Raw genomic sequence first — 288,358 nt, forward strand, 5'->3', positions numbered from 1 at the left:
CACTCAACCACTATTCTGGTAAATGAGGGATGTGGGTCGAGAAAAGTAACCGCTGTCAGAGAGCTATTGATTCAAGTAATGAACATCCAAGAGATCAACATTATAGTTTCAAATACATTTTCAAGCGATACAAGCGATGTTTAGATGTATATTGTTTCAAACAATGTCATAAAAAAGTACATTTTGGGGTTCTGTTGAGGTAAGACAGGTGAATTGAGCTCATGAGGCCTTTACAAGTTATATATTCTTCAAGAGTCAATAGGTAGCCTGTGTATCATTCATTTAAAAGTCCAAAATTTGATGTAGAAATCGCAGAAATTGCCCCTTTAACTAAGCATATCCAAGACGGTGAAATGTAGTATTTCTAGGAATTAGGATTTAGGTATTGTTCTACTAAACCCACGACAATGTAATCACAACACATTAGCACATGGGTTTATTTAGTCTCTACTAAGTAACAAATAGTCAAATGTTAATGTTAGCCTGATTATACAGATACAGACGTTATCAAATGTTGGTTGATTTCAATTAAATCATCAGTTATTATCAATAGTTTAATTCAAATGTATAAACATGATTGGGATTAAAGACAGAAGATGCAAACAGAACGAGATCAATATTAAATTATCATCTCTCACTCCCTCTGTCACATACACACGCACGCACAGAGAGAAACAAACAAACAAACAAGCAAAAAGCAGTTTTGTGAATTACAAACATTGTAGTAGGTCATACCTTAGTCCAAAAAAATGCTGTTAGTTAAATATTGGTGTGTACAAAGACATAGAGGTGTATTGCATTCATTGTAAAGTTAAGGGGACGATACTCTCTCTCTCCCCTTCTCTGTCTTTCTTAGCAACGGTTGAGCCTATGACTTAATTTTTTTAACCTACTTTGGACAATGTTCCTCCTATGAAGGAAAACTCGAAACATGATGAGAGGGAAGTGGAGCACACGAAAAGAGAATTCCGGTCTTGCGGTTCACGAGGCAAAACTTTCCCACATTAATTTCATTTCAACTCTTAATTTAGCGAGACACCCTTTCACTTTGTGTACATCCTTTAAATCCTCACTATTTAAGATAATCCGCAGATATGGGATCAGAACACAAACCACATTCTGACTGGAGGAAATTTGCAATATACTGGCAACAGGTAAGTCAATAACATGCCATCATTTGATCACTGCTTCAGGCTTCATATAATTAATTATTTTCAGGATTAAATTCAACTAACAATGACCATATGCTGCAGGTCATCTAACTACCATAAGAATGGCAATTCAGACTATCACTTGGATGAGCGCCTTCCTCTGCCTCGCGCAAGTTTTCTCGATGCCCATGCCTTGCCAGCTACAAGGACAGCTGGTGCGAACAACCCACAACCTACTGAGAGACATGGTACATTTTTTACATTTATTTGACTTGAGATGTATTATCCAACTATGTTCAACTGAATAGCTCAACGTGAAAAATGTGTTTTCTCCTTCTCTCAGGGGGGTCATTTTCCTCTGGAGTGCCTGCAGGAGAATGTCTTCATGGCATTCCCAGCTACGGCATTTGCAACCTCCGGGGCGCCACAGGTATTAAAATCGTTAGGATTAGAAAGTAGGATTAGAAAGTAGAACACTTTACATGGCCATTTATGTTATTTGATATTATTGCTGTTGTCCGTTTCAGTTGAGCAGCAGTGGTGCTAAGGCTGTTTATGAGACATTAAAGAATATCGACACATTGTTTGGAACTGACGAACTGCCGACAATGTGGGACCAACAGAAGTTGGAGTATTTTCAGAACATTATCTACCGTCAGATTGAAGAGAGCGAGTGTGTGAGTACCTACCTAGGCCAATACAGATAGCTTAACTGTTTAAGTGTGTTATGATGACATTTGAATTATTTTATTCTTGTGTCAGATGATGGGGAGTGTGGATACACGTGATTATCTAGTCAGGGCAAAGATGCTGAAAACCTACTTTAGGAACATCGCGGCTGTCATAAAATAAAAAGTAGGGTACAAGCAAATACACTATAATGGATGAATTTTAATTATTATTCATCGCCTGCCTCTTTCTTCCTTTCTGGCAGATGAGCAGTGTGGATACAAGTGATTATCCCATCAGGGCAGAGGGCCTGAAGACATACTTTGGGAACATTGCAGCAGTTTTAAAAGAAAAGGTAGGATATAGGTTGAAAACAAATAGACACATTGTTTTGATAATATCTCTACATAGGATAATATTACCCTACATTGCCCTAACAATTTATTTTTATTTTCACAGAATTTCAGTTACTGCGCCTGGGAAGTGGTTCGAAAAGAACTCCTGTACACCCTAGAATTCATTCTGAAACACACCTCTGACAGCCTTCTGTGGTCCAACAGAACATGAATTTGAACTTGCAGATCTTTTTTACTAATGTGTTTTACAATTGTGCTAGATTTTTAAAGCCTTCTATTCTACAATCATGCAATGTGCAATGTCAAACAGCAATATTATACATGTATTTATTTATTTATTTATCAAGGTTATTTATTGATGTAGGCCTACTTATATTTTATTTATTTATCTATTTTAAAATCTTGCCTATTGTTGCTCTTCATCAAATGTTAAGTTAATAAAATAAAAAATACTTTTAAATATTGGTAATCTGAGTGCTCATTCTGTATCCAAGTCCAAGGTGTGATTTTATGTAGTTATTTTCTATTTCACTTTTATTTAACCAGGTAGGCCAGTTTAGATCAAGTTATCATTTACAACTGCGACACTGCCAAGATAAAGCAAAGAGGTGCGACAAAAACAACAACACAGAGTTACACATAAACAAACGTACAGTCAATAACACAATAGAAAAATCTATGTACATTGTGTACAAATGTAGAAGAGTAAGGAGGTAAGGCAATAACAGGCCATAGAGGCGAAATTACAATTACAATTTAGCATTAACACTGGAGTGATAGATGTGCAGATGATGATGTGCAAGTAGAGATACTGGGGTGCAAAAGAGCAATAGGGTAAGTAATAATATGGGGATGAGGAAATTGGGTGTGTTATTTACAGATTGGCGGTGTACAGGTAAAGTGGTCGGTAAGCCGCTCTGACAGCTGATGCTTAAAGTTAGAGAGGTATAAATAAGACTCCAGCTTCAGTGATTTTAGCGCAAATAATTCCACTCATTGTCAGCATAGAACTGGAAGGAAAGACGACCAAAAGAAGTGTTGGCTTTGGGGATGACCAGTGAAATATACATGCTGGAGGGCATGCTTCGGGTGGGTGTTGCAAAGGTGACCAGTGAGCTGAGATAAGGCGAGTGTCACGTTCTGACATTAGTTCCTTTGTTATGTCTTTGTTTTAGTATGGTCAGGGTGTGTCTTGGGGTGGGTAGTCTATGTTATTTTTTCTATGTTGTGTTTATGTGTTTATTTGTTGTTTATATGCTGTATGACATTTTAATATTTGATAATTAACCAATGATATTTGGCCACTCTTGGCCATGATTACAGACACCTGTGTCTTTTGACACTGCACAAACGAGTCATCCCGCAGTGTTTGGGATTATACCCTGATGAAGACAGCTTGGCCGTCGAAACGTTGATAATTCTATTTTTGCATCTGAGTTCCGAGAGTGTGCGGGTCTCTTTTATTTTAAAGTGTTTATGTGTTTGGCCTGATTTTGGTTCTCAATCAGATGCAGCTGTCGTTCGTTGTCTCTGATTGAGAATCATACTTAGGTAGGCTTTTCCCACCTGTGTTTTGTGGGTGATTGTTTTCTGTTTTGTGTCTGCACCAGACAGAACTGTTTCGGTTTCATTCATTCTCTCTTTTTTTCTAGGGTCTCGCAAAATTAAGGCAGGTCTTGTTGCTCCTCATTTCAAATCACGAACCAACAGTTAGTATTTAAATCAACAACATAGGAAACGCTACAAACCTTCTTGTATGACCTGTTATGCACTATATTAGGCCTAGCCTTTGGATCTTTTGGGGGCCGGGACCAGCACTACGCCAACAATCAACGATAGGCTGGGTGAGTCTAAACCACGCCCAGTCTCTACTCTGACAGGCCGGCTCGGAAGCAGGAACTATTTCTGTCAGAGTATATTTATAATATCTTTGTCAAGAACAAGTCAGTTCTCTGTTTTGCCCTGCGAGGTGGGACAGAGAGCCCGTGTATACAAAAATTGCATGTACCACTTATTGCTTAGCTAATAAAAAATACATAGTATACAATCGGTGACTCAATGTCATATTTATCCTGATACCGGTTTCATTCATTCTCTTTTTTTTCTAGGGTGTAGCAAAATTAAGGCAGGTCTGGTTGCTCCTCATTTCACATCACGAACCAACAGTTAGTATTTAAATCAACAACATAGGAAACGCTACAAAACTTCTTGTATGACCTGTTATGCACTATATTAGGCCCAGCCTTTGGATCTTTTGGTTGTCCTAAATATGGCTACTACATTGTGATCACATCGTCCGATGGATTTGGATACTACTTTAAAACAAATGTATGCAGTATTAGTAAAGATGTGATCAATACATGTTGTTGATTTCATTCTTGTTCTGTTTGTAACTACCCGTGTCGGTTGGTTGATAACCAGATTGCAGGCACTAGTTAACAGTTCAAACTGGTATCTTGAGTGGGAAGCCTGATGAAAGCCAGTCAATATTTAAATGACCTAGAAAATATACCTCTCCATTGATATCACATACGTTGTCAAGCATTTCATACATGTTATCCAGACTGTTACGACTTCGTGGTCTTTCGCAGCATCCCAACAGAATGGGCTTTATGGGAGGCAGATGAACCTGTAGCCATATTACTTCAACAGTATTTAACATGAGATCCTCTCTAAGCTTTACAGGAATGTGGTTCTGAATATAAACAGCCACACATCCACCTTTGGCATTTCAGTCTTCTCTGTAGATCTTATAACCATGTGTTGCTACCACTGTGTCATCAAATGTATTATCTAAGTGAGTTTCAGAGATTGTCAGAACATGAGTGTTGTCTGTTACTAGCAAATTATTGCTTTTGTTATCTTTCTTAACGTTAACGTGGGCTATTTGGAACACTTTGTCTGGGACGCTTAATTGTTTTTCTTGCTTGGCAGAGGTAGACATGCTTGGGTAATTTGTTAGTGGAGGGTGAGCTGCACACGGCGGACTTCCTGCTAGGGTACACCACCTCAGTGCTAACAGTAGAACTCTGGTACATAGGAATATGATTGCTGCATACAATAGCTGTAGAATCATTCAGGGCAGTAAGAGGGACATACTTACATGTTGACCCTGAGAACATGCACATTTTCTGAAACATGACAACTCAGCAATAGAATGGTAGGGATTAAATGAGCTGGGCCTGGTTTAGTGAATTCACTGTGCACCTTTTCAGTCTATTCAGCAAAAATGGTTCCAATTACGTTATTGACTGTGGAACACAGTTTCATAGACGGGTTTGAACCATAGATTTGGGAATTCAAATATTTTAATAGTATCTCCATGGTAGGAACGGAATTCGTACATGTGCTCAAAGTATAACGTTCAAAACAGGCCGCACTGTCCAGTGATAAAACATTCTTGATTGAAAAAAGGCATATGAATATAACTATTTGAAAAGATACATTTTGCTTGTTTTAATGCCTTTCCTTTGTGGATTAGTAGGCTGTAAGACTAAACGTACTGCCATCAGTGCATATGTCCTGAACATGTTAAATACATATCTTAACACCGACAGACTTGGCTGCAGAATGAGCACTCAGATTAACAATATTTAATGTATAGATTTTGTTTATTAACTTAACATTTGATGAAGAGCAACAATAGATAAATAATTTCATAAATAGGCCTAAATAAATAAATAACCTTGATAAATAAATGTATAATATTGCTGTTTGACATTGCACATTGCATGATTGTAGAATAGTAGGCTTTAAAAATCAAGCACAATTGTACAACACATTAGTAAAAAAGACCTGCAAGTTCAAATTCATGTTCTGTTGGACCACAGAAGGCTGTCAGAGGTGTGTTTCAGAATGAATTCTAGGGTGTACAGGAGTTCTTTTCGAACCACTTCCCAGGCGCAGTAACTGAAATTCTGTGAAAATAAAAATGAACTTTTAGGGCAATGTAGGGTAATATTGTGTAGAGATATTATGAAAACAATGTGTCTATTTGTTTTCAACCTATATCCTACCCTTTCTTTTAAAACTGCTGCAATGTTCCCAAAGTATGTCTTCAGGCCCTCTGCCCTGATGGGATAATCACTTGTATCCACACTGCTCATCTGCCAGAAAGGAAGAAAGAGACAGGCGATGAATAATAATTAAAATTCATCCATTATAGTGTATTTGCTTGTACCCTACTTTTAATGTTATGACAGCCGCGATGTTACTAAAGTAGGTATTCAGCGCATTATCCCTGACTAGATAATCACGTGTATCCACACTCCTCATCTGTCACAAGAAAATAATTCAAATGTCATCATAACACACTTAAACAGTTAAGCTATCTGTATTGGCATAGGTAGGTACTCACACACTCGCTCTCTTCAATCTGACGGTAGATAATGTTCTGAAAATACTCCAACTTCTGTTGGTCCCACATTGTCGGCAGTTCGTCAGTTCCAAACAATGTGTCGATGTTCTTTAATGTCTCATAAATAGCCTTAGCACCACTGCTGCTCAACTGAAACGGACAACAGCAATAATATCAAATAACATAAATGGCCGTGTAAAGTGTTATACTTTCTAATCCTAAAGGTTGCAAATACTCTTTCATGCTGTGAAGAACACATGAATATGCTCGCTTGCCCTTACCTGTGGCGCCCCGGAGGTTGCAAATGAGGTGGTTGGGAATGCCATGAAGACATTCTCCTGCAGGCACTCCAGAGGAAAATGGCCCCCCTGAAAGAAGGAGAAAACACATTTTTTACGTTGAGCTATTCAGTTAAACATAGTTGGATAATACATCTCAAGTCAAATACATTTTTAAAATGTACCATGTTTCTCAGTAGGTTGTGGGTTGTTCGCACCAGCTGTCCTTGAAGCTGGCAAGGCATGGTCATCAAGAGAACTTGAACGAGGCAGAGGAAGGCGCTCATCCAAGTGATAGTCTGAATTGCCATTCTTATGGTAGTTAGATGATCTGCAGCAGATGGTCATTGTTAGTTGAATATAATCCTGATAATAATTAATGAATTGAAGCCTGAAGCAGTGATCAAATGATAGCAAGTTGTTGACTTACCTGTTGCCAGTATATTGCAAATTTCCTCCAGTCAGAATGTGGTTTGTGTTCTGATGTCTGATCCCATTTTTGCGGGTTAACTTAAATAGTGAGGATTTAAAGGATGTACACAAAGTGAAAGGGTGTCTCGCTAAATTAAGAGTTGAAATGAATGAATTTGGGAAAGTTTTGCCTCGTGAACCGCAAGACCGGAATTCTCTTTTCGTGTGCTCCACTTCCCTCTCATGTTTCGAGTTTTTCCTTCATAGGAGGAACATTGTTAAAAAAATTAAGTCATAGCCTCAACCGTTGCTAAGAAAGACATAGAGAGAGAATCGTCCACTTAACTTTACAATGAATGCAATAGACCTCTATGTCTTTGTAAACACCAATATTTAACTTATAAAGGGAAGTCCTACTGCAATTTTTGTACTTCACAAAACTGCTATTTGCTGTTTGTTTCTCTGTGCGTGTGTATGTGACAGAGGGAGTGAGAGATGATGATTTAATATTGATCTCGTACTGTTAGCATCTTCTGTCTTTAATCCCAATCATGTTTATACATTTGAATTAAACTATTGATAATAACTGATGATTAAATTGAAATCAACCAACATTTTATAACGTCTGTATCTGAATAATCAGGCTAACATTAACATTTGACTGGTTTATTTAGTCTCTCTTAAGTAATAAATAATGTGCTAATGTGTTGTGATTACATTGTCGTAGGCTTAGTAGAACAATTCCTAATTCCTAAAAATACTACATTTCACCGTCTTGGATATGCTTAGTTAAACAAACACTGTATAGCTTGAAAATGTAGTTGAAACTATGTTGATCTTTTGAATGGTCATTGCTTGAATCAATAGCTTTCTGACAGCAGTTACTTTTCTCGAACCCCATCCCTCATCTATTTACCAGAATTGTGGTTGAGTGACCACTATGGTGTTTAATTTAACTGTAGATTGCCTAAAAACAAAGGAATGCATGAAAGACTGAATTGATAAACAAATGGATGACTGAATATATAAATTAATGAAAAAAAACAATATGATAATAGATGCATGTATTATGTCATTTAATAGAGTTATAATACATTATTACAAAGCCTTCACATAGTCAGTCAGTAAAAGTATCATCCATCTATCTATTAGCCAGCCTCAAATTCAAATCAAATCAAATTTTATTTGTCACATACACATGGTTAGCAGATGTTAATGCGAGTGTAGCGAAATGCTTGTGCTTCTAGTTCCGACAATGCAGTAATAACCAACAAGTAATCTAACTAACAATTCCTAAACTACTGTCTTATACACAGTGTAAGGGGATAAAGAATATGTACATAAGGATATATGAATGAGTGATAGTACAGAGCAGCATAGGCAAGATACAGTAGATGGTATCGAGTACAGTATATACATATGAGATGAGTATGTAAACAAAGTGGCATAGTTAAAGTGGCTAGTGATACATGTATTACATAAGGATGCAGTCGATGATATAGAATACAGTATATACGTATGCATATGAGATGAATAATGTAGGGTAAGTAACATTATATAAGGTAGCATAGTTTAAAGTGGCTAGTGATATATTTACATCATTTCCCATCAATTCCCATTATTAAAGTGGCTGGAGTTGAGTCAGTGTGTTGGCAGCAGCCACTCAGTGTTAGTGGTGGCTGTTTAACAGTCTGATGGCCTTGAGATAGAAGCTGTTTTTCAGTCTCTCGGTCCCAGCTTTGATGCACCTGTACTGACCTCGCCTTCTGGATGATAGCGGGGTGAACAGGCAGTGGCTCGGGTGGTTGATGTCCTTGATGATCTTTATGGCCTTCCTGTAACATCGTGTGGTGTAGGTGTCCTGGAGGGCAGGTAGTTTGCCCCCGGTGATGCGTTGTGCAGACCTCACTACCCTCTGGAGAGCCTTACGGTTGAGGGCGGAGCAGTTGCCGTACCAGGCGGTGATACAGCCCGCCAGGATGCTCTCGATTGTGCATCTGTAGAAGTTTGTGAGTGCTTTTGGTGACATGCCGAATTTCTTCAGCCTCCTGAGGTTGAAGAGGCGCTGCTGCGCCTTCTTCACGATGCTGTCTGTGTGAGTGGACCAATTCAGTTTGTCTGTGATGTGTATGCCGAGGAACTTAAAACTTGCTACTCTCTCCACTACTGTTCCATCGATGTGGATAGGGGGTGTTCCCTCTGCTGTTTCCTGAAGTCCACAATCATCTCCTTAGTTTTGTTGACGTTGAGTGTGAGGTTATTTTCCTGACACCACACTCCGAGGGCCCTCACCTCCTCCCTGTAGGCCGTCTCGTCGTTGTTGGTAATCAAGCCTACCACTGTTGTGTCGTCCGCAAACTTGATGATTGAGTTGGAGGCGTGCGTGGCCACGCAGTCGTGGGTGAACAGGGAGTACAGGAGAGGGCTCAGAACACACCCTTGTGGGGCCCCAGTGTTGAGGATCAGCGGGGAGGAGATGTTGTTGCCTACCCTCACCACCTGGGGGCGGCCCGTCAGGAAGTCCAGTACCCAGTTGCACAGGGTGGGGTCGAGACCCAGGGTCTCGAGCTTGATGACGAGCTTGGAGGGTACTATGGTGTTAAATGCCGAGCTGTAGTCGATGAAGAAACAGCATTCTCACATAGGTATTCCTCTTGTCCAGGTGGGTTAGGGCAGTGTGCAGTGTGGTTGAGATTGCATCGTCTGTGGACCTATTTGGGCGGTAAGCAAATAGGTGTCAGGTAGGGTGGAGGTGATATGGTCCTTGACTAGTCTCTCAAAGTACTTCATGATGACGGAAGTGAGTGCTACGGGGCGGTAGTCGTTTAGCTCAGTTACCTTAGCTTTCTTGGGAACAGGAACAATGGTGGCCCTCTTGAAGCATGTGGGAACAGCAGACTGGTATAGAGATTGATTGAATATGTCCGTAAACATACCAGCCAGCTGGTCTGCGCATGCTCTGAGGGCGCTTCTGGGGATGCCGTCTGGGCCTGCAGCCTTGCGAGGGTTAACACGTTTAAATGTTTTACTCACCTCGGCTGCAGTGAAGGAGAGACCGCATGTTTCCGTTGCAGGCCTTGTCAGTGGCACTGTATTGTCCTCAAAGCGGGCAAAAAAGTTATTTAGTCTGCCTGGGAGCAAGACATCCTGGTCCGTGACTGGGCTGGATTTCTTCCTGTAGTCCGTGATTGACTGTAGACCCTGCCACATGCCTCTTGTGTCTGAGCCGTTGAATTGAGATTCTACTTTGTCTCTGTACTGACGCTTAGCTTGTTTGATAGCCTTACGGAGGGAATAGCTGCACTGTTTGTATTCAGACATGTTACCAGACACCTTGCCCTGATTGAAAGCAGTGGTTCGCGCTTTCAGTTTCACGCGAATGCTGCCATCAATCCACGGTTTCTGGTTAGGGAATGTTTTAATCGTTGCTATGGGAACGACATCTTCAACGCACGTTCTAATGAACTCGCACACCGAATCAGCGTATTCGTCAATGTTGTTATCTGACGCAATACGAAACATGTCCCAGTCCACGTGATGGAAGCAGTCTTGGAGTGTGGAGTCAGCTTGGTCGGACCAGCGTTGGACAGACCTCAGCGTGGGAGCTTCTTTTTTTAGTTTTTGTCTGTAGGCAGGTATCAGCAAAATGGAGTCGTGGTCAGCTTTTCCGAAAGGGGGGCGGGGCAGTGCCTTATATGCGTCGCGGAAGTTAGAGTAACAGTGATCCAAGGTTTTTCCACCCCTGGTTGCGCAATCGATATGCTGATAAAATTTAGGGAGTCTTGTTTTCAGATTAGCCTTGTTAAAATCCCCAGCAACAATGAATGCAGCCTCCGGATAAATGGTTTCCAGTTTGCAAAGAGTCAAATAAAGTTTGTTCAGAGCCATCAATGTGTCTGCTTGGGGGGGATGTATACGGCTGTGATTATAATCGAAGAGAATTCTCTTGGTAGATAATGCGGTCTACATTTGATTGTGAGGAATTCTAAATCAGGTGAACAGAAGGATTTGAGTTCCTGTATGTTTTTCATCGCACCATGCCTCGTTAGCCATAAGGCATACACCCCCACCCCTCTTCTTACCAGAAAGGTGTTTGTTTCTGTCGGCGCGATGCGTGGAGAAACCTGTTGGCTGCACCGCTTCGGATAGCGTCTCTCCAGTGAGCCATGTTTCCGTGAAGCACAGAACGTTACAGTCTCTGATGTCCCTCTGGAATGCTACCCTTGCTTGGATTTCATCAACCTTGTTGTCAAGAGACTGGACATTGGCAAGAAGAATGCTAGGAAGTGGGGCACTATGTGCCCGTCTCCGTAGTCTGACCAGAAGACCGCCTCGTTTCCCTCTTTTTCGGAGTCGTTTTTTTGGGTCGCTGCATGCAATCCATTCCGTTGTCCTGTTTGTAAGGCAGAACACAGGATCCGCGTCGTGAAAAACATATTCTTGGTCGTACTGATGGTGAGTTGACGCTGATCTTATATACAGTAGTTCTTCTCGACTGTATGTAATGAAACCTAAGATGACCTGGGGTACTAATGTAAGAAATAACACGTAAAAAAACAAAAAACTGCATAGTTTCCTAGGAACACGAAGCGAGGCGGCCATCTCTGTCGGCGCAGGAAGTTGTGGAGACATGTCCTCAAGGACATGTCACATGTTTCCAATGATGGTTATGAGGTTGTCTATCAGATCGCTTCTTCCTCACCTCTTGACTCTGCAGTCGACTTCGTCACAGATTGACCACCGTGTCTCACATGTTCCTGGAGCGCATACAAGACATGCATTTTTTTTCAGTCAACTCAACCACAACAGGTGCTGCGCCAAAACATCCGACGACACACAGAAACGGCGCTTGGAAGTTCCAAGTTTCAGCGAAATTCATCCAATTTGTGGTGATCTAGAACTTTTCCTCTGATTAATTTAGCCTATTTTCGAGTGCATTTGATATCCACCTTCTGTTTCAAGGTAGTGTTCAGCTTGTTGAAATACGTTTTTAGAGACCCTTTGCCTGAAGTCACTGACCCTCCATCTCCAGAGGATGCCCCAACACCACACCCGACCTGAAGACAATATAAAATGGTTGTGAGTGAATTAGTTCCTTCTTAAGAAAAGTACAGAAAAAAATATAGCTTAGATTAAATCACAAAATAATGACCTATGCTAATTATTGTCTGCCCCCAAATATAATTTAGGCTACAACATGAGGGATCATACTTAGGCATCCCTCCAATTTCTTAACTTAACAAATTCGTCTGTTTTTGAACAGGTTCAGTGTTTCTTTGTTCCATGTGAACGGAGTCAGGCTATTAAATAATTGGGCCATATATTCCAAAGACTCTAATGCAACCACCAACCTCTAGTTTATTCTATCCAAATCTTGCTACATGATACACTTCAGTATCTTACCTGTGTGTTCTTGTAAACATGCTCTGGAAACATGCTCTCGACTTTTCTTTACGGAAACAGAACTGGAAATTGTCCACCCTGAAATGAAGTCATATCAATATCAAAAAAGTGAACTGTATTGGAATAGTATCCACAAATGAAACATTGTGGTACAGAGAGTGAAGGCATTGGTTATATAAAACGTCCTATAATAAAATCAAATATATTGAGGTCTAATAATGAGATATATTGAGCATCAAATTGTACACATCAAATAGTGGACAGGATCAAAAATAGCGCACTAGTGCATGAATTGCGTACACATGCACAGTTCAGATGCTACCGTGTAGAAGCAGAACAGAATAGAGTCAGGTAGATACTCAACCATTTAAAGGCTAGCATGAATATTTTAATTTTCCGTCGTTCGGAGAGACTAGCAGGCCTGCAAGAATAAACCAATTTACCAATGTGTTGTGATAACATTATCGTAGGTAAAACACGTAGGTAAAACCACTGCTTTTAATCAGGGCAAGGTGTCTGGTAACATGACTGAATACAAACAGTGCAGCTATTCCCTCCGTAAGGCTATCAAACAAGCTAAGCGTCAATACAGAGACAAAGTAGAATCTCAATTCAACGGCTCAGACACAAGAGGCATGTGGCAGGGTCTACAGTCAATCACGGACTACAGGAAGAAATCCAGCCCAGTCACGGACCAGGATGTCTTGCTCCCAGGCAGACTAAATAACTTTTTTGCCCGCTTTGAGGACAATACAGTGCCACTGACACGGCCTGCAACGGAAACATGCGGTCTCTCCTTCACTTCAGCCGAGGTGAGTAAAACATTTAAACGTGTTAACCCTCGCAAGGCTGCAGGCCCAGATGGCATCCCCAGCCGCGCCCTCAGAGCATGCGCAGAACAGCTGGCTGGTGTGTTTACGGACATATTCAATCAATCCCTATACCAGTCTGCTGTTCCCACATGCTTCAAGAGGGCCACCATTGTTCCTGTTCCCAAGAAAGCTAAGGTAACTTAGCTAAACGACTACCGCCCCGTAGCACTCACTTCCGTCATCATGAAGTGCTTTGAGAGACTAGTCAAGGACCATATCACCTCCACCCTACCTGACACCCTAGACCCACTCGAATTTGCTTACCGCCCAAATAGGTCCACAGACGATGCAATCTCAACCACACTGCACAAACCCATCTGGACAAGGGGAATACCTATGTGAGAATGCTGTTCATCGACTACAGCTCGGCATTCAACACCATAGTACCATCCAAGCTCGTCATCAAGCTCGAGACCCTGGGTCTCGACCCCGCCCTGTGCAACTGGGTACTGGACTTCCTGACGGGCCGCCCCCAGGTGGTGAGGGTAGGTAACAACATCTCCTCCCCGCTGATCCTCAACACTGGGGCCCCACAAGGGTGCGTTCTGAGCCCTCTCCTGTACTCCCTGTTCACCCACGACTGCGTGGCCACGCACGCCTCCAACTCAATCATCAAGTTTGCGGACGACACAACAGTGGTAGGCTTGATTACCAACAACGACGAGACGGCCTACAGGGAGGAGGTGAGGGCCCTCGGAGTGTGGTGTCAGGAAAATAACCTCACACTCAACGTCAACAAAACTAAGGAGATGATTGTGGACTTCAGGAAACAGCAGAGGGAACACCCCCTATCCACATCGATGGAACAGTAGTGGAGAGAGTAGCAAGTTTTAAGTTCCTCGGCATACACATCACAGACAAACTGAATTGGTCCACTCACACAGACAGCATCGTGAAGAAGGCGCAGCAGCGCCTCTTCAACCTCAGGAGGCTGAAGAAATTCGGCATGTCACCAAAAGCACTCACAAACTTCTACAGATGCACAATCGAGAGCATCCTGGCGGGCTGTATCACCGCCTGGTACGGCAACTGCTTCGCCCTCAACCGTAAGGCTCTCCAGAGGGTAGTGAGGTCTGCACAACGCATCACCGGGGGCAAACTACCTGCCCTCCAGGACACCTACACCACCCGATGTTACAGGAAGGCCATAAAGATCATCAAGGACATCAACCACCCGAGCCACTGCCTGTTCACCCCGCTATCATCCAGAAGGCGAGGTCAGTACAGGTGCATCAAAGCTGGGACCGAGAGACTGAAAAACAGCTTCTATCTCAAGGCCATCAGACTGTTAAACAGCCACCACTAACATTGAGTGGCTGCTGCCAACACACTGACACTGACTCAACTCCAGCCACTTTAATAATGGGAATTGATGGGAAATTATGTAAATATATCACTAGCCACTTTAAACAATGCTACCTTATATAATGTTACTTACCCTACATTATTAATCTCATATGCATACGTATATACTGTACTCTATATCATCGACTGCATCCTTATGTATATACTGTACTCGATATCATCTACTGTATCTTGCCTATGCTGCTCTGTACCATCACTCATTCATATATCCTTATGTACATATTCTTTATCCCCTTACTCTGTGTATAAGACAGTAGTATAGGAATTGTTAGTTAGATTACTTTTTGGTTATTACTGCATTTTTAGGAACTAGAAGCACAAGCATTTCGCTACACTCGCATTAACATCTGCTAACCATGTGAATGTGACAAATAAAATTTGATTTGATTTAGGTTAAACAGGGTACAGCTTCCAAATGTAGTTCAAACTAGCCCATAACGTTAATCTCCTGGATGGACATTCCTTTCATCCTTAGTTATTTGACAATGATTACTTTTCTCCAACCCCAATCCTCAGCTATTGAGAAAAATAGTGGTTCATTAACCGTTTTGGTGTTGTTTGAATAGCAGACTGCTCCTTTTAAAAAGTCAGCCTATAAACAAATGAATGCATGAAAGAATGAAAGGATGAATGACTGAATATATAAACGAATTAATAAAAATTATGAGAGAATAATTATTTGATTTTATTACAAAGGAATAACTTCAAAGCCTTCCCATATAAACTTCAGTAAACCATGTTTATAAATAAATCATTCAGTCATTAAATATATCAGCTGTCAATCTATTAGCCGGGATCAGAAACATGTCACATGTCTCCAATGATGAATATTTGTTTTTCCAACAGACCTCTTCTTCCTCATGGCTTGACTCTGATGTCGAGGAATTTCTTGAACTGCACCAGGTTGTCGCGAACCTCCACTCACGTGATCTCCCACGCGCATGCGCTGTGTTCATGGAGAGCATATAATATATATATATATATATATATATATATATATATATATATATATGTATGTATTTTATGTCTTCACTCAACTCAACCACAGCAGGTGCGCTGCCAAGGTGTCCCATGACACCACAAAGGCGCGTGGAAGTTCCCAGTTTCATATGTGATTTGAGGCAGCGAAATGCATCCTATTTGTGGTGATTTAGAATTTGCTCAGATTAATGTAGCCTCTATTCGAAAGCATTTGATATTGGACCCACCCAGTGGCGACCGGTTTTCCAATCGTACCCCACCTGTTTTGAGCCCCATATATTTAACTACAACAACAAAAAGATTAGCCGTAACAGCAGAAAATGTACATTTGTTTTGTTGTTGCCTGTTTTACTTGTTATTTTGGCATCAATAAGTTTCACATATCAGTTTGTAAACAATGTAGAAAAACAACAATAATGATTGAGTTAATAAAGCTGCATACAAACATGGTCTCTTTTTTTGCTTTCTTGAGTAAGACAAGTTACCATTGAATATTTTTAGATCGCTCATTGTCTGCTTATATGCCCCGTTTTTTAATCCTTCGGTTCTGACTTGGTGTACAGGGAAAACACTGTGAAGAAGGTTGAATGATTCCCTTGATAAGCTCCAATTTTCAACGGGTGATTCTTAATTATGCTATTGTGAAATTAATCATGAAAAACGTAAAGATAGTGAACAGTTTTCATACATGTCTATGCAAAGAATTACATTGGAGCAATGCATTTCATGATAACAGAATATACTGTCCACCTTTGTATTCTATTCAGCGAATATTACTTCAAATACATTATTGATTGTGGAACACAATTTCATAGATGGGTTGGAACCTCAGAATTAGCAATTCTAATAATGTAATAGTATCTCCATGATTGGAACGGAAGGTGCTCAAAGTACACTGTTCAAAACAGGCCAGCCCTGTGGAAAACAGGCCAGCCCTGTCCAGTGATAAAACACACTTGAAAAAAGGCATTTGAATATATCTACATTTTGAGAAGATACATTTGACTTGTTTTAATGGCTTTCCTTTATGGGGCAGCAGGGTAGCCTAGTGGTTAGAGCGTTGGACTAGCAACTGGAAGGTTGCAAATTCAAACCCCCGAGCTGACAAGGTACACATCTGTCGTTCTGCCCCTGAACAGGCAGTTCACCCACTGTTCCTCGGCCGTCATTCTAAATAAGAATTTGTTCTTAACTGAGTTGCCTAGTAAAATTAAATTAAAAAAGTATGCTATAGGAATAATTGTACTGCCATCCGTGCATTTGTCCTGAGCATGTTTAATACAAATCTTAATGTCCGCTATGGGGGTGCCACAAGGTTCAACTCTCGGGCTGACTCTTTTCTATCAATATATTAACGATGTAGCTCTTGCTGCTGATGATTCTCTGATCCACCTCTACGCAGACGACACCATTCTGTAGACATCTAGCCCTTCTTTGGACACTGTGCTAACAAACTTCCAAACGAGCTTCAACGCCATACAACACTCCTTCCGTGGCCTCCAACTGCTTTTAATTGCTAGTAAAACTAAGTGCATGCTCTTCCATCGATTGCTGCCGCACCCTCTTGCATTAATAGCAACACGACTCTGGACGGTTTTGACTTAGAATATGTGAAACAACTACAAAAACCTAGGTGTCTGGTTAGCCTGTAAACTCTCCTTCCAGACTCACACTAAGCATCTCCAACCCAAAATTAAATCTAGAATCGGCGTCCTACTTCACAACAAAGCCTCCATCACCCATGCCATCAAACATACCCTTGTAAAACTGACTATCCTACCAATCCTTGACTTCGGCGATGTCATTTACTCAATATCCTCCTACACTCTACTTAGCAAACTGGATGTAGTCTATCACAGCGCCATCCGTTTTGTCACCAAAGCCCCATATACTACCCACCACTGCGACATGCATGCTCTCGTTGGCTGGCCCTCACTACATATTCGTTGCCAAACCCACTGGCTAAAGGTTTTTGCTCGGTAAAGTCCCGCCTTACGCCAGCTCACTGGTCACCACCCACCCTGAGCACGCCCTCCAGCAGGTATATGCAGGTATATTTCACTGTTCATCCCCAAAGCCAACATTTGCTTTGGCCGCCATTCCTTCCAGTTCTCTACTGCCAATGACTGGAATGAATTGCAAAAATCACTGAAGCTGGAGACACATGTCTCCCTCTCTAACTTTCAGCATCAGCTGGCAGAGCAGCTTACCGATCACTGTAGCTGTACACAGCCTATCTGTAAATAGCAAACCAAACTACCTCATCCCCATATTATTACTTAACCTCTTGCTCTTTTGCACCCCAGTATCTCTACTTGCACATCATCATCTGCACGTCTATCACTCCATTGTTAATGCTAAATTGTAATTTTTTTCGCCTCTATGGCCTGTTTATTGCCTTATCTTCCATACTCTTCTACATTTGCACACACTGCACATAGATTTTTCTATTGTGTTATTGACTGTACGTTTGTTTATGTGTAACTCTGTGTTGTTGTTTTTGTCGCACTGCTTTGCTTTATCTTGGCAGTGTCGCAGTTGTAAATGATAACTTGTTCTCAACTGGCCTTCCTGGTTAAATAAAGGTGAAATAGAAAATAACTACATAAAATCACACCTTGGACTTGGAAACAGAATGAGCACTCAGATTACCAATATTTAAAAGTATTTTTTATTATATTAACTTAGAATTTGATGAAGAGCAACAAAAGGCACGATTTTCAAATAGATAAATAGATTCATAAATAGGCCAACATCAATAAATAACGTTGATAAATAAATAAATATATATATGTAAGTAGGCCTACATCAATAAATAACGTTGATAAATAAATAAATATATAAGTAGGCCTACATCAATAAATAACCTTAATAAATAAATAAATAAATAAATACATGTATAATATTGCTGTTTGACATTGCACATTGCATGATTGTAGAATATAAGGCTTTAAAAATCAAGCACAATTGTAAAACACATTAGTAAAAAAGATCTGCAAGTTCAAATTCATGTTCTGTTGGACCACAGAAGGCTGTCAGAGGTGTGTTTCAGAATGAATTCTAGGGTGTACAGGAGTTCTTTTCGAACCACTTCCCAGGCGCAGTAACTGAAATTCTGTGAAAATAAAAATAAATTGTTAGGGCAATGTAGGGTAATATTATCCTATGTAGAGATATTATCAAAACAATGTGTCTATTTGTTTTCAACCTATATCCTACCTTTTCTTTTAAAACTGCTGCAATGTTCCCAAAGTATGTCTTCAGGCCCTCTGCCCTGATGGGATAATCACTTGTATCCACACTGCTCATCTGCCAGAAAGGAAGAAAGAGACAGGCGATGAATAATAATTAAAATTCATCCATTATAGTGTATTTGCTTGTACCCTACTTTTTATTTTATGACAGCCGCGATGTCCCTAAAGTAAGTTTTCAGCATCTTTGCCCTGACTAGATAATCACGTGTATCCACACTCCCCATCATCTGACACAAGAATAAAATAATTCAAATGTCATCATAACACACTTAAACAGTTAAGCTATCTGTATTGGCCTAGGTAGGTACTCACACACTCGCTCTCTTCAATCTGACGGTAGATAATGTTCTGAAAATACTCCAACTTCTGTTGGTCCCACATTGTCGGCAGTTCGTCAGTTCCGAACAATGTGTCGATGTTCTTCAATGTCTCATAAACAGCCTTAGCACCACTGCTGCTCAACTGAAACGGACAACAACAATCATTTCAAATAACATAAATGGCAGTTTAAAGTTTTCTACTTTCTAATCCTAACGGTTGCAAATACTCTTTCATGCTGTGAAGAACACTTGAATATGCTCGCTTGCCATTACCTGTGGCGCGCCGGCAGTTGCAAATGCGGTGGCTGGGAATGCCATGAAGACATTCTCCTGCAGGCACTCCAGAGGAAAATGGCCCCCCTGAAAGAAGGAGAAAACACGTTTTTCACGTTGAGCTATTCAGTTAAACATAGTTGGATAATACATCTCAAGTCAAAAGTAATTGATAAAATCTACCATGTCTCTCAGTAGAATGTAGGTTGTTCCCACAAGATGTCGTTGTAGCTGGCAAGGCATGGGCATCGAGAAAACTTGCGCGAGGCAGAGGAAGGCGCTCATCCAAGTGATAGTCTGAATTGCCATTCTTATGGTAGTTAGATGATCTGCAACAGATGGTCATTGTTAGTTGAATATAGTCCTGATAATAATTAATGAATTGAAGCCTGAAGCAATGATCAAATGATAGCATGTTGTTGAATTACCTGTTGCCAGTATATTGCAAATTTCCTCCAGTCAGAATTTGGTTTGTGTTCTGATCCCATATCTGCGGATTATCTTAAATAGTGAGTATTGAATGGATGTACAAAAAGTGAAAGGGTGTCTCGCTAAATTAAGAGTTGAAATGAATGAATTTGGGAAAGTTTTGCTTCGTGAACCGCAAGACCGGATTTCTCTTTTCTTGTGCTACACTTCCCTCTCATCGTGTTTCGAGTTTTCCTTCATAGGAGGAACATTTTTCTAAGTAGGTTAAAAAAAAGAACTCATAGGCGAGAGAGAGAGAGAGAGATAATAGACCCCTTAACTTTACAATGCGTGCAGTAGACCTCTTTATGTCTTTATAAACACCAGTATTTAACTAATAGCACTTTTATGAACTAAGGGAAGGCCTACTACAATGTTTGTTTGTTAATCACAAACCTATTATTAGCATGTTTGTGTGTTTCTCACTCTATGTGACACGCGTTCGTGCGTGTGTATGTGACAGAGGGAGTGAGAGATGATGATTTAATATTGATCTCGTTCTGTTTGCATCTTCTGTCTCTAATCCCATTCATGTCGATACATTCGAATGAAACTGTTGATAATAACTGATGATTAAATAGAAATCATCCAGCATTTGATGACGTCTGTATCTTAATAATCAGGCTAACATTACCATTTGACTATTTATTACTTACGAGAGACTAAATAAACCAATGTGCTAATGTGTTCTGATAACATTGTCGTGGGTTTAGTAGAAAAATACCTAATTCCTAATAACACTATTTTTCTTCGTCTTGGATATGCTTAGTTAAAGGGGCAATTTCTGCGAATGCTACATTTAATTTAGGACTTTTAAATGAATGATACACAGGCTACCTATTAACTCTTGGAGAATATATAACTTTTAAATGCTCAATGAGCTCAGTTCACTTGTCTTACCTCAACAGAATCCCAAATGTACTTTTTATTACATTGTTTGAAACAATACATCTAAACAAACACTGTATAGCTTGAAAATGTATTTGAAACTATAATGTTGATCTCTTGGATGTTCATTACTTGAATCAATAGCTCTCTGACAGCGGTTACTTTTCTCCACCCACATCCCTCATTTACCAGAATAGTGGTTTAGTGACCACTATGGTGTTTAATTTAACTGTAGATTGCCTATAAACAAATGAATGCATGAGACTGAATGGATGAATAAATTGATGCCTGAATATATAAATTAATGGAAAAAAACTATATGATAATAGATGCATATATTATGTAATTTAATAGTGTTATAATAAATAAATACAAAGCCTTCACATATAAACAAATCAGTCGGTCAGTAAAAACATCATCCATCTAATCTAAAACAAATCAAATATTTGTCACATAGTCTTATACACAGTGTAAGGGGATAAAGAATATGTACATAAGGATATATGAATGACTGATGGCAAGAGCAGCATAGGCAAGATACAGGACATGTCACATGTCAAAGTCCAATGATGGTATGAGGTTGACTTACAGTCGGATGCAGTCGTCACAGCTTATACGTATGCATATGAGATGAATAATGTAGGGTAAGTAACATTATATAAGGTAGCGTTGTTTAAAGTGGCTAGTGATGTATTTACATCATTTCCCATGAGGTTGACTCTGCAGTCGACTTCGTCACAGCTTGACCATGGTGTCAAGGAATATTTAAAACTGCACCAGTTTGTAGCGAAGCTCCTCTCCCACGATCTCACCTGCTCATACGCTGTGTTCCTGGAGCGCATACAAGACATGCATTTATTTCAGTCAACTCAACCACAGCAGGTGCTGCCCCAACGCAATCCGACGACACACAATAAAACGGCGCTTGGAAGTTCCAAGTTTCAGCGAAATTCCTCCGATTTGTGGTGATCTAGAACTTTTCCTCTGATTAATTTCACCTATTTTCGAGGGCATTTGATATTGGAAACCTTCTGTTTCAAGATTGTGTTCAGCTTGTTGAAATACGTTTTCAGAGACCCTTTGCCTGAAGTCACTGACCCTCCATCTCCAGATGCCCCAACACCACACACGACCTGAAGACAATATAAAATGGTTGTGAGTGAATTAGTTTCGTCTTAAGAAAAGTACAGAAAAAAATATATCGCTTAAATTAAATCACAAAATAAAGACCTATGCTAATTATTGTCTGCCCCCCAAATATAATTTAGGCTACAACATGAGGGATCATACTTAGGCATCCCTCCAATTTCTTAACTTAACAAATTCGTCTGTTTTTGAACAGGTTCAGTGTTTCTTTGTTCCATGTGAACGGAGTCAGGCTGTTAAATAATTGGGCCATATATTCCAAAGACTCTAATGCAACCACAGAGACGTCCTCGCTCTGTATAATAGAAAACACCGTTTTAGGCATTAGGATGTCTCATAAATTCCATGGTTAAACTTCCAATTGATCATTGTGAAATTGAAAAAAATCAAACTCTCTAGTTTATTCTATCCAAATCTTGCTACATGATACGCTTCAGTATCTTACCTGTGTATTCTTGTAAACATGCTCTGGAAACATTCGCTCGACTTTTCTTTACGGAAACAGAACTGGAAATTGTCCACCCTGAAATGAAGTCATATCAATATCAAAAAGTGAACTGTATTGGAATAGTATCCACAAATGAAACATTGTGGTACAGAGAGTGAAGGCATTGGTTATATGAAACGTCCTATTATAAAATCAAATAAATTGAGGTCTAATAATGAGATATATTGAGCATCAAATTGTACACATCAAATAGTGGACAGGTGCAAAAATAGCGCACTAGTGCATGAATTGCGTCCACATGCACAGTTCAGATGCTGCCGTGTATAAGCAGAACAGAACAGAGTCAGGTAGATACTCAACCATTTAAAGGCTAGCATGAATATTTTAATTTTTCGTCATTCGGAGAGACTAGCAGGCCTGCAAGAATAAACCAATTTACCAATGTGTTGTGGTAACATTATCGTAGGTAAAACACGTAGATTAAACACGGTACAGCTTCCAAATGTAGTTCAAACTAGCCCATAACTTTAATCTCCTAGATGGACATTCCTTTCATCCTTAGTTATTTGACAATGATTACTTTTCTCCAACCCCAGTCCTCAGCTATTGAGAAAAATAGTGGTTCATTGACCGTTTTGGTGTTGTTTGAATAGCAGACTGCGCCTTTTAAAAAGTCAGTCTATAAACAAATGAATGCATGAAAGAATGAAAGGATGAATGACTGAATATATAAACGAATTAATAAAAATGATGAGAGAATAATTATTTGATTTTATTATAAAGGAATAACTTCATAGCCTTCACATATAAACGTCAGTCAACCATGTTTATAAATAAATCATTCAGTCAGAAAATATATCAGCTGTCAATCTATTAGCCGGGATCAGAAACATGTTACATGTCTCGAATGATGATTATGTGGTTTTCCAACAGACCTCTTCTTCCTCATGACTTGACTCTGATATCGAGGAATTTCTTGAACTGCACCAGGTTGTCTCGAACCTCTACTCGCGTGATCTCCCATGCGCATGCGCTGTGTTCCTGGAGAGCATATAATATATATATGTATTTTATGTCTTCACTCAACTCAACCACAGCAGGTGCGCTGCCAAGGCGTCCTATGACACCACAGAGGCGCTTGGAAGTTCCCAGTTTCATATGTGATTTGAGGCAGCGAAATGCATCCTATTTGTGGTGATTTAGAATTTGCTCAGATTAATGTAGCCTCTATTCGAGAGCATTTGATATTGGACCCACCCAGTGGCGACCGGTTTTCCAATCGTACCCCACCTGTTTTGAGCCCCATATGTTTAACTACAACAACAAAAAGATTAGCCGTAACAGCAGAAAATGTACATTTGTTTTGTTGCTGCCTGTTTTACTTGTTATTTTGGCATCAATAAGTTTCACATATCAGTTTGTAAACAATGTAGAAAAACAACAATAATGATTGAGTTAATAAAGCTGCATACAAACATGGTCTCTTTTTTTGCTTTCTTGAGTAAGACAAGTTACCATTGAATATTTTTAGATCGCTCATTGTCTGCTTATATGCCCCGTTTTTTAATCCTTCGGTTCTGACTTGGTGTACAGGGAAAACACTGTGAAGAAGGTTGAATGATTCCCTTGATAAGCTCCAATTTTCAACGGGTGATTCTTAATTATGCTATTGTGAAATTAATCATGAAAAACGTAAAGATAGTGAACAGTTTTCATACATGTCTATGCAAAGAATTACATTGGAGCAATGCATTTCATGATAACAGAATATACTGTGCACCTTTGTATTCTATTCAGCGAATATTACATCAAATACGTTATTGATTGTGGAACACAATTTCATAGATGGGTTGGAACCTCAGAATTAGCAATTCTAATAATGTAATAGCATCTCCATGATTGGAACGGAAGGTGCTCAAAGTACACTGTTCAAAACAGGCCAGCCCTGTCGAAAACAGGCCAGCTCTGTCCAGTGATAAAACACACTTAATTGAAAAAAGGCATTTGAATATATCTACATTTTGAGAAGATACATTTGACTTGTTTTAATGGCTTTCCTTTATGGGGCGGCAGGGTAGCCTAGTGGTTAGAGCGTTGGACTAGCAACTGGAAGGTTGCAAATTCTAACCCCCGAGCTGACAAGGTACACATCTGTCGTTCTGCCCCTGAACAGGCAGTTCACCCACTGTTCCTCGGCCGTCATTCTAAATAAGAATTTGTTCTTAACTGAGTTGCCTAGTAAAATTAAATTAAATTAAAAAAGTAGGCTATAGGACTAATTGTACTGCCATCCGTGCATATGTCCTGAGCATGTTTAATACAAATCTTAATGTCCGCTATGGGGGTGCCACAAGGTTCAACTCTCGGGCTGACTCTTTTCTATAAATATATTAACGATGTAGCTCTTGCTGCTGATGATTCTCTGATCCACCTCTATGCAGACGACACCATTCTGTAGACATCTAGCCCTTCTTTGGACACTGTGCTAACAAACTTCCAAACGAGCTTCAACGCCATACAACACTCCTTCCGTGGCCTCCAACTGCTTTTAATTGCTAGTAAAACTAAGTGCATGCTCTTCCATCGATTGCTGCCGCACCCTCTTGCATTAATAGCAACACGACTCTGGACGGTTTTGACTTAGAATATGTGAAACAACTACAAAAACCTAGGTGTCTGGTTAGCCTGTAAACTCTCCTTCCAGACTCACACTAAGCATCTCCAACCCAAAATTAAATCTAGAATCGGCGTCCTACTTCACAACAAAGCCTCCATCACCCATGCCACCAAACATACCCTCGTAAAACTGACTATCCTACCAATCCTTGACTTCGGCGATGTCATTTACTGAATATCCTCCTACACTCTACTTAGCAAACTGGATGTAGTCTATCACAGCGCCATCCGTTTTGTCACCAAAGCCCCATATACTACCCACCACTGCGACATGCAGTTGGCTGGCTGGCCCTCACTACATATTCGTTGCCAAACCCACTGGCTAAAGGTTATCTATACGTTTTTGCTCGGTAAAGTCCCGCCTTACGCCAGCTCACTGGTCACCATAGCAACACCCACCCTGAGCACGCCCTCCAGCAGGTATATGCAGGTATATTTCACTGGTCATCCCCAAAGCCAACATTTGCTTTGGCCGCCATTCCTTCCAGTTCTCTACTGCCAATGACTGGAATGAATTGCAAAAATCACTGAAGCTGGAGACACATGTCTCCCTCTCTAACTTTCAGCATCAGCTGGCAGAGCAGCTTACCGATCACTGTAGCTGTACACAGCCAATCTGTAAATAGCAAACCAAACTACCTCATCCCCATATTATTACTTAACCTCTTGCTCTTTTGCACCCCAGTATCTCTACTTGCACATCATCATCTGCACGTCTATCACTCCATTGTTAATGCTAAATTGTAATTTTTTCGCCTCTATGGCCTGTTTATTGCCTTATCTTCCATACTCTTCTACATTTGCACACACTGCACATAGATTTTTCTATTGTGTTATTGACTGTACGTTTGTTTATGTGTAACTCTGTGTTGTTGTTTTTGTCGCACTGCTTTGCTTTATCTTGGCAGTGTCGCAGTTGTAAATGATAACTTGTTCTCAACTGGCCTTCCTGGTTAAATAAAGGTGAAATAGAAAATAACTACATAAAATCACACCTTGGACTTGGATACAGAATGAGCACTCAGATTACCAATATTTAAAAGTATTTTTTATTTTATTTGATGAAGAGCAACAAAAGGCACGATTTTCAAATAGATAAATAGATTTATAAATAGGCCAACATCAATAAATAACCTTGATAAATAAATAAATATATATATAAGTAGGCCTACATCAATAAATAACCTTGATAAATAAATAAATAAATAAATAAATACATGTATAATATTGCTGTTTGACATTGCACATTGCATGATTGTAGAATAGAAGACTTTAAAAATTAAGCACAATTGTAAAACACATTAGTAAAAAAGATCTGCAAGTTCAAATTCATGTTCTGTTGGACCACAGAAGGCTGTCAGAGGTGTGTTTCAGAATGAATTCTAGGGTGTACAGGAGTTCTTTTCGAACCACTTCCCAGGCGCAGTAACTGAAATTCTGTGAAAATAAAAATAAATTGTTAGGGCAATGTAGGGTAATATTATCCTATGTAGAGATATTATCAAAACAATGTGTCTATTTGTTTTCAACCTATATCCTACCTTTTCTTTTAAAACTGCTGCAATGTTCCCAAAGTATGTCTTCAGGCCCTCTGCCCTGATGGGATAATCACTTGTATCCACACTGCTCATCTGCCAGAAAGGAAGAAAGAGACAGGCGATGAATAATAATTAAAATTCATCCATTATAGTGTATTTGCTTGTACCCTACTTTTTATTTTATGACAGCCGCGATGTCCCTAAAGTAAGTTTTCAGCATCTTTGCCCTGACTAGATAATCACGTGTATCCACACTCCCCATCATCTGACACAAGAATAAAATAATTCAAATGTCATCATAACACACTTAAACAGTTAAGCTATCTGTATTGGCCTAGGTAGGTACTCACACACTCGCTCTCTTCAATCTGACGGTAGATAATGTTCTGAAAATACTCCAACTTCTGTTGGTCCCACATTGTCGGCAGTTCGTCAGTTCCGAACAATGTGTCGATGTTCTTCAATGTCTCATAAACAGCTTTAGCACCACTGCTGCTCAACTGAAACGGACAACAACAATCATTTCAAATAACATAAATGGCAGTTTAAAGTTTTCTACTTTCTAATCCTAACGGTTGCAAATACACTTTCATGCTGTGAAGAACACTTGAATATGCTCGCTTGCCATTACCTGTGGCGCGCCGGCAGTTGCAAATGCGGTGGCTGGGAATGCCATGAAGACATTCTCCTGCAGGCACTCCAGAGGAAAATGGCCCCCCTGAAAGAAGGAGAAAACACGTTTTTCACGTTGAGCTATTCAGTTAAACATAGTTGGATAATACATCTCAAGTCAAAAGTAATTGATAAAATCTACCATGTCTCTCAGTAGAATGTAGGTTGTTCCCACAAGATGTCGTTGTAGCTGGCAAGGCATGGGCATCGAGAAAACTTGCGCGAGGCAGAGGAAGGCGCTCATCCAAGTGATAGTCTGAATTGCCATTCTTATGGTAGTTAGATGATCTGCAACAGATGGTCATTGTTAGTTGAATATAGTCCTGATAATAATTAATGAATTGAAGCCTGAAGCAATGATCAAATGATAGCATGTTGTTGAATTACCTGTTGCCAGTATATTGCAAATTTCCTCCAGTCAGAATTTGGTTTGTGTTCTGATCCCATATCTGCGGATTATCTTAAATAGTGAGTATTGAATGGATGTACAAAAAGTGAAAGGGTGTCTCGCTAAATTAAGAGTTGAAATGAATGAATTTGGGAAAGTTTTGCTTCGTGAACCGCAAGAACGGATTTCTCTTTTCTTGTGCTACACTTCCCTCTCATCGTGTTTCGAGTTTTCCTTCATAGGAGGAACATTTTTCTAAGTAGGTTAAAAAAAAGAACTCATAGGCGAGAGAGAGAGAGAGAGAGAGAGAGAGAGAGAGATAATAGACCCCTTAACTTTACAATGCGTGCAGTAGACCTCTTTATGTCTTTATAAACACCAGTATTTAACTAATAGCACTTTTATGAACTAAGGGAAGGCCTACTACAATGTTTGTTTGTTAATCACAAACCTATTATTAGCATGTTTGTGTGTTTCTCACTCTATGTGACACGCGTTCGTGCGTGTGTATGTGACAGAGGGAGTGAGAGATGATGATTTAATATTGATCTCGTTCTGTTTGCATCTTCTGTCTCTAATCCCATTCATGTCGATACATTCGAATGAAACTGTTGATAATAACTGATGATTAAATAGAAATCATCCAGCATTTGATGACGTCTGTATCTTAATAATCAGACTAACATTACCATTTGACTATTTATTACTTACGAGAGACTAAATAAACCAATGTGCTAATGTGTTCTGATAACATTGTCGTGGGTTTAGTAGAAAAATACCTAATTCCTAATAACACTATTTTTCTTCGTCTTGGATATGCTTAGTTAAAGGGGCAATTTCTGCGAATGCTACATTTAATTTAGGACTTTTAAATGAATGATACACAGGCTACCTATTAACTCTTGGAGAATATATAACTTTTAAATGCTCAATGAGCTCAGTTCACTGGTCTTACCTCAACAGAATCCCAAATGTACTTTTTATTACATTGTTTGAAACAATACACATCTAAACAAACACTGTATAGCTTGAAAATGTATTTGAAACTATAATGTTGATCTCTTGGATGTTCATTACTTGAATCAATAGCTCTCTGACAGCGGTTACTTTTCTCGACCCACATCCCTCATTTACCAGAATAGTGGTTGAGTGACCACTATGGTGTTTAATTTAACTGTAGATTGCCTATAAACAACTAAATGCATGAAAGCCTGAATGGATGAATAAATGAATGACTGAATATATAAATGAATGAAAAAAAAGATAATAGATGCGTATATTTTGTCAATTGATAGTGTTATAAAAATTTATTACAAAGCCTTCACATATAAATAAATCAGTCAGTCAGTAAAAATATCATCCATCTATCTGTTAGCCAGCCTCAAGGACATGTCACATGTCTCCAATGACGATGAGGTTGTCCATCAAATCGCTTCTTCCTCACCGTTTCACACTGTTGTCGACTTCGTCACAGCTTGACCATGGTGTCAAGGAATTTTTAAAACTGCACCAGTTTGTAGCGAAGCTCCTCTCCCACGATCTCACCTGCTCATACGCTGTGTTCTTGGAGCGCATACAAGACATGCATTTTTTCAGTCAACTCAACCACAACAGGTGCTGCGCCAACGCATCCGACGACACACAAAAAACGGCGCTTGGAAGTTCCAAGTTTCAGCGAAATTCCTCCGATGTTTTGTGATCTAGAACTTTTCCTCTGATTAATTTAGCCTATTTTCGAGGGCATTTGATATTGGAAACCTTCTGTTTCAAGATTGTGTTCAGCTTGTTGAAATACGTTTTCAGAGACCCTTTGCCTGAAGTCACTGACCCTCCATCTCCAGAGGATGCCCCAACACCACACCCGACCTGAAGACAATATAAAATGGTTGTGAGTGAATTAGTTCCGTCTTAAGAAAAGTACAGAAAAAAATATAGCTTAGATTAAATCACAAAATAATGACCTATGCTAATTATTGTCTGCCCCCAAATATAATTTAGGCTACAACATGAGGGATCATACTTAGGCATCCCTCCAATTTCTTAACTTAACAAGGTCATCTGTTTTTGAACAGGTTCAGTGTTTCTTTGTTGCATGTGAACGGAGTCAGGCTATTAAATTATTGGGCCATATATTCCAAAGACTCTAATGCAACCACCAACCTCTAGTTTATTCTATCCAAATCTTGCTACATGATACACTTCAGTATCTTACCTGTGTGTTCTTGTAAACATGCTCTGGAAACATGCTCTCGACTTTTCTTTACGGAAACAGAACTGGAAATTGTCCACCCTGAAATGAAGTCATATCAATATCAAAAAAGTGAACTGTATTGGAATAGTATCCACAAATGAAACATTGTGGTACAGAGAGTGAAGGCATTGGTTATATAAAACGTCCTATAATAAAATCAAATATATTGAGGTCTAATAATGAGATATATTGAGCATCAAATTGTACACATCAAATAGTGGACAGGATCAAAAATAGTGCACTAGTGCATGAATTGCGTACACATGCACAGTTCAGATGCTACCGTGTAGAAGCAGAACAGAACAGAGTCAGGTAGATACTCAACCATTTAAAGGCTAGCATGAATATTTTAATTTTCCTTCGTTCGGAGAGACTAGCAGGCCTGCAAGAATAAACCAATTTACCAATGTGTTGTGATAACATTATCGTAGGTAAAACACGTAGGTAAAACCACTGCTTTTAATCAGGGCAAGGTGTCTGCTAACATGACTGAATACAAACAGTGCAGCTATTGCCTCTGTAAGGCTATCAAACAAGCTAAGCGTCAATACAGAGACAAAGTAGAATCTCAATTCAACGGCTCAGACACAAGAGGCATGTGGCAGGGTCTACAGTCAATCACGGACTACAGGAAGAAATCCAGCCCAGTCACGGACCAGCATGTCTTGCTCCCAGGCAGACTAAATAACTTTTTTGCCCGCTTTGAGGACAATACAGTGCCACTGACACGGCCTGCAACGGAAACATGCGGTCTCTCCTTCACTTCAGCCGAGGTGAGTAAAACATTTAAACGTGTTAACCCTCGCAAGGCTGCAGGCCCAGACGGCATCCCCAGCCGCGCCCTCAGAGCATGCGCAGACCAGCTGGCTGGTGTGTTTACGGACATATTCAATCAATCCCTATACCAGTCTGCTGTTCCCACATGCTTCAAGAGGGCCACCATTGTTCCTGTTCCCAAGAAAGCTAAGGTAACTGAGCTAAACGACTACCACCCCGTAGCATTCACTTCCGTCATCATGAAGTGCTTTGAGAGACTAGTCAAGGACCATATCACCTCCACCCTACCTGACACCCTAGACCCACTCCAATTTGCTTACCGCCCAAATAGGTCCACAGACGATGCAATCTCAACCACACTGCACAAACCCATCTGGACAAGAGGAATACCTATGTGAGAATGCTGTTCATCGACTACAGCTCGGCATTCAACACCATAGTACCATCCAAGCTCGTCATCAAGCTCGAGACCCTGGGTCTCGACCCCGCCCTGTGCAACTGGGTACTGGACTTCCTGACGGGCCGCCCCCAGGTGGTGAGGGTAGGTAACAACATCTCCTCCCCGCTGATCCTCAACACTGGGGCCCCACAAGGGTGCGTTCTGAGCCCTCTCCTGTACTCCCTGTTCACCCACGACTGCGTGGCCACGCACGCCTCCAACTCAATCATCAAGTTTGCGGACGACACAACAGTGGTAGGCTTGATTACCAACAACGACGAGACGGCCTACAGGGAGGAGGTGAGGGCCCTCGGAGTGTGGTGTCAGGAAAATAACCTCACACTCTACGTCAACAAAACTAAGGAGATGATTGTGGACTTCAGGAAACAGCAGAGGGAACACCCCCCTATCCACATCGATGGAACAGTAGTGGAGAGAGTAGCAAGTTTTAAGTTCCTCGGCATACACATCACAGACAAACTGAATTGGTCCATCGTGAAGAAGGTGCAGCAGCGCCTCTTCAACCTCAGGAGGCTGAAGAAATTCGGCATGTCACCAAAAGCACTCACAAACATCTACAGATGCACAATCGAGAGCATCCTGGCGGGCTGTATCACCGCCTGGTACGGCAACTGCTCCGCCCTCAACCGTAAGTCTCTCCAGAGGGTAGTGAGGTCTGCACAACGCATCACCGGGGGCAAACTACCTGCCCTCCAGGACACCTACACCACCCGATGTTACAGGAAGGCCATAAAGATCATCAAGGACATCAACCACCCGAGCCACTGCCTGTTCACCCCGCTATCATCCAGAATGCGAGGTCAGTACAGGTGCATCAAAGCTGGGACCGAGAGACTGAAAAACAGCTTCTATCTCAAGGCCATCAGACTGTTAAACAGCCACCACTAACATTGAGTGGCTGCTGCCAACACACTGACACAGACTCAACTCCAGCCACTTTAATAATGGGAATTGATGGGAAATTATGTAAATATATCACTAGCCACTAACAATGCTACCTTATATAATGTTACTTACCCTACATTATTCATCTCATATGCATACGTGTGACAATACAGAGGCGGATGCAAGATGCAAGCAACGATGGTTTAATGAATACAGTTTACAGCAGCAACAGGACAGACAGACTGTACTCAGACGGAATCCGACCCAGGGACTCGGGCGCATCTTCCGATGATAGCGTGCTGAGAAATCCAGGGGAGTGTGTCCGGATGGGTAGGAAGGAGCACAGCAGATAATCCACACAAGGGCGGCGAGAGAAGAGCACGGACACACGACACAACCTCAGGGAAGAAACAACGATCTGACAACAAGAAACACTGGTTACAGAACATATAAAGGGAAGATAAGTGGTTCCAGCTGGCGCAGACAATCAGGCCGAGATTGGGAACCACGCCCACACAAACACGGGAGAGAGAGAGAGAGAGAGAGAGAGAGAGAGAGAGAGAGAGAGAGAGAGAGAGAGAGAGAGAAGAGCAGAGGGGAGGCAGTGGATTCATGAACCGTGACAATACGTATATACTGTACTCTATATCATCGACTGCATCCTTATGTAATACATGTATCACTAGCCACTTTAACTATGCCACTTTGTTTACATACTCATCTCATATGTATATACTGTACTCGATACCATCTACTGTATCTTGCCTATGCTGCTCTGTACCATCACTCATTCATATATCCTTATGTACATATTCTTTATCCCCTTACACTGTGTATAAGACAGTAGTATAGGAATGATAAGTTAGATTACTTGTTGGTTATTACTGCATTGTCGGAACTAGAAGCACAAGCATTTCGCTACACTCGCATTAACATCTGCTAACCATGTGAATGTGACAAATAAAATTTGATTTGATTTGATTTAGGTTAAACACGGTACAGCTTCCAAATGTAGTTCAAACTAGCCCATAACGTTAATCTCCTGGATGGACATTCCTTTCATCCTTAGTTATTTGACAATGATTACTTTTCTCCAACCCCAATCCTCAGCTATTGAGAAAAATAGTGGTTCATTGACCGTTTTGGTGTTGTTTGAATAGCAGACTGCTCCTTTTAAAAAGTCAGCCTATAAACAAATGAATGCATGAAAGAATGAAAGGATGAATGACTGAATATATAAACGAATTAATAAAAATTATGAGAGAATAATTATTTGATTTTATTACAAAGGAATAACTTTAAAGCCTTCCCATATAAACATCAGTAAACCATGTTTATAAATAAATCATTCAGTAAGTAAATATATCAGCTGTCAATCTATTAGCCGGGATCAGAAACATGTCACGTCTCCAATGATGAATATTTGTTTTTCCAACAGACCTCTTCTTCCTCATGGCTTGACTCTGATGTTGAGGAATTTCTTGAACTGCACCAGGTTGTCGCGAACCTCCACTCGCATTATCTCCCACGCGCATGCGCTGTGTTCATGGAGAGCATATAATATATATATATATGTATTTTATGTCTTCACTCAACTCAACCACAGCAGGTGCGCTGCCAAGGTGTCCCATGACACCACAAAGGCACTTGGAAGTTCCCAGTTTCATATGTGATTTGAGGCAGCGAAATGCATCCTATTTGTGGTGATTTAGAATTTGCTCAGATTAATGTAGCCTCTATTCGAGAGCATTTGATATTGGACCCACCCAGTGGCGACCGGTTTTCCAATCGTACCCCACCTGTTTTGAGCCCCATATATTTAACTACAACAACAAAAAGATTAGCCGTAACAGCAGAAAATGTACATTTGTTTTGTTGCTGCCTGTTTTACTTGTTATTTTGGCATCAATAAGTTTCACATATCAGTTTGTAAACAATGTAGAAAAACAACAATAATGATTGAGTTAATAAAGCTGCATACAAACATGGTCTCTTTTTTTGCTTTCTTGAGTAAGACAAGTTACCATTGAATATTTTTAGATCGCTCATTGTCTGCTTATATGCCCCGTTTTTTAATCCTTCGGTTCTGACTTGGTGTACAGGGAAAACACTGTGAAGAAGGTTGAATAATTCCCTTGATAAGCTCAAATTTTCAACGGGTGATTCTTAATTATGCTATTGTGAAATTAATCATGAAAAACGTAAAGATAGTGAACAGTTTTCATACATGTCTATGCAAAGAATTACATTGGAGCAATGCATTTCATGATAACAGAATATACTGTGCACCTTTGTATTCTATTCAGCGAATATTACATCAAATACGTTATTGATTGTGGAACACAATTTCATAGATGGGTTGGAACCTCAGAATTAGCAATTCTAATAATGTAATAGTTTCTCCATGATTGGAACGGAAGGTGCTCAAAGTACACTGTTCAAAACAGGCCAGCCCTGTCGAAAACAGGCCAGCCCTGTCCAGTGATAAAACACACTTAATTGAAAAAAGGCATTTGAATATATCTACATTTTGAGAAGATACATTTGACTTGTTTTAATGGCTTTCCTTTATGGGGCGGCAGGGTAGCCTAGTGGTTAGAGCGTTGGACTAGCAACTGGAAGGTTGCAAATTCTAACCCCCGAGCTGACAAGGTACACATCTGTCGTTCTGCCCCTGAACAGGCAGTTCACCCACTGTTCCTCGGCCGTCATTCTAAATAAGAATTTGTTCTTAACTGAGTTGCCTAGTAAAATTAAATTAAATTTAAAAAGTAGGCTATAGGACTAATTGTACTGCCATCCGTGCATATGTCCTGAGCATGTTTAATACAAATCTTAATGTCCGCTATGGGGGTGCCACAAGGTTCAACTCTCGGGCTGACTCTTTTCGATGAATATATTAACGATGTAGCTCTTGCTGCTGATGATTCTCTGATCCACCTCTATGCAGACGACACCATTCTGTAGACATCTAGCCCTTCTTTGGACACTGTGCTAACAAACTTCCAAACGAGCTTCAACGCCATACAACACTCCTTCCGTGGCCTCCAACTGCTTTTAATTGCTAGTAAAACTAAGTGCATGCTCTTCCATCGATTGCTGCCGCACCCTCTTGCATTAATAGCAACACGACTCTGGACGGTTTTGACTTAGAATATGTGAAACAACTACAAAAACCTAGGTGTCTGGTTAGCCTGTAAACTCTCCTTCCAGACTCACACTAAGCATCTCCAACCCAAAATTAAATCTAGAATTGGCGTCCTACTTCACAACAAAGCCTCCATCACCCATGCCACCAAACATACCCTCGTAAAACTGACTATCCTACCAATCCTTGACTTCGGCGATGTCATTTACTGAATATCCTCCTACACTCTACTTAGCAAACTGGATATAGTCTATCACAGTCTATCACCAAAGCCCCATATACTACCCACCACTGCGACATGCATGCTCTCGTTGGCTGGCCCTCACTACATATTCGTTGCCAAACCCACTGGCTAAAGGTTATCTATACGTTTTTGCTCGGTAAAGTCCCGCCTTACGCCAGCTCACTGGTCACCATAGCAACACCCACCCTGAGCACGCCCTCCAGCAGGTATATGCAGGTATATCTCACTGGTCATCCCCAAAGCCAACATTTGCTTTGGCCGCCATTCCTTCCAGTTCTCTACTGCCAATGACTGGAATGAATTGCAAAAATCACTGAAGCTGGAGACACATGTCTCCCTCTCTAACTTTCAGCATCAGCTGGCAGAGCAGCTTACCGATGACTGTAGCTGTACACAGCCAATCTGTAAATAGCAAACCAAACTACCTCATCCCCATATTATTACTTAACCTCTTGCTCTTTTGCACCCCAGTATCTCTACCTGCACATCATCATCTGCACGTCTATCACTCCATTGTTAATGCTAAATTGTAATTTTTTTTGCCTCTATGGCCTGTTTATTGCCTTATCTTCCATACTCTTCTACATTTGCACACACTACACATAGATTTTTCTATTGTGTTATTGACTGTACGTTTGTTTATGTGTAACTCTGTGTTGTTGTTTTTGTCGCACTGCTTTGCTTTATCTTGGCAGTGTCGCAGTTGTAAATGATAACTTGTTCTCAACTGGCCTACCTGGTTAAATAAAGGTGAAATAGAAAACAACTACATAAAATCACACCTTGGACTTGGATACAGAATGAGCACTCAGATTACCAATATTTAAAAGTATTTTTTATTATATTAACTTAAAATTTGATGAAGAGCAACAAAAGGCACGATTTTCAAATAGATAAATAGATTCATAAATAGGCCAACATCAATAAATAACCTTGATAAATAAATACATATATATATAAGTAGGCCTACATCAATAAATAACCTTGATAAATAAATAAATATATAAGTAGGCCTACATCAATAAATAACCTTGATAAATAAATAAATAAATACATGTATAATATTGCTGTTTGACATTGCACATTGCATGATTGTAGAATAGAAGGCTTTAAAAATCAAGCACAATTGTAAAACACATTAGTAAAAAAGATCTGCAAGTTCAAATTCATGTTCTGTTGGACCACAGAAGGCTGTCAGAGGTGTGTTTCAGAATGAATTCTAGGGTGTACAGGAGTTCTTTTCGAACCACTTCCCAGGCGCAGTAACTGAAATTCTGTGAAAATAAAAATAAATTGTTAGGGCAATGTAGGGTAATATTATCCTATGTAGAGATATTATCAAAACAATGTGTCTATTTGTTTTCAACCTATATCCTACCTTTTCTTTTAAAACTGCTGCAATGTTCCCAAAGTATGTCTTCAGGCCCTCTGCCCTGATGGGATAATCACTTGTATCCACACTGCTCATCTGCCAGAAAGGAAGAAAGAGGCAGGCGATGAATAATAATTAAAATTCATCTATTATAGTGTATTTGCTTGTACCCTACTTTTTATTTTATGACAGCCGCGATGTCCCTAAGGTTTTCAGCATCTTTGCCCTGACTAGTTAATCACGTGTATCCACACTCCCCATCATCTGACACAAGAATAAAATAATTCAAATGTCATCATAACACACTTAAACAGTTAAGCTATCTGTATTGGCCTAGGTAGGTACTCACACACTCGCTCTCTTCAATCTGACGGTAGATAATGTTCTGAAAATACTCCAACTTCTGTTGGTCCCACATTGTCGGCAGTTCGTCAGTTCCGAACAATGTGTCGATGTTCTTCAATGTCTCATAAACAGCCTTAGCACCACTGCTGCTCAACTGAAACGGACAGCAACAATAATTTCAAATAACATAAATGGCAGTTTAAAGTGTTCTACTTTCTAATCCTAACGGTTGCAAATACTCTTTCATGCTGTGGAGAACACTTGAATATGCTCGCTTGCCATTACCTGTGGCGCGCCGGCAGTTGCAAATGCGGTGGCTGGGAATGCCATGAAGACATTCTCCTGCAGGCACTCCAGAGGAAAATGGCCCCCCTGAAAGAAGGAGAAAACACGTTTTTCACGTTGAGCTATTCAGTTAAACATAGTTGGATAATACATCTCAAAACAAAAGTAATTTAAAAAATGTACCATGTCTCTCAGTAGAATGTAGGTTGTTCCCACAAGATGTCGTTGAAGCTGGCAAGGCATGGGCATCGAGAAAACTTGCGCGAGGCAGAGGAAGGCGCTCATCCAAGTGATAGTCTGAATTGCCATTCTTATGGTAGTTAGATGATCTGCAGCAGATGGTCATTGTTAGTTGAATATAGTCCTGAAAATAATTAATTAATTGAAGCCTGAAGCAATGATCAAATGATAGCATGTTGTTGACTCACCTGCTGCCAGTATATTGCAAATTTCCTCCAGTCAGAATGAGGTTTGTGTTCTGATCCCATATTTGCGGATTAATTTAAATAGTGTGGATTGAGAGGATGTACACAAAGTGAAAGGGTGTCTCGCTAAATTAAGAGTTGAAATGAAATTAATGTGGGAAATTTTTTCCAAGTGAACCGCAAGACCGGATTTCTCTTTTCACTTCCCTCTCATCAGTTTCCTTCATAGGAGGAACATTGTCTTAAGTAGGTTATAAAAATGAACTCATCGGCTCAAACGAGAAGTAGAGGGAGAGAGAGAGAGAGAGAGAGACCCCTAAACCTTGCGTACCGTAGGCCTCTTTATGTCTTTATAAACACCAATATTTATCTAACAGCACTTTTATGAACTAAGGGAAGACCTACTACAATGTTTGTTTGTTAATCACAAACCTGCTATTAGCATGTTTGTGTGTTTCTCACTCTATGTGACACGCGTTCGTGCGTGTGTATGTGACAGAAGGAGTGAGAGATGATGATTTAATATTGATCTCGTTCTGTTTGCATCTTCTGTCTTTAATCCCATTCATGTCGAAACATTCGAATGAAACTGTTGATAATAACTGATGATTAAATAGAAATCATCCAGCATTTGATGACGTCTGTATCTGAATAATCAGGCTAACATTACCATTTGACTATTTATTACTTACGAGAGACTAAATAAACCAATGTGATAATGTGTTCTGATAACATTGTCGTGTGTTTAGTAGAAAAATACCTAATTCCTAATAACACTATTTTTCATCGTCTTGGATATGCTTAGTTAAAGGGGCAATTTCTGCGAATGCTCCATTTAATTTAGGACTTTTAAATGAATGATACACAGGCTACCTACTGACTCTTGGAGAATATATAACTTTTAAATGCTCAATGAGCTCAGTTCACTTGTCTTACCTCAACAGAATCCCAAATGTACTTTTTATTACATTGTTTGAAACAATACACATCTAAACAAACACTGTATAGCTTGAAAATGTATTTGAAACTATAATGTTGATCTCTTGGATGTTCATTACTTGAATCAATAGCTCTCTGACAGCGGTTACTTTTCTCCACCCACATCCCTCATTTACCAGAATAGTGGTTTAGTGACCACTATGGTGTTTAATTTAACTGTAGATTGCCTATAAACAAATGAATGCATGAGACTGAATGGATGAATAAATTGATGCCTGAATATATAAATTAATGGAAAAAAACTATATGATAATAGATGCATATATTATGTAATTTAATAGTGTTATAATAAATAAATACAAAGCCTTCACATATAAACAAATCAGTCGGTCAGTAAAAACATCATCCATCTATCTATTAGCTAGCCCCAAGGACATGTCACATGTCTCCAATGATGGTTATGAGGTTGACTCTGCAGTCGACTTCGTCACAGCTTGACCATGGTGTCAAGGAAAATTTAAAACTGCACCAGTTTGTAGCGAAGCTCCTCTCCCACGATCTCACCTGCTCATACGCTGTGTTCCTGGAGCGCATACAAGACATGCATTTATTTCAGTCAACTCAACCACAGCAGGTGCTGCCCCAACGCATCCGACGACACACAATAAAACGGCGCTTGGAAGTTCCAAGTTTCAGCGAAATTCCTCCGATTTGTGGTGATCTAGAACTTTTCCTCTGATTAATTTCACCTATTTTCGAGGGCATTTGATATTGGAAACCTTCTGTTTCAAGATTGTGTTCAGCTTGTTGAAATACGTTTTCAGAGACCCTTTGCCTGAAGTCACTGACCCTCCATCTCCAGAGGATGCCCCAACACCACACACGACCTGAAGACAATATAAAATGGTTGTGAGTGAATTAGTTTCGTCTTAAGAAAAGTACAGAAAAAAATATATCGCTTAGATTAAATCACAAAATAAAGACCTATGCTAATTATTGTCTGCCCCCCAAATATAATTTAGGCTACAACATGAGGGATCATACTTAGGCATCCCTCCAATTTCTTAACTTAACAAATTCGTCTGTTTTTGAACAGGTTCAGTGTTTCTTTGTTCCATGTGAACGGAGTCAGGCTGTTAAATAATTGGGCCATATATTCCAAAGACTCTAATGCAACCACAGAGACGTCCTCGCTCTGTATAATAGAAAACACCGTTTTAGGCATTAGGATGTCTCATAAATTCCATGGTTAAACTTCCAATTGATCATTGTGAAATTGAAAAAAATCAAACTCTCTAGTTTATTCTATCCAAATCTTGCTACATGATACGCTTCAGTATCTTACCTGTGTATTCTTGTAAACATGCTCTGGAAACATTCGCTCGACTTTTCTTTACGGAAACAGAACTGGAAATTGTCCACCCTGAAATGAAGTCATATCAATATCAAAAAGTGAACTGTATTGGAATAGTATCCACAAATGAAACATTGTGGTACAGAGAGTGAAGGCATTGGTTATATGAAACGTCCTATTATAAAATCAAATAAATTGAGGTCTAATAATGAGATATATTGAGCATCAAATTGTACACATCAAATAGTGGACAGGTGCAAAAATAGCGCACTAGTGCATGAATTGCGTCCACATGCACAGTTCAGATGCTGCCGTGTATAAGCAGAACAGAACAGAGTCAGGTAGATACTCAACCATTTAAAGGCTAGCATGAATATTTTAATTTTTCGTCATTCGGAGAGACTAGCAGGCCTGCAAGAATAAACCAATTTACCAATGTGTTGTGGTAACATTATCGTAGGTAAAACACGTAGATTAAACACGGTACAGCTTCCAAATGTAGTTCAAACTAGCCCATAACTTTAATCTCCTAGATGGACATTCCTTTCATCCTTAGTTATTTGACAATGATTACTTTTCTCCAACCCCAGTCCTCAGCTATTGAGAAAAATAGTGGTTCATTGACCGTTTTGGTGTTGTTTGAATAGCAGACTGCGCCTTTTAAAAAGTCAGTCTATAAACAAATGAATGCATGAAAGAATGAAAGGATGAATGACTGAATATATAAACGAATTAATAAAAATGATGAGAGAATAATTATTTGATTTTATTATAAAGGAATAACTTCATAGCCTTCACATATAAACGTCAGTCAACCATGTTTATAAATAAATCATTCAGTCAGAAAATATATCAGCTGTCAATCTATTAGCCGGGATCAGAAACATGTTACATGTCTCGAATGATGATTATGTGGTTTTCCAACAGACCTCTTCTTCCTCATGACTTGACTCTGATATCGAGGAATTTCTTGAACTGCACCAGGTTGTCTCGAACCTCTACTCGCGTGATCTCCCATGCGCATGCGCTGTGTTCCTGGAGAGCATATAATATATATATGTATTTTATGTCTTCACTCAACTCAACCACAGCAGGTGCGCTGCCAAGGCGTCCTATGACACCACAGAGGCGCTTGGAAGTTCCCAGTTTCATATGTGATTTGAGGCAGCGAAATGCATCCTATTTGTGGTGATTTAGAATTTGCTCAGATTAATGTAGCCTCTATTCGAGAGCATTTGATATTGGACCCACCCAGTGGCGACCGGTTTTCCAATCGTACCCCACCTGTTTTGAGCCCCATATGTTTAACTACAACAACAAAAAGATTAGCCGTAACAGCAGAAAATGTACATTTGTTTTGTTGCTGCCTGTTTTACTTGTTATTTTGGCATCAATAAGTTTCACATATCAGTTTGTAAACAATGTAGAAAAACAACAATAATGATTGAGTTAATAAAGCTGCATACAAACATGGTCTCTTTTTTTGCTTTCTTGAGTAAGACAAGTTACCATTGAATATTTTTAGATCGCTCATTGTCTGCTTATATGCCCCGTTTTTTAATCCTTCGGTTCTGACTTGGTGTACAGGGAAAACACTGTGAAGAAGGTTGAATGATTCCCTTGATAAGCTCCAATTTTCAACGGGTGATTCTTAATTATGCTATTGTGAAATTAATCATGAAAAACGTAAAGATAGTGAACAGTTTTCATACATGTCTATGCAAAGAATTACATTGGAGCAATGCATTTCATGATAACAGAATATACTGTGCACCTTTGTATTCTATTCAGCGAATATTACATCAAATACGTTATTGATTGTGGAACACAATTTCATAGATGGGTTGGAACCTCAGAATTAGCAATTCTAATAATGTAATAGCATCTCCATGATTGGAACGGAAGGTGCTCAAAGTACACTGTTCAAAACAGGCCAGCCCTGTCGAAAACAGGCCAGCTCTGTCCAGTGATAAAACACACTTAATTGAAAAAAGGCATTTGAATATATCTACATTTTGAGAAGATACATTTGACTTGTTTTAATGGCTTTCCTTTATGGGGCGGCAGGGTAGCCTAGTGGTTAGAGCGTTGGACTAGCAACTGGAAGGTTGCAAATTCTAACCCCCGAGCTGACAAGGTACACATCTGTCGTTCTGCCCCTGAACAGGCAGTTCACCCACTGTTCCTCGGCCGTCATTCTAAATAAGAATTTGTTCTTAACTGAGTTGCCTAGTAAAATTAAATTAAATTAAAAAAGTAGGCTATAGGACTAATTGTACTGCCATCCGTGCATATGTCCTGAGCATGTTTAATACAAATCTTAATGTCCGCTATGGGGGTGCCACAAGGTTCAACTCTCGGGCTGACTCTTTTCTATAAATATATTAACGATGTAGCTCTTGCTGCTGATGATTCTCTGATCCACCTCTATGCAGACGACACCATTCTGTAGACATCTAGCCCTTCTTTGGACACTGTGCTAACAAACTTCCAAACGAGCTTCAACGCCATACAACACTCCTTCCGTGGCCTCCAACTGCTTTTAATTGCTAGTAAAACTAAGTGCATGCTCTTCCATCGATTGCTGCCGCACCCTCTTGCATTAATAGCAACACGACTCTGGACGGTTTTGACTTAGAATATGTGAAACAACTACAAAAACCTAGGTGTCTGGTTAGCCTGTAAACTCTCCTTCCAGACTCACACTAAGCATCTCCAACCCAAAATTAAATCTAGAATCGGCGTCCTACTTCACAACAAAGCCTCCATCACCCATGCCACCAAACATACCCTCGTAAAACTGACTATCCTACCAATCCTTGACTTCGGCGATGTCATTTACTGAATATCCTCCTACACTCTACTTAGCAAACTGGATGTAGTCTATCACAGCGCCATCCGTTTTGTCACCAAAGCCCCATATACTACCCACCACTGCGACATGCAGTTGGCTGGCTGGCCCTCACTACATATTCGTTGCCAAACCCACTGGCTAAAGGTTATCTATACGTTTTTGCTCGGTAAAGTCCCGCCTTACGCCAGCTCACTGGTCACCATAGCAACACCCACCCTGAGCACGCCCTCCAGCAGGTATATGCAGGTATATTTCACTGGTCATCCCCAAAGCCAACATTTGCTTTGGCCGCCATTCCTTCCAGTTCTCTACTGCCAATGACTGGAATGAATTGCAAAAATCACTGAAGCTGGAGACACATGTCTCCCTCTCTAACTTTCAGCATCAGCTGGCAGAGCAGCTTACCGATCACTGTAGCTGTACACAGCCAATCTGTAAATAGCAAACCAAACTACCTCATCCCCATATTATTACTTAACCTCTTGCTCTTTTGCACCCCAGTATCTCTACTTGCACATCATCATCTGCACGTCTATCACTCCATTGTTAATGCTAAATTGTAATTTTTTCGCCTCTATGGCCTGTTTATTGCCTTATCTTCCATACTCTTCTACATTTGCACACACTGCACATAGATTTTTCTATTGTGTTATTGACTGTACGTTTGTTTATGTGTAACTCTGTGTTGTTGTTTTTGTCGCACTGCTTTGCTTTATCTTGGCAGTGTCGCAGTTGTAAATGATAACTTGTTCTCAACTGGCCTTCCTGGTTAAATAAAGGTGAAATAGAAAATAACTACATAAAATCACACCTTGGACTTGGATACAGAATGAGCACTCAGATTACCAATATTTAAAAGTATTTTTTATTTTATTTGATGAAGAGCAACAAAAGGCACGATTTTCAAATAGATAAATAGATTTATAAATAGGCCAACATCAATAAATAACCTTGATACATAAATAAATATATATATAAGTAGGCCTACATCAATAAATAACCTTGATAAATAAATAAATAAATATATATATAAGTAGGCCTACATCAATAAATAACCTTAATAAATAAATAAATAAATAAATACATGTATAATATTGCTGTTTGACATTGCACATTGCATGATTGTAGAATAGAAGGCTTTAAAAATCAAGCACAATTGTAAAACAAGATCTGCAAGTTCAAATTCATGTTCTGTTGGACCACAGAAGGCTGTCAGAGGTGTGTTTCAGAATGAATTCTAGGGTGTACAGGAGTTCTTTTCGAACCACTTCCCAGGCGCAGTAACTGAAATTCTGTGAAAATAAAAATAAATTGTTAGGGCAATGTAGGGTAATATTATCCTATGTAGAGATATTATCAAAACAATGTGTCTATTTGTTTTCAACCTATATCCTACCTTTTCTTTTAAAACTGCTGCAATGTTCCCAAAGTATGTCTTCAGGCCCTCTGCCCTGATGGGATAATCACTTGTATCCACACTGCTCATCTGCCAGAAAGGAAGAAAGAGACAGGCGATGAATAATAATTAAAATTCATCCATTATAGTGTATTTGCTTGTACCCTACTTTTTATTTTATGACAGCCGCGATGTCCCTAAAGTAAGTTTTCAGCATCTTTGCCCTGACTAGATAATCACGTGTATCCACACTCCCCATCATCTGACACAAGAATAAAATAATTCAAATGTCATCATAACACACTTAAACAGTTAAGCTATCTGTATTGGCCTAGGTAGGTACTCACACACTCGCTCTCTTCAATCTGACGGTAGATAATGTTCTGAAAATACTCCAACTTCTGTTGGTCCCACATTGTCGGCAGTTCGTCAGTTCCGAACAATGTGTCGATGTTCTTCAATGTCTCATAAACAGCTTTAGCACCACTGCTGCTCAACTGAAACGGACAACAACAATCATTTCAAATAACATAAATGGCAGTTTAAAGTTTTCTACTTTCTAATCCTAACGGTTGCAAATACACTTTCATGCTGTGAAGAACACTTGAATATGCTCGCTTGCCATTACCTGTGGCGCGCCGGCAGTTGCAAATGCGGTGGCTGGGAATGCCATGAAGACATTCTCCTGCAGGCACTCCAGAGGAAAATGGCCCCCCTGAAAGAAGGAGAAAACACGTTTTTCACGTTGAGCTATTCAGTTAAACATAGTTGGATAATACATCTCAAGTCAAAAGTAATTGATAAAATCTACCATGTCTCTCAGTAGAATGTAGGTTGTTCCCACAAGATGTCGTTGTAGCTGGCAAGGCATGGGCATCGAGAAAACTTGCGCGAGGCAGAGGAAGGCGCTCATCCAAGTGATAGTCTGAATTGCCATTCTTATGGTAGTTAGATGATCTGCAACAGATGGTCATTGTTAGTTGAATATAGTCCTGATAATAATTAATGAATTGAAGCCTGAAGCAATGATCAAATGATAGCATGTTGTTGAATTACCTGTTGCCAGTATATTGCAAATTTCCTCCAGTCAGAATTTGGTTTGTGTTCTGATCCCATATCTGCGGATTATCTTAAATAGTGAGTATTGAATGGATGTACAAAAAGTGAAAGGGTGTCTCGCTAAATTAAGAGTTGAAATGAATGAATTTGGGAAAGTTTTGCTTCGTGAACCGCAAGAACGGATTTCTCTTTTCTTGTGCTACACTTCCCTCTCATCGTGTTTCGAGTTTTCCTTCATAGGAGGAACATTTTTCTAAGTAGGTTAAAAAAAAGAACTCATAGGCGAGAGAGAGAGAGAGAGAGAGATAATGGACCCCTTAACTTTACAATGCGTGCAGTAGACCTCTTTATGTCTTTATAAACACCAGTATTTAACTAATAGCACTTTTATGAACTAAGGGAAGGCCTACTACAATGTTTGTTTGTTAATCACAAACCTATTATTAGCATGTTTGTGTGTTTCTCACTCTATGTGACACGCGTTCGTGCGTGTGTATGTGACAGAGGGAGTGAGAGATGATGATTTAATATTGATCTCGTTCTGTTTGCATCTTCTGTCTCTAATCCCATTCATGTCGATACATTCGAATGAAACTGTTGATAATAACTGATGATTAAATAGAAATCATCCAGCATTTGATGACGTCTGTATCTTAATAATCAGGCTAACATTACCATTTGACTATTTATTACTTACGAGAGACTAAATAAACCAATGTGCTAATGTGTTCTGATAACATTGTCGTGGGTTTAGTAGAAAAATAACTAATTCCTAATAACACTATTTTTCTTCGTCTTGGATATGCTTAGTTAAAGGGGCAATTTCTGCGAATGCTACATTTAATTTAGGACTTTTAAATGAATGATACACAGGCTACCTATTAACTCTTGGAGAATATATAACTTTTAAATGCTCAATGAGCTCAGTTCACTTGTCTTACCTCAACAGAATCCCAAATGTACTTTTTATTACATTGTTTGAAACAATACACATCTAAACAAACACTGTATAGCTTGAAAATGTATTTGAAACTATAATGTTGATCTCTTGGATGTTCATTACTTGAATCAATAGCTCTCTGACAGCGGTTACTTTTCTCCACCCACATCCCTCATTTACCAGAATAGTGGTTTAGTGACCACTATGGTGTTTAATTTAACTGTAGATTGCCTATAAACAAATGAATGCATGAGACTGAATGGATGAATAAATTGATGCCTGAATATATAAATTAATGGAAAAAAACTATATGATAATAGATGCATATATTATGTAATTTAATAGTGTTATAATAAATAAATACAAAGCCTTCACATATAAACAAATCAGTCGGTCAGTAAAAACATCATCCATCTATCTATTAGCTAGCCCCAAGGACATGTCACATGTCTCCAATGATGGTTATGAGGTTGACTCTGCAGTCGACTTCGTCACAGCTTGACCATGGTGTCAAGGAATATTTAAAACTGCACCAGTTTGTAGCGAAGCTCCTCTCCCACGATCTCACCTGCTCATACGCTGTGTTCCTGGAGCGCATACAAGACATGCATTTATTTCAGTCAACTCAACCACAGCAGGTGCTGCCCCAACGCATCCGACGACACACAATAAAACGGCGCTTGGAAGTTCCAAGTTTCAGCGAAATTCCTCCGATTTGTGGTGATCTAGAACTTTTCCTCTGATTAATTTCACCTATTTTCGAGGGCATTTGATATTGGAAACCTTCTGTTTCAAGATTGTGTTCAGCTTGTTGAAATACGTTTTCAGAGACCCTTTGCCTGAAGTCACTGACCCTCCATCTCCAGAGGATGCCCCAACACCACACACGACCTGAAGACAATATAAAATGGTTGTGAGTGAATTAGTTTCGTCTTAAGAAAAGTACAGAAAAAAATATATCGCTTAGATTAAATCACAAAATAAAGACCTATGCTAATTATTGTCTGCCCCCAAATATAATTTAGGCTACAACATGAGGGATCATACTTAGGCATCCCTCCAATTTCTTAACTTAACAAATTCGTCTGTTTTTGAACAGGTTCAGTGTTTCTTTGTTCCATGTGAACGGAGTCAGGCTGTTAAATAATTGGGCCATATATTCCAAAGACTCTAATGCAACCACAGAGACGTCCTCGCTCTGTATAATAGAAAACACCGTTTTAGGCATTAGGATGTCTCATAAATTCCATGGTTAAACTTCCAATTGATCATTGTGAAATTGAAAAAAATCAAACTCTCTAGTTTATTCTATCCAAATCTTGCTACATGATACGCTTCAGTATCTTACCTGTGTATTCTTGTAAACATGCTCTGGAAACATTCGCTCGACTTTTCTTTACGGAAACAGAACTGGAAATTGTCCACCCTGAAATGAAGTCATATCAATATCAAAAAGTGAACTGTATTGGAATAGTATCCACAAATGAAACATTGTGGTACAGAGAGTGAAGGCATTGGTTATATGAAACGTCCTATTATAAAATCAAATAAATTGAGGTCTAATAATGAGATATATTGAGCATCAAATTGTACACATCAAATAGTGGACAGGTGCAAAAATAGCGCACTAGTGCATGAATTGCGTCCACATGCACAGTTCAGATGCTGCCGTGTATAAGCAGAACAGAACAGAGTCAGGTAGATACTCAACCATTTAAAGGCTAGCATGAATATTTTAATTTTTCGTCATTCGGAGAGACTAGCAGGCCTGCAAGAATAAACCAATTTACCAATGTGTTGTGGTAACATTATCGTAGGTAAAACACGTAGATTAAACACGGTACAGCTTCCAAATGTAGTTCAAACTAGCCCATAACTTTAATCTCCTAGATGGACATTCCTTTCATCCTTAGTTATTTGACAATGATTACTTTTCTCCAACCCCAGTCCTCAGCTATTGAGAAAAATAGTGGTTCATTGACCGTTTTGGTGTTGTTTGAATAGCAGACTGCGCCTTTTAAAAAGTCAGTCTATAAACAAATGAATGCATGAAAGAATGAAAGGATGAATGACTGAATATATAAACGAATTAATAAAAATGATGAGAGAATAATTATTTGATTTTATTATAAAGGAATAACTTCATAGCCTTCACATATAAACGTCAGTCAACCATGTTTATAAATAAATCATTCAGTCAGAAAATATATCAGCTGTCAATCTATTAGCCGGGATCAGAAACATGTTACATGTCTCGAATGATGATTATGTGGTTTTCCAACAGACCTCTTCTTCCTCATGACTTGACTCTGATATCGAGGAATTTCTTGAACTGCACCAGGTTGTCTCGAACCTCTACTCGCGTGATCTCCCATGCGCATGCGCTGTGTTCCTGGAGAGCATATAATATATATATGTATTTTATGTCTTCACTCAACTCAACCACAGCAGGTGCGCTGCCAAGGCGTCCTATGACACCACAGAGGCGCTTGGAAGTTCCCAGTTTCATATGTGATTTGAGGCAGCGAAATGCATCCTATTTGTGGTGATTTAGAATTTGCTCAGATTAATGTAGCCTCTATTCGAGAGCATTTGATATTGGACCCACCCAGTGGCGACCGGTTTTCCAATCGTACCCCACCTGTTTTGAGCCCCATATGTTTAACTACAACAACAAAAAGATTAGCCGTAACAGCAGAAAATGTACATTTGTTTTGTTGCTGCCTGTTTTACTTGTTATTTTGGCATCAATAAGTTTCACATATCAGTTTGTAAACAATGTAGAAAAACAACAATAATGATTGAGTTAATAAAGCTGCATACAAACATGGTCTCTTTTTTTGCTTTCTTGAGTAAGACAAGTTACCATTGAATATTTTTAGATCGCTCATTGTCTGCTTATATGCCCCGTTTTTTAATCCTTCGGTTCTGACTTGGTGTACAGGGAAAACACTGTGAAGAAGGTTGAATGATTCCCTTGATAAGCTCCAATTTTCAACGGGTGATTCTTAATTATGCTATTGTGAAATTAATCATGAAAAACGTAAAGATAGTGAACAGTTTTCATACATGTCTATGCAAAGAATTACATTGGAGCAATGCATTTCATGATAACAGAATATACTGTGCACCTTTGTATTCTATTCAGCGAATATTACATCAAATACGTTATTGATTGTGGAACACAATTTCATAGATGGGTTGGAACCTCAGAATTAGCAATTCTAATAATGTAATAGCATCTCCATGATTGGAACGGAAGGTGCTCAAAGTACACTGTTCAAAACAGGCCAGCCCTGTCGAAAACAGGCCAGCTCTGTCCAGTGATAAAACACACTTAATTGAAAAAGGCATTTGAATATATCTACATTTTGAGAAGATACATTTGACTTGTTTTAATGGCTTTCCTTTATGGGGCGGCAGGGTAGCCTAGTGGTTAGAGCGTTGGACTAGCAACTGGAAGGTTGCAAATTCTAACCCCGAGCTGACAAGGTACACATCTGTCGTTCTGCCCCTGAACAGGCAGTTCACCCACTGTTCCTCGGCCGTCATTCTAAATAAGAATTTGTTCTTAACTGAGTTGCCTAGTAAAATTAAATTAAATTAAAAAAGTAGGCTATAGGACTAATTGTACTGCCATCCGTGCATATGTCCTGAGCATGTTTAATACAAATCTTAATGTCCGCTATGGGGGTGCCACAAGGTTCAACTCTCGGGCTGACTCTTTTCTATAAATATATTAACGATGTAGCTCTTGCTGCTGATGATTCTCTGATCCACCTCTATGCAGACGACACCATTCTGTAGACATCTAGCCCTTCTTTGGACACTGTGCTAACAAACTTCCAAACGAGCTTCAACGCCATACAACACTCCTTCCGTGGCCTCCAACTGCTTTTAATTGCTAGTAAAACTAAGTGCATGCTCTTCCATCGATTGCTGCCGCACCCTCTTGCATTAATAGCAACACGACTCTGGACGGTTTTGACTTAGAATATGTGAAACAACTACAAAAACCTAGGTGTCTGGTTAGCCTGTAAACTCTCCTTCCAGACTCACACTAAGCATCTCCAACCCAAAATTAAATCTAGAATCGGCGTCCTACTTCACAACAAAGCCTCCATCACCCATGCCACCAAACATACCCTCGTAAAACTGACTATCCTACCAATCCTTGACTTCGGCGATGTCATTTACTGAATATCCTCCTACACTCTACTTAGCAAACTGGATGTAGTCTATCACAGCGCCATCCGTTTTGTCACCAAAGCCCCATATACTACCCACCACTGCGACATGCAGTTGGCTGGCTGGCCCTCACTACATATTCGTTGCCAAACCCACTGGCTAAAGGTTATCTATACGTTTTTGCTCGGTAAAGTCCCGCCTTACGCCAGCTCACTGGTCACCATAGCAACACCCACCCTGAGCACGCCCTCCAGCAGGTATATGCAGGTATATTTCACTGGTCATCCCCAAAGCCAACATTTGCTTTGGCCGCCATTCCTTCCAGTTCTCTACTGCCAATGACTGGAATGAATTGCAAAAATCACTGAAGCTGGAGACACATGTCTCCCTCTCTAACTTTCAGCATCAGCTGGCAGAGCAGCTTACCGATCACTGTAGCTGTACACAGCCAATCTGTAAATAGCAAACCAAACTACCTCATCCCCATATTATTACTTAACCTCTTGCTCTTTTGCACCCCAGTATCTCTACTTGCACATCATCATCTGCACGTCTATCACTCCATTGTTAATGCTAAATTGTAATTTTTTCGCCTCTATGGCCTGTTTATTGCCTTATCTTCCATACTCTTCTACATTTGCACACACTGCACATAGATTTTTCTATTGTGTTATTGACTGTACGTTTGTTTATGTGTAACTCTGTGTTGTTGTTTTTGTCGCACTGCTTTGCTTTATCTTGGCAGTGTCGCAGTTGTAAATGATAACTTGTTCTCAACTGGCCTTCCTGGTTAAATAAAGGTGAAATAGAAAATAACTACATAAAATCACACCTTGGACTTGGATACAGAATGAGCACTCAGATTACCAATATTTAAAAGTATTTTTTATTTTATTTGATGAAGAGCAACAAAAGGCACGATTTTCAAATAGATAAATAGATTTATAAATAGGCCAACATCAATAAATAACCTTGATACATAAATAAATATATATATAAGTAGGCCTACATCAATAAATAACCTTGATAAATAAATAAATAAATATATATAAATAGGCCTACATCAATAAATAACCTTAATAAATAAATAAATAAATAAATACATGTATAATATTGCTGTTTGACATTGCACATTGCATGATTGTAGAATAGAAGGCTTTAAAAATCAAGCACAATTGTAAAACAAGATCTGCAAGTTCAAATTCATGTTCTGTTGGACCACAGAAGGCTGTCAGAGGTGTGTTTCAGAATGAATTCTAGGGTGTACAGGAGTTCTTTTCGAACCACTTCCCAGGCGCAGTAACTGAAATTCTGTGAAAATAAAAATAAATTGTTAGGGCAATGTAGGGTAATATTATCCTATGTAGAGATATTATCAAAACAATGTGTCTATTTGTTTTCAACCTATATCCTACCTTTTCTTTTAAAACTGCTGCAATGTTCCCAAAGTATGTCTTCAGGCCCTCTGCCCTGATGGGATAATCACTTGTATCCACACTGCTCATCTGCCAGAAAGGAAGAAAGAGACAGGCGATGAATAATAATTAAAATTCATCCATTATAGTGTATTTGCTTGTACCCTACTTTTTATTTTATGACAGCCGCGATGTCCCTAAAGTAAGTTTTCAGCATCTTTGCCCTGACTAGATAATCACGTGTATCCACACTCCCCATCATCTGACACAAGAATAAAATAATTCAAATGTCATCATAACACACTTAAACAGTTAAGCTATCTGTATTGGCCTAGGTAGGTACTCACACACTCGCTCTCTTCAATCTGACGGTAGATAATGTTCTGAAAATACTCCAACTTCTGTTGGTCCCACATTGTCGGCAGTTCGTCAGTTCCGAACAATGTGTCGATGTTCTTCAATGTCTCATAAACAGCTTTAGCACCACTGCTGCTCAACTGAAACGGACAACAACAATCATTTCAAATAACATAAATGGCAGTTTAAAGTTTTCTACTTTCTAATCCTAACGGTTGCAAATACACTTTCATGCTGTGAAGAACACTTGAATATGCTCGCTTGCCATTACCTGTGGCGCGCCGGCAGTTGCAAATGCGGTGGCTGGGAATGCCATGAAGACATTCTCCTGCAGGCACTCCAGAGGAAAATGGCCCCCCTGAAAGAAGGAGAAAACACGTTTTTCACGTTGAGCTATTCAGTTAAACATAGTTGGATAATACATCTCAAGTCAAAAGTAATTGATAAAATCTACCATGTCTCTCAGTAGAATGTAGGTTGTTCCCACAAGATGTCGTTGTAGCTGGCAAGGCATGGGCATCGAGAAAACTTGCGCGAGGCAGAGGAAGGCGCTCATCCAAGTGATAGTCTGAATTGCCATTCTTATGGTAGTTAGATGATCTGCAACAGATGGTCATTGTTAGTTGAATATAGTCCTGATAATAATTAATGAATTGAAGCCTGAAGCAATGATCAAATGATAGCATGTTGTTGAATTACCTGTTGCCAGTATATTGCAAATTTCCTCCAGTCAGAATTTGGTTTGTGTTCTGATCCCATATCTGCGGATTATCTTAAATAGTGAGTATTGAATGGATGTACAAAAAGTGAAAGGGTGTCTCGCTAAATTAAGAGTTGAAATGAATGAATTTGGGAAAGTTTTGCTTCGTGAACCGCAAGAACGGATTTCTCTTTTCTTGTGCTACACTTCCCTCTCATCGTGTTTCGAGTTTTCCTTCATAGGAGGAACATTTTTCTAAGTAGGTTAAAAAAAAGAACTCATAGGCGAGAGAGAGAGAGAGAGAGAGAGAATAGACCCCTTAACTTTACAATGCGTGCAGTAGACCTCTTTATGTCTTTATAAACACCAGTATTTAACTAATAGCACTTTTATGAACTAAGGGAAGGCCTACTACAATGTTTGTTTGTTAATCACAAACCTATTATTAGCATGTTTGTGTGTTTCTCACTCTATGTGACACGCGTTCGTGCGTGTGTATGTGACAGAGGGAGTGAGAGATGATGATTTAATATTGATCTCGTTCTGTTTGCATCTTCTGTCTCTAATCCCATTCATGTCGATACATTCGAATGAAACTGTTGATAATAACTGATGATTAAATAGAAATCATCCAGCATTTGATGACGTCTGTATCTTAATAATCAGGCTAACATTACCATTTGACTATTTATTACTTACGAGAGACTAAATAAACCAATGTGCTAATGTGTTCTGATAACATTGTCGTGGGTTTAGTAGAAAAATACCTAATTCCTAATAACACTATTTTTCTTCGTCTTGGATATGCTTAGTTAAAGGGGCAATTTCTGCGAATGCTACATTTAATTTAGGACTTTTAAATGAATGATACACAGGCTACCTATTAACTCTTGGAGAATATATAACTTTTAAATGCTCAATGAGCTCAGTTCACTTGTCTTACCTCAACAGAATCCCAAATGTACTTTTTATTACATTGTTTGAAACAATACACATCTAAACAAACACTGTATAGCTTGAAAATGTATTTGAAACTATAATGTTGATCTCTTGGATGTTCATTACTTGAATCAATAGCTCTCTGACAGCGGTTACTTTTCTCCACCCACATCCCTCATTTACCAGAATAGTGGTTTTGTGACCACTATGGTGTTTAAGTTAACTGTAGATTGCCTATAAACAAATGAATGCATGAAAGCCTGAATGGATGAATAAATGAATGGCTGAATATATAAATGAATGAAAAAAAATATGATAATCGATGCGTATATTTTGTCAATTGATAGTGTTATAAAAAATTATTACAAAGCCTTCACATATAAATAAATCAGTCAGTCAGTAAAAATATCATCCATCTATCTGTTAGCCAGCCTCAAGGACATGTCACATGTGTCCAATGATGATGTTGTCCATCAAATCGCTTCTTCCTCACCGCTTCACTCTGTTGTCGACTTCGTCACAGCTTGACCATGGTGTCAAGGAATTTTTAAAACTGCACCAGTTTGTAGCGAAGCTCCTCTCCCACGATCTCACCTGCTCATACGCTGTGTTCTTGGAGCGCATACAAGACATGCATTTTTTCAGTGAACTCAACCACAACAGGTGCTGCGCCAACGCATCCGACGACACACAATAAAACGGCGCTTGGAAGTTCCAAGTTTCAGCGAAATTCCTCCGATTTTTGTGATCTAGAACTTTTCCTCTGATTAATTTCACCTATTTTCGAGGGCATTTGATATTGGAAACCTTCTGTTTCAAGATTGTGTTCAGCTTGTTGAAATACGTTTTCAGAGACCCTTTGCCTGAAGTCACTGACCCTCCATCTCCAGAGGATGCCCCAACACCACCTGAAGACAATGGTTGTGAGTGAATTAGTTCCGTCTTAAGAAAAGTACAGAAAAAAAATATATCGCTTAGATTAAATCACAAAATAAAGACCTATGCTAATTATTGTCTGCCCCCCAAATATAATTTAGGCTACAACATGAGGGATCATACTTCGGCATCCCTCCAATTTATTTTCTTAACTTAACAAGGTCATCTGTTTTTGAACAGGTTCAGCGTTTCTTTGTTCCATGTGAACGGAGTCAGGCTGTTAAATAATTGGGCCATATATTCCAAAGACTAATGCAACCACCAACCTCTAGTTTATTTTAGGCTATCTCAAATCTTGCTTCCAATTGATCATTGATAAAAAATCAAACTTCAGTTTATCTTAAATCTTGCTGTGATACTTCAGTATCTTAACATGCATCTCTGGAAACATGCTCGACTTCTCTTTACGGAAACAGTTCTGGAAATCTTCCACCCTGAAATGAAATCATATCAATAATCAAAAAGTGAACTGTATTGGAATAGTATCCACAAATGAAATATTGTGGTACAGAGAGTGAAGGCATTGGTTATATAAAACGTCCTATAATAAAATAAAATATATTGAGGTCTTATGAGATATATTGAGCATCAAATTGTACACATCAAATAGTGGACAGGTGCAAAAATAGTGCACTAGTGCATGAATTGCGTCCACATGCACAGTTCAGATGCTGCCGTGTATAAGCAGAACAGAACAGAGTCAGGTAGATACTCAACCATTTAAAGGCTAGCATGAATATTTTAATTTTTCGTCATTCGGAGAGACTAGCAGGCCTGCAAGAATAAACCAATTTACCAATGTGTTGTGATAACATTATCGTAGGTAAAACACGTAGGTAAAACCACTGCTTTTAATCAGGGCAAGGTGTCTGCTAACATGACTGAATACAAACAGTGCAGCTATTGCCTCTGTAAGGCTATCAAACAAGCTAAGCGTCAATACAGAGACAAAGTAGAATCTCAATTCAACGGCTACAAGAGGCATGTGGCAGGGTCTACAGTCAATCACGGACTACAGGAAGAAATCCAGCCCAGTCACGGACCAGCATGTCTTGCTCCCAGGCAGACTAAATAACTTTTTTGCCCGCTTTGAGGACAATACAGTGCCACTGACACGGCCTGCAACGGAAACATGCGGTCTCTCCTTCACTTCAGCCGAGGTGAGTAAAACATTTAAACGTGTTAACCCTCGCAAGGCTGCAGGCCCAGACGGCATCCCCAGCCGCGCCCTCAGAGCATGCGCAGACCAGCTGGCTGGTGTGTTTACGGACATATTCAATCAATCCCTATACCAGTCTGCTGTTCCCACATGCTTCAAGAGGGCCACCATTGTTCCTGTTCCCAAGAAAGCTAAGGTAACTGAGCTAAACGACTACCACCCCGTAGCATTCACTTCCGTCATCATGAAGTGCTTTGAGAGACTAGTCAAGGACCATATCACCTCCACCCTACCTGACACCCTAGACCCACTCCAATTTGCTTACCGCCCAAATAGGTCCACAGACGATGCAATCTCAACCACACTGCACAAACCCATCTGGACAAGAGGAATACCTATGTGAGAATGCTGTTCATCGACTACAGCTCGGCATTCAACACCATAGTACCATCCAAGCTCGTTCAAGCTCGAGACCCTGGGTTCCCGCCTGCAACTGGGTACTGGACTTCACGGGCCGCCCCAGGTGGTGAGGGTAGGTAACAACATCTCCTCCCCGCTGATCCTCAACACTGGGGCCCCACAAGGGTTGTTCTGAAATCCTCTCCCTGTTCACCCACGACTGCGTTCTCAATCATCAAGTTTGCGGAGACACAACAGTGGTTTGATTACCAACAACGACGAGACGGCCTACAGGGAGGAGGTGAGGGCCCTCGGAGTGTCAGGAAAATAACCTCACACTCTACGTCAACAAAACTAAGGAGATGATTGTGGACTTCAGGAAACAGCAGAGGGAACACCCCCCTATCCACATCGATGGAACAGTAGTGGAGAGAGTAGCAAGTTTTAAGTTCCTCGGCATACACATCACAGACAAACTGAATTGGTCCATCGTGAAGAAGGTGCAGCAGCGCCTCTTCAACCTCAGGAGGCTGAAGAAATTCGGCATGTCACCAAAAGCACTCACAAACATCTACAGATGCACAATCGAGAGCATCCTGGCGGGCTGTATCACCGCCTGGTACGGCAACTGCTCCGCCCTCAACCGTAAGTCTCTCCAGAGGGTAGTGAGGTCTGCACAACGCATCACCGGGGGCAAACTACCTGCCCTCCAGGACACCTACACCACCCGATGTTACAGGAAGGCCATAAAGATCATCAAGGACATCAACCACCCGAGCCACTGCCTGTTCACCCCGCTATCATCCAGAATGCGAGGTCAGTACAGGTGCATCAAAGCTGGGACCGAGAGACTGAAAAACAGCTTCTATCTCAAGGCCATCAGACTGTTAAACAGCCACCACTAACATTGAGTGGCTGCTTGACACAGACTCAACTCCAGCCACTTTAATAATGGGAATTGATGGGAAATTATGTAAATATATCACTAGCCACTAACAATGCTACCTTATATAATGTTACTTACCCTACATTATTCATCTCATATGCATACGTGTGACAATACAGAGGCGGATGCAAGATGCAAGCAACGATGGTTTAATGAATACAGTTTACAGCAGCAACAGGACAGACAGACTGTACTCAGACGGAATTCACCCAGGGACTCGGGCGCATCTTCCGATGATAGCGTGCTGAGAAATCCAGGGGAGTGTGTCCGGATGGGTAGGAAGGAGCACAGCAGATAATCCACACAAGGGCGGCGAGAGAAGAGCACGGACACACGACACAACCTCAGGGAAGAAACAACGATCTGACAACAAGAAACACTGGTTACAGAACATATAAAGGGAAGATAAGTGGTTCCAGCTGGCGCAGACAATCAGGCCGAGATTGGGAACCACGCCCACACAAACACGGGAGAGAGAGAGAGAGAGAGAGAGAGAGAGAGAGAGAGAAAGAGCAAGAGAGAGGGAGGCAGTGGATTCATGAACCGTGACAATACGTATATACTGTACTCTATATCATCGACTGCATCCTTATGTAATACATGTATCACTAGCCACTTTAACTATGCCACTTTGTTTACATACTCATCTCATATGTATATACTGTACTCGATACCATCTACTGTATCTTGCCTATGCTGCTCTGTACCATCACTCATTCATATATCCTTATGTACATATTCTTTATCCCCTTACACTGTGTATAAGACAGTAGTATAGGAATGATAAGTTAGATTACTTGTTGGTTATTACTGCATTGTCGGAACTAGAAGCACAAGCATTTAGGATCTGCTAACCATGTGAATGTGACAAATAAAATTTGATTTGATTTGATTTAGGTTAAACACGGTACAGCTTCCAAATGTAGTTCAAACTAGCCCATAACGTTAATCATGGACATTCCTTTCATCCTTAGTTATTTGACAATGATTACTTTTCTCCAACCCCAATCCTCAGCTATTGAGAAAAATAGTGGTTCATTGACCGTTTTGGTGTTGTTTGAATAGCAGACTGCTCCTTTTAAAAAGTCAGCCTATAAACAAATGAATGCATGAAAGAATGAAAGGATGAATGACTGAATATATAAACCAAAGGAATAACTTTAAAGCTTCCCATATAAACATCAGTAAACCATGTTTATAAATAAATCATTCAGTAAGTAAATATATCAGCTGTCAATCTATTAGCCGGGATCAGAAACATGTCACGTCTCCAATGATGAATATTTGTTTTTCCAACAGACCTCTTCTTCCTCATGGCTTGACTCTGATGTTGAGGAATTTCTTGAACTGCACCAGGTTGTCGCGAACCTCCACTCGCAATCTCCCACGCGCATGCGCTGTGTTCATGGAGAGCTATAATATATATATATATGTATTTTATGTCTTCACTCAACTCAACCACAGCAGGTGCGCTGCCAAGGTGTCCCATGACACCACAAAGGCACTTGGAAGTTCCCAGTTTCATATGTGATTTGAGGCAGCGAAATGCATCCTATTTGATTTAGAATTTGCTCAGATTAATGTAGCCTCTATTCGAGAGCATTTGATATTGGACCCACCCAGTGGCGAAATCGTACCCCACCTGTTTTGAGCCCCATATATTTAACTACAACAACAAAAAGATTAGCCGTAACAGCAAAAATGTACATTTGTTTTGTTGCTGCCTGTTTTACTTGTTATTTTGGCATCAATAAGTTTCACATATCAGTTTGTAAACAATGTAGAAAAACAACAATAATGATTGAGTTAATAAAGCTGCATACAAACATGGTCTCTTTTTTTGCTTTCTTGAGTAAGACAAGTTACCATTGAATATTTTTAGATCGCTCATTGTCTGCTTATATGCCCCGTTTTTTAATCCTTCGGTTCTGACTTGGTGTACAGGGAAAACACTGTGAAGAAGGTTGAATAATTCCCTTGATAAGCTCAAATTTTCAACGGGTGATTCTTAATTATGCTATTGTGAAATTAATCATGAAAAACGTAAAGATAGTGAACAGTTTTCATACATGTCTATGCAAAGAATTACATTGGAGCAATGCATTTCATGATAACAGAATATACTGTGCACCTTTGTATTCTATTCAGCGAATATTACATCAAATACGTTATTGATTGTGGAACACAATTTCATAGATGGGTTGGAACCTCAGAATTAGCAATTCTAATAATGTAATAGTTTCTCCATGATTGGAACGGAAGGTGCTCAAAGTACACTGTTCAAAACAGGCCAGCCCTGTCGAAAACAGGCCAGCCCTGTCCAGTGATAAAACACACTTAATTGAAAAAAGGCATTTGAATATATCTACATTTTGAGAAGATACATTTGACTTGTTTTAATGGCTTTCCTTTATGGGGCGGCAGGGTAGCCTAGTGGTTAGAGCGTTGGACTAGCAACTGGAAGGTATACAAGGTACACATCTGTCGTTCTGTGAACAGGCAGTTCACCCACTGTTCCTCGGCCGTCATTCTAAATAAGAATTTGTTCTTAACTGAGTTGCCTAGTAAAATTAAATTAAATTAAAAAGTAGGCTATAGGACTAATTGTACTGCCATCCGTGCATATGTCCTGAGCATGTTTAATACAAATCTTAATGTCCGCTATGGGGTGCCACAAGGTTCAACTCTCGGGCTGACTCTTTTCGATGAATATATTAACGATGTAGCTCTTGCTGCTGATGATTCTCTGATCCACCTCTATGCAGACGACACCATTCTGTAGACATCTAGCCCTTCTTTGGACACTGTGCTAACAAACTTCCAAACGAGCTTCAACGCCATACAACACTCCTTCCGTGGCCTCCAACTGCTTTTAATTGCTAGTAAAACTAAGTGCATGCTCTTCCATCGATTGCTGCCGCACCCTCTTGCATTAATAGCAACACGATTGGACAACTTAGAATATGTGAAACAACTACAAAAACCTAGGTGTCTGGTTAGCCTGTAAACTCTCCTTCCAGACTCACACTAAGCATCTCCAACCCAAAATTAAATCTGAATCAGCGTCCTACTTCACAACAAAGCCTCCATCACCCATGCCACCAAACATACCCTCGTAAAACTGACTATCCTACCAATCCTTGACTTCGGCGATGTCATTTACTGAATATCCTCCTACACTCTACTTAGCAAACTGGATATAGTCTATCACAGTCTATCACCAAAGCCCATATACTACCCACCACTGCGACATGCATGCTTCGTTGGCTGGCCCTCACTACATATTCGTTGCCAAACCCACTGGCTAAAGGTTATCTATACGTTTTTCGGTTTCACTGGTCACCATAGCAACACCCACCCTGAGCACGCCCTCCAGCAGGTATATGCAGGTATATCTCACTGGTCATCCCCAAAGCCAACATTTGCTTTGGCCGCCATTCCTTCCAGTTCTCTACTGCCAATGACTGGAATGAATTGCAAAAATCACTGAAGCTGGAGACACATGTCTCCCTCTCTAACTTTCAGCATCAGCTGGCAGAGCAGCTTACCGATGACTGTAGCTGTACACAGCCAATCTGTAAATAGCAAACCAAACTACCTCATCCCCATATTATTACTTAACCTCTTGCTCTTTTGCACCAGTATCTCTAACATCATCATCTGCACGTCTATCACTCCATTGTTAATGCTAAATTGTAATTTTTTTTGCCTCTATGGCCTGTTTATTGCCTTATCTTCCATACTCTTCTACATTTGCACACACTACACATAGATTTTTCTATTGTGTTATTGACTGTACGTTTGTTTATGTGTAACTCTGTGTTGTTGTTTTTGTCGCACTGCTTTGCTTTATCTTGGCAGTGTCGCAGTTGTAAATGATAACTTGTTCTCAACTGGCCTACCTGGTTAAATAAAGGTGAAATAGAAAACAACTACATAAAATCACACCTTGGACTTGGATACAGAATGAGCATTGAGATTACCAATATTTAAAAGTATTTTTTATTTTATTAACTTAAAATTTGATGAAGAGCAACAAAAGGCACGATTTTCAAATAGATAAATAGATTCATAAATAGGCCAACATCAATAAATAACCTTGATAAATAAATTATATATATAAGTAGGCCTACATCAATAAATAACCTTGATAAATAAATAAATATATAAGTAGGCCTCATCAATAAATAACCTTGATAAATAAATAAATAAATACATGTATAATATTGCTGTTTGACATTGCACATTGCATGATTGTAGAATAGAAGGCTTTAAAAATCAAGCACAATTGTAAAACACATTAGTAAAAAGATCTGCAAGTTCAAATTCATGTTCTGTTGGACCACAGAAGGCTGTCAGAGGTGTGTTTCAGAATGAATTCTAGGGTCAGGAGTTCACTTCCCAGGCGCAGTGAAATTCTGTGAAAATAAAAATAAATTGTTAGGGCAATGTAGGGTAATATTATCCTATGTACAAAACAATGTGTCTATTTGCAACCTATATCCTACCTTTTCTTTTAAAACTGCTGCAATGTTCCCAAAGTATGTCTTCAGGCCCTCTGCCCTGATGGGATAATCACTTGTATCCACACTGCTCATCTGCCAGAAAGGAAGAAAGAGGCAGGCGATGAATAATAATTAAAATTCATCTATTATAGTGTATTTGTTGTACCCTACTTTTTATTTTATGACAGCCGCGATGTCCCTAAGGTTTTCAGCATCTTTGCCCTGACTAGTTAATCACGTGTATCCACACTCCCCATCATCTGACACAAGAATAAAATAATTCAAATGTCATCATAACACACTTAAACAGTTAAGCTATCTGTATTCAGTAGGTACTCACACACTCGGACGGTAGATAATGTTCTGAAAATACTCCAACTTCTGTTGGTCCCACATTGTCGGCAGTTCGTCAGTTCCGAACAATGTGTCGATGTTCTTCAATGTCTCATAAACAGCCTTAGCACCACTGCTGCTCAACTGAAACGGACAGCAACAATAATTTCAAATAACATAAATGGCAGTTTAAAGTGTTCTACTTTCTAATCCTAACGGTTGCAAATACTCTTTCATGCTGTGGAGAACACTTGAATATGCAAAATGCCATGAAGACATCTCCTGCAGGCACTCCAGAGGAAAATGGCCCCCCTGAAAGAAGGAGAAAACACGTTTTTCACGTTGAGCTATTCAGTTAAACATAGTTGGATAATACATCTCAAAACAAAAGTTTTAAAAATGTACCATGTCTCTCAGTAGAATGTAGGTTGTTCCCACAAGATGTCGTTGAAGCTGGCAAGGCATGGGCATCGAGAAAACTTGCGCGAGGCAGAGGAAGGCGCTCATCCAAATAGTCTGAATTGCCATTCTTATGGTAGTTAGATGATCTGCAGCAGATGGTCATTGTTAGTTGAATATAGTCCTGAAAATAATTAATTAATTGAAGCCTGAAGCAATGATCAAATGATAGCATGTTGTTGACTCACCTGCTGCAGTATATTGCAAATTTCCTCCAGTCAGAATGAGGTTTGTGTTCTGATCCCATATTTGCGGATTAATTTAAATAGTGTGGATTGAGAGGATGTACACAAAGTGAAAGGGTGTCTCGCTAAATTAAGAGTTGAAATGAAATTAATGTGGAAATTTTTTCTGAACCGCAAGACCGGATTTCTCTTTTCACTTCCCTCTCATCAGTTTCCTTCATAGGAGGAACATTGTCTTAAGTAGGTTATAAAAATGAACTCATCGGCTCAAACGAGAAGTAGAGGGAGAGAGAGAGAGAGAGTTAACCTTGAAGGCCTCTTTATGTCTTTATAAACACCAATATTTATCTAACAGCACTTTTATGAACTAAGGGAAGACCTACTACAATGTTTGTTTGTTAATCACAAACCTGTATTAGCATGTTTGTGTGTTTCTCAATGTGACACGCGTTCGTGCGTGTGTATGTGAGAGATTGATTTAATATTGACGTTCTGTTTGCATCTTCTGTTTTAATCCCATTCATGTCGAAACATTCGAATGAAACTGTTGATAATAACTGATGATTAAATAGAAATCATCCAGCATTTGATGACGTCTGTATCTGAATAATCAGGCTAACATTACCATTTGACTATTTATTACTTACGAGAGACTAAATAAACCAATGTGCTAATGTGTTCTGATAACATTGTCGTGTGTTTAGTAGAAAAATACCTAATTCCTAATAACACTATTTTTCATCGTCTTGGATATGCTTAGTTAAAGGGGCTCTCCATTTAATTTAGGACTTTTAAATGAATGATACACAGGCTACCTACTGACTCTTGGAGAATATATAACTTTTAAATGCTCAATGAGCTCAGTTCACTTGTCTTAGAATCCCAAATGTACTTTTTATGACATTGTTTGAAACAATACACATCTAAACAAACACTGTATAGCTTGAAAATGTAAAAAATGTGTGCTCGTGCATGTCTGCACATATAAATGTCAGTCAACCAATGTTTATAAATAAATAATTCAGTCAGTAAATATATCAGCTGTCAATCTATTAGCCGGGCTCAGAAACATGTCACATGCCTCCAATGATGATTGTGGTTTTCCAACTGACCTCTTCTTCCTCATGGCTTGACTCACTGCACCAGGTTGTCGCGAACCTACACCCGAGTGATCTCCCATGCGCATGCGCTTTGTTCCTGGAGCGCACACAATATGTATACAGTTTTTTTTTTTCAACAATCAACTCAACCACAGCAGGTGCTGTGCCAACCAGTGGCGACCGGTTTTCCGAGCGTGCCCCACCTGTTTTACCACAACAAAAAAGTTAACATTTGATTAACTTTGTTGTTGACCGTTTTACTTGTTATTTATGCATTAATACGTTTCACATATCAGTATGTAAACAATGTACAAAAACAACAATCATTGAGTTAATAAAGCTGCATACAAACATGGTCTCTTTTTTGCTTTCTTGAGTAAGGCAGTTCCAAAATTCAGGTCTTTTAGCCAAGCTCGGTCATTTCAGTGGTGTTGTGGCAGCCAGCCACAAACAAACACTACACAATAAGTTGGAAATCGCAAATTCAGCAATGAGTGGTTTGGAAGGAATCTGTGGCTATCTGCAAGCATTTCAAAGCAGTTACTAGCCTCCTATTCAGTGGAGTGGGTGTGTCTGGTATATCTGGGTTTAACGTTCTGTTTTCCACGTTTAAAAGGATAAACATTCAACATTGGCCATGCTTTCAATCCAGCACGACTTCTGCAGTGTTCAAAACTGGAAACTCTGAACTGTGAAATGTCAGACTTCAGTGCGTTCAAGACAACTCTGAAAAAAGCTCTGCCTGGGAAAATACGTTTTGAACGGTCATCTAACTCAGAATTGCAAGTTGGGAACTCGGACCTCTTACGAGAGCTCCGATGTGAAGATTACTGACGTCATGTGTAGACTGTTTTTTTCTGAGTTCCCAGTTGTCTTGAAAGCACCATAAATCCAAACAATTCCCGACTTGAATGACTGAATTTGCCCGCTGCGCCCCCTTCCTGTTCAAGTGAGCACAGCACAACAAGGTGAGTTCAAAAATGTACTGTATGCTTCTGCGTAAAAAATATGTAACATGCAGCTAATAAAGTAATACTACGTGTATATTGTTTAGTAAGCTGTTCGTAGGTCATGTTTATTTAAAAAAATTTTTTTTTTTAAATTTCACCTTTAATTAACCAGGTTGGCTAGTTGAGAACCAGTTCTCATTTGCAACTGCGACCTGGCCAAGATAAAGCAATTCGACACAGTGTTACACATGGAATAAACAAACATAGTCAATAAAGTAGAAAAATCATATACAGCATGTGCAAATGAGGTAGGATAAGAAAGGTAAGGCAATAAATAGGCCATGGTGGCGAAGTAATTACAATATAGCAATTAAACACTGGAATGGTAGAATGAGCAGACGATGAATGTGCAAGTAGAGATACTGGGGTGCAAAGGAGCAAGATAAATAAATACAGTATGGGGATGAGATAGATGGGCTATTTCCAGATGAGCTATGTACAGGTGCAGTGATCTGTGAGCTGCTCTGACAGCTGGTGCTTAAAGCTAGTGAGGAAGGTAAGAGTCTCCAGCTTTAGTGATTTTAGCAGTTCGTTCCAGTCATTGGCTGCAGAGAACTGGAAGGAGAGGCGGCCGAAGGAAGAATTGGCTTTGAGGGAGACCAGTGAGATATACCTGCTGGAGCGCGTGATATGGGTGGGTGCTGCTGTGGTGACTAGTGAGCTGAGACAAGGCGGGGCTTTACCTAGCAGAGACATTTAAGAGCAGTTGGAGGCCACGGAAGGAAAGTTGTATGGCATTGAAGCTCATCTGGAGGTTAGTTAGCTCAGTGTCCAAAGAAGGGCCAGAGGTATACAGAACTATGTCATCCGCGTAGAGGTGGATCAAAGAACCACTCGCAGCAAGAGCGACATCATTTATGTATACAGAGAAGAGAGTCGGCCCAAGAATTTAACCCTGTGGCACCCCCATAGAGACTGCCAGATGTCTGGACAACAGGCCCTCCGATTTGACATACTGAACTCAGAGAAGCATCAGAGTAGTTGGTGAACCAGGCATGGCAATCATTTGGGAAACCAAGGCTGTCGAGTCTGCCAATAGGAATGTTGTGATTGACAGAGTCGAAAGCCTTTGCCAGGTCGATGAATACGGCTGCACAGTAATGTCTCTTATCGACTGCGGTTATGATATAATTTAGGACCTTGAGCGTGGCTGAGGTGTATCCATGACCAGCTCTGAAACCAGATTGCATAGCGGAGAAGGTGCAGTGGGATTATAAATGATTGGTGATCTGTTTGTTAACTTGGCTTTCGAAGACCTTAGAAAGGCAGGGTAGAATAGATAGGTCTGTAGTAGTCTGGGTCTAGATTGTCTCCCCCTTTGAAGAGGGGGATGACCGCGGCAGCTTTCCAACCTATGGGAATCTCAGACAATACGAAATAGAGGTTGAACAGGCTAGTAATAGGAGTAATAACAATTTCGCCAGATAATTTTAGAAAGAGAGGCTCCAGACTGTCTAGCCCGGCTGATTTTTAGAGGTCCAGATTTTGCAGCTCTTTCAGAACATCAGCTATCTGGATTTGGGTGAAGGAGAAGTGGGGGAGGTTTGGGCGAGTTGCTGTGGGGAGCGCAGGGCTGTTGACCGGGATAGGGGTAGCCAGGTGGAAAGCATGGCCAGCCGTAGAAAAAGGCCTATTGAAATTCTCAATTATAGTGGAGGAGGTGCTCTATTCTTCATGGAATTTACAGTGTACCAGAACTTTTTCAGTTTGTGCTACAGGATGAAAATTTCTGCTTGAAAATGCTACCCCTAGCTTTCCTAACTGCCTGTGTAAATATTAACTTCCCTGAAAAGTTGCATATCACGGGGGTTGTTCGACGCTAATGCAGAACTCCACAGGATGTTTTTGTGCTGGTCAAGGGCAGTCAGGTCTGTAGGGAACCAAAGGCTATATCTGTTCCTGGTTCTTCATTTTCTGAATGGGGCATGCTTATTTAAGATGGTGAGGAAGGCACATTTAAAGAATAACCAGGCATCCTCTGACGGGATGAGGTCAATATCCTTCCAAGATACCGGGGCCAGGTCAATTAGAAAGCTAGCTGAAGTGTTTTAGTGAGCGTTTGAAGTGGTCGTTGGCAGACCCATTACGGATGCAGGCAATGAGGCAGTGATCGCTGAGATCTTGGTTGAAAACAGCAGAGGTGTATTTGGAGGGCAAGTTGGTTAGGATGATATCTAGGAGGGTGCCCGTGTTTACGGATTTGGGGTTGTACCTGGTGGGTTCATTAATAATTTGTGTGAGATTGAGGGCATCAAGCTTAGATGCTTACCACCCCAGATGGCCGGGTATGGTAGGATGTGAGTACATTGGAGGAAAACCTAGGCATTAAGTAATGATGAGAGATATTGTCTCTAGAGACGGTTAAAGCAGGTGATGTCACTGCATATGTGGGAGGTGGAGCTAAATGGTAAGTTAAGACAAATTGAGCCAGGCTAGAGGTTCTTCTGTGAAATAAGACAATCACAAACCAGGACAGTAATGGACAAGGGATTTTGATATTAGGGAGAGGCATGCGTAGCCGGGTGATCAATAGGGTCCAGTGAGTGGTTGGGCTGGCTGGAGACACGGCGATTCAGACAGCTAGCAGACCGGGGCTAGCAAAAGGGCCTTAGAGGGACGTCTCGACGTAGAAAAGTCTGTTTTGGCCTCCGTGTGCGGTGACATTGATAGACCAGTCATGATGGATTAGTAGAGTTCCAAGTAGCAGAGAGGTCCAAGTCGAATTGGCAAAATAGGTATATGGATCTATACAGCGAACAGTCGAATATGCTCTAGACAGCTAGCAGCTAGCTGACATTCAGGGGTGGTCGCGATGTAGAGGCCAGTTGAGTACCCCCTCGAGCAGATTACGTCGTAGTCCAGTCTTGAAGAATCGGTGGGGTTCTGCGCCCCGTACCGGCAGTAGATGGGGTCAGGGTATTGTAGTCCAGGAGTCGCTGATGGGCTTCTTTAGCTAACCAGCAGAAAGGGCCTAGCATCAGGCTAATTGGTGCTTGCACTGGGACCGATGATAGCCAGTACTCGGATAGCAGCTAGCTGGCTGCGAAGATCCAGGTGAAAATGTCCAGAGCTTGCGGAAGGAATCTGGGGATATGGAGAGAAAATAGGCCTGGTATGCTCTAGTTTGAGTCGCGTTGTACAGACTGGCAAGAGCTTTCCGAGCTAAAGGTTAGCTGCTGACTACTAGCTAGTAGGCTCACTAGCTTCTGTTGGGGGATTTCGGGTTCGAGGTGAATAATACTTTAGAAAAACCCCCAGATCCGCACCACATTGGGTGAGGCGGGTTGCAGGAGAGTGTTTTGAAGTTGAGTTTAGAAAAAATAAAAGATATGCGAAGGATATATACACAGGACACAACAAGATGAGGACAAACGACATGACTACGACGCCATCTTGAATTCTGATCTCCAAACATTAACGTAAACGAACAGTCTGTGTGTATATAGCTTTAAAATAATTCAAACAATCATGTGGATGTCAGAGCGCTTTGTGAATTTTAAAGTGTTACATTTCCCTACTCCATCCGTTCCCTGTATACCAAATAGTGGGGTAGCCGTATGGAAGCTCGAATCCCAGAATGTAGCTTTGCGTTTCCAAACTCTCGCTGTGTATAGACGTGTGAGTACAAGCTGTACTTAGAGCCACATGTATTAGACTCGTTTCTACTGTTCTGTGCCTAACCCTAATAGAGCCCTAATTTTGTCCCTCTTCCCCTCATAACTTAGGCTACATGTGCACCAGAACACGTAGGCTTTAGCCTGTGTTAGAGAAATATCATCGAATATTGTAATAGCTTTCGTTGTCTGCATATATGCCCCGTTTTTGAATCCTACGGTTCTGACAAGGTGTACAGGGCAAACACTGAAGGTTGAATGGCTCCATTTATAAGCCCCCATTTTCAATGTGTGATTCTTAATTATGCGATTGTGAAATGAATTAGAAAATCGTAATGAAAGTGAACAGTTTTCATACATGTCTCTGCAAAGAATTACATTGGAGCAATGTATTTCATGATAACAGTAAGCAATTATTCAGCAGGAATTATTGAATATGAAAAACAAATAACTATAATATAGTGGTGCAGGGCTCTGCCTTATTAAATGAGGGCCATTTAACACCATACTTGCAGACTGTGTAGGGATAACCAAAATCGTTTTTTTGAAGACCCATTGTTTCTATAGTTGTTTCACAGAGACCACATTTTGCTCACACATTTAGTCTGTAGACTCCCTTTTAAATCAGGGACTGCAATTTGAAACATGGCTGCTCAGCGTTTACATTGCACATCCTTGAAATAAAAAGAGATGTTATTAGAGAGACTGATAGTGTTGAATGAAGTCTAAAGTTCAGCCATTTCACGTCACTGCTTGTATTTGTATGTATTATGGATCTTCCTGGGGTCCAGCAAAATTAAGGCAGGTCTGGTTGCTCCTCTTTACACATCACGAACCAACAAATATTATTTAAATCAACAAAGGAATCGCTACAAATATTATTGTATGACCTGTTATGCACTACATTAGGCCCAGCCTTCTGGTTTTCCTAAATATGGCTACTATATTGTGATCACGTCATCTCATGGATTTGGATACTGATTTTTAAACAAATTTCTGCTGTATTCGTAAAGATATGCTCAATACATGCTGATGATTTCAATCCTGTGCTGTTTGTAACTACCCAGGTAGGTTGATTGATAAGCTGAACCAGGTTATTATTGATTTTGTTAACTATGTTTCATAAGGTACATAGTTAACGTGGGCTATCTGTAACACTTTACTGGGAGGCTTGGCAGAGGTAGACATGCTTGATTTGGGTAATTTATGTTATTGGAAGGTGAGCTGCACACGGCGGACTTCCTGCTAGGGTACACCACCTCAGTGCTAACAGTAGAACTCTGGTACATAGGAATATGATTGCTGCATACAATAGCTGTAGGATCATTCAGGGCAGTAAGAGCGACATACTTACATGTTGTCTTCCAATATCCCTGGGATAATATACATTTGCTGATGCATTATGACAACTCAGCAACAGAATGGTAGGGATTAAATGAGCTGGGCTAGTGAATTCACTGTGCACCTTTTCAGTCTATTCTGTGGATATTGTTCCTATTACATTATTGATTGTGGAAAACAATTTCATAGATGGGTTGGAACCATAGAATTAGGAATTCTAATAATGTAATAGTATCTCCATGGAAGGAATGAAAGTTGTATAGGTGCTCAAAGTACACTGTGCAAAACAGGCCGCCCTGTCCAGTGGTAAAACACACTTCATTGAAAAAAATAATTTGAATATACAGGTGAAGTCGGAAGTACAGACACTTAGATTGGAGTCATTAAAACTAGTTTTTCAACCAGTCCACACATTTCTTGTTAGCAATCTATAGTTGTGAGAAGTCAGTTAGGACATCTATTTTGTGCATGACAAGTAATTTTTTCCAACAATTGTTAACAGATTATTTCACTTATAATTAATTGTATCACAATTCCAGTGGGTCAGAGGTTTACATACACTAAGTTGACTGAGCCTTTAAACAGCTTAAAATTCCAGAAAATGTCATGGCTTTAGAAGCTTCTGATAAGCTTGTTACAAATCCCTTTTGGCCCGATAGTCTAGTGGGGGGGGGGGGGGGTAATGAGACCCGTAACATAACTCATGCAAATTATAACTGTGACAAAGCAAAAGTGAGAACGAAATAACCAGGACAACTGAAATCTACCATCAAACTCAAGGTTTATTTAAAAACACACGGTAATGGTGGTGGGGGGGGGCAGGAAGGGGCTGAGCTGGACCCAAGGAAAAAACAATAAGTATTCAAAGACCCCCTAAGCTAGACTAGCCTACTTTAACAACAGCTAACTAACCAACCAAAAATACAGTGGGTGGTCCGCCCAGTTCTAACTAGTGTATTTAACAAAGTCGACCTACGGGTAGTGTATGCCCATGGGCGACTTGTCTTGGTTTCCCCTTTTCCCACCAGCAATCAAACACAAACACCATAACCAAAACAATACTCACAGGTGATGACAAAGTGCTATGGAGGTGCTCAAACAAAAGAGAGGTTAATACACACCGAGCAAGTGAAACACAGAGATTTACAGAGAGATTGAGCTCTAGAGCAAACAACTGACAGGGTTTTTAAACCAAGGGAAGGGAACTGTGATAGGGTAGGAAAACAGGAGGAGGTGTGTCTTCTGATTGATGATTGATTGGTGACTGATTGGGGAGTGATGATTTTCACCTGTGAGGGGAGAAGGAGAGCAAACACAGGATACCTGTATCCGTAACAGGCTAATTGACATAATTTGAGTCAATTGAAGGTGTAATGTATTTTAATGTGGATGTATTTGAAGGCCTACCTGGGAAATTCAAAATAAATCAGCCAAGACCTCAGAAAAAAAATTGTTGACCTCCAAAAGTCTGGTTCATCATTGGGAGCAATCTGTTCAAACAATAGTACGCAAGTGTAAACACCATGGGAACATGTAGCGGTCATACCTCTCAGGAAGGAGACGAGTTCTGTCTCCTAGAGATGAACGTACTTTGGTGTGAAAAGTGCAACTCAAACCCAGAACAACAGCAAAGGACCTTGTGAAGATGCTGGAGGAAACGGGTACAAAAGTATATATATCCACAGTAAAACGAGTCCTATATCAACATAAACGAAAGGCCGCTCAGCAAGGAAGAAGCCACTGGCAGCATTATGTTGTGGGGGTGCTTTGCTGCAGGAGGCACTGGTGTAATTCACAACATAGATGGCATCATGAGGCAGGAAAATGATGTGGATATATTGAAGAAACATCTCAAGACATCAGTCAGGAAGTTAAATTGGTCGCAAATGGGTCTTCCAATTGGACAATGACCCCAAGCATACTTCAAAAGTTGTGGAAAAATGGCTTAAAGACAACAAAGTCAAGGTATTGGAGTGGCCATCGCAAAGCCCTGACCTCAATTCCATAGAAAAATTGGGGGCAGACCTGAAAGAGCGTGTGCAAGCAAGGAGACCTTACAAACCTGACTCAGTTACACCAGCTCTGCCAGGAGGAATGGGCCAGAATTCACACAATTCGTTGTGGAAGGCTACCAGAAACATTTGACCCAAGTTAAACAATTTAAAGGCAAGGCTACCAAATACGAATGGAGTGTATGTAAACCCACTGGGAATGTGATGAAAGAAATAAAGCTGAAATAAATCATTATCGCTACTCTTATTCTGACATTTCAGAATAATAAGGTGGTGATACTAACAGACCTAAAACAGGGAATTTTTACTTGGGTTAAATGTCAGGAATTGTGAACAACTGATTTTAAATGTATTTGGCTAAGGTGTATGTAAACATCCGACTTCAACTGTAAATATCGGCTAGGCTATTAGCGATAACAGGCTATACGCGAGCTATGCTTTCAAGTGCTAATAACTTTGCGTGAACCGATAAAAAAATTCGGATAACAATATTGTCAAAGTCTAAATAAAATCCATTCTTCTTAAGATATGTAGCCATATAAGACATTAATTTTGTGGGTTTCCTTCAAAGTTAGTCCGAAATATTGTTCCGCAGCTCCGGAAAGTCCTCTGCTGTTGCGCTTCAAATGAAAAGTGAATGGGAGACATCCGCGTCACTACTCTGATCTTTCTACTTTCATTTTCACAATGGCGTAACCAACGTTCACCCTACAGTTGTCTGCTGGTGATGCAATGTTCACAAGCAACGAGAACATGATTTGTTGGAACTTTCTATTGGTCGTTTTCTTTTCAAGGGGAAAATTAAAAATAATACGTGACTATAGTTCCTTGGTTTAGGCTACGATATCAGCATATTTTTCCTGAATAGTGTTGACAGGGCTATAACCTACTGTTGTGTGTGTGTTTGTGTGTGTGTTTCATGGCGTTGTGCACGTTTTTGAATGACTATTCAAGGTCAACTCTTGGCATTGGTTTATTTCTCCCTTTTTGTGTAGAATATCGGGATTAATTAATAATGTACAAAGCCTGTACAACTGTAAAGATCATATACTGTAAGAAAGTGGTCACCAAAACTGTCTTCAAGGCCCTGGAGACCAGCAGGAGGTGCAGGCTTTTGTTCCAACACAGTACGATCACACCTGTTCCATCAGGGTCTTGATAAGATGTCATAGGTGGTTTCATATTGAAATGTCATATTGTAGGCTAAAATATGACATGTAGCCTAATTATTCTGCTGGTCTCGCATTTATTCATAAAGCATCTCAGAGTAGGACTGCTGATCAAGGATCAGGAGCCCCTCTGTCCATTCATTATAATCTAAAAGGCAAAATGTGTCCTAGATCAGCAGTCCCACTCTCAGAGATTATTTGTCAATACGGACCTTGGTGTTACTCGATGGAGCCTGAATTAAAAGGCATTATGTATGAAATATGTAATCTTTCCTTGAGTGGCCCAGCCAAAGCCCGGACTCGAACCTGATCAAACAGTTCTGGAGAGACCTAAAAATAGCTGTGCAGCGACACTCCCCATCCAACCTGACAGAGCTTGAGAGAATCCGCAGAGAAGAATGGGAGAAACTCCCCAAATGCAGGTGTGCCAAGCTTGTAGAGTCATACGCAAGAAGACTCTCTGCTCGGGGATACGATCTAGCAACCTTTCAGTTACTGGCCCAATGCTCTAACCACTAGGCGACCTGCCGCCACTGAATGCTTATGAAAATGTTATATTTTAGCTTTAATTGTTAATTTGCAGAATAAAAAATAAAAAAGTGCTTTTGCTTTGTCATAATGGGGTAGTGTGTAGATTGACGAGGGGGGGGGGGGGGGATCAACTTCTTATGGCTTGAATCCCACTAACGGGATCGATATGACAACAGCCAGTGAAAGTGCAGGGTGCCAAATTCAAAACAACAGAAATCTGTCACGGCTCCTCCTCTGCAGTGCAGGGGCGGTTCCTCCTGCAGGCAGAGGAGGGTCGTAAGTAATTGTAGTCACCTAGGCTCAAGGTATTTAATTAAACTGTCACTAATCACCTTTCTCTATCCGCTCCTCCAGGTATGAACCTGTTTTGTTTGTTCTTTTGTAGTTTTGCATAGTTTTCACTCAGTCATTCACACACACAGATTCACGCATCCATGCACTTTACATACACCTTACATTATGATACTTCCACACCAAAATTCCTCAAACATAGAAGCATTTTACACCTTTTTAAAGATAAACTTGTTGTTAATCTCACCACAGTGTCCGATTTCAAAAAAGGCTTTATGACGAAAGCACATCAAACGATTATGTTAGGTCTGCACGTAGTCACAGAAAAACACAGCCATTTTTCCAGCTAAAGGAAATAGCATTATAAATATTCACTTACCTTTGATGATCTTCATCAGAATGCACTCCCAGGAATTCCAGTTCGCCAAATGTTTGATTTGTTCGATAAAGTCCATAATTTATGTCCAAATACCTCTTTTTGTTTGCACGTTTAGCCCAGTAATCCAAATTCATGACGCGCAGGCCAGGCGAAAAGTTAAAAAAGTTCCTTTACAGTCCGTAGAAACATATCAAACGATGTATAGAATCAATTGTTAGGATGTTTTTAACATAAATCTTCAATGTTTCAACCGGAGAATTCCTTTGTCTGTAGAATTGCAATGGAACGCAAGCTACCTCGCAAGCGTGACCAGCTCATGCCACTCTGGCAGACCTCTGACTCATTCATATCCCATTCCCCCCCTCCTTCACAGTAGAAGCATCAAACAAGGTTCTAAAGACTGTTGACATCTAGTGGAAGCCTTAGGAAGTGCAACATGACCCCATAGACACTGTATATTCGATAGGCAATGAGTTGAAAAACTACAAACCTCAGATTTCCCACTTCCTGGTTGGATTTTTTCTCAGGTTTTTGCCTGCCATATGAGTTCTGTTATACTCACAGACATCATTCAAACCGTTTTAGAAACTTCAGAGTGTTTTCTATCCAAATATACTAATACTATGCATATATTAGCAACTGGGCCTGAGTAGCGGACAGTTTACTCTGGGCACCTTATTCACCCAAGCTACTCAATATTGCTCCCAGCCATAAGAAGTCATTAATCAAGTTGGAAGTCAAGGAGTCTGAAAACTTTCCAAATGCACTGTAGATAAACAACAACATATGTTAGTCACAGCAAGAAAAAAATATTTATGTAAACTTTACTGAGGATGTTATTGTAGTTGACGTGGTCTGTTATTTTATTTGTAGGTTGGATACTTTGAACATCGATGGCTGTTTTAAAGCATTTGAAAAAGTTAACATTGTGACAGATGGAAGCAATAATAAATATTACATGTTGCAATCTTCAGTTGGCTCTTTCCTATATTAAATGGATTTAAAATGTATTATTCTTTGTTGAGAATGTATGTGCAGCTGAAATTTGGCCATTGAATGAATTACCAAAAAAATACATATTTTAAAAATACATATTTTGTCAATGCAATGTCTAAGTATTATATTGTCAGCATTCATTCAGGTTAGAAAATTAACCAGATTTCCGGAAAACATGTATTTTCAAAATTCAGAAAATATATATTTTCAATGTCCAGAAAATACACATTCTCTACTTTCAACATTCTGAAAATGTTTTTTAAACGCCCGGAAAATATTTTATTTTTTATTTTTTAAACTTTCATTCAGAACCCAGAATAAACCTAACTTCTTTCAGACTTCTTTTCAGAGTAATTTTGCTTACTAGGTACATTGGGCAGACTTGTCCTACCAAGTTAAGTCACAACAACACTGTCTACCACATATGACATCGTCAGGCCTAACCAAGGCCATTTTTATTAGATTAAGGCCATCAGACTGTTAAATAGCCATCACTAGCTGGACTCCACCTGCCCTGAGCTTAGTAACTGTCACTAGCCAGCTACCACAAAGGGCTAAGGGTGGCTACTTTGAGGAATTTGTTTAACACTTTTTTTGGTTACTACATGATTCCATATGTGCTATTTCATAGTTTTGATTTGTTCACAATTATTTTAAATCGTACAAATAACGAAAAACCCTTGAATGAGTAGGTGTGTCCAAACTTTTGACTGGTACTGTATATATATATATACTCTGGACCCCGACATTGCTTCGTCCTAATATTTCTATATTTCCTATGTCCATTCTTTTCTTTTAGATTTGTGTGTATTGTTAGATATTAGTGCACTGGTAGAGCTAGGAACACAAGCATTTCGCTACACCCGTTATTACATCTGCTAAATATGTGCATGCGACCAATTACATTTGATTTTATTTTTTTTCAGTATTAAATACATTTCATCATTACAATAACAAACACTTCGTATCAGGTTGCAATAATAAATATAGTATGCAAAGGCCTTCATAAATACAAAAAATAAATGCAGGAAAACATTGTTACATTGTGTTTAGCCTAAATCAATCACATAATTATTCAGTATAAAAAAAGATTTTACTCCAGAGTTGTGAATACATTGCTACACAATAAATGAATAGATTAAAAAACAAAAATAAACATGTAAATAAATAGTTGAATAAATAGACATAAATAATCTCTACACCACACGAACCTAACGCTCATTGGCTACTTAATGTCATATCTAGTCTTTGTAAGTGTGCCAGCACCACTGACCTTATGTCTTCCCAGCTGCTTGCACTGTATTCCTGCATAAATAAAAATACAATTGTTAAGATTTTAGAATAGACAAATGTTGTATCATCACATACATGCATCCAGATTTGGTGAATGTACTCTCTTTTTAAGACATTGATCAACCTACCGCGAGTTTCAAATAATTCACAAGGAATTTGAAGTAAAGGCTCATCTTTTTGTTCACTCTTTTAACAGATTTTGATAGTCTAGTTTTCATAGCCTTTACCTATTGGAATAACAACATAATTCATGTAATATCATAATTTGTCACTATAATATAATAGGATAGGATAATGTTTTCCTTTTTTGCGTTAACGTTAAGAGGCACAAATTACTTACGCATTGGTCCAGCTCCGACGTCTGGCGATAGAGATCATTCATAAACTTGTCAAATGTTTTCTGGTTAGAGGAGGTGGACTCGTATTTACCACTGCTGTACAATTTCTTTACAGTATTCAGAGTTTGCGAAATGAAGGCAATCTGTTCGTCAGCCTAGAAGAAGAGTGATTTGTATTAGTGAATGCCTTACTCTAAAATTGCTCAAATATATTTTTCTCCCATCAATCTGAACACAGTACTCCATAATGACAAAGCCAAAACAAGTTTTTAGACATTTTTGCAAATTTATGAAAAAACTAAACAAAAAAGTGCTTTATCATTTGGGCTCCCGAGTGGCACTACATAAACTGGTTTGATTCCGTGTTTGGGGACAAATCATTATGGGGTATTGTGTGTAGATTGATGAGGGGGGAAATGAACCACTTTAGAATAAGTCTGTAACCTAAAAAATGTGGAAAAAGTAAATGGCCCTGAATCCTTTCCGAGTTAACTGTCCACTCTTAGAAAAAAGGGTGATGGATGAAAAATTCATTTTTCTTAATGAGTTGAGGCTATGCATATTTCCTACCTTTAAATGATCGACTTGTCTGTTGTTACGGATACAGTTATCCTGTGTGTGTGTGTGTGTATCCTGTGTGTTTCTTTTCTCTCCTTCTCCCCTCTCAGGTGAAAATCATCACTCCCCAATCAGTCAACAATCAATCATCAATCAGAAGACACACCTCCTCCTATTTCCTGACCTATCACAGTTCCTTCCCCATGGTTTAAAAACCCCATCGTTTGTTCTAGAGCTCAGCGCAGCTCAATCTCTCTGTAAATGTCATGTCTGTAGGTCTCTGTGTGTCACTCTCGCTTTGTGTCTTAACCTCTCTTTTGTTTAAGCACCTCATAGCACTTTGTCATCACCTGTGAGTATTGGTTATGGTGTTTTTGTTGCTGGTGGGAAAAGGGGGAAACCAAGACAAGTCGCCCATGGGCATACACTACCCGTAGGTGAACTTTGTTAAATACACTAGTTAGAACTGGGCGGACCACCCACTGTATTTTTGGTTAGTTAGTTAGCTGTTAAAGTAGGCTAGTCTAGCTTAGGGGTGTTTTTGAATGTGTGTTTATAAATAAACCTAGAGTTTGACGGTAGATTTCTGTTGTCGTGGTTATTTCGTTCACACTTTTACTTTGTCACAATAATAATTTGCATGAGTTATGTTACGAGTTTCATTACCATCCCCCCCTAGACTTTCGGGCCAAAAGGGATTCGTAACATCTGTATTGCTTGTCAGGGAAAGTGATGTGAGGTTCTCCAGAGACTTTATGACCCTGAGATGCCAAAATATTTCAAACAAATATTGCATTATTATAACTGTATATAAAGGAGTCATGGAATTAAATTAAACACACAACAGCACATGAAATGTTGAAAAGATGGCAACAGCTCAATGACCAGGAACAAGTGAAAAACATCACCGTATCCTACCATTTTCTGAAGTATAGTTATGGTGTTGTTGCTGAACACTTGGAACATGCTCGGAGACCGAGGAGGTGTCTTCATCCAAGTGCATCCGATGGTTTTATGCCAGGTGAAAATCGTCAGGACCAAGCACATCCAAAGGCTGATTGAACTCATTTTTAGCTTGGGGCTATTGTTCTCGGTCTGTCCTCAATCAACGTGGTGGTGCACTCCCGAAAGATAGGCTATTTTTGTCTCACCGACAAAAAAAAATAAGGTTTTCCGAAAAGGATAAAGAGAGAAATTGTTCTTCCTGATCGATCAAATTCCCGAGTTCTGCCATGCTCCAACCTGTGTCGATCCTTAATACAATAACTCTGCAAGGTGTTCCAAAAGTGAAAGGCGAAAATCCCCGTAAACTTTCATACCTGTTTTACGTCTGGAGAAAATGCACGGAAACATCTTGATTTATTTGCTCCTTTCTCATGAAATATTGGACTATCAACCAGGGAGGAGGGGGAGGGGGGGGGTGATGAAAAAAATATTAATGTGAATCCATTTCAGTCCGATTATGGCCTAAATAAATATCACCATATAGAACAAAACTGAGTTTGGCTTTTCACTTCGAAAACAATATTTTATATTGTTCTTATCATTTGCACTCCGAAACTATGGTCTCCGCCTACGTTGTAACCACTTGCTTGAAGGGTAAATGTAGTTTGTGACCAACTGCCTACTTAAAATACAGATCAACCTTGTATGGGTTATATCAATTACATACTCAACATCGCGTTTAAGAAACGGGTTTGGGGGGGTCTGACATATTTTGGTAGAGCCCCTCCTATATGCTCCCGGTTTTCAGAATAAGACACTGGTAGCCTATGCAGTGCACAGGCAGTCCAGACCTTAACATTTAAATTGGAGCCTATAATGCGGGTGCTTTTGAATCTGGACCTGTAGGCATGTGTGCGTAAAAAATAGGCCTGTCAGAGTATTCCAAAGGCCCGTCAGGTAGATCATCTGTCAAAGTATTCCATAGTCTTGTGTTTAATGGACTTTAAAATACATATTTAATTTATTCATCCAGATATATACATTGATGGGGCGTCTGCATCTATTATCTTTCCACTCTAGGGACTGAAGAGTAACAGTATGGTTTTAAGAGCGATTGCTTTACTCAATTGAAATAACATTCAACATTTGAAATTATAATTATACTACATGATATCCAGTATATGTGTACTTTAAATTATTAACAACTATACAAATCAATGTTTTACAGTGATATGATGACAGTCAAATGATTTATTGTCTTAAAGTGTATTCTAAAGGCGTTAATTGTTTTTAATTGAAGATGAGGTTGATACGGAATTATGAGAAGGAATAAGATAACATTTAGGATAACGTTTCATTGAGAAATTTGTCTTCATTCAACGGTTGACTCACATATTACATTTGAACAAAATTGCTAGCACAATTCCAACAAATATAAGCTGTGTGTGTGTCCGTTTATTCAAATATTATACACACTCTTAGAAAAGGGTGCTATATAGATCCTTCAGGGGTGCCATATACAGTTGAAGTCGGAAGTTTACATACACATTAGCCAAATACATTTAAACTCAATTTTTCACAATTCCTGACATTTACTCAGAGTAAAAATTCCCTGTTTTAGGTCAGTTAGGATCACCACTTTATTTTAAGAATGTGAAATGTCAGAATAATAGTAGAGATAATGATTTATTTAAGCTTTTATTTCTTTTGTCACATTCCCAGTGGGTCAGAAGTTTACATACACTAAATTTGTATTTAGTAGCATTGCTTTTAAATTGGTTAACTTGGTTCAAATATTTCGGGTAGCTTTCCACAAGCTTCCCACAATAAGTTAGGTGAATTTTGGCCCATTCCTCCTGAAAGAGCAGGCATAAATGAGTCAGGTTTGTAGGCCTCCTTGGCCGCACACGCTTTTTCAGTTCTACCCACAAATTTTCTATAGGATTGAGGCCAGGTCTTTGTGATGGCCACTCCAATACCTTAACTTTGTTGTCCGTAAAGCCATTTTGCCACAACTTTTCAAGTACGCTTGAATGTCAATGTCCATTTGGAAGACTCATTTTAGACCAAGCTTTAACTTCCTGACTGATGTCTTGAGATGTTGCTTCAATATATCCACATAATTTTCCTGCCTCATGATGTCATCAATTTTGTGAAGAGCACCAGTCCCTCCTGCAGCGAAGTACCCCCCACAACATGATGCTGCCACTCCCGTGCTTCACGGTTGGTATGGTGTTATTCGGCTTGCAAGCCTCCCCCTTTTTCCTCCAAACATATCGATGGTCATTATGGCCAAACAGTTCTATCAGACCAGAGGACATTTCTCCAAAAAGTACGATCTTTGTCCCCATGTGCAGTTGCAAACCGTAGTCTTGCATTTTTATGGCGGTTTTGGAGCAGTGGCTTCTTCCTTGCTGAGCGGCCTTTCAGGTTATGACATTATAGGACTCGTTTTACTGTGGATATAGGTACTTTTGTACCTGTTTCCTCCAGCATCTTTACAAGGTCCTTTGCTGTTGTTCTGGGATTGATTTGCACTTTTCACACCAAAGTACGTTCATCTCTAGTAGACAGAACACGTCTCCTTCCTGAGCGATATGATGGCTGCGTGTTCCCATTGTTTTTATACTTATACTATTGTTTGTACAGATGAACGTGGTACCTTCAGGCGTTTGGAAATTGCTCCCAAGGATGAACCAGACTTGTGGAGGTCTACAATTTATTTTCTGAGGTCTTGGCTGATTTTCTTTTGATTTTCCCATGATATCAAGCAAAGAGGCACTGAGTTTTAAAGTAGGCCTTGAAATACATCCACAGGTACACCTCCAATTGACTCAAATTATGTCAATTAGCCTATCAGATGCTTCTAAAGCCATGACATAATTTTCTGGAATTTTCCAAGCTGTTTCAATGCACAGTCAACTTAGTGTATGTAAACTTCTGACCCACTGGAATTGTGATACAATGAATTATAAGTGAAATAATCTGTCTGTTAACAGTTGTTTGAAAAATTACTTGTCTCATGCACAAAGAAGATGTCGTAACCGACTTGCCAAAACTATAGTTCGTTAACAATACATTTGTGGAGTGGTTGAAAAACAATTTTTAATGACTCCAACCTAAGTGTGTGTGCAAACTACCGACTTCAACTGTTTGTTATTTTTGAGATTTTTCAAAATAGCCACCCTTTGCCTTGATAACAGCTTTATACACTCTTGGCATTCTCTCAACCAGCTTCACCTGGAATGCTTTTCTAACTGTCTTGAAGGAGTTCCCACATATGCTGAGCTCTTGTTGGCTGCTTTTCCTTCTCTCTGAGGTCCAACTCATCGCAAACATACTGGGTTGAGGTTGGGTGATTGTGGAGGCCAGGTCATCTGATTCAGCACTCCATCATTCTCCTCCTTGGTCAAACAGCCCTTACAGAGCCTGACGGTGTGTTTTCCTGTTGAAAAACAAATGATAGTCCCACTAAGCACAAACCAGATCTGATGGTGTGTCGCTGCAGAATGCTGTGATAGTCATGCTGGTTAAGTGTGTCTTGAATACTGAATAAATCACAGACAGTGTCACCAGCAAAGCACCCACACACCATCACACCTCCTCCTACATGCCTCATGGTGGGAACGATACATGCGGAGAACGTGTCTCAGAAAGACACAGCGTTTGGAACCAAAAATCTCAAATTTCAGGATGAAACCGTCTATGACATCTTATCAAGACCCTGATGGAACAGGTGTGTTCTACTGGGTTGGAACAAAAGCCTGCACCACCTCCTTCTGGTCTCCAGGACCGTGCAAGACAGTTTTGGTGACCACTTCCCTACAGTATATGATATTTACAGTTGTAAAGAAAACGACAAATCGAACGTTCCAACAAATCATGTAGTCGTTGCTTGTCAACATTGCATCACCAGCAGACAACAGTAGGGTGAAAGTTGGTTGCGTCATTGTGAAAATGAAAGTTGCGCGGTGGGGGTAGGGCTCTGACGTCTCCAATTCACTTTTCAGTTGTATCGTAATAGCAGAGGACTGCGGAACAGTATTTCGGACTACCTTTGAAATAAACCCACTAAATTTATGTATTATATGTCCAGAGTTCTTAAAGAACTGTGGGTTTTATTTCGACCTTTTTTTAAAAATCGTTCACGCGAAGTTATTAGCAGTTGAAAGCAAAGCTCGCGAAAAGCCTATTCTTGCTATAGCCGAGCCGATATGTACATTTAGTAATCTTATTTTGGTTAAACTATAATTCAAAGCTGATTTCAAGGAGAATGTGTATATATTTACTGGGATTTGTTGGTCCAGAAGACGGAGGAGGCATGCAATTCTTATTGCTGCATGTTGTTGTCTGGAAAATGAAAGTCCCCGCCCCCGGTAGGTTGATCGGGTTGAAATTCTCCATACAGTTTTCCCTTTCCTAACTCCACACTAAAACTACTTAACGCCGCCAAGATGTTCAAACTCTTCTGGAAAGCTAAAAGCAAAAGAAACTGCTCTTTACAATGTGTACAATGCAGAGTTGGACGTGTCTTTTTTCTTATTCTTTGCAGTATGCAGAGCGTGTGTCATTGCTGTGACTGGATCCAACACCACTTCGGTCACTTGAATGCAGAATACCTTTCCCAGCTGGAGCAGATGGCGAGTTATCAGCACACTGTAAGAGGAGACTGAATGCATGTATTAAGGACAGCAAAACAACCAACCAAGTAAAATAGTCATATGTTTCATGTTTAGCCTCTGTGTTAGAAAACTGTTAGCGCCATTTTATTGTATATTCAAATATAAGCTAAGGCTATAATGACAGATCGGTACAGAGAGGCTGTCTACATTAGGCATACTGTACTTGCAGTATAAGCTATACTTTATGCCAGTCTTGATTGCTCTTTAAGTATTTGACACGTGACTTGACATACTATATTGATTGTTTTCCAGGGAGGAGATATCACAAAGCAGAATGCCCCTGTCCTTTTCCCAACATCACTTTACAGACGCATATATGATGCCGAGGTAAAGACTCGAATTGTGACTTATCATGTTCTGATATGCTTTGGTATAGTGGTCTTGACCCCATGTAATATTGATGCCATAACGGAAGCCTTTACTGTTTCTAACTTTTTTTGTATTTTTTTGTATCATCCTGTGTAGTTTGAGGACAAAGTCAGATTCCTGAACGAGACCATCTATCAAATCATAAAACTGTTTGATGGGAATAGGAATAGGAAGTCAGTCACCTGGGACAAGAAAAACCTGGACGATTTCCTCAACATTCTCGAACGCCAATTTGAAAACCTTAGTTCCTGTGTAAGTAACAAGTCTATTTTAAAGTATCAGTGTTTAGGCCAGGGCTCTCCAACCCCATTCATGGAGAGGTACCCTCCTGTAGGTTTTTGCTCCAACCCCAGTTGTAAACTAACCTGACTCAATTTATCAACCACCTAATGAATCAGGTGTGGAAGGTAGTTCTCCAGGAACAGGATCAGAAAGCCCTGGTTTAGGTGTAGCCTACTAACTCTACAAGTGAAAAAAATCTACACATAAAATGCATTCGGAAAGTATTCAACCCCTTGACTTTTTCCACATTTTGTTACGTCTGCCTTATTCTAAAATTGATTGAATACATGTTTCCCCTCATCAATCTACACAATTCTCCATAATGACAAAGCAGAAACCCTGTTTTAGAAATGTATGCAAAGGTGTTCAGACCCTTTACTCAGTACTTTGTTGAAGCACCTTTGGCAGTAATTACAGCCTTGAATCTTCTTAGTTATGAAGCTACTGTCACGTCTTGATCTGTTTCACTTGTCCTTGTGCTCGTCTCCACCCCCCTCCAGGTGTTGCCCATCTCCCCATTATCCCCTGGGTACTTATACCTGTGTTTTCTGTCAGTCTGTACCAGTTCGTTTTGTCCGTTCAAACCTACCAGCAGTTTCCCTTGCTCCTGTTTTCGATAGTCCCTGTTCGCTGGTTTCCCGGTTTTGACCTTCCTTGCATGCCCTGAGCCTCCCTGCCATCCTCTACCTTGCCTCGACTCTGGATTACCGACCTCTGCCTGACCCGATACTGAGTCCGCCTGCTGTTCCGGTGTCTTATACCCTCTCTGGATTATTGACCCCTGTCTTGACCTGTCGTTTGCCTGCCCCTGTTTAAAGAATAAACGTTTGTTTCTTCAACACTGTCTGCACCTTGGTTAGACCTTAAAACGTGATACCTACAAGCTTGGCACAACTGTATTTGGAAAGATTCTGCCATTCTCTCTGCAGATCCTCTCAAGCTCTGTCAGGTTGGATAGGGAGTGTACGGCACAGCTATTTTCAGGTCTCTCCAGAGATGTTCAAGTCCGGGCTCTGTCTGGGCCATTGAAGGACATTCAGATACTTGTCCCAAAGCCACTCCTGCGTTGTCTTGGCTGTATGCTTAGGGTCGTTGTCCTGTTGGAAGGTGAACCTTCACCCCAGTCTGATGTCCTGAGCGTTCTGGAGCAGGTTTTTGTCAAGTTCCGGCGCCGACAGAGATGGCCGCCTCGCTTCGCGTTCCTAGGAAACTATGCATTTTTTTTTTTTACGTGTTATTTCTTACATTAGTACCCCAGGTCATCTTAGGTTTCATTACATACAGTCGAGAAGAACTACTGAATATAAGAGCAGCGTCAACTCACCATCAGTACGACCAAGAATATGACTTTCGCGAAGCGGATCCTGTGTTCTGCCTTTCACCCAGGACAACGGAATGGATCCCAGCCGGCGACCCCAAAAAACAACTTCGTAAAAGAGGGAAACGAAGCGGTCTTCTGATCAGACTCCGGAGACGGGCACATCGTGCACCACTCCCTAGTATACTTCTCGCCAATGTCCAGTCCCTTAACAACAAGGTTGATGAAATCCGAGCAAGGGTAGCATTCCAGAGGGACATCAGAGACTATAACGTTCTTTGCTTCACGGAAACATGGCTCACTGGAGAGACGCTATCGGAGTCGGTGCAGCCAGCTTGTTTCTCCACGCATCTCGCCGACAGAAACAAACATCTTTCTGGTAAGAAGAGGGGCGGGGGCGTATGCCTTATGGCTAACGAGACGTGGTGTGATCACAAAAACATACAGGAACTCAAATCCTTCTGTTCACCTGATTTAGAATTCCTCACGATCAGGGAATTCTCTTCGATTATAATCACAGCCGTATATATTCCCCCACAAGTAGACACATCGATGGCTCTGAACGAACTTTATTTGACTCTATGCAAACTGGAATTCATACATCCTGAGGCTGCATTCATTGTAGCTGGGGATTTTAACAAATAGTCTGAAAACAAGACTCCCTAAATTGTATCAGCATATCGATTGCGCAACCAGGGCTGGCAAAACCTTGGATCATTGCTATTCTAACTTCCGCGACGCATATAAGGCCCTGCCCCGCCCTCCTTTCGGAAAAGCTGACCACGACTCCACTTTGTTGATCCCTGTTTACAGACAGAAACTAAAACAAGAAGCTCCCACGCTGAGGTCTGTCCAACGCTGGTCCGACCAATCTGATTCCACACTCCAAGACTGCTTCCATCACGTGGACTGTGGACTTCGTATTGCGTCAGACAACAACATTGACGAATACGCTGATTCGGTGTGCGAGTTCATTAGAACGTGCGTTGAAGATGTTGTTCCCATAGCAACGATTAAAACATTCCCAAACCAGAAACCGTGGATTGATGGCAGCATTTGTGTGAAACTGAAAGCGCGAACCACTGCTTTTAATCAGGGCAAGGTGACCGGAAACATGACCGAATACAAACAGTGTAGCTATTCCCTCCGCAAGGCAATCAAACAAGCTAAGCGTCAGTATAGAGACAAAGTAGAATCTCAATTCAACGGCTCAGACACAAGAGGTATGTGGCAGGGTCTACAGTCAATCACGGATTACAAAAAGAAAACCAGCCCGGTCACGGACCAGGATGTCTTGCTCCCAGGCAGACTAAATATTTTTTTTGCCCGCTTTGAGGACAATACAGTGCCACTGACACTGCCTGCAATGAAAACATGCAGACTCTCCTTCACTGCAGCCGAGGTGAGTAAAACATTTAAACGTGTTAACCCTCGCAAGGCTGCAGGCCCAGAAGGCATCCCCAGCCCCGCCCTCAGAGCATGTGCAGACCAGCTGGCTGGTGTGTTTACGGACATATTCAATCAATCCCTATCCCAGTCTGCTGTTCCCACATGCTTCAAGAGGGCCACCATTGTTCCTGTTCCCAAGAAAGCTAAGGTAACTGAGCTAAACGACTACCGCCCCGTAGCACTCACTTCCGTCATCATGAAGTGCTTTGAGAGACTAGTCAAGGACCATATCACCTCCACCCTACCTGACACCCTAGACCCACTCCAATTTGCTTACCGCCCAAATAGGTCCACAGACGATGCAATCTCAACCACACTGCACACTGCCCTAACACATCTGGACAAGAGGAATACCTATGTGAGGATGCTGTTCATCGACTACAGCTCGGCATTCAACACCATAGTACCCTCCAAGCTCGTCATCAAGCTCGAGACCCTGGGTCTCGACCCTGCCCTGTGCAACTGGGTACTGGACTTCCTGACGGGCCGCCCCCAGGTGGTGAGGGTAGGCAACAACATCTCCACCCCGCTGATCCTCAACACTGGGGCCCCACAAGGGTGCTTTCTGAGCCCTCTCCTGTACTCCCTGTTCACCCACGACTGCGTGGCCACGCACGCCTCCAACTCAATCATCAAGTTTGAGGACGACACAACAGTGGTAGGCTTGATTACCAACAACGACGAGACGGCCTACAGGGAGGAGGTGAGGGCCCTCGGAGTGTCGTGTCAAGAAAATAACCTCACACTCAATGTCAACAAAACTAAGGAGATGATTGTGGACTTCAGGAAACAGCAGAGGGAACACCCCCCTATCCACATCGATGGAACAGTAGTGGAGAGGGTAGTAAGTTTTAAGTTCCTCGGCATACACATCACAGACAAACTGAATTGGTCCACCCACACAGACAGCATCGTGAAGAAGGCACAGCAGCGCCTCTTCAACCTCAGGAGGCTGAAGAAATTTGGCTTGTCACCAAAAGCACTCACAAACTTCTACAGATGCACAATCGAGAGCATCCTGGTGGGCTGTACCACCGCCTGGTACGGCAACTGCTCCACCCACAACCGTAAGGCTCTCCAGAGGGTAGTGAGGTCTGCACAACGCATCACCGGGGGCAAACTACCTGCCCTCCACAACACCTACACCACCCAATGTCACAGGAAGGCCAGAAAGATCATCAAGGACAACAACCACCCGAGCCACTGCCTGTTCACCCCGCTATCATCCAGAAGGCGAGGTCAGTACAGGTGCATCAAAGCTGGGACCGAGAGACTGAAAAACAGCTTCTATCTCAAGGCCATCAGACTGTTAAACAGCCACCACTAACATTGAGTGGCTGCTGCCAACACACTGACTCAACTCCAGCCACTTTAATAATGGGAATTGATGGGAAATTATGTAAAATATATCACTAGCCACTTTAAACAATGCTACCTAATATAATGTTTACATACCCTACATTATTCATCTCATATGTATACGTATATACTGTACTCTATATCATCTACTGCATCTTTATGTAATACATGTATCACTAGCCACTTTAATTATGCCACTTTGTTTACATACTCATCTCATATGTATATACTGTACTCGATACCATCTACTGTATCTTGCCTATGCTGCTCTGTACCATCACTCATTCATATATCTTTATGTACATATTCTTTATCCCCTTACACTTGTGTGTATAAGACAGGAGTTTTGGAATTGTTAGTTAGATTACTTGTTGGTTATTACTGCATTGTCGGAACTAGAATCACAAGCATTTCGCTACACTCGCATTAACATCTGCTAACCATGTGTATGTGACAAATAAAATGTTATTTGATTTGTACTTTGCTCCACTCATCTTTCCCTCGATCTTGCAAGGTTTCCTCCAAACGTATTGCTTGGCATTCAGGCCAAAGAGTTCAATCTTGGTTTCATCAGACCAGAGAATCTTGCTTCTCATGGTCTGAGAGTCCTTTAGGTGCCTTTTGGCAAACTCCAAGCGGGCTGTCATGTGCCTTTTACTGAGGAGTGGCTTCCGTCTGGCCACTCTACCATAAAGGCCTGATTGATGGAGTACTGCAGAGATGGTTGTCCTTCTGGAAGACTCTCATCTCCACAGAGGAAACCTGGAGCTCTGTCAGAGGGACCATAGGGCTCTTGGTCACCCCCCTGACAAAGGCGCTTCTCTCCCGATTGCTCAGTTTGGCCTGGTGGCCAACTCTAGGATGAGTCTTGGTGGTTACAAACTACTTTCATTTAAGAATGATGGAGGCCACTGTTTCTTGGGGACCTTCACTGCCGCAGAAATGTTTTGGTACCCTTCCCCAGATCTGTTCCTCGACACAATCTTGTCTCGGAGCCTTACAGACAATTTCTACAACCTCAAGACCTGGTTTTTGCTCTGACATGCACTGTCAACTCTAGGACCTTATATAGACAGGTGTGTGCCTTTCCAAATAATGTCCAAACAGTTGATTTTACCTTAAGTGGACTCCAATCAAGGATGATCAATGGAAACAGGATGCACCAGAGCTCAATTTTGAGTCTCAAATTAAAGGGTCTGAATAGTTGAAGGTATTTGCATTGTTTTTGCAAATACCTTCAAGGTATTTACATATGTTTTTGCGTTGTCATTATTGGGTATTGTGTGTATTTTGATGAGGAATTTTTTTCTTTAATCCATTTTAGAATAAGGAAGAGGTCCGAATACTTCCCGAATGCACTGTATATAGGTTATTACAGATTTTGAGCCAGTTTGCGACATCACAAAAATAATACTGCATCAATGAGAAATGTAAAATATTGCGGTTTATAATTAACAGACATTTTTTTGTAGGCTTTGGTGCGTATCTTCATTACGGCAAATCAAGTTTGATATTTTAAAGTCGAAATTGCTAACTTTAGAATCCTTTTTAAACCTTGAACGCACCATTTTTTTTCCATTTCCTGCCGTGCAGGAAATTCTCAGGAAAAACCGCCAGATCAAATGAAGATCCTACATCTGTATGACGCTAATGTTTTGTTTAATTTTGTCCAACAGGTATCACCTGCCATGAAACCTGAAAAGAGACTGAAACGGTACTTCAGGAATTTGAATAGAAAAGTTCTGAGAAAAATGGTGAGTTTGGTTTCGTATGGAAATATGTTTAATAGATGTAATCAAAATAATATAAACTAGGCTTGGCTTAACAGGAGACGTGTTCATAAAAAAAAGGGTTCTGGGGCCATATGTATCAAGTGTCTCAGAGCTCAGAACTGCTGATCTAGTATCAGGTCTTCTCTCAAGTTTCCTCTGTCCTATTTATAGTGATCTAAAAGGCAAATATGATCCTAAATCAGCCTACTCTGAGAAGCTTTATACACTGCTAAAAAAATAAAGGGAGCACTAAAATAACACATCCTAGATCTGAATGAATGAAATATTCTTATTAAATACTTTTTTCTTTACATAGTTGAATGTGCTGACAACAAAATCACACAAAAATTATCAATGGAAATCAAATTTATCAACCCATGGAGGTCTGGATTTGGAGTCACACTCAAAATTAAAGTGGAAAACCATAACTACATGCTGATCCAACTTTGATGTAATGTCCTTAAAAGAAGTCAAAATGAGGCTCAGTAGTGTGTGTGGCCTCCACGTGCCTGTATGACCTCCCTACAACGCCTGGGCATGCTCCTGATGAGGTGGCGGAGGGTCTCCTGAGGGATCTCCTCCCAGACCTGGACTAAAGCATCCGCCAACTCCTGGACAGTCTGTGGTGCAACGTGGTGTTGGTGGATGGAGTGAGACATGATGTCCCAGATGTGCTCAATTGGATTCAGGTCTGGGGAACGGGCGGGCCAGTCCATAGCATCAATGCCTTCCTCTTGCAGGAACTGCTGACACACTCCAGCCACATGAGGTCTAGCATTGTCTTGCATAAGGAGGAACCCAGGGCCAACCGCACCAGCATATGTTCTCACAAGGGGTCTAAGGATCTCATCTCGGTACCTAATGGCAGTCAGGCTACCTCTGGCGAGTACATGGAGGGCTGTGCGGCCAAAGAAATGCCACCCCACACCATGACTGACCCACCGCCAAACCGGTCATGCTGGAGGATGTTGCAGGCAGCAGAATGTTCTCCACGGCGTCTCCAGACTCTGTCACGTCTGTCACATGTGCTCAGTGTGAACCTGCTTTCATCTGTGAAGAGCACAGGGCGCCAGTGGCGAATTTGCCAATTTTGGTGTTCTCTGGCAAATGCCAAACGTCCTGCACGGTGTTGGGCTGTAAGCACAACCCCCACCCGTGCACATCGGGCCCTCATACCACCCTCATGGAGTCTGTTTCTGACCGTTTGAGCAGACACATGCACATTTGTGGCCTGCTGGAGGTCATTTTGCAGGGCTCTGGCAGCAGTGCTCCTCCTGCTCCTCCTTGCACAAAGGCGGAGGTAGCGGTCCTGCTGCTGGGTTGTTGCCCTCCTACGGCCTCCTCCACTTCTCCTGATGTACTGGCCTGTCTCCTGGTAGCACCTCCATGCTCTGGACACTACGCTGACAGACACAGCAAACCTTCTTGCCACAGCTTGCATTGATGTGCCATCCTGGATGAGCTGCACTACCTGAGCCACTTGTGTGGGTTGTAGACTCCGTCTCATGCTACCATTAGAGTGAAAGCACCGCCAGCATTCAAAAGTGACCAAAACATCAGCCAGGAAGCATAGGAACTGAGAAGTGGTCTGGTCACCACCTGCAGAACCACTCCTTTATTGGGGGTGTCTTGCTAATTGCCTATAATTTCCACCTGTTGTCTGTTCCATTTGCACAACAGCATGTGAAATTTATTGTCAATTAGTGTTGCTTCCTAAGTGGACAGTTTGATTTCACAGAAGTGTGATTGACTTGGAGTTACATTGTGTTGTTCAAGGGTTCACTTTATTTTTTTGAGCAGTGTATATACGGCACCAGTCCTTTATTTGTTGTTCAAGACGATATGGTCATTATGTTGACAAGAAAGTTCGCCCCACTAAGATTTCAAATGTTCTATGTTTTTCAGAACCACAGTGCAGAGGCGTGGGAGCTCATCAGGAAAGAGACAAAACGTCATCTGCAAAGATTGGATATCCTTGTGGGACAGATGTACTGAGCATCCGTACTCATCTCTGACGTTACCCACTTACCAGTTTTTAAAGCATGAATACAATCATGTTAGTTTATTTATTATATTTAAATACGTAAATTATTGTTTTTTTATTTTCATAAATTATTATTTATGTTTTGTATTTCCCTTTTGTACCTGTATTGAACTGAAACGTATTGCCTGTCTACTTTGAAAATCAATGAAAAAAGAATATTGAAATATTGTGAATAAAAATCTATTGTGTATTAAATTGTCCAGATTTCGTTCTTCTCAGAAACCAACGAGAGTGGATTGATAATATGGAGCAGCCTAATCCAATCATCAGAGGGGATGCAGATTAAACTTGTCGCTGTTCTACTTGAAGTTTATGTACTGAGTGCTTGTAGCTTTGTTTCTTTGTGTCATTTATTTTTATTGTGTTTTTGTACTTTGTGAGGGTTACTATTTCATGTTTTTCTTGTTCTTGTTTGGTCATCACACTGGGGCAGTGGGCTGAAGGGGAGTGGGGAGATCTGGATGAGATGTAGAGTATAATCTGGGGGACCAAGAACTTTTAGCTCCCACTTGCCATTGTGGGATGTTTATGTATGTATTCTGTCCAATGTATTATATGTATTATGTTTTTACTATGATTGGAGAAGAAATACAGGGGGAAAGACATGGAAAGACAATATGGAATAAGAGACAAAAAAACAATAAATACTTTTAATGGATAGTAGTTTAGTCCCCCGAACGAGGCAGGGGGATGGTGGGCAAGAAAATAAAAACAAACAATTGATTTAGCTTAGTCATAAATTATAGATATTTTTTAAGTGGCATCATGGGGATCCTCCCAATAGTTCTCAATGGATAAACAAGGTCAATTCCTGTATGACATTAGACAAAAGTGTGTATTATGTAGGCCAATGTGGCAGCACACTGTCCTTTCATAGGACTTGGAATTCCTGGATAAAATAGAGTTATTGTAGATGTGCTGTATGTTCATTTGTATAATGGTATGATGTGATATGTCTCACACCCTGATCTGTTTCACCTGTCTTTGTGCTTGTCTCCATACCTGTGTCCTCTGTTTGTCTCTTGCCAGTTCGTCTGTTTCTTCAAGCCTACCAGTGTTTTTCCCATGTTTCTGTCTTTCTCTAGTTCCTGTTTTTTAGTTTTCCCTGTTTTGAACATTGTGCCTGCCCTGACTCTCAGCCTGCCTGCCGTTCTGTACCTTTTGGGCTCTTCTCTGGATTACTGACCTCTGCCTGTCCTTGACCTGTCGTTTGCCTGCCCCCCTGTTTTTGTAATAAACTTTTTTTACTTCGAAACTGTCTGCATCTGGGTCTTCTCCTGAACCTTAACAGTACGAACTGGCTCTGGTGAGAGTATTTTGGACGCATCCTTGGCGTCCGAGCTGGGCATCCCCACTCAGGCCCTGGTTAATGACGTTCTCCTTGACATCTTGAACCGGTTCATCTTCGTTTAGCTCAACGACATCCTCTTTTTCTCCCACTCAGCCCAAGAACACATGCTCCACGTCCGACAGGTCTTCCAGCGCCTCTCGGAGAACCAGATTTTTATGAAAGTGGAGAAATACGAATTCCATCGCTCCACCATCCCCTTCCTTGGTTACATCATTGCTGCAGGGAATGTACAGATTGATCCCGGGAAGGTGAGAGTGGTGGTGGATTGGCCCCAGCCTACATCCAGAGTGCAGCAGCAACGTTTCTTGGGATTTGCCAACTTTTATTGCAGCTTTATCAAGGGTTACAGTACCCTAGCGCCCCCTGTCTGCACTCACCTCTCCCAAGGTTCCATTCACGTGGTCCCCAGCTGCTGACCGGGTGTTCCAGGACCTCAAGCACCGCTTCACCACTGCTCCCATATTGGTTCATCCTGACCCGTCCTGTCAGTTCGTAGTGGAGGCCGATGCTTCGGATGTCGGCGTGGGGGCTGTCCTGTTCCAGCGTTCTGCCCTCGACCTCAAGCTACATCCCTGCGCCTTCTTCTCCCATCGCCTCAACGCTACGGAGAGGAATTAAGATGTGGGGAATCGTGAGCTTCTCGCGGTGAAGATGGCTTTGGAGGAGTGGAGACACTGGTTGGAGGGGGCGGAACATCCGTTTATTGTGTGGATGGATCACAAGAACCTGGAATATCTCCGCACCGCCATGCTTCACAATTCCAGGCAAGCTTGGTGGGCCCTGCTTTTCACCCGGTTTAACTTCTCCAGTTCCTACCGACCGGGATCCAAGAATATCAAGCCAGACGCGCTGTCACGCCACCTTTGCGTTCTTCGCTGCCTGCACAATCTGTGTGCAGAACAAGACTCCTCGGCAAGTTCCGGCTGTCTCTTTCAACCACTGCCTGTCCCTCCCCGTCCCTGATCTCACATATCAATGGATTCGTCACGGGTCTCCCCCCGTCTGATGGCAACACCACCATCCTGACTGTAGTGGACCGGTTTTCCAAAGCCGCCCATTTCATTCCTCTCCCCAAGCTACCGTCTGCCAAAGAGACAGCCCAGCTCATGGTGCAGCACGTCTTCTGGATTCATGGACTCCCGGTGGACATGGTCTCCAACTGGGATCCTCAGTTCTCATCCCGGTGCTGTAAGGCGTTCTGCACACTCATTGGGTCGTCGGCTAGCTTGTCCTCCGGGTTCCACCCTCAGTTCAACGGCCAGTCAGAGCGAGCCAATCAAGACCCGGAGACAACTCTTCGCTGCCTTGTCTCCACCAACCCCACCACTTGGAGCCAGCAACTCTTGTGTGTTGAATACGCCTGCAACACCCTCCCCTGCTCTGCCAACGAGCTCTCACCTTTCGAGTGTTCATGTGGTTTGAACATTACTTATATACATTTTTATGATTATATCACATGATTTCACATTATTGATTTGTTTATGTAATTATTTGTTTATTTCTTTAAATAACTGTACAATGCAATCCAGCGATTAACTGCCGATGTTGTACTCATCTTCAGGTCAGTTTATCAGAGATCGTTTATGGTAGTATATTCAAAACATTATACAAACAACCTTCATCTGTCCTTTACAAATGGCTGTGGTTATTATATATGTAAATGAAACTGCAAATGCATGGTGTTGTCTTAAAAACAAGGAGTGAAAAGTGTTACAATTTACCCCATGGTCTGGGTTAGTTGTAACAGCGCTTGAGGTGAATTGTAACAGATTATTGAACACCTTTATTGAGAGCATAAGAGCAACATTGCCATGTTTAACATTTTGTTTGGCAGAAATAATAATAAATATAAATAATAAAATGTTTATTATTTTACCCTCCACTAAATGGTCTTTCTCAACCAAACAATAACTTGGCTAAACTAAACACCGGAACATTTGTGGTGTGTCTGTGTGTCTGTGGGGCTGAATGTTGGAAATGTTCACTTAATCAGAGTCACAGTTGTGACAGTGGTATGGCTGTCCTGGGGTACAGGCTTGGTGGGCCCATCATTTTCATTCTCAGCACTTCACCCAGACCTCCTTGGACTTGGAATTGTTAAAGTGATCAATGGACACAATGCAGAAGTTTTCATCGTTGGAGGAATATGAATCTACTGGTTCAATGTGCTTTGTTTTGGCTTTTTTCTTAAAACTTCATAAGGCTTCTTTTTCTTCACTTCCTGTCTGAATGATGCGCCCAAGGTAAACTGCCTGTTACTCAGGCCCTGAAGCCAGGATATGCATATAATTGGTACCATTGCAAAGAAAACACTTTGAAGTTAATAGAAATGTTAAAGTAATGTAGGAGACTATAACACAATAGATATGGTAGGAGAAAATCCAAAGAAAAAGCAACCAGATATGTTTTTTTTGAGAGCCCATGCTATTACAATGGGGCATATTGAATTCTACCTCCCAGGATACATTTCCTATGGCTTCCACTAGGTGTCAGTAGTCTTTGTTCAATGTTTCAGCCTTGTAACTTCCAAAACAAGTAAGAAATAGGAGTTTTAGTACAAGGACACCAGCTTGGAAATTTGTGTGTGCGTGTGCCATGAAGACATTACGAGTTTCCTATTGAACATACTTCTTTCCATATGAAATATTATAGTTTGATTACATTTGAGGGTATCTGAGGATAAAATAGAAATGTATTTTGACAAAGTTTAGGGGTATATTTTCGGATTCCTATCTCTGCATGTTGAACGAGTGGATTACTCAAATCGATGGCGCCAACTAAACAGACTTTTTGGGATATAAAGAAGGATTTTATCTAACAAAACGACACTACATGTTATAGCTGGGACCCTTTGGATGACAAATCAGGTTAATGTTTTCAAAAAGTAAGTGAATATTTAATCGCTATTTGTGAATGTATGAAACCTGTGCTGGTGGAAAACTATTTTGATGAAGGGGGCACTGTCCTTAAACAATCACATGGCATGCTTTCGCTGTAAAGCCTTCTGTAAATCGGACAGTGCAGTTAAATTAACAATAATTTAAGCCTTCAATCAATATAAGACACTTGTATGTCCCTAAATGTTTAATATCCATAATATCCATATCCATATCCATTTTTATGATTATTTATTTGAATTGCGAGCCTTCCAGTTTCACCGGAAGTTGTCCCGCTAAGGGGATGCCTATCTGTGAGAGGTTGCAAGACAGTTTTTTGCTGTTGTTTCAGTGGTTTGTTTTGGCTTGCATCTTTCCAGCTGTTTTTTAAGGCAGAATTATATTCGCTTTGCTTTCTGAGTGATTGACTGTTTATATACTCTTCTTCCAGTGCCTGCTTGATGGGTGTATCCATCGAAATCACAGTTTTTCTCCTCTTCCTACCCCTTGTTGTAATTTTCCTGGGCCCTGCTTTTGGGAAGGGGAGTACATTAACTGGTTTGAAATCAGAAGAGTAATCAGGTGTTTCACAGCCACAGCCTGATACATGTGGGGAGGTGCCCTGTGAAGTGACTAGAGAGGTGGTATTGAGAGGTGGCCTGGAAGGCAGCTGCAGAGTTGGCCTGGAAGGTAGCCGGGGAAGTGGCCTGGAAGGCAGTTGGAGAGGTGGGCACAGTGGGCACAGCTGCCCTCAAGAGACACTCTGACAACTTCTGCTCCTGCTCATCCATGAAGACCCTGTTTCCACTACGGTAGCCTACATGAGGAAACTCCCTCGACCCCTTCTTCAGTAGCTTCTTTATCTCTTTGCAGAATCTGTACAGCATCACATGAAATATGCCATACAACGTTGCATCTAATCTGATTGACCCCTGCTCTGCTCCATAATTTGACAGTCTTTTCGAAGTGTGGAGAGGTATTCCGCTGTCAGATTTTCTTTTCCATGATCCAGGCATGCTGAAAGCAAAAGAAAAAATGTAGCAAAAACATCTTGTTTTACTCTGGGTAGTTTCATTTTCTCACAAGTTGTTACAACTAACCCTGACCCTTTCAGCCATTAGCTAGCTATCATTTTAGCTCAACTCTTTAGCTAAACATTTTAGTTTAAACTTTAGCATTGCTAACTTACATCAAATATCTCTACACAGAATGGATATAACCCTGATATAAGTTTGGTGAATAGAAATACAAAGCAGTTGATGCCATCACCAAAAAAAATTGGGTCAAAATAATTACCTAACTCAAAATCAGATTTCTGTCAATAGAATGTGCAGAGTTTATCATAGGGACTAACTTTTTCACATGCGGGGTCAAGAGTAAACTGAGCATATGCAGAGTGAATCACAGGATTCTACCTTACTCCTGATTGGAGGAATTGCAAGTGTTACAACTGTCCCGTGTTACAATCATTCCTGGTCTCCCCTACTATAAATACGATTCATGCCAACTGGATATATAATTGGCTATAGGCCCAAAAAAGAGAAACTAGCTAAAGCTGTATTACAATCTACAATACTCGCAATACTCTAAGAACTTTGCCAGCAGGGGTTATTCTTCCCCCGTAAATGCTGTTGTGGGCACAAGAGTGTTAGAGAGGATGAATGCTTTAGAATTCATGTAAGGGGACATACTGTAGTGCTAGACAAGAGAAGATATGAATGCTTAGATATTCGAAATTGCTGTGTTAATCACTTGAATGCCATTTTCAACTGCAGTACCAGTCAAAAGATTGGACAAACCTGCTCATTCAAGGAGTTTTCTTCATTTGTACTATTTTCTACATTGTAGAATAATAGTGAAAATATCAAAACTATGAAATAACAAATCATGTAGTAATCAAAGTAGCCACCCTTTATTTAACTAGGCAAATGTTCCAGATTGACTGACCTAGATGTCTTAAAGTAATGATGGACTGTTGTTTCTCGTTGCTTATTTGAGCTGGTTATGGCACACCAGTCTGTGTAGAGTATGGACCTGAGTCTTGCCTGTCAGTGCAATAGAATCCTACTCCAATGTTTTCCATACTAAGTTTTGCATAGTTAGTATTTTTTGGTGTGTTATATTGAAAGTGGCTAATATTCCATTGATTCAAGCATTCCCATAATATGGACTTGGTATTTTACCAAGTAGGCTTATCTTCTATATACCACCCCCACCTTGTCACAACACAACCAATTGTCTCAAACACATTAAGAAGGAAAGAAATTCCACAAATGAACTTTTCTGAAGGCACATCTGTTAATTGAAATACATTTCTACGTGACTACCTTATAAAGCTGGTTGAGACAATGTGCAAAACTGTCATCAAGGCATAGGGTGGCTACTTCGAAGAATCTCTGTCACACTCTGACCATAGTTTATTTTGTATATTTCTATGTTTTGGTTGGTCAAGGTGTGATCTGAGTGGGCATTCTATGTTGGATGTCTTGTTTGTCTATTTCTATGTCTGGCCTGATATGGTTCTCAATCAGAGGCAGGTGTTAGTCATTGTCTCTGATTGGGAACCATATTTAGGTAGCCTGGGTTTCACTGTGTGTTTGTGGTTGATTGTTCCTGTCTCTGTGTTTTGCACCAGATAGGGCTGTTTTTGTACTTTTGTTAGTTTATTCGTGTATAGTTTCCTTATTAAATAAAATGAATCACAGCTACGCTGCATTTTGGTCCGCTCCTCCTTCTACAGACGAAAGCCGTGACAATCTCAAATATATTTTGATTTGTTTAACACGTTTTGGGTTACTACATGATCCCACATGTGTTATTTTGTAGTTTAGATGTATTCACCATTATTCCACAATGTAGAAAATAATGAAAAACCCTTGAAAGAGTAGGTGTGTCCAAAGTTTTGACCGTTTACTGTATGCATTTTAAAATTAGGTTGAATACACTGGGAGATTAAATCAAATCCATTTTTGTTGTTGTTGCTGTACACGGTTTACAGCATGTATAAAAGGTGTAGTGAAATGTCTGCGTGCTCGGCTATGTTCTGATCTGCTTGAAGTGATGTCAACAGGCCAGCAGGGGAAACTCTTGCCCCGTTGGTGCTGTTTAGGGGACAACAGTGTTACAGGATGGAGGCTTAGAATTCATGTGTGGGGGCATTCTGTAGTAGTGCTAAACAAGAGAAGATATGGATGCTTAGAAATCCTAAATTTCTGTATTAATTTATTGAATTCCATTCTCAACTATGTGCTTCAAAATGAGGTTGATTAAATTGAATCAAATTGCATTTGTTGTACACAGTTTACAGCATGTGTCACGCCCTGGTCTTAGTATTTTGTGTTTTCTTCATTTATTTGGTCAGGCCGGGGTGTGGCATGGGTTTTTGTATGTGGTGTGTTTTGTATTGGGGTGGCAGCTCCCCGCACCAGATTTCCTGTGCGTGTCCTCGGCCCAGTACCACCAGTGCCAGCACCACGCATCAGGCCTACAGTGCGCCTTGCCTCTCCAGCGCTCCTAGATCCTTCCTCTCCTGCGCTGCCGGAGTCTCGCGCCTGTTTAGCGCTGCCAGAGCCTTCCTCCTCTACAGCGCTGCTGGAGTCTCCTGCCTGTTCAGCGCAGCCAGAGCTGCCAGTCTGCAAGGAGCTGCCAGTATGCATGGAGCAGCCAGAGATGCCAGTCTGCATGGAGCAGCTAGAGCTGCCAGTCTGCAAGGAGCTGCCAGAGCTGCCAGTCTGCATGGAGCTGCCAGAGCTGCCAGTCTGCAAGAAGCCGCCAGAGCTGCCAGTCTGCATGGAGCAGCCAGAGCCGTCAGTCAGCATGGAGCAGCCAGAACCGTCAGTCAGCATGGAGCAGCCAGAGCCGTCAGTCAGCATGGAGCAGCCAGAGCCGTCAGTCAGCATGGAGCAGCCAGAGCCGCCAGTCAGCATGGAGCAGCCAGAGCCGTCAGTCTGCCAGGATCCGCCAGTCAGCCAGACTCTTCCAGATCCGCCAGTCAGCCAGACTCTTCCAGATCCGCCAGTCAGCCAGACTCTTCCAGATCCGCCAGTCAGCCAGACTCTTCCAGATCCGCCAGTCAGCCAGACTCTTCCAGATCCGCCAGTCAGCCGGGATCTGCCAGAACCGCCAGCCAGCCAGGATCTGCCAGAGCCAACTACCTGCCTAAGCTTCCTCTCAGTGCTGAGCTTCCTCTCAGTCCCGAGCTGCCCCTCAGTCCAGTGGGGTCCTGGGTGAGGACTACTAGGCCAAGGTTGGCGGCGAGGGTGGCCTATCTAAGGACGCGAGGAAGAGGGACTAAGACTTTGTTAGAGTGGGGTCCACGTCCCGCGCGGAGCCGCCACCGTTGACAGACGCCCTCCCGACCCTCCCCTATGGTTTTTTGTGTGCGGCCGGGAGTCCACACCTTGGGGGGGGGGTTCTGTCACGCCCTGGTCTTAGTATTTTGTGTTCTTCATTTATTTGGTCAGGCCAGGGTGTGGCATGGGTTTTTGTATGTGGTGTGTTTTGTATTGTTTTTTTTCACATGTATTGGGATGGTAGCTTAGTGGGGTGTTCTAAGTGAATCTATGGCTGTCTGAAGTGGTTCTCAATCAGAGGCAGGTGTTGATCGTTGTCTCTGATTGGGAACCATATTCAGGCAGCCATATTCTTTGAGTGTTTTGTGGGTGATTGTCCTTATGTCTGTCATGTAGTAGTTTGCACCAGTATTAGGCTGTTTCGGTTTTCGTTACGTTCATTGTTTTTTGTAGTGTTTGTATTTAGATTTGTGTTTCTTCATTTCATTAAACATGGATCGCAATCTACACGCCGCATTTTGGTCCGACTCTCCTTCACACCTAGAAAACCGTAACAGCATGTGTAAAAGGTGGTGAAATTCTTTCTTGCTTAGGCTAGCTCACTCAACATTATTATTATTATCACTAGCTTATTGCATGTATAAGCATTGTGTAACGATGAACTCTTCGGGTTGCCTAGGTCATCTCTCTTCAATCACCTGGTTAAAAGTACAATACTATTTGCTTTTGGTCAGATGTGGCAGGTACACACATGGTTTCAGTTACTTTTGCTTTCAGGCAGTACATGTAACCCAATACATGTGATTGCGCAGGCTATTCTGAAGCCACTTCCCCCAGCCACTTTTCTATGGGCTCATTGTAATGAAGGATTTTTCTTTTTGCCCTGACAATGTCAGGATGTTTGCACACATTGAAGTGCATCCTCCATATTGCATTTTAAAGGAATTTGTCCTGTGTTATTTTGTTGTTTTCATTGGGAGACCTTGTGAATGAACCAAAATCGATACCCACATTGATGCCATTCCCAAAACTTGAGGCCTTCCTTCACCTGCTATTGTGGGCTGTTGTGGATAATACTGTATATGAAGGCAATGGTCCAGACACAACCCTCTCTTACTTCCAATTGGGAGATTAAATCTAATCCAATTGTATGTGTTGTTTACAGCATGTGTAAAAGGTACAGTGCAATTCTTGGTTGCTAGGCTAGCTCACTCAACATTATTATTACTAGATTATTGCATGTATAGACATTATGTAATGATGAACTCTTCGGTTGGCTACATCAAATCTCTCCTCATTCACCTGTTTAAAAGTACAATGCTGTCTGATTTTGATCAAATATGGCTATCACAACTCAGGATGTTACCCAGATGCAGACACAATTTATTATAACACGGAGAGCAGGCAAAGTGCAGGTCGAGGACAGCCAGAGGTTCGTAACCAGATCAGAGTCAGGGCAGGCAGAATGGTCAGAACTGGGAGGACTAGAAAACAGAAACTAGAAAGACTGGAAACCAGGAAAACACGCTGGTAAGACAAGACGAACTGGTAACAGACAAACAGAAATCGCAGGTGGAATTACCAAGGGGATAATAGGGAAATATGGGAAACACCTGGTGGGGGTGGAGACAAGCATAAAGACAGGTGAAACAGATCAGGGTGTGACAATGGAAGACATACGCCTGTCTCCAGTTCTGTCTGCTTTCAGGGCAGCACATGTCACCCAGTACAATGTGATAGTGCATGCTATTCTGAATCCCCTTCCCCCATCCAATTTTCTATGGGCTCATTGTAATGAATGATTTACCCTTTTGCCCTGACATTGTCAAGATGTTTTTACACAATGAAGCCCATCCTCCATATTGCCTTCTAAAAAGGATTTGTCTTTTGTTTTTCTTTGTTTTCATTGGAAGATCTTGTGAGTGAACCCAAATTATTGCCATTCCCGAAAACTTGAGACCTTCCTTCACCTAGTTTTGAAGACTTCCTGTTGTGGATAATACTGTTTATAAAGGCAATGGTCCAATCCAGACATAAGCCTCTCCTAATTCCAAGGCACTTCATATAGATCTGAAATAAAGTGGATAGGTATTAGCAAGCCATCTAGACTTTGCTCCACTTTGCCTTCTGATAGGCATTTTGGAGTCATTTTGCCATATTGCTTGTACCCAATGTTCCCGCTAATGTTTTTCGGCATTGAGCAAATTTCAGGTCTGCTGAGTGCAAACTGGAACATTGTGGAAATTCGGTGCAACTTCTGGCGCGATTTTACTGTGAACACCGAGGCTGTACATTTACATTTACATTTAAGTCATTTAGCAGACGCTCTTATCCAGAGCGACTTACAAAATTACAACCCTGCTTTCAGTTACAGTTTTAACAGTAGGCTGCTGTGTCTTTTTGATCATATTGTAGGCCTACCAGAGTGCAACCCACAACATTTTAACATGGAAATGAATGTTCTGTCAGTAGCAGCAAAAGTGTGGTGTTCAATGCAGGCATACATTCCATGAGACTTTTGAAAGAAACATGCAGGGTGTCACACCCTGACCATAGTTTGCTTTATATGTTTCTATGTTTTGTTTGGTCAGGGTGTGATCTGAGTGGGCATTCTATGTTGTGTGTCTAGTTTGTCTGTTTCTGTGTTTGGCCTGATATGGTTCTCAATCAGAGGCAGGTGTTAGTCATTGTCTCTGATTGGGAACCATATTTAGGTAGCCTGTTTGGTGTTGTGTTTTGTGGGTGATTGTTCCCTGTGTTAGTGCCACACGGACTGGTTTTTGGGTTTTCACTTTGTTGTTTTGGTTATATGTTCAGTTTTCTAATTAAAAAACCATGGACAACTGCCGCGCTGCATTTTGGTCCGCCTCTCCTTCGACACAAGAAAACCGTTACACAGGGCTTGACTTTAATGTTTATTAAGTTGTCCTTCAGACAAGGTGACTGAAAATGCTGTTGTTTGATGCAAGAAACCACTTTACTTCCATACTTATTTCCATACAATTATTAGAGAGAAACAGACAAATTATGCTACCCTCTGCCTATTTGCTACTTATCTTATTCAAGACTGTCTCAAAATACATTACTGCCCCTTTAAGACATAAAAAAGCTCTTTACCTGACTGGCTTTTCAAAGATGGCAAGAAATACACATTTGTGCTCTTGTAGGAAGCAACCACTTCCCCATTGTTGACTAGACATTAGCTATAACTGGGCTAATAACTCAATAACTAGCAAAGATTTACTCGAGACAACTCATGATATAAACACAGTCCAGTTTATTAAATTGAATGGCACAGATCCATATATGGCAATATGCATATAGGCCAACTGCAGCTCTGATTGGTTATGGCACACCAGTCTGTGTAGAGAATGGGCCTTCGTCTTGCCTGTCAATGCAATAGAATCCTACTCCAAAGTTTTACATGCTAAGTCTTGCATAGTTGGTTTTGTTTCAGGATATATTACATTTAAAGTGCCTAATATTTAGTTGATTCGAGCATTCCCACAGTAGAGTGAAGCGTTGATAGTGGTAACTGAAATGGAAAACTATAAAGTTGAGTGAGTTCAATCTAGTGCTTCTCTCCGCAGGTTGATATTTCTTCTGCTGGCAGTCCGAGGGGAGCTGTGCTCAGCTTAGAGGGAATATTGCTTGTACCTATCCAAGCGTTTCTGGATAGGACTGCCAGCACCACCTTGCTCTTTGTGCAGTTTTTGCCCTTTTATCATTAAATGGAATTCAGCCCACTGTAGTGGCTTGTCTGACTTACAAATTTATAGATGATATGTATTCCCTATTTCTGCATGTCTCCACAACTAAAAAATGTGTTTGTTGGTCATAATCGTTGTTACAGGGGAGCTCAAAGATGAGAAACTATTCTGATTAAGTGTGACTCATTTGTTGCAATGTCCTACATGTTTGTAATATGAATCACTCAAACAACTTCTCATTTGTGACTGTGATAGGGGTGGCAGGGTAGCCTAGTGTTTAAAGTGTTGAACTAGTAACCGGAAGGTTGCAAGTTCAAATCCCTGAGCTGACAAGGTACAAATCTGTCGTTCTTCCCCTGAACAGGCAGTTAACCCACTGTTTCTAGGCTGTCATTGAAAATAAGAATTTGTTCTTAACTGACTTGCCTAGTTAAATAAAGGTAAAAATATAATAAAGCTCCTCCTTTCATCTTCAACAAACATTTCAATACAGTGCATTTGGAAAGTGTTCAGACTCCTTCACCTTTTCCCCATTTTGCATGTAACAGGTCAAATTTCAGTATCCCCCAAATTATTTGTATTATTTTGCCTTTCCCGAACCGCAACCCACAAACGTAACTCAACAAAATTATACCCGAACGTAACCCTAACCTAACCCTTGTTCCTAAACCTAAACATAACGATAACCACAATGAATTTATACCGCTAAGACTGAATTTAGTTTTTTTCTGCTGGTCAAATATCCACTTCCTCTTTTTATACATTGGGACGAACTTCAGCATAGTTTTTAATGACCCCTGAAAAGCGAATGACTTTGACCTCTTTGGTTTTGGCCTTGAAGTCCTGCCACAGGTACTCGGGAGACAACACCTTGCTGGGCTTGTTATAGAGCAGGTACCTGTTGAGGTGGCTCTCCTCCTGCCAGGCAGCCTCGATGGAATTCCCAGCATCCACCGCAAACTGGTTCCGACATACCGTTGTAAGTGTGTACACATCCTCCACGAATCCTCCGATCATAGCCCCGCCATAGTAGTAGTCTCCCTCATCCATGGGGATGTAGGCCGTCGAGGCTGGACGCCGTTCGTACGGGAATTTGGCACGGGTCTGAGCATAGTAGCCTGGGTGTATCACAGCAACCAGTCTTCCAAGAGACTCGGCCCCCCAGCGAGCGTGGAATTTGCTGTCCACGTCAAGACAGAAGATGTAGTCGGCCTCCCTTCTGATCTGACTTTCAATGGTGGTCTGGATGATCTCCATCCTCCGGGCTGATATCTCCTGCCAGCGGTTTGAACCCGGGACCTGGATCACACTTAAATGTCTCCCCTGAGTTAGGTTCACCGAAGGAACATCTTGGGGACGATCAGTGAAAACATAGTAGCGCACGTTGAAGCCGACCATGAAGTGCATCTCCGCTGTCTCCAGAAAATCTCGGAGAAAGCTGACATATCTGTCAGTATTTAAAGACATACATAACATAAGGATTAGTGCCTTGCTCAATGATACAACGGCAGCACTTCTCTGTATCAGAGGGGTTGGGTTAAATGTGGAAGACACATTTCGGTTGAATGCATTCAGTTGGTCAACTGACTAGGTATCCCCTTAACTGTATCATCATTCTCATAGGACATTCTACCACTATCTGACCAGTATACAGTCTAGCAGATAATACATCAAGAAGTACAATTATTAATGTATTAATTAATTAACAATGTTCCAAGACATGAATCATGATTACACCACAATATTTAATTACCTGCCATCAGGAACATATTTACTTACAGTTGCAGTGTTGAAAAAGTATTTATAATTTAACTTCCCTTTTGAATATTTGGCAAAAGTTGTAGGCTACTCACTTTCCAACTGCAAACACTGTGGTTGCTATGGTGAGGTTCATGGGCTTGTAGATGTTGTCAACGAGCACAGGGTCAAAGGTGCCTTCCCAGATGATGGATGCCAACCATGGGGTCACTGTCACCACATCAGTACGTCTAGAGAAACAGAACAAAGGTCCTGCCTGACTGTGTTGTACTGACCAGAGCCATGTTAAGATCTCAATATTTCACTATGGTACTGGCAAATAAAGGACCTTGATGTGTCAGACACTAATGTCAGGTGTGGCCTACCTAATATATCAAAGCTCCCCACACTGATGTGTCAGACACTTACATTACGTCAGCTAATATGACTTTAACATAAGGTAAAAATGCTGCTTACCCCACCAAGACACTGGGCTGCTTGTACAAAAGCCTGGGAGAACAAAATGTAATGAATTACTTAATTGTAATGAAGAGATGGGCTGATGTTGGCAGTTTTAGATAGACTGACCAGTAATAGTTGGACTACTACATAACATATACATTAATAGAACTACTGCCCAAACCACCTTGCTGTAAGCTAAACCCATACAGTATTCCATCAACAATTTATGCAGTGAATCAAACATGACATTGATGCCCATTTCTATGACATAAAAGGACCACTAATCTGACTGATTGTCAGTCCTTTTTGGGAAGATTTTTTGGTAGGATTGATTTCATGGTTTTCATCAGTACAGCATGACACCATACTGCTATGGTTAATGATGGTAGAGTAAAATACAGATACACACTTTTCTGGAGAGACCATGTTCCATACTCTGCTCCTGACCATGGGCTTACTCAGGCTGTATGAGTAGAAAAACATAGTAAGAAGAAAACATACACAATGAAGACAATAAAAACTAGAAAGTGTACTTTTTCATTAAGAAAAATTGTGTGACTTGCTTCAGCTGTCCAGAAGTATTTTTATGTTAGTGGAAGGAGTTTAGAAGTTGCAAATGTTAGAAGCAAGTGTTGACAATTCGAGGCTAGTGTAGTAGCGACTGTATTATATATAGTAGCGGGATAGTAGCTATTAGTGCAGGGGTTCCCAAAACATTTTGGTCCACGACCCCATTTTGATATCGGAAAATTCTCACGACGCCAACCACGTGAAAAATAGTATGGAATTAACAGCCAATGTTTACTTATGTATTTGAAAAACATTCTAACAGTATTTCTCAGTGTCTTCTCGACTTACCTTCACATACTTTTACTGTGGCTTTGTGACACTCAATTGCAAATTAGTCTGACAAATTGTCTCTTATCTCACCACCACTGATGAGATGGGTGTGCTTGATGCACGTCACGTCGGAGCTTCTCAAAGTCAGGAGGTGTGGTCAACAGTACGCACCTCATCCCTGCAGTTAAAACCATCGATATTTGGTTTCAATGCAGATGCGAGCACTAAATCCAGCTTCACACAGACAAGAGCTGGTGAAGGCTACCATGAGTTTTAATGATCAGAGGAAGACAGCAGGGTATTCTCTTTGAGTCAGGTACCAAAACTCCTCCATAATGACGTGTGAATGAGTTTTCTGCAGCATTCCGTCACATGACAGCTCGATCAATGAATGATCAACGCACAAGCGAGGACGACACACCCTCGCATGGAATACTATCCACAGCTAGGTGGCGAATCGCATCTCTGCATGTCTGGCAGACATATCAGTGTGGATGACGGATCACCACCTCAAGCTGAACCTCGGCAAGACGGAGCTGCTCTTCCTCCCGGGGAAGGACTGCCCGTTCCATGATCTCGCCATCACGGTTGACAACTCCATTGTGTCCTCCTCCCAGAGCGCTAAGAACCTTGGCGTGATCCTGGACAACACCCTGTCGTTCTCAACCAACATCATGGCGGTGGCCCGTTCCTGTAGGTTCATGCTCTACAACATCCGCAGAGTACGACCCTGCCTCACACAGGAAGCGGCGCAGGTCCTAATCCAGGCACTTGTCATCTCCCGTCTGGATTACTGCAACTCGCTGTTGGCTGGGCTCCCTGCCTGTGCCATTAAACCCCTACAACTCATCCAGAACGCCGCAGCCCGTCTGGTGTTCAACCTTCCCAAGTTCTCTCACGTCACCCCGCTCCTCCGCTCTCTCCACTGGCTTCCAGTTGAAGCTCGCATCCGCTACAAGACCATGGTGCTTGCCTACGGAGCTGTGAGGGGAACGGCACCGCAGTACCTCCAGGCTCTGATCAGGCCCTACACCCAAACAAGGGCACTGCGTTCATCCACCTCTGGCCTGCTCGCCTCCCTACCACTGAGGAAGTACAGTTCCCGCTCAGCCCAGTCAAAACTGTTCGCTGCTCTGGCCCCCCAATGGTGGAACAAACTCCCTCACGACGCCAGGACAGCGGAGTCAATCACCACCTTCCGGAGACACCTGAAACCCCACCTCTTCAAGGAATACCTAGGATAGGATAAGTAATCCTTCTCACCCCCCCGCTTAAATGATTTAGATGCACTATTGTAAAGTGGCTGTTCCACTGGATGTCAGAAGGTGAATTCACCAATTTGTAAGTCGCTCTGGATAAGAGCGTCTGCTAAATGACTTAAATGTAATGTAAATGTGATCAGCTGTTTGATTTAACATACCACCATGTCAAGTGAGCCAGGATCACAGTCAAACAGATAGAGAAGTAGGTCCCAACGTGATTTTCCAAGCATTGGAGGTGAGGAGTCATCACTCGTGTGGGACACTTACTCATGCTGTTTTCTGTTAGAAACATGCACACCCGAGGGAAGGGGGCCTGCCCGCCGTCCCACCATAGTTGGAGCGATATCCGTGCAAAAGTCTTCAACCCAACATTCGATCCCATGGAATCTGTTTTTCGACAATACAGCCACGCAGCACACTGAACGCCCCCCTGTGCTGTTGCAAGCTTGGGAATCGTGAGCCAGAATACAGTCCTCGTGATTAGCAACCCCCGGTATATACAGCACCTTCGGAAAGTATTCAGACCCCTTGACTTTTCCCACATTTTGTTACGTTACAGCCTTATTCTAAAATGGATCAAATAAATCAAATTTGTCAGCAATCTACAAACAATACCCAATAATGACAAAGCGAAAATAGGTTTTTAGACATTTTTGCAAATGTATTGTAGCGACCCGCACAGACAGCTGTGTATTATGTGTTAGGCTAGGAGGTGGTTGTGTTGTACTGACCAGTACCCGGTGTTCGCGGGGTCCGACATGTCAATCAACCTGCTATCTGCCAATCACGGGAATGCCTGGAATGTTCTGATGCCGGGCATCCTGGTGGTTGGCGGAGTGGCGTGGAGGGGGTGGAGCATTGGAAGTTAAGACCAGGTTCAGCTTTTTTTCTCTCTCTTACGTCTGGGCTTCCCAAGAGAAGGTCACGATTGGCTTGTGGGTTATCTGTTATCTTTTTGGCGTGTGCTACGGCCCAAACAGTAGCCTGTGTAAAGTTGGTTTAATAAACCGTCAATTCACAAACTCAAGCCTCTGTCTGGACAATTGTTCATTTATGATCTAGTCAGGTCATTACATTGGTGTCAGAAGTAAAAACGTTAATACAAGTTAGCCAGCTAGCTAGCTGACTTATGTGGCTAGCTACCGTAGGTGAGAACGGGGATTGAAAATGCGTCGAGGGAATCCGAAAGTGAAGGTGGAGGTAGGGGACGATTATGGCCAAGGAGGTGCGTGTGAATGGACGTCGGGGGTTCTGTCTGAGGAGATCGCCAGGGCGTCGGAGCGCAGAGGCCGCTTGAGGGAGGACGTTAGAGCGATGGCGGCTGAAGCGGGCATGAGTGCTTCGTCGTCTGTATTTCGCGCGGATTCTGGTGGGCGGACCGAAGTGGCGACGTCGACGCGGCGTGACGAGGAATCTGGGGCTCAGGATGTAAACAAACATGGCGGCGCCCAGTTCCCGGCTGCGTCCGTATCTGTTAAGACCCCGAAGTATTCCGGTAAGGCGGATTGGGAAGCTTTTCATGCTCAGTTTGAACTGTTAGCTCATTTTAGGGGGTGGTCGGATGAAGAAAGGGCACTGCAGTTGGCTTTATGCCTCACGGATGAAGCTCTGGCCTGTTTGATATTGATTAGCCCCGAGGACAGGCATGATTATGGTGCTTTAGTGGGAGCACTGAGGAGGCGCTATGGACAGTGTGTACAGCCCGGGCTACTGCGCTCCGAACTGAGTAATAGACGCAGACAGCCTGGAGAGCCTCTACGGGTGCTAGCTAATGACATTGAGAGCCTCTCTCGGCGGGCATATGCTCACATGCCCCCCTCCGTGCAGGGCGAGCTAGCACGGGACCAGTTCATACAGGCGCTCTCTCCTACGGAGCTGCGCATACAGACCCAGCTGGCTCATCCTGAGTCATTGCAGACAGCCTTGGAGATGGCTTTGGAGAGGGAGCTGGTGTGGGCTGGGGCTTCAGCTGGGGCTTTGGTGGGGGTGCAGGGAGACACACCCTCTGTGCGAGCTGGGGGCAGAGCAGCCCGGAGCCGGAAAAGCCTGCTTGGGTGGCCGAAATGACAAAACTCATTCGGGCTGTGTCGCTACAGGCGGCACGAAACACAAGCCCTGGTCCCAGGGTCTGCTGGGGTTGTGGCCAGCCAGGCCATCTGCGCCGAGATTGCCCCATGTCCCCCAGAGCTCAGGGAAACGGCTCGGGGTCCGCATAGACCGGGTAGTGCGGACCCCTGGCTTTCTATCCCAACCACCATCATCTTCAGGAGGAGCCCACCGGCACAGACGGGGAAGCAAGGCTCCACTTCCCCCAGAAGCAGACGAGGGCAAGCGGATGGAGCCTGTTGTTGTGGTGGGCCGGACCTGTGTTGGGGACTTTTGTCATGTCCCTGTCACTGTGGAGGGGGTGCCCTGCTCCGCCCTGGTGGACACTGGGTCCACAGTAACCCTGGTGAGGCCAGATATTGTGCCAGGTTGGACTCAGTGTGAGCCTACAACTGTGCAGCTCCGCACAGTCACAGGTGAGCTGGCACCCATGAAAGGGAAGGGAATAATGACTCTGACAGTAGGGGGCAGGACTGTGCGTCATCCTGTGTGGGTGGCGGCTGTGCAGGACCCTTGTATCCTGGGGTTGGACTTTCTTAGGAGCACAGGCTGCCAGTTAGACCTAAATAGGGGCACACTGAGCTTCCAGGGAGGGACGGAAGTCACCATGGCTCCCCCTAATGTCACATTCACTCAACCCAACAAACCCTTTACTCCAACAGTTAAAGCAGCAGAGACTCATGGCTGCGCCCCCTCCCCCACAGCTGTGTGTGACTTTTCCCCAGTCCCCCTGTCACCTACGGCGGTGTGTTACATTCCCCCAGCTACCTACATGACACAGCCCTCTGTGAACCCCCCAGCCCAGCTACCCCAGATGGGAGAGGAGAGGACACTGTCTGCAGTGAGGGAGATATGGGGGAGGAACTGTGTTGGTCTTGACCCCGAGCAGCAGGAACGGTTGTGGCAGTTGCTGTTTGAATTCAGAGACAGCTTTGCGTTGAGTGAGGAAGAGGTGGGTCAGACTCATCTGGTGCAGCATAGTTTATATATTTTTATTCGAGTTTCATGTTTCCCTCACAGCTCCCTCTGCTGGGATCTTTTGATTGGGCCATAAGTGACAGAGAATTCATAATTGTTCCCACCTGTATGTGGTATTGTTGATGTAACTTTGACTACCATTGCCTTTCACGCTGAAGAAGGGCTCATACACGAAATGTATGCGTGACCATAAAAATATGTACATTTAAGTATATTTACCGGAGTGCTGTCCTATTTCTGTTCTTCACACAAAGTCAACAAAATTCAGAGTACAAGCATAATTGACACTGACAGTGTGGTGAGAGAAGTCGATCCCCTGGAATAAGGCGATACAAGCGCTGATTTCAAAGAGCGCTCCTTAAGCCACGCCCCAGTGGGCAGAACTAGGCACCTTGGACTGGGACACGTAATAAATTAAAATCCTATAATTACACAATTGGTCCACCGTGGTTCTGTGTAGCCTAGTTATGCTAATATATTTGAGACCAGTGTATTGCAGATGAGTTTATTATTTGACTTAATAAGTAAAATATACAGGGAAACGAGTCCCAGACAGACACCAGCGGGGGGCATCATTTACTAGGCAACCTAAATTATAGGGGTCATCTGTTTAAAAAAAAATGTAATACCTTTATTTAACTAGGCAAGTCAGTTCAGAACAAAATCGTATTTAAAATGACGGCCTACATTGGTTACTAGCAGTGTTCGGGAATACGCGTTTGTTGACAAAACAGACCACGGGACACCTTTTCACAGAGATATTTATTTGACAAAGGTCCGCGGTGGGTCTATGAAAACTATGCGATTATATTGGAGGCATGTTAATAGCAGTGAAAGTAGTCTATTCATTTACTGTAATAGTGTTTCTATGTAGCAGCCATTTCAACCAGGGTGACTAACTGTTATCTCTTTATGATAGAACAGTGAGATTTTTTGCCTGACTGTGGCACTCTTTATCTGAATTGTTATGATTTTCTTGTCTTCACAACAAACTACTTATTTAGCTCAAATAGAGATTAAATTGCGTTTTCTTTCGAAAGATGGGCCTGGCTGAGAATAGAACATTCCATTTTCTTCCCGAGTGTGTTGTTTAACGCAACTGAATGGCTTATCTTGTGACAGAACAAAACAATTAAAATCCAAACATCCTAACTTTAAAAGTACGAAGTACCATGACTTGTTGGGGGAATGTCTTTGTTTATCTCAACTAACCTGCTGCTCTTCACGTCCTCATCAACTGGGATATCTCTGTTGGAAAGAATGAAACCGTAAAATAACGTTCCTCTTAAATCAAACCTCAAACCAAACCCTGTTAATATGAATCAGAAAATATTGCAACTTTCATATTACATTATAGCGTCATTAAGCCGTAATAGATTAACAGAACTTGATCTTACCGGTTGAGCCTTTCAGAGAAGAAGCTGAAGTAGACATACCTTTGGGAGGCAAAAGAGAATCCGTTCAAGTCAGTCATGAAAACATTTATGACATGTTTACACTAACAAAATATGTTGCCGCCGCTGGCTTTCTTCGACATCAGATTTGCCACTTGTATTTTAAACGTAATTCATGCACTTACGTAAGTACACAACCCAAAGCCGCAATTAGCTTTGCAAAATGGCAATACTGCATAGTATTACCGGACCGCATACATTTGCGTATCTTATTGCATTGTGTAGTGTGTAAATTAGGATTTATACTATCTTTACATTACCTTGGATTTGGTGTGGCCAAAGCCACATTCATGCTGCGTGTGTGTGTCCAGCTATTAATATACCATGAACACCATAGTATGTAGTGGTATAAACACGTAGGCAAGATATTGAAAGTATACAGGAGCTTTTTAATTAAACCATATTGCACATAATGTTGCACACTTGAAAAACGCAACGATTCACATGTGAGCGGACAATTTTAAAGCCACATTTTTTTTTTGCTCACGCAATAAAAATGCTGTACTGATGATATTAATTCCATGTGGCTTCAGAGAGCCGTTGTCTTTATTCAATACCACTCGGAGAGGGAGATGTGATGTAGTAGTGTCCCAAGATACATAGTTCATGTATTGAATAGTTTGATTACATCTTGAGAAGTTCAATGACTGTTCAGTTAGTGCTTCCTTCGACCCTGCAACAGAACCTATGCGTTTGTTTGTTTTGTTTGTTAAATCATTGTGTGGCCTTTGTTTTCCTTTTTGACCAGGCTCAAAAGAAAGCCTTAGTCATTCAGCTTGCATTGACTATTGTGGAGGGGAAACAATTGTGACGTTCATACATGTCTGTGTATTCTACATGTTTCCATTCAACCCAAAGTAAGAACCTGTTTGTACCTGTTGTTGTTAAACAAGAAAAGCTGGATTACTATGCCAGTTTGACATTTGACAGTAGTCGGCAGGGTTTGCTGCTCACTGGGTGAGTGGCAACATATTGAACCGTGACTGACATTTAACTGTGTGTTGGCCATGTATAACCCCTGGGCAAGAGGGAGGTTTGCCTCGTGGCTGTGTTGTAAATTTGTAAACTGCTAAGTTTGAGATTTTTTTAATGGAATCTTGAGAAGTTGAATGACCGTGTTCCCGGTCTGAAGCTATATCCATAATCGGTTGACGGCTCCGATTGGACAATCGCTATTTGCGTCGTCGAGCAATGAACAATAAACTTTTGAATCTAGTTTTTAAATGCTACAAACCCTCTCCAGAACAAAATCTAATATGGTTTGCAATGTTTTGTTCGGACTTTGTGTGCACGCATTTCCTCTACTTAACGCACGCGGCACCATGGTGCCAATATTGCGGGGCTGATTATCTAGATAAACAGGTGTGAACTGGTGTGAAACAAAGACAGACGTGTGCGCATAGTGAGGACACAGCCTGTATTTGATTTGGGTATTGGGTGGAGCATCTAAAAACTGGATTTAATAGTTTCTTGTTCGGTGACGCAAACAGCGATTCTCACCTTACAAAAAAACAATTATTTCACGTGATATCATGTTAAACTATGTGGGTTTGGAACACGACATATGATATTTCAAGTGATTACATAACCTTTCACTTGTTGATTCAAATGTGATGCCCTGCAAACAAAATGTTTAGAATATCCCCTGAACATCACAAAATAGCCGCAGTGTTTTCCACTTACATATTTGACATACAGGATTACATGATGTATGTTTATTTATACATGTATTATTATTCAACATGTCCCCATCTGGAATTTTAACCCACAACCTCTTATTTCACGGCCTTCCGATATTCTTTCTATGCCACCGTGTCTGCGTGAATTACTGATTTAATCTAACTCTCAAATGTGGAATTGCATTTTCACATCTGAAAAACTTTCGAATGTTGTCACTTGTAGTTTCCTGGAATCACATATTGAAATGTTGCATCCCCATGACAACATGAAACGATACATAAATGTGACACGTGTTGCTTTAACATGTTGTCACATGTTACCACATTAACTTGATCACATGTGAAATTAATTAGGTTTTTCCCACAAGGATCCAATTGGAACCGTCTACCGATTATGGATGTAGCTTCGGACGTGGGACACCTACTCATTCAAGGATTTTTCTTTATTTTTTACATTGTAGAATAATTGTGAAGACATCAAAACTATGAAATGACACTTATGGTAACATGTAGCAATCCCAAAAAAGTGTTAATTAACAAATTAGAACATACTCACGTACAAGAAAGAAAAATTACATCTCACTCTTAGAAACTAATATGAAAATATCACAATTTAATTTAATCCCAGAAAAATAAATAAACTCGAAGTCAAAATGGTTTACATACCCAAGAAGCAAGAAGATTCCAACAACGAGAAGCAGAACATACGGCTTAAAGTTTGTGCTAAAACGCATTGTTCCTGAAATAGAGTAACGAAAATATTTAGTTGATCCTATTAATACTGGCCAAAAGTATGATAGTGGATAAATCATTCATCAGTAAATCAATCCTTGTCAGGGTTTGGGACCAAGTTAAAGATGTTTGATATCAGTTTAAACTGGTGTGACACGCAAAATGTGTGTGTGTGTATTTCGTGTAGCCTATTATAAGGGAGGAGTTTACTCCTTGGGCTACTTCCTATGTTCTTTGTCTGATTCCCAGATCACCATGTTCCTCTCACCCCTCCATTGGCGCATTCAAGCACCCCTCAACCATATGAACCAGTGCCCCAAAGCTGACAGAGTGAAAATGATGGTGGATGTAGGGGCTAATTAGACCCTCCGATAGGCAGTTTGACAAGTCAACTACACCGCATGCTTTAGAGCGAAGTGGTAAAGATACTGTAAAGAGGTTAATGGAACTGACAAAAAAATGCCATGGAAACGGTGGATGAAAGATGCCATGGAGGAAAGATACTGAATCTCCTCATTGGCCCCAAGCAAAATTATTCTACATTTAGGCTATTGCTTATACAGTACCAGTCAAAAGTTTGGACACACCTACTCATTCAAGGGTTTTTCTTTATTTTGACTCTTTTCTACAATGTAGACATCAAAACTATGAAATAGCACATATAGAATCACACACATATAGAATCATGTAGTAACCAAAAAAATGTCAAACAAATCAACATTTATTTGATATTTCAGATTCTATTTTATAGTGTTGATGTCTTCACTATTATTATACAATGTAGAAAAAAGTGAAAATAAAGATAATCCCTGGAATGAGTAGGTCTGTCCAAACCTTTGACTGGTACTGTATGGCAACACCTTACTCTGCTTATCTTAAATCGGTATGAGGTCACAATTGAAGTAAGCATGCACCTATTAAAACAAACTTTTTTTTCTGAGCAATCTTTCATTGTAAACAGTCGGCATTCCAGCGGTGTACTGTATTTGATCCGCACATGGGCCAGCACTGGTAGCTCAAACCTCCCTCTTATGTGAGAGGGAAGTGGGTTTGGAAAAACTGAAAGTATGCATCTTTAGAAATAGTTTTCACATAAAAACTTTACATGTCCGAACTCAAAATCAAATAGTCCACAAAAAATGTACACGGTCACTGTGGTAGAGCATTTATTTTGATTGGCTTATTAGGCAAATCATTATTTTTTTGCAAACCACGTAAACGTTTTAAACAATCTACTATGTTAGTTTGACTATCCACAATAATCGTATTATTGTGCGCATGTAACCGTGTTCAATGACAAAAGTTAATAAACATTCCTTAGTTGTTCATTTTGATCGAAATCTAAAGGCACAACCTGCAGTATATTAGAGCAATGTCTTAAATAGTTATTTATCCAAACTCGTGAAAGTCTCAAACTGACATGTTTTCATTTTTAAAATCAAAAACAACTTGACATTGAAGGAGTGCCTTTGAGTTGATGGCCTGCCCATGCGCAGTACAGCACGAGACGGCTGATGACGTGTTTCTGAGCATAAGTTGAGCGAGCCAACGTTGCTATGACATCGCCTACAAGTGTGATTGGGGATTTCTGTTGGAGAAGCAGTTTCTGACCATCTTATTGTCTTTAGTATTGTTGTTAACATATTTTGAGGTGTGCCTTGTAAGAGGCTAAATTAAATGTATAAAAGGGATAGAATGGAGTTCCAGCAAGTCTCAAACCTTTAATGGTTGAGTATTAACCATGTCCTTTGATCTGTTTTCCCCTGTAGTCACTGCCAGTTTGAAAGCCTTTGTTAAGACCAACACTTTGTATTTTATATGACTTTCCCTTCTAGAGGCTTAACAAAAGCTTCCAGACTGGCATTCATTGATATTCTGAAATATGTAAACACATTACCTAGCGGCCAACTTGCTTGCACCAAACTTATGCAATTGCTGTAAAATACAAACCCCATCTCCCCTCAAATAAAGTAATTCATTTATTATTATTTTTATTTTTTATTTAACCTTTATTTAACTAGGCAAGTCACTTAATAAGAACAAATTCTTATTTACAATGCCGGTCTAGGAATGCCTTGTCATTCATTCATTACAATTACCATAAGAAGATTACAGTAACCAACTGTACTGTTGTTTTACAGTAACTTACACGCAGCCATTTGCTTGTAACTGTAAAAACAATGGTAAAAAATATTACAGTAACATTATTGGAAACTGTAAAATACAGTATGGTAACATACCATTTTACATGGTAACTTAAAGTAAACTCTTTGCCTGTAAGTTACCGTAAAAATACAACAGGAAATGGTTTACAGTGTACAGTCTCTTATTATTATGGATCCTTTTTCACACTTTAGTCCAAACATTTCTTCAGTTCAACGTGTTCTTATTTGCATGTCTCTAGGCGCAGTTCCTCATTGTGGGCCAGCAAGGTACAATGCTGTATCTGTCTTTGTTGGGGATTCATGGGATTGGCTAGTTTAAGCTGGGTTAGTGTTCCTGCCAGTCATAGAGCTAAACATATACTTACCTCACCTTGTTGATGTGCAGTGTATCGCTGAGTGCCTTACTACCTCATCCACTGACCTTGCAGCCTCAACAAGTATAAGAGCAGAAGCATTTCCAATTCAATAACGAATTAGCATAAACACTGAACATCACATCATTTTAATTGTATTGGTTTCTTAAATATACTGAACTCAAATATAAAAGAAACATAGGCAACCATTTCAAAGATTTTACTGAGTTTCAGTTCATATAACAGTTACAAGCATTTTGCAACACCTGTAATAACGTCTGCTAACTATGTGATCAATAAGATTTGATTTGATTATAAGGATTATAAATAAACTCATTAGGTCCAACACATATGGCCAATTTCACAACATATGTATGGAATTTAAAATCAAATAAATCGCAGACATGAAAAACAAAGTTGAAAATGTTAACATATTTTCGTGGAAGGTTGAAATAATTGATATTGAAATACATTTTTAAAAACTGCTGAAAGCAAAATGTACAGAATTGTAAAAAAATAAAGCGAGAGCAAAACTTTATGACAAGTGATTGACAAAATAATGAATGCAAAGATCTTTAAAGTTAAACTTTCCCAACAACCATTCCTATTTAACCCATTTTGCCTGGGCTCTTGCCTGCATTTTTACCTTTCGGTTACGCTACTCATATCTTTGCCTTTGATGTCTGTTTCTTTGCTTTTATTGCTAGTATTTTTATTGTACGTTTTGGAATTTATTTTTTTGTGATGGTTTAAAGGGAGGTGTAGACAATGAGTCTCCATCGGTCCACTAGTTTTGGAGTACCGGTTCATCTTAACTCAATCAATGAACACATGCTTTTTTTATATTGGCTACGTAACCAAACAATCTGACGTCACCACTACACACCAAATCTTTCCCCCAGTGGCTGCGTGTTCTGAACATGGCGAACCAGTTACCAACACCTGCGACGAACTTTGGGCAACAGGTAATTCGTATGTTTACCTATACATAGTTTGTCTTAAATGTATTAGATACGTAGATGCGCTTCTAACATCCGTGCATTATTGACCCGTGACTGACAATTTTGAAGTACGTTAATTATTAACTTAGTTGGCTGGCTTTGGAGTCATACATAGTTTGTCATTAAATGTATTAGATACGTAGATGCGCTTCTAACATCCGTGCATTATTGACCCGTGACTGACAATTTTGAAGTACGTTAATTATTAACTTAGTTGGCTGGCTTTGGTGTCAGACTTGCTAGCCAAATGGAAATCGCAAAACTGCATGCTGTAACATTACAGCCAGCCACTGTCAGCCGTAGTGAAAGGTTAGCTGTGTGTGTGTGTGTGTGTGTGTGTGTGTGTGTGTGTGTGTGTGTGTGTGTGTGTGTGTGTGTGTGTGTGTGTGTGTGTGTGTGTGTGTGAGAGAGAGAGAGATAAAACATTCCCCTAACAATACCTGAAGTCTAGATACAATCTTGCCTGATACCAGCTGGTAGAATTACAGTTTTCATATGTCCTCACAGGCAATGAGGAGGCACATTATAGAGAGGCTCCTGTACAGACTGCAGCAGGCCATGCAACACCTTCCACTGGATCTTGGTTACTTACAGTTTGTCTGCACCAATGAGATTATTAAGTAGACTTGCAGGGTCTCTCCAGACTGTGTAGCCTAGTCAATGCTGAAATGGAAGAACGCCATGCCCCATCAATTGTTGTTGATGACGAAATGGGACGTCCTAAACTGATTGTCAGAAACAGCACCTTCGACAGCTGATTGAAATGGATCTGCCTGTACTTTGCATTGCCCAACTGCTCGGCATCTCAACACAAACTGTCCAACGCAGAAGGCAGGAAAACGGTGTCATGACGTGGCCCTTTCTGGGTATAGAGCGTGGCATCCCCCTCTCTCTCCCTCCTACACCCAGGTTCTGTTGTCCCAGGTTGTCCCAGGTCGTAAATTCCTGGAAGAGACTTTACACATTGAGTCACAAAACTCATAGCCCATACAATGCTGGCTCTGTATATTTCACTGAAAAATGGCTGATTTAGCAAGTACTGTATACAAAACTGTCCAAAACGGTCTTTCTACAGATATTTGGTGGCATAGACTGCTTCTCAAGAAAGGCAACCGATTGATCTCCCATGGTAATAGAAGTTGGTCATATTTGTCTGACTCAATGTGGATAATCCAATGCATTCTATTCAAAATAGGTTTGAATGATACAAACAACACAGCTATTTTTGTATACATGTGTTATTTGTTTGTATTACACGATCAGTTTCATAATGATGTCCTATAGATCATTTACCTTGGGTGCAGTAACCAACAACAAAGCATCAACTGCCCTTGGTTCCTTCCTGCAGTCTGTAGAAAAGCATGGCTTTCCAGTAAGGTAACAACATCATTCCCTCAGTAGTGCTGTGTGGAATCAGCCATTTGTACCAGGCGGTGATAAAGCCCGACAGGATGCTTTCAATGGTGGATCTGTAAACGTTTGTGAGGGTCTTAGGGGCCAAGCCAAATGTATTCAGTCTCCTGAGGTTGAAAAGGTGCTGTTGCACCTTCTTCATCACACTGTTTGTGTGGGTGGACCATTTCAGATTGTCACTGATGTGTGTGCCCAAGGAACTTGAAGCGTTTCACCTTCTCCACTGAGGCCCTGTCGATTTGGATGTGCTCCCTCTGCTGTTTCCTGAGGTCCACAATTGGCTCCTTTGTTTTGTTGACGTTGAGGGAGAGGTTATTTTCCTGGAACCACTCATTCATGACCCTCACCTCCTTCCTGTAGGCTGCCTAGTCATTGTTGGTAATCAGGCATACATCTGTTGTGTCATCTGCAAACTTGATGATTGAATTAGAGTTGTGCGTGGCCAGGGAATACAGGAGGAGGCTCAGCGTGCACCCTTGTAGGGCCCTTGTGTTGAGGATCAGCATAGTGAAGGTGTTGATTCCTACCTTCACCACCTGGGTGCGGCACGTCAGGAAGTCCAGGTCCCAGTTGAACAGGGCAGGGTTCAGACCTATGGCTCGAACTTAATGATGAGCTTGGACGGTACTCTGTTATACTCACAGACATTATTTTAGCAGTTTTGGAAAGATTACAGTGCTTTCTATATATATGCATATCCTATATTCTGGGACTGAGTAGCAGCCAGTTTAATTTGGGCATGCTTTTCATCCAAAATTCTGAATGCTGCCCCCTACCCTAGTGAAGTTAAGCCAAGGCCCAGTAGTACACTCTGGTGTTTGGAAAATGCTGGCCTAAATGGCAAGGATAAAACATTGAACGTGCAGCTTTTACCAAGGCAACAGAAGACTCAAATCATGGACTGTATCAGTATGTTGTTCTGCGTTAACTTTTACTGATATTTCTGTAGTCAAGTCAGTGTGTTCTATTTTTGTTTTGGTAAGCCATTGACCGGTTGCATATATTTCATGATACTTTTTTTGCTGCAGCACCTTGCTACAACAAGGAACAACAACATTTAATAATGTTGTAAAGAGTCCATTTTACTGGGGAAAGCAGCTGTTCTTTCCACAACACAAGCTAAGCAATCCCAAAGAACTGAAATATACTTTTAAAATGGATAGGATGTTTTTTGGGGAGGAAACCCTGGCCTAAATGGCAAGTGTAAAAATTTGAAGGTGCATTTGCCAAGGCGACCTAAGACTTTAGTCAGATGTGATGTTCAGTGTTTACTGATTTTTTTTTTCTGTTAAGTCAGTGTGCATTGTTTTTGAATCAGCACTACTTGAATCTTTCAAATGTTTTGGACAGTAGAATAGTGTTCAATGCTCATTACAAAGTGAATAATATAGGCCTATATCCTGATATTTGTTTAAAATCACACGACGAACATTATGGTAACATCAGATTCCAGCTTCATTTAAACCACATATCTTTTTTATAAGACATGACGTGACATTATGTTGTTTATGCTGTATCCAGTGTATATGATAATAAACGCTGATCTGATTTAATGTGGCGTATAAGCCTAAGTGTCACAAATGTGGGAGATTAAACAAATGAACTCTGTCCCAAGCTACTTAGTTGATTTATTTAATCTCCCACCGCCCACTCCCTAGCCACGTTTTTTTCTTACTGTGAGTGTGATATCAGATATGATCTGTGTGATCTGTGTGACTTGCATGCCCTGTTTGCAATGACAACAGAAGCCGCAGTAGTTGAGAGGGTCTGAAAATTCGACAACAGAAGTCGCAGTGAATTTTACGTTACCTAACTGACAACCACCTGACAGTTAGTTATTGTAAAATGCACAGTAATCTAATAGCCAGTAACTGGTAGTAACTTACTTAAATCTAGCTGCCAGTAACTTACTGTCCATTATCTGATTACAAGATAGCTTAACATTTGTTGACAACTGCTAAGCATTCTTTGGGACCTTTCTGGTGGCCAAATGGTGCTCAACCTTGATCATCATAACTATAAAACCAGTTCAACTGGTACAATCACTAACTGTTGTCACAAATACTCGTCCTCACCTGTCCTCAACCTTTTGATTGGCAGAAAATCATCCAGCTTCCATAAAACAATATTTGCATTGGAAATACATAAAGGTCATATTTGACCCACATATGAAAACTTGGGGTAGTGATGCAAAAACTATTTTTACTTCAAAAATAAGAAATAAAAAACTAAACTATGATAGAACATTAACAACACATAATTTAAGGAATTTGAGGGGATCAATAAAGAAAACAACAACACTAGGTCGCGTCATATGCAATAAAAAAGGTGAGCGACGACAGGTGTGAATTCTGACTATCGACGAGTTGCAGCTAATGCTGCTGAGGAGCTGCGTTCACGGCAAGTAATTAAGGTGTTGCAACAGGTGTGGAATCTGATTGGCAGTTAGTAGCAGCCTGTGGTTGTTGAGTTAGTCCAGAGCTGCGTTCAAGGCAACTAGCTAAAGTGTTCATTCAAGCATGGTCCTCTCTCCTGAATTACCATTCATTCTTAACACAAACTAAGCATTTTTTAAAATACTTTGTGATACAGTAAATTATATGTGCTTAATTTGCAAATATACACTAGGTGTATTCGCAGGCATTCATTATATTAATATAAAGGGGTGAAACAAGGCTGCAACCACAAAAACTTCCTCTGTCTCGGTCAGGGGTGTCGAACTCCTTCCATGGAGGGCCTAGTGTCTGCAGGTTCTTGTTTTTTATTTTCAATTAAGCCCTAGACATCCAGGTGTAGGGAGTTCCTTACTAAGTAGTGACCTTAATCCATCAATCAAGTACAAGGGCGGAGCGAAAACCCGCAGACACTCGGCCCTCCGTGGAATGAGTTTGACACCGGTGGTCTAGGCTTACCTGCACTCTCTAGATAGCCTCATTAATGCTGTTGTTGTCACATTCTCTTGCATAATTCATCAAGTGTGTCAAGAGAATGATACCCATGCAATTTCAAATCAAAAGGCTTGGCTCGAAATTACACATATCTATACATACTTTGCATTGTTTGCGAGGTCAGACATAATATCACTTTAATCCCAGGGTTCGTTTTCGGAAGTTACTTTCATTCTAATTTGTAATTGCCCCAATAAATTAACACCCATTTCTCTTTCTTGTGATGTAAGTGTCGAGACAGTGTGAGACCACCCTGCTCGTGGCTAAACATGTTGGAGATCTCCACAAGCTATAAATTCTCCCCGCCTGCATGAAGTTTTAGCTTGCCGACTATAAGGTGGTGTTGTGCCCTAATTGGCCTTTGCCCCTAAGGCCATGTTTATGAACTACAGGTCTCTAGCTTTTGAGCTTTTTCTTTTCATTTCATTTCCTTTCCTCTGTTTACTCAGTGGAGGTGGTTACATGCCCTGCATCCAGTACGAGCATTATGCATGTACATTGAGCGGACTAGGGGTGTCAGTTTGTGTGACAGCAAAAAGAAGAAGTTACCCAACGGTGTACGTGCCCACTCCACCAAGAGTCTGGTGGTGTCTTGGGCGTTGTTTAAAGGGTTGCATGTAGGAGATATTTGTGCTGCGGCGAGTTGGCATCACCACACACTTTTGTGAGGTTTTATGGCTTGGATGTCACTGCCCACAGTGTGCTTACGACTGGGACAGGAGAGGGTCATTAGGCAGCACGCAGATTCCGCAATACTTCAGTACCGCAGGTTTCCCTGTTTGTTTGGAACTCTGGGCCAATTTTATTGGTGTCCACTGGGGTCAGCTTGGAGCGTGATTTCATGTCCACATCGATGTGTTGTGCCAAGTTGACTGACTGAAAGGGAACGTACAGTTATGACTATAACTACTATTCCCTGAGGGAGGGAAATGAGGCACAACACCTGTTAGGCCCCGTGCCGCACAGTTCTGGGGTTGGTGAAAAGCATGATACTGAATTTAAGGAATTAATCCATGCCTCTGGTTTATCACCTGTGGAAGGCGGGTCTTCTGGTGAGACACTTGTTAATTGGCCTTGTCAGGCATTTTCCGGGCTCCTGGCCAATTGTGCTATTATGTGTGTATTTCCGTGTTATTTGTAACTTATTTTGTACATCGTTTTATTCGAATGTTCTTCAGTAGAGGGTGCTAGCGACAGAACTCCCTATAGCTGTATTGTACCTCATTGGGGCGGCAGGGTAGCCTAGTGGTTAGACTGGTGTACTAGCAACCGGAAGGTTGCGAGTTCAAACCCCCGAGCTGACAAGGTACAAATCTGTCGTTCTGCCCCTGAACAGGCAGTTAACCCACTGTTCCCAGGCTGTCATTGAAAATAAGAATGTGTTCTTAACTGACTTGCCTGGTAAAATAAAGGTAAAAAATAAAAAAATTAAAATTTCCCTCCTTCAGGGAACAGTAGTTATAGCCATAACTGTACTTTTTCAATGATCTGGCACCCTCCCCCTGCAAGGATAATGGCAATGAGCCTTTTTATCAAATGTTTTATCAGAGAACACATTGGGAGGGACCTCAGACCATTTCTCCATAAATAATATTTCCAGATCCTTGATATCCTTCGTCTGCGCTTATGGGCTGCCCTCTTCAATTCAAACCACAGGTTTTCAATGTGGTTCAAGTCCGGAGACTGAGATGGTAATTGAAAAACGTTGATTTTAACGTGGGCTTGGGGTTATTGTCTTGCTGGAAGCAAAATGGCCTGTAACATCAAAGATCATCTACCATATTTTATAGTAGGTATGAGTTACTTTTCTGCATATGCGTCTTTCGTCACCAAACCCACCACTGGTGTGCGTGGCCAAATAGCTCTATTTTCCATCTTCTCCTCTTGGTAAGTCTGATTGATTCAAAACTTGGGATGTATGTTCAGTGGACGTGTCTTTAACAAGTTTGAAGAGCAGAAACTGATTTCTTGCAAAATGGCTAAAAAAACTGGCCAATCAGAAAATGACAAAGTGCTTTACCATTGAATTGCATGCCTCCATGTCACTTCTATCACCTTGAAGCTCACCATGGGGGCAGTACTTCATTTGAGCTGGATCCTGCCGGAACAAGATCTGGCACCTCTCCATTTTGGATTGTTTTGTTCCGGAACTTATTTCTGGTATCTCTCATAGCATGAAAAATTATTTTGTACTTTTTGTAATGTATTTTTTTAAATAAAAGTGATCAAAGTTCATTCGAGTTGTCACTAAGTTAATTATCCTGCCCCTCCAAAAAAACCACATAATTTGAAAAGTAGATTTTCAGCCCCAGGCCTGATATTCTAAGAGTTGGGCGGGCTGGGCTTAGGTTTCAATGTTGCTTATTAAACCATATGTTTGAGACCAACACATGGCAGTGTGAGAAGCATGTCCGTATCTCTCAAGGAACTATAATAACATTCACTTTCTATCTTCTCTCTCTACTCTGATAGAAATGAGCCTGCAACTCTCATCTCTCCTGCGTTGTAGTTAATCACTCTTTTTCTCATAGAATCATAGCCACGCAAAGGGTTCTGGTGGAGCTGCAGCACCACAGAAAAACTATTTGTTTTTTTGCCAAAGTTATAGAATTGCTGCTGTCTGTTCAGAAATTAATAAAAAAATTCAGAATAACCTACTACACCATGAGAAGGCCTATAATTTAGCCACAGAGGACCAATAGCTTCTTTAAAAAAAAGACTAGCTGTGGATTTTGTGTAGCCCAATAACAAGGCATAGCATACAGTACAGTCGGGAACGCAAATCTGTCAGTGAACAGCATGCAGACAAAACAGGCCTTTTGCAATATTTCAAGTACAATTGTGGGAAAACACAGCTTGGAAAACAAATGGCTCCTGCTGTAAAGAGAAGACTCCAATCTGTCTGCTGCAGGCTACCAAACTATTTGATCAACTTCCAAATATTGTTTCACAGAAAACAAGAGATAAATGTGGCGTCAAGCACCGGCGAGTGAGCATCGGCATCGGCCAGCATCCTTAGGTGAGTCAGTGAAACTGGAAAGAATTTTTAGGACTATAATTTCCTCCTCATATAGCAGCCAACAATATGTGCCCTCCCACACCTGGGCTTAGCCTATTGATGGATTCAAGACAAGGATGTTTGTATTGATCTCAGATTATTCTCAGTTTCAGCGTCAAAGTAGTTTGTCATTTCGATCACTTGTGCGGTATTAAAAACGATTCTGCCAAAGTCTGCAGTCATGTAAAATGATGCAGAATTGCATGAGATGCTTTTACACAAGGCCAATTTTTTCCCAGGACCCTAGGCTACAAAACAACTTCCCATGTGTGCAACTTGTGTAAGTGCCTCAACTCTACTGCTCTATGCCACTACTCAAATGCAAAGATATGTTATGCAATGCTTTATTATAAAGGTGATATTATTTTTTTTGTCTCATGAGCTCTCCAAATTAGCAATTCAATTTCACTTTGACCAAATTTGACACTCTTATTGACCTCTTGACAAAACAATCTCCACTTTGTCTGCTTCTCGCTATATTTTCATGCTACACATTTTGGGGCGGAGTCGAGCCTCTGTTTTCTCCGCTCGCTTTGCTTCTTCCTCTCCGCTATTGGTCAAATTTGATGAAACTCAGCAGGATTGTAGAACGCACCAAGAGTAGCCTAACTGGCTATAGTAACTATTACGCCTACTTCAAACACAGTCAATGAGGGTAGGTAACAAGATCTCCACCCCGCTGATCCTCAACACTGGGGCCCCACAAGGGTGCGTTCTGAGCCCTCTCCTGTACTCCCTGTTCACCCACGACTGCGTGGCCATGCACGCCTCCAACTCAATCAAGTTTGCTGATGACACTAAAGTGGTCGGCTTGATTACCAACAACGACGAGATGGCCTACAAGGAGGAGGTGAGGGCCCTCGGAGTGTGGTGTCAGGAAAATAACCTCACACTCAACGTCAACAAAACAAAGTAGATTATTGTGGACTTCAGGAAACCGCAGAGGGAGCACCCCCCTATCCACATCGATGGGACAGTAGTGGAGAGGGTAGTAAGTTTTAAGTTCCTCGGCGTACACATCAGAGACAAACGGAATTGGTCCACCCACACAGACATCGTTGTGAAGAAGGCTCAGTAGCGTCTCTTCAACCTCAGGAGGCTGAAGAAATTTGGCTTGTCACCAAAAGCACTCTTCTACAGATGCACAATCGAGAGCATCCTATCGGGCTGTATCACCGCCTGGTATGGCAACTGCTCCACCCACAACCCGTAAGGCTCTCCAGAGGGTAGTGAGGTCTGCACAACGCATCACCGGGGGCAAACTACCTGCCCTCCAGGACACCTACACCACCCAATGTCACAGGAAGGCCATAAAGATCATCAAGGACAACAACCACCCAAGCCACTGCCTGTTCACCCCGCTATCATCCAGAAGGCGGGGTGAAGCAGGGACCGAGAGACTGAAAAACAGCTTCTATCTCAAGGCCATCAGACTGTTAAACAGCCACCACTAACATTGAGCATACTGACTCAGCTCCAGCCACTTTAATAAGGGAATTGATGGGAATTGATGTAAAAATATACCACTAGCCACTTTAAACAATGCCACTTAATATAATGTTTACATACCCTACATTACTCATCTCATATGTATATGTATATACTGTACTCATTTAAACTGCTGCATCTACTGCATCTTGCCATCTTTATGTAATACATGTATCACTAGCCACTTTAAACTATGCCACATTATGTTTATATACCCTACATTACTCATCTCATATGTATATACTGTACTCCATACCATCTACTGCATCTTGCCTATGCAGTTCTGTACCATCACTCATTCATATATCTTTATGTACATATTATTTATCCCTTTACACTTGTGTGTATATGGTAGTAGTTGTGGAATTGTTAGGTTACATTACTCATTGGTTATTACTGCATTGTTGGAACTAGAATCACAAGCATTTTGCTACACTCGCATTAATTAACATCTGCTAACCATGTGTATGTGACAAATAAAATTTGATTTACTACTACTGGGATACACTCAGTAATAGCTACTCTCCCACTACTATTTATAATACAGTCATTACTACACTAGCCTCAAATTGTCAACACTAGACTCAAACTATTTAAACTCGTAAATTCCTTTGACTAACACACACAAAAAAATGTTCTGTACAGCTGAAGCAAGTCTTTTTACTATGTTTTTCTACTCATACAGCCTGAGTAAGCCCATGGGCAGGAGCAGAGTATGGAACATGGTCTCTCCAGAAAAGTGTGTATCTGTATTTTACTCTACCATCATTAACCATAGCAGTATGGTGTCATGCTGTACTGGTGAAAACCATCAAATCAATCCTACCAAAAAATCTTCCCAAAAAGGACTGACAATCAGTCAGATTAGTGGTCCTTTTATGTCATAGAAATGGGCATCAATGTCATGTTTGATCCACTGCATAAATTGTTGATGGAATACTGTATGTGTTTAGCTTGGGCAGTAGTTATATTAATGTATATGTTATGTAGTAGTCCAACTATTACAGGTCAGTCTATCTAAAACTACCAACATCAGCCCTTCTCTTCATTACAATTAATTAATTAATTACATTTTGTTCTCCCAGGCTTTTGTACAAGCAGCCCAGTGTCTTGATGGGGTAAGTAGAACTTTTATCATATTAGCACATCCTGTACCTCTGCATAGTGTGGAATTGTGTGTCAATAGTCTGGCTCAGACACAGTTGTTTGGAGCATTCCGGTATGCCACAGGTGTCAGGTTCACCTTTTGTACTTAAAGGGTGATTATTCCAACTCTCTGTGGAATGCTGCAGATCTGCCCGCAGACGAGATAGGAACACTTATCCCACACAGAAGAGGTGGATGGAATCTGGCAGGTCAAGGTAGCCTTCTTCCTCCAAACTGTGCAGCAAGTTGTAGTACTGACATGTCACAGCACTCCAAACATCTCTCCATAAGCGTTCCGCTCTAACAGAGAGAAACAAAATGTGGTCTTCCTCCATGATTAGTGGACACTGAGGTGGGCTCGAGGTTATAGAAATACAAGTTGTGTGTGCCACTGTGAGTGGTTAGTGACTGTATGTGACGCAGACACCTATCGGAGTGTACCTGAAACATTTAAATATAGAGGGCTATGTTTCTTACCACTTGGTTATTGCAAGGCTAACCCCCAGGGAAATCATGACTTTGCAGCTTTGCAGGTTGATAGTCCAGCGAAAATGGCTGAGTGTTTATGTGGCATAAATCTTAAAATTAGCAGCTGACATCTTTAATGTTTTTTAATGAATGCATGTGAGACAGGTTCCATGTACAACAAGGCAGGCAGAGAGGAAGAGAGAAAAAGAACACAGAACAGTTTAATTACATCTGGTTATGGACACTTTTGCCAGCAAAAAAGCTTCCACGGCCTGTTCCTCGGACAGTGAACATCTGGCAATATCTACATTTTCGACCCCTTGATCAGCTCGCTTTCTGAAAGTAAAGAAAATAGCTTATTCATTGTCGATATGAAAACAATAACTGAGTTATGACCCTTCAATCTAAAATGTCCTTTTCAGGACACGTCAATACAGCCCAGAAAGCAATCTTAGGCGTTTTGATGAGGAAGATGTCAAGGGTTTTTATACAGAAAGTATCTCCTCACAAGACGTTACAACACATTAGTGGTTAGGATGAATATTTTTTCAGTCTACTATATCAATATTTACCTAGAAGGCCATCCATTTCTGCCGACTCCACCCATAAAGTATCCAAAAGCAGTTGCCGCTTTGTTATTGGCCACAGTGTCCAGATAGAACATCTATACAAGAGGTAGCCCACGCTTAACACCAGACTGGTATTGTGGTTGTTCATTAGGTGATGGGAAATATGCAATATGCAGGACTTCAAGGCCAAGTCATTCGCTTCACAGGGGTCATTAAAAACTATGCTGAAGTTTGTCCCAATGTATAAAACCAGGAAGTGGATATTCAACCGGAAGAAGAAAAACTTAATTTCGTCAAAGCGGTAAAATAAGTATATATTAAAGTTATGGTTAGGTTTAGGAATGAGGGTTAGGTTAAGGTTAACTTTAGGTATAGTTTTACTGAGGTTGATTGGATTAAGATTAGGTAAAGGCATAATAACAATAATTCGGTGGTGTGCTTATATTTGTCACCTGTGGGTGCTTCTTGTACAAATGTGTAATGGAAATGTGTTTCTTGCATATCCCAACTCCTCCTGAAACACCCGCAGGGAGTGGGGTCACGGCCAGGGTCACCATTGATAGTTTTTAAGTTATAAGAACATGTTAAAAATGTCCTATCTTATATTTAATTCTGTATTCTGTAGCCTACCAATTTTGCATGTTGATTACTGGGGGGAGAATGAATAAATATGTCAAAAAGTATACCACAATAATATGAGTATATTATAATTGTTTTATTTGTACTTTTATGTTATTTTCTTGAAATAAATATTTTACCATTTTCCATAATGTTTGTGATGTGTCACTACTTATTTAACCAAGGTCCAAGGTGATGTTTTGATTTAGAGCATTACACTTTAGCGGGATCACTAAAATGAGAAATTTTGCTACCCTACCCTCTGGTGGACAGTTACGGTGCATGAAATACTGCGAAATGAAATGTATTCCATAGCCTAACTAAAAACAACAACGTTAGTGAACTAATCATCTGGTAACCACAGCATGGTACCATCAGTAGGTGGAGGGGGGGTGGGGGCATAAAACACGTAAATGGACCAGCTCAGGAGCAACACCGGACTGGAGGAGGAGGAGATTGTGTCTGCAATGGAGGACAGGAAGACGTCCAAACAGGATGAGCTTTATTAATCACACTCATGAATAAAAGTTGTTTGAATGATTCATCATAGATAAATGTAGGACATTGTCAGTTTCATGAGTCAGTTTCCTTTTAAAGGGCAATATGGAGGATGCACTTCCTAGTGTTAAAACATCCTGCCAATGTCAGGGCAAAAGAGTAAATCCTTCATTACAATGAGCCCAGAGAAAAGTGAATGTGGGAAGGGGGTTCAAAATAGCCTGCACAATCACATTGTAATGGTTTACATGTACGGCCCTGAAAAGCAAACAGAACAAATCAAATGTATTGGGTCACATACCCATGGTTAGTAGATGTTATTGCGAGTGTAGAGTAATGCTTGTGCCACTAGTTCCGACAGTGCAGCAATATCTAACAATTAATATCTAACAATTCTACAACAGATGCCATATACACACAAATCTAAGTAAAGGAATGGAATAAGAATATATAAATATATGGATGAGCAATGTCAGAGCGCATAGGCTAAGATGCAATAGATAGTATAGAATACAGAATCTACATATGAGATGAGTAATGCAAGATATGTAAACATGATAAAAGTGTCATAATTAAAGTGGCTAGCGTTCTATTTATTAAAGTGGCCAATGATTTCAAGTCTGTATGTAGGCAGCAGCCTCTCTGTGCTAGTAATGGCTATTTAACAGTCTGGATGGCCTGGAGAATGAGGATAGATGACGTAGGCAAAAGACGAGTTCATTATTACATATTGCTTATACAGGCAATAAGCATGTAATAATAATGTTGACTGAGCTAGCCTAGCATACAAGTATTTCACTGCACTTGTTATACATGATGTTCACTGTGTGTGTGACAAGTACAATTTGATTTGATTTAATCTCCCAATGTAATGAAAATATATTTTAAAGCACCTGGTTGAGAATGGTATTTAAGCGTTTAATACTGTAAGTGATCAATTCTAAGCATCCATATCTTCTCTTGGCTAGCACTAACTTCTATGTTATTGTCCTCATACCTGAATTTTAAGCATCCATCCTCTCTAAACTGTGGTCCTCACAAGAGCACCTAAAGGGGTAATAATGCCCCCTGCTGGCCTGTTGACATCACTTCAAGCAGATCAGAACATTTCTTTGTTTATGTGGTTGTCTCAATCAGATTACACTCTTACTGAAATATGACAGGCGAAATTCTTAGAGAATGGCGAGTATTGTAGAATATAATGCAGCATTAGACAGATACGTTTTTTGGGGCCTATTGCCAATCAAAGATCCAGTTGGTATGAATCGTGTTTATAGTAAGGTTTCGTTTATTGTCATGGTGTACAACATTGGCAGCAAAGCGCTGAATTGCATCGTTCTGTTCATTTAAATTAATAAACAAATAATTACATGAACAAATCAATAATGTGAAATCGTGATATATTCATAAAAAATATATAAATATATAAAAATTGTGTTCAAAACCATATGAGAACGTGTTATGGTCTACCTATAGATCACAAAACGCTGTCGTATGTAAAAAAAATAATAAAAAAAATAAAAACGGTTGTTTTCGGAAGTTAAAGCGATTTGTGGTTTATTCAACGATGTCATCATCCCCGCGACAGAGGCTGTCCCACTTTCATGGCTAGAATGTTTCCTAATTGTCATACTATTATAAAATGTTTTGCATTTTTGCTAACCCTAAACCCTTTTCCTAAACGGAACCTAATTCTCCTAACTTGCTACGTTAATAATAACATTGTATCTAGCTGTTAATAAGAAATCAGGTCCCCAAGAAATCGTTTGAATTACCTTTTCATATGCCAATGTAAATTTGTTTTACAACGAAATAATGAAATGCCATTTAGGCTGCAAGTCATACATCTCGATAACTGCAATGGAGCACCTGTGGCGAGTCAAACTATTATCATCATATTTTTATTTCTGTAACAGAGTAGCCATACAATTAGTTACACTTTCCATCCCTTGGGAGAGAGGATATAAAAAGTATGCCTTTGTAACAGTATAACTTTAGACAGTCCCCTCGCCCATAACCGGGCGCAAACATGGTTCAAACATGTATTTACATAGCCTACCTACTTTGTGCAGCATTGTGCTCACTTGCACACAGAAGACAATAACGCAACATTTCGTCAATTATGTTGCATGATATCCAGTATATATATATATATATATATATATATACTTAATATTATGAATAACTATACAACTCAACCATGTTTTACAGTGATATGATAATGTCTTAAAGTGCAGGGAAATATGGCTGGAGTTCAGGAATTCAGAGTATTGTAAAGGAGTTTGTTTTCCATCGAAGATGAAGTTGATACAGTATGCAATTGTCAGGAGGATTTAAAAAAGTAAAAATATATATAGGATAACATTTCAAGGAAAAACTCGTTAGTTGCATCACACCACAACACAATTGTACAAAATTGCTACCACAACTTAACCCAAAATAAAGCGTGTTTGTCTTTTTTATTTAAATATTATAGCGTACATGGCAATTATTTGCAACGCGGATAAATAACATAAATATATAACGCTTACAGTGGAATAATTAATAAATTAAACAAAATGTTTTTTTTTGACGCAGAATTGAACGACAAGTAATGCTACTCTCACGCGTTTTTTCTTGACATTTTTGATTTCTTGTAAAAATCCCTTAGGATGCTCCCCATTTCAGCTCTCACGACCTCCCATGAGCAGGAGCTGAAACGCTGAAAGAAAAAACGTGAAACAAATATGTTTTAGGTGAAAATAATACGTCATACATCATAGGTATAGGCTAGGTCCAACCCTCCCCTCTCAATAGTTTACGTTTGAAACACAATTAACAAAAAAATGCAACGTATGAGATGTTTTACCTCATGTAAAAGAAAGTCGTCCAGCTGTTTGAAGTAGTTCTTAACCATATTTTCAATTGGAAGGTTTAGACGCACACTCATGTCTCTGACCTGAATTAGTAAACAACAAACAACATTAATATAAATATCAATGAGATTACATGAATAATAACAATAATAATAATTGTTTAAAAGCTAGAGTATACAAATTAAACATTCGGAACGTACACATTCTGAATAGGTCATATTTTGTCGAGCAAGAAGGTCTTGGAGCTCCCTGATTTTGAAGGTATTCCATTTCACAAGTGTTAGGTTTTGTTGGAAGAGCTCGCTGGCTAGTTGAAACGCAAGTTTCAGTGTCCAAAGCTTTTCCCCCTCCTGTAATCACAATAACACCCCGTGTAAACATACAATTGAACAAGACAAATACTAAAATTGTAGCCACTCATGTTCTCCTGAGCATCACCTCTATTGAAAGCGTTGGACGTTGGGCCATTATCCTTTCCGCCTCTTGGATACAGCCCATTTGTCTCCTCTCCTATACCGCACACAAACGACACCATATCTCAATAAAGCAACTGAATATATGAATGAATGAAGCTCCAATAATCTACTTTGCAGCTAGAATAAATAACTTGTGATCGCACACTATATAGGCTACAGCCTATATTCAGAGGCATATTTCCACATACGTCTCCTGCCTATATGCTCAATTTGTAATAGGTTAAAGATATTTACATACCATGGCAAGATCATTGAGGGTCTGGCGAGTTCGAGAAAGATAATATATTTGCCCGTTTCGGTCACTGCATTTGGCATACACAACCGGGTTAAGAACAACTATACACAGAAGATGTACCACAAAGGACACGTTAAGAGTAGCCATGTGTTCAGTCAGTTGATAAATCCCTGAACACTACTTCTCAACATTGGGCTACGTGCCCTTATAGCTTTATAGTCTCCCTCGTTGAAATACAATGGATGAGGTAATATGTAATTCCCTACGGGGGAAAAAAAGAGGATATTTCAAGCGAGGAAACTGAAAGAGAATTGTACATTCCATTTATTCACCTTGCAGAGCTGTTGACGAAATGCTGCGCTCTGGTCTTCTGTGTGCAGGTGTGCGCAAGAATGCTGCTCAAATCATTGGCTATGTAAATACTTATTTGAACCAGTACATCATCAAAACAGAGAAGAATGTAATGCCAGGCACACATTGCTCTTCACTGCAATTTATTTTTAAATACAGTAGCCTATGTATGTTTTGCTGTTACATTTGACCTTTACTCAGTAGGCATGATAGCCTACAGTATAAGCATTTTTTAAAGGCATACTTTTTATATCCTCTCTCCCAAGGGATGGAAAGTGTAACTAATCGTATAGCTACTCTGTTAAAGGAAAATAATAGTTGGACTCGACACGTATCTTAATGTACTCCATGGCATGTCATTATTTCGTTGTAAAACAAATTAACATTGGAATATAAAAAAGGTAATTAAAACGATTTATTTTGGACCTAATTTCTTATTTACAGCTAGATCAAATGTAATGATTAACGAAGCATGTTGGGAGAATTAGGTTAAGTTTAGGAAAACGGTTTAGGGTTAGCAAGAATGCAAATAAATAAATAATACTTTGACAATTAGGAACGGTTCTCGCCATGAACGTGGGACAGCCTCTGCCGCGGGAGATGATGCCATCGATGAATACAAACCACAAATCGCTTTCGCTTTCGAAAACAGCAGGTTTTCACATACCATTGCATTTCGTCATCTATCCCAGCAGGTAGAACGTTACAGTTTTTAGGAATGTAGTATCACATGATTTCACATGATTGATTTGTTTATGTAGTTATTCGTTTATTTTTTTAAATTAACTGTACAATGCAATTCAGCGCTTAGCTGCCAATGTTCTACACCATGACAATCAACGAAACCTTACTATAAATACGATTCATACCGACAGGATCTTTTAATGGCTTTAGTCCACAAAAAATAAAACGGTCTAAAACTGCATTTATAATCTACAATACTCGCTATTTTATAAGAACTCTGTCTGTCATAAGAGTGTAAGAGTGTAACTGATTGAGACAACCCCATAAATAAAGACATTTTCTGATCTGCTTGAAGTGATGTCAACAGGCCTGCAGGGGGAACTCTTCCCCCCTTTGGTGCTCTTGGGTTTTAAAGAGGATTTATGAGGACATATACTATAGTAGTTAGTGCTAGAAAAGAGAAGATATGGATGCTTAGAATACTTAAATTGCTGTATTAATCGCTTGAATGTCATTCTCAACTGTGTGTTATAAAATACAAGTTGAATACATTGGGAGATTAAATTGTAATTTTCACATACACAGTTTACAGAATGTATAGAAAGTGCAGTGAAACACTTACATGCTATGCTAGCTCACTCTACCACATTATTACATGCGTATTGCCTGTATAAGCAATATGTAATCATGAACTCATCTGTTGGCTACGTCATCTCTCCTCATTCACCTGGTTGAAAGTACAATGCTGTCTTATTTTGGTCAGATATGGCAGATACACACCTGGTTTTAGTTCTGTTTGCTTTCAGGGCAGTACAGGTACTGTAACCCATTACAATGTGATTGTGCAGGCCATTCTGAAACCCCTTCCCCCCTATCCACCTTTCTGTGGACTCATTGTAATGAAGGATTTACTCTTTTGCCCTGACATTGGCAGGATGTTTTTACAAAATAAAGTGCATCCTCCATATTGCCTTTTAAAAGGAAACTGACTCATGTCGGCAATGTCCTACATCTACGGCATATGAATCATGGATATGGTTCAGTTCTCAAATTCTGGAACGTAGTAGAATTTGCCGGGAGTTCTTTTGTTCTACTGTGAAATTACATCATTTATGCAGAAGCATACAATACATTTTTGGACTCACCTTGTTGTGCTGTGCTCACTTGAACAGGAAGGTGGCGCGGAGGTCCTTCGTGGGAAAATTTGGTCATCAAAAAAATGTAACTGTCTAGTTTGAGTGTTTGTTGCAGCTCGTTCCAGTTGCTAGCTGCAGCCAATCTGATGGCCGAATGGTAAAGGACATCTAGCCGCTCGAGAGGACCCTTATCGGCTGATCTATAAATTATGTCTCTGTAATCTAGCATGGGTAGGATGGTCATCTGAATCAGGGTGTCGTTCCTTTTTTTATGTCTCTATTTTAGGTTGGTCAGGGCGTGAGTTGGGGTGGGAATTCTATGTTCTGTTCTATGTTTGTATTTCTATGTGTTTGGCCTGGTATGGTTCCCAATCAGAGGAAGCTGTCAATCGTTGTCTCTGATTGAGAACCATACTTAGGCAGCCTGTTTTCGCCCTTGAGTTGTGGGTAGTTGTTTTCTGTCTTTTCTGTCTTTTCTGGACTGTTTCTGTCACGCCCTGGTCTAAGTATTTTGTGTTTTTCTTCATGTATTGGGTCAGGCCAGGGTGTGGCATGGAGTTTTTGTATTGTGGTGTGTTTTGTCTTGGGGTTTTGGTGTGTATGTATTTGGGATTGTAGCTAGTGGGGTTATCTAGCAAAGTCTATGGCTGTCTGGAGTGGTTCTCAATCAGAGGCAGGTGCTTATCGTTGTCTCTGATTGGGAACCATATTTAGGCAGCTATATTCTTTGAGTTTGCCGTGGGTGATTGTCCTTAGTGTCTTGATGTCCTTGTGCTGTGTTAGTTGACACCAGTATAGGCTGTTTCGGTTTTCATTTTCATTTATTTGTTTTGTAGTGTTTTGTATTGATTCGTGTTACGTTTGTTTTATTAAACATGGATCACAATAGACACGCTGCAGTTTGGTCCGACTCTCCTTCACCATATGAAAACCGTGACAGTTTCGTTTGTTCCGTTTTGTTATTTTGTTGTAGTGTTCAGTGTAATTAATAGATCATGATCATGTACCACGCTGCGCCTTGGTCCTCTCCTTCTTCCACCTACGACGATCGTTATAGAACTACCCACCAAGAAAGGACCAAGCAGCGTGGTAACGAGAGGCAGCGGGTTCTGGACTCCTGGACATGGGAGGAGATTTTGGACGGTAAGGGACCCTGGGCACAGGCTGGGGAATATGGCCGCCCCAGGGAAGAGCTGGAGGCAGCGAAAGCCGAGTGGTGGCGATATGAGGAGTTAGCATGGCAGCGCAACAGGGACGAGAGGCAGCCCCAAACATTTCTTGGGGGGAGAACATGGGGAGTGTGGCTAAGTCAGGTAGGAGACCTGAGCCAACTCCCCATACTTACCGTGGAGAGAGGTTGACCGGGCAGGCACCGTGTTATGCGGTGAGGCGCACGGTGTACCCAGTGCGTACACATAGCCTGGTGCGCTACATCGCAGCTCCTCGTATCGGCCGGGCTAGAGTGGGAATCGAGCCAGGAGGAATGAAGCCGGCTCAGCGCATCTGGTCTCCAGTGCGTCTCCTCGGCCCGGGTTATACGACACCAGCCCTACGCACGGTGTCCCCAGTTCGCCAGCACAGCCCAGTGTGGTCTGTTCCACCTCACCGCACTTGCCGGGCTACAGGGGGTATCCAGCCAGGACAGGATGTGCAGGCTCAGTACTCGAGACCTCCAGTGCGCCTCCACGGTCCGGTCCATCCGATGCCTCCTCCACGCACCAGGCCTCCTGTGGCAGCCCCACGCACCAGGCTGTCTCTCCGTCTCCTTCCCCTCAGGTGCTCCCGCCTGTCCAGCGCTTCCAGAGCCTCCCTCCTGTCCGGAGCCGCCAGAGCCGCCCGTCAGTCAGGAGCCTCCAGAGCCGCCTGTCAGTCAGGAGCTGCCAGAGCCCTGGTGAAATTGTGTGTGCTCTATCTTAGTGGCGGTAAATCGCCCATTGAGCCCCACTGAGACGGCTTAATGGATAGACATGAATGGATGGGCCTGTCTTTGGGCCATGTACTGTTAACCTCTGCCATGGAAATCAACTGTGTTCTGGGCCACACATTGTGTGGAGACTGCACCTGTACACCGTGCTGTGACGGCAATGGATATTTTACAATGTAATGTCTTAATACAGACCTGTCTGTAGCCCAGACCTATGATAAACCAAGGGCTATGGTAAATGAAGGGATGTACATTTTTACATTTTAAATATTTAACCAGTGCTCTTATCCAGAGTAACTTACCATCAGTGCATTCAATTAAGGTAGGTAAAGAAAACACCCACATATCATAGTCATCTGCTAGACAGAGATGAGCCTGTTATTCAATAAATTTTAGCATGGCTAAGGTAGAACTGATGCGCAGAATTGATACCGTTCCTGCTGCATCTGAGAGAGATAAGAGAGACCAACACTGTATTGATCCATGTTAGCATTCTGGGGAAATTATCTGTGATTTATAGTAAATTATCACTTTCTGTATCACAATGTTTACAGATGACCTGAAGCCTGAGGGGACTGACAAACTGAATAAACCGTGCAATAAATAAGAACCAAATATGTATAAATGTTGAACCACTACACATCAATAAAACATTTATTACCAATCTTCCATTGGTAATGTGCAGAGTTTGCAGAGTTTAACAAAGCACTCAGGCAGCAGCTCCCTTGTCAGGGGCACAGATTAAATAAGTGTCACGGATTGCCCCGGTGCTGCTGCTCACTCTGTTAACCAGTTCCGGAGGTCGACGTCACCGGGCCTTCTAGGCTGCACTCATCATTACGCACACCTGGTTCCAATTCCTCACTGATTGTATTTGTATAAATGTGCCCTTTGTTTCCCCATTAGGCTGTCGATTATTGTTCCCATGTCCGTTGGTCATGTGAGTATCTATGCGTTGTCTCAGCTTGTGCTGCGTGTTTTGTGTATTATGGGTCTCGTCCCGTGTTGTTCTACGAGGATTACCCTCGCTCTTTTGTTTGGGTACATCCGAGTGTTTTGTATAAGTGTGTCACGTTCTGACCTTTATTTCTGTTGTTTTTGTCGTTATTTAGTATGGTCAGGGCGTGAGTTGGAGTGGGCAGTCTGTTTGTTTTTCTATGATTTTGGGATTTCTATGTTTCAGCCTAGTATGGTTCTCAATCAGAGGCAGGTGTCATTAGTTGTCTCTGATTGAGAATCATACTTAGGTAGCCTGGGTTTCACTGTTTGTTTGTGGGTGATTGTCTATGTTGGTTGCTTGTGTCAGCACAGTCCTTATGATAGCTTCACGGTCGTTATTTGTTTATTGTTTTTGTATTTCGTGTTTTACGTCATCTATTATTAAATGATGCATTCACACCACGCTGCGCTTTGGTCCGCTTCTTATGACGATCGTGACAAAGTGTATGTTTTGGGTGTATTACAAATCCAGATGTGCCAGTCTCCAAATCCTTTATACCAGTGTGACCATAAGTATAAGCATCATACTAATGGCATGGTTGGTGTCGTGACATTGTATCATTAATGTGACGACTGCTATTCATTGAATTATTAACTGTTTATAATTACGTGATTAAATTAGTCAGGCAACCATTAACTCAGTAACCTGGGGCACCATGGGAAAAGTTTTTTTTATATGTATTTATTTTAAAATTGTATTTATCCTTTATTTTACCAGATAAGTTGACTGAGAGCACGTTCTCATTTGCAGCAACGACATGGGGAATAGTTACAGGGGTGGAGGGGGATGAATGAGCCAATTGTAAAATGGGGATTATTAGGTGACCGTGATGGTTTGAGGGCCAGATTGGGAATTTAGCCAGGACACTGGGGTTAACACCCCTACTCTTACGATAAGTGCCATGAGATCTTTAATGACCTCAGAGAGTCAGGACACCCATTTAATGTCCCATCCGAAAGATGGCACCCTACACAGGGCAGTGTCCCCAATCACAATGGGATATTTTTTTTGGACCAAAGGAAAGAGTGCCTCCTACTGGCCTTCCAACAGCATCTGGTCTCCCATTCAGGAACTGACCAGGACCAACCCTGCTTAGCTTCAGAAGCAAGCCAGCAGGGGTATGCAGGGTGGTATGCTGCTGGCTATTTAATGAGTTACCGTTTACAAAATTAACTAAAAATTATCAGAATATCCATTTCATATCATTCTGAAAGTCTCATAATTCGTAAATCTGCACAAACCGGGGTCTCACTAAATCATTCCATACCACACAAATTGAGTTGATTATTTATTTACTAACAAGCTAAAAGGCTATTAATTAGAACTTAGTACAATGAAACAGGTACCGAGCGGACCAACACAATATGACACGTGTTGCACAAGATGGAGATTTAGAGAGAGAGAGAGTGAACAAGGGAAAAGCACACTTGGATACATTTGTAAACTATACTTAGTTTAGCCCTAAGACCTTGCCCTGAACTACTGCTCTTATGGGTCAGAATTATAATTCATGTATTTACTTTTTGAAAGTCGCCGTTGGGTATCTCTTCGTGGACAGAGTTCCTCTTATGAGGTTGAGCCGACAACCTTCTTTCAATGGCCACATTTCCTTAGTTTTCCAGGTGTAATTCTCTGATTGTCGACACGATGTCAGTGTCCATTCTCTTAGTGGTCTGTTCCCTTGCACTCGATCTGTGAGAGTGGACTTCTGAGGAAGCTAATCAGCCGTGTCGATGCTCCCAGCTTGGGTAGGAGGTCCGTGTAGACAACCAATGATTTGAAGAGGATAACTGGTTGGTTCTTCTTGAATTCACCTTCTTAGATACAGTAATCAACCGTAGCCTTGATTGTTAATAGGTTCCTTTGTGCTCTTCCTCGTGTTGTGTTTTGGGATCACAACTATCCGTAGACCTTGGCTGCAGCACACGGTCAACTTAGTCTGCATGTAAATTCTTAATTCACAAGTGTTATACCCTCGGGCCACAAAGGGCGTTTCCATCTTCATGGCATGCTCTCTGGGTAGCTTGGGGCGTAGGAAGATATTAGGATTTTACTCTGATCTCGTTGAGACAAGTTCACAGTTCACCTTTACAAAAACATTCTCTTTGATCTGGGTACTTTCTACGCAACGCACAGTATGTAAACATCATGTACATATTATGAAAAATCTTCAAGTTTTCATTATAACGTCATCATTTCACTTCTAATAACATAACAGAAACGACATTGCTTTTCATATTCCATCTGTCATTGTTACCACCATTTTGGCTGATGAAATATAGTGTCCCAAAGTCCATGTATCGCATGTTGCAGTTCTGAGGTAGATTCTCCATAAGGCCCACACAAAGACATTCCAGTCCCCAACAGGACCAAGGATTCGTCTGCTGCCTTAAGATTTACAATGGGCGAAAGCTGTCACAACCCCTTCCCATCAATCCCTCTATACCTCTCCCCCTCTGCGGGAATGAGAGATATCTCTGTAGAACGGTGATCCACGGTAGCCTGATCCTCACAGGCCAGTCCTGACGTTGGCAATGCCATGTTAGAGAATCACACCGTGCAGAGGTATCCTATTTGTAGCTCTGAACAAACTCGATACTCGATACATTACATACTTGACCACTGAATCCAATGTTAAAATAAACATTCTGACTTGATATCTCTGAAGCACTGCTAACAAAAAGGGATTCGGTAAATGTAGGCCTAGAGATATCCTTGGTCAGGCAGGATGTTGGAGCATTAAGACTGACAAGGTTCATACATACAGCACATAGTTTCAGTTATTCAAATGATTCCTACTCCGTCTAATAGTCTCAAACAACTTCGAAATGAATCCATTACAGCTTGTGTCAGAAAGCTCATTTGGCTTAAAGTCAAACCATCATCAATGTCTCTTCGATGAGTTTGAATGTTTAATATACAGTTAACCCAATTCTAAAATAGCGTGGATATAATATTTTTCCTCACCACCTTAATAATAGCTGAAGATATTTCTACTCCACAAGCCATTGTTCAATATTATGTACGCTACACTAAGGAAAGAGACTTGTTGTGACAGTCTGATTAGGAGAGATGTTGCCAGAGAAGTGGGTGTCATTTGGGATGTAGCCTAGTTCCCCTGTGTATACAGAATGGAGTTGTTGTCTGTCTGTGAGTGCTCAGACTCTGTCCACCTCTCATTTGCCAGGCTGGGACCGTGGGAAAGAGTTAGACCTGTTGGTGCTGCTATATGGCAGCCATGGTGTGAAACCTAACTACAACCTCTATTGTGGGTGAAACCGTGTGGCATTTATCGAGCGGAAAGTGCAACTTGGTGCTTCCTCAAGACTTACATTGCATGCAAACTGTTTTGGATTGTTACCACAAGGGTGATTCAATATTGAGAGGTCTCATCATTCGATACACTTACTATGAACCACATATACTTCCTGCCATCATCAACACATCTCCTGGTATTCATCCATGATCGTGTCAAAAATAATACCAATGACTTGACAACACTGTCAAGAGAAATTCAGTACCATATTACTGAATTCTGCGTCCAAATCTAAGGAATGTCTGGGTTTGAACTATTATACTGTCACGCCTTGGTCTTAGTATTTTGTGTTTTAGTTTATTAGTTAGTCAGACCAGGGTGTGACATGGGGTTATTATGTATTGTATTTCCGTATTGGGGTTTGTAGTGTTTGGGATTGTAGTTGATTAGGGGTGTGTGTGTGTGTTAATTAGGTTGGCTGCCTGAGGCGGTTCTCAATCAGAGTCAGGTGCTTCTCGTTGTCGCTGATTGGGAACCGTATTTAGGTAGCCTGTTTTTCGCCTTGTATTTCGTGGGTGATTGTTCCTGTCTCTGTGTAGTTTGCACCAGTCAGTTGCGGTCACTTTTGGATTTTCGTTTTTTTCTTGTATCGGAAGAGAAAAGAACGAGCGCCATTCTCCTTGCGGAGATGGTGCTACATACATCATCACGGTCGATCCCTGGGATTGGGCTGGCTAACACGATTCGTTTTGCTTGGAAGGAAAAGGAGTTGGAGCCGTTAGGACGAGAATCTTTTGGAAGAATTATATTGATGGGGATTCTAAAGCTGACGGTGAAGGACGTGTTTTGTTTCCAAGGCAACTCGTTGGAGGGAGCATACGACGTCGCGCTATATACTGAAGAAAAACATGATGATATCCTTAGAAGGGCAAGAGCAGTGGGAGGTGAGAGGCCGATGTGCCACTACGAAATATCAAGTCTGGCGAAGAATAACTTTAGGGTTGTGACTGTTAACATGTACAACCCTTACGTTAAGGATGAAGAGGTGAGGGCTTTTCTGGGGAGATACATGGATAACGTTTCCTCAGCTAGGCACCTCAAAGACTCCCTTGGGTTTTGGAATGAGAGGAGAGGTTTCCAGGCCCTCCTCAGGGAGGACCCAAAGGGACATGGTGGATACCTTCATCCTCCTGCTATGTTCTCCCTTGGGGCTGACAGGGGGACTTTGTTTTATGCACGTCAGCCCCCATTTTGCAGGCGCTGTATGGCCTATGGACACATTTTCGCCTTGTGCAGCATGAGAAAATGCAGATTTTGTGGATCTGAGGATCACGAGGCGAGGGATTGTGACAAGCCTAAGACATGCCATGGGTGTGGCTCGTCAGCACACCTGTGGCGAGAGCGCCCGGCCCGTCAGAGGTCATATGCGTCTGCGGCAGGGGGGGAGCAGGAGCGGGGGATGGGGGAAGAAGAGGAGGGGAAGGAAACATGCCTCATGACAAGACTACAAGTCCAGAGGGGAAGGTCACAAGGAAGGAAGAGGAGCAAGAAGCGGTGGATGGAAGAGAGAAGGAAACGGAAGGCACGGGAGTAGGAGAACCAGGAAAAGCGGTGGAAGAAGGCAACCGAGTGGAGGAGAATGAGAGAGAAGAAAGTGAGGGAGGAATGGTAGAGAAGAAGATGGTGGAAGAGCAAGTGGACTGGGGGGAAAGTGACATGGTGGAAGAGATGAGGGGTATGGTGGAGGAGCTGGCGGGGGGGGGGGGGTGGTATCTCTCCACTGCCGCCATCACCAAAGAAGAGAATGAAGAGGAGGGTGCGATTGGCCGACAGTGAGGGGGAGGGGATGGCCAAGAGAGTGATGGGGGTGGGAGAAACCTCTGGGTTGCTGCTGGTTTCCCAAGACTCTCAACTTCATTTGGGTGGGGACACACCTAACAAGACTCAGGACTGGGTACAGGAGGAGGTGGGGAGTTTTTTGTTTGGGGACTCAGCCTCCCCAATTTTCTTCCAAACCAGCTGCAACACTGGGGAGGGGGAGGATTGTGGGGGTAGACCCAGGGTGCAGGGCACCCCGAAGCCAAACACTATTCCTGCATCCTGGGATGGTGTGATGGAGGAAGAGGGGGGGATGTCGGGATTACAGATGGTGTTCTCACCGGTAGATATGGAGCAGGGGAGCATCGGGTGAGTCTCCTGTTTGTTTGTTTTTTCTGTCTGGGTTTAGTATTTGAGTATATTACATGTTTTATTTTATTTTCTTCATGGAGTCTAATTTTACTTTTGTTAGTTTAAATGTAAGGGGTTTAAGAGATATTGTTAAGCGGAGGGTGGTTTTTAGTTATTTGGAGGGTGTGGGTTTTGATTTTTGTTTTTTACAGGAGGTTCACCTGAGGGATGGAGGGGATGTTAGTAGATTTAAGAGGGAGTGGGACAAGGGAGAGTCGGTTTGGGGTGTAGGGGGGGTGCACTCATCTGGGGTAGGGATTTTGTGTGGGCACAGGGAGGTAAAAGTGGAAGATTCCTTTGTTGCAATGCAGGGGAGGGTTATAGGGGTGGATGTCATGATAAGGGAGTGTAAATTTAGATTAGTGGTGGTGTATGGGCCACAGGTGGTGGCAGACAGGAAGGAGATGGTGGACTGTCTGACGCCCCTGTGTGTTACAAATAGGAAATTAGTGATAGGGGGGGATTTTAATACAGATTTAGGAAGAGAGGGGGGATAACAGTGCAGGCGCCATTGCTAGGCTAATGGCTTGCCATGGTCTGGTAGATGGTGGTATGCACACTACTCCGAAAATGGACGGTCCTACATGACGTAACTCCAGGGGGGTTGAGCGGAGGCTCGATTATATTTTTGTACCCAGGTCTTTGGGAAAGTTGTCTGGGCGGCTGTTGCCTGTTTTCTTTTTGGATCACGACGGGGTGCTCCTGCAGGTGGGGTCGTCAGTCTACCTCTTTGGTAAGGGGAACTGGAAGCTAGATCGGGATGTGCTGGAGGAGCAGGCTTTTGTTGACGGGTTTTATGTTTTCTTTAGGAGGCTTGAGGGTCTCCGGTCCATGTGCGAGGGGGTGTTAGAGTGGTGGGAATTAGTTAAGGTGAGGATTAGGGCTTTTATAATAGGGTATTGCAAGAGGAAAAAAAGGGAGGAGAGGAGGGAGGTGGATCGTATCCAAAGGTTAATTGAACTCGAATACGAGGCAGGCAACCTCGGCGGGTCGTTTGACTGGGAGAGATCCTCAACCCTAAAGGCGCAGCTCAGGGAGTTGCAGGAGCGGAAGGCTCGAGCTTCCCTGGAGCGTGCGCATAGCGGCTTTCTAGAACATAATGAGACTTGTTCTGCTATGTTCTTTAAGTTGGTTAGGGCAAGACAGAGTAGGAAGGTAATGCATGGTGTTAGGGAAGAAAATGGTAGTATAGTTAGAGAACCAGAGGATATGGTCAGGGTGACAACTGATCATTTCCAAGGTTTATTTAAGGAAAGGGAAATAGATGTAGAGCAGGGAAATGTGTTTTTAGAACACTTGTCCAGGCGGTTGCCAGAGGACATTAGAGAAGTGATGGAGGCCCAGATTTCACTAGAAGAGGTTGAGAGCGCTCTTAGGAGGATGGGAAAAGGGAAGGTGCCTGGGATGGATGGGCTGCCGGCTGAGTTTTATCTCAAGTTTTGGGGTATACTTGGACCAGTGGTCCTCGAAGTCTTGAAGGTCATCCTTGAGACGGGGGTCCCGGGGGGATCAATGGCTGTTGGTGTGCTGTCACTTTTATATAAGAAGGGGGAAGTAACTGACCTTGGCAACTTGCGGCCGTTGACCATGCTGTGTGTAGATTACAAGCTACTTGCAAAGGTTTTAGCAGACCGGTTGCGCAAAGCCCTTCCCTACGTCATTCATGAGGATCAGACGTGCGGGGTAGAGGGCCGCTCTATTAGATGGAACCTACAGTTAATCAGGGACTCCATCGCTTGGGTTGAAGATAGAGGACTGCCTTTTATGGTAGCAGCGCTAGATCAGGCGAAAGCCTTTGATCGCGTGAATAGATCCTTTTTATTCAGAGTGTTAGGTCGATTAGGATTTGGGGAGAAGTTTATAGGATGGATTCGTACATTATATGTCGGAGCGGGGTGCCGAGTTAGTGTAAATAGTCACTTGGGTGATGTTTTTGACCTCTCGTCTGGGGTCAGGCAGGGGTGCCCACTCTCGGCTATCCTCTTCGTTCTGTACATGGAGCCTCTGGGGGCTGCCATTAGGGCAGACACAGGGGTGGAAGGTCTGCTGATCCCTGGAAGTGGTGGACTGCGTGTTAAGATGACGCAGTACGCCGACACACTTCCTTGTTGTTGTGCAAGGACTCGTGCCTGACAAGGTCCCTTGCCATCTTTGGGGATTTCACTCGAGCGTCGGGAGCAGTTCTGAACCATGCAAAGTCTTCCGTCAAGTTTTTCGGAAGATGGCGCGGTAGAACGGATGTGCCTGGGGGGTTATCTCTCTGTGAGGGGGCCCTGAGGATTCTCGGGGTCCATTTTGAGACCTCCGGCTCTGCGACGCTAAACTGGAACATGTGTATTGCAGTGGTACAGAGGAAGCTAGCAATGTGGAAAGCTAGGTATTTGTCTTTTATGGGCAAAGTCCTGGTCCTAAAGGTGGATGTGTTGCCGTCGCTTTTGTATTTGGCATACATCTACCCATTGCCGGTTTGTCTGAGAAGGCCTCTAGTGAAGCTTGTGTTTCAGTTTATGTGGAGTGGTAGGTATGAGTGGGTCGCCAGGGCACGTATGATCTGTCCCATCGGGGAGGGAGGTAGGGGGGTACCACATTTCCCCCTCAAGCTGGACACAATTTTTGTTTCTTTCTTGTTAACGGAGCTTGCTCAGCCAGTGATACACCCGTCCGGTTACTTCCTGCGGGTGTTTTTCTCGTATCAGGCGAGAAGCATAATGGTGTGGTCTAACACGGGTCCTCGGGCGGAACAGCTGCCGTGGCACTTTGGTCATGCGGCCAAGTGGCTGCGTGCGCACCCTGAGGTTGAAGTTGCCCGAGTAGGTTTAGATCATAGGCACCTGTACGAGGAGGTCAGAAAGGCAGAGAGTCGGGCGCCTGTAGTAGGCATCTCGGAAGCGGTCTGGGAGGGAGTGCAGGTGCGGGGTCTGGACAACAGGCTCAAGGACCTGAATTGGTTGAGCCTTCATAAGTGTTTGCCGGTACGTTCCATCTTGTACCGGTTTAGTTTAGTGCAATCCCCCACCTGTCCAAGATCCTCTTGTGGCAGGGAGGAGACTGTGCGTCATGTCTTTTGGGACTGTGCCTTTGCCGGAGTAGTATGGGCTAGGGCACGGGTGTTGTTAGGTTTGGTAAAGGGGGATTTTGTATTGACGTGGGCCAGGTTAGAGAGGGGTGTAGGGAGAGTGAGAGGGACGGATAGGGACAGGTTTCTGCTCTGGCTTCTCATGAGTCTCTTTAAACGGGGGCTGTGGGAAGCCAGGCAGAACATGGTGAAGACAGGGAGAGATTGGGGGTGGAAGGGATAGTGAGGAGAGTGGAAGGAGATTTGAGGGGGAGGATGAAGAGGGAGGAGAGGAAGTGGGGGCAGCATGCTGCTCGGGAGAGGTGGAAGGGGGTTTAGGGCTGGGTGTCATTTAGATTTGTAAGAGGATAGATTAGGGACGGGGAGATAGGGAAAGGTGTTTTGTAGGGTAACGGGGAGGGAAGATGCTCCCCTGAGGTTTTGTTTGGGGTTTATGATTAGTTTAATTTAATTAGTTTAATTAAAAATATCTTTATTTGTGTATGTATGTAAATTATGATTTGTAAAGAATGAATGGTACTGAAGATAATAAATTATTTTTATAAAAACCAGTCAGGCTGTATTAGGTTTCGTTCTGTTTGTTGTTTTGTATTTATTAGTTATTCGTGTTAGTTCGTTCGTTTTGTCTTCACTAAATAAACATGAGTAACTTACACGCTGCATTTCGGTCCGACTCTCCTTCAACAAAAAAAGAACGCCGTTACAGAATCACCCACCAAACACGGACCGAGCAGTGTGTCAACTGGCAGGAGCAGCGCAAAGAAGAGCCGCGCAAAGAGGGGCCTCGTTTTAAGGATTTCTGGACATGGGAGGAAATCCTGGACGGAAGAGGACCCTGGGCTAAACCAGAAGAGTGTAGCCGCCCTAAAGCGCAGCAGGCGAAGAGTAAACAGGAGCAGCGTGTCAACAGGCAGGAGCAGCGCAAACAGGAGCTACACGAGAAACAACAGAAGCAGCTTCAGTGGGAGAGGCTACACCATTTGGAGAATTGGACATGGGAGGAGGAACTGGACGGAAAAGGACCCTGGGCTCAGCCAGGTGAATATCGCCGCCCCAAGGAGGAATTAGAAGCGGCTAAAGCGGAGAGACGCAAGTATGAGGAGGCAGCACGGCGACGTGGATGGAAGCCCGAAAAGCAGCCCCCAAATTGTTTTGGGGGGGGCTATCAGGGGGAGTGGCTGAGTCAGGAGACAGACCTGAGTCAACTCTCCCTGTTTATTGTGAAGAGCCAAGGAGGAGGTCAGAACCAGTGTTGGAGGTGAGCAAAGCAGAGACTGTGAAGGAGTTAATGGGGAAATTGGAGGAGAGTTTAATGAGGGAGTTGCTAGTTTGGTGCTTTAGATATAATATTCGGCCGACGGAGCGTGTCGGGGATTTAATGGCACCTGGGTCAGCACTCCATACTAGTCCTGAGGTGCGTGTTAGTCGGCTGGTGGAAAGTGTGCCAGCCTCACGCACTAAGCCTCCTGAGTACCTACCTAGCCTTGCACGTCCTGTGCCAGTCCTGCATTCAGGCTCTCCAGTACACCTTCACGGTCCAGTCCATCCTGTGCCACCTTCACACACCAGTCCTCCGGTAGTAGCTCCCCGCACCAGGCTTCCTGTGCCTGGCCTTTATCCAGTACCACCTCCACACCCCAGCCCTCCAGTAGCAGCTCCCCGCACTAGGCTTCCTGTGCGTGTCCTCGGCCAAATACCACCAGTGCCAGCACCACGCATCAGGCCTTCAGTGCGCCTCGCCTGTTCAGCGCAGCCAGCGCTTTCTCCCTCTCCTACGCTGTCGGAGTCTCCCGTCTGTTCAGCGGTTCTAGAGCCTTCCTCCTCTACAGCGCTGCTGGAGTCTCCTGTCTGTTCAGCGCAGCCAGCGCTTTCTCCCTCTCCTGCGCTGTCGGAGTCTCCCGTCTGTTCAGCGGTTCTAGAGCCTTCCTCCTCTACAGCGCTGCCGGAGCCTCCTGTCTGTATACAGCAGCCTGAGCTGCTAGTCTGCATGGAGCAGCTAGTCTGCATGGAGCAGCTAGTCTGCATGGAGCAGCCAGATCTGCCAGTCAACCAGACTCTTCCAGATCTGCCAGTCAGCCAGACTCTTCCAGTCAGCCAGACTCTTCCAGTCAGCCAGACTCTTCCAGATCTGCCAGTCGACCAGACTCTTCCAGATCTGCCAGTCAGCCAGACTCTTCCAGTCAGCCAGACTCTTCCAGATCTGCCAGTCGACCAGACTCTTCCAGATCTGCCAGTCAACCAGACTCTTCCAGATCTGCCAGTCAACCAGACTCTTCCAGATCTGCCAGTCAGCCAGACTCTTCCAGATCTGCCAATCAGCCAGACTCTTCCAGTCAGCCAGACTCTTCCAGTCAGCCAGACTCTTCCAGATCTGCCAGTCAGCCAGACTCTTCCAGTCAGCCAGACTCTTCCAGTCAGCCAGACTCTTCCAGTCAGCCAGACTCTTCCAGATCTGCCAGTCGACCAGACTCTTCCAGATCTGCCAGTCAACCAGACTCTTCCAGATCTGCCAGTCAACCAGACTCTTCCAGATCTGCCAGTCAGCCAGACTCTTCCAGATCTGGCAGTGAACCAGACCCTTCCAGATCTGCCAGTCAACCAGACTCTTCCAGATCTGCTAGTCAGCCAGGATCCGCCAGTCAGCCAGGATCCGCCAGTCAGCCAGGATCTGCCAGATCTGCTAGTCAGCCAGGATCCTCCAGTCAGCCAGGAACTGCCAGATCTGCCTGTCAGCCAGGATCCGCTAGTCAGCCAGGATCCGCCAGTCGGCCAGGATCCGCCAGTCAGCCAGGATCCGCCAGTCGGCCAGGATCTGCCAGTCAGCCAGGATCCGCCAGTCAGCCAGGATCTGCCGGATTCAACTTCCTGGCTGGGCTTCATCTCAGTACTGGGCTTTTTCTCAGTGCTGGGCTGCCTCTCAGTGCTGGGCTGCCTCTCAGTCCCGAGCTGCCCCTCAGTCCCGAGCTGCCCCTCAGTCCCGAACTGCCCCTCAGTCCCGAGCTGCCCCTCAGTCCCGAGCTGCCCCTCAGTCCCGAGCTGCCTCAGTCCCGAGTTGCCCCTCAGTCACGAGCTGCTCCTCTGTTATGTAGGGTTCTGGGTGAGGACTATTCGGCCATGGTCGGCGGTTAGGGTGGATTATCCATGGACGCGAAGGGGAGGAACAATGTCATTTAGGAAGTGGGGTCCATGTCCGGAGCTGGAACCGCCACCATGGACAGACGCCCACCCGGACCCTCCCTATGGTTTTGAGGTGCGTTCGGGAGTCCGCACCTTAGGGGGGTTCTGTCACGCCTTGGTCTTAGTATTTTGTGTTTTAGTTTATTAGTTAGTCAGACCAGGGTGTGACATGGGGTTATTATGTATTGTATTTCCGTATTGGGGTTTGTAGTGTTTGGGATTGTAGTTGATTAAGGGTGTGTGTGTGTGTTAATTAGGTTGGCTGCCTGAGGCGGTTCTCAATCAGAGTCAGGTGCTTCTCATTGTCGCTGATTGGGAACCGTATTTAGGTAGCCTGTTTTTCGCCTTGTATTTCGTGGGTGATTGTTCCTGTCTCTGTGTAGGTTGCACCAGTCAGGCTGTATTAGGTTTCGTTCTGTTTGTTGTTTTGTATTTATTAGTTATTCGTGTTAGTTCGTTCGTTTTGTCTTCACTAAATAAACATGAGTAACTTACACGCTGCATTTCGGTCCGACTCTCCTTCAACAAAAAAAGAACGCCGTTACATATACGGTATATTCCAACCATAGAATTAGGAATTAGAATGACTGGAATGTGTTATATACTGTAATCTAAGACGCATGAGGTGAATATAATTACGTGATAATGCCCGAGAAGCCGGTGTTTGGACGATATATTGGCACGGGTGTCAAGGGCCGGCCAACCGTGCCAATACATCCTCCAAAACACCAGCTTCGAGGGCATTATCACTTTTATACATGGGTTACCAAGATATTCAAATAGCGATTGACATATTTTCATTCAAAAACGTTATTTTGATGAAATTATTCATACTATTTCACTCTTCCACAAGATATAGTCCCCACACAAATCTAGGGTTGCTACCCAAGCCGACTGATCGTTCATTCTATCGGTTCGGTTGCCAGAGACGCGACCCAGATTTTCAATCTTTTTGTTCTGTATCTATGGACACGACCCAGTCATTCGTTCTAAATGTTTCATTTGCCATACTGGCGGGCAACGTTCTTATCCTTTGCTTGCTAGCTAGCCAACTATGGCTAACTTACAGTCACGTCAACATTGCAGCCAGACAACAACAGTAGCTGTATTTGCATTTGTTTAAGCTGTTTTATAGTGACAGTTATTTGGATACATCCATAACAATGAGCTAATGAGGCGCAATTTCGCCTGGCATAGAAAATGTGCTCTCTCGTCAGGACACTGTTGTTCAGAGGAGCTAGCCAACAACACAGCTAACACAATCACTTCAAACTGAAGCTGGAAAGACTGCAAACTAGCTGCACATCGTTTAGTTTTACCTTTTTAAAATGTACATTTATATGTATATATCCATTAAAACGATGTCAGCTGATTCATGTTGACTGGCTGAGACATGCTACCAGCCTGTCTGTCTCGTCCTGACTTCCAACACGTTCATTAATATGGGACAGCTGGAGCTCAAATTTGAATATTGAAACAATGTTGCAAATGTCGGAGAGACTGACAGCAAGGTTTATACAAATCTCCGCTGTTGAAAACTAAATGTCAGTCTAAAAGAAATGTGAGATAATGTCTAGATGCTTTTTTATAGTGGAGATCAAGTTTATAAATTGCCTGGCTGGGGAGATGAGACAGTGGATTGAACAGTCAGATGGAACAGAGTGAATAGGCATTTTAACTTCATAGATTTAGCCGTTATTTTAATCTAGTGGAAAAGACAGTGGCTGGAATGTGGTTTTAACCAATCAGCATTCAGGATTAGACCCACCCGTTGTGTAATTAAGCAATAAGGTCCCAGGGGGTGTGGTATATGGCCAATATACCCCGGCTTAGAGCTGTTCTCTGCACAACACAATGCGGAGTGCCTGGACACAGCCCTTAGCCGTGGCATATTGGCGATATACCACAAACGCCCAAGGTGCCTTATTGCTGTTATAAACTGGCTACCAACGTAATTAGAGCAGTAAAAATAAATGTTTCATCATACCCGTGGTATATGGTCTGATATACCACGGCTGTCAGCAAATCAGCATTCAGGGCTCTAACCACCCAGTTTATAATCTGTATTATAAACTGGGTAGTTTGGCTCCTGGATGCTGATTGGCTGAAAGCTGTGTAATAGCAAACTTACTTGTTTACAGTTCTAATTTTGTTGGTAACCTGTTTATATTAGCAATAAGGCAACCTCAGGGTTCGTGATCTATGGCCAGTATACCACTGCTAAGGTCTGCATCCAAGGCCTGTATCCACATAAGAAAAGCCCTTAGCCGTGCTATATTGTCCATACACCCCCCCGGGCCGTATTGCTTAAATATATCTGAGGATCTCATGGGGTTCCACATACATGCGCCTCCTCTATGACCGGGTCTATTCCCCTCTATACAAATTCAATGTGACAAGATCTGACCTGTGTTTGGAGTGTATTGAGCATAAGTTGTCCATGTGCTACCTTGACTGCATGAAGTCTGACTGGGTAATTGTGATATTTCTCCACCTGTCCAAACATGCTGTTTCTTTGATCACGCAGGCAATCTTCCTTAAAAAAAAACGTACAAGCATGTCCTAGACAAGATAAGGCGTGTAAGTACGCAAACATTGTTGGAATATAACAAGGGGTGCTTTGGTTGTGAGGTACATGTGATTGCCCGTTGTAAGCGTTGAAACATGAAAAGAACACGAGGCCAGTTTGTTTACTGCCATTTTGTTAAATGTCTCAACCTGCCATTAAATGTTAAATTTCTCAACCTGCCATTAAAGAAAATGGCAGGTTGAGACATTGTTCTCTACTTAGAGAATGTCACACCCTGACCATAGTTTGCTTTGTATGTTTCTATGTTTTGTTTGGTCAGGGTGTGATCTGAGTGGGCATTCTATGTTACGTGTCTAGTTTGTCTATTTCTATGTTTGGCCTGATATGGTTCTCAATCAGAGGCAGGTGTTAGTCATTGTCTCTGATTGGGAACCATATTTAGGTATTGGGTTTTGTGGGTGATTGTATTGGGTATTGGGTATTGGGTTTTGTGGGTGATTGTTCCTGTTTCTGTGTTTGCACCAGATAGGGCTGTTTAGGGTTTCGCACGTTTATTGTTTTGTTAGTCTATTCATGTATAGTTTTCTTTATTAAAGAACCATGAATAGAAACCACGCTGCATTTTGGTCCGCCTCTCCTTCAACTCGAGAAAACTGTTACAGAGACAGTCATAATGGTTATAACCTGATGATGTTGCATCATTGGATCAATAAATTACAGGATTTGAATTGAACTGAAACCAAAGGGCAGTCACCCTCTTTCATTATGTACTTCAAGTTCAAACCATTTTATGTTTCAAGAATTGCCACTGACTCAGGACTGATGTATGGGGAATTCTCCGACAACCACAACACTTCCCTCAGTCTGCAGTAGTGAAAGGCTAAGCACTTACAACTGCCAAGTTGTAAATGCCAGTACTGTATAACGTATGGAGTAAGATCGTTGTTGCCCTTTTGGGAAAATGCCCCATTGATTATCAGCATGACGCACTCTGTGTGTCCCAAATAGCACCCTATTTCCTATGTAGTGCACTATTTTTGTCCATTACCTATTGAATAGGGTGCCATTTGGGACATAGACCAATGCAGAACATGGCACTTTCTACACTTCCTGTGTGGGATGAGAGTGTGGGATGAACTGATAAGAGTGCCCGGATATAATAGGAACAATCATTGCAGTACAGTACTTTTAGAACTTTGATAAGAAGGGTTTGTTTGGGATTTTTTTACTTAAAGAGGAATGTTTTTTTTTAATGATCACAGGGATGGACATTGCTTGGAAGTTTCGTCTTGATTAGCTCCTACTTCTTCTTCGTTGGGGTTTTAGGGCAGTGTGCATACCAGTATTAGGTACATTAACGCCACCTACTGGGCTGGGGTGTGATGACACCATGGAGGTGTTCTAGATTCTGCACTCAAGTGTACATGATTGGAGGAAGGAATTTATTTTTAAGTGCATTACCGTTTTTTTCAGGACAGCTTTTGATTAAGTTGGAGAGGTTGAAGCTAATTCTCAGGGTTGAGATTGTTCTTCTGAGCATTTGCCTTTGATGTTCATAGGTTAGAGAGTGAAGGAGGACCTGATCTGTAGTTTCTACTACAGGACAGTTGGGACGTTAACCTGTTTTGTGTTTTCCTATCTTTTGGCATGAGTGAATGAGGCCATTGAGTCGTATTCCTAGACGGGTGATTATGGTTTCTCATCGTGTCGAGAGTTATTTGTGGTTATTGCTGATTGAAACCAGTGGGTGGATGGAGTATGTATTCCTTCCTTTTCCCCCTTCTGTCCATTCCTTTAGTCATTTGTCTGTTATTTTGATTCTGATGAGTGACTTCATTACAGTTTTTGACTTTGGAACTATGATGTTGGTGTTGTCATCTGCCATCTGGTTCCCAGGCAACCCCACGTGAGCTGGGAAAGTTGGACTGTTGACTGTTATGTCTTGGTGTAGAATCCTGTAGAATAGTTTTTTGTTTCTGGGTGAACTGTATGTATGGGATAGAGATTCTGAGATGTGTCTTGTCACCGAGTCCTTGTAGCCGTCTGTGTCTGTGTGTGTTGTGACGTGATATTGTGACATACCATGCTGTCAGCGGTCCTACAGCCCCTTTATCCTCTCCTTCCTGAATTATCTACAGTAGGCTAAAATCTACTTATCAGGGTGTAAAAAAAACGATATATTTGTGGCATCTGGCTTGTTTAATATAAGGAATTTGATGTATAGCATTTACTTTTACTCAAGTATGACAATTGAGTATTTTTTCCCCCACTGTACTTACAGAAAGTACATTTTAAACCAGATACTTATAGAATTTTACTCAAGTAGCATTTTACTGGGTGACTTTCACTTTTACTTGAGTCATTTTCTATTAAGGTATCTTTACTTTTACTCAAGTATGACAATTGCATTGGTTAAACACCAGCCGAAAATAGAGCCCAGACTGTTGAATGCCCGATGTGACATTCAACATCTGGCAGAAAAATGATTCTTTCATCCTGATTTTTCAGGTTGTTACTCGCTCATAACCATTTCACAAATGTTACTCCGAAGTAGAGGTGCGTTCAAGTCAAAACAACGCTTTCTTCAGCCAGCAATAACTGTCACAGCAGCTGCTGCCTGGTGTGCCTGCTCGGAACAAGGTTGTGGGAAACATCTACAATGGTTGAGAAACAGAAGGGATAGAGAGGAGAGGAAGTGAGGGATAACGTGAAATATTGAAGGGGAAAACAAGAGGAAGGATGACAACAACCTGGCTTTGTGATTCTGAAATGGATTCTGAACTTGTTACCCAGTCAGACATCATCAAAAGCATAACTACGGGAAACCTCACAGAGAGGGACGTGTCTTGGCAATATTATGTGAGATGGCATGGCTTCTAAGAAAGATCAACTTAACTAAGTCATGCGGTTTGTATTCTTTAATGACATCATAGGACTCTGCCCATAAACGTTTCAACTACTACAGGCAGTGGGGACAGTGTGTGTTGTTATAACACGTTTGTTCAGTGTTATTCAAAAGTGATCCTACACTCCATGTATCCAATTGCAAATGATCTGTATTGCAGAAGGGGAAGGTTATTGTCAAAGTGCAGGTAAAAAAAAAAATAATAATTCTTGCAATTTGTCTTCCAACCACTTTCTCTTTGGGGCACAATATACACACTTAAATATAATATTCTAAACTCCCACACTACTTGGAGAATGCACTGTCGAGACTAGAGAATAGGCTAGCTACTCTATGCTGTCTGGCAGTGATTCTCACAAATCATTACAGCAACTGCTCTAGGCAGGGTAGCCTAGTGGTTAGAGCGTTGGGCTAGTAACCAGAAGTTCAAACCCCCCGGGCTGACAAGATACAAATCTGTTGTTCTCCCCCTGAACAGGTAGTTAACCCACTGTTCCTCGGCAGTCATTGAAAATAAGAATTTGTTCTTAACTGACTTGCCTGGTTAAATAAAGGTAAAATAAAAAAACTGAGTACAAATGAGATGCTACAATTTGCACGATGCGTATGGTATGTATTCATTTTTGGATGTCCACCATCCATTTCGTAAGATACGTTAACAATTTGCTAAATGTATGATGTGTTATGAATTTTGTCTTATGTGACCATACCAAATATAATTTAATGTAATCATTTGAGTGTCCGGATTTACATTTACTATGTAATGTCTAGTGTATGAGACCAGGCAGAAAGTGTCGCGGGGGTAGCAATAATTATGCGAGTTCGTTGAGGGCTGCTCAGGTTATTTGACTTGTGGGAAAGATTTGATAGTCACTTGAAAAAGAAGACAACCAATTCTGCATTTGAACATTTGATCTTTCATCTACTCCGGTTCTCTACGTACGATTAACCTACTACCTCCTGTTGCTTGTCCTGTTGTGCACATTATCTTCAAGGGTTCAACCTGGACACGCGGTCCCCTGTCGTCAAGGAAGGAAAGACCCTGGGAAGTCTCTTTGGGTTCTCGGTGGCACTTCACAAACAGATGGTGGGAGAGAAAAGATACCTGTAGGTGTTGTCAAATGTTTGATTTATCAATTTTGCTGTTCTAGAATATGCACAGGCAAGATAGGGGGAAATAATATGGCATTGCACCTGTGGATGTCAAACTCCCCAATTTGGGGTATTATCAAGAGTAAAGCAGCATACTGTAAATGATGGTGCATTGTGGGGAAATGTTGTGGTTCGGGGAAAGAATTGCTTTATTTCAAATGGTACTGTAATTCCACCCCACAGAATACAGTACCATACACTATGCTGTTATGTGTAAACACTTTCTGATCAGGCCCTACACCCAAGCAAGCCATCCTGCTTGCTTCTGTCCCCGCTCAGCCCAGTCAAAACTGTAATTACAGTAAAATACTATCTTCAAGATTACCTTCTCACCCCCCCCCTTTAATGATTTAGATAGCTTTTTTTTTCACCAATTTGTACAGTATAATAAATGTAAATGCATTGTACATTTTTATGCCATTGTACTGTGTGTCATTACACAGTACATTCTTTGATACCATATTTATTTTACAGTTGGTGTACTGTAATATGAAATACAGAATATTACTTGCCACTGAGCTGCCTGTAAGTTACTGTCAAAGTCCTGGCAACCCCTCAACAATGTAGGTTGTAGCTTCTCCGTGGTTCACATTCAGCAACAAACACTTCAATCTGTCTCGCTCTGAAAAACTGTTATATGCAGGCTTAATGTCACATTAGGATCTCAAATGCCTACTGGATCTTTACCAAGCTATAAACATTTGGCGGTTTGTACATTCATGCAATTTATAACATAAACCATGTACCATCATAAACATTTCAAAATAAATTGTATTCAACACATTTCCACGCATAGGCCTAAGCATGCACATGTAACAGGAACCTCCAAAAAAGATATTGTATTCCCCATGCAAGGTGTGGCATGTCTCAACTACACAATAATCATGACTCACAGTCTGACAGAGTAGGCTAGGCTCAACCAGCTCATGGAGGTGGGTGACCATTCATGATTATCACGTTTCAGGTAAGACCCAGATGCAGACCAGACAGTGTCAAAGAAACAAAAGTTTATTACTAGTACAGGGACAGGCAAACGACAGGTCATGGGCAGACAGAGGTCAGTCATCCAGATAGGGTGCAAAAGGTTGAGAACTGAAGGCAGTCTCAGGATCAGAGCAGGCAGGGGTCAGTAAATCCAGTGTGGTGTGGCAAGGGACAGAACGGCAGGCGAGCTGTTTTCTAGTGACATTTATTTGGATACATCCACAACAATGAGCTAATGACGTGGGATTTCGCCTGGGGTAGAACCTGTGCTCACTCGTCAGGACACTGTTGTTCAGAGGAGCTAGCCAACAACACATCTAAAAAACAATCACTTCAAGCTGAAGCTGGAAAGGCTGCAAACTAGCTGCACTTTGTTTCATTTGACCTTTTTTCAATTGACATTTCTTTGTATATATCCATAAAAATTATGCCAGCTGATTCATGACTTCCGATGGCTGAGACACGTTCATTACTATGGGACAGCTGGAGAAAGAATTTGAATATTGAAACGATGTTGCAAATGTCGAATAACAGACAGCAAGGTTTATACATTTGCATTACATTTAAGTCATTTAGCAGACGCTCTTATCCAGAGCGACTTACAAATTGGTGAATTCACCTTCTGACATCAGTGGAACAGCCACTTTACAATAGTGCATCTAAATCATTTAAGGGGGGTGAGAAGGATTACTTATCCTATCCTAGGTATTCCTTGAAGAGGTGGGGTTTCAGGTGTCTCCGGAAGGTGGTGATTGACTCCGCTGTCCTGGCGTCGTGAGGGAGTTTGTTCCACCATTGGGGGGCCAGAGCAGCGAACAGTTTTGACTGGGCTGAGCGGGAACTGTACTTCCTCAGTGGTAGGGAGGCGAGCAGGCCAGAGGTGGATGAACGCAGTGCCCTTGTTTGGGTGTAGGGCCTGATCAGAGCCTGGAGGTACTGCGGTGCCATTCCCCTCACAGCTCCGTAGGCAAGCACCATGGTCTTGTAGCGGATGCGAGCTTCAACTGGAAGCCAGTGGAGAGAGCGGAGGAGCGGAGTGACGTGAGAGAACTTGGGAAGGTTGAACACCAGACGGGCTGCGGCGTTCTGGATGAGTTGTAGGGGTTTAATGGCACAGGCAGGGAGCCCAGCCAACAGCGAGTTGCAGTAATCCAGACGGGAGATGACAAGTGCCTGGATTAGGACCTGCGCCGCTTCCTGTGTGAGGCAGGGTCGTACTCTGCGGATGTTGTAGAGCATGAACCTACAGGAACGGGCCACCGCCTTGATGTTAGTTGAGAACGACAGGGTGTTGTCCAGGATCACGCCAAGGTTCTTAGCGCTCTGGGAGGAGGACACAATGGAGTTGTCAACCGTGATGGCGAGATCATGGAACGGGCAGTCCTTCCCCGGGAGGAAGAGCAGCTCCGTCTTGCCGAGGTTCAGCTTGAGGTGGTGATCCGTCATCCACACTGATATGTCTGCCAGACATGCAGAGATGCGATTCGCCACCTGGTCATCAGAAGGGGGAAAGGAGAAGATTAATTGTGTGTCGTCTGCATAGCAATGATAGGAGAGACCATGTGAGGTTATGACAGAGCCAAGTGACTTGGTGTATAGCGAGAACAGGAGAGGGCCTAGAACAGAGCCCTGGGGGACACCAGTGGTGAGAGCGCGTGGCGAGGAGACAGATTCTCGCCACGCCACCTGGTAGGAGCGACCTGTCAGGTAGGACGCAATCCAAGCGTGGGCCGCACCGGAGATGCCCAACTCGGAGAGGGTGGAGAGGAGGATCTGATGGTTCACAGTGTCGAAGGCAGCCGATAGGTCTAGAAGGATGAGAGCAGAGGAGAGAGAGTTAGCTTTAGCAGTGCGGAGCGCCTCCGTGATACAGAGAAGAGCAGTCTCAGTTGAATGACTAGTCTTGAAACCTGACTGATTTGGATCAAGAAGGTCATTCTGAGAGAGATAGCGGGAGAGCTGGCCAAGGACGGCACGTTCAAGAGTTTTGGAGAGAAAAGAAAGAAGGGATACTGGTCTGTAGTTGTTGACATCGGAGGGATCGAGTGTAGGTTTTTTCAGCAGGGGTGCAACTCTCGCTCTCTTGAAGACGGAAGGGACGTAGCCAGCGGTCAGGGATGAGTTGATGAGCGAGGTGAGGTAAGGGAGAAGGTCTCCGGAAATGGTCTGGAGAAGAGAGGAGGGGATAGGGTCAAGCGGGCAGGTTGTTGGGCGGCCGGCCGTCACAAGAAGCGAGATTTCATCTGGAGAGAGAGGGGAGAAAGAGGTCAGAGCGCAGGGTAGGGCAGTGTGAGCAGAACCAGCGGTGTCGTTTGACTTAGCAAACGAGGATCGGATGTCGTCGACCTTCTTTTCAAAATGGTTGACGAAGTCATCTGCAGAGAGGGAGGAGGGGGGAGGGGAGGAGGATTCAGGAGGGAGGAGAAGGTGGCAAAGAGCTTCCTAGGGTTAGAGGCAGATGCTTGGAATTTAGAGTGGAAGAAAGTGGCTTTAGCAGCAGAGACAGAGGAGGAAAATGTAGAGAGGAGGGAGTGAGAAAGGATGCCAGGTCCGCAGGGAGGCGAGTTTTCCTCCATTTCCGCTCGGCTGCCCGGAGCACTGTTCTGTGAGCTCGCAATGAGTCGTCGAGCCACGGAGCGGGAGGGGAGGACCGAGCCGGCCTGGAGGATAGGGGACATAGAGAGTCAAAGGATGCAGAAAGGGAAGAGAGGAGGGTTGAGGAGGCAGAATCAGGAGATAGGTTGGAGAAGGTATGAGCAGAGGGAAGAGATGATAGGATGGAAGAGGAGAGAGTAGCGGGGGAGAGAGAGCGAAGGTTGGGACGGCGCGATACCATCCGAGTAGGGGCAGTGTGGGAAGTGTTGGATGAGAGCGAGAGGGAAAAGGATACAAGGTAGTGGTCGGAGACTTGGAGGGGAGTTGCAATGAGGTTAGTGGAAGAACAGCATCTAGTAAAGATGAGGTCGAGCATATTGCCTGCCTTGTGAGTAGGGGGAAGGTGAGAGGGTGAGGTCAAAAGAGGAGAGGAGTGGAAAGAAGGAGGCAGAGAGGAATGAGTCAAAGGTAGACGTGGGGAGGTTAAAGTTGCCCAGGACTGTGAGAGGTGAGCCGTCCTCAGGAAAGGAGCTTATCAAGGCATCAAGCTCATTGATGAACTCTCCGAGGGAACCTGGAGGGCGATAAATGATAAGGATGTTAAGCTTGAAAGGGCTGGTAACTGTGACAGCATGGAATTCAAAGGAGGCGATAGACAGATGGGTAAGGGGAGAAAGAGAGAATGACCACTTGGGAGAGATGAGGATCCCGGTGCCACCACCCCGCTGACCAGAAGCTCTCGGTGTGTGCGAGAACACGTGGGTGGGCGAAGAGAGAGCAGTAGGAGTAGCAGTGTTGTCTGTGGTGATCCATGTTTCCGTCAGTGCCAAGAAGTCGAGGGACTGGAGGGAGGCATAGGCTGAGATGAACTCTGCTTTGTTGGCCGCAGATCGGCAGTTCCAGAGGCTACCGGAGACCTGGAACTCCACGTGGGTCGTGCGCGCTGGGACCACCAGATTAGGGTGGCCGCGGCCACGCGGTGTGGAGCGTTTGTATGGTCTGTGCAGAGAGGAGAGAACAGGGATAGATAGACACATAGTTGACAGGCTACAGAAGAGGCTACGCTAATGCAAAGGAGATTGGAATGACAAGTGGACTACACTTATTGAATGTTCAGAAAGTTAAGCTTACGTAGCAAGAATCTTATTGACTAAAATGATTGAAATGATACAGTACTGCTGGGGTAGGCTAGCTGGCAGTGGCTACGTTGTTGACTTTGTAGGCTAGCTGGCAGTGGCTGCGTTGTTGACACTACACTAATCAAGTCGTTCCGTCGAGTGTAATAGTTTCTACAGTGCTGCTATTCGGGGGCTAGCTGGCTAGCTAGCAGTGTTGATTACGTAATGTTACGTTAAAAGAACGCCAATAGCTGGCTAGCTAACCTAGAAAATCGCTCCAGACTACACAATTGTCTTAGATACAAAGACGGCTATGTAGCTAGCTAGCTACGATCAAACAAATCAAACCGTTGTACTGTAATGAAGTTAAATGAAAATGTGATACTACCTGTGGAGCGAGGCGGAATGTTGACCGGGTTGTTGAAGTTCAATTCGGAAGACGTTGGCTAGCTGTTGGCTAGCTAGCTAGCAGTAACTCCTACGTTAAGGACGACAAATAGCTGGCTAGCTAACCTCGGTAAATTAAGATAATCACTCTAAGTCTAGACACTCTAAACTACACAATTACCTTGGATACGAAGACAGCAAAGACAACTATGTAGCTAGCTAACACTACACTAATCGAGTCGTTGAGTGTAATAGTTTCTACAGTGCTAGTGGACGTTAGCTAGCTGCTGTGCTAGTGGACGTTAGCTAGCTGCTGGGCAGATAGCAGTGTAGACTACGTTAGGACGACGAAATACGATAATTACGCAATTATCTTTGATACGAAGACGGCTATGTAGCTAGCTAAGAAGAAATTGCTAAGATTAGACAAATCAAACCGTTGTACTATAATGAAATGTAATGAAAGGTTATACTACCTGCGGACCGAAGTGTAGATGCGACCGCTCGCTCCAACCCGGAACCGGAAACCGGAAACAAATCTCCTTGTTGAAAACTAATTGTGAGTCTAAAGGAAATGTGAGAATGTTTTATATACTTTATTTAGTGGAGATCAAGTTTATAAATTGCCTGGCTGTGCTGATGAGACAGTGGATTGCGCAGTCAGGTGGAACAGAGTAAACAGGCATTTTAATGTCATAGATTTAGCTGTTGGTAACCTTTGGAATAGACACCAGCTGGAATGCTGTTTTAACCAATCACCATTCAGGATTAGACCCACCAGTTGTATAACATAGCATATACTGTAAGTCTACCATTTTTCTCAGCGCTCCATGTCTGGAAGTTCAACTCCCTTGTGCTGATACTGAACTGTAGTTAAGCCTGCTTCCGTCGTGATAAAGCTTTCAAATTCAGTGAACATTGAGAACCTCATCTGAACTGGACAAGAGTTGACATTCAGGTCAAATGGAGGCTCCTTGAGAACCTTAAACACATTATGGCAGCTGAGCCTCTGTCTCTCTCTCTCTCTCTCTCTCCTCGCCTTCATTCCAACTAATTGAATGGAGCTCTTAATGGAAATCCATACGTAAACCCACAGGCATGTCAATGAACTGCACCATCTGACACAGATGAAAAGCAAATCAAATCATCTGCTGTAAAAGTGGATTTAGCAGACGGAATACTGTCTGTTTTAATTCAGGAGTGGGAAGTAGCTTATACGTGTTCGGACCAGCTGGACTCAAATGACAGATTTCTCAAGTCAGCTCTAATATTTTTTAATGACATGTTTTATACATATAGAATTACAAAGAAAATTATCAAAAGATTCAAAGACATCAAAGATATAAAACAAATATACAAAGACCAATACCACTTAAAAAAAAAACCTTTGCCTTTATCGCCCATCTAAAATGTATGTCCAGGTTAAAGATGTGGTGGTTTTAGTCAGGGACATACCGTTATACCCGTATGTCACCAGTCCTGTCATGTCAGGAAGTGCAGAGGAGGAAATCCCTTTGGTCCTTGACCCCAGGGGATGTGAATGGGAGTGATTTACAGAATCAAAGTGTTCCCTGTAGCCTGATTACGATTGAGGGATTGAAACGCTTGACCCTCAATGACTTCCTGTTTAATGGGTGATATTACTGATGTTAGCGTCAGCAGTCCTATCTCCATTTCACTTAATTGGTGGGTCTCAAAGTGGAGCGATTTGACAACTCTTCTGCTCTGTCACGTTCGTTGAATGGAGGAGACCAAAGTGCAGCATGAGATGAATACATCTTGTTTTAATGAAGAAACACTTAAACAAACTACAAAAACAAACATGACGCTAAGTATAGTGCTGACACTGGCAACTAACACATAGACATAGATAGTCACCCACAAAATACTCAAGGAATATGGCTGCCTAAATATGGTTCCCAATCAGAGACAGCAATAAACAGCTGCCTCTAATTGAGAACCAATCTAAGCAACCATAGACATACAAAAAACCCTAGACTGGCAACAACCCCATAAACATACAAAAACCGTAGACAGGACAAAACCATATAATCACCCATGTCACACCCTGACCTAACCAAAATAATAAAGAAAACAAATAACACTAAGGTCAGGGCGTGACATGCTCACGCTAATCTCATACATTTTGTCTAATTTCATTGTAATGAACGAAATACATGAATGATCTAAGATAAGACAAGCTGAGACAAAACCACCTCTATGCAGATGACACCATTCTGTACACATCTGGCCCTTCTTTGGACATTGTTTAAACAAACCTCCAAACGAGCTTCAATGCCTCCAACTGCTCTTAGACGCTAGTAAAACTAAATGCTCTTCAACCGATCGCTGCCCGCACCCGCCCGCCTGACTAGCATCACTACTCTGGACGGTTCTAACTTAGAATATGTGGACAACTACAAATACCTAGGTGTCTGGCGAGACTATAAACTCCCCTTCTCGACTCATATTAAACATCTCCAATCCAAAATTAAATCTAGAATCGGCTTCCTGTTTCGCAACAAAGCCTCCTTCACTCACGCTGCCAAACATACCCTTGTAAAACTGACAATCCTACCGATCTTCGACATCAGTGATGTCATTTACAAAATAACCTCCAACACTCTACTCAGCAAACTGGATGCAGTCTTTCACAGTGCCATCCGTCACCAAAGCCCTATATAACACCCACCAATGCGACCTGTATGCTCTCGTTGGCTGGCCCTCGCTACATATTCGTCGCCAGACCCACTGGCTCCAGGTAACCTATAAGTCTCTGCTAGGTAAATCTCCGCCTTATCTCAGCTCACTGGTCACCATAACCACAGCACACGCTCCAGCAGGTATATCTCACTGATCATCCCCAAAGCCAACACCTACTTTGGTCGCGTTTCCTTCCAATTCTCTGCTGCCAATGACTGAAACGAATAAGTTGGAGACTTATATCTTCCTCACTAACTTTAAGCATCAGCTATCTGTGCAGCTTACCGATCGCTGCAGCTGTACACAGCCCATCTGTAAATAGGCCATCCAACTACCTACCTCATCCCCATATTGTTTTATTTACTTTTTTGCTCTTTTGCACACCATTATTTCCAGTATTTCTACTTGCACATCATTATCTGCACATCTATCACTCTAGTGTTAATTTGCTAAATTGTAATTACTTGCTACTATGGCCTATTTATTGCCTTACCTCCTTACGCCATTTGCACACACTGTATACACACTGTATATAGACTTTTCCTATTGTGTTATTGACTGCACGTTTGTTTATTCCATGTGTAATTCTGTTGTTGTTGGTGTCACACTGCTTTGCTTTATCTTGGCCAGGTCGCAGTTGTAAATGAGAATTTGTTCTCAACTGGCCAACCTGGTTAAATAAATGTAAAATTATAAAAATTATCCATATTTGCATGCTGTTGAAACCTACCCATATTTGTTTTATGTTTTATGGCCTACTGTCCAGAAGTACCAGATAATTTCCCTAAAGTATAACATAGCAATTACAGCAATGAACATTTAAAACAGCTGACAGTCTTGGCATGAATTAACGGGCTAATGATCTTCATGATCCTAAGTGGTGTGACACTACACTAACATCGCTGTGTCAGGTGCTAATGACGGGGAACATGAGTGGCAGATGAGTGTTAAAGGGGCAGGTCACCTGTTTTTAAATTCACATTCATTATTTCCAGCACCATACTAGTGTCTTCCTTTCAAAATGGGGTAAAAAGTGGTGAAGTGCCCCTTTAATGTTCTGTGGGGGAACTGAAGAGATTCGAAAACTCACTCCAACAGGAAGCACCTGTCAAGTTAGTCTTAGTCCCAAGCTGCACCCTTGTCAAAAGTAGTGCACTACATAGGAAATGGTGTACCATTTGGGGTACAGTATAGTAACTCAAGAGGATAGACAGGGCTCCGGCTCTAAGTGTTACAGGAAGTAGACGGTTCTTGGTCGGATTTGCTGTATCAACCAGAACAGAAAGGGACAACTCATTGAAATGGCTGACATTGCTTGACTGTCTGCTGTGGAAGTAAATGTTCTTCACTTTCTCCCTGTTTCAATGGCACCTTTTTCGTGGCCTCTGGTTACTTTTACAGTATCAACCACAACAGAGAGAACGAGAGATAAAACGTCATACAGTTGGCTGATGTTGTTTGACTACTAGCCAATATGTCTACTGTGGGGTAAATATCCCAGGTTGCCTTTACAAAAAGGGATTTCTAACCTTTTTAAGGGTCTTTTAAAATAATGTTTAAATATTATTTTTATTTTTGTTGTTGTTGAATTTTTACCCCCAATTTCGTGGTATCCAATTGTTGTAGTAGCTACTATCTTGTCTCATCGCTACAACTCCCGTATGGGCTCGGGAGAGACAAAGGTTGAAAGACATGCGTCCTCCGATACACAACCTGCTTCTTAACACAGCGAACATCCAACCCGGAAGTCAGCCGCACCAATGTGCCGGAGGAAACACCGTGTACCTGGCAACCTTGGTTAGCGCACACTGCACCCATCCCGCCACAGGAGTCACTGGTGTGCGATGAGACAAGGACATCCCTACCAACCAAGCCCTCCCTAACCCGGACAACGCTAGGCCAATTGTGCGTTGCCCCACGGACCTCCCTGTTACGACAGAGCCTGGGCGCGAACCCAGAGTCTCTAAGGGTGCTGCAGTACAGCGCCCTTAACCACTGCGCCACCCGGGAGGCCGGTTAAATATTCTTGACATTCTTCTTTTACCGAGAGGCTCCCGAGTCTTTCAGTCTGTCGATTCCTAAATTTAATGAGAAATTGGATCTGAAGAGTCCTCCAGAGCTTTCTTTTCAACATGACACAACGTGAGAGACACACTGCCCCTTAGAAGGTGGGGAGTTCAGGTGGGGAGTTCAAAGGTTGTATTTGGCATGCCATGTTGGATTCCAGACTTCCACAGCAGTCAAACTGTCGATCTCACAGACATAACATCTTCCCATGGAGGAGTAATGTGACCCCCCCGCAAACTTCTTAGTCAATGAAAGCTTCATACCCACACTGTCAGCCCTCTTGTCGTGCAGACAAATCACCCATTTCCTTCATAGTAACCCATTCTTTCCGGTCTTTCTTGGCTGTGCTCTGTAACTGTCACGATCTGACCTTTATTTCCTTTGTTTTATCATTATTTAGTATGGTCAGGGCGTGAGTTGGGGTGGGCAGTCTATGTTTGTTTTTCTATGATTTGGGTATTTCTATGTTTCGGCCTAGTATGGTTCTCAATCAGATGCAGGTGTCATTAGTTGTCTCTGATTGAGAATCATACTTAGGTAGCCTGGGTTTCACTGTGTGTTTGTGGGTGATTGTTCCTGTCTCTGTGTTTGCACCAGATAGGACTGGTTTGGGTTTTCACGGTTCTTGTTTTTGTTAGTTTGTTCATGTGAAGTGCTTTATTAAACATGATTCAAAATAACCACTCTGCGCTTTGGTCCGCCTCTCCTTCAAGTCAAGAAAACCGTTACAGTAACAGACCTGAGTACTTTTTGAAATCATTTCAAATACTTTATCTGTGCTTGATTGACCTTGCCCCTTTGCCATGGAAACAATAGAAAATGCCCTCAACCCTGCCCATATGGCACTCCAGGAAGACTTAAGCACTCGTAAGTATTTGATAGATTTCAAATAGTGTTTGAACACAGGTCTGGACTGTAATCGGGGATCCTATCTTGTCCCACAACGCCATGAAGATGACTTCTGTGGAGGTTGAAGAACACATTTGGTCTAAATAATTAAATTCACCTGCTGCTATTGTACTTCGATATATTAGACCTCTTAATGCCCGGATTCCCATCAGTGATGTAATCCTGCAATAATTGGGAAAGTTTTTTTAAGCTCATGTTACTCTGGTGGATTTATAGTAATATCGTTGTGCTCATCAAATACCAGGATGTAGTTTTTGTAGGGATCCCATTGTGCTCCTACATCCCACCTGGTCTGTACCTCTGTACTAGCTGTTGTCTACTCATTGTTGGCCTATTCATTGTATTCACGTGTGGTCTGATGATTGTTTCATTGATTCATTCCGTCGAAATGTAGCCGACAGTATGTTAACATTTAAATCATGATTTCTTTTTGAGCATCATCAGACAATTGATCGTGGCCTGTCTTTGCGCAGAGTCTACTCTGACAATCCACTCCGGTGTTGTTATCTGTTTCTCTGGCTAACAGCCAAGTCCAGGGTCGAGTAACCTGACACTTTGATGTGATCAATTCCAGACTCTCAACACAGGGGGGCAGAATAAGCGGGGCTTCTTCCATGAACACTGTTGAACCTGCTGTTGATTTGACACCTCTGTGAGAGACCTGGTGCTACTTCGCACCATGTGATTTAGCCACCATGTGGCTTGTTGATTTTGCGCACTCAAGATATCTAGCTAGGACATTTTGATCTATTGTCATTTGAGGAGATAGGGCTAAAACAACCTTGGCATCTACATTTTGAGGGATTTCTCTTTGTGTGTGTGTGTGTGTGTGTACATCATGACAGATAGACAGAGACATGTAGTCAGGTTAATGGTTCTGACCGGCTGTAGTATTTGTTTTCAAGAGAGTCGATTCCGACAACAGGTAATTCCACATAATGAATGAGATAAACACGTCTGGCTTATGTTCCATTCTGGACTACAGGCGCGTCTGCTGTCCGACCTGATTTAGTCGGTCTATTAGTTAGCACAGGAGTTATGAAGAAGCCTTGGCTTGTTCGGCCTCTGCTTACAGTGGCTGCTCAATACTGTAACCTCATCACATGTCTGTCTCTTTTTGTTCATGTTTTTTTTTTTGGGGGGGGGACCCATGCATGCAAAGTTACAGCCAAAGGAGGATTGCATAAAATGTGAATTATTACTGTTTTAATAAACACACACTCAAAGAATATTTCTTTATTTTATTGTGTGTGTGGAAAATGTATTGTTGTTTCCTTGATATTGATCAAGTACATTTTCCATTTTTGGCGCAGATTCTCTCTCTGTATTGTCTCAAGATATCGGCATGTCAATCTTCAAAGCGTCCCCCGTTTATCCAACATCATTTGGAGGAGGCTTGAGTAGCTTGATGGCAACAGGCAGATGGGGTGTGTTACCCCATTTGAAAAAAAATCAATCTGGTCCTGAAAGCTGTGTGAAATAATGTGTTGCTGGAAACACTGCTGTGTGCTGCCTGTGTCTGTGAAAGCTACAGAACAATCTCTTTGAAGTGCGGACTGATGTCCTTTTCACTGCCACTTTTCTCTTCCATTTCCCTCTGTGATGTGATGGTGTGTGTGATATCTCTGGTTAGAGCTGTTCTGTCTGCCGAGACAAAACAGGACATGACACGTCGCCGTGTTTTCAGTTGGAGAGCGTGCTGCTTCAATGTTTACGATTGCAGCCTCATTAAAATTAAAAAAAGTGCATTTTGCCTGGACCTTTTTATTACTTTCTAATAAACACATTTACATGATTTTAGAATCTCTGTGAGGGTACAGATTGTAATCCAGTTGCTGTTTTAGACAGGTTTTGTTTCTGTGAAACAGATTGTTCTTGATCTAATGTCTTCAACAGTGTTGCTCTGTGCAGGAAACACTGAATCCACTGCAATGCCTGCAAGATGCAAATCCCATTGATTGTTCTGAATGTCTTTAGATGTGCCCTACAAGTTGACAGAAAGGTGCTATGTTTAGTTATGTGGATGCCTTCATGCCAGGGAGCATTATAGTGATCAGTGGTCCGTGTGGTCTCTCTCTGCGGGCAGTTCCACTTCCTTCTCTCTGTCAGGCCTAGCTGTCGCTGACAACCGTGCAGCAGGTCCCAGAGCTTATCAGCCACAGTGATCTTACATTGCCTTCTGTAGTCAGGCCACCCTCATGTTGCCAGTTGTATAGATACACATTCAAAGCTAGGCCTCAGTTTTCTCCCTCACAGTAGATAGATATATATATATATATATATATATATATATATATAACCCATGCCGTTTTCCCAAGACCGTGTTTGAAAAGACGTTTGAAAAGGCCAGGTCACGTAAGGTAGCTAATGCTAGTGCTAACATTTGGTTGATAACTATGAATTCTCGTACTACTTTGTGAGAGTGGAATCAGTTAATATTCTTTTTTTTCTTACCTTTATTTACCCAGGCAAGTCAGTTAAGAACACATTCTTATTTTCAATGACGGCCTGGGAACAGTGGGTTAACTGCCTGTTCAGGGGCAGAACTACAGATTTGTACCTTGTCAGCTCGGGGGTTTGAACTCACAACCTTCCGGTTACTAGTCCAACGTTCTAACCACTAGGCTACCCTGCCGCCCCAACAAGACAAGCATTCTGAATACTTTGTCCACCTGGCTATAGTCCTGGTATTCACCACAGAGTAAAACAAGTTTAGTGAGATGATTGAGATTCCAGTGTAAAATCACTTATTGGGAAGTTGGCAGAAGTGTGTGCCAGCACCCTCACCCTTGTGACACTTACAGATAGACTTTGCTTCACAACATTGAGAGTTCATTGAAGTGAGTCTCGAGCTACACATTGAAGTGCATTCAAACCCAGCAGAGCTTATGCCTTAAGAAGCACAACCCCTAAGAAAAAGACACGTCTTATTACTGTGTATGCCTTTTCACGATATCTAGTGTTCATGTAGATATCTTAGTCAATTATTTACTCGACTTTGCCAACTCTCCCCCCTGAGAGTTGTCAATGGTGACATTTGTACGGTGTGGGATGGTTCGGACTAGGAGGCGTGTGTGCACAGTAGGTCTATAGTACGTGTACTGTGACATATCTTCCTCTTTATCGCTGATTTCCCACCTCACCGCCAAAGGATTTGGTGAGATTCAGAGATAGTGAATAAGTGATTGTGACGTGTCTTAGCATGAGTTCCCATGCAGCCGAGGTAAAGCAGCTTAATCAGATACCCGTATGCTTCTTTCATTTCAGTCGCCCACAACGTTGCCTGCTGTAGCACAAGTGAATGCACTCTCGCCGTTTCTATTACATGAATGAGTGTGTTTGCTTAAGGGGTTTGGTAATATGCAATGGTGGAAAAAAGTACTCTATTGTCCCTTGTGTAAAAGTGAAGATACCTTAATAGAAAATGACTCAAGTAAAAGTGAAAGTCACCCAGTAAAATACTACTTAATTAAAAGTCTATAAGTATTTTGTTTTAAATATACGTAAGTATCAAAAGTAACTGGAATGACTAAAATGTACTTAAGTATAAAAAGTACAAGTATAAATCATTTCAAATTCCTCATCAAGCAAACCAGACGGCACAATTTTCTTGTTTCTTTTGTTATTGACGGATAGCCAGGGGTACACTCCAACACGCAGAAATAATTTACTGACAAAGCAGTGTTTAGTGAGTCTGCCAGATGAGCTGCAGTAGGGATGACCAGGGATGTTATCTTGATAAGTGTGTGAATTTGATAATTTTCCTGTCAAAATGTGACAAGTACTTTTGGGTGGCATGGAAAATGTATGGAGTAAAATGTACATTTTATTTCAAATGTAGTGAAGTTAAAGTAAAAGTTATATAAATATTAAAGTACAGATACCTCAAAAAACGACTTAAGTAGCACTTTAAAGTATTTTTACTTAAGTACTTTACACAACTAGTAATGTGTCTTTTGTTAACTGCTTATGACAATGACATCGTTAAAAAGGTTAGGCTATACGAATTAAGTGATTTCACTCAAATAGTAGTATGTTGATAAGAGCTCTACTTAAACAATTGTAACTGTAACTATACTGTGTATCACAGGGCAGTTGCTAAGAACAAAAGTGCGAAACATTAGAAAATACTTTGAAGGGAAGGAAAACATCTCAAACACGGATGATATCCTAATAATCCAAGCAAGCAAAGCAGTCTGTCCAAGTGTGCAATATCATATAGCAGGGGAGAAGGCAGGCTGCCTATGTAATTGTGTACAAGGTATGTTCAAGTGGGCAATTGGGCATAACCCTTACGGGAAAAACCACATGATTTCGCATGTGAAACCATGTGGTTTTGGAACACTTCACATGTGATGGTATTTCACATAACCTTTCACATGTGGATTTAAACTTTCACATGCAAACAAAAAGGTGCGAGGATGTCCCAGGAACATCACAAAATAGCCACAGTGTTTTACACTTACATTTGACTACATTGTGTAGCAAGATGGCACCGAAGAGAATGGCTGCCATTTCATGGGCTCTTAACCCACCATGCTGTTTTTTTGCATAAAAAAAACTCGTTTTGTTGCTGCTACCGTCTCTTATGACCGAAAAGAGCTTCTGGAATTCAGAACAGCGATTACTCACATTGAACTGGACAAAGGATTGCTCTTTAATGAGTTGGAGGAGTGGGATTTACTCCAGACACCCGAACAGGCCCTCATCACCATCATTCGCAGGAGAAAGAGATGGAAAAGATATTGCTGAAAAAGATCAGGGTGCCTTGTGAGGATCCGCCGACGAGTGGCTAATCTGCCCTTGTCATCTGTACTACTGGCCAAAGTACAATCGCTGGAAAATAAACTAAAAGCACGTATATCCTACCAACAGGACATTAAAAACTGTAACATCTTATGTTTCACTGAGTCCATGGCTGAATGACATGAATAGCACACAGCTGGCGGGTTATTCTCTGCATCGGCAGGATAGAACAGCGGCCTCTGGTAAGACAAGGGATGATGGTCTATCTATATTTGTAAACAACAGCTGGTGCACGATATCTAAGGAAATCTCAAGGTTTTGCTGACCTGAGGTAGAGTATCTCATGATAAGCTGTAGACCACACTATCTACCTAGAGAGTTTTCATCTGTATTTTACAAAGCTGTCTATATACTACCGCAGACCGATGCTGGCACTAAGACCACACTCAATGAGCTGTATACGGCCATAAGCAAACAGGAAACGCTCATCCAGAGACGGCGCTCCTTGTGGCCGGGGACTTTAATGCAGGGAAACTTAAATCCATTTTACCTCATTTATATCCGCATGTTAAATGTGCAACCAGAGGGAAAAAAACTCTAGACCACCTTTACGACACACACAGAGATGCATTCAAAGCTCTCCCTCCATTTGGCAAATCTGACCATAATTCAATCCTCATGATTCCTGCTTACATGCAAAAATTAAAGCAGGAAGCACCAGTGACTCGGTCAATAAAAAAGTGGTCAGGTGAAGCAGATGCGAAGCTACTGCACTGCTCTGGTAGCACAGACTGGAATATGTTCCCGAATTCTTCGGATGGCATTGAGGAGTGCACCACATCAGTTACTGGCTAGAGCTGCCACTTTCAAGGAGTGGGATTCTAACCCGGAAGCTTATAAGAAATTCCGCTATGCCCTCTGATGAACCATCAAACAGGAAAGCGTCAATACAGGACTAAGATCGAATCATATTACACCGGCTCCAACACTCGTTGGATGTGGCAGGGCTTGCAAACTATTAGAGACTACAAAGGGAAGCACAGCCGAGAGCTGCCCAGTGACACGAGCCTACCAAACAAACTAAATTACTTACATGCTCGGTTCGAGGCAAGTAACACTGAAACATGAATGAGAGAACCAGCTGTTCCAGAAGATTGTGTGATCACGCTCTGTGATGTGAGTAAGACCTATAAACAGCTCAGCATTCACAAAGCTGCAGGGCCAGATGGATTACCAGGATGTGTACTCTGAGCATGTACTGACCAACTGGCAAGTGTCTTCACTGACATTTCAACCTCTTTCTGTCTGAGTCTGTAATACCAACATGTTTCAAGCAGACCAGAGTTCCTGTGCCCAAGAACACTAAGGTAACCTGCCTAACTGACTACCGGCCCGGAGCACTTCACGACTGTAGCCAAAAAGTGCTTTGAAAGGCTGGTCATGGCTCACATCAACACCGTTATCCCAGAAACCCTAGACCCACTCCAATTTGCATACCACCCCAACAGATCCACAGATGATGCAATCTCTTTTGCACTCCAAACTTCCCTTTCATACCTGGACAAAAGGAACACCTATGTGAGAATGCTAAAGCTCAGCGTTCAACACCATAGTGCCCTCAAAACTCATCACTAAGCTAAGGACCCTGGGACTAAACACCTCCCTCTGCAACTGGATCCTGGACTTCCTGACGGGCCGCCCCCAGATAGCAACAACACAGCTGCCACGCTGATCCATAACACGGGAGCCTCTCAGGGGTGCGTGCTCAGTCTCCCCCTTTTCACTCATGATTGCAAGGCCAGGCACGACTCCAACACCATCATTAAGTTTGCCGATGACACAACAGTGGTAGGCCTGATCACCAACAACAACGAGACAGCATATAGGGAGGAGATCAGTGACCTGGCCGTGTGGTGCCAGGACATTCACCTCTCCCTCAATGTGATCAAGACTAAGATAGGGATGAAACGATTACCACGGTAAAATTCCCGACGGTTAACGTTTCAAATTTGAATCATCATTAAAACCATGTTTGATTACCGCGGATTGAAAAACTCCCGGTAAATACTGTCCAGCATCAACCAAAGTTAGCAACAGTCTGATTTTATTTGATTTTTTTACCTTTATTTAACTAGGCAAGTCAGTTAAGAACAAATTCTTATTTTCAATGACGGCCTGGGAACAGTGGGTTAACTGCCTGTTCAGGGGCAGAACGACAGATTTGTACCTTGTCAGCTCGGGAGTTTGAACTCGCAACCTTCCGGTTACTAGTCCAACGCTCTAACCACTAGGCTACCCTGATGATTCTATGGGTTAGATTTTTGGGAAAATCCAAAAAATCATGGTCCTGTTTTGTGAGGAATCGCCCTGTAGCCTCGTGTGACCATCCTTCCAAATCCCATCTCGTTCACTTGACTATTGAGACATGAGAAGCCTGGGCTTCCAAGGGCTATACAACTTACAATGAAACGTAATAAGAGTAAGTCGGTCCATGTAAAAAAAAACATTTACATCTTCTACAGGTGGACCTAAGAGGCCAGCTGTCACACCCTGACCATAGTTTGCTTTGTATGTTTCTATGTTTTGTTTGGTCAGGGTGTGATCTGAGTGGGCATTCTATGTTACATGTCTAGTTTGTCTATTTCTATGTTTGGCCTGATATGGTTCTCAATCAGAGGCAGGTGTTAGTCATTGTCTCTGATTGGGAACCATATTTAGGTAGCCTGTTTGGTGTTGGGTTTTGTGGGTGATTGTTCCTGTCTCTGTGTTTGCACCAGATAGGGCTGTTTAGGTTTTCTCACGTTTATTGTTTTGTTAGTCTATTCATGTATAGTTTTCTTTATTAAAGAACCATGAATAGAAACCACGCTGCATTTTGGTCCGCCTCTCATTCAACTCAAGAAAACCGTTACAGAATCACCCACCACAACAGGACCAAGCGACGTGGTAATGGGCAGCAGCAGGAGCAGAGAAATAAAGACTTCTGGACATGGGAAGAAATCCTCGACGGGAGAGGACCCTGGGAAAAGCCAGGGAGTCTCCTTGGGCCGGCTTACACGGCACCAGCCTTGCGCACGGTGTCCCCGGTTCGCCTGCATAGCCCAGTGCGGGCTATTCCACCTCGCCGCACTGGCAGGGCGACCGGGAGCATTCAACCGGGTAAGGTTGGGCAGGCTCGGTGCTCAAGAGCTCCAATGCGCCTGCATGGTCCGGTCTATCCAGTACCACCTCCACGCACCAGCCCTCCAGTGGCAGCCCCCCGCACCAGGCTGTCTCTCCATCTCATCCCTACAGGTCCTCCCGCCTGTCCAGTGCTGCTGGAGCCTTCCTCCTCTCCAGCGCTGCCGGAGTCTCCCGCCTGTTCGGCGCTGCCAGAGCTCCCGCCCCTCAGTCCAGAGGTGCTAGAGCCCCTCATTCCAGAGGCGCCAGAGCTACTCAGTCCAGCGTTGCCGGAGCTTCCCGTCTGCCCAGCGCCATCAGTCGCCAGTCTGCCCAGTGCCATCAGTCGCCAGTCTGCCCAGCGCCATCAGTCGCCAGTCTGCCCAGCGCCGCCTGAGCCACCCGTCTGCCCAGCGCCGCCAGTGCCCGCCAGTCTGCCCAGCGCCGCCAGTGCCGCCAGTCTGCACCCAGCGCCGCCAGTGCCGCCAGTCTGCCAGGAGCCGCCAGTCTGCAAGGAGCCGCCAGTGCCGCCAGTCTGCAAGGAGCCGCCAGTGCCGCCAGTCTGCAAGGAGCCGCCAGTGCCGCCAGTCTGCAAGGAGCCGCCAGTGCCGCCAGTCTGCAAGGAGCCGCCAGTGCCGCCAGTCTGCAAGGAGCCGCCAGTGCCGCCAGTCTGCAAGGAGCCGCCAGTGCCGCCAGTCTGCAAGGAGCCGCCAGTGCCGCCAGTCTGCAAGGAGCCGCCAGTCTGCAAGGAGCCGCCAGTGCCGCCAGTCTGCAAGGAGCCGCCAGTGCCGCCAGTCTGCAAGGAGCCGCCAGTGCCGCCAGTCTGCAAGGAGCCGCCAGTGCCGCCAGTCTGCAAGGAGCCGCCAGTGCCGCCAGTCTGCAAGGAGCCGCCAGTCTGCAAGGAGCCGCCAGTGCCGCCAGTCTGCAAGGAGCCGCCAGTCTGCAAGGAGCCGCCAGTGCCGCCAGTCTGCAAGGAGCCGCCAGGTGCCGCCAGTCTGCAAGGAGCCGCCAGGTGCCGCCTGTCTGCCTGGTGCCGCCAGTGCCGCCCCTCAGCCCAGAGGCGCCAGAGCCCCTCAGCCCAGAGGCGCCAGAGCCCCTGCCCCTCTGTCCCGAGCTGCCCCTCTGTCTAGTGGGGTCATTTAGTAGGGTCGCCGTAGTTAGGAGGCCACGGAAGCGGACAATGGGGCGGACTAAGACTATGGTGAAGTGGGGGCCACATCCAGCACCAGAGCCGCCATCGCGGACAGATGCCCACCCAGACCCTCCCCAATAGGTTCAGGTTTTGCGGCCGGAGTCCGCACCTTGGGGGGGGTACTACTGTCACACCCTGACCATAGTTTGCTATGTATGTTTCTATGTTTTATTTGGTCAGGGTGTGATCTGAGTGGGCATTCTATGTTACATGTCTAGTTTGTCTATTTCTATGTTTGGCCTGATATGGTTCTCAATCAGAGGCAGGTGTTAGTCATTGTCTCTGATTGGGAACCATATTTAGGTAGCCTGTTTGGTGTTGGGTTTTGTGGGTGATTGTTCCTGTCACTGTTTGCACCAGATAGGGCTGTTTAGGTTATCAACGTTTATTGTTTTGTTAGTCTATTCATGTATGGTTTTCTTTATTAAAGAACCATGAATAGAAACCACGCTGCATTTTGGTCCGCCTCTCCTTCAACTCAAGAAAACCGTTACCCCAGCATAACACAAGGTCCAGGTCAGCCAGAAGTACTAACAACACATGTTGTGGTGCAATAATGTACCTGATCTTGAAGAGGTCCACTCATATACCCAACAAAGGGAATCAAGGTTAGTAATATAAGTGCAATACAATTGATCCACCCTATCATAAGACAACAAGTCAAAACAAAGCTATTAAGTAGGCCTAAAAGTTATGAAGTTCCTGTTTTCAGAAAGTAGCTTGAAATTCTCTTATTTTAAACCCATTTATTTTAGGTACCAGATACCTCATGTCTGTCTACGGAACAACCACAGTCTGACAAGTGCTGAGGGACTGAAGAGGAGAGATGTCAGCGGACACCATTGAGAAATTGACAAAGCTGTTTGAAATAAGCCACTCTCCTTCATCAGCTCTAAATACAATCAAATATGAGTTGCAAGTGCAGTATGGAGACAACCATGTGCGTGCCTCTGTGGATCGCTCCATTTGCCCCGACCTTCAATTCTGCTTCAAGTCAGTAGCTTGACACACTTGAACTGCTGATTCACTCAGTGTGTTTAAATGCTATCACCAGAAATAATGTGCTCTAGGTGTGTTCCTCATTTGTCCATTGCAGCTTGTACCACAAGCTGTTCAAAGAAGCATGTGTTGCATCGTATGTAGAGGAGAAGATTGATGATTCTAACGAGCATCTGGATAACTGGAATAATCACCAGAATGCTATGTTTTCGGCATGTTCCTCAATAACTGAATACATCTACAATTTCGTAACATTATCCCTGACAGGACAATAATAGAAGACTAACAATCTGGTTGTTTGATGGTTGTAATTCTCTCCTCCTACAATAGACCGTGGCAATGCGTCAGAGGACACCGTTGAAATTCAGCCTGCGCCCCGTTTCTGATGTTAACGACTCAGGTAAATCTACAATGTCACAACAATGTGTCTGATATTAAGTGAAGGGCTCCAATTGAAGACTGTATAGTCTCAAACTATTTGGTCATCTGAATGGTGGTTGTAGTGCTCTCCAAGGTACATCTGGAAAACCAGCTGAGGGGGTGACGTCAGAGGAAGAGAGGATGGAGATCTTTGAAGACCTCAAACAGAGGATGAGGGAGGATCCTGTGAGTTTCAGGCCTGCAGTAGCGTCCTTCGTTTCCCAGCTTCAAGAAGATGATAACAGACAGTGAACTCATAGCCACACTATCAAACTCTGGCATAGCCAACCCTGGACCAACAGCAAAGTTTCACCGGGGACGGGCACGCCCCGCAAAGAGCTCCGTAGGAGAGCGTGGACATGGCACATGCAGCTGGAAGAGGAAGGCACCCCATTGAATGTCTCGGTGTGTGGAATAACACATGGACATTGGGAGTACTACACAAAAAAGCAAGCCAACATCAGTGGCCCCCCCTGTGCCCGTCATCTACCTGCTCACGATCTGTGACCTCCAGTGCACTAGCGCTCTGCCTACCAGCTCTAGGTCTCCTCCGCCTTGAACAAAACCAGGCACTATTTCAATGCATTGTGGCCTCTCCAACACCAGATCCAGTGGCTAATTCAGTATTGCATTCTTGCCTTTTTGTTTTACGTTAATTCAATGTAAGACGTTTCTGCAATTTCATATTTAAAAAAAAAATTGATTCCATGTTGAAGAATCATCAGATTTTAAAAAGCTGTTCTGCTAGGCCTATACTATCACTGAACCAAAGCAGTAGTTGTCTTGACTTAAATATAAAAAGCCTTATAAATATATATATATTTTCTCAAATGTTATTGGTCACATACACACGGTTAGCAGATGTTAATGCGAGTGTAGCGAAATGCTTGTGCATATACATACATATATATATATATATGTAACAATTAAGAATTGATGACTGAGGTCAGCCTGCAGGCACCCGGCCTGCCACAAAGAATCGCTAGCGCACGATGATATATTGTCTCACATTCCTACCTGCAAAAAAGACCGCAAGGACAACCAGTAAAGTAAGTTCAAATATCATTTTATTCTACATTCTGGCCTGTAGAGCATGTGATAGGAACTTTTCCAAACAAAGACATTTAACATTACATTACATTTAAGTCATTTAGCAGACACTCTTATCCAGAGCGACTTACAAATTGGTGAATTCACCTTCTGACATCCAGTGGAACAGCCACTTTACAATAGTGCATCTAAAACATTTAAGGGGGGGGGGGAGAGAAGGATTACTTTATCCTATCCTAGGTATTCCTTGAAGAGGTGGGGTTTCAGGTGTCTCCGGAAGGTGGTGATTGACTCCGCTGTCCTGGCGTCGTGAGGGACATGGCATTAATCTCAGACTGAACCAGAGGTACAGTATCACAGTCTGATTGTCAGACAATTCTGAGTACAGTGTCTGTGTCACAGAACTAAAAAGAGATTCCATAGGTTCACAGGTCATGTCTTGTCTCACAGGATGGTTGACTCTCCTGAGGTTTATAAACTTCTCAGCGCTGGAGCGGGAGTTGCAGTCTGCTGTTGAGGGGGACAAGAAATATCAAAGAGGAAATTATGCAAAGTTTCATGCTCTACACCAGAAGGTGGGAACTTATGAGTTTAGGTGAGATCGCTCGGTTGATTTCTCTTTTAATTGAACATCCTACACACTGTTGCTTCACAAGTTAATAGACAACATATGTACTCTATGTTTTTTCATCATTATGTCCCATTAGAAATGAAATGTTGTCTTGAAACAATGAAGTCCAGACAGTTTTATGGTTTGTTTCGACCTTATGTCCCAATCCTCTCAGGGACGTAGTCCTGGCATCCCACCTGAAACCACTGGACAGGAAGGATAAAGCTGAAGCTCCTCGCAAACAGCCCTGGAATGCCCTCGCCTCCGCTGATAAAGGGCAGAACCAGACTAGCTGTGATGAAATAGGCCCAAAGGTTAGACTTCTGCCACCACACAGCAACACAAACATCTCTCCATTCTAATATCAGGATTCTACACAAATAATGTAAGTGGTGCTGCGCCACCTAGTGGACTGGCTGCGCCAATATGTCATTTTATTCTATTTGAAATATAATTTAAGATTGCCGTACTCAGCAGCACCACTCTGTTAAGAATCCTGGGGAGAACCTGGATAAGGACTCCTAGTTTTATGTTAGACAAGCTGTATTCATAGTATACGGCAGGGATGCTACCAAACAGGCATGCAAAGCATATTAAGGTAATCTGAACATCAAACAGTCTCATTAAATTGGTAATTAACACACAATGTCTCCCAAATGTTATTTTAAGCCTCAGTTGTCTGAGTTCCAGGGTCAGAGTTCAGCCGGGACTGGCGCAGGTTCGGCAGTGAAAACCCCAGAGGATAAATACAGCCTCCTGCTCTCGCTAGGTGGAGAGGGCCTGCGGGGGCGTCTTCAGGGCTGAGGTGGGGTTTGGTCTACTGGGGGAGTTGTTTGTGTTTCTATCCAGTGGCCTCCAGCCTGGGGATGAGGCCACGGTGATAGGGGTCCTGGAGGGGCTGTCCAATACGCCCCAGGTTTGGCATCAATATGTCCCTCCTGAGCTGGGTCTGAGAGGGAGGCATGTGGAGAGCTGTTTCAGAACCTGAGGAAAGCATCAGCAGCGGGGAATAGCAGTGTCCGAGGATCCGAAGGGGATGTCATGGTCCGTGGAAGTAATGTGGAAGCGGTTAAAGAGATGAGTTGCTGAGGCAGAGACTCTGTTTCCAGGACATACCAGTGAGGCGGCCAGAAGAAGCACCGATGCTGAAACTTTAAATGGTATAATGCAGTTGTATGGGGTTCAAACTGTCTCTCCTCCTCAGTAAGAAACATTACATAAACCCATATTGGACTTATTGTTTTCAGAAATAACAGAATGACTGTTACTATACATTGTAGAGCTTAATGTGGTTGAAAAAACGTTAATATCGTTTGTCTGTTCTTTATTCTGAAATGTATAATATGAATATGTTATATGAAGGACAATGTTCACTACTATGCAATGCAGTGTCAGAGTGAAATGACATGAACTACCATGGTAACCAGAGAATCTCTTTGGGGATCTCTGAACATTCTAGAATACGTAATGGCCCTTTCATAGCATATCTAGATAGGCTAAGGATAACTTGAAGATGACAACGATGGGGCTAGGGACATGATGGTCCCTATAAAAACACTAGTCTCTGTTGCTACTCCTCCCCAGACCCTTTCTTTCTCCCTCCTGTCTACCTATGAGGCCCCTGAAGACAAGGAGGACATTTTTGCCAGGAGGGCCCGTCCTGCCTTCCTTGTGTTTGACAACACTGCCTACTTGGCTGACATGACCATAGAGCTGCCCTGTCACTGTAAGCCTGAGGAGATCCACTCTGTGGTGCGATACTACCAGATACAGCTGGGCAGCCCGGACATCAGGGCCCTCCCTGACTTCCAAGGGCACCTCTGTGGTAGACTCATTCAAAGTGGTCCGGGGAGGGCACCTCCGGAACAGGTTCTCCATCCGCCTCTTCAGCCTGCTCATCTTCAGGGCCCAGAAGGAAAACTCGGGACACTGCCTCTGTGGGAGGACCAATGGGGGACTTCTTCTATGCTTATGATGTGGACGCCCAAGAGGCTCACAGGCTTCCTTGGAGTTGTGCCCAGATACGGGGGAGAGTAGCAGAGGTGGCAGCTGGGGTGGCTTCGAGATCCAACCAGGATCTTCCACTCTACTGGCCATGGTCCGTGTGGCCATGGTTCGTGTGCGACCGCTATGGCGTCCGGGGCGGCAGACCCGTATAGGGCTCTGCTACGTGAAGAGTGACTACCTCCACGTGACCTACAGGTGGACATCTCAGACTGTGGCATGCAGCTCCTCCGCTGTGCCCCAACGCTTTGGCCTCACCCAGGCCAACCACCAGGGGGCAGAGCTGGGGGTGCGGAGCTGCCAGATCCCCCCCCAGGTCCATCCCCCAGCCAGAACACCAGGCCCTTCTGCAGTTCCTTGGCCTCAATGAGCCAGAAGCTCCAGGGGTCCCTGTCTACAACCACAACCACCCAGTGGACACCCCACTCATCCTCTCCTGCCCTGGGGCCAAACCTCAGCACGTGGTAGCCTGGGACCAAGGCTCGAGGCCTCTGTACCGCTCCCACTAAATGGGAGGGCCTGAATGAGACCTCCCGTCTGTTCATAGACACAGGCCACCACCTGCACTGCAGCCCAGCAACACAGGAGGACAGAGGGTCCTGCTGGATCCAGGGGAAGAGGGCTGCTGAGATCAGGCTATGTGTTTACTACCATCTGGGCTGCAAGCGTCTGCTCTCTGACCCGGAGGATTATTCTACTCTACTATGGGGGGATGACTGGGGATATTTGTTTTGATAGTGCTGTTGAAGTATACTTGGCGCACAGTAAGACCAAAAGTAGCCAAATACTTGAGGTGTGCTTGACACTTTGTGAGATTGGTTTTTAGTTGAGTTATTTTGAATAAATCATTTTGTAAAATGTAGAATTGCCTCTACTTCCATTTTATCTAACTCCAAGCTAAAGAAAGAAAGTGTGTTAATAAAGTGTGCTAATGATGTAGGAACATGTGTCCAAAAACTTCTGCTATTGCCTACCCCATTGGATTTTTGCCTGATAGCCAATAGGTGGCACTAGTGCATTAGCCTGGATGCCAATGGGGACGCTTATGATGCTGACAGCTCGAAGCCTATTACTTTTTCTTTTAAGCCATGTTTTACCGTAGGCTAAACTGACATGCATACCTTTTAAAAAAAAGAAGCTTTATTGTCATTACTCACTGGTTTTGAAGAGATCATTTAGGGATAAATTGCACACATTAGGCCTATTTATTATGCGCACTGATTTTCCGCGGCATGTTCACGTGAGATGCAACATCAAAGGCTTTATTGCGTTATACACACCATCAGCAGCTACGCCTTGCAAATGTCAAGGCGTTGCAGAAAGAGGAAGATCAAGTGAGCTACACGACACACACAGTCGAAGTGGTAAGTAAACCAGCTTCTCTTTTTTTTTGGTAATGCAAGACGGGAGAATCTCCAGCCCGACTTTCGGTACTGCTTCTGCAAAGTGATGATGTCTCTGCGTGCTGGACTTATAAAGTGATTTTTTTTTTCTTCAGCTTACAAGTTCCCACAAGTGCCTCACGGAGAGGTTTCAGTCGCCACGGGTTTCCAAAGAAGACAGTTGCGCGCAAAGGGGAATCATGAAGGACCAAAGCTGTACTGATGAAATTACACAAATCTTCCAAGAGGCTCCGTCGGCGAGACGAGCCCTGTTGGACAACTACGACAACTTGATGAAGGTGGCTGAATACTGCGAGAGCAACTACCTGCAGGTGAGATTGGAAGTTTAGTGCAGACATCGCATAGTTAATGTATAACTACGTCAGTGTTAGGACACTGCCTAAAGTTATGCCGTAGCTAGTAGACATGCCATAGCCCATCAATTACTTGTACAGTTGAACAAATGGCCCACAGTACCGTTAACTTCACAGCAACGAGAGTAGGCTATTCAAATCCAGGCCCGACATTATGCATCGATCCGTCCAAATAGTGAAAGAGAATGGGTGAATCTTTCACCTCATTCCATAACACAACTGTTATCACACAGCATATCCAATGAGAAAAATAATATACATTTCAACATAAGCTATATATCCAAGAGTATGTGGACACCCCTTCAAATGAGTGGATTCGCATATTTCGGCCACACCCATTGCTGACAGGTGTATAAAATCGAGCACACAGCCATGCAATCCCCATAGACAAACATTGGAAGTAGAATGGCCTCACTAAAGATCTCGGTGACTTTCAATGTGGCACTGTCATTAGATGCACCCTTTCCAACAAGTCAGTTCTGTCAAATGTCTGCCCTGCTGGAGCTGCCCCGGTCAACTGTAAGTGTTGCTATTGTGAAGTGAAAACGTCTAAGAGAAACAATGGCTGTGAAGTGGTCTGTCCTCGGTTGCAAACTACCTCTGGAAGCAACATCAGCACAATAACTGTTTATCGGGATCTTCATGAAATGGGTTTCCATGGTCAAGCAGCCGCACACAAACCTAAGATCACTATGCGCAATGCCAAGCGTCAGCTGGAGTGGTGTAAAGCTCGCCACTATTGGACTCTTGAGCAGTGGAAACGTGTTCTTTGGAATGATGATTCACGCTTCACCATCTGGCAGTCTGACATATGAATCTGGGTTTGGCAGATGCCAGGACAAAGCTACCGGCACCAATGCATAGTGCCAATTGTCCCCATAGCAGAACCCTTTGAAGAACCCTTTTTGTTTCTAGGTAAAACAACGTAGAACCCGATGCGGAGGGGTTCCTCGAGGAACCTTGAACCAAAAATGGTTCTTCAAAGGGTTCTGCTATGGGGATAGCCGAATAACCGTTTTAGGTTCGAGATTGCACCTTTTTTTCCGAAGCGTGTACACAGGTGCCTGGAAGAACCTTTTGGGTCGCCACACCGGCGGAACCTTTCCAGTTAAAAAAGTTTCCTTGAGGAACCCCTCTGAGAAGGGTCTTCGAGGAACCCCTGTGTAAATGTTCAAACCGGAATCTTTTTGTGATGGGAAGGGTTCAACCTTTTTTAATAATAAATACATTGTATATTGTTCCACCATAAATGTGTTGCTACATTGAACCATTCAAGGTTCCTCCAAGAACCCCTCAAATAACTGAAGGTGCAAATATGAACCATTTACTAGCAAAGGTTCCTTGCAAATCCATGGGGTTCCTCGAATCACCACTAATTCTAAGAGTATAGGCTACAGCGTGGCCAAAGTGGTTCCTTATTCGGCTTCTTAAATTACTCTTTACGTATTGATCAATGGAGAGTCAAAAACAAGCCAAAACTGTTGCAGTGATATAATTGTGATGGTGAGTCAAAAACAATGTTTGATTTCACCAAATTTTAACATTCTGTGATTAACAGCACATGTTTCAACTTCATGGGAAAAAAATTCTATCTCAAGTGGTAAAACAAGTGCCTCTCTTCAGCGTAGTTAAATAATGAAAATAAAATAAAGTGCCCGATTTAAATGAAAACTGTACAACGGTCCACAGTATGTCAAAGTGTAGGTCTGTGTCTTGTGCTTCCAATGAGTGTTTATGCTATTACTATTCTACTATTGTCACACCCTGGCCATAGAGAGCCCATGTTTCTCTATGGTGGAGTAGGTCAGTGTGTGACGAGGGGGTGTTCTAGTTTAAAATTTCTATGTTGGTGTTTTGGTTTGGTTCCCAATTATAGGCGGGCTGGTAATCGTTGACTCTTAACTGGGGATCAAATTTAAGTAGCTATTTTTCCCACCTGTTTTTGTGGGATTTTATTTTGTGTTTGTGCATCACCTCGTCACGTTTTGTTTTATTTTTATTTAAAAAAAATTGCTTAAGTTTTACTTGATAATAAAGATGTGGAACTCTACGTGCGCTGCGCCTTGGTCCAGTTCTTACGACAACCGTGACAACTATATGGCTCTACAGTGGATTTTTAGCAGTGTTATGGTGCTTTCGTAACCAAGTGGGAAATGGGAATTTACCACATCTGGGAAATATCCACTTGAACGACCCTCCAACTGGTAATTCCTAGTTAAATCTGCCATGAATCCCCCTGTGACAAAGGGAATGGAATCTTGTTGTGTGCAACATGGAGGGACAATTGAATGCTTGAAACTTTCAATTGTTAAAACATTTCTAGCCTGTCTATCTAATGGTAACCGGGTTGAGGTGTTATGCTCGACACGCTCAGTTTTTCGCCAGAAAACACGGACTTAAATTAATCACTAATCACGTTAAATAAATAATATTCAGAAATAACTTTGTCAAAGCAAAGTAATAACTAGTTCTTTACAATAATGTTTTAAACTTGGCAGTATTTTGTGGGGTGTTAGTGGGTTAAAATCTTCCTAGAAGTCACAGAGGGTGGATGGAGGGATATTTTGGCACTTGAGCATTTCTCATTTGTCAAAATAATCCATCCACCGGACATATCAAGGCTCTGATTAAACATCTTTCACATGTGCACCTTGTGCTGGGGACAAAAAATGCCACTCTAAAATGTGCCATTTTTTCACACAATGCCAGAGATGTCTCAAGTTTTGAGGGAGCGTGCAATTGGCATGCTGACTGCAGGAATCTCCACCAGAGCTGTTGCCAGATAATTTAATGTTAATGAAAAGGAATCTCCGATGTCATTTTAGAGAATTTGGTGCTATGTCCAACTGGCCTCACAACCGCAGACCACGTGTATGGCGTCATGTAAGTGAGTGGTTTGCTGATGTCAACTTTGTGAACAGAGTGCCCCATGGTGGCAGTGGGTTATGGTATGGGCAGGCATGAGCTACGGACAAAAAACACAATTGCATTTCATCAATGGTAATTTGAATGCACAGAGATACAGTGACGAGAACCTGAGGCCCATTGTCGGGCCATTCATCTCCCCATGTTTCAGCATGATAATACTTGGCCCCATGTCCCAAGGATCTGTACACAATTCCCTGGAAGCTGAAAATGTCCTAGTTCTTCCATGGCCTGCATACTCACCAGACATGTCACCCATTGAGCATGTTTGGGATGCTCTGGATTGACGTCCATGACAGCATGTTCCAGTTCCCGCCAATATCCAGCAACTTCACACAGCCATTGAAGAGGAGTGGAACAACATTCCACAGGGCACCATCAACAGCCTGATTAACTCTATGCGAAGATGTGTCGCACTGCATGAGGAAAATGGTGATCACACCAGATACTGACTGGTTGTCACAGGTATCTGTGGCCAACAGATGCATATCTGTATTCCCAGTCATGTGAAATCAATAGATTAGGGCCTAATTCATTTATTTCAATTGACTGATTTCCTTATATGAACTGAAACTCAGTAACATTTTTTCAAATTGTTGCATGCAGCATTTATATTTTTGTTCAATGTACATTAAGAAACATTCCTGTCAAAGAAAGAGGAACAGATGAGTTTACGTAGTCAAAAGTACTCATACTCATCTGGAAAGCTTACTAAAGTGACAAGGAGCATTTCGGTGCTTGTATTCTAATCCAGTGTGCACCCTGGGAGAGTGATGCTGCTAGATTGGGCATTGTCGAGATGAGCAGGAAGAAGTGCACTTCTGGTGAACACCCATCTCCTTCAAATATTTCAGTGTAAAGAGAGTGTTTCATTGTGAAGAGAAACACAATTGAGTGCAACCTAATTGGTTGTGCCTGCGTGTGACGCGTGTCTCTGTCGGGCATTCGAGTCTGAGAGAGAAATGGTGTTCATTTGAGCACAGCAAGTAACACAGGAAGTCTCTGTGCATCTGTGTGTACAGTATATGTAAATTGAGCATGTACAATATATGTGAAGTGTAAAGTGAGCATGTACAGTATATGTGAAGTGAGCGTGTACAGTATATGTGAAGTGAGCGTGTACAGTATATGTGAAGTGAGCGTGTACAGTATATGTGAAGTGAGCGTGTACAGTATATGTGAAGTGAGCGTGTACAGTATATGTGAGCGTGTACAGTATATGTGAGCGTGTACAGTATATGTGAGCGTGTACAGTATATGTGAGCGTGTACAGTATATGTGAGCGTGTACAGTATATGTGAAGTGAGCGTGTACAGTGTGTGTGAAGTGAGCGTGTACAGTGTGTGTGAAGTGAGCGTGTACAGTATGTGTGAAGTGAGCGTGTACAGTGTGTGTGAAGTGAGCGTGTACAGTGTGTGTGAAGTGAGCGTGTACAGTGTGTGTGAAGTGTAAAATGAGTGTGTACAGTATGTGTACAGTATGTGTAAAGTGAGCGTGTACAGTATATGTAAAGTGTACACGCTCACTTTACACTTCACATATACTGTACACATATACTGTAAAGTGTAAAGTGAGCGTGTACAGTATATGTAAAGTGTAAAATGAGCGTGTACAGTATGTGTAAAATGAGCATGTACAGTATGTGTAAAGTGAGCGTGTACAGTATGTGTAAAGTGAACGTGTACAGTATGTGTAAAGTGTAAAGTGAGCGTGTACAGTATATGTAAAGTGAGCGTGAACAGTATATGTAAAGTGAACGTGTACAGTATATGTAAAGTGAGCGTGAACAGTATATGTAAAGTGAACGTGTACAGTATATGTAAAGTGAGCGTGAACAGTATATGTAAAGTGAGCGTGTACAGTATATGTAAAGTGAGCGTGTACAGTATATGTAAAGTGAGAGTGTACAGTATGTGTAAAGTGAGCGTGTACAGTATGTGTAAAGTGAACGTGTACAGTATATGTAAAGTGAGCGTGAACAGTATATGTAAAGTGAGCGTGTACAGTATATGTAAAGTGAGCGTGTACAGTATATGTAAAGTGAGAGTGTACAGTATGTGTAAAGTGAGCGTGTACAGTATGTGTAAAGTGAGCGTGTACAGTATGTGTAAAGTGAGCGTGTACAGTATGTGTAAAGTGAGCGTGTACAGTATGTGTAAAGTGAACGTGTACAGTATGTGTAAAGTGAACGTGTACAGTATGTGTAAAGTGAACGTGTACAGTATATGTAAAGTGAACGTGTACAGTATATGTAAAGTGAGCGTGTACAGTATGTGTAAAGTGAGCGTGTACAGTATGTGTAAAGTGAGCGTTTTGATATTATGGGAGAATTCGATCAGGAAGGCATTCTACTGTGTGAGGAGGAAGTGAGAGGTCTTATTGCACTGCTCTTCTCAGACATGTCAACAGAATCCTATAACATATAACTCTGAAAAATGTCATCTCACATTGTCAATGTCAAAATCAGATGCTGTAATTATCATGGTTGTTGTGATCCCCAAGTTATCATACACAATTGTTTGATATTTGTGACATGAGCATCCTTTTTTCACGACTGTCTCACTCTCTGTCTCTCTCTTTCTCTCCCTCTCTCTTTCTTTCTCTCTCTCCCTCCCATTAGGCAGGTGCGGATGCGGTCAAGGCCCTGGAGGAGACTAAGAACTTTACAACCCAGTCTCTGGCCAGTGTGGCCTACCAGATCAGCACCCTGGCCTCCAACGTCCTCAAGCTGCTCGACGCACAGAACTCCCAGCTCAGAGACATGGAGTCTTCTGTCAACCTCATCGGACAGGTACATCATCTCCACACTTTTTTTTGTCACTAGCATGTCTCCAGGAAGAGAACACAAGCATGTGTATGTTAGCGGCAGTAGTGGTTGGTGCCGTTTAAGGTAAGGGAGGACCCTTTTTTATTTGATTTTTATGAGCATGGACTAATTTCTATTACAGAATATTGGATGACTGTCATTCATATTCCATTCTCCCAGCTCAATGTAACATGGATAGGTTTAGGCTACTACACGATACTCAAATTTTCCCTCTACGCATCATGAGGTTGCTACAACTTAGCTTATGAATGAGAGTTTACAACGTAGGTGCACAGGTCGAGAGAAATTTGAATAGTCAAGGTGACAGACATTAATACATTCAATACCGCCTTGCACACCCTTGCCTGCATCTTGCTTATCATTCGTCCAACAGTTGCAAACAAGAGTTTCTATAGGACAAATTCAGGAATCTTTATACCCGTTTAGTTCCGTTTGCTTCCGTTTACGAAAAGTTTTTCAACAGAATCGGCGGAATTTCTACACCCCTGATCACACGCAAACACCGTTTACTTTCATAGCAGCCACGCACAAACAGCATGATCACTTTTCTCTTTGTATAGTCCTTCTCGCATCTACGTAATCTCCCCCTCTCACATTTCCCCTTTACTTGTGGACTTCAGTGCAGAACGCATCAACTGTCATCAGTTGCCAAACCTTCTTTTCATATCTGCTAACCGCTAAACACAGCCTAGATCATCGTCACCAAATGTTCATAGTCAACATAGCTACTAGAACTAACAAGTTAGTAAACCCACTACAATCATGCACTACAGTGTACAGTCAGCAGCAAGCAGTTTAGCACTGGCAAGCCCCGGTTGCAAAACATTTATAAAACCAAAAGCTTACCTTAACTTGGAAGAGTTCTTGTGTTGGATAGCCATAGCCAGCTAACTAACATAGCATCCCAATCTGTTTGAGCCAGTTGTTTGGGTAGGCTAAACAAGCTAGCTGCATTTGCTTGCTAAGTAAGTGAAAGTGAAAAAAAACAAACAATTCAACATAGCTAGCTCTAGATTCATTCTGTGATCCTTTGATTGGGTGGACAACATGTCAGTTCATGCTGCAAGAGCTCTGATAGGTAGGAGGACGTCCTCTGGAAGTTGTCATAATTACGGTGTAAGTCTATGGAAGGGGGTGAGAACCACGAGACTCCTAGGTTTTGTATTGAAGTCAATGTACCCAGAGCAGGACGGAAGCCAGCTGTCCTCTGACTACACCATGTTGCCACCCTACAGAGTGTTGTTGAGGCTACCGTAGACCTTCATTGCAAACAGTGTGTTTTAATCAATTATTTGGTGACATGAATATATTTAGCATAGTTTAATTTATTTAAAAAGGATAACTTTTTTGGTGTTTCACTATTTTTTATTTTGATCAAATTCAATGAGGAGGATGGTCCTCCCCTTCCTCTTCTCAGGCACCTTCACTGGTTAGCATAAATGTACAGTTAACTTTGCTAAAAAGGAAGATTTGCTTGCTTGAACCCAGGCTTTAGATTGAGGAGGCCCATCAGAGTTAGTGACTGGACTGAAGGGGCACAAAAAAAGGAAATTTGATTTCATGAGTCACCCTCCGTCCAGGTTAATGCGTTGTTGCATCTAGATCAGCAGGGTTCTGATCTAGGTGCAGGTACCCACTGTGCCAATTTTCTTTATTCCTTTCCCCCTCCCTCTCTTCCTCCTTTTCCTCTACCCCTCCTTATCCTCTACCCTTCTACCCCTCCATGCCCACACCCCCTTTTTCTCCTTTCCCTCTATCCCATACCCCTCCCTCCACCCCACCATTCCTTCCTTCCTCCCCCTCATCTCCTTACACCTGGTGCTCGGCATATGAAAGCTGCAGGGTCAGCCTCTCCGCTGATCTGGGCTGGTTTCCAGGGACTCTTTGGGGACCCTGGCCTTCTTCCATGCAGAATAGCTGAATTCTCCATCCCCAGTACACCGTGTGCCCCCCCCCAGCTTACTCTCTTACACCAGCACAACTGTCCCCCGCTGCCCCCCCATACACCTCTCTGTAGCCCCACTGTTCCCCGCTGCACCCCCTCCTCTCCCCCTCTCTGTAGCCCACTGTCCCCAAAAGCTGGCACAGACCCGAGGCATTCCTGCATGCTCCGTGCCCAGCATTATCTTACAGAACCAGGTCACCTGAGGAGGGGGTTGGGGGTGGAGGGGTGAGTGGGTTGAGGGGCTACAGGGTGAAATTTGACCTTCAGCACAGAGCATCATTGGGGCTGGGATGGAATGAAAGACCCCAATGTTCTCTGTTCTGAGCGTTCCTTCCTGCGAACCTCTGATTGATGTCCTCCATTGTCTGCTGGCACCCGTGAAGAGTCCCTAACAACTGTATACTAAATGATAGGGCTCACTTGAAAGAGGGTTTGAGAATATTACCACTTTCGTTTATGAGCTATATTGAGCCAATGATGTTGCCAGAGAAAGGGTACCACGCTATTCCATCCTGTGTGGTTTATTTTGTATTTTGGAAAAATGTCTGATTTACCAGAGGGAAGGAATTAAGAATAGCACATGTTTATCTGTAGTTAAAAACATTTTTTTTTTAATTTTTAAGTGTTATTGGTTCATACCCTGACGGCAACATCCTCTGCCTCTTGTCTTGCAGACAGTGGACATGCACAGAGAGAAGGTGGCCCGGAGAGAGATTGGGGCTTTCACCACAGCCAAGAGGGTTCCCCGCAGTCACAAAATAATCCCCCCGGCAACAGGCAAGGAGCCCAAACCCAAGTACACCCGTAGTCCCATCGCCTACTCTGACCTGGACACACTGGGACATGGCATGAAGGTGAGACTGAGTTTCCAAGTTCAAGTGCAATTACTCACACGTTTTACCTAACATTCCCATGACATTAAAAAGGCCAAAGGCGCAAATACCTTCCCAGCACGTGTCTTACTATACAGCTACAGAACTGTACATTACTGTATGTTGCAATCAATATTCAATAGTCATGCTGGAAATGACTGATGTGGAAATGTCATTTCTCTTTGGTGAAAACGGCTTTTTAAAACCTGGGTTGTGTCACCAGGGCACTATGGTTGGAGTCCAAAGGCTCCATAGGTTTCCTTAGCTCTCAAGACAAGCCGTTTAAGATGCAGCCAGGCAGCAGCCATGATTTTTGTTTTTACCACCCTGCCTCTCGTCTACACCACATCCAGTTAGAGAGGAGCAGCTTGTTGCGTAAGGCTGACCTCGATTAGCGCACGTACACACACACACACACACACACACACACACACACACACACACACACACACACACACACACACACACACACACACACACACACACACACAGAACAAGCAGCCAGCCAGCCACTGTGCACCGTGGGAAAATGGCTAGACACACTAATTAGTGCTGCCAAGGCTCAGCCGCTTCATTGATGCTCCAACACAATTCGCTCGCTCACACACACACACACACACACACACACACACACACACACACACACACACACACACACACACACACACACACACACACACACACACACACACACACACACACACACACACACACACACACACACACACACATAAACGACCTCTTCCTTTTCACTCTGCTCTCCCTTTGTCTCTCTGTCTCTCTCTCTCTCTCTCTCTCTCTGTCTCTCTGTCTCTCTGTCTCTCTGTCTCTCTCTCTGTCTCTCTGTCTCTCTCTCTCTCTCTCTGTCTCACTGCATCCCCACAGGATTCTGGTAAGCTGATGGGGAAAGCAGGGTCATCAAAACGCAAACATGGCGGCACAATCAGGTATGATGCTGACACAGCTGACTCCATGTGATTGCTCTGCTCTCACACTACCAGTCTAACTGTAACTGTTTCACTTCCTGTAAAAGTCCTTCGGACAGGAAGCCGAGTTTCCGCACATCCTCTGTGCTCAGTGGTCCAAGAAAACCCCTTGTTCAACTTTTACTCGAGACCAGAAACATCAGCAAAAGAAATGTTTAAAATAATTTGTGCGAGCTTGTGGGTAGGATTGGGGAATGTATTCATGGCTAACCACACCTCCTGTCCAGTCATTTTGTTGTGTTCATTCAGTCGGGGGTTGAATGACATTCAGCCAGAGGGAGATTTACTGTGGACAGGAGAGAGTGATTACAGAGCTTTCACGTTGTGATTATGCCAAGAACAAACCAGGAAGTATAGAAATCAAATGTGTGGGTGTCATTTGCACCGAGTAGCATATTTAAACTGTTTCGCGAGAGAAGAGAAAAACGTCTAACTGTCATTGTGCGCAAGTGCGATTTGAAGCTTTCTGCATGTTTCTCACTATTTATGAGTTGATAGAGCTGGTCTGTGTGATGTCCAAGTGTCAACATTTGTGATAATGCTATTTGACGCTTAGGGCTGTGTGTGTGTTTTCAGCAGGAGCACTTCCAGAGCACCCCCAGAGCCTGTCCAGTGTCCCACAGCCCCCTCTCTGTCTCGAGGGGCGTCCCTCACCTCTCTCAATGATCGCTCCATTGGGTAAAAAACACTTACTGGAAACACAGTTTTACTGTACACATGTAAGCTTTGACACTTACTACCAAACACTGTAGAATATCTCCAAGACATGGAAATATACCTCTAGCTCACTTTGACGTTGCCCTCACCTCCTGTAACAGGTCCAGCTTTGGCAAGGCCGTGCCTCCCCCCGTGGTCCCCGGCTGGCCCGCGTCACCCGACTCTGACATCATCACCACCCTGCTAGAGGAGGCCCCACCCCCACCACCGCCCCTGTCTCTGATGGAGGATGGTGACGCCGCCATGACAGCTGCGGCCCCTCTTCCTCCTCCTCCCATGGCGCCTCCTGCCTCCTCTCTGGATGTCCCTAGTCTGCCCCCCACCACCACAACCAGCACCCCTGAACCTGCTCATACCAGCCTAGCCTGCATCCCCCCTCCCCCTGCCCCACCCCCACTGGAGACTGGTAAGTGTCTGTATCACATTTTATTATGAATTTTCATACATTTCTACAAACTATTTGTAACTAGCGTACATACTGTTAGTAATTGACTGTAAACGTACTGTATGAGTAACTAAAGTACATTAACTGAATATCACACTCAATATCAAACATCCTGGCGGGAAATATCGCTTGTTTTTTTGTGTTTCCCACACTGTGAGACAGCTTTAGCACACCGCACAGCACAGTGTAGGAGAGGAAATGAGAACACGTTGTGTGCAGACAGACACCCAGAGACATGTGCATGCTGACACGTCTAGAGGCAGGAAACCAGGAACTGTGATACTTGTGCCTGCACTGTGATACTAAGAAATAGATCCTTTTTTCCCCCCTTAGTTGCATGATTGTGTTACTGATTTCACACGGTATGAAATGCTGAATATCAACTTAAACAGATATTCTTCAATGAATATTCTCTTTTCTTAGTGGCTGAAGAGAACGGCTTCCCGCCCCCAATGCCACCACCATCTGACGAGCCTCTCCCGCCACCAGCCAGTGAGGGCCTGGAGCTCCCTGACCCGCCCCCTCCACCGAGTGATGAAGTGGATGAAGGTGAAAGGAGGACGGAATGTGTCACCCTGTACTTTTAATGGTCTTTCAACAAGTGGTTTTGAAAGGACTCTTGAATGAGACCTCGCATCCATTTCTAATGCCGTAAAGGATCTGATTTGTTGAAATGTTGCTTATCTGTTTGTTTAGTTTAGCTGTCTGTCTGGGGTTTGTCTGTTTGTCTGTCTGTCTATGCAGAGCATGCTCGCTGATGCTGATCTTTGGTGTTTTCCTGTCCTTATCTCTGTTATTAGACTTTCTCTTTCTCTGTGTGTGTCTGTCTGCTTCTTCTTGACCTTTGACCTGTGACCTGTCTCTCTCCGGCTCAGCTCTGCAGACCAGGCGGCCTCGTGTACGTCGTCACCCCCCCAGCTCGCGCTCCATGTCCCTGAGGGTCCGCACGGGCCCTAGCTCTCGCTCGCTCTACACTCGCTCGCTCTTCCTGCCAACCATCCAATCACGTAAGGCCACTTTGGCAGCCCCCCCCCCATCCCAGGTGCCGGCGTTAGCATTTGGGCCGTCATTGTAACTAACTATTTGTTCTTAACTGACTTGCCTGGTTATATAAAGGTTCAACCAGTAACTGGATTTCAACAAATGTGGAGTCCCCTCTGAAGACCCATTTTGGTTGATCTGATGTTACCTTTCTCCGTCACCCATTCCTACCTCCCCCTCTGTGACCTCACCGCTCAGTCATGATCCCTCCTCCCCTTCATACCCTCCTCCTCTCGCCCCTCCCGTGTCGCTGAGCCCCCTGTCCAGCCTGCCCGCCCGCCTTGATCACCTGGGTAAGTGGAGACTGTGTGAGACCTCAATACAACCTCCAGGCCACTGGGGGGGGGGGACTTCTGTCCAAATTACTGCATCACTGCTGCTGCTGCTGCTGCTGCTGCTGCTATTGCTGTTGAGTCTACTGTGTTGGAAGGTAAAGCCATGGGCAGATCCTGTCCTCTAGAAGTGCGCCAGACACTGGGTTGGTAACGTCTTTGTTTTGGCTTTTCAATGTAACAGATAACACAGATAAATAGTTTCAAAGAAGCTAGGTACTGTAAATGGATTGAAACAGTCCTCGGTAACAAGTTATACACTGTAGTTTTGATACACTTTGGAACAGGAATTACTTGTATGGGAAGTGGTGCAGCCTATCAGTTTGGGTTTATATGCCTTTTTCCCCAATCCTGTAGATCTGGTGATCCCAGCCCCGCCTCCTCCACCTTTTACCGACAGTGTGGGTGGCTTTGATGACGTCATGCCACCCTTACCTCCCCCTGCTGATTATGACACGACTGGCCCTACAGACTTTTTAGAGAAAGGTATGATAGTTCTCCATGCACATTCACCAATGGATAAATGACTAAATGCTGCCATGGCCCAAATTGCATGCATACTTCTACAGTGCTTATTCAATGTCTGACAAAGTAATACCCTTCAAATTTGGCCTGTGTTTCTCTGGTGTCTTGGTTGTCTCATTGCAATTCACTTTCCCTCCCAGTGGTGGCGCTGTACAGCTACAACTCAGGGAAGCCTGGCGACCTGATGTTCCAGGAGGGAGAAGTCATCTACCTGATCAAGAGGAATGAAGACGGCTGGTGTGAGGGAACACTCAACGGAGTAGAGGGATTCTTCCCTGGGAACTACGTAGATTCCTTCACTAACTAAGATATTAGACCGCTTAAAGGTGGACTCAGCGATATGACGAATATGCAGAAAGTAAACAGCACAGTGGGTCAATTTCCGCGAGGCTCAACTTGTCCTCTGTTTTGGTCTTGTGGCTACCATGTTGTAAAAGCGTGAAGCGCACCCGTGCACGTGCGCAGATACTGTGTGTGAGAGTGGAGTCGTGCATCTCGCTTATCGCAATATCTGCGGTGCTGCTCGTGGCAATGTCATTTCGCTTAGTCTACCTTTTAATATGAAGAGGGAAAGTCAGCTCTGTCCACAAACAACCCCTAACCCTAAACCCTAGGTCTACCTAGGTACTTTATGTTGATCAGGATGATTTGAACCGGTGTAAACATACATACTCACATCATTGGTATAAGAAATAACTATTGTAGCTTTATCTGTCCCTTTGATAGGCCAGGTGGAATTTCAATCATAATGCCTGTCAGGTATAGAGTTTCGGGCTAGTGGTTATTGAGTTGTTTCTTGATGGGGACGTGGTCAACTGTAGAAAGACCTCTACTGACCCCTACTGGTCATAGTAATATGAACGGAAAATAAGGCAATATTTCCACTTGGAATGATGGCAGGACTCTGAAATATAACCACTATATGGCGCGATGGGCTAGTTATATATTACCAAGAGGGTCACTAGGTAGGACGACTTAAATACCTGCTATCTTTCAACCAAGACTAGATCAAATATAAAAAAGTCAGCTTGCTTATTAACTATGAAGGTAGTGAATACTTGGGAAATGCTTTGCAAGTTATACAATAGCTCTATGTCCCGTTCAGTATTGTTTTACAAGTACTATAGTACCAGTATATGAGCTACTGCTGTGTTCAGTAGAACAAGCCCTAAACTCTGTATAATGATGTGGTAAAGTTGCTTCTGTTTTTCTGTCAATGTGACCAGCCAGTGTTTGCTGCTGCAATTTTTTGGCTCTGCAGGATGATATTGGTCACTTAATTAGACTTGCACTAATATATTTTGTAATATTCAAACTCCGATGAAATAATATATGGATTATAGAGACAATTCTCTGAGAAAATATGTGTATGAATTCTGTTACCAGGTGAAAATATTTTACTGGCAGTGAGGTCATATGAGATTGAGAAATGTAAAAGTGATTTTAAACTTGTTAATGTGGTCAGTTAGTTTCATTTTTGATGTTTAGTGTATCCTTTGAGGTTGAACAATGTTTCATTTACATGTCTGTCAATAAAATGCGTAGCTTTTCCAAATCAAACTTCCTCAAGTTCTCATGCTTAATCTAGGAACCAACTATAGAACAAAAGACTACTACTGCATGTGCCATGAAGAGCGTTAAGAGCAGTAACAAACTAAGTCCATGTCATTTTGTTGTTTGAAAAGATAGGTCTTATTCTAATGCTAAGACAACATGATGCAGTAACATTGTGCCTTTAAACAGAAACAGATTGCTATAAACCTGTCACTTTAACCCTCAGTTCAATAGCACACCCTTTGCCAGATAAGACACACAGACATTACAGTACACATACACCCAGGACTTCTATATTCACACACACACACACACAGTACCCATAGGTTCAGGTCCTTATTGATTTCCGTTGAATTCCCAGGTTCACTGAAAGCGGCCTGCTGGCTTTAAGGTAAGATAAAGTTAATTTGGATTTATATGTTTACACAGAGTATAATATGACTATAGGTCAACAGAACGTTGTTGGCATGAATGTGGGACACATATCTACTTGGACAGACTGAATTGAATAGGTTCTTCTTGGTGTTGACTTCTTTGTGTTGTACACACGGACTGCGGTTAGGTATGCTATCCTTTGGAAACTTGTTCTTTCACTCCACTTCCACTTGTGTTTTTTTTTATCCACCTGTGGACTTATTAACATGATATACTATCACCTGTGAGTGCCTCTCGATCAAGCCACGGCCATAAACAACCTATTTATATAAACGCACCACAGCTTTACAGTAGAATGCCGATACTACCTGTGTCTTGATACTGACCAACTCAAATTAAGGGTGACAGAAGTTTACTACATGACATTTTCGCTGCAACGCTCTTTCTTTTAAAGTGCAACTAGTCTCTGGTAGCTGACATTTGGTTCTGAGTGTGGCAAAGGTACTGTTTCCTGAGTCATGTTTATGACCGTTGTGGAAAAACATGATTTCACAAGTGAAGTCACTTCACTCAGATGAAGTTTTACGTGTGTCCAGAGTTTCAAGTTCCCTGGTGTCCACATCACCAACAAGCTATCATGGTCCAAACACACCAAGACAGTCGTGAAGAGGGCACGACAACACTGTACCCCCGCACATTTCTTTTAACACTTGTTTGGGGGTTACTACATGATTCCATGTGTTATTTCATAGTTTTGATGTCTTCACTAGTATTCTACAATGTAGAAAATAGTCAAAATAAAGAGAAACCCTTGAATGAGTAGGTGTGTCCAAACTGTATATATATATTGCCTGTTTCAAGACGTCCATTATCATCCCCGTGCCCAAGAATGAGAAATGAACTGAATGACTATCGACCCTTAGCACTTACCTCCGTCACCATGATGTGCTTTGAGAGGCGATTCAAACACCACATCACCTCCTCCCTCCCAGACACACTCGACCCTGTCCAATTTGACTACTGCCCCGGCGTCTACGGACGAACACCGTTGATTATTCGATTGGGAGGACGAAAAGGGATGTCAAACTATGGTGTTGTGTTTGTTCTTGCAGGTTTCTACTGAGGTGTGCGGGTGTTAACTTCACAAGATGCCGATACAAGAGTCTTTTTACATTTTAGAGTAAGAGTCCTGTCCACATTCATATCAGTCTAGGACACACACACACACACACACACACACACACACACACACACACACACACACACACACACACACACACACACACACACACACACACACACACACACACACACACACACACACACACACACACACACACACACACACACACACACACACACACAAACCCTTACTGAAATGGACTTTGCCTGTGTCTGGTCAGGTGCTCCTACAGCGATGAGCAATTTCACAAACCAATTACATTTATCTTCCCTTAGAATCTTCCTCCCGATGATCACATTTGGCATCACCATCATCTGCTGCACAGCCTTCTGTAAGGCCTTCCAGCGGGCCCGCCAGGAGCAACGGGACCGGGAGGAGAGACGTGACAGGCCCTCCATCTACGTCGTTCCCTTCCCCGCAGTATCTTATGACAGTGAAGACCTCCACAGGCCTCCTCGCTACAGCACCTCAGAGTTCTCCAGCCCACCTCCGGCCTACAATGAGGTATTAGTCCATCCTAAACACGAGGTACAAATTTTACTGTTCAATAGGGTTTACAACTTTACAATACATTTTTATTCACACTTTTTTTGGGGTAAAACACTGTACTGTATTGTAAGTGTTTTTTTAATCTCAATGCTTCTAGTCTATTCATCCAATCTCATTTTGTCTAGGTGGAGATGAAGCCAGACTTTATCCACCCAGAGCTTCCTCCAGCCTACTCGGAGGTCTCCAACGTGCCTGTTTTCCCCCTGCAACCTTGCTCGGCGTCTCCTGAACCCCACTCCCAACCATAGGACCGTACCAGCTTTAGGAAGCCTGCGAGGGGGAGGCCTGAGGCCACAGACTAAGGGATAAATGACACAGACTATGGCACATACTGTATGTGGAGTGGGGATTCTGAAGCTGGATATGTACATGTATACCACAGAGACTTGGTCCTTGGGATTGTTCAATGGGGACGTGAGGTGGAAAGTTTGGAGACCATAAGGAAAAGCAGGGGTTTGGACATCTATGAAAGTGTGTAACTGTAAAGCAGAAGTTGGGGACAAGAGATTGAATGGGGTTGCGTAGTAGCTATAGCTACCAATCTGTATATACCAGTGTGTAAATTCTATTTTTCAAGGTATTACTTTTTCAAGGTGCCATGGAACTTGTTGTGTAATATGGTAAATAAAGTCTGTTTTTGTTACCAAAGATTCAATCTGTCCTACATTGGTCATGTCTGATGCTGTAACACATCGTCCGTGCTCTTTGGCCAGATAGGTTACATAACAGTCCTACCCAGGAAGCTGTTCTGTGAAACACTGGTAGGATATTGAACAGACAAACTGAAAGAAATGTACTATGTGATGGACATGACAGTTTTTGGCATTCCTCTCGGCCATAAACACGTTATTTCCTCTTACTCCAGTTGCCCAATCATATATCCTGACATGAATATGAACACGTCTTTGGCTGATGGTGTGTAGTGTACTAAGTGACAGTAAAATAGTAACCCCTTGACTTAATGCCCCCTTGCCTATGACTGTAAACTATGATCAAAACATAAATGGCCCATCTCTGTCATTCATGATCTAAGATTAGGCCAGAGGTTGAGCAGTTGTTACTGAGATGCCTCAATGCTACTAACCCAACACTGTTTTGCTTTATGTACATGAACAATACTAGCATTTTGCAAATATGACAGACTGGGATTGAAACCTGGGTCTCTAGTGTGCTTGTGGACTGTGTTAGCCCGATGAGCTGAAGCCTAGGCATTAACTTGGGGAACTAACACTTGTCTTCAGGACAGGTGTCAGTGCAAAGTTACTCACTCATCACGAATCTCATAGCAAAAGGTCTGAATACTTATGTAAATAAGGTATTTCTGTTTTTTTTTCTCATTTTTAATACATTTGCAAACATTTCTAAAAACCTGTTTTCGCTTTTGTCATCATGGAGTATTGTGTGTAGATTGACGAGGACATTATTTTGTATTTCATCCATGTTAGAATAAGGCTGTAACGTCACAAAATGTGGAAAAAGTCAAGGGGTCTGAATACTTTCCGAAGGCACAGTAACACTTGTCGTGAATGTTTAAGTGATTTTAATGGCATGGGAGTTCAATGTCCAGTTCCCTGCATAGTGTTTGTACTGAGACGTGAGGGGCAGTGAGAGTGACTTATCTTCTCCTATCTGCCATTTGAGTCGATGGAACAGGACAAGCTGAAACCTACCTGGTGTCTGTCTACAGTACCAGGTGCAAAACGTACAGCAGTGTAAGCACAGTGTAACAGTGATAGGTACTACAGTAACAGCATTACTTGGTTACAATGGATTGTAACAATTATTATTTGAACATAATCTGGTTGAAACTACCCGCAGTGGAGGGGGGGTGGGGGGGGTGCAAAGTGCACCTTAATGAGTGAACAGAAGCACTTCAATGGAAACGAAACATAAAACACACCCATGTTTCTGCCTGCGATGGACTGAAGAGTAGCAATCATTTACGACTGTGAGGAATCCAGTGGTCACTTTTTTTCCGAACATCATTAAACAAAGCAAAAGAGATGGCAACGTGTAACCATAACAGGTAAGAAAGAAAGAAACCGCATTTTCATTCAATATAAGACAACATGGTACTGTTACATGAAACTGATAGACAGGGTGATAGACAGGGTGATAGACAGGGTGATAGACAGGGTCATAGACAGGGTGATAGACAGGGTGATAGACAGGGTCATAGATAGGGTCATAGACAGGGTCATAGACAAGGTATAGACAGGGTCATAGACAAGGTGATAGATAGGGTCATAGACAGGGTCATATATAGGGTGATAGACAGGGTGGTAGACAGGGTGATAGATAGGGTCATATATAGGGTGATAGACAGGGTCATAGACAGGGTGATAGACAGGGTCATAGATAGGGTGATAGACAGGGTGAAGAAATGTGACATACTGTATGCAGTAGCCTACACGGTATTGGTTTATGTAACGATTTTGACTGTGGGCAGTGCTATGTCCAAATAGTTTCTCAGGCCTTGTTACGAGCCTTTTCACGAGTCTGCTTTTTGAGCTGTTTCTTCAGCGCTAGGAGGTCCATGTAGAGAATACGGTCCAGAACTGTCGAGGCACACAGGATTCCCCCGTGCAGAGCACCGGCCATCCCGTTACAGAACACGTCCTGGCCTGGGGTTCAGAACAAGACAAACAAAGGGTTTGCTGATATGAAAACTACTGACAGTAGGTTTGAACAATGTGTAGAACCATCTAGAATAGATCAGAAACGGTAGCACCTTAAAATGACGTTCAGTTCTTGCATGTTACGCTGCTGAGTAACTCATAGAACTGCCACAGTCAAGCATCACCTTGTGCCTTTGTGACCAATGTACTCAAAAACAACTCAAATACTACCACAGTGACCCATTTCTTTCTCACCAGTGAGGTAGAGTCCCTTGACGGGGGTGGGGGGCCGGGTTCTGGCCACCGTCTCCGGGCTGAAGCGGTCCAGGTTGTGTTCAGCCCCATACATCTCCCCACGTGGGGCGCCCAAGTAGTGCATGTTGGTCAGGGGAGTGGAAGCCTCCATATACACCACCTATAGCGAGACACAAGGTACCCAGTGAGCAAACTCGGTTGAAAGACGGTTTTTCAACATCTTTCAACCAAAAATACGTATTTTCAACACCTTGTGCTGGTAGGTACAGAGACAGCCAGCAGGTATGAGACATTACAATTGGATGACATTATTGCCTCATAGAAGACTTGATTCCAAGCACAATGGGTGTGATAACAAATTATAATGCCTCTTTGGATTGTCAAAGAAACTCTACTGTATACAGTGCCTTGCAAAATTATTCGGCCCCCTTGAACTTTGCGACCATTTGCCACATTTCAGGCTTCAAACATAAAGATATAAAACTGTATTTTTTTGTGAAGAATCAACAACAAGTAGGACACAATCATGAAGTGGAACGACATTTATTGGATATTTCAAACTTTTTTAACAAATCAAAAACTGAAAAATTGGGCGTGCAAAATTATACAGTTTTATATCTTTATGTTTGAACCCTGAAATGTGGCAAAAGGTCGCAAAGTTCAAGGGGGCCGAATACTTTAGCAAGGCACTGTACATCAGTAAATTGAATATGACCGTGTATTTTGCTCAAATTACGCTATATTTTCAAAGTACCTTATCCCTGAGCTGAGGGAAGACAACCAGTGCCCAGTCTAGGAGCTCCTTGGCCATGCTCATCTTCAGGTCTTCGTAATCGGGCCCTCTCTTGTTTATCTTGGTATCTTTCCAGTCCTCAAACCACTCAAACTTGGCCATGGTCAACAGAGTCATACAGGACTTCCCTGTTGGGGGGTGGAGAGAGAGTCTTAGAACACAATCATTTGACCTATAAAAACTCTTTCTCATAGTTAATACGTGAAACTATCTGCCTTTCTTTTTGGTGTGAAAATCGACCTTCAGCAGCACTGAAGTACCGATCATCACTGCTCATCTCAAATGTTTTATTCAATATATTATACTTTACTCTGTCTTTTCGGTGTTTCTGTTGGTGTGATGGGTGCTCTATGAATTTCAAATACGGCATTATATTCTATATAGGAAGGGTTTCACTGTTGGTCTACAGCTGTTGTTTTTACGAAGCATGTAACAAATGAAATTGAATTGATTTATCAGTGGTGCGGGTGTGTGTTGTTGAGGCAGCTACCTGGACGGCGGGTACCGGAGGTGGGGTCTTTGGCAGAGGGGGAATGAATGAACATCATGGGGATGTTCCCCACCACCTCCTCTCGGCTCAGGGAGCTGTAGCGCTCCATCCTACAATCAAAACGTGACACGTACGCTTAAATAAGTCTACATGTGATTTAAAAGTGAAGGCATGTAATACTGTGGTTAGGCCCTCAAAGTGCATGGGATTTCACAAAGTGCAGTTCATTTCATTTCGTTTTCTCTGCACATAAAGGAGTAAGTAATTAAGGCCTAGTGCACTCATTTGGCGTGGAAACATTTTGATTTCATTTATCTGTATATTATATTATTTAATTCTGATTTGTCAGGGGATGCTGCAGCACCCTCAGCACCCCTACTTCCCACGGCAACGGGTGTCACACCTTTCCCCCATCCCTAGCAAACACAGCTCATGAAACGAGTTGCATTCTACACTGAAGATCGTGATTAGCTGATTACTGGAGTCAGGCGTTTTAGCTGGGGCTGGCTGGGGCAAAAGTGTGACACCAATCAGGCCCCCCAATGACTGGAGTTGCCCATCCTTGAATTAAATAGAACACAATAGAACACAAAATGTCGTACTATATTTCGCTACAGAACGAACAAAGTCCAAATGAACGAGCGAGTGACAGAATCAAAGACAATACAATTCAAGAGACCCGCTACTGTACTAACAGTGTGTCCAGGTCGTTTTCTTTGTACATCCAGTAGTTCATAGAGGTGATGCCCAGCTCCTCCTTCGTGCCGTCCAGACCCACAAACACCAGGAAGTTGCCCATTCCATGCTGCATCCTCCCCAGCAGGGCCTGGATGTCTGGGAACATAGAACACATCTGATTAGTCCAAATCAGTCCAACACTGTCGACTCGTCACGTTTCCTCATGTTTCAACCTGTTTCAGTTTAAAGTTCAGCATGGCTAGAGTTCAGTACAATTCATGACCGCCCCCACTCACCCGGCTTGGCCTGTATCTCTGGGGGCAGGAACTTCTCAAAGGTGTTGAAGATGCCAGCGTTGGAGATGACCACTGGAGCCAACACCTCCACCTCCTCCTGACCTTTCCTCACCGTCACACCTGACAACCAGAGGTCAACTAGAGGTCAGTGGACATAAACCAACAACTCACTTTGCAACGAGTCTAATGTAACGCCAAAGATTCCCATGGAAGACGGTCAACAATAAGCATATCTAATAGTACAATGAGTCATTGATTTAGTGCTTTCCCCCCGGAACTAGATACTGACCATACGCTGAGCCCTCCTCATTCAGAAGGACCCTCTGTACAGGGGCTCTGACCAGCACAGCGCCACCTGCCTTCCGGATGACTGGGATGATATGGAAGGCGATCTCACTGGCCCCTCCAATGGGGTAGTAGGCTCCCCTCTTATAGTGCTGCAGCAGTAGAGTATTCATTAGGAAACTGGATTCCTTAGGGGGAACACCTACCAGCAGGGGAAACAGTTATATTTCACATTAGAGCAGGGGTTGCCAACCTTTTTCCCCCAGGGACCCCCAAACCACTACATTACAGAACATGCAGAGAGAGAGAGAAATGTAACCACATGCTCTACATCCAAGAAGGACAGAAGAGCACTCAGTCGTGTGTTCTAGGACTATGTTGAAAACTAGCAAGAGTGTGTCTAGCAAGAGTTCGGAAAATAGTTGTCCAATGAAAAAGTATTGGAATTCACCCTGGGAGTGGATGTGTATAGGGACTTACCATAGAAGAGGTATGCGGAGAGGGCGTGCAGGTCTTTGTTCTTGGTCAGTGTGGCCATCTTCTCTGTGTGTTTGGTGATGGCCATGCGGAACACTGAGGAGATGCGCTCTAATAGGCCGGTCCGAGCCAGGAAGTCTACCAGCCACATGGGCATCATCTTGAGGCCGGCCAGGAGATTGATACGACGAGCTGCCTTCTGCAGCATGGGGGTGACATGAGAGGGGTTATGATCACACACACACGCACGCACGCACGCACGCACGCACGCACGCACGCACGCACGCACGCACGCACGCACGCACACACACACACACACACACACACACACACACACACACACACACACACACACACACACACACACACACACACACACACACACACACACACACACACACACACACACACACACACAGTACCTTCATATACTTGAAATATTCATTCAAGGCCTCCACGTCATCAGGAAACTGCCTCTTCAGGCTCTCTGCCATCTCTGTCTTCCCAGAGAGGATGTGGTAGTCCCTGCGGTCTTCACCCTGACCTAGGATCAGCGTGTCAAAGTGCTGCTCCAACCTGTTGAACTGGATCTGGCCCTCACTGATCTGGTCCAGGGCCACACGGAACATGCTGTTCTCATGGAGCTGGCCCAGGTAGTGGATCCCTGACAGAGGGAGGGGGTAGAGGTGGTGAGAGAATATTTGCTGGATCATTTGTGCATGTATTAGAAGCTTATCCTTCCCAATGATCCTCCCTTATGACTGTGCCTAGATTGAGTTCATCAAACACCACTCGCCATTTCATTTTGCTTATTAATCTCTGCAGCCCTGAACCAACTCTTGCGTGGAGCACTGGCCTCTGGCCGTCTGTCACCACTCACTCTGCTTTTTCACCGGGATTAACAAATACGAATAACCTTACTAGCCCGAACAACTTGAGTTATATGCACTTTAAGGCCTCATTGAGTGTGGGCCATGGGCGGTTCTGTCACAGTGGCTCTTACCTACGTCAAACTCAAAGCCCTGGTTCTCAAAGGTGTGAGTGCACCCTCCAGCCTGGTCATGCTGCTCTAGAACCACAACCCTCTTCCCTGCTTTGGCTAGAACCGCTGCTGCTGTCAGCCCCCCGATACCGCTGCCAATCACTATAGCGTCAAGGTTCTCCGGGACACGGTCCACTCTGAAACCTGGAAATGTTGATAGGAGGGGGGTGGGTTAATATCATCATAGATATAGGCTAGAAAAGAGGATATCCTATTCATAAAAGTGAAGTGTGTTTGTGTGTACTTTCTGCTCGGTTCATTTTCACATGTTGGCGTTGAAGTCGATTCTAAAAAACAATCACTCAAACAATCACTCAGAATAACATCAATGTGATTTAGACAGACAATCACCGGGGAGTCGACCATCTAACTGGGAAGACTGGCGGGAGCGTCAGGCAACGTGGATGCACTTTTTCCTTTTTCGTCATCCACTCACAAAACAAAAAGGGTTTTAAGGAATGGTGAACTCTAATGTAACATTTCCAAGAGCTGCTACATTTGTCACACCATGCACATGCCTCACACCCGTCAAATGCTTAGTCATATATGTAACCCATGTCAAGTTAGGGTATTGCTGTCCAATAACCATTCATTGTTTAAGCACATAATGTTGAAGCCTACATTAGAGTAGATATGGCCTTGTCAGACATCAACACAACAGTAACAGATCACATTTGACATTATATGTATACAGTAACCCAATCCAGAGATGGATATATTCCTGTCTCTTCTATTCAGAGCACGGCGTCATTTTCAACAGCAGTTCAAAAACACAGCTAACTAATTCCCCCATCATACTTAGTCAAAATGTCAGCAAACCTAGCATCATCAACAACATTGAGTCCTGTGCCATTGACAACTCACCTTTCTTCAGCACCTCGTCTCTCTGCTTCTTGTCGGTCACCAATGGCCTCGGTGGTCGCAGGCACTCCTGGGAAAAGACCCTCTTTCTCTTGGAATAATTTAGAATGTAGACGGTCACCCAGGCCACCGCCAAAGCAGTGAACACACCAAACAGCACTGGCCACATCCTGGACAGTTCGGCAGGAGGTTAGAGGCACAGGGAGCACAGTTATCTGTCACGTCCTGAAGGAAACACCTACGCTTGTTGGAACTGTTTTTAAGTATTGTGCTTGTTGGTTGGTAGATGGCTGAATGTCCTGAGCTTGAAAATATCCTAAAGACACCTGGCCACCTTTGACCTACAAAGGCAAAGAGATTCCCTGTCTGTTGCGGAAGAGACTGAAGGTTGAAGCAGTTGGGGAACTGAGGGATGGAAAGAAAGAAGAGAATGATATATATAACACAGATAATTAAATCATCTAAATCACCCACCATTTGTGCTTTGGCCTTTGGGGATGAGGAGTGACAACGGGCAGGGCTCTTAGAAACACAGGGGAACTGTTTCTATCACTATTATCTGACGAGGCATTGATAATCTAATATTTGATGCTAGTTTCATTGAATATCAGTTGGAACAATCCATTCTTTTTAGTGACAGTGGAAAATGGAGTCAGATGAGGTCATTATGGTGTGGAATGCATATCCTCCTGATAGGCCTACCAATAGTATGTTATCATGTGCTTGGGCTACCACATGTGTTCTTACCACTGGAAAACCCTTGCACGTGGGCCTAAAAAGTGGGAGAGTTTCTGCTGTTTCTTAAACCCCCTAATAAATCTAGCTTTACTGGGATGCTATGGGGTGGCAGGTAGTCTAGTGGTTAGAACGTTGGGCCAGTAACCGAAAGGTTGCTAGATGGAATCCCCCGAGGTGGCAAGGTTAAAACAAACATCTGTTGTTCTGCCCCTGAACAAGGCGGTTCTGTTCCTAGACCGTCATTGTAAATAAGAATTTGATATTAACTGACGTGCCTAGTTAAATAAAGGTGAAATAAAAAATGGATCCTTCCACAGAATCAGACGGCAATTTGGTCTCATTGATTTTAAGCATTTAATTGTGCGCATCATCAAATGCATAGTTCATTTTCCTTTAAACAATACACTGTTACTGTAGTTAGCGTTTGCCTCTAGTCTATTGTCTATCTACATTCACAGTCTGTCATTTACAGTAGATCTGGAAACTGTGACTGTTACACAGTCAAATACAGAAGCATCTTGAAATTGTTCAATCAATGAATTCATCTATTTGAAATCTCCAAACTCATATTCTTGGTGTTTGAAAATGCCATGGATACATGTGAGCATCATGGAATATAGAAACCATACTAAAAGTAAGAGCCTATGACCTTACACTCATCGGGAGTACACAAAATTGTCATTGTCATTGTGTGTCATTCCTCTGGAGTTTCCAGGGTCATATTTATTAGGTCACATTATAGCTAAATGTTTCGCAACAGAAAACAAAAACAAGCGTATCCTATTGGAGAAGTAGTACATCCTCAGTCTGTTTTCTTCTGTTTCGTGTCTAGTGCCTTTAGCTTTCTCTTTCCCAAACTAATTATCACCAAATTTCCCAAAGCCTGGGGTGCATCAATTTCAACTGACCCAATAGACCACGCATCCTGTACTACTGCATCACAAGGTCCTCTGTTGCGAAAGTGTAACAAAACGGTCTGCCCAGTTGAACAAGTAAAATGGCTCCCGAGTTTTACTTGATGGGTTCCTCGCTGTTGGTTACCCAGAAGGCCTGATGAATGGCTCCAGAAGGCCTTCTTTGTAACCAACATCAAGCAACCCATTGTGCAGAAATCTGGAGACGTTTATTTGTCAAATTTGGTGTGTACTGTACTGTACAGCAGACCTGGGTGGAAATAGTATTTTTTTTAAATAAAAAATGGAAAGAAGGCTTTTGACACATCAAAAACAAATATAAAAAGTGCCTGTGTGGTCACGTTAATAAAGGTTGTATTTACAGTCTATCTGTCATATACATCTCTCTGTGTATCTACATGCTATCTTCAAATTATTTGAATGTTTTATGTTCACACCTCAGCGTCTTGCGTTTTTGAAATAATAGAAAAAAGAAATACTCAAGAGTAGATGTCAAAAAGGGTTTCAACTTGAACACCCCGTACAAAAAAATAGAATTTGCTAATAAAAATAGAATTTGGGGAATAAGACAGCTGGCTCCCTTTGAGTGAGTGAGTGTGTGTGTGTGTGTGTGTGTGTGTGTGTGTGTGTGTGTGTGTGTGTGTGTGTGTGTGTGTGTGTGTGTGTGTGTGTGTGTGTGTGTGTGTGTGTGTGTGTGTGTGTGTGTGTGTGTGCGTGTGTGCGTGAGTGCGTGCGTGCGTGCGTGCGTGTGTGTGTGTATTCTGAATGTCCATTTAATGATTCATGTAAACATAGACAAACTACTGCTGACCTAAAGAATCAATGTAGCGAACATGATTATGGTTAAGACACGCTGCAATCACACGAATGCACGCACGCACGCACACACAGACACACACACATACACACACACACTAGAATCACATAATGTCCAAACAAGAAAATCCTTGACGTTTTGTCGACAAATTTCCAAAAGCAATATGTACACAGCATAAAGAATCCTGTCAGTTCAGTCTTATGTATGGGGTCCAAAGGTCAGAGGTCCAGAGGTCACTGTGATGATGAGCCAGACAGTATCATCGGATGTCTTGTGTTGACGAATGAGAGAACAAGTGTTCAACACCAGCCTCTTGTCTTTCTGTCTCTCACTAGAAGACCCAGGTGACTGGGACCCACTGCTGGGTAGCAGAGACCTACTCCAGGGCTGCCTTCAGGTTCCTGTAGCTCTCGTCCAGGTTGTCGTTGGTGAGGTCAAAGTAGTGTCCGTAGGCCGTCTGGATGCGGGGGCTCTCGTACACTGTTCTCTTTAGCTCTGAGTCCTACAGAGAACAAAGACAGAGGTTGATAGAACAGGAAGGGAAGAGGCCCCACACAAGCTAATTAGTTATGTTTATTTTAATTTGACCTTTATTTAACCAGGCAAGTCAATTAAGAAAACATTCTTATTTTCAATGACGGCCTGGGAACAGTGGGTTAACTGCCTGTTCAGGGGCAGAACAACAGATTTGTACCTTGTCAGCTCGGGGGTTTGAACTCACAACCTTCCGGTTACTAGTCCAACGCTCTAACCACTAGGCTACCCTGCCGCCAATAGACATGTAGACATGAGGCGCCAATAGACATGTAGCTATTGAGCAACGTTTGGGCGTTTCAGCTTTACAGCAAGTTGTGGCCTTGGGTATATAACGTTCTATCGGTGCAAAGCATAGTTCTACCTGAACTAGTCATGTTCACTGTTGCTATTTGAATATATAAATGATAGAATAACACTATTGTACCCAGATAAAGTCAGAATACATCCTCAAGTACATCAAGAAATGTATTATGATCATCAGACGAATTACTGTCGTCACTGAACAACGATGTGACATCGTTTACTTTTGATATTTCTGACAGTGTTGTCGGCAAAGACACGTCCTGATTCGTCCATCTGCATTTGTTCAGGCTTGTGATTGGATAGCTCCAAGTTCAAATGGGTTCATGCAGTTTGAACTTTCTAGTTTTTACTTTTTTTTCCACTTGTACTTTTTCAAAACTCTAACTTCACAGATGTACAGTATAAAGAACCATCTAAAGATCTATTAAATGTGGCTCACTCATTTTTGACAAAAAAAATCACTTGTGTGAAGTTGGATGGATGTCCTTTAGGTGGTGGGCCAGCGTGAAAAACCCAGCAGCATTGCAGTTCTTGACACAAACCAATGTGCCTGGCACCTACTACCATACCCTGTTCAAAGGCACTTAAATGTTTTGTCTTTCCCATTCACCCTCTGAATGGCACACATACACAATCTATGTCTCAATTGTTCCAAGGCTTAAAAATCCTTCTTTAACTGTGTCTCCGCCCCTTCATCTACACTGATTGATGTGGATTTAACAAGTGACGTCAATAAGGGATCATAGCTTTCACCTGGTCAGACTATGTCATGGAAAGAGCAGGTGTCCTTAATGTTTTGTATACTCAGTGTATAATGGCTAAACAAAGTGAGGCATGTTGGTCTTCCTGAATGAAAGACATAGTCAGTAGATGTCAGTCATTATCCATTCAGTCATTATCCTCTGTTTGGCTTCACCCTAGAGCTTACCGTCAGCTGCTTGGTGACGACTCCAGTCTCAATGGCCGACTGGTTCATGGCCTTGAGAACCTCAAAATCAGGGGCCTCGATGAACACCACGTAAGGCAGGAACTCAGACGTCCTTCAAGGCCTGGAAGTAGTGCAAGGAAAACAATGTCTGTAAGAGGTACCAATGTCTATAACTGTTAGGACCTTGAATTCACCCATATAGGGCTCCAGATTGTGGTGTGTGAGGTCTCAATGTGGCCAATCGCTCCTACCTGAGGATTGGCGTCCAGTACACAGATGCGACCGGCCTCCACCACCTCATGGATGGAGTCCATCTTGGTGCCGTAGAGATTGCCGTCATACTCGCCATGCTCCAGGTAGCGACCGTTCTTGATGTCTGCCTCCATCTTGCTCCGCGAGGTGAAGGCATACATCTGGCCTTCCCGCTCCCCTAACTTTGGCTTTCTGGAGGTGTCTGGAGGAGGCAAGAATATCATCTACATTTTAGTTATTTAGCAGACAATCTTATCCAGAGTGACTTGCTGGAAACTATTTCAACAATCACTAGTTACTCTATGAAGGTGTCCTAACACAATGGATTCAATCCAAAAATCCAAAGAACATTCTTGGATTGTCAGAACTCATCAACAGCTAGCTTTAGCGCGTTAGCATTTTTGTTGTTGTTGTTAATTAGTTGGAAAGTTAGCGTTAGCAACACTCACGGGGGATGGTGGTGCCGTAGTGCTGTGGGTCAGACAGCAGCAGTTTGTTCTTCAGGCTGCGTCGGCCCACTCCCAAAGCACCAATCAGAACCAACGTCTTCCTGCGGAACGGAGGCACCTTGGCAACATCCTCGTAGATCAGTAACGCATGCCTGTCAAACTCTAAGAGATAGAGAAATAGAGAGAGAGAGAGGGAGAGAGAGAGAGAGACAGAGAGAGAGAGAGAGAGAGAGAGAGAGAGACAGAGAGAGAGAGAGAGAGAGAGAAATAGAGAGAGAGAGAGAGAGAGAGAGAGAGAGAGAGGGTGAATAAAAACAATGGCAGATAAAGACAGAGAAATACAGTGAGAAATTGATAGCTTTATTTATGTGTCAACCTTTCAATGTAACTTACAGAAAATTCTCAGAATTCATAAAATTCCCACCTGCATTCTTAGTGGTTAGATACATCATCTTTTTCTTCTTGTTCTTTTCTGCCACTCCAGTACAACGGTTTCCTGTCACAATAACACACATGTAAACAATGATGATCCCATACAAACATAATCCCACACAAACATGATCCCATACAAACTCCATCTATCCACATGTATCCACAGGTATTCACATGGTTTTCTTATTGATCATCCATTTGATTTTTACACTAGGGGGCAGTATATAACAATGCCAAGTAGACATCATGGGTACAAAAAGATGGAAACATTCCGAGATGGACCTGGGGCTTCCCACCCGGACCCAATATGCATAAATATTTGTTACTAGGGGGCAGTATTTTCATTTGTTGAAAAAATATGTTCCCGTTTTAAACGGGATATTTTGTCAGGACAAGATGCTAGAATATGCATATAATTGACAGCTTCGGATAGAAAACACTCTAACGGAGCTATTTCACCTACAAAAATTATATTTTGGGAAAAAATGAACTTTGGCTATCTACCTGGGAGTCTCGTGAGTGAAAACATCCGAAGTTCATCAAAGGTAAACGATTTAATTTGATTGCTTTTCTGATTTTCGTGACAAAGTTGCCTGCTGCTAGCAAGGCATAATGCTATGCTAGTCTATGATAAACTTACACAAATGCTTGTCTAGCTTTGGCTGTAAAGCATGTTTTGAAAATCTGAGATGACAGGGTGATTAACAAAAGGCTAAGCTGTGTTCCAATATGTTTCACTTGTGATTTTTATGAATAGGAAGTTTTTCTAGGAAGATTTATGACCGTTGCTTTATGCTAATTAGTGTCAGGCAATGATTACGCTCCCGGACCCGGGTTTGAGTCACAAGAGGTTAAATAAAGAGACCCGCTCTGAACGGACCCGAGGACAACTAGACCCATTCAGTATAGAACTGGTTGCTGACTCGATCCGAGTAAGCGAAGCAGCAGAAAAGTGAAGTTTTGAATCTACTTTATTACCCCGGAGCTGATCACGCAAAGAGGGAGAGGAGGGAGAGGTGTCGCTCTAGCAGGTTTGGAAGGGAGTGTGTTAATGTGAGTGAGTGACACAGGGTGGAGGGAGGGAGAGACGAGAGATATTAACCAACAAAGCCGACTTGTGCTATAGCAAACTAATAGCTGCCATAGCTAGGTTATTTATCATCCAATACAATTACGTAGTACCAGTCTTGACTGCATCAAACAGGGAGAAGCTAGTTAAGCTAGCTAGATAGATAGGAAGGCTAATTGAGGCTGCAGTGATTGAGCTCTCTCGTCCTACAGCTACAAATAACAACAACTCCATTCAGAATATAAAGTACCAGCCTAACCGTTGGCTCATGGTCGTTGTAGCCTACCCTGCTTCTTAAACGTTTCATTCTGTGATTTTAATTCCATCCTCCATTGATTAGATATCTCATAACTTTTGCCACGGAGGCTCTATGACCCTTTGATGACTTACGATTGGCCAACAACAAGCTACAAGTGCCACTATCGTGAAAAGAGTGGCAGCATAAATTATACAATTTATCTCTCTCTACTGCAGCAGTCACCTTTCAGGTATGTACAGGTCCTTTCAGACAAGTCAGTTCAAATGAAACATACCCAAAGACCCCTGACAATCATATCATATCAGATCCGACCCAGACCCGTGACATTATTTACAATTCTGGATCCGGACCCACTCGGGTCTCTGTATTCTGTACCTCACCCATCATTCCCCTCTACATAAGCTACATAATAAGCTACACATCTAGGATCTGACGATGTGGCTCATATTAAATGCTGTCTGTTCATTAGTGATGAGTGAGACAGACAGACAGACAGACAGACAGACAGACAGACAGACAGACAGACAGACAGACAGACAGACAGACAGACAGACAGACAGACAGACAGACAGACAGGGGGTAAGAGTTATGAAGAGTTAATAAGGTGGGCTCCACTGGTAGGGCTGTTGGGTGACTGTATGACTGCCACACCACCAGCTATGAGTCATGACCATAGTTAAATTCCATTTGACCATTGAGTGATGGTTATCTCCTTTTATGCACTCTAGACCCGCTTTGGTTGTACCCAACATGTTTGTGCAGTTATCCAATTATTTTTTAAATTCACTTTTATTTAACTAGGCAATTAAGAACAAATTCTTATTTACAATGACGGCCTACCGGGGAACATAAAATTGGTTACAAGATTCGCCTGTTGATGTGATATCTGATATCTGCGAACGATGGTGGCTAGGTGTCAAGCGTATGTATCCAATCAACAACTGCCTATCAATCATAGACGGAAGCTATTTACTTACATAGCATTTGGCTACACATTAGCTAGTTAGTAGTTAGAACTGCCTTGTTCAGGTGCAGAATGACATATTGTTACCCTGTCAGCTCGGGGATGTGATCCAGCAACCTTTCGGTTACTTGCCCAACGCTCTAACAACTAGGCTACCTCCCGCCCCAATACAAAGCCTTCTGCATATTGTGCGTGGCAGAAAAATGAAATAAAACTGATTTAAGATGTCAGCTATACTGTTACATATGCACTGGTCCTACCTGGGGGCAGATTACCTACCGCAGAGCACTAGATGAGTATTTGGGTACCATAGTGGGGACCTGTCTGTGGGGCTTATGGCTAGTCTGTCTGGAGGCATGGGGCTCTTGTTAAACCTGTCTGTTGGGCTGGTAGCATGCTGTTACAGTAAGTGTTGTGACCCTTACCTGTCCACTTGCAGTTTGTTAAATCACACATCATTTTGATAGTCTGGATTGTCCATCTGTAGATTCTCTACAATCAAAAAACGATCTGTTGATAAGCAACTCCTTGCTAGGGTTAGGGTTAGGTTTAGAATAAGGGTTAGGGTAAGGCTTAAGGTTAGGGTAAGGCTTAAGGTCAAGGTAAGGGTTAAGTTAGGGTTCGGACAAGGGTTTACGTTAGGGTTAGTAGATAGTTAGTTGAAATGTTACTGATTGTCTGTTAAGCATCTACAGATGGGACTATCCCCCCCAAAAAGTGCTATCGTTTGTTATTAACTCGTACTTTGTCTGGGGCCTTGGTACTTTATTGCTCGTACCTGTCCTGGCGCGTGGCCCTCCTGATAGCTGGGGAGGATCTTGAGCACCACGCTGCCGCTGGCATCCTGCAGCATCTCCTGCAGCACCCTCGGGTCCTCACCCACCTCCTTCCCGTTCACCTCCTTGATGATGTAACCCGCATGGAGGAGACCCTGCTGGTCGATCATCCCTCCGTGGAGGATCCTGGCAATCACCAGCTCCCCCGCCTCCACACGGAAAGTCATGCCCTGAACAGGTTCAAAACATATAAACCAATGGGGATGTTGCTACTTTGGCACAAACTCTGTCCTCTCATCATTGTCCTTCTACAATGTCCAATATGTTCAATAAAATATCTAAAAATGACAAAATAATGGGAATTCCCTCTCCTGAAAAAAGGACATGAATGAGAATACACCACAATTTTACGCTATGGTTAAAACCACTAGCCTGTTTGGGATTCAGCCAAAGGTTTAAGAGTTGACTAAAACACCTCAACTCTGGGTGCCATGCTATCTATAACAGATAGGTGATAGACAATGAGCAAGGTGGTACTAACCAGGTGTTCACCAGCTACTTTATGGATGCCCACCATCCGGACGGTATCTGGGGGCACGGGCTGGTTGCTGACGGGGGGCTCCATGTAGGCACAGGAGCTGGGTGGAGGGGTGTCACACACCTGGGACGCCACCGAGTCATGGGTCTCCAGCAGAGACTGGGAACCAGTCGGCAGAGAAAGAACATTAGATTGACAGCAGACCGAGGCAATACTTCCTTAAGACTAAATAGTGTATTATGTGATGAAGGATGTGTCTACTCTGCACGTCCATGTAGGTGTATGTGTGCATTGATGTCCACATGAGTGTGTGGCTTAATGGGTATGGGTATGCGTGTGCACACTAGTGTGTGTCTGTGTGTGTACCTGAAAGTGGGGGTCGATGAGGATGCGCGTGAGCTCTGCTGCAGTGTTGCTTTGGTGTGTGAAGGGACTCAGCTCTCTGAGGATCTCCTCGACCAGCTCTACGTTGTTGTCCCTCACCGCCACCAATCTGGTCTTTTCCAGACTCTCTGGTTCCTATGGGACATAAAGAAAACACACACACACTTATTATTTTATTTTAATACATATTTGAAATATTAAAGACAAACCTCCCGCTCTTCCTCAGCAGCCATAACACCCTTCTGCTGACGACGTGTTTGTACTTTCAGACTAACTCCCCCCCCAATGGGACACCGTCATAATCCACCCCTCAAAGTATATATTCTTAGAGCCAGTAAATTATGTGCAAACTGTGTAGTAGATTGAAGTTCATTGGCAGGGGCAGATTAGTGCATTTACCTACCGCAGGGCACTAGATGAGTATTTGGGTACCATAGTGGGGACCTGTCTGTGGGGCTTATGGCTCGTCTGTCTGGAGGCATGGGGCTCTTGTTAAACCTGTCTGTTGGGCTGGTAGCATGCTGTTACAGTAAGTGTTGTGACCCTTACCTGTCCACTTGCAGTTTGTTAAATCACCCATCATTTTGATAGTCTGGATTGTCCATCTGTAGATTCTCTACAATCAAAAAACGATCTGTTGATAAGCAACTCCTTGCTAAGGTTAGGGTTAGGTTTAGAATAAGGGTTAGGGTAAGGCTTAAGGTTAGGGTAAGGCTTAAGGTCAAGGTAAGGGTTAAGTTAGGGTTCGGACAAGGGTTTACGTTAGGGTTAGTAGATAGTTAGTTGAAATGTTACTGATTGTCTGTTAAGCATCTACAGATGGGACTATCCCCCCCAAAAAGTGCTATCGTTTGTTATTAACTCGTACTTTGTCTGGGGCCTTGGTACTTTATTGCTCGTACCTGTCCTGGCGCGTGGCCCTCCTGATAGCTGGGGAGGATCTTGAGCACCACGCTGCCGCTGGCATCCTGCAGCATCTCCTGCAGCAACCTCGGGTCCTCACCCACCTCCTTCCCGTTCACCTCCTTGATGATGTAACCCGCATGGAGGAGACCCTGCTGGTCGATCATCCCTCCGTGGAGGATCCTGGCAATCACCAGCTCCCCCGCCTCCACACGGAAAGTCATGCCCTGAACAGGTTCAAAACATATAAACCAATGGGGATGTTGCTACTTTGGCACAAACTCTGTCCTCTCATCATTGTCCTTCTACAATGTCCAATATGTTCAATAAAATATCTAAAAATGGCAAAATAATGGGAATTCCCTCTCCTGAAAAAAGGACATGAATGAGAATACACCACAATTTTACGCTATGGTTAAAACCACTAGCCTGTTTGGGATTCAGCCAAAGGTTTAAGAGTTGACTAAAACACCTCAACTCTGTGTGCCATGCTATCTATAACAGATAGGTGATAGACAATGAGCAAGGTGGTACTAACCAGGTGTTCACCAGCTACTTTGCGGATGCCCACCATCCGGACGGTATCTGGGGGCACGGGCTGGTTGCTGACGGGGGGCTCCATGTAGGCACAGGAGCTGGGTGGAGGGGTGTCACACACCTGGGACGCCACCGAGTCATGGGTCTCCAGCAGAGACTGGGAACCAGTCGGCAGAGAAAGAACATTAGATTGACAGCAGACCGAGGCAATACTTCCTTAAGACTAAATAGTGTATTATGTGATGAAGGATGTGTCTACTCTGCACGTCCATGTAGGTGTATGTGTGCATTGATGTCCACATGAGTGTGTGGCTTAATGGGTATGGGTATGCGTGTGCACACTAGTGTGTGTCTGTGTGTGTACCTGAAAGTGGGGGTCGATGAGGATGCGCGTGAGCTCTGCTGCAGTGTTGCTTTGGTGTGTGAAGGGACTCAGCTCTCTGAGGATCTCCTCGACCAGCTCTACGTTGTTGTCCCTCACCGCCACCAATCTGGTCTTTTCCAGACTCTCTGGTTCCTATGGGACATAAAGAAAACACACACACACTTATTATTTTATTTTAATACATATTTGAAATATTAAAGACAAACCTCCCGCTTTGGCCTGGGTGTGTCAATGTGTAGCTCATTCATGCATAATCTATGAGCAGAATTACTGTTTTACCTCAAGAAGCTACAAAATCCCTAGTTTGAAAGCGACTGTTTCTCTGTAAGCTGTGCTGCGACATTTTCCCTACATTTCCCCTTGCCATTTGAGTGACAGATAACAAAATGCACAGTCTTTTCGGGACCACTTTTGTCTCTTAAGCGCCACTTTCAGAACTCCTGGCTAAAAAGTAGACAAAAGTACTGGAGAATCTCTTCTTATGGCTTGAATCCCGCTAACGGGATCAATATGACAACAGCCAGTGAAAGAGCAGGGCGCCAAATTCAAAACAACGAAATCTCCTAATTAAAATTCCTCAAATATAGAAGTATTTTACACCATTTTAAAAATAAACTTGTTGTTAATCCCATCACAATTTTTGATTTCAAAAAGACTTTACGACGAAAGCACACCAAACGATTATGTTTGGTCTGCACCTAGTCACAGAAAAACACAGCCATTTTCCAGCCAAAGAGAGGAGTCACAAAAAGCAGAAATAAAGATAAAATTAATCACTAACCTTTATGATCTTTGTCAGATGACACTCATAGGACATGTTACGCAATATATGTATGTTTTGTTCGATAAAGTTAATAATAAAAAATCTGAGTTTACATTTGCGCGTTATGCTTAGTAGTTCCAAAACATCCGGTGATTTTTGCAGAGAGCCACATCAATTTACAGAAATACTCATAATAAACATTGATAAAAGATACAACTATTATGCAGGGAATTATAGATACACTTCTCCTTAATACAACCGCTGTGTCAGATTTCAAAAGACCTTTACCGAAAAAGCACACCATGCAATAATCTGAGTACAGCGCTCAGACAACAAATCAAGCCATACAGATATCCACCATGTTGTGGAGTCAACAAAAGTCAGAAATAACATTATAAATATTCACTTACCTTTGATGATCTTCATCAGAATGCACTCCCAGGAATCCCAGTTCCACAATAAATGTTTGATTTGTTTAATAAAGTCCATAATTTATGTCCAAATACCCCATTTATGTTCGCGCGTTTAGTCCAGTAATCCAAATTCATGACGCGCGAGCAGACGAAAAGTAAAAAAGTTCCGTTACAGTCTGGAGAAGCATGTCAAACGAAGTATAGAATCAATCTTTAGGATGTTTTTATCATAAATCTTCAATAATGTTCCAACCTGAGAATTCCTTTGTCCTCAGAAATTAAATGGAACTCAAGCTAACTTTCACGTGAACGCGCGTGACCAGCTCATGCCACTCTGCCAGACCACTGACTCATTCAGCTCCCATTCCCTCCTTTCACAGTAGAAGCATCAAACAAGGTTCTAAAGACTGTTGACATCTAGTGGAAGCCTTAGGAAGTGCAATTTGACCCCATAGACACTGTATATTCAATAGGCAAAGAGTTGAAAAACTACAAACCTCAGATTTCCCGCTTCCTGTTAGGTTTTTGCCTGTCATATGAGTTCTGTTATACTCACAAACATCATTCAAACAGTTTTAGAAGCTTCAGAGTGGGTTCTATCCAAATCTACTAATGATATGCATTCAGTGGGGCAAAAAAGTATTTAGTCAGCCACCAATTGTGCAAGTTCTCCCACTTAAAAAGATGAGAGGCCTGTAATTTTCATCATAGGTACACTTCAACTATGACAGACAAAATTAGATTATTTTCCAGAAAATCACATTGTAGGATTTTTTATGAATTTATTTGCAAATTATGGTGGAAAATAAGTATTTGGTCACCTACAAACAAGCAAGATTTTTGGCTCTCACAGACCTGTAACTTCTTCTTTAAGAGGCTCCTCTGTCCTCCACTCGTTACCTGTATTGTCCAGTACATGTCCAGGCCCATCTGAAGTTTGCTAGAGAGCATTTGGATGATCCAGAAGAATATTGGGAGAATTAGATATGGTCAGATGAAACCGAAATAGAACTTTTTGGTAAAAACTCAACTCGTTGTGTTTCGAGGACAAAGAATGCTGAGTTGCTTCCAAAGAACACCATACCTACTGTGAAGCATGGGGGTGGAAACATCAAGCTTTGGGGCTGTTTTTCTGCAAAGGGACCAGGACGACTGATCAGTGTAGAGGAAAGAATGAATGGGGCCATGTATCGTGAGATTTTTAGTGAAAACCTCCTTCCATCAGCAAGGACATTGAAGATGAAACATGGCTGGGTCTTTCAGCATGACAATGATCACAAACACACTGCCCGGGCAACAAAGGAGTGGCTTCCTAAGAAGCATTTGAAGGTCCTGGAGTGGCCTAGCCAGTCTCCAGATCTCAATCCCATAGAAAATCTTTGGAGGGAGTTGAGATTCCGTGTTGCCCAGCAACAGCCCCAAAACATCACTGCTCTAGAGGAGATAAACATGGAGGAATGGGTCAAAATACCAGCAACAGTGTGTGAAAACCTTGTGAAGACTTTCAGAAAAAAACTTTTGTTGTTGACCAAATACTTACTTTCCACCATAATTTGCAAATAAATTCATTAAAAATCCTACAATGTGATTTTCTGGATTTTTTTCTTCTCATTTTGTCTGTCATAGTTGAAGTGTACCTATGATGAAAATTGCAGGCCTCTCTCATCTTTTTTATGTGGGCCTGAGTAGCAGGCAGTTTACTCTGGGCACCTTATTCATCCAAGCTACTCAATACTGCCCCCTGCCATAAGAAGTTATTAAGATGGAAATAAACATGTTTCAGAATGGTTTGGGGTTCTTTAAAAATAGTAAGTACTTTGCACCGTAAGATTATATAAAAATCTTTCAAAATAATTGAAACTTTTTTTTGCTCTCTTTGATTTAAATATGATTAATTAAGTATTTTTCATCAAAGTAGAGTGGAAGCCATTACAGTTTTTTTCGATTGCTAAACGACAGTGGACACAACTGGAGTCACATGTGCAAAACTCTAACTACAGTCTGCACAGCAGCAGTTCATGTGGACCAAACTCTAGTTCGTTTTTCATTGCTTGAACACAGTTTTCAAAACTCTACACACTTATCCCATGACTTTAACCACAACCTGCAAAACACTGTGGATTTACAGCACTTTGTCCAAATGCTAACACACTGCTGTCAAAACTGTGAACCACACATTCAAAACGGAATAGATTTCAGCCTTGTGCCTTTCAAACACGGCTGATTGCAATTTCAGCTGAAAGGCTAACCAGGTGTCTTGTTTTAGACTTGTTAGTGACCACATACACATATTACAGTATATATAGGTAGAGCTCAGAAAGACTGATTTTGGAAATGGAACAAGGAAGATGGGTTCGTGGAGGGAGAATGGTGTTAGGGAGAGGGCGGATGCGTGGAGGAAGACAAAGAGCTATTATTTCAGATGAAATAAGGGCTACACTTATAGACCATGTCGTGAACCATGGTCTCTCATTGAGAGAGGCAGGGTTGAGGGTGCAACCCAATCTGCAAAGATCCACAGTGGCATCTGTAATGCGAATTTTCCATCATACAAACAGGTGAGAGTTACATCCTTACAGTAAATGAAAACATTACAGGAATCTATTTTGTATTGCAATTATAGAATATTTACACAGATATTTATTACAGTAAGTTTGACTGTAAAACATATTTTTACAACAGGACCCAAAGGCTGCCCCCAACAGGAGGAAGAGGAAAAATATTTTCAGATGCGCAGGAAAATGCTATTGTTGACATGGTTGTTGTCAACAATGCAATAAAACTGCGGGAGATTCAAGATAGAGTGCTGGCTGATAATGATATATTTGAAAATGTTAATTCTGTCAGCACAACAACTATTGCTCGAGTCCTAAAGAAACACCAAGTTACAATGAAACAGTTATACACTGTACCGTTTGAGAGAAACAGTGAACGGGTAAAAGAGCAAATATACCAATATGTCCAGGTAAGACGTCTGAGGTTACGTACACAGCTATACAAAATATTTACAGTAAAAAAACACTAGCATTTCAACAGTAAAACTGTGCACTTACTGTTTTTCAGAGAGTAATGGAGGTGGAAGCACTGGAAAGACCACATTCATTTGTATTTATCGATGAAGCTGGATTTAACCTTGCCAAAACACGGCGCAGAGGAAGGAATGTTATAGGTCAAAGGGCCACTGTGGAGGTTCCAGGCCAAAGGGGGGGAAATATCACCATGTGTGCTGCAATGGCCAATGATGGTTTGCTTCTCAACACACCACTCATTGGCCCATGCAACACAGAAAGGCTTATAGCTTTCCTAGAACAGCTCTATGCTCAGCTAGTGCCAGCAGAACAGGGGGAGCCAGTAAGAAACCCCCAGGTTTTTGTCATAGTTTGCGATAACGTTGCTTTTCACCACTCTGCAGCTGTCACAGATTGGTTTGCAGCACATCACAGATGTATGATTTTGTACATGCCTGCATATTCACCCTTCCTCAACCCAATAGAGGAGTTTTTCTCTGCCTGGAGGTGGAAAGTGTTTGGTCACCACCCACATGACCAAATGTCTCTTTTGGAAGCCATGCGTGCCGGATGTGAGGACACGAGTCCAGAGGACTGCCAGGGATGGATAAGGCACTCCAGAAGGTTCTTCCCCAGGTGCATGGCAAGAGAAAACATTAGATGTGATGTTGAAGAAAACCTGTGGCCTGATGCTAGAGAGAGGCAGGATTAGCCCCTCAATTATTTGTTCGAATTACAGCATGTACTTTTAGTTTCTACCTTTTTTTTCTCATTACTGTAATTACGTAAATTACTACAGACTATTGAAGCAAACTGCTAATTTTCATTTACCTTAAAGAATTGTTATGTTCTAAAAAGTTTAATAAATCATATGAAAGAATGTCACTCTTTTCTTTGAAGAAAATATTACTTTGTATGAAGTCACTGAAATTGTTCAAATGTAAAGATGAAAAGTTTGCATTTTCTGTATTGGTATTTGATGCTAGTGTTTTTACTCTCAGTGTGTTCTGAGTGACAGTGTGTGTTATCTCAGTGAGGGTTGTGCATAGTGTTTGGCTGCACTGAGTGTGTTTTGAGCCATGTGTTAAGAGTTGTGTTGCTTGGAATGAGTTTTGCAGGTGATGTGAACTGTTTAGCTCAGGTGACTGTTGGTAGTGCAGACTGTAGTTAGAGTTTTGCACATGTGACTCCAGTTGTGCCCACTGTCGTTTAGCAATCGAAAAAAACTGTAACACTTCACAGAGTCTCCACGATCCGCCCAAAATGTCCTTACTGCCTGGCTGACTTTCTCTTTGAAGTTCATTCACAGAGGGAAATGAGTTCAAAGTCAGCTGATCATGTCTTTAATGTAAAAGCAGATGCTTGAAAGTAATTATTGAGAGAATTAGAGGACATGAACAACTGAAGGGATGAGCCAGACACGACCATGGGTTCTGGGACTGAGTGGCATCTGGCACGAGCCTGGAATTTAGGCTTCCAGCCCAGTGGTTGTCTTAAGAGCAGATTTAGGATCCATCTATCCTTCTTTAACGTAAACTTAACATGAAGAGGGATTTAGCAAATCTGTACTGGGATCAACACTTAAAGGCAAAGTGACCCACTAACACAGAGTATATGAGCCTCACTGCCAGACCGATTTACTTGGAACTTTTTTGGAATCATGCCACATGGTGGAGAAGTAGTGCACCTACACCTAAATCTGATTCATTGACAAACTGTGGTTCAAGGCAAATCAATACGTCAGGCCTCCCTTAGAAGTGCTAATTTTAGTCTGGGCTGTCACTTCTCATTTCCCTGTAGGGGAGAGCCAGCGTGTGTGTGTGTGTGTGTGTGTGTGTGTGTGTGTGTGTGTGTGTGTGTGTGTGTGTGTGTGTGTGTGTGTGTGTGTGTGTGTGTGTGTGTGTGTGTGTGTGTGTGTGTGTGTGAGAGAGAGAGAGAGAGAGAGAGAGAGAGTAACTCCTCTCATCATCTAACATCAAAGCGGTCCAGCAGCAGTCATTAGTGCTGGGGCATGACAGATCCACATTCTCAGATGTCGACATAGTTTGAGATTACCCTCTTCAAGAGATGGCCTAATTTAAATCATTTAATTTACCTGCCCCAACTAATCATGAATAAATGAATAACAAAATGATAAAGACCTGTTGTGCTTTAATAAAAAAAGATCTGTGTCTTAGTAGCCTTTGTTCCAAACCAACCCCCTGCATTTCCAGCAACAGTACCCAGATACATCCCCTTTAATCACTGAGCAAGACTTATTAGCCTTTGTTCCAAAACGACCCCCTGCATTTCCAGCAACAGTACCCAGATACATCCCCTTTAATCACTGAGCAAGACTTATTAGCCTTTGTTCCAAACCAACCCCCTGCATTTCCAGCAACAGTACCCAGATACATCCCCTTTAATCACTGAGCAAGACTTATTAGCCTTTGTTCCAAACCAACCCCCTGCATTTACATCAACAGTACCCAGATACTTCCCCTTTAATCACTGAGCAAGACTTATTAGCCTTTGTTCCAAAACGACCCCCTGCATTTCCAGCAACAGTACCCAGATACTTCCCCTTTAATCACTGAGCAAGACTTATTAGCCTTTGTTCCAAACCAACCCCCTGCATTTACATCAACAGTACCCAGATACTTCCCCTTTAATCACTGAGCAAGACTTATTAGCCTTTGTTCCAAACCAACAGCCTGCATTTCCAGCAACAGTACCCAGACACGTCCCCTTTAATCACTGAGCAAGACTTAGTAGCCTTTGTTCCAAACCAACAGCCTGCATTTCCAGCAACAGTACCCAGACACGTCCCCTTTAATCACTGAGCAAGACTTAGTAGCCTTTGTTCCAAACCAACAGCCTGCATTTACATCAACAGTACCCAGACACGTCCCCTTTAATCACTGAGCAAGACTTAGTAGCCTTTGTTCCAAACCAACAGCCTGCATTTCCAGCAACAGTACCCAGACACGTCCCCTTTAATCACTGAGCAAGACTTAGTAGCTTTTGTTCCAAACCAACCCCCTGCATTTCCAGCAACAGTACCCAGACACGTCCCCTTTAATCACTGAGCAAGACTTCAATGAAAGGTTCAAAACCCTTCTCCTTGGGTACCATTAATTGAACAAAAGGCTAAACACCCTATTTATTTCCTAAGCAATTGAATGATTCCTCTTTCTGTCTCATTTGTTTACAGCTGTGGTTTCCTTTTTCCCCTCAGACATGGAGAGAGTTGTAATGACTTACAGCTCTCCCTGCTATTTTCATTTGGTAGTAAATCATTTAACGGATTTGCAAAGGTTGATGCGTCCCACCTTTTTTAAAATGCATGTCAGCAGAAGGGGGATATCAGTTGCAATTACATGCTGTAATGCCTCTCACCTTTTATAGAATGCATGTTCAGAGGGAGGGTGTCAGTTTACATGGCATTGTCTCTGTTGCCATACAGGGTTGTGAGTTCGTAAAGGCTTGAATGAGTGATAGCTTCTGGGAACGTGCAATGTATTTTTGGCACTGGAAATTCTTGGTTTTAGGACTGTGGGCCTTATTCAATCCCTCTCTCTGGTTTGTGTGTGTGTGTGTGTGTGTGTGTGTGTGTGTGTGTGTGTGTGTGTGTGTGTGTGTGTGTGTGTGTGTGTGTGTGTGTGTGTGTGTGTGTGTGCGTGCGTGCGTGCGTGCGTGCATGCGTGCGTGTGTGTGTGTGTGTGTGTGCGCGCCTGTGTGTGTATATGTGTGCGTGTGTGTGTGTGTGTGTGTGTGTATGTGTGTGTGTGACCCTACATACTAGGCCTATATTTTTCAGCCTTGCTCTGACTCACTACAAGGCTCTGTGTAGACCTGTGTGTGAATACATCCTGCCATGTTTGACTGTATGTACACAAGGTCTCTCTCTCTCTCTCTGACTTACCACGGGGCGTCTATGATGCCCTTGAGGAAGATGAGGTCCATGTCATTGGTGGTGGTGGAGCTGTTGCTGTCACTCAGGGTATCCAGGACCTGGGGGGTACCACTATACACAGAGACACAGATACAGATTCAGATTCAGAGGAATGAGTTACACCCAGCTTCACACAGAGACACAGAAACACAGATACAGATTCAGAGGAATGAGTTACACCCAGCTTCACACAGAGCCACAGAAACACAGATACAGATTCAGAGGAATGAGTTACACCCAGCTTCACACAGAGACACAGAAACACAGATACAGATTCAGAGGAATGAGTTACACCCAGCTTCACACAGAGACACAGAAACACAGATACAGATTCAGAGGAATGAGTTACACAGAAACACAAATACAGATTCAGAGGAATTTACACAGCACACAGAGACACAGAAACACAGATACAGATTCAGAGGAATGAGTTACACCCAGCATCACACAGAGACACAGAAACACAGATACAGATTCAGAGGAATGAGTTACACCCAGCTTCACACAGATTCAGAGGAATGCTTCACTCAGAGACACAGAAACACAGATACAGATTCAGAGGACACAGAAACACAGAAACACAGATACAGATTCAGAGGAATGAGTTACACCCAGCTTCACACAGAGACACAGAAACACATATACAGATTCAGAGGAATGAGTTACACCCAGCTTCACACAGAGACACAGAAACACAAATACAGATTCAGAGGAATGAGTTACACAGAGGAATGAGTTACACCCAGCTTCACACAGAGCCACAGAAACACAGATACAGATTCAGAGGAATGAGTTACACCCAGCTTCACACAGACACAGAAACGCAGATACAGATTCAGAGGAATGAGTTACACCCAGCTTCACACAGAAACACAGATACAGATTCATAGGAATGAGTTACACCCAGCTTCACACAGAGCCACAGAAACACAGATACAGATTCAGAGGAATGAGTTACACCCAGCTTCACACAGAGACACAGAAATACAGATACAGATTCAGAGGAATGAGTTAGACCCAGCTTCACACAGAGACACAAAAACACAAACACAGATTCAAAGGAATGAGTTACACCCAGCTTCATAATGATACACAGAAACACAGATACAGATTCAGAGGAACGAGTCACACGCAGCTTCACTCAGAGACACAGAAACACAGATACAGATTCAGAGGACTGAGTTACACCCAGCTTCACACAGAGACACAGATACAGATTCAGAGAAATTAGATACACCGAGCTTCACACATAAACACATAAACACAGAAACACAGAAACACAGATACAGTTTTAGAGGAATGAGTTACACCAAGATTCATACAGAGACACAGAAACACAGACAGAGATTCAGAGGAACAAGTTACACCCAGCTTCACACAGAGACACAGATACAGATTCAGAGGAATGAGTTAGACCCAGCTTCACACAGAGACACAGAAACACAGATACAGATTCAAAGGAACGAGTTACACCCAGCTTCACACAGAGACACAGAGACACAGATACAGATTCAGAGGAATGAGTTACACCCAGCTTCACAAAGAGACACAGAAACACGGAGACACAGATACAGATTCAGAGGAATGAGTTACACCCAGCTTCACAAAGAGACACAGAAACACGGAGACACAGATACAGATTCAGAGGAATGAGTTACACCCAGCTTCACAAAGAGACACAGAAACACAGATACAGTCAGAGAAATGAGTTAGACCCAGCTTCATACAGCAACACAAAAACACAGACACAGATTCAGAGGAATGAGTTTACACCCAGCTTCACACAGAGAAATAAGACTAATTCAGGACTGACCCTTGGAAAGAGGAAAGACTCGCCCTTTTGCGAAGGCAAGTTAAACTTGAAGTGAAAGTTTTGGAGGAGTTATCACATTTGTACTGCCAAGGTTCAGGAGTTTTTCCTGGACCACCTTGAATGGATCATCAGTTTTAGCTTCATCTCATAAAACCTTCAGCAGGCAGCTAAATGTATAAAGCAAGCGGTTGTTTTACAGCCTTCCAACTCAATTTACAGCCCAGTCAGGAAGCTCCCCCGTTATTAAACAAGATTTGTAGCTGTATGCTGTCTCTGCATTTCTGCACCCAGCTATGAGTGAGTAAGCTATGAGTGACTAAGCTAAGAGGGACTAAGCTATGAGTGACTAACAATGACATCAACATGTCGTTAGCATGTCACTCTCCAGTACAGGATATAAGGACTTTAAAAATAGATATACACATCGTTAGTCACAATCAATGGCTGCATCCTATACTGTCATAGTATCTCATACGTGGTTTGCCCAAGGTCTCAGTTGACCACCTGCTATTGATTAAAAACAGTCCATTTTGAGGTAGCTAAGTCCCAGAGAAAATAATAAGTGCTCATACAGTATCTTCTCTCTATATCACTGCTGGGTAACATTTGTGTATCTTAAAGGGGCAATCAACAGTAAAAAAATTAATAATAATGTTTACCAACCACTGTTTCAGTAAAAAGCTGAGGGGATGAGGCTGGAGAAATGTTACCACTCTCAAATTCATAGAAAGTGCTATGGATGCAAGGACTGACCGGCCATGATGTCACAAATAGAGTTTTAACCATGTTTTGAGGTTATACAGTGTCTGTGTACATTTATTTTGTTTAAAAACATTGGAGTAAAACAAGCTTATTTTGGGTTGTGATGGGGCACGGCAGTTGAACTAAGCTCATGAGGCATTTATAATTTACATTCTTCAAGAATCAATGGGTGCATATAATTTATTTATAAGTCAACAAATGGATGTAGCAACTGCAGATTGCCCTTTAATGTCAAGTGTGACCCTAGACTCCCTCCACCAAATCCCAAAACGTATGCAGGAAAAGATGGCGGCAGTTGTCTGGACAAGCAGTGAAAAATGGGTCTACTTCCAGGAAGTAACAGTGTCAGTTCAATCTCCATTTAGGGGACACATTTATACGGCTTCATTAAAGTAGCCCTTTTCTGGCTGCGGCATTGAGAAACTGTGGGTGTTAATGGCTGTGTGGTGTGTTTATGGATGTGGGTGTCATATAGAACATGGGGCGGCCCCGTTTTTCAGAGCTACAGAGAGTAGATGAGCTGGGTAAGGGAGGAGGAGGTTGAGGGGGTGGAGGAAGGAAAGGAGGGGTGGAGGGAGGAAAGGAAGGGAGAGGAAAAAACAAAACTCACCACGCTCGGTGCCAGTCAACGCCACAGGCATGTCGAGGCTTTAGTCAAACTGTGTCAGCTGAGAGAGAGAGAGAGAGAGAGAGAGAGAGAGAGAGAGAGAGAGAGAGAGAGAGAGAGAGAGAGAGAGAGAGAGAGAGAGAGAGAGAGAGAGAGAGAGAGAGAGAGAGAGAGAGAGATTAATGAACATTTAGATTAATAAAAGATTCATTTGTATTGAAAGTGTTCCCTCATGTGAGCCAGAACAGACATCCATTTCGAATGCGGTCATCAGAGCTAAAATGGATGGTCGAGGCCCTCACTGGCCCCAAAAATTGGACACGTTCCAAAATGGACGTGGGGTTTTCCCATCCGGACCCGATATGCATAAATTAATTTTTAAAATATAAAACCCATTTTGAACAGACCCGATGACAACTAGACCCTTTTCGTATAGACCTGGTCGGTTCCAGACTCAGTCTGAATGAGGGAAGCAGCAGAAAAATCAATTTTTAAGGTACTTAATTAACCGGAGCTGATAAAACTTGAGGGAGAGAGAGAGGACCAGGTGCTGTGCTGTGTGTGAAGTTTACTGTGAGTAAGAGCGAGTGACACATTGAACAGCGGGGAGACGAGAGACAGCAACCAACCAAGCCGACTCGTGCTATAGTAGACTAATAGCTGCCATAGATAGGTTATTTATCATTCAACAAGATTATTTAGTACCGGGTTTGGCTGCATCTAACTGGGAGAAGCTAGTTTAACCCTCGGTTTCCCCCCCCCCCAATTAACTAGCTAGTTAACTAGCTAGGCTAATTGAGGTGGCTGTATGCCCTTTCTCGTCCTACACAGTTACAAACGACAAGAGGTCCATTCAGAATATACAGTTCCTTGCAAAAGTATTCAGCCCCCTTGGCGTTTTTCCTGTTTTGTTGCATTACAACCTGTAATTTAAATAGATTTTTATTTGGATTTCATGAAATGGACATACACAAAAAAGTCCTAATTGGTGAAGTAAAACAAAAAAATAACTTGTTTCACAAAATTAAAAAAAAATACAAATGGAAAAGTGGTGCGTGCTTATGTATTCTCCCCCTTTGCTATGAAGCCCCTAAATAAGATCTGGTGCAACCAATTACCTTCAGAAGTCACATCATTTGTTAAAGAAAGTCCACCTGTGTGCAATCTAAGTGTCACATGATCTCAGTATATATACACCTGTTCTAAAAGGCCCCAGAGTCTGCAACACAACTAGGCAAGGGGCACCTCCAAGCAAGCGGCACCATGAAGAGCTCAAGGAGCTCTCCAAACAAGTCAGGGTCAAAGTTGTGGAGAAGTACAGATCATATCCATCCTGCCCTGCCTTTCTAAAGTCTTCGATAGCCAAGTTAACAAACAGATCAATGACCATTTCGAATCCCACCGTACCTTCTCCACTATGCAATTCGGTTTCCGAGCTGGTCACGGGTGCATCTCAGCCACGCTCAAGGTACTAAACGATATCATAACCGCCATTGATAGAAGACAGTACTATGCAGCCGCCATCATTGACCGTATTCTTATTTTTTTTTTTTTTTTTTTTTACAATATATTTATTGCCATTTCTTTTTATACAATTTAACAATCAGAAAAACATGACACAGATAATGCCCCTTTACTCCTTCCACCTACATAAAACACCATGCTACATGGGGGCACATCGTGCAAAACCCTTCCCTCCCCAACACAGGAACACCCCCCTCCTCCCCTCTACCGGTATTAGCTTCACTCATTAACAACAACAAAAAGAAACAGGATGACCTTCACATTCCATGCTAGAAAATAAATCATTCAACACAAAAACAAATAATAATATTATATTAATGAAGAAAGTAGTTATGAGGCAGCTCTGGTGACAACTCCAGCTGTGCATTTATTGTCTGCAATGACTGCCAATGTAATGGATCTGGTTTTGCTACAAATATTAACTGGTAGAACAGCATCATCTCCAAGAAGAATAAGGGAAGGATTTAGTGGTACCGTCATATTAGTGACCTGTGATAAGATCTGAATAATGTCTTTCCAATAATTGCATATTTCAGGGCAGGACAAAAACTTATGCATAAGTGTGCCCACTCCTGTTTTACACCTTAAGCAAAATGTTGAATATTTAGAATTGATCTTATACAGTCTCTCTGGTGCCTTGTGTTAAATGAAAGACCCTGAGCATCTAAAAAGAGCTTTCCCCATTTCTCATCCTCAATGAGACATCATGCCACGTCATGCAAAGGTCATCATGCCACTTCATGCAAGCTTTCAGAGGTTCATCGTTCACCAACAGAGCTTGAAGCCTAGAGTACATACATAGGTTTACTCATGGGCTGAATCCTACCTCCCTGATGTGTGGCAATATAATGCCTAACCTGTCGGTATTTAATTTAAAGAAATGAGTTGAGGTAACTGAAAATGAGATGCCAGTTGTGGAAAGGATAGTAGTTCACCTTCTCTATAGAGATTACCAAATGCTTTAATTCCTTTGTTAACCAAGAAAATAATACCATCTCTCAGGGTTTTGGGTAAGATGGGGTTATTATAGAAAGGTGTTTGTTCATATATAGATCTAAGCCCTTCTGTTTGTTTACAGACTTCAATCAATGTATGTAAAGTGTTTTTAATGAAAGGGTTGTTTATGAGACCTTGCAAAGCTTTAGGTGGGCAAATATAAGGTATAGATGCCAATGTGGCAGGGGTCAGACACTCCTCTATCTGTCTCCAAGAGGGTGAACCTGGTGTTGTATCTTGTCATACCCACACAGTCTTTAACTGAGATGCCCAGTAAAACAACTGGATGTCAGGTAGAGTAAGTCCTCCTTCTGAGTATGGTTTGCAATAAAGTTGTGAGTTTCACTCTGGGGCGTTTCCCTTTCAGCCGAATTGAAGAAACCTTCCTATTAAGTTGTTTGAAAAAACCTTTGGGAATAGTAAAGGGCAAATTTTGAAAAAGGTACAAGCATTTTGGGAATATATTCATCTTTACACAATTGACCCCAGCAGGTCAGGCAAAAAGACATTAGGCTAGGATGTATAAACAAAAACCTTTACCAGACGATAACTATCATCTCTCAAATATAAAATAGGGACAAGAAGTTAAACGATCACCATCCTCCTGAGTTCACCCTCCCCCCAAAATATTATATATATACACACATGTATGCACATACACAAGTGTAAAGCTATCAGCCAGCTGGCAATTAGGAGGCCAGCCAGTGTGCAGCTTATCCCTGCCTCGGTATTACTAACGCTAGTATACATCTCTAACAATAAACAAGCCAGCCAACGTAATAGTGTTAAAATTCCCTGAAGTAATATAAACAACAGTTAGGCTTGAAACCCAGTCAAAAGCCACATAACTATTTAACCAAACCCGACTCGGCCTCTCTGAGTAAAATAAAAGTATACAGCAAAAGTGTAACTACCTGACATAGTGTGGCTGTATAGTAGCTATAGCTACACCCTTGTAAACCTAGCGAACTGGCTAAATAGCATAGACAACATTAGCCATCTAGCCAACCAGCCAGTCGATCATATGAGTAATTCCGTTGTTTCCTCATGTGCCAACAGTTCACTATCCACTGTATCTAAGTTCAAAAGACAGTTCCTCTAGGTGTAGTAGATGTGAACAAGTCAGGAAGTTCTTTCCTCATGTATGTTTCAGCCATCTTCACAGAGTCAAATGTGCACTCACCATTCTTGGATTCGATCCACAAAGTTGCTGGGTAGTGCAGGCCGTATGCCAAGCCAGCCTGACGCAGAAGTCTATTCAGTGGGGAGAAAGTCATCCTCCTCTTGTGTAGTGTGGGAGAAAGATCTGGAAAGATCATGATTCTGGCATCTCCGTACTTGAGCTCTCCCTTTGCTCGGGCAGCAGAGAGGATGCGAACAGTGTCCTGGTACTGTAGAAATGTAATGACAAATGCCCTGGGTGCAATCTGGCCAGGCAGCCAACTCCGTAGGGTGCGTGGGAGGAGGTAGATCCAGAATTTTGGGAATCCATTCCTGTAGAAAGGAGATCGCGTCTCTTCCCTCCCCGGCCTCAAGGAAACCTTGAAATCTCAAATTTGAGCGCCTTTGGAAATTTTCGTAATAGTCTAATTTCTCCTCTTCTAACTTCGTCACTCATCCCTTTATGACTTTCTGGTCTTTGTGGAGTTTATCGACCAGTACATACATTTTTCTGAGGTGTTCAGAAAGTGTCTCTTGGATTTTTGTTATACCCTTGTCCATCTCCATTCTGAACCATGCTGGTGCTTCTTCCGAGCTAGCATCCGCCGGGCTGAAGAAGGGCTGTCAGAGAGGGGCATTTTTACATGCCTCGTCTGAGGCTTAAAGATGTTTAAACGTCCAGCTCACTATTAACGAACAGGTAAACCGTGTCAAAATGCCATAATATTGTTTAAGAGTTTGAGGACGCTATGCAGACCCGTCTTGTTAGAGCTTCAGCATTGCCATATATCCATCCTGCCCTGCCTATCTAAGGTCTTCGAAAGCCAAGTCAACAAACAGGTCACCGACCATCTCGAATCACACTGTACCTTCTCCGCTGTGCAATCGGGTTTCCGAGCCGGTCACGGGTGCATCTCAGCCACGCTCAAGGTACTAAACGATATCATAACGGCCATCGATAAAAGACAGTACTGTGCAGCCGTCTTCATCGACCTTGCCAAGGCTTTCGACTCTGTCAATCACCATATTCTTATCGGCAGACTCAGTAGCCTTGGTTTCTCTGATGACTGCCTTGCCTGGTTCACCAACTACTTTGCAGACAGAGTGCAGTGTGTCAAATCGGAGGGCATGCTGTCCGGTCCTCTGGCAGTCTCTATGGGGGTGCCACAGGGTTCAATTCTCGGGCTGACTCTTTTCTCTGTATATATCAATGATGTTGCTCTTGCTGCAGGCGATTCCCTGATCCACCTCTACGCAGACGACACCATTTTATATACTTCCGGCCCGTCCTTGGACACTGTGCTATCTAACCTCCTAACAAGCTTCAATGCCATACAACACTCCTTCCGTGGCCTCCAACTGCTCTTAAACACTAGTAAAACCAAATGTATGCTTTTCAACCGTTCGCTGCCTTCACCTGCACGCCTGACTAGTATCACCACCCTGGATGGTTCCGACCTTGAATATGTGGACATCTATAAGTACCTAGGTGTCTGGCTTGACTGTAAACTCTCCTTCCAGACTCATATCAAACATCTCCAATCGAAAATCAAATCCAGACTCGGCTTTCTATTCCGCAACAAAGCCTCCTTCACTCATGCCGCCAAACTTACCCTAGTAAAACTGACTATCCTACCGATCCTCGACTTCGGCGACGTCATCTACAAAATAGCTTCCAACACTCTACTCAGCAAACTGGATGCAGTTTATCACAGTGCCATCCGTTTTGTCACTAAAGCACCTTATACCACCCACCCCTGCGACTTGTATGCTCTAGTCGGCTGGCCCTCGCTCCATATTCGTCGCCAGACCCACTGGTTCCAGGTCATCTACAAGTCCATGCTAGGTAAAGCTCCGCCTTATCTCAGTTCCCTGGTCACGATGGCAACACCCACCCGTAGCACGCGCTCCAGCAGGTTTATCTCACTGATCATCAATAAAGCCAACACCTCATTTGGCCGCCTTTCGTTCCAGTTTTCTGCTGCCTGTGACTGGAACGAATTGCAGAAATCGCTGAAGTTGGAGACTTTTATCTCCCTCACCAACTTCAAACATCTGCTATCTGAGCAGCTAACCGATCGCTGCAGCTGTACATAGTCTTATAGGTAAATAGCCCACCCAATTATACCTACCTCATCTCCATACTGTTTTTATTTATTTACTTTTCTGCTCTGTTGCACATCAATATCTCTACCTGTACATGACCATCTGATCACTTATCAATTCAGTGTTAATCTGCAAAATTGTAATTATTTGCCTACCTCCTCATGCCTTTTGCACACAATGTATATAGACCCTTTTTTTCTACTGTGTTATTGACGTGTTTATTGTTTACTCAATGTGTATCTCTGTGTTGTCTGTTCACACTGCTATGCTTTATCTTGGCCAGGTCGCAGTTGCAAATGAGAACTTGTTCTCAACTAGCCTACCTGGTTAAATAAAGGTGAAATAAAAAATAAAAAATAAAAAGTTAATCACCGTATTCTTATCTGCAAACTCAACAGCCTTGGTTGTTGAGTCTGACTGACTCGCCTGGTTCACCTACTACTTCTCTAATAGAGTTCAGTGTGTCAAATCAGAGGGCCTGTTGTCTGGACCTCTGGCAGTCTCTATGGGGGTACCACAGGGTTCAATTCTCGAGCCGACTCTGTTCTCTGTACATATCAATGATGTCGCTCTTGCTGTGGGTGACTCCCTGATCCACCTCTACGCAGACAACACCATTCTGTATACATCTGGCCCTTCTTTGGACAATGTGTTAACTAACCTCCAGTTGTGGCCTCCAACTCCTCTTAAACACTAGTAAAACTAAATGCATGCTTTTCAACCGATCGCTGCCTGCATCCGCTGGCCCGACTAGCATCACTACTCTGTACGGTTCTGACTTAGAATAGGTGGACAACTACAAATACCTAGTTGTCTGGCGAGACTGGAAACTCTCCTTCCAGACTCATATTAAACATCTCCAATCCAAAATTAAATCTAGAATCGGCTTCCTATTTCGCAAGAAAGACTCTTTCACACGCACTGTCAAACATACCCTCGTAAAACTGACTATCCTACCGATCCTCGACTTCGGCAATGTAATTTAACACTACTCAGCAAACTGCATGCAGTCTGTCACAGTGCCATCCGTTTTGTCACCAAAGCCCCATATAACACCCACCACTGCGACCTGTATGCTCTCGTTGGCTGGCCCTCGCAACATATTTGTCGCCAGACCCACTGGCTCCAGGTCGTCTATAAGTCTTTGCTAGGTAAAGCTCTGCCTTATCTCAGCTCACTGTTCACCATAACAACAACCACCCGTAGCACGTGCTCCAGCAGGTATATCTCAATGGTCACCCCCAATGCCAACACCTCCTTTGGCCGCCTATCCTTCGAGTTCTCTGCTGCCAATGACTGGAACGAATTGCAAAAATCGCTGAAGTTGGAGACTTATATCTCCCTCACTAACTTTAAGCATCAGCTATCTGAGCAGCTTACTGGTCGCTGCAGCTGTACACAGCCCATCTGTAAATAGCCCATCCAATCTACCTACCTCATCCCCATATTGTTTTTTAAAAACTGTTTTGCTCCTTTGCACACCAGTATTTCTACTACTGGGGTGGCAGGGTAGCCTAGTGGTTAGAGCATTGGACTAGTAACCAATAGGCTGCAAGTTCAAACCCCCGAGTGTTGTTGTTTGTGTCGCGCTGCTTTGCTTTATCTTGGCCAGGTCACAGTTGTAAATGACAACTTGTTCTCAACTGGCCTACCTGGTGAAATAGAAAATATAAACAGGGTTGGGTTTTAAAAAATATCAGAAACTTTGAACACGGAGCACGAGTAAATCCATTATTTAAAAATTTAAAGAATATGGCACCACAACAAACCTGCCAAGAGAGGGCCACTCACCAAAACTCACGGACAAGGCAAGGAGGGCATTAATCAGAGAGGCAACAAAGAGTCCAAAGATAACCCTGAAGGAGCTGGAGTATCTGTCCATAGTACTACTTTAAGCCTTACACTCCACAGGGCTGGGCTTTACGGAAGATTGGCCAGAAAAAAGCCATTGCTTACAGAGATAAATAAGCAAACACGTTTGGTGTTCGCCAAAAGGCATGTGGGAGACTCCCCAAACATATTGAAGAAGGTACTCTGGTCAGATGTGACTAAAATGTAGCATTTTGGCCATCAAGGAAAAGGTTATGTCTGGCACAAACCCAACACCTCTCACCACCCGAGAACACCATCCCCACAGTGAAGCATGGTGGTGGCAGCATCATGCTGTGGACAGTTTTTCATCGGCAGAGACTGGTAAACTGGTCAGAAATGAAGGAATGATGGATGGTGTTAAATGCAGAGAAATTCATGAGGGAAACCTGTTTCGATATTCCAGAGATTTGAGACTAGGACTGAGGTTCACCTTCCAGCAGGACAATGACCCTAAGCATACTGCTAAAGCAACACTCGAGTGGTTTAAGGGTAAACATTTACATGTCGTGGAATGGCCTAGTCAAAGCCCAGACCTCAATCCAATTGAGAATCTGTGGTATGACTTAAAGATTGGTGTACACCAGCAGGAGCCCATCCAACTTGAAGGAGCTGGTGCAGTTTATTCTTGAAGAATGGGTAAACATCCCAGTGGCTAGATGTGCCAAGCTTATAGAGACATATCCCAAGAGACTTGCAGCTGAAATTGCTGCAGAAGGTGGCTCTACAAAGTAGAGGGGGGGGGTTAATAGTTATACATCTTTGCATTCATAGGCATGTTGTGTAAATCAAATTAGCCTATTGACACTTTGATGACTTATGATTGGCCAACAACCACAAGCTACACGCGCCACTCTCGTGAAAAGCAAAGAGCAGCAGCATAAATTACGCAATTTCTCTCTCTCTCTCTACTGCAATAGTCGTGTTCGGGTCTGTATGGGTCCTTCCGGACAAGTCAGTTAAAACTACACATAACCGAGATCCGACAATCATATTAGATCCGACCCAGACCCGTGACATTTAAAAAAAAATTCTGGATCTGAACTCGCTCGGTCCAGCATCAGGTCTCGGGTATTCGGGTACAGGGGGATCCATGAAGACCTCTAATGTACAGTAACGATACACATTTATACCAGCATAGAATCCAACAGGTGCATTTGGGCATTTTTCTTGGTATAATATTCACCAACAGAGAGTGCTGTTTTCCCATCAGCAGATTATATTCAAGTTTGAACGATGGACGACCAATAAGCACTGATGTTTTCTTGACTTATACACACTGAGTGTACAAAACATTAGGAACACCTTCCTAACATTGAGTTGCCCCCTGTTTTGCCCTTAGAACAGCATCGATTCGTCGGGCATGGACCCTGCAAGGTGTCGAAAGCGTTCCACAGAGATGCTGGCCGATGCTGACTCCAACACATCCCACCGTTGTGTCAAGTTGTCTGGATGTCCTTCGGGTGGTGGACCATTCTTGATACACACGGTAAACTGTTGAGAGTAAAAAAATCCAGCAGTGTTGCAGTTCTGGCACCTATTACCATACCCAGTTCAAAGGCACTTAAATCTAAGTCTTGTCCATATTTTTGCATATTAGCTAGAGGTCTCCATGAATCTACCTGTACCTGAATACCCGAGGCCTGATCCAGGAACCAAGTGATTAGCTTGTTGTTGTTGTTGGCCAATCATAAGTTATCCAAGCGGCAATAGGCTACAGTCATAGCCTCCGTGTGGGGAAAAGGTTAGGAGATAGCTCGCTTAACGTTAGCTATCTTAACTAACTTCTCCCGGTTTGATGCGGTCAAGACAAGTACAACGTAATCATATTTGATGATAAATAACCTAGTCTCCTGTAACGCGAGTTGGTTTAGTTGGTTGCTGTCTCTCGTCTCTTCCTCCCTGCTCCCGTTTCACTTGTTTCACTTGCTCACACAGTACGGCCTCTCTCCCGCCTGCTAGAGCAGCACCTCTCACTCCCTCCTATCCCATGCGCTTTATCAGCTCTGGTTAATTAAGTAGCTTTCCTCGGATCAAATCGGACCGGGTCTGGATCCAACCAGGTCTATATGCGAAATGGGTCTAGTCATCCTTAGGTCCGTTCAGAATGGATCTCTAAATAAACATGTTTTATTTATGCATATCAGGCTCGATGGGAAAGCCCCAGTTCCATTTTGGAACGTGAAGACCTCTGGATTTCTTCTAACCCTTCGATGGTGTGCGGGTATCTATTCTCACAGGACAATGTAACGAGACATGAACAAGAGAGAAGGCCTGTGCCGTCACAGACAGAGTGGGCTTCCGGTGTAGCTAATTTGTGGTATCCATGACAACAGGCTCAACGTATGGTAAGAATGGAGAGGTAGGAGCAATAAAGGAGAACAAAAGGAGAGAGCAGCGGCCCCACTTCAGCACCAACCCGCCAAAACACTGTCTCACCCCTCCCGAAGAGGAGAAAACCATGCACAGAGGTCCTGTATATGTCGAATTCTGAAAGGAGATGTTTTAAGAGAGAGCATGAGAGAGAGAGAGAGAGAGAGAGAGAGAGAGAGAGAGAGAGAGAGAGAGAGTGGGACAGTAAGAAGAAACAAGACAAGGAAGGAGAGGGAGACAGAGAAAAAGAGACAAAAAAGAGACAGATAGGGAGGGAAGACAGATAGGGAGGGAAGACAGATATAGAGACAGAGAGGTTAAGAGTGAGACATACAATGGGAGTTAGACAGCAAGATGAGAGAGTGCAGGAGAGAGACACAGAGATAGGGAGCGAGAGTAATATTAAAGGAGCAGAATAAAGAGCAGAAAATCCTACTTAAGCAAACAATAATAAGAGCCTGAGGCGGCAGACAGACAAATCAGGCAGACAAATGTACTCTACCAACACACTTGCTGTAAGAAGCCATTTTGCAGCTTCAAAGTGTTTTGATAACGTCTGCTAGAAAGAAATCGGCCAGATTCCCCTCATTTATAGACTCTTCTTGTCACGTTCTGACCTTAGTTCTGTTATTATATCTTTGTTTTAGTATGGTCAGGGCGTGAGTTGGGTGGGTTGTCTATGTTCGTTTGTCTATAATTTGGGATTTCTGTGTTCGGCCTCGTATGGTTCTCAATCAGAGGCAGCTGTCAATCGTTGTCCCTGATTGAGAATCATACTTAGGTAGCCTGGTTTCACTTTTGAGTTGTGGGTGTTTGTCATTCGTGTCAGCGTTTGTTACCACACGGGACTGTTTCATTATTCACGTTTATTGTTTTGTTCCAGTGATCTGTTGTGTTTGATTAAACATGATGGACACTTACCACGCTGCGCATTGGTCCTCTGATCCTTCTCGCTACTCCTCCTCAGAAGAGTACACTTCTGAGGCAACAAGACAGGCAATAAGATATGAGGAGTGACTCTTGAATGACTCACATAGATTACACCTGCTTCTACCATTACTACAGTTATTACACTTCTGTATTATATATTTATTTGTTTAATCTGTTATACATATAAGTTTTCTTTACTATTATAGGTACTGCTCTTATTCTTGTCGCTGTTGTTTTCATAATTGTTATGTGCATCACTTCGCTTTGGCAACATTGACTTTTTCATTCAAGCCATTGAAACATGCCAAATCAACAGTTTAAAAGCTCTGGAACGCACCCCCGTTTGTCTCTCACAATCTCCGACCAGGAAACACGAAGGACCCCTCTACAATTACAGTCAAGGACCAGCAAAGTAAGGATTTACATTAGCATTAACATGAACTTTCAAGTGAATCGTGACCAAAATCACTGTAGTTAGAATTCAGGCTACTTTGAACATAATGGAAGGCATAGCCGTGTAGCCGCAAACAAAAGATTTAGCAACAAACAAATGAATCGGTATGACGACCACAAACTCTCATGACCGCAAATGTTTCTTCTCTCGTACTGCTGGTCTAAAGTCAAAATAGAGAACCATTGCTGCTGAAACATTTTAATTAGTGACCCTTGAACTCAGGTAGCCTGTTAACCCCCTCAGTAGCCTATTAACACATCTTGTCAGAGGGCAGTCATGTGGTCAACAACAACACACTGACCAACAGCAGACCCATTACGCAACACCGGTGACGAGTGGCTTTAGGCCTACCTATTACCCCCACAAAACATTGTTGAGGCATATTTTCCAAAAGTAATAGTTGGTTTGATTTAAAATAGACAGTGGCACCAATTACATTTGAATAGATGGACTCAACTGATGAATGTGATAAGGAGTGAAAATGTCATTGCTCATCTTCGAATAACATTTCATTTCAGAAGAATTGTATGACTTGTCAAAACAGTCGTAAAAGAAAATATACTTCATCTGTAAGATGGTAAGAAGATAAATATGTCCTGTATCAGTGAATCCAGCCATAGAGTATCTGTCCTTTGAAATTTTTCATTAGATTTAATGGTGTTCCAACTTCAATGTGTGCGCTTGGCAGACGATGGCTACCTTTATCCATCCCATAGTAAGCCAGCAGCTCTCCTTTCCTCTCTGTCCGATGATCTACTCTAATAAGCTAGGGCTGAAAATAGCCCCTTTGTAGTGAGAGCCATAACAGGCACACACACACATGCATGCACGTATGTACAGTGTACATATGCACGCAAGCATACACACACACATGCACACACACAGAGACATACACACAGAGGTCCAGTCCAATAAAACCTACAGTATGCCAGAAACCACAGGTCTCCCATGATGCTATTCTGACGCCAAGGACTGAGTGTGGTCGATCTGGTCGGCTTTATCTGCACACACTCTGACTGATAGACAGAGCTGCTGTATAGGGCTATCAACCTATAGATCTGTGGTCAGACAAGCCGAGCTCCCCCTTGGCATTTTTCCTATTTTGTTGCCTTACAACCTGGAATAAAAAATAAAAAAAATTTGTGGGTTTGTATCATTTGATGTACACAAAATGCCTACCACTTTGAAGATGCAAAATATTTTATTGTGAAACAAACAAGAAATAAGACCAAAAAAAATAAAACTTGAATGTGCATGACTATTCACCCCTCAAAGTCAATACTTTGTAGAGCCACCTTTTGCAGCAATTTCAGCTGGAAGTCTCTAGGGATATGTCTCTATAAGATTGACACATCTAGCCACTGGGATTTTTGCCCATTCTTCAAGGCAAAACTGCTCCAGCTCCTTCAAGTTGGATGGGTTCCTGCTGGTGTACAGAAATCTTTAAATTATATCACAGATTCTCAATTGGATTGAGGTCTGGGCTTTGACTAGGCCATTCCAAGACAATTAAATGTTTCCCCTTAAACACTTGAGTGTTGCTTTAGCAGTATGCTTAGGGTCATTGTCCTGCTGGAAGGTGAACCTCCGTCCCAGTCTCAAATCTCTGGAAGACTGAAACAGGTTTCCCTCAAGAATTTCTCTGTATTAGCTCCATCCATCATTCCTTCAATTCGGACCAGTTTCCCAGTCCCTGCCAATGAAAAACATCCCACAGCATAATGCTGCCACCATCATGCTTCACTGTGGGGCGGGTGTTTTCGGTTGATGAGAGGTGTTGGGTTTGTGCCAGACATAGTGTTTTTCTTGATGGCCCAAAAGCTAAATTTTTAGTAACATCTGACGAGAGTACCTTCTTCCATATGTTTGGGGAGTCTCCTACACGCCTTTTGGCAAACACTAAACGTGTTTGCTCATTTTTTTCTTTAAGCAATGGCATTTTTCTGGACACTCTTTTCTGTAAAGCCCAGCTCTGTGGAGTTTACAGCTTAAAGTTGTCCTATGGAAAGATACTTCAATCTCCGCTGTGGAGCTTTGCAGCTACTTCAGGGTTATCTTTGGTCTGTTTGTTGCCTCTCTGATTAATGCCCTCCTTGCCTGGTCTGTGAGTTTTGGTGGGCGGCCATCTCTTGGCAGGTTTGTTGTGGTCTCATATTCTTTCAATTTATAAATAATGGATTTTATGGTGCACCGTGGGAAGTTCAAAGTTTTGGATACTTTTTATTATAACCCAACCCTGATCTGTACTTCTCCACAACTTTGTCCCTGACCTGTTTGGAGAGCTCCTTGGTCTTCATGGTGCCGCTTGCTTGGTGGGTGGTGCTTAGTTGTGTTGCAGACTCTGGGGCCTTTCAGAACAGGTGTATATATACTGAGATCATGTGACAGATCATGTGACACTTAAATTGCAACCAGGTGGACTTTATTTAACAAATGATGTGACTTCTGAAGATAATTGGTTGCACCAGATCTTATTTAGGGGCTTCATAGCAAAGGGGGTGAATACATACATACGCACACACCACTTTTCCGTTTAACATTTTTGGAATTTTGTGAAACAAGTAATTTTTTCATTGCACTTCACCAATTTGGACAATTTTGTGTATGTCCATTACATGAAATACAAATAAAAATCCATTTAAATTGCAGGTTGTAATGCAACAAAACAGGAAAAAACGCCAAGGGGTGAATACTTTTGCAAGGCACTGAAATGGACTGCCTCATTTCTTCCCCGTCAGCCAGTTGCTATGACAATCTGCTTGTACAGTCTGCAGCCGCCATAGTGACCAGTAATGATGCTTAGGGAAAGGGATCGGGACGCATATCTTCAGCGCATGGCACATGTTAGAGGGGCTTCTGGGATGGAGAGGGGGGAGCAGGAGGAATGTGGGTAGAGGAGCACTGTCAGCAGGGGTGATTAATCTAAGCTACACACACACACACACACACACACATGCACGCACGCACGCACACACACACACACACACACACCGTTCCATCATTCCACCACTCATGCCAATGTTATAGGTGGGGAAACAAAGCAGCCTTCCAGCCTCCTCAGCTGGCCACCCGAAAAAAAGGAAAAGGTGATTATGCCCTGATGGGAGGTAGGCAACCAATGAGATGTACCGCTTTGTACCCCTACCCTTTAATGCACATTCACACTGCTGCGAGGCTAGGCATTGTGTAAGAAGTAGAATGTGGAGTTGGAGAGGGAGTACGTCTCGAGACATCTAAGGGCAATATGGTTAATCAATCCATAAAGCCACTGACAGATGTGATGGCTTGTTTGTCTTTTATGCACAAAATGTCACCTAAGAGTGTATACATGGGGGAAGATGAATCTAACACAAAAATTAAGCAATGGTTGGAATTTCTGAATACCCTGAATACCCTGTGCATGATGTTGTACCATAACCTGGCAGATACAATGGCATCTATTGTTGACGACTTGTATGCTGAATTATGATTCTGCCAAATAGTACGAAGCAATATAAAAAGTATATCTTTTATAATGAAATCATGTATTTAAGCCATTAGCAAAGCAGTAACCGTTACAATCAGACAAACAATAACTATACAAAATTCTTGCAACCAATAGAATATTATATATATATATATTGCTGCGAAGAGACAGAATCATTAGCTAATTTGTTTTGGTACTGTCCATATGCAGCTAGTTTTTGTTCGCAGGTTCAGATTGGCTGAATGGACTTGCAACATTTACCTGGCGCTAACTGCAAATAGTACGGGCGTTTTGGGGCGGCAGGTAGCCTAGTGGTTAGAGTGTTGGGCCAGTAACCGAAAGGTTCATCTGCATTGAACTGATTTTTTTTCCTGTGCTAACAGCAATTGGATGGAGAAAATAACACAGTGTTAGCCAGTCACATTGCATTTTGTGGTTTGTTCCAAAGACTCAGTTGAGAGAGAGAGAGAGAGAGATAGAGAGAGAGAGAGAGAGAGAGAGAGAGAGAGAGAGAGAGAGAGAGAGAGAAAAATAGAAAAAGTGATGTTAAATTTTAAGAGATTGATCTTCAATTCCATTATTCAAATTTCTAATAAGTCTTTACTATCAATTGATCACCGACATATTTTCAAAGAAAAATGATTTTTCACGGCCAACAAACAATTATATGATTGGCTTTGAACTAATCACGTGGATTTATGTCATGGCGTGTCTATAATAGTGATGAGTGATTTTTTTTAACTCACAAAAGCTTTGACGAAGGTCGTGATGCCGATACGTAAGGTTATTGAAGATCAGTAATACTATCAAGAGCAGTGTGCGGTTTCCTTTTTCCTTCATCTTGTTCAACTGTTACAATGCACATGCCCAAAAAATATATTGCTCAGATGTGCGAGTGCCTTTTGAATTTTGAGGTCTACAATAGTGTCATTTTTTTATTATAAGGACAGTCCACTTTCACTTTTGTGCTTCAACATACAATATACAAACTAGAAAAGGCAATGTTCCAAAGGTCTGATTCTTACACCTGAGCAATCTCCTCCACACCCCAGATGGAGAGAAAGAGAGAGAGAGAGTATAGTTAGGTGCGGTCTTATAGCCTACATGACATGTGTGATCTTATGGTCCTACTGTACCTTGCCAAAAGTCTGCGTGTGCAGGTGGTGTGCGTGCGTAAGTGTTTGTCTCTGTGTAGGTGTGCGCATTGTGCTGTTTTGCTTGCGGCATGCAACACTATACCACACTATTCACGAATTATATTTTTCCACTAACGAAAATACTGTATTACAAAACAGTCTTCATATTAGTGTGTATTTAGATTTACTTAAATTACTGAAGAGAACCGTTATCTTTGGTGCGTAGCCGATAGCTCACGCCCACATATGGTAGTCAGACAGCACACCTGACGCTGGGGGTCTGCAACCGAGACATAGAGAAACGCATACATAATTTAACATGAAACCAATGCGAAACACAATTATGTAGGTATTGAAAGAAATTGGGTTCGGTTGGGCTATGTCTTGATCCATTTGAGTATATACCTGACTCTGTATCTACATTATCGGAATCATCTACTACTTGACTACTACTATGATGCCCCCACACGCAAACAAAGCACAACGAAAAACACCTCAAATCAAATAGACGATCTGTCATGCATTCCACTGAAAATATATCGTATAATTAAAAACATAAAAACGCAATTCTACATAAACGGACTGCACTAACCTGTTCCGTCTCGTGTTCGCGTCGTTGTCTCCGTTTAATTTGAGATCTCTGAACCTCTACGGATTGGGGCAACGCACTTTTTTTCCTCAATGTGTGCCCCACCAACTACATATGGCCGTTGTGTAGAATAGATATCCTGTCCATGTCTTTAAAACAGTCTTTCTAAACTAGTAAACAAATAATTATTGCACATCCATTTCATGTTTTTACAATAACAATGAAAGGCCTACAAGTCGAGAACACACAAACATTCTTGATACAAATAATTGACCACCATTACACGGATTTACATGAGTCTCATCACATGACCTGTGTGTAATCCTTATTCTTCCAAGGAATATTCCTATTCACCTTTAGGAACAAATGCACATTTGTTTGGGTTAAAGCCACACTCTTAAGTTGTGCAGAGCACGTTTAAAATATCATACACAATGGCGTAAAATGTCCTTATTGCTTTGGTTATGATAGGGTAAGACAGGGCATCTATGAGTCACATTCCTCAGAAATCATGGGTAAGTGCAACATGAGCAAATGGAAATCTTACATATTGTGGCTTAAATGGAACTGAATGGTCAAGATGTCAATCTATCAAAAATGCTATAATTCCATATTCTCTTCAACTCAAGCAACACGTGCGCTAAGCAAATGGTACTTAAATTATGCATACACAATATGTTATGATTAAACTATGTAAAATATATGAATATATCATATTAAAATATATGATTAAACTATATGTACTCCATTGTAATATATGTGTTACAGAAAATCAGTGTTTACTCATTCAATCAGCGTTCACATTGTATTCACTCCGCACTCGTGATCATGTCAGGAACCTGCCTTACAGGAGTGACATCTACCGGAGGAAGATAAGTATTACAGCGAAGAGCAATCATTTGCATATTTATCAAGAGGATACATCAGGGTAAGGCAGCATTTACATAGCCTGATGTCCAGTACTTGCATCAGACACAGCAGATGTCTGATTTTTAAGCCGGCTAGTAGAAGTCACCCAATAGCCTTACGGTGACATGGTTGGGGAAAGTCCTCACAGAGGGTGTTATCTATTTTCAACTGGAATGAATGTCTTCTGCTCATCAATACATTCTTTTAATCCAAGAGATCCTTTTAAAACGCCACAATCATTTTGACTGTAAGAACGAATGAGACACAATCATCTCTCTTGTCATAGTCATCCATCAAACTTTAATCACACACAAAGCATTTATACAGTTCCAACCATAAAAGAGCATACTCTGTTAAGACTCTGTTAATACAGCATTGCAGGTTACACATATGATTTCATCAAATCATTATATATTTTTTATTTTATATCTTAAATCAACTATTCATTATGTACAATTGTCTTCGTGTGAGGAAGTGAGGCTGGGACTTTGAGTGAGAAGTCTGAGAGAGAGAGAGAAAGAGGGGGAAAGGAGGGTTAGGTATATACGGTTGATTTTTACATTATCTTAAGGTCCTGTGATGGTCATTGGTTGTGGCCAGGGGTCAGAGGGGGTGGCGGTTGTGGGAGGCACTGGTCGGCCTCTCCAGGTGTTGGTGGACACCTGGAGAGAATGCCCAATGAGGAATCACCACACGTAGGAGTCGTCATATCTGGAGATGGAACAGAGGAAAGAGGGTGTGAGGGAGAGAGAGAGAGACAGAGGAGAGAACAATGAGTCCTGTGGAAATTAACCTTTGGCTTCACTCCCGGGCTACCCAAAGTCAGACCTACTAAAAGCTGTGCATGCCAGTCTTTTTCTGTACAGTAGGTGTCTGTAGCTGATAAAGTGGCCATTCTTTGACACTACCCTATTGATGTAACCCCAAGAAACAAAGAGATACCAGTCTTTTTCTGTACAGTAGGTGTCTGTAGCTGATAAAGTGGCCATTCTTTGACACTACCCTATTGATGTAACCCCAAGAAACAAAGAGATACCAGTCTTTTTCTGTACAGTAGGTGTCTGTAGCTGATAAAGTGGCCATTCTTTGACACTACCCTATTGATGTAACCCCAAGAAACAAAGAGATACCAGTCTTTGCACCTTCTGTTGAAATTGCATTGTCCTTTTTTGATATCTTTGATGGACTGACCTTGATCTCTGGTCTCTCTCTGCGTTGTTGCCGAACAGCAACTCTGACATCACTCCCTCCTGGGTGGACCTCTTTCCATACCTAGAAAAAAGAAAGAACGAGAGAGAGCGAGAGAGAGAGAGCGAGAGAGAGAGAGAAGACCGTCAAACTTCCACTCCACTCTAAGCATGCTGCAGGAGTACCCCACTTCTCGATGACAGGTAGAACATTTTGCTGTCTGAATGTGTCTCAAGGTGCCACGGCAGCTGTCAGAGGTGTGTGTAATGGGAGAGGGGTGATGTAATTATGTGTATGTTTGAAACTTGAGCATGTCAGCCCACAAACTCCTACAGACACTGGGGCCACCAGACAAGGCCAATTAGAACCGATCGTGAGTCAGAGCTCCTTTCCTCTGAACAGAGGCTGTTCGAGGCCTTTCTTGCTCAACTACCAAAGATAATGAGGGTTTTAAATAGCATGATAATGTAGTTCTCTGTTGTAAGGTAGGTTATAGACTACGCTTGGATTATTCGGGCAAAATCAAATAGTTTTTCCCTTTCCTGTGTGTTTGTCTGTTTTTGTATGAGCACTCACTGTGCAGACAATGTCTGTACAAACGATCAATTTCTCTTTGAAATTGAAATTGGAAGTTGAATATCTCAGCGGGATTTGCTTCCTCTGTGGGGAAAAAGTTTTTTTGAGTGGAATATGTTCCCGTTCCCCATCATGCCACCTAACCTGGCATTCATAATGGCTGTGCAATTTTACACTCCAATTCAACCCCACTAGGCACTCCAAAGTGATACCGGTGAATCGGAGGTATGCATGATCAGCCATGCCTTCTAAGAAAGCGACCGAGGCAATCACACCTGCTCCATAGACAGCCGGTTGTAACAAGACGTATAAGGGAACTAATCATTGTCAGACCACGCACTCATCTTTCCACTTAGAAACCACTTTGTGAGAATGCAGAAGACATCATTACTGTTATATATTTTGGATTCCCGGAAAATCAGTGCTCTTGCAGCAGGTAAAGCTTCTCTAATGTTTCAAATGAGCATTTCCGATTGGTCGTTCACATTTGGCGGCAGGTAGCCTAACGGTTAAGAGCGTTGGGCCAGTAACTGAAAGGTCACTGGTTTGAACCCCCCCAAGCTGACCAGGTAGAAAATCTGCCTATGTGCCCTTGAGCAAGGCACTTAATCCGAATTGCACCTGGAAGTCACTCTGAAAAGAGTGTCTGCTAAATGACTAAAATGTCAAATGTAGTCCAATGTGTTATTATGGCAGACAAGAAGAACAAACTCCACTAAGTGTCGTTCCTCTTGGACTATGTAGTTCTGATCTACACTATTCCAGGATATTATTGGTCATCATCCAGGCCATTGTGATATTATGAAAACTTAAATGTGGATGCTATATGATAACGGATTTACAAAAGAGTAAACCTGTTTCCCCTCTAAATTGAATGTAAGAGGGTTGGATATGTTTTCTTAAAGATCAAATGGCCTATTTGAATATCATGAATAATATCAGGTGTGCCTGATCCAGTGCCATATCAGCAATAAGACAGAGACCACCTATTCAACCCAGACATCACCACATCAATATAGAATATGTTATATGGAACCTGCCTGCACACAGAAATCCATAATCGGATTTGGAGACTTCACACGGGTCTGTCTTCACCGGTTTTATTGCTATGGCATTATTTATAGGAGGAGGGCCTAAAGCTTTTTGAGAGTGCCCTGTAATAAAATGTTGAAAATAAATATCATGGTGTATGGAACATTAAGAGGCAACAATAAGAGCAGAAAACTCAGGGGCCACTGTCACAGTAGACGATTTAACCTAGTCCGGAATCAATGAAATACAGCTCCATTTGCCATAAAATAAAACGAGGTATGTGGTTTATAACTTAATAGAAAACATTTCCCTTGATGTTAGGACTAGGAATAAATAGAATTCAAAAAGCAAACGCTGCTGTGTACCTCTGTCTCGTGATGAGATTGATGTAGTGTCTGAGCGCGGTGTAGTATTTGGCTAGCTCTTCGGGAGCCGCGTCTTCTCCGGGGTTCTCCGGTTTAGGTGGGTAAGCGTCCACGAAAGTCCCGAGACACACCAGCACGCACAACACCAAGGCGACCAAGACGGTCCAGGGTTTCAGCATAACGGCCATCTGTTGTCAGGAGAATGGGGTTAGGGAGCACGCGATTTTATCATTTAACAAAGCCTCAACCGAGCTCAATAATATAGCCAACATTACACCAATTTCATAGATCAGCAGTCATCCTAACAAAAACATGTTTTAGAAGGTTAACATCAGGCGCAATGATGTCGACCTGTTAGTAGTAGATCATTTCGATCCTGCATTATTATTTAATGAATTCTGCATTTTCTGTAGGCTACTGAATGCGTATTGAGAGCAAGTTACAGTACAAGCTAATTATCCATGTTTGATTACTAATTCGAACTCACATCTAAATAATTACCGACAAAAGTAATAGGAATGAGTTTGAAAGGGAAAAAGCAAACAAGTAAAAACAGCAGAAAGAATTTGGTCAAATCTGACCAATTATATTATATTTCCCCTTTGAAACATGTTTTTGCTATAATTCACTAGTCATTGCTAAAATAGTAGCTTGTTCAACATGAACATGATTTATTATGCTATTGTCAACTATTTGCAACTGTTATAGGAATGCATGTTGTGCCTGCAGAATTCACGACTTTATCCAAATTTCATTTGCGCAACTTTTAGCTGTCCATGGTTCTGAAAAGCATGTTCTAGTATTTTCTAGTATTTTCAAACCAACTCCTGTTGGAGAAACAATTCTAACTGTATGTTGCAACATGCAGACCATTGCTATAGGTGATCGGACCAATCACATTTTTTCAATGACGAACTGCACAAATAACTACTCATTTTTTTTAATGTCCAAATATGCAAAGAAATTTAAGCTTAAAGGTAATACAAGCAAAACTAGCAAACATTTAGAATGCACAAGACTAAAAGTTGTACTTACTTTGAGAAGACTTGACGTGAGAGACAGGTAGTTAAGACAAGTGGTGTCTGCGTCCAGCAGCGTGGATTCTATTGCTTGGCTTCTTGCAATGTTCCTTTTTCAACGGGTGTCTTTGCAGCAAATCGCTGGTCTTTTGTTTCACTCCAACACAAGGGGGTTTATATACCCATCGTCGCCTCGTCAACGAGGTGGGACGGGTGGCTGTGATGTGATGGTTAGAAGGAGGATGGGGGCATAATACCGACGTCACCTGACGATTAACATAATTTGTTACTAATGCATCACCCTCGTCGAACTATGTGGGGAAACGCAATTGGAATCTCTGACGTATGCTATAAGGACAGTGGGGCAATTTGGATCACACCTGTCCTATTGACATTGACAAACCAATGGAATGCTGTCAAACTATTTGGATGGACGGTGTCAAACATAGCTAAATGGTAATAAGCTTCAAACAGGTCATCATTAGGCCTTCACTCATTCTTTCACAATTTCCAATGGATATCTTGGTTAAAACAGCAGCGAACATATAGGTCCGGGCCTCGACATATACGGATAACACTGATCAGTAGGCTAAATTAATATGGCCTACTATTATTATTATTTAAAAGGGAGAAAACTCCCTATAGGTCAGAAAGTGAAATGTACGCATTGGAGTGTGAGGTGGGAGTAGCCTCATCCAGTAACCACCAGGTGGCAGTCCTATTGGTACGGTAGTGCCCTGAAAGTCAAGCACCACAGGCGGAAATACATTTTTTTTGCATCTACCTCTCAAAATTGCATCTACCTCAATTTTGATATTTGTTGGTACTTTGGTCCATTAATATTAGTATTTTCAAAAAGTATAATTGAAAGTGTTAAAAAAAACATGATGCAAATGTATCTTTTCTACAGTTCATCATACTACTGCCGTGTATTTATTTAATTTGTATTTCACCTTTATTTAACCAGGTAGGCCAGTTGAGGAAAAGTTCTCATTTACAACTGCGACCTGGCCAAGATAAAGCAGAGCAATGCGTCACAAACAACAACACAGAGTTACACATGGAATAAACAAGCGTACAGTCAATAACACAATAGAAAAAAAGAAAGTCTATATACAGTGTGTGCAAATGGCATGAGGATGGCATAGTAGCGAAGTAATTACAATTTAGAAAATTAACAATGGATTGATAGATGAGCAGATGATGATGTGCAAGTAGAAATACTGGTGTGCAAAGGAGCAGAAAAGTAAATAAAACAATATGGGGATGAGGTAGGTAGATTAGGTGGGCTATTTACAGATGGGCTATGTAGAGCTGCTGCGATTGGTTAGCTGCTCACATAGCTGATGTTTAAAGTTAGTAAGGGAAATATAAGTCTCCAGCTTCAGCAATTTTTTTCAATTCATTTCAGTCCTTGGCAGCAGAGAACTGGAAGGAAAGGTGGCAAAAGGTTGTGGCTTTGGGGATGACCAGTGAGATATACCTGCTGGAGCGCTTGCTACGGGTGGGTGTTGTTATCGTGACCAGTAAGCTGAGATGAGGCAGAGCTTTATCTAGCATAGACTTAGTGGGTCTGGCGATGAATGAATATGTAGCGAGGGTCAGCCGACTAGAGCATACAGGTTGCAGTGGTGGGTGGCATAAGGGGCTTTGGTGACAAAACAAATGAAGAGCATACACTTGGTTTTACTAGGGTTTAAGAGCAGTTGGAGGCCACGGAAGGAGTGTTGTATGGCATTGAAGCTCGTTTGGAGGTTAGTTAACATAGTCTCCAATGAAGGGCCAGATGTATACAGAATGGTGTTGTCTGCGTAGAGGTGGATCAGTGAATCCCCCGCAGCAAGAGCTACATCATATATATACAGAGAAGAGAGTCGGCTCGAGAATTGAACCCTGTGGTACCCCCATAGAGACGGCCAGAGGTCCGGACAACAGGCCCTCCGATTTGACACACTGAACTTTATGTGAGAAGTAGTTGGTGAACCAGGTGAGGCAGTCATTTGAGAAACCAAAGGCTGTTGAGTCTGCCGATAAGAATATGGTGATTGACAGAGTCGAAAGCCTTGGCCAGGTTGATGAAGATGACTGCACAGTACTGTCTTTATTGATGGCGATTATGATATCGTTTAGTACCTTGAGCATGGCTGAGGTGCACCCGTGACCAGCTCGAAAACCGGATTGCACAGCGGAGAAGGTACGGTGGGATTCGAAATGGTCAGTGATCTGTTTATTAACTTAGATTCCGAAGATTTTAGAAAGGCAGGGCAGGATGGATATAGGTCTAAAACATTTTGGGTCTAAAGTGTCACCCCCTTTGAAGAGGGGGATGCCCGCTGCAGCTTTCCAATCTTTAGGGATCTCAGACAATACGAAAGAGAGGTTGAACAGACTGGTAATAGGGGTTGCAACAATGGCGGCAGATAATTTTAGATAGAGAGGGTCCAGATTGTCTAACCCAGCTGATTTGTACGGGTTGAGGTTTTGCAGCTCTTTCAGAACATCTGCTATCTGGATTTGGGTGAGGGAGAAGCTGGGGAGGCTTGGGCAAGTGGCTGCGGGGGTTACAGTGCTGTTGGCCGGGGTTGGGGTAGCCAGGAGGAAAGCATGGCCAGCCGTAGAGAAATGCTTATTGAAATTCTCGATTATCATGGATTTATCGGTGGTGACAGTGTTTCCTAACTTCAGTGCAATGGGCAGCTGGGAGGAGGTGCTCTTATTCTCCATGGACTTTACAGTGTCCCAGAACTTTTTGGAGTTAGAGCTACAGGTGATTGTGGTGATGGTGATTGTGTCTAAATAGGCTTTTGGCCTTTGGTAGTCTTAATTCAGTGGTGTACTTGTCTTTAAATGCCATTTCTTGAAAGTCAGACTCTTCCCACAGGCCAACATATTTTTCAGAAGCATCTGCCTTCACCAAATTGTATATGGTTATCCTTAGATATATTCCTCAGACTGGCCCAGAGAGACTTGTTGATATGTTGTACATTTTTTATTCCAGACAACATTTTATGTGAAAAAACATGCCAAAACTGCATTTTCAATATATATATCTTTCGTATTTTACAGATGGAAAAATGAAAAAAGTATTTATCCACAATCTTCTCTGGACAAGTCTGGTCCTGTAGTGTCTTAACAAAATGAACCAAAAATATTTAGGCTGACTACATTTGGTGTCCAGAAAATTGCATTTGCGCAGTTTGCAAAACAGTGGAAAAAAAGTATGTGAACCCTTTGGAATTACCTGTACTTCGGCATAAATTGGTCATAAAATTTGATCTGATCTTCATCTAAGTCACAACAATAGACAAACATGGTCTGCTTAAATTAATAACACACAAACAATTATTTTCATGTCTTTATTGAACACACCATTTAAACATTCACAGGGTAGGGTGGAAAAAGTACAGTGCCTTGCGAAAGTATTCGGCCCCCTTGAACTTTGCGACCTTTTCCCACATTTCAGGCTTCAAACATAAAGATATAAAACTGTATTTTTTTGTGAAGAATCAACAACAAGTGGGACACAATCATGAAGTGGAACGACATTTATTGGATATTTCAAACTTTTTTAACAAATCAAAAACTGAAAAATTAGGCGTGCAAAATTATTCAGCCCCTTTACTTTCAGTGCAGCAAACTCTCTCCAGAAGTTCAGTGAGGATCTCTGAATGATCCAATGTTGACCTAAATGACTAATGATGATAAATACAATCCACCTGTGTGTAATCAAGTCTCTGTATAAATGCACCTGCACTGTGATAGTCTCAGAGGTCCGTTAAAAGCGCAGAGAGCATCATGAAGAACAAGGAACACACCAGGCAGGTCCGAGATACTGTTGTGAAGAAGTTTAAAGCCGGATTTGGATACAAAAAGATTTCCCAAGTTTTAAACATCCCAAGGAGCACTGCGCAAGCGATAATATTGAAATGGAAGGAGTATCAGACCACTGCAAATCTACCAAGACCTGGCCGTCCCTCTAAACTTTCAGCTCATACAAGGAGAAGACTGATCAGAGATGCAGCCAAGAGGCCCATGATCACTCTGGATGAACTGCAGAGATCTACAGCTGAGGTGGGAGACTCTGTCCATAGGACAACAATCAGTCGTATATTGCACAAATATGGCCTTTATGGAAGAGTGGCAAGAAGAAAGCCATTTCTTAAAGATATCCATAAAAAGTGTTGTTTAAAGTTTGCCACAAGCCACCTGGGAGACACACCAAACATGTGGAAGAAGGTGCTCTGGTCAGATGAAACCAAAATTGAACTTTTTGGCAACAATGCAAAACGTTATGTTTGGCGTAAAAGCGACACAGCTCATCACCCTGAACACACCATACCCACTGTCAAACATGGTGGTGGCAGCATCATGGTTTGGGCCTGCTTTTCTTCAGCAGGGACAGGGAAGATGGTTAAAATTGATGGGAAGATGGATGGAGCCAAATACAGGACCATTCTGGAAGAAAACCTGATGGAGTCTGCAAAACACCTGAGACTGGGACGGAGATTTGTCTTCCAACAAGACAATGATCCAAAACATAAAGCAAAATCTACAATGGAATGGTTCAAAAATAAACATATCCAGGTGTTAGAATGGCCAAGTCAAAGTCCAGACCTGAATCCAATCGAGAATCTGTGGAAAGAACTGAAAACTACTGTTCACAAATGCTCTCCATCCAACCTCACTGAGCTCGAGCTGTTTTACAAGGAGGAATGGGAAAAAAATTTAGTCTCTCGATGTGCAAAACTGATAGAGACATACTCCATCGCAGCAACAGGTGGCGCTACAAAGTATTAACTTAAGGGGGCTGAATAATTTTGCATGCCCAATTTTTCAGTTTTTGATTTGTTAAAAAAGTTTGAAATATCCAATAAATGTCGTTCCACTTCATGATTGTGTCCCACTTGTTGTTGATTCTTCACAAAAAATACAGTTTTATATCTTTATGTTTGAAACCTGAAATGTGGCAAAAGGTCGCAAAGTTCAAGGGGGCCGAATACTTTCGCAAGGCACTGTAGGTTTTACATCTGTCTTTTATTAACAGAAACAGTCAAGTTAATTTCATAATTCACAGAAATATAGCTGCTGCGTGTTATAACAACATATCCTCAATGAGCTATAATTAGACTTCATTAGAAGAAATATCTAGGTTCACGAGAACTATTGTTCCCTTTCTAGGTTCACGATAACTAATGGCACTGTAAATGACTTGCAGGGGATTTGGAGAGGAGAGGACTTGGGAGTTGTGTGAATCAGAAATCAAACACAGCTTTCCACAGGATTATAAAACACACAGACTGTTTACCGTCGGGCCGCATCAATGTCTTCCATCAATTACTGTCTGAGACTACTAGTGAGTAATTATCCGACCAGTCAAGGGACGCACACCTTCATTTACTCAGGTCTGTGTGAATCAAGGGGGGACTAGGACTTAACAAGTCATACATTTTATCACGGGTGTAGAGGGCTATATTTGTACAAAGAAACACTTTTACAATGCATAGGTATGTCTGAATATGAGCAGGGATTTGTGAAAACATCACCATCGGCTAAGCATTTAAAATGCTGTCAACACACAACTAAATGAATACACACGTTAGCAATGGGAATGATTAGGCCTATTTTAAATAAGCCAGAGGCCAGGTTTTATTCCAGTGAAAGAATCCATACGAGTGTTAGTCAATCAGTGTAAGACACTGAGTCAAATAACAACAGTTGTATCTCTAAAGGGCCCAGAGGCTCTCCCCTCCTTTCCTCCCCTCCTCTCTCTGCCCCTCTCCCCTATTTGACACTTCCTCTTGGTTGACTGTGACCATTCTCTCCCCTTTCTGTTGTTGTTGATTCACTCAACTCACCCCACCCGGGCCGTAACCCATTGTACGTCAAATGTCTCAAAATAACTTCAGGGCTCATGCCCTCTCCCCATATACACGGGGCCCCTTCCGAAAAGACGCCCAAAGCGTCTGACGTGGCTCCACATGAGGCGTCAGTGGCTTTCTCATCCATACTAATCCTCCTCCGCCCTGAGGACATCTCTCATTACACACACACCACGTTCCCTCATAACTCCTCGTGGTGTGAGCTGGTCACAAGGCCCCGAAGAACTAACATCAACCTAACCTCCGTCTCAGTATTCCGCTGTTTACGGTTTCACTCAATGAGAGATGGAAGGAAAGCAGCCAAATATGATCGGGAGGAGAACGCAAGATGGAGAAACGAGAGAGAAAGAGAGAAGGAATCCGCCTCTTCCTATTTTCCTTATTATGTGGCAAGTGCCTTGCAGATAAAGATCCAATTGAGTACTAATTGCTTTTATCTCAAACCCATCAAGTGTCAAGTTGCCCTCTCTTAAAAGCGAGAGAAACAGATTACATTAATGATTTTGGTGTACGTGCTGCAATATAGCTGTGTCTCATTTTAAGAGTTATAGAGCAATCTAATCCACAAAGCGTTACCATTAGCAACAACTGCATCATGACGTTGTGAATAATCTAATCAGTGAACACACACACACACACTAAAAGATCAGATGTGTTCTGCAGATTACTGTAAATTCACATGCTTTGAAATGTCACCCTTAAAGTAGTAGTAGTTTACCTCTGACTCTGGAGTGTCAAAAAGTTTATGAAGTCTTCACAGTGGCATACAGTCGATATTGCTACACTTAAGAGTTGTCAATGTGTCTTACTAGACACACGATGGCATGTCCACCATGTCACATAAATTGCTTGAATAACAATGATTTCAATGTTTTTTTCCTACAACTTTCATTGAGCTAGGGTGTGTAAAAACACCAATTCCAGCGTCTGGTGAAATCAGACACTTACCTCAGTTGACAAACTGATTGCTTACTAGAGACATCAGTAAACACAATACTCTCACGTCCTGACCATAGAAAGCCTCTATTTTCCATGGTAGAGTAGGTCAGGGCGTGACGAAGGGTGTTTAGTCGAGTTTATTATTTCTATGTGGGGTTCTAAGGTTTATTTTTCTATGTTGGTGTTTGTGTATGATTCCCAATTAGAGGCAGCTGGTAATCGTTGTCTCTAATTGGGGATCATATTTCAGTTTTTTCCACCTGTGGGTTATGGGATATTGTTTATGTTTAGTTGCCGATTCGCTATACATTGTCATCACGGTTTGTTTATTCTTTATTTTGTTTTGTACTGGCTTAAGTTTCACTTTCATTAAAATATGTGGAACTCGAAGTATGCTGCGCCTTGGTCCGACCTTCATTATTACGAACAACGTGACAAATACCTTGAGAAAATACAACTCTAAACCCAACCTACCGCAAGGAACATGAGATTGTCATTAGTGATGAAGGGAGGAGAGCTTGATTCTTATAAAGTACATTTGTTTCGGTTAGAAATTTGATACTAACTGGTTATTAAGAGAAGAAAATTCTCACATATCATATCGGAGGTATGAATTCAGTTCTGAAGCGTAAAATGTAGACATGTTAATGTAATTATGAGTAAGTTGATGAGATAAAGCAATATTGTGCAATTGTACTCTAGTCACTAATTCTACAGCAAAGTCATTTATTTATGTATTTGTTATTATCATAATCTTCAGAGAAAGATTAGATGTTGCATGGCCCTTGATTTTGCAGGGATTTTTACCAACTCGTTCCACCACTTTCAATTACTTGCCTATAAGGACGCTATCCATGGGACATTCAATGACCACAAGGGGACGTTTCATGATGGTCAAGAGGTCGTCGCATGATAGTCCCAATGGAACATTCTCTGGGGAACCTGTGTCTAGTTCTCTGTAAGTTACCAGGACATCACAGAGGACCATGTCAGGACTTTTCAGGACGTTCTCAAACTTGAATTTTACTAGACATTAGGATGTTGCGTGACTGTCTCCAGGGAATGTCCCTGCCAACAAAAATTAGCCTTGACCCTCGAAGCTGGTGTTTGGAGGATATATTGACACACTCAACTTGGTCTCGGGCCAAACAACACCCGTGCCAATATATCCTCCAAACACCGGCTTCTCGGGTATTATCACTTAATTAAGGTAAATGGTGCACTGTTCAGCTAAAAGTGTCAAAATCTTTAATTGATGACAATATGATTGCAGGTAGTACTAACATCTCAATATGACCTCACGTGGGATTTGAACTCACAACCATTGAGTTTGGGGTGTGCTGATCTTCCTGCTGCTCCACAATTTCTGTGGAATTACAGAAGTCCCCTACGCTTTCATTACATATAAAACATCTCTGGGCTTAACGAAAGTAAAAGTGTAGATGGCCCCTCTTTTACAATCAGTTAATCTGACTATTCTCTCATCATTGATTTCATTTACTTATTTCAGCAATTTGAGTCTGGATTTTCAGCATTGTTGTCCAATGTTGGTGAGGCGTATTACTCTGTTTTAATGTTACTCCTGAATCTCTGTTTTGTTCTATTTTGTGTATGTTTTTAACAGGGATGAAATTTACTTTCAAGTGCAAAGTGTAGGAATAGAGGTGAAATCAGTCATTGACTCAGACATTATGGAGTAGCTGGAAGATCAGGCAAAAACATCCAGGGAACCATGACACCACATCCCAAGAACGTCCTCAGGGAATTCCCTGCGACCAACCACAAACTAGACAAAAACCTCCAGGGGACCATGACACCACATCCCAAGAACGTCCTCAGGGAATTCCCCGTGACCAACCATAAACTAGACAAAAACCTCCAGGGGACCATGACACCACATCCCAAGAACGTCCTCAGGGCATTCCCCGCGACCAACCACAAACTAGACAAAAACCTCCAGGGGACCATGACACCACATCCCAAGAACGTCCTCAGGGAATTCCCCGCGGCAAACCACAAACTAGACAAAAACCTCCAGGGGGGACCATGACACCACATCCCAAGAACGTCCTCAGGGAATTCCCCGCAACCAACCATAAACTAGACAAAAACCTCCAGGGGACCATGACACCACATCCCAAGAACGTCCTCAGGGAATTCCCAGCGGCAAACCACAAACTAGACAAAAACCTCCAGGGGACCATGACACCACATCCCAAGAACGTCCTCAGGGAATTCCCCGCGACCAACCATAAAGTAGACAAAAACCTCCAGGGGACCATGACACCACATCCCAAGAACGTCCTCAGGGAATTCCCCGCGGCAAACCACAAACTAGACAAAAACCTCCAGGGGACCATGAAATAATGTCGCGTGAACATCCTAAAAATGTCCTCGGGGACCATGACACAACGTCCAGACTCCTTTACGCAACCATTTTGTGATGTTCTGGGGACGTTCTAACTACTCATTTTTGTTTGCAGGGTAGTTTCCATGCGATACTTCGAAAAGGAAAATCATTCTATATAAAATAGAATGTAAGAGTATGTTTTCTAGTGGGCGTCACTGCCTTTGTCAGCACCAGGGGATCCATCTATCCTGGAAATAGAGTATGAAAATACAGGCATCTCATCACCATACAAATCCCATTATCCTTGCCCCTCTCTGGCTCTCAATATCAAATCATTTATGCATAACGATTAAGTACCTTAATGTGATTGTTTTAAATTAAAATGGTAAAAAAAAAAAAAAAAATTCTCAAGCAAATATTTTGCTAAGGCTGTCTTGGAGTGGTCGGAATGTGGAGGGGAAACTGAAAATGAGTTGTTATTGGCAGAGATGTTTCGAACTCTCTTTCTTATTGGTCTATTAACTAATTTACCGGCCAGGCCAAAACTCCATCCCAAACAAACAGGCTGCAATTTCAGAACAGCTCTTACACTAAAAGGGCATTATCATAATGTTAACAATTTCACAGTATTTTTCCAACCTCATAGTGTGGGAATATATGTATATAAAACACAGGACATCACATTTTTTGACTGCACTGGGCCTTTATTTAATTTCTTTAAGCTGTGTGTGTGTGTGTGTGTGTGTGTGTGTCTGTGTGTCTGTGTGTGTTTGTGTGTCCGTGGGTGCGTCCGTGCACGTCCGTGCGCACCTGTGTGTTAGCAGTAAACCACTGAATGTGAGTGGTGGTGAATAAGCTTTGTGTAGACGCACACTGTCAGTCAGCCAGACCCAGCTGCTGGCCTGGACGCCTGCAGACAGACACACAGACAGACACCCCTGGAAACAAAGAGACAGACAGACAGCCCTTGACAGATACCATTGGTTGGCCCACACACACAAGAGTACACACACACACACCTGGCACATCTGGGGACAAACAGACAGACGGACGGACACACCTGGCCCACTGTTGCATGGTCTCCCAGGCAGAACAGCCACACACCACACAACACCTTCCATCAGAGAGAGGGCAGGCCTGAATAAATTATCCAAGACACCTCCGGAAGGTGTGTGTGTGTGTGTGAGAGAGAGAGAGAGAGAGAGAGGTGTGTGCCTTTTACAATTCTACTATATGGACACAAGACCATCTGAAACAGACTCTCATTGTGAAGATCGTTCTGTTGCATGCCAGCTGTAAGGCTAGGGAGTCCATATCTGACCCCCCCACCCCCACAACACTATGACCTATACGTTTTCCCTACCACCACGGCATCATCATATCATCAACACACGTAGGACTCTCCTACTTCTTCCAAGCCAAGATTACATGTCGCCACTCCGATCTATATGTATGAGCAAACACAGGACAGCACTCCCGTCTGCCGCAGTGTGCGTGTGTGTACGGAAGATCTACATGTGTATAGAGGCTGTTTGGACAAGGCTCTGCGCCTCAATTCCTTCCTCAAACACGTCTTGAGTTAATGTGTTTTCCAAAAGGGCAATTACAATTGAGATCACTGAGAAGGGGGGATGTTTGTGATTTCTAGCGAGCAACTCTTGGGCTGAGTAAATGTTCCGGAGCTATTCTAGGGGCGTTTGATGTTCACTATGGGATGGGATATGTAGTCACGCGGTTGTGGTTGTATACGGATGACCCTTAGCCTACACTGCTCAATTCCAACCATGACGTGTTTAAATAATTTATATTTAACTTAACTCCATTCAATGATTGTATTTATTTAAATGTACCCATTATTTTACCAGGTTGACTGAAAACACGTTCTCATTTACAGCAGCGACCTGGGGAATAATTACAGGGGAGAGGAGGGAGGATGAATGAGCCAATTGGAAGCTGGGGATGATTAAGTGGCGATGATGGTATGATGTCCAGATTGGGAATTTAGCCAGGACCCGGGGTTAACACCTCTACTCTTACGATAAGTGCCATGGTATCTTTAGTGACCCCAGAGAATCAGTAGACAAAGGCTTTAGAGTGAAATATAGACTTGACTCCCCAGAGAGACAGGATGGAGATTAGAGACAAATTGCCTTGAATATGTTAAAGGGATAGTTCACCCAAATGACTAAATAACATAAAGGTTTCCTTACCCTGTAAGCAGTCTTTGACACATTGGATATGATGTGTGAAAAATGGTAATATAAGTACCATGACATGCATGGGATTTGTGTCACAAATGCTAAAACGTTAGTTAGCATGTGGAAACTAAACCAAAGCATGGATTGCTATAATACCTTGTCCATAGACTGCTTACAGGGTAAAGAAACAATGACATTTTGTAATATAGGTGAACAATCCCTTTAAGTGATTGTTTACATCTGGTATCGGTTGCAGCTGGTATTGATTTGGTGTATTTTCACTTATAAGTTTCTGTAATTTGAAATAGCTTTTATTGATGATGTATGAATTGAAAGGTTGAAGGGTTGAATTAACAGGGTTGTAAGCATTATTTAAAGAATCATCATCGTACCTAAAAACAGTTGCCAGGTTATTTTGTTGATCCCTGCCTACAGACAGAAACTAAAACAAGAAGCTCCCGCGCTGAGGTCTGTCCAACGCTGGTCCGACCAAGCTGACTCCACACTCCAAGACTGCTTCCATCACGTGGACTGGAATATGTTTCGTATTGCATCAAACAACAACATTGACGAATACGCTGATTCTATGAGCGAGTTCATTAGAACGTGCGTTGAAGATGTCGCTCCCATAGCAACGATTAAAACATTCCCAAACCAGAAACCGTGGATTGATGGCAGCATTCGCGTGAAACTGAAAGCCCGAACCACTGCTTTTAATCAGGGCAAGGTGACCGGAAACATGACCAAATACAAACAGTGTAGCTATTCCCTCCGCAAGGCAATCAAACAAGCTAAGCGTCAGTACAGAGACAAAGTAGAATCTCAATTCAACGGCTCAGACACAAGAGGTATGCGGCAGGGTCTACAGTCAATCACGGATTACAAAAAGAAAACCAACCCCGCCCCGTCACGGACCAGGATGTCTTGCTCCCAGGCTCCCAGACTGTCCGCTTAGAGGACAATACAGTGCCACTGACACGGCCCGCAAACAAAACATGCGGACTCTCCTTAACTGCAGCCGAGTGTGAGGAAAACATTTAAACGTGTCCATCCTCGCAAGGCTGCAGGCCCAGACGGCATCCCGAGCCGCGCCCTCAGAGCATGCGCAGACCAGCTGGCCGGTGTGTTTACGGACATATTCAATCAATCCCTATCCCAGTCTGCTGTTTCCACATGCTTCAAGAGGGCCACCATTGTTCCTGTTCCCAAGAAAGCGAAGGTAACTGAGCTAAACGACTACCGCCCCGTAGCACTCACTTCGGTCATCATGAAGTGCTTTGAGAGACTAGTCAAGGACCATATCACCTCCACCCTACCTGACACCCTAGACCCACTCCAATTTGCTTACTGCCCAAATAGGTCCACAGACGATGCAATCTCAACCACACTGTACACTGCCCTAACCCAACTGGACAAGAGGAATACCTATGTGAGAATGCTGTTCATCGACTAAAGCTCGAGACCCTGGGTCTCGACCCCGCCCTGTGCAACTGGGTACTGGACTTCCTGACGGGCCACCCCCAGGTGGTGAGGGTAGGCAACAACATCTCCACCCCGCTGATCCTCAACACTGGGGCCCCACAAGGGTGCGTTCTGAGCCCTCTCCTGTACTCCCTGTTCACCCATGACTGCGTGTCCACGCACGCCTCCAACTCAATCATCAAGTTTGCAGACGACACAACAGTGGTAGGCTTGATTACCAACAACGACGAGACGGCCTACAGGGAGGAGGTGAGGGCTCTCGGAGTGTGGTGTCAGGAAAATAACCTCACACTCAACGTCAACAAAACTAAGGAGATGATTGTGGACTTCAGGAAACAGCAGAGGGAACACCCCCCTATCCACATCGATGGAACAGTAGTGGAGAGGGTAGTAAGTTTTAAGTTCCTCGGCGTACACATCACAGACAAACTGAATTGGTCCACCCACACAGACAGCATCGTGAAGAAGGTGCAGCAGCGCCTCTTCAACCTCAGGAGGCTGAAGAAATTCGGCTTGTCACCAAAAGCACTCACAAACTTATACAGATGCACAATCGCATCCTGTCAGGCTGTATCTCCGCCTGGTACGGCAACTGCTCCGCCCACAACTGTAAGGCTCTCCAGAGGGTAGTGAGGTCTGCACAATGCATCACCGGGGGCAAACTACCTGCCCTCCAGGACACCTACACCACCCAATGTCACAGGAAGGCCATAAAGATCATCAAGGACAACAACCACCCGAGCCACTGCCTGTTCACCCCGCTATCATCCAGAAGGCGAGGTCAGTACAGGTGCATCAAAGCTGGGACCGAGAGACTGAAAAACAGCTTCTGTCTCAAGGCCATCAGACTGTTAAACAGCCACCACTAACATTGAGTGGCTGCTGCCAACACACTGACTCAACTCCAGCCACTTTAATAATGGGAATTGATGGGAAATGATGTAAAATATATCACTAGCCACTTTAAACAATGCTACCTAATATAATGTTTACATACCCTACATTATTCATCTCATATGTATACGTATGTACTGTACTATATATCATCTACAGCATCTTTATGTAATACATGTATCACTAGCCACTTTAACTATGCCACTTTGTTTACATACTCATCTCATATGTATATACTGTACTCAATACCATCTACTGTATCTTGCCTATGCCGCTCTGTACCATCACTCATTCATATATCTTTATGTACATATTCTTTATCCCCTTACACTTGTGTCTATAAGGTAGTAGTCTTGGAATTGTTAGCTGGATTACTTGTTGGTTATTACTGCATTGTCGGAACTAGAAGCACAAGCATTTCGCTACACTCGCATTAACATCTTCTAACCATGTGTATGTGACAAATAAAATTTGATTTGATTTGATTTGTACAGAGGTTACTTCAGAACTAGTTTTTTTTATTCAAATGGTGATTCAATTGCCCAGAATAATGATTTGTCTGGATCAAACAGGGATGCACAATGCTTATTTTGTACGCCTCAGTGATTGTTCCCAAAAGCTTTACTTGCTGGACCGAATTGGCATCCCCAGCTCACACCTTGCCGACTGCATTGAAGGTTCACCTTAGAGGGACGGTTCAGAGCCCACTATCCGCCCTGTCCAGACTTCAATTGTGGGTGGCGCAGAGAGAGAGAGGCATCATGAGACTGCTACGGATCCAGTCTGGTTTTTGATCAGAGCTGACAGCTCTCCCCCCTCTCCAATGGTTTCAGTTGTTGCCTCTAGCACCTGGTGCCTGTGCACTAACCAGCCCAGCAGTAGTGACCCAACCTTCCAACCTCCACACTTTCATAATCACAGCCGGGAACTTGATGCGGGCAGGTAGTACTGCATCATGCATGTAATCTGTATGCATGATGGTGGTGGTTGTGCAATTACAATGAACGCGTGTTGACGTGGTCTTGTGTTTGATTTCTCTCAATCCATCTTTGTCATCCCAACGTGTCGTATATAGAGTTGTGATAAGTCGAATTTGGAAAAGGCCCATGCTTAAGACCGTTCTTAACAGCTTCTAGAACAATTTGGAATGGAGGGAGTTCTCAGAGTTGCTAAGTATATTTGGGAAGCAGAGCCAACTGGGTAGTTGGTAGAATCTCTGTCCTGCACGTAAGTGCCTACAGAAAGCAGTCTTTAGGAACACCATCTGGGCAGACCGCTCCAACCCATAATTGTCCAAATCAGGGCCAAGTCAAACCAAGGGTTTCCTAGAGGGAGCCTGTGGTTGCTGGAGGAGCCTGTGGTTTATAGACTCGTAAATTAAGCAAACACCCTCTCCTCCAGCAGCCTTTGCAGCATTACATAACCAGGCTAGTGCCAGCTCAGCAGTGAACAGGGCCAGGTGGTGTAACCCTCTTAGTCTTCCCCTCTAATGGAAGGGAAAATACTGTTAAAACAACATTAGGCTAACTAGCGGCGGGCATCAGATCGGAGGCTGGGCCCTACACTAGTCACGCACTGAGCAAAGAGTGGGCCAGACAGAATGGAACCGCTCCTGTCCAAACCAGACTGTAAAGACAACAATATGACACGCATTAATAGAGGGATCCGTGCCAATCTGATTCCCGATGATATTTGATATCACATTTGTTCTCCATCTCTGGCGCTTGGAGGTATTTAGCAGCACCGAGGATATGTCAGGCATGGCTGATGGTGTGATAGGCTGCGTCTAGCTGCGTCTGACTGTTTTGACAGGTTGCTTGCTGTTCATGATGATGTCAAACAGGACATTGGTAAAAGGTCATTACAAATGGAGCTATTAAACAGACTAGCAGAGAACCTTTACGCTATTGGAGATAACAAGAAAAAGCTGTCATTCTTATATGTGATTATTAGTGTCTCATTTAATCAATCCCTGTATCCAGCTTGTCCAGGAATTAATCAAAAAGTATGTTTCTATGTGCTGGAAAAATGCACCAAAAAAGCTATCATAGCATGGGCCTACAAGCAAGAAAAATACTCGGCTTCATGCTTCCTTAATGTAAAATCAATTGCAACACAAATGAAATCTGCCTTGTAGGCTTACAATCTACCGTGACCTCGCAATTTCTCAATGTCAACATGATATTATTGAGAGACATCGAAAGCCCTTGATAGACTGAACTACTTGAGTCATGGGGTTGAGCTGTGACATTGTGAATTATGGAAATAACAGTTATTATCTTAGTAATATAACTACAGACAATGCCGCTAGATATTCCGTTGAAGAGGGCAGAGAAAATGTAATATTCCGATCAAAAGTCAACAATTCAGGTCACTCTTAATAACCCATTGACCAATTGTAAACGGGAACATTTCAGATCCAGCTGCCCCAAATTATCCATGGATATCGAAACTATATTTACATATTTGCATGTTATAAAAATTGCTTCTCAAATATGAATAGTGGGGACATTATGTTAAAAGCACACCCTAATCAGTTCTCTGATGCCAAAGTTACTCAGTCGATCACAGATGTTTGTGTTGTTGGTTCATTCTTATCTAACAATATGACAGGTTTTACAGCTTTATCAGCAGGATGTTCGGTTTGACCAATGCTCCAGGTCAACCAGAATAACTTAGATGGACAGAACTGTAACGTTTAAACATTTGCACTTAATACACATCCCTTACTTTTTTAGGCCGATAAGCTACCCACTGATAGTGTCAATCAACAGAGCCAAGGCAAGCAAACAAATTCAACGTTGGAAGACTGCCCAATGGCCACGATATACAGATAATGCACAACTACCTGTTGTACCGGGTTATAAAATATGTTAGATACTACGATAGGTACTACAATACAGTACATTGATCTTTGGGGTGTGAACTGTGGCACAAAACCACCAAAACATCCATGGAATTTGGAGTTAAAAGTGTAAACACAAGCCTTATTTTCAATTGTGTAATTGTAGCTATTCTGAATATGAGAGAAATGAAGCTAATTGAATCCACACATACTGCAGGTAAGTACATTTGGTTAAAGCTGCAGCCGTGACATACAATGGGTGCGAAAAAGTGGCCGATCACCGAAGGGATAGGAATCATTTCAGGATTTTAGCTCAGGCTACAACAGAGAAAGCAATGTAGACATGAGAGCGACAAGGCTCAGCAGGCTGATCATTTCTTAGCCCGGGGAATAGAACACATCTGCTGGGCTTCCCACATCCTGTTTTAATCTATCTACTCAATTCACAGAAAAGGGACGTGAACAGATCAATGGCTGGATATGAAACATCAAGGCACTACTGGTGTCGCTTCTGTCCAAGGGGAATGTCTTCATTTGATCAGTGAAGACACTGTAGGTAAACCACACTGTGTCTTTACGGTTTGACAGAACGTTTTGGGTAGAAAAAATATATATTAGTTGGAATTTTGAATCTGCTCTTGTAGGGTTTTGTCCATGGTTTTGTGCGATATAAAGAGGTCCTCTAGAAATAGTACAATTGCCTGTTTGATTTATTTCTCTCTTAGGATGTGCTGTATTTATCTTTGCCTCCATATCTGTCTTTGATGATAGATATTACAGTTGGTTAGCTACTCAGCTTACTGAGGCTAAAGCCTGGTCAATAAAACACTTCATACTGTCAGGATCTCAAAAGCCGTATGGAAGATGTCATCCAGAATAACCTATACAGCACACATCATGGTCTGTGAAGAAAGTGGAACTGATATTGTGTCGTTATGAACAAAACATTATGAACACCTGCTCTTTCCAAGACATGGACTGACCAGGTGAATCTAGGTGAAAGATACGGTCCCTTATTGATGTCGCTTGTCAAGTCCAATTCAATCAGTGTAGATAAAGGGGAGGAGACAGGTTAAATAAGTATTTTTAAGCCTTTTTTAAGAGGTTGATTGGGCAAGACAAAAGATTGAAGTGCCTTTGAACGGGCCATGGTAGTAGGTGCCAGGCGCAACGGTTTGTGTCAAGAACTGCAACGCTGCTTGGGTTTTCACGCTCAACAGTTTCCCGTGTGGTCCACTACCCAAAGGACATCCAGCCAACTTGACACCATGGAATGCTTTCGACATCTTGTGGAGTCCATGCTCTGATGAATTGAGGCTGTTCTCATGGTAAAAGGGGTGGGTGGGGGTGCAACTCGATATTAGGAACGTGTTCTTAATGTTTTTCTTACACTCAGTGTATATTCCCATATGTCATATCAAAATGACATTCAAATATCCCTAAGAACTTAATTGTATTCACACATTATGCCCATGTGTTTATAACTTTATAATGTTATGCTGTAAGGGATTTCCTCCTCTTCTTCCGGAGAGGAGAGGCGAGAAGGATCAGAGGACCAATATGCGGCGTGGTAAGTGTCCATGGTTCTTTTAATAAGATATACTTAACATGAACACAACTGAATACAAAAACAATAAACGTGGAACGAACGAAACCCAAAACAGTACCGTGTGGTGAAAAACACAGACATGGAAACAAACACCCACAAACAAACAGTGAAACCCAGGCTACCTAAGTATGATTCTCAATCAGAGACAACTAATGACACCTGCCTCTGATTGAGAACCATACTCGGCCGAAACATAGAAATCCCCAAATCATAGAAAAACAAACTACCCACACCAACTCACACCCTGACCATACTAAATAATGACAAAACAAAGGAAATAAAGGTCAGAACGTGACATATGCCCATCTGTTTATAACTTAGGCAAAGCCTGAAGCCTGTCATATGAGACAGTTCCTCATGATTTCATATTCATTCAAGCACTGAAAATTTACCATGATTAGGATAGGAATGTATACTTTATTTGCTCCTGGGTCGCAAATGTCTCACAAAAGTGACGTCAGCTAAATTAAAAGTGTCATTGGGTTATTGTAACAAGGTAATATTAATGCCTGGCAATTTCCACCAATCAGAGGAAATGTTTGGAGTGGAAGGAAGCAGAGAAAAGGGGTTTGCCAAATAGCCACTTGGTAGTCATTGCATGTGTCACAAAAGAGCATATAGTTTGTGAACTGTTTTGTATTCTATCACCTGTACTTTGTTATTATGACAGGTGATGCATCATGTTTATGACAGCTTTACGTAGATTTACGTAGCTTTTAGGATACACAATACAAGCAATACATTACAGGAAATCCACACGGCTGTATTGGCTCTTCAGGGGATACCAGAAGTTCCATGTTGAGGGGGCGAGGAGTGAAAGGAAGGGGTTGACCACCGGGCAGACCCAGGACATACATTTTTTTATCATCCTCCTACATTTCATCCATTTTGTCAGTACTAGGGGGAGGTTGGAAAGATGGGAGTGTGTTTTTGTCGGCTTCAGGTGGGATCACAAAGCTCGTTTCGACCATTGACCCATCCTTTGGAATGAAGCACCTGTTGTCTCTTTACCTTAGGACAGAGAGAGGGAGGGTGAGGTCAGCTGAGCAGTGAGAGATGAACATACCGCAGATTATTGAGAAATAGACAATACTGGTATCCTCAAGGTATCATTTTTTAAAGATTTTTTTATAGACAGGATATGGATATGCACACAAATCAGGATTTCGACCCAGTGCTTTCAGTGGTTCACTCTACAATGTATAATTACTTTAAAAAAGTAATCCAGACTTTTGTTTCTAGTAATATTGTCATCAGTTCCATTTTTCTCCTAATCTCGTGATTTTCTCTTAATTTTCTCCTTCACCAATTTCTTAGTGATAAAATAGGGATAGTTTTCCTTTTACGTTGACCATTTATTATATAAAAAAGGGATTGTTTTCCTTGTAGGTGGACAGTGTAATGTCTAGGTAAGGTAAACAAAACAATATCAAAGATGTACTCCTTAACACGTAGCTAGGCCTCGTTCCATTCCTTTTTAACAGCTAGCTTCTAGCGTTTAACAAGTCTGTCTTGTCGCATGAAATTATATTGTTCTTATTTGAAACATCTATCAAATAATGGCAGAAATACAGCTAGGCCTATTAAAAAGTGACTGATGCCCTAAATTTGTTGTTTTATTCAAAACTGACCAAGAGGCTCACAGCCACAAGCATCAACAAGCCACAAACAAAATGGCCACCACTGTTATTGCAGCAGTTTGTCTCAGACACAACATGGTCGGCCCAGGAGCCCAGAGAAGGGCTGGAAACACTAGCGGCATTTAATAACCCAAACAGCATGTGGGTAACCGATGATGAAGGTAGTGATGAAGACACGTCGGCGACTTGTCAGCACTAAGGCACAGCCTGATCATTTGATCACAATTCATGGCCCTGTCCGAATGTATGGCCATATGTTTACACATCATAGGAGTGAGCACACCTTCGCCCATGGCTTCCTCCGGGGCGGGACATTCCCACGGAACTCCATACGGGAGCCCTCAGAGACTTGAAAGCTGATGAAACTTGTGTTGAATGTAACTGTATGAATTGAATTGTCATGTTTGGATCCTTTCAATAGCTCACAAAGAGCACAAAACTACCTCCATACTTCCATTTGTTTGTATGGGTTACCTTCAGATGAGTCCCGTGACATTTGTGTTCGTGAGAGCCGTTTTCGTGAGAATGTGGTCTGATAAGCACAGCTGTGGCTCGGCCACCTTCCATTGCACATGTGGAAGGCCGACATAGGCTGGTGAGGTGGTTATAATTCGGTTTAGAGAATGAGTGTGAAGTTTTATGCCTTTCGCTATAGCCTATTGTTTCCTGGCCAGCAGTGTGACGCTAATGAAACGATGAGGGTTATTGACATTGAGTTTGCCCTAGGTAGGGTTAAAGGTTAATGGTTGCTTCGTTCATGGAGAAATTGTATTGCAAACCTCCTGTTTATACTTTGTATGCCGCAGTACGGTGCATCAGTTACTTTGAAGACCTATGGTATGTGTACACCTTTGATAATTGTATTCTTATTGCCTGAACTTGTAATGTAGTTACTTTTAAATTGGATTCATACTGAGGTCTTCTTAATTCACAGTATTATTTGTTTTGTTGTTATGGACTAATGGTAATTATAATTAGGTTATACTACGCATCGCATGATTTGGTTGCACCTTGACATCTCTGCTCTAAACTTGGCTCAATTAATTAATGCTAGAACTTAGATTGCTAGAATCAGCTCAGTATTTGGACTTAATTAATTGCATAATGATGCAAGATAGACATTATAGTCTCTGAGGCTGATGCATTGATTAGCTATCTTATTTTTTTATTTATTATTAATTATTTTTATTTTTTAAATGTACCCCTTTTTCTCCCCAATTGGTAGTGACAGTCTTGTCTCATCGCTGCAACTCCCATATGGACCCGGGAGAGGCGAAGGTCGAGCCGCACTTCTTGACACAATGCCCACTTAACCTGGAAGCCAGCCGTACACCTGGTGACCGTGTCAACGTGTACTGCGCCCAGCCCGCCACAGGAGTCACTAGTGCGCGATGGGACAAGGACATCACTGCCGGCCACACCAGCCCCTAACCCGGCAAATTCTGGGCCAATTGTGTGCCTCCCCATTGGTCTCCCGGTTGTGGCTGGCTGCGACAGAGCATGGACTCTGGAATCTCTAGTGGCACAGCTAGCACTGATATATAGTGCCTTAGACCACTATGCCACTTGGGAGGCCACGATCAGCTATCTTGCTAGATCCATCAGAGGGCCTCTTGCATTTTATACACAAGATTTTGGAGTCATTTTTCATAAGTAATATGATAGAATTCCTCCTACACTAATTTGGTAATCCTCAAAAGTCATTGTGGATTTTCATATGTTCTTTAAATTGCTATACTGTGATGGATTTGATTTCATGTGTGGTTCTATTCTGATGCATCAGTTCAGCAGCTACTTGCACTCAAACCACAAAAGGAAAAACCAATGAGCCAGAGATGTTAAAAAAAATACTTAACTGAATTCCATACTCAAAAGAATACAAAAAGTTCAATTTGCGGAGTACAATAAGTGCAAAAAATATCTATGCCATCAGTGTCGTAGTACAGATAAGAATGGCAAGATGGCCGCCGGAGAAGAAGGTTGACGTTTTACGTGTTCCTTACCAATTGTGTTTTTTGGTGTGTTTTTTTGTTTTTTGCGTTGTTTGTTTTTTGACTTACAGTATTTTGTTCATAGTGTTGCTGCTACAGTATCTTATGACCGAAAATAACTTCTGGACATCAGAACTGTGATTACTCACCACGAACTGGCAGAATCCTTTTTTTCCTTTAAAGAGTCCCGTGTGCCCGACGTGAATTACATACAGGCCCAGATCCCCTTCATTTGCGTGAAGATTTGCATGCATTCTGGGAATTCATAGGTGATTGAATAAACCCCCACTGCCTTCTATTCTGCTAGCAAATGTGCAATCTTTGGAAAATAAAATTGATGACTTACACGGAAGAGTAAACTACCAACGGGACATTCAAAACTGTAATATGTTATGCTTCACAGAGTCGTGTCTGAAAGACAACGTTATCAAGGCTGAATCGGCAGGATATAACAGCGGTGTTTGGTAAGACAAATAACAGCTGGTGCACGATATCTAAGGAAGTCTCAAGGTTTTGCTTGCCTGAGGTAGAGTATCTCATGATAAGCTGCAGACAACACTATCTACCTAGAGAGTTTTCAACTGTATTTTTTGTAGCTGTCTACATACCACAACAGGCTGACCCTGGCATTAAGGCTGCACTCAATGAGCTGTATTCCGCCATAAGAAAACAGGAAAATGCTCACCCAGAGGCGGCGCTCCTGGTGGCCGGGAACGTTACTGCAGGAAAATCCATCTTACCAAATTTCTATCAGCATGTTAAATGTGCAACCAGAGGGAAAAAACTCTGGACCACGTTTACTCCACACACAGAGACCCACGCAAAGCTCTCCCTCGCCCCCCATTTGGCAAATCTGACCGTAATTCTATCCTCCTGATTCCTGCTTACAAGCAAAAATCAAAGCAGGAAGCGCCAGTGATTCGATCAATAAAAAAGTGGTCAGATGAAGCAGATGCTAAGCTACAGGACTGTTTTGCTAGCACAGACTGGAATATATTCCAGGATTCCTCTGATGGTATTGAGGAGTACATCACATCAGTCATTGGCTTCATCAATAAGTGTGTCGATGCCATCGTCCCCACAGTGACCGTACGTATATATCCCAACCAGAAGCCATGGATTACAGGCAACATCCGCACTAGGCTGAAGGCTAGAACTGCCGCTTTCAAGGAGCGGGACCCGGAAGCTTATAAGAAATCCCATTATGCCCTCCAACGAACCAACAAACAGGCAAAGCGTCAATTTCAGCACTAAGATCGAATCATACTACACCGGCTCTGACGCTCATTGGATGTGGCAGGGCTTGCAAATCATTACAGACTACAAAGGGAAGTACAGCCGAGAGCTTCCCAGTGACACGAGCCGACCAGACGACCTAAACTACTTCTATGCTCTCTTCGAGGCAAATAGCACTGAAACATGCATGAGAGCACCAGGTGTTCTGGTAAGACTGTGTTATCACGCTTTCCTTAGCCGATGTGAGTAAGACCTTTAAACAGGGTCAACATTCACAAGGCCGCAGGGCCAGATGGATTACCAGGACGCGTATTGCGAGCATGCGCTGATCAACTGGCAAGTGTCTTCACTGACATTTTCAACCTCTCCCTGTACGAGTCCGTAATACCAACATGTTTTAAGCAGACCGCCATAGTCCCTGTGCCCAAGAACACTAAGGTAACCTGCCTAAATGACTACCGACCCGTAGCACTCACGCCTGTAGCCATGAAGTGTTTTGAAAGGCTGGTCATGGCTCACATCAACACCATTATCCCAGAAACCCTAGACCCACTCCAATTTGCATACCGCCCTGACAGATCCACAGATGATGCAATCTCTATTGGACTCCACTGCCCTTTCCCACCTGGACCAAAGGAACAGCTATGTGAGAATGCTATTTTTTATTTTATTATTATTTCACCTTTATTTAACCAGGTAGGCTAGTTGAGTACAAGTTCTCATTTGCAACTGACCAAGATAAAGCAAAGCAGTTCGACACATACAACAACACAGAGTTACACATGGAATAAACAAACATACAGTAGAAAAATCTATATACAGCATGTGCAAATGACGTAGGTATAAGAGAGGTAAGGCAATAAATAGGCCACGGTGGCGAAGTAATTACATTATAGCAATTAATCACTGGAATAGTAGAATGTGCAGAAGATGGATGTGCAAGTAGAGATACTGGGGTGCAAAGGAGCAAGATAAATAAATAAAACATGAGGTAGATTGGATGGGCTATTTACAGATGAGCTATGTACAGATGCAGTGATCTGTGAGCTGCTCTGACAGCTGGTGCTTAAAACTAGTGAGGGAGGTAAGAGTCTCCAGCTTTAGTGATTTTTGCAGTTCGTTCCAGTCATTGGCAGCAGAGAACTGGAAGGAGAGGCGGTCAAAGGAAGAATTGGCTTTGGGGGTGACCAATGAGATATACCTGCTGGAGCGTGTGCTACAGGTGGGTGCTGCTATGATGACCAGTGAGCTGAGATAAGGCAGGGCTTTACCTAGCAGAGACTTGTAGATGACCTGGAGCCAGTGGGTTTGGCGACGAGTATGAAGCAAGGAACAGCCAATGAGAGCGTACAGGTCTCAGTTGTGGGTAGTATATGGGGCTTTGGTGACAAAATGGATTGCACTGTGATAGACTGCATCCAATTTGTTGAGTAGAGTGTTGGAGGCTATTTTGAAAATGACATCGCCAAAGTCAAGAATTGATAGGATAGTCAGTTTTACGAGGCAGCATGAGGGAAGGATGCTTTGTTTGTGAAATAGGAAGCCGATTCTAGATTTAGTTTTGGATTGGAGATGTTTGATGTGAATCTGGAAGGAGAGTTTACAGTCTTACCAGACACCTAGGTATTTGTAGTCCACATATTCTAAGTCAGAACCGTCCAGAGTAGTGATGCTGGACGGGCGGGCAGGTGCGGGCAGCGATCGGTTGAGCATGCATTTAGTTTTACTTGCATTTAAGAGCAGTTGGATGCCACGGAAGAAGAGTTGTATGGAATTGAAGCTCATTTGGAGGTTAGTTAACACAGTGTCCAAAGAAGGGCCAGATGTATACAAAATGGTGTTGTCTGCGTAGAGGTGGATCAAAGAATCACCAGCAGCAAGAATGGGCTAGTAATAGGGGGCGCAACAATTTCGGCAGATCATTTTAGAAAGAGATTGTCCAGATTGTCTAGCCCGGCTGGTTTGTAGGCGTCCAGATTTTGCAGCTCTTTCAGAACATCAGATATCTGGATTTGGGTGAAGGAGAAGTGGGGGAGGTTTGTGTGAGTTGCTGTGGGGAGCGCAGGGCTGCTGATTGGGGTAGGAGTAGCAAGGTGGAAAGCATGGCCAGTCGTAGAAAAATGCTTATTGAAATTCTCAATTATAGTGGATTTATAGGTGGTAACTGTTTCCTAGCCTCAGTGCAGTAGGTAGCTGGGAGGAGGTGCTCTTATTCTCCATTTTACAGTATCCCAGAACTTTTTAGAGTTTGTGCTACAGGATGCAAATTTATGCTTGAAAAAGCTAGCCTTATCTTTCCTAGCTGCCTGTGTATATTTGTTCCTAACTTCCCTGAAAAGTTGCATATCAAGGAGGCTGTTCGATGCCACTGCAGAACGCCACAGGATGTTTTTGTGCTGGTCAATGGCAGTCAGGTCTGGAGAGAACCAGGGCTTTATCTGTTCCTGGTTCTATATTTTTTGAAAGGGGCATGCTTATTTAAGATGGCGAGGAAAGCACTTTTAAAGAATAACCAGGCATCCTCTACTGACAGGATGAGGTCAATATCCTTCCAGGATACCCGGGCCAGGTAATTTATTCATTGACTACAGCTCAGCGTTCAACACCATAGTGCACTCAAAGCTCATCAATAAGGTAAGGAACCTGGGACTAAACACCTCCCTCTGCAACTGGATCCTGGACTTCCTGAAGGGCCACCCCCAGGTGGTAAGGGTAGGTAACAACACATCCACCACGCTGATCCTCAACACGAGGGCCCCTCAAGGGTGCGTGCTCAGTCCCATCCTGTACTTCCTGTTCACTCATGACTGCACAGCCAGGCACGACTACAACATCATCATTAAGTTACCCTATGACGCAACAGTTGTAAGCATGATCACGGACAACAACGAGATATCCTATAGGGAGGAGGTCAGAGACCTGGCCGTGTGGTGCCAGGACAACAACCTCTCCCTCAACGTGATCAAGACAGGAGATGGAGATGATTGTGGACTACAGGAAAAAAAGGGACCTAGTACACCCCCATTCTCATCAACGGGGCTGTAGTGGAGCAGGTTGAGAGCTTCAAGTTCCTTGGTGTCCACATGACTAACAAACTAACATGGTCCAACCACACCAAGACAGTTGTGAAAAGGGCACGACAAAACCTATTCCCCCTCGGGAGACTGAAAAGATTTGGCGTGGGTCCTCAGATCCTCAAAAGGTTCTACAGCTGCACCATCAAGAGCATCCTGGTGGGTTGCATCACTGCCTGTTATGGCAACTGCTCGGTCTCCCACTGCAAGGCACTACAGAGGGTAGTGCGCACGGCCCAGTAAATCAACAAGGCAAAGCTTCCTGCCATCCAGGACCTCTATACCAGGCGGTGTCAGAGGAAGGCCCAAATAATTGTCAAAGACTTCAGCCACCCTAGTCCATAGACTGTTCTCTCTGCTACTGCACGACAAGCTGTACCGGAGTGCCAAGTCTAGGTCGGAGAGGCTTTTAAACAGCTTCTACCCCCAAGCCATATGTCTCCTGAACATCTAATTAAATGGCTACCCAGACTATTTTCTTAGATCCAATATATAATGCATTGGTTTTGAATTATTCTGAACACAGGATTAAATTAGGCACAGTACCAGTCAAACGTTTGGACACACCTACTCATTCCAGGATTTTTCTTTATTTGTACTATTTTCTGAATTGTATTAAAATAGTGAAGACATCAAAACTATGAAATAACACATATGGTATCATGTAGTAACCAAAAAAGTATAAACAAATCAAAATATATATTATATTTTTGAATTTCTTCAAAGTAACCGCCCTATGCCTTATCTTTGCACAGTCTTGGCATTCTCTCAACCAGCTTCATGAGGTTGCCACCTGGAATGCATTTCAATTAACAGGTGTGCCTTGTTCATTTGTGGGATTTCTTTCCTTCTTAATGTGTTTCAGCTAATCAGTTGTGTTGTGACAATGAAGAAAATAGTACAAATAATGAAAACCCCTTGAATGAGTAGGTAGATGTGTCCAAACTTTTGACTGGGACTCTCTCTCTCTATATATATATATATAGATATCAACCAAAACACCACTGAGCCTCTAATTTCTAATTTCTAAATATATATATTTTACATTTCTGCATCCTTAGTTTTTCCTTTTTATGATTTGCGTGAGAATACCTGCTTATAGTTATTTATTATCTTACATACCACTAATAGCCACCGACCCCATGAATATTTAAAGATTTGTCAAAGCAGAAATAGTTTTAAACCCGTGAGTCACATGCTGCAGCCTCATAATCCCACGGGAACACACACGTCTGTCTGTTTAGTTTAGTACACTACAGCGTCTGCAACCTGCGGCTGAGCTATCACCAACATCACTAATGTGCCGTGAGCTCCAGGTAAAGGACTGGAGACCCAGCTAAACGCTTGCCTGCACTCGCCCCTGTATCGGCTAGATGGCCTGACAAATCAAATCAGCCTTCGACCCCCTGCCTCGGCCCTGGCCATACCGAGACACCGTCGGAATCCATCTTCATTACCAGTTCATATTCGTCGCCCTGGCGAAGCTCATTGGGTTTGACGCAGCGGACCACATTTCATGCTGTCGTCTCTATGACATCCAGAACCTTCGGGGGAGCTACGCTCCAGACCTTGTCCTACCGCCCGCTCATAAACGCCCAATAGCAACATGATCTAATATTACACAGGTCTGTAATAGCTGACGGTGGCAATAATGTTCTCCCATTGCGCTCTCCAAATTAGGTACCCTACCTTGGGGAGATGAGAGGATTTCTGGAAGATCAAGACAAACAATAGAATATAGAACCCTCTAAATATTAGAATCCTATTACATTCTGGAAGATACTGATGGTGCGGAGAGATGTCAACAGAAAGTATCCCCTTTGAAAAGTCCTACACCCATAAAATGGATATCTCGGATTAGAGCTAGAACTCAACCAAAACACCACTGAGCCTCTAATTTCTAATTTCCCTCCATTCAAATATCAGTGAAGATAACCAAAACACAGGAACTACTGATGCTACAGGAACGGTTGCTGTTTTATCCTTCACATTATTTGGATTACACACAAAATATGTCCAAGAGAGATTACTGAGCCTCTGAAAGCTCTTCCCAGACCATTATCGCCATGGCTTCACTCTCCGGCTAGCAAACCCAAGACCAGGAACAAAGACCAAATGCCCGTGTCCTGATAGAACACATCATTCAGGTCAGATTTCACAGATGAGACTCTGGAGGGCTGAGGCATAACATAACATTTTCTGTCTGTCCGTCTGTTCTTCCACCTCAGGGGCCACAGATGATCACACATCATTATGGACAGTCATAGTGAGGTATCGATCTTGTAGGATCTTGTTCATATCCATAAGGTGGCTGTAGACTGTATCAGGAAGATCTGTATGCCTTGTGAAGCTCATCTAGTTTATAAGTGCAAGGCAGGGAGTTTTTCCTGTTTTTCTTGTGACTTGGCCAGGAAAACTCTGGGCCCTTATAACTAAGGCAAGATCATTTAGTCTTACTCCACTGAACATCAGTGAGAAACAATACTGACGATCAAGGATCTACTGTTATGAGGCTGTGGGTCGGGTAGTGGATGAGAAGGGAAACAACCCACTATTCTCAGAGAGGATAGTGTAGTTATGGATCTGTAGTGTAGTTAAGGGTGATAATGAAAACAGCCCACACTATTCTCAGAGAGGATAGTGTAGTTATGGATCTGTCGTGTAGTTAAGGATAATAATGAAAACAACCCACTATTCTCAGAGAGGATAGTGTAGTTATGTATCTGTAGTGTAGTTAAGGGTGATAATGAAAACAACCCACACTATTCTCAGAGAGGATAGTGTAGTTATGGATCTGTAGTGTAGTTAAGGATGATAATGAAAACAACCCACACTATTCTCAGAGAGAGAGAGAGAGAGAGAGAGAGAGAGAGAGAGAGAGAGGATGAGAGAGAGAGAGAGAGAAAGAGAGAGAGTTGGGGGTTCAACTTATGATAGCAACACTGACTGACACTTTGGGATGATGATGATGATGATGCGGCAGCAGCTCTCTCTGCACCTCATCAGGGCTGAAAATCGATACCAGTCAGACACTATTTTAGACATATACGTGCTGTCTACATATTCATCCAGATTATACAAGCTGCCAGGCAGGCTGTGGACTGTGTCATTGGGTTTAGTTTGTCGTACAAGGAACCATATTTACTGGGGAGAAACGGGATCCCTGAGATTTTTGGTTCCCCCCTCCGGGTGATGATTATCCACTTGGATTGACAACGCTTTATTCGTGTCCCCAAAACATTGTGAAAGTGCTCTATCTCACACGAGATGATCCTTGGGTATAAGCATGGCAGAGGAAGCAATCTAAATTTGTGAAAAACAGAAAAACAGATCACTGTTAACTAAATATGTTTCACCGAACATACTGTACCAGCTCTTTCACCTATACGAATTTGCCTGTTCTACATTGGAGTGGAGCCTTTACACATTGGAAATGGTCAGCTAGCTCTCATTATGTAAATCTTTGATTTCGGTGACATTTAAATAAAGCTAAAGATTTAAGTGGTTTCCTTTCTTCTTCTCTTCCTTGAGTCTATCGCGTTGCCCCGGGCAGTACTCATCAAATATTAACTGCTGTGTTTTGTCCCTGTTATGGCTCGACAACAAATAGTATCTTCCAGGTAGAAAATGTCAGAGGAACCTTTACAGATACTAATTTAGGCCCCTTCAGGGTGTTGGGTGTAATGGTAGCATTTAAAGCTCTTTCTTCTTCTCCTTTCCCTGGTGTTGAGTTCCCCCAAGTGTAGAGACGAAAGATGCTTTTTTCCATTTGGCGTCTTACCCTTTTCTGAACCCCTTTGTCTCTGGTCGATTCTTCGTCATCAGCCTTAATAAAGGGATTCTGGAAGGGATTCTAGAGGTGATTGAAAAGTTGCCCGTAAGCTTTAGTTGAGAAAACATTTGTTTCAGTGGCTGTATAGGACATATCCATGATTAGTGCTTGACTATAACTTGCTGCAACTTTCCTGACTTGACTCCCTGCTCTGTTGAAGTTCACATTCAGTAACCAGTAACAACCAGACTGATGTAAGTCTGAGCCAGGAGGTTCAGTGTGTCTTGTGAACGTGGTGAAAGCAAAGAGTGAATTGTGGGGTTTTACACGAGTGAATTGAATTGTGGTGTACGCAAATCTAGCTAGATTAGCTACCAGGTCTAGATTGGAAGCAGGTCTCTCGAAAAATACATTTTTTTGACCTCAATGAGACTAACCCGGATAAATATAGGTTGAATTAAAAAAATATAGAAATAAAAGATTATCGGTGGCATACACAAAAAGTCACATGAAATGAACAAGGAAGAAGAGGCCTCTTACACTGCATATGTCAAATTACAGCTTACGTTCCTGCTCAGTGTCCCCTTTGTTTGTTTTTTTACCATTACTAGAAGTTAACATGGATCTATACAGACTTGTTTGGTCTTCACCAGTAAACAGTATGCAGGACCTATACGAACTGATATGATCAAATGTTGTAATTCATTTATTCAACAGAAAATATGAAGCAAACCATTACTTCAACAGAATGATAGATGGTTTGGAAGAGTATGTCTGATTGAATTACACATACATCAACTGTAATGGGAAATTCCTTATTATAGGTTACTGGCGCCATCATCTGACACTGAAGAGGTAGTGTTTGTTAAGAGTACACACTAAGAAAGGAGGGTTCTTCAAGGGTTCTTTGGGAAGGGTGATGGTACTATGTGGAACCATAATGACTCAAATAACCCTTTGGTTCTCAAAGAATCTTCAAATGGTTATTAGCAGTTCACAAAAGGGTTCTTTGCTCTTTTAGTAACAATTAAAATGCAGGGGTGGTGGCTCATTCAAATATTTTGGGGCGTGGTTTGCGTGCAGCTCTTTTTGTGCAAATGAGAATGTCATTCCAGTTCATCCAATCTGTTGTGTTATATATGACTATGGCCAGTGACACACTGAACTCTATCTGAGAAGTAGTTGGTGAACCAGGCGAGGCAGTCATTTGAGAAGCCAAGGTGTCTGCTGATAAGAATGCGGTGATTGACAGAGTCGAAAGCCTTGGCCAGGTCGATGAAGACGGCTGCACAGTACTGTCTTTTATCAATGGCAGTTATGATATCGATTAGGACCTTGAGCATGGCTGAGGTACACCCATGACCAGCTTGGAAACCAGATTGCATAGTGGAGAAGGTACGGTGGGATTTGAAATGGTTGGTGCTCTGTTTTGTTAACTTGGCTTCTGAAGATTTTAGAAAGGCAGGGCAGGATGGATATAGGTCTATAACAGTTTTGGGTCTAGAGTGTCTCCCCCTTTGAAGAGGGGGATGACCGCTGCAGCTTTCCAATGTACGATACGAAAGAGAGGTTGAACAGGCTAGTAATAGAGGTTGCAACAATTTCTGCTGATCATTTTAGAAATGGAGGGTCCAGTTTGTCTAGCCCAGCTGATTTATAGGGATCCAGATTTTGCTGCTCTTTCAGAACATCAGCAGTCTGGATTTAGGTGAAGGAGAAGCAGGGAAAGTTTCTGCGGGTGGTGCAGAACTGTTGGCGAGGTAGGGGTAGCTAGGTGGAAAGCATGGCCAGCCGTAGAAAAATGCTTTTTGAGATTATCGATTTATCGGTGGTGACAGTGTTTCCGAGCCTCAGTGCAGTGGGCAGAGGAGGTGCTCTTATTCTCCATGGACTTTACAGTGTCCCAAAACTTTTTGGAATTAGTGCTACAGGATGCAAATTTCTGTTTGAAAAAGCTAGCCTTAGCTTTCCTAACTGACTGTATATTGGTTCCTGACTTCCCTGAAAAGTTGCATATCACAGGGGCTATTCGATGCTAATGCAGTATGATACAGGATGTTTTTGTGCTGGTCTGGAGTGATGTCATGGCCATCAAATGAAGTAGACCAAAGCGTGGTGAGAGTACATATTATTTTTTAATAAGATGATGATGACGCCAACAATAAACAATACAAAAACAACCGTGACGCTTAAGGGCTAAGTGCCACAAACAAAGTTAATTTCCTACCCTGAAAGGAGGGAAAGGGCTACCTAAGTATGGTTCCCAATCAGAGACAACGATAGACAGCGGTCCCTGATTGAGAACCATACCCGGCCAAAACATAGAAATACAAAATCATAGAAAACAAAAACATAGAATGCCCACCCCAAATCACACCCTGACCAAATAGAGACATGAAAAGGCTCTCTAAGGTCAGGGCGCGACAAGTGAACCAATGGCTATATCTGTTCTTAGTTCTACATTTTTTGAATGGGGCATGCTTTTTTAAGATGGCGAGGAAAGCACTTTTAATGAGCAACCAGGCATCCTCTACTGAAGGGATGAGGTCAATATCCTTCCAGGATACCCGGGTCAGGTCAATTAGAAAGGCCTGCTCGCTGAAGTGTTTAAGGGAGCGTTTGACAGTGATGAGGGGTGGTCGTTTGACCGCGGACACATTATGGACTCAGGCAATGAGGCAGTGATCGCTGAGATCCTGGTTGAAAACAGCAGAGGTGTATTTAGAGGGCAAGTTGGTCAGGGTGATATATATGACTGTTCCCATGGTTACGGATTTAGGGTTGTACCTGGTAGGTTCCTTGATAATTTGTGTGAGATTGAGGGCATCTAGCTTAGATTGTAGGATGGCCGGGGTGTGAAGCATATTCCAGTTTAGGTCACCTAACAGCACAAACACTGAAGATAGATGGGGGGCAGTCAATTCACATATGACGTCAAGGGCACAGCTGGGGGCTGAGGGGGGTCTATAACAAGCAGCAACGGTGAGAGACTTATTTCTGGAAAGGTGGATTTATAAAAGTAGAAGCTAAAATTGTTTGGGCACAGACCTGGATGGTATGATATAACTCTACAGGCTCTGTAGTAGATTGCAACTCTGCCCCCTTTGGCAGTTCTATCTTGTCAGAAAATGTTGTAGTTGGGGATGAAAATGTCTTAATTTTTGGTGGCCTTCCTAAGCCAGGATTCAGACACAGCTAGGGCATCAGGGTTGGCGGAGTGTGCTAAAGCAGTGAATAAAACAAACTTGCATGCATGAAACCAAGGCTTTTACATTTACAGAAGTCAACAAATGAGAGCGCCTTGTGAAAGGGTGTGGTGCTGGGGGCTACAGTGCCTGGGTTAACCTTTACATCACCAGAGGAACAGAGGAGAAATAGGATAAGGTTACGGCTAAAAGCTATAAGAACTGGTTGTCTAGTGCATTGGGGACAGAGAATAAAAGGAGTAGATTTCTGGGCGTGGTAGAGTACATTCAGGGCATAATGTACAGTCAAGGGAATGGTAGGATGTGAGTACAGTGGAGGTAAAATTTGGCATTGTGACGATGAGAGTGGTTGCGTCTATGGAGGCACCAGTTAAGCCAGGTGAGGTCTCCGCATGTGTGGAGGGTGCGACAAAAGAGCTGTCTAAGGCATTTAGCGCGGGGCTGGGGGCTCTACAGTGAAATAAAACAATAATGCTCTACTTTCCGGCTACCCGGATAAAGCACTAAATAAACTTCAGTTAGTGCTAAATACGGCTGCTAGAATCCTGACTAGAACCAAAAAATTTGATCATATTACTCCAGTGCTAGCCTCCCTACACTGGCTTCCTGTCAAAGCAAGGGCTGATTTCAAGGTTTTACTGCTAACCTACAAAGCATTGCATGGGCTTGCTCCTACCTATCTCTCTGATTTGGTCCTGCCGTACATACCTACACGTACGCTACGGTCACAAGACGCAGGCCTCCTAATTGTCCCTAGTTCTAAGCAAACAGCTGGAGGCAGGGCTTTCTCCTATAGAGCTCCATTTTTATGGAACGGTCTGCCTACCCATGTCAGAGACGCAAACTCGGTCTCAACCTTTAAGTCTTTACTGAAGACTCATCTCTTCAGTGGGTCATATGATTGAGTGTAGTCTGGCCCAGGAGTGGGAGGGTGAACGGAAAGGCTCTGGAGCAACGAACCACCCTTGCTGTCTCTGCCTGGCCGGTTCCCCTCTTTCCACTGGGATTCTCTGCCTCTAACCCTATTACAGGGGCTGAGTCACTGGCTTGCTGGGGCTCTCTCATGCCGTCCCTGGAGGGGGTGCGTCACCTGAGTGGGTTGATTCACTGATGTGGTCGTCCTGTCTGGGTTGGCGCCCCTTGGGTTGTGCCGTGGCGGAGATCTTTGCGGGCTATACTCAGCTTTGTCTCAGGATGGTAAGTTGGTGGTTGAAGATATCCCTCCAGTGGTGTGGGGGCTGTGCTTTGGCAAAGTGGGTGGGGTTATATCCTTCCTGTTTGGCCCTGTCCGGGGGTGTCCTCGGGTGGGGCCACAGTGTCTCCTGACCCCTCCTGTCTCAGCCTCCAGTATTTATGCTGCAGTAGTTTATGTGTTGGGGGGCTGGGGTCAGTTTGTTATATCTGGAGTACTTCTCCTGTCCAATTCGGTGTCCTGTGTGAATCTAAGTGTGCGTTCTCTAATTCTCTCCTTCTCTCTCTCTCTCGGAGGACCTGAGCCCTAGGACCATGCCCCAGGACTACCTGACATGATGACTCCTTGCTGTCCCTAGTCCACCTGGCCGTGCTGCTGCTCCAGTTTCAACTGACCTGAGCCCTAGGACCATGCCCCAGGACTACTTGACATGATGACTCCTTGCTGTCCCCAGTCCACCTGGCCGTGCTGCTGCTCCAGTTTCAACTGTTCTGCCTTATTATTATTCGACCATGCTGGTCATTTATGAACATTTGAACATCTTGGCCATGTTCTGTTATAATCTCTACCCGGCACAGCCAGAAGAGGACTGGCCACCCCACATAGCCTGGTTCCTCTCTAGGTTTCTTCCTAGGTTTTGGCTTTTCTAGGGAGTTTTTCCTAGCCACCGTGCTTCTACACCTGCATTGCTTGCTGTTTGGGGTTTTAGGCTGGGTTTCTGTACAGCACTTTGAGATATCAGCTGATGTACGAAGGGCTATATAAATAAATTTGATTTGATTTGATTTGATAACTAACCTAAACAGCAGTAGACAAGGCATATTGACATTAGGGAGAGGCATGTGTAGCCGAGTGATCATAGGGTCCAATGAGCAGCAATAGGAATCAGGGA

General features: G+C 42.6%; 13 protein-coding genes, 2 long non-coding RNA genes and 3 pseudogenes across 19 annotated transcripts in view; 6 read left to right on the forward strand and 12 right to left on the reverse strand.

Annotated features, from left to right (window-relative positions):
* The window catches only part of LOC135554855 (uncharacterized), a 12,013-nt gene extending 4,891 nt beyond the window's left edge, over nucleotides 1–7,122 (reverse strand). Inside the window, exons 1-5 of the mRNA XM_064987292.1 lie at nucleotides 6,997–7,122; nucleotides 6,815–6,901; nucleotides 6,534–6,683; nucleotides 6,193–6,282; nucleotides 6,050–6,093 (exon numbers count right to left, since the gene is read on the reverse strand). Of these exons, the coding sequence (XP_064843364.1) occupies nucleotides 6,050–6,093; nucleotides 6,193–6,282; nucleotides 6,534–6,683; nucleotides 6,815–6,901; nucleotides 6,997–7,122 (497 nt within the window). The remainder of the gene's footprint in view (nucleotides 1–6,049; nucleotides 6,094–6,192; nucleotides 6,283–6,533; nucleotides 6,684–6,814; nucleotides 6,902–6,996) is intronic.
* Nucleotides 1,274–2,387, forward strand: LOC135553653 (interferon beta-like). Its single transcript, XM_064985608.1, has 5 exons — nucleotides 1,274–1,399; nucleotides 1,495–1,581; nucleotides 1,679–1,828; nucleotides 2,086–2,175; nucleotides 2,280–2,387. The coding sequence occupies exons 1-5, from the start codon at nucleotides 1,274–1,276 to the stop codon at nucleotides 2,385–2,387; spliced, it is 561 nt and encodes a 186-aa protein (XP_064841680.1).
* An 11,624-nt stretch (nucleotides 7,123–18,746) lies between the features above and the next one.
* LOC135553654 (interferon beta-like) lies at nucleotides 18,747–20,205 on the reverse strand. The gene is made up of 5 exons (XM_064985609.1): nucleotides 19,874–20,205; nucleotides 19,691–19,777; nucleotides 19,410–19,559; nucleotides 19,063–19,152; nucleotides 18,747–18,958 (listed from the first exon to the last, which is right to left on the reverse strand). Exons 1-5 carry the CDS (start codon nucleotides 19,997–19,999, stop codon nucleotides 18,851–18,853), a joined length of 561 nt encoding a protein of 186 aa, XP_064841681.1. The 5' UTR covers nucleotides 20,000–20,205; the 3' UTR covers nucleotides 18,747–18,850.
* A 6,413-nt stretch (nucleotides 20,206–26,618) lies between these two features.
* LOC135553655 (interferon beta-like) lies at nucleotides 26,619–28,201 on the reverse strand. Its single transcript, XM_064985610.1, has 5 exons — nucleotides 27,669–28,201; nucleotides 27,486–27,572; nucleotides 27,205–27,354; nucleotides 26,858–26,947; nucleotides 26,619–26,753 (listed from the first exon to the last, which is right to left on the reverse strand). Exons 1-5 carry the CDS (start codon nucleotides 27,792–27,794, stop codon nucleotides 26,646–26,648), a joined length of 561 nt encoding a protein of 186 aa, XP_064841682.1. The 5' UTR covers nucleotides 27,795–28,201; the 3' UTR covers nucleotides 26,619–26,645.
* Nucleotides 28,202–28,795: 594 nt separating this feature from the next.
* LOC135553656 (uncharacterized) lies at nucleotides 28,796–32,849 on the reverse strand. Its single transcript, XR_010457611.1, has 3 exons — nucleotides 32,420–32,849; nucleotides 30,127–30,204; nucleotides 28,796–29,780 (listed from the first exon to the last, which is right to left on the reverse strand). It is a non-coding gene; the product is annotated as an uncharacterized LOC135553656 (long non-coding RNA).
* A 3,961-nt stretch (nucleotides 32,850–36,810) lies between these two features.
* LOC135553657 (interferon beta-like) lies at nucleotides 36,811–37,990 on the reverse strand. Its single transcript, XM_064985611.1, has 5 exons — nucleotides 37,865–37,990; nucleotides 37,682–37,768; nucleotides 37,401–37,550; nucleotides 37,058–37,147; nucleotides 36,811–36,953 (listed from the first exon to the last, which is right to left on the reverse strand). The coding sequence occupies exons 1-5, from the start codon at nucleotides 37,988–37,990 to the stop codon at nucleotides 36,846–36,848; spliced, it is 561 nt and encodes a 186-aa protein (XP_064841683.1). The 3' UTR covers nucleotides 36,811–36,845.
* A 6,239-nt stretch (nucleotides 37,991–44,229) lies between these two features.
* LOC135553658 (interferon beta-like) lies at nucleotides 44,230–46,009 on the reverse strand. Its single transcript, XM_064985612.1, has 5 exons — nucleotides 45,461–46,009; nucleotides 45,278–45,364; nucleotides 44,997–45,146; nucleotides 44,650–44,739; nucleotides 44,230–44,545 (listed from the first exon to the last, which is right to left on the reverse strand). The coding sequence occupies exons 1-5, from the start codon at nucleotides 45,584–45,586 to the stop codon at nucleotides 44,438–44,440; spliced, it is 561 nt and encodes a 186-aa protein (XP_064841684.1). The 5' UTR covers nucleotides 45,587–46,009; the 3' UTR covers nucleotides 44,230–44,437.
* Nucleotides 46,010–51,935: 5,926 nt separating this feature from the next.
* LOC135553660 (interferon beta-like) lies at nucleotides 51,936–53,608 on the reverse strand. Its single transcript, XM_064985613.1, has 5 exons — nucleotides 53,063–53,608; nucleotides 52,880–52,966; nucleotides 52,599–52,748; nucleotides 52,252–52,341; nucleotides 51,936–52,147 (listed from the first exon to the last, which is right to left on the reverse strand). The coding sequence occupies exons 1-5, from the start codon at nucleotides 53,186–53,188 to the stop codon at nucleotides 52,040–52,042; spliced, it is 561 nt and encodes a 186-aa protein (XP_064841685.1). The 5' UTR covers nucleotides 53,189–53,608; the 3' UTR covers nucleotides 51,936–52,039.
* A 23,222-nt stretch (nucleotides 53,609–76,830) lies between these two features.
* Nucleotides 76,831–78,869, reverse strand: LOC135553661 (interferon a3-like). Its single transcript, XM_064985614.1, has 6 exons — nucleotides 78,720–78,869; nucleotides 78,508–78,562; nucleotides 77,814–77,827; nucleotides 77,246–77,398; nucleotides 77,034–77,132; nucleotides 76,831–76,917 (listed from the first exon to the last, which is right to left on the reverse strand). Exons 1-6 carry the CDS (start codon nucleotides 78,867–78,869, stop codon nucleotides 76,831–76,833), a joined length of 558 nt encoding a protein of 185 aa, XP_064841686.1.
* A 3,897-nt stretch (nucleotides 78,870–82,766) lies between these two features.
* LOC135553662 (interferon a3-like) lies at nucleotides 82,767–92,143 on the forward strand. Its single transcript, XM_064985617.1, has 6 exons — nucleotides 82,767–83,122; nucleotides 83,299–83,404; nucleotides 83,681–83,755; nucleotides 83,894–84,049; nucleotides 89,882–89,959; nucleotides 91,883–92,143. Exons 2-6 carry the CDS (start codon nucleotides 83,300–83,302, stop codon nucleotides 91,970–91,972), a joined length of 504 nt encoding a protein of 167 aa, XP_064841689.1. The 5' UTR covers nucleotides 82,767–83,122; nucleotide 83,299; the 3' UTR covers nucleotides 91,973–92,143.
* An 11,651-nt stretch (nucleotides 92,144–103,794) lies between these two features.
* On the reverse strand, nucleotides 103,795–115,704 carry LOC135553946 (globoside alpha-1,3-N-acetylgalactosaminyltransferase 1-like). Its single transcript, XM_064985900.1, has 7 exons — nucleotides 115,435–115,704; nucleotides 113,033–113,071; nucleotides 112,848–112,883; nucleotides 106,859–106,912; nucleotides 106,465–106,497; nucleotides 106,104–106,238; nucleotides 103,795–105,697 (listed from the first exon to the last, which is right to left on the reverse strand). Exons 1-7 carry the CDS (start codon nucleotides 115,578–115,580, stop codon nucleotides 105,007–105,009), a joined length of 1,134 nt encoding a protein of 377 aa, XP_064841972.1. The 5' UTR covers nucleotides 115,581–115,704; the 3' UTR covers nucleotides 103,795–105,006.
* A 10,649-nt stretch (nucleotides 115,705–126,353) lies between these two features.
* Nucleotides 126,354–130,868, forward strand: LOC135553947 (uncharacterized). 2 transcript variants are annotated; one of them, XR_010457645.1, is made up of 3 exons: nucleotides 126,354–126,399; nucleotides 128,612–128,665; nucleotides 129,012–130,868. It is a non-coding gene; the product is annotated as an uncharacterized LOC135553947 (long non-coding RNA). The 2 variants fall into 2 exon arrangements; XR_010457644.1 differs by having other exon boundaries at nucleotides 126,360–128,665; nucleotides 129,012–129,044; nucleotides 129,185–130,868.
* A 7,089-nt stretch (nucleotides 130,869–137,957) lies between these two features.
* LOC135554856 (uncharacterized) lies at nucleotides 137,958–182,357 on the forward strand (annotated as a pseudogene).
* A 329-nt stretch (nucleotides 182,358–182,686) lies between these two features.
* Nucleotides 182,687–183,889, forward strand: LOC135554857 (Ig-like V-type domain-containing protein FAM187A; annotated as a pseudogene).
* A 429-nt stretch (nucleotides 183,890–184,318) lies between these two features.
* Nucleotides 184,319–199,085, forward strand: LOC135553948 (abl interactor 2-like). Of its 4 annotated transcripts, none has more exons than XM_064985905.1 (10): nucleotides 184,319–184,518; nucleotides 184,653–184,868; nucleotides 190,456–190,626; nucleotides 193,282–193,461; nucleotides 194,365–194,426; nucleotides 195,042–195,143; nucleotides 195,284–195,588; nucleotides 196,051–196,176; nucleotides 196,503–196,634; nucleotides 196,867–197,013. In XM_064985905.1, exons 2-10 carry the CDS (start codon nucleotides 184,737–184,739, stop codon nucleotides 196,920–196,922), a joined length of 1,266 nt encoding a protein of 421 aa, XP_064841977.1. In that variant the 5' UTR covers nucleotides 184,319–184,518; nucleotides 184,653–184,736; the 3' UTR covers nucleotides 196,923–197,013. The 4 variants fall into 4 exon arrangements, with proteins under 4 accessions (XP_064841977.1, XP_064841976.1, XP_064841975.1 ...); XM_064985903.1 differs by lacking the exons at nucleotides 196,503–196,634; nucleotides 196,867–197,013 and adding exons at nucleotides 197,358–197,486; nucleotides 197,666–199,085 and having other exon boundaries at nucleotides 184,333–184,518; nucleotides 195,045–195,143; XM_064985902.1 differs by lacking the exons at nucleotides 196,503–196,634; nucleotides 196,867–197,013 and adding exons at nucleotides 197,358–197,486; nucleotides 197,666–199,085 and having other exon boundaries at nucleotides 184,338–184,518.
* A 4,570-nt stretch (nucleotides 199,086–203,655) lies between these two features.
* Nucleotides 203,656–209,150, reverse strand: LOC135553663 (all-trans-retinol 13,14-reductase-like). Its single transcript, XM_064985618.1, has 11 exons — nucleotides 208,985–209,150; nucleotides 208,082–208,264; nucleotides 207,501–207,742; nucleotides 207,082–207,277; nucleotides 206,606–206,803; nucleotides 206,317–206,436; nucleotides 206,038–206,176; nucleotides 205,343–205,452; nucleotides 204,814–204,980; nucleotides 204,060–204,219; nucleotides 203,656–203,810 (listed from the first exon to the last, which is right to left on the reverse strand). Exons 1-11 carry the CDS (start codon nucleotides 209,148–209,150, stop codon nucleotides 203,656–203,658), a joined length of 1,836 nt encoding a protein of 611 aa, XP_064841690.1.
* Nucleotides 209,151–211,826: 2,676 nt separating this feature from the next.
* Nucleotides 211,827–220,983, reverse strand: LOC135554858 (MAGUK p55 subfamily member 2-like; annotated as a pseudogene).
* Nucleotides 220,984–249,254: 28,271 nt separating this feature from the next.
* Nucleotides 249,255–253,324, reverse strand: LOC135553664 (peptide YY-like). The gene is made up of 4 exons (XM_064985619.1): nucleotides 253,176–253,324; nucleotides 252,141–252,328; nucleotides 250,171–250,251; nucleotides 249,255–249,690 (listed from the first exon to the last, which is right to left on the reverse strand). Exons 2-4 carry the CDS (start codon nucleotides 252,326–252,328, stop codon nucleotides 249,666–249,668), a joined length of 294 nt encoding a protein of 97 aa, XP_064841691.1. The 5' UTR covers nucleotides 253,176–253,324; the 3' UTR covers nucleotides 249,255–249,665.
* Nucleotides 253,325–288,358: the final 35,034 nt, after the last annotated feature.

Source organism: Oncorhynchus masou, chromosome 14 (assembly GCF_036934945.1).
Source record: "Oncorhynchus masou masou isolate Uvic2021 chromosome 14, UVic_Omas_1.1, whole genome shotgun sequence".
NCBI classification, from domain to species: domain Eukaryota; kingdom Metazoa; phylum Chordata; class Actinopteri; order Salmoniformes; family Salmonidae; genus Oncorhynchus; species Oncorhynchus masou.

What these genes read in the sequence shown, in the direction of transcription:
- LOC135553653 (XM_064985608.1), top strand. Translation starts at nt 1,274, where the DNA reads ATGGCAATTCAGACTATCACTTGGATGAGCGCCTTCCTCTGCCTCGCG. An exon ending in CAACCTCCGGGGCGCCACAG is followed by an intron (nt 1,582 to 1,678) that starts GTATTAAAATCG and finishes TGTCCGTTTCAG; the next exon opens with TTGAGCAGCAGTGGTGCTAA. An exon ending in AGATTGAAGAGAGCGAGTGT is followed by an intron (nt 1,829 to 2,085) that starts GTGAGTACCTAC and finishes CCTTTCTGGCAG; the next exon opens with ATGAGCAGTGTGGATACAAG.
- LOC135553654 (XM_064985609.1), bottom strand. Translation starts at nt 19,999, where the DNA reads ATGGCAATTCAGACTATCACTTGGATGAGCGCCTTCCTCTGCCTCGCG. An exon ending in AGATTGAAGAGAGCGAGTGT is followed by an intron (nt 19,153 to 19,409) that starts GTGAGTACCTAC and finishes CCTTTCTGGCAG; the next exon opens with ATGAGCAGTGTGGATACAAG. An exon ending in CAGCAGTTTTAAAAGAAAAG is followed by an intron (nt 18,959 to 19,062) that starts GTAGGATATAGG and finishes TTATTTTCACAG; the next exon opens with AATTTCAGTTACTGCGCCTG.
- LOC135553655 (XM_064985610.1), bottom strand. Translation starts at nt 27,794, where the DNA reads ATGGCAATTCAGACTATCACTTGGATGAGCGCCTTCCTCTGCCTCGCG. An exon ending in AGATTGAAGAGAGCGAGTGT is followed by an intron (nt 26,948 to 27,204) that starts GTGAGTACCTAC and finishes CCTTTCTGGCAG; the next exon opens with ATGAGCAGTGTGGATACAAG. An exon ending in CAGCAGTTTTAAAAGAAAAG is followed by an intron (nt 26,754 to 26,857) that starts GTAGGATATAGG and finishes TTATTTTCACAG; the next exon opens with AATTTCAGTTACTGCGCCTG.
- LOC135553657 (XM_064985611.1), bottom strand. Translation starts at nt 37,990, where the DNA reads ATGGCAATTCAGACTATCACTTGGATGAGCGCCTTCCTCTGCCTCGCG. An exon ending in ACATTCTACTGAGAGACATG is followed by an intron (nt 37,769 to 37,864) that starts GTACATTTTTTA and finishes TCCTTCTTTCAG; the next exon opens with GGGGGCCATTTTCCTCTGGA. An exon ending in AGATTGAAGAGAGCGAGTGT is followed by an intron (nt 37,148 to 37,400) that starts GTGAGTACCTAC and finishes CCTTTCTGGCAG; the next exon opens with ATGAGCAGTGTGGATACAAG.
- LOC135553658 (XM_064985612.1), bottom strand. Translation starts at nt 45,586, where the DNA reads ATGGCAATTCAGACTATCACTTGGATGAGCGCCTTCCTCTGCCTCGCG. An exon ending in CAACTGCCGGCGCGCCACAG is followed by an intron (nt 45,147 to 45,277) that starts GTAATGGCAAGC and finishes TGTCCGTTTCAG; the next exon opens with TTGAGCAGCAGTGGTGCTAA. An exon ending in CAGCAGTTTTAAAAGAAAAG is followed by an intron (nt 44,546 to 44,649) that starts GTAGGATATAGG and finishes TTATTTTCACAG; the next exon opens with AATTTCAGTTACTGCGCCTG.
- LOC135553660 (XM_064985613.1), bottom strand. Translation starts at nt 53,188, where the DNA reads ATGGCAATTCAGACTATCACTTGGATGAGCGCCTTCCTCTGCCTCGCG. An exon ending in ACATTCTACTGAGAGACATG is followed by an intron (nt 52,967 to 53,062) that starts GTAGATTTTATC and finishes TCCTTCTTTCAG; the next exon opens with GGGGGCCATTTTCCTCTGGA. An exon ending in AGATTGAAGAGAGCGAGTGT is followed by an intron (nt 52,342 to 52,598) that starts GTGAGTACCTAC and finishes CCTTTCTGGCAG; the next exon opens with ATGAGCAGTGTGGATACAAG.
- LOC135553661 (XM_064985614.1), bottom strand. Translation starts at nt 78,869, where the DNA reads ATGAGTTCAATCAGCCTTTGGATGTGCTTGGTCCTGACGATTTTCACC. An exon ending in TAACTATACTTCAGAAAATG is followed by an intron (nt 78,563 to 78,719) that starts GTAGGATACGGT and finishes TTGGCATCTCAG; the next exon opens with GGTCATAAAGTCTCTGGAGA. An exon ending in TGAATTATTTGAAACTCGCG is followed by an intron (nt 76,918 to 77,033) that starts GTAGGTTGATCA and finishes TTATTTATGCAG; the next exon opens with GAATACAGTGCAAGCAGCTG.
- LOC135553662 (XM_064985617.1), top strand. Translation starts at nt 83,300, where the DNA reads ATGCAGAGCGTGTGTCATTGCTGTGACTGGATCCAACACCACTTCGGT. An exon ending in GACGCATATATGATGCCGAG is followed by an intron (nt 83,756 to 83,893) that starts GTAAAGACTCGA and finishes CATCCTGTGTAG; the next exon opens with TTTGAGGACAAAGTCAGATT. An exon ending in GAAAAGTTCTGAGAAAAATG is followed by an intron (nt 89,960 to 91,882) that starts GTGAGTTTGGTT and finishes TATGTTTTTCAG; the next exon opens with AACCACAGTGCAGAGGCGTG.
- LOC135553946 (XM_064985900.1), bottom strand. Translation starts at nt 115,580, where the DNA reads ATGATTTATCCACTATCATACTTTTGGCCAGTATTAATAGGATCAACT. An exon ending in GGAATCTTCTTGCTTCTTGG is followed by an intron (nt 113,072 to 115,434) that starts GTATGTAAACCA and finishes TGCCTCCCAAAG; the next exon opens with GTATGTCTACTTCAGCTTCT. An exon ending in GAGGACGTGAAGAGCAGCAG is followed by an intron (nt 106,913 to 112,847) that starts GTTAGTTGAGAT and finishes CTACTCATACAG; the next exon opens with CCTGAGTAAGCCCATGGTCA.
- LOC135553948 (XM_064985902.1), top strand. Translation starts at nt 184,737, where the DNA reads ATGAAGGACCAAAGCTGTACTGATGAAATTACACAAATCTTCCAAGAG. An exon ending in CTCAATGATCGCTCCATTGG is followed by an intron (nt 195,144 to 195,283) that starts GTAAAAAACACT and finishes CTCCTGTAACAG; the next exon opens with GTCCAGCTTTGGCAAGGCCG. An exon ending in CCCACCCCCACTGGAGACTG is followed by an intron (nt 195,589 to 196,050) that starts GTAAGTGTCTGT and finishes CTCTTTTCTTAG; the next exon opens with TGGCTGAAGAGAACGGCTTC.
- LOC135553663 (XM_064985618.1), bottom strand. Translation starts at nt 209,150, where the DNA reads ATGTGGCCAGTGCTGTTTGGTGTGTTCACTGCTTTGGCGGTGGCCTGG. An exon ending in AATATTTCAAGTATATGAAG is followed by an intron (nt 207,278 to 207,500) that starts GTACTGTGTGTG and finishes CCCATGCTGCAG; the next exon opens with AAGGCAGCTCGTCGTATCAA. An exon ending in TGAGGAGGGCTCAGCGTATG is followed by an intron (nt 206,437 to 206,605) that starts GTCAGTATCTAG and finishes TCTGGTTGTCAG; the next exon opens with GTGTGACGGTGAGGAAAGGT.
- LOC135553664 (XM_064985619.1), bottom strand. Translation starts at nt 252,328, where the DNA reads ATGGCCGTTATGCTGAAACCCTGGACCGTCTTGGTCGCCTTGGTGTTG. An exon ending in AATCTCATCACGAGACAGAG is followed by an intron (nt 250,252 to 252,140) that starts GTACACAGCAGC and finishes TCTTTTTTCTAG; the next exon opens with GTATGGAAAGAGGTCCACCC. An exon ending in GAGAGAGACCAGAGATCAAG is followed by an intron (nt 249,691 to 250,170) that starts GTCAGTCCATCA and finishes TTCCATCTCCAG; the next exon opens with ATATGACGACTCCTACGTGT.